Source organism: Ranitomeya variabilis, chromosome 1 (assembly GCF_051348905.1).
Source record: "Ranitomeya variabilis isolate aRanVar5 chromosome 1, aRanVar5.hap1, whole genome shotgun sequence".
In the NCBI taxonomy this organism is placed as follows: domain Eukaryota; kingdom Metazoa; phylum Chordata; class Amphibia; order Anura; family Dendrobatidae; genus Ranitomeya; species Ranitomeya variabilis.
Window position 1 is genome coordinate 673,224,805 of NC_135232.1, and position 288,358 is coordinate 673,513,162.

The 288,358-nt window shown below is 45.4% G+C and overlaps 5 protein-coding genes and 1 pseudogene across 14 annotated transcripts; 4 read left to right on the top strand and 2 right to left on the bottom strand.

Annotated features, from left to right (window-relative positions):
• Positions 1-17,660: 17,660 nt before the first annotated feature.
• SNAP23 (synaptosome associated protein 23) lies at positions 17,661-70,684 on the top strand. 3 transcript variants are annotated; one of them, XM_077264271.1, is made up of 8 exons: positions 17,661-17,810; positions 49,294-49,405; positions 50,760-50,801; positions 51,490-51,538; positions 52,122-52,239; positions 64,278-64,424; positions 66,462-66,606; positions 67,193-70,684. In XM_077264271.1, exons 2-8 carry the CDS (start codon positions 49,346-49,348, stop codon positions 67,253-67,255), a joined length of 624 nt encoding a protein of 207 aa, XP_077120386.1. In that variant the 5' UTR covers positions 17,661-17,810; positions 49,294-49,345; the 3' UTR covers positions 67,256-70,684. The 3 variants fall into 3 exon arrangements, with proteins under 3 accessions (XP_077120386.1, XP_077120395.1, XP_077120403.1); XM_077264280.1 differs by lacking the exon at positions 17,661-17,810 and adding an exon at positions 47,055-47,177 and having other exon boundaries at positions 67,193-67,370; XM_077264288.1 differs by lacking the exon at positions 17,661-17,810 and adding an exon at positions 47,093-47,132 and having other exon boundaries at positions 67,193-67,370.
• A 2,812-nt stretch (positions 70,685-73,496) lies between these two features.
• Positions 73,497-105,401, bottom strand: LRRC57 (leucine rich repeat containing 57). Of its 4 annotated transcripts, none has more exons than XM_077264317.1 (6): positions 105,249-105,401; positions 90,941-91,087; positions 90,699-90,834; positions 89,949-90,217; positions 81,121-81,306; positions 73,497-73,977 (listed from the first exon to the last, which is right to left on the bottom strand). In XM_077264317.1, the coding sequence occupies exons 2-6, from the start codon at positions 91,022-91,024 to the stop codon at positions 73,936-73,938; spliced, it is 717 nt and encodes a 238-aa protein (XP_077120432.1). In that variant the 5' UTR covers positions 91,025-91,087; positions 105,249-105,401; the 3' UTR covers positions 73,497-73,935. The 4 variants fall into 4 exon arrangements, with proteins under 4 accessions (XP_077120432.1, XP_077120441.1, XP_077120414.1 ...); XM_077264326.1 differs by lacking the exon at positions 105,249-105,401 and adding an exon at positions 98,321-98,444; XM_077264299.1 differs by lacking the exon at positions 105,249-105,401 and adding an exon at positions 96,511-96,643.
• HAUS2 (HAUS augmin like complex subunit 2) lies at positions 96,709-111,171 on the top strand. The gene is made up of 6 exons (XM_077264340.1): positions 96,709-96,846; positions 100,722-100,814; positions 101,254-101,323; positions 104,873-105,005; positions 109,728-109,836; positions 110,653-111,171. Exons 1-6 carry the CDS (start codon positions 96,760-96,762, stop codon positions 110,824-110,826), a joined length of 666 nt encoding a protein of 221 aa, XP_077120455.1. The 5' UTR covers positions 96,709-96,759; the 3' UTR covers positions 110,827-111,171.
• A 5,138-nt stretch (positions 111,172-116,309) lies between these two features.
• Positions 116,310-139,204, bottom strand: HEATR4 (HEAT repeat containing 4). Of its 3 annotated transcripts, XM_077264370.1 has the most exons (16): positions 139,094-139,204; positions 136,932-137,594; positions 136,674-136,861; positions 135,382-135,522; positions 133,699-133,920; positions 133,018-133,143; positions 132,581-132,727; positions 132,138-132,298; positions 131,167-131,271; positions 130,355-130,473; positions 129,140-129,320; positions 119,090-119,159; positions 118,710-118,896; positions 118,544-118,622; positions 117,303-117,474; positions 116,310-116,531 (listed from the first exon to the last, which is right to left on the bottom strand). In XM_077264370.1, exons 2-16 carry the CDS (start codon positions 137,576-137,578, stop codon positions 116,512-116,514), a joined length of 2,565 nt encoding a protein of 854 aa, XP_077120485.1. In that variant the 5' UTR covers positions 137,579-137,594; positions 139,094-139,204; the 3' UTR covers positions 116,310-116,511. The 3 variants fall into 3 exon arrangements, with proteins under 3 accessions (XP_077120485.1, XP_077120478.1, XP_077120468.1); XM_077264363.1 differs by having other exon boundaries at positions 116,310-117,474; positions 132,584-132,727; XM_077264353.1 differs by having other exon boundaries at positions 116,310-117,474.
• A 56,741-nt stretch (positions 139,205-195,945) lies between these two features.
• On the top strand, positions 195,946-234,673 carry LOC143775854 (acyl-coenzyme A thioesterase 1-like). Of its 2 annotated transcripts, none has more exons than XM_077264487.1 (3): positions 195,946-196,081; positions 197,975-198,177; positions 233,844-234,673. In XM_077264487.1, the coding sequence occupies exons 1-3, from the start codon at positions 195,961-195,963 to the stop codon at positions 234,453-234,455; spliced, it is 936 nt and encodes a 311-aa protein (XP_077120602.1). In that variant the 5' UTR covers positions 195,946-195,960; the 3' UTR covers positions 234,456-234,673. The 2 variants fall into 2 exon arrangements, with proteins under 2 accessions (XP_077120602.1, XP_077120593.1); XM_077264478.1 differs by lacking the exon at positions 195,946-196,081 and adding an exon at positions 196,771-197,339.
• Positions 234,674-237,952: 3,279 nt separating this feature from the next.
• On the top strand, positions 237,953-247,733 carry LOC143775806 (acyl-coenzyme A thioesterase 3-like; annotated as a pseudogene). Its single transcript, XR_013215712.1, has 2 exons — positions 237,953-240,444; positions 247,162-247,733. The product of XR_013215712.1 is annotated as an acyl-coenzyme A thioesterase 3-like (transcript).
• Positions 247,734-288,358: the final 40,625 nt, after the last annotated feature.

Sequence of the window (288,358 nt, forward strand, 5' to 3'; positions counted from 1 at the left end):
CGAGGGTCCCCGCCCACCACATCGGAGGCCGAGGGTCCCAGCCCACTACATCGGAGGCCGATGGTCCCCGCCCACCAAATCGGAGGTCGAGGGTCCCCGCCCACCAAATCGGAGGTCGAGGGTCCCCGCCCACCAAATCGGAGGCCGGTCCCCGCCCACCAAATCGGAGGCCGAGGGTCCCCACCCACCAAATCGGAGGACGAGGGGCCCCACCAACCAAATCGGAGGCCGAGGAGCCCCGCCCACCAAAAGTAAGTGCGGCCCCAAAAGTAAGTGCGCCCCTGGGTGCAAAAGTAAGTGCGCCCCCGGATGCAAAAGTAAGTGCGCCCCCGGATGCAAAAGTAAGTGCACCCCCGGGTGCAAAAGTAAGTGCGCCCCCGGGTGCAAAAGTAAGTGCGCCCCCGGGTGCAAAAGTAAGTGCGCCCCCGGGTGCAAAAGTAAGCGCGCCCCCGGCCCCGGGTGCAAAAGTAAGCGCGCCCCCCAGTCCCGTGTGTGAAAAGTGCTGCTGTAAAGCTGGTAGCGCTGTTCAAGCACCAAGTATTTCCTTCAGGAAATGCCCATCTAATATATAATTGCCTAGAATACTACTTCCTGCAATTTGTGCCAAGAAAGAACATACCAATATACATAGTTATTGATACATATTATTTATTATTTACATTATTGTTCTTAAGCAAAGAACCGTTGTTGTGGCATTTGCCACAACACGCAAAGTTGTTGTCTGATGTCTTTCATCACTCCCCTCATAAGCATGTTCATGGATCCTGTGTAACTGTACCTTAAATAACAAGAATTGTCAAGAGCTGGTGAGTGCAGCCATTTTTTGTTCTTTCTTACTATTATTTATTAATTGTATTATTCTTACATTTGAATAAATAAAGTATATATGGATTCTAGACTCCCGATTCTTTAGAATCGGGCTGCCATCTAGTATATGCATAATTGCAGAGAATGTAATAAAGTGACTCGTGAAGAGTTGGATATCTAGGTTTAAGATTGAGAAGTTTATTAAAACATTAACAAGATTATATACCAAAAGAGTTTTAAATAAGGGGCAACTTGAGGATGTGAATAAATTTAAGTTGGACAATGGAAATAATAGAGTGCAGGGTAAGAAATAAAGCTAGGTAAATTTAATTAGAGCAACAGAAGCCCGGTAGAAAGGTTGTATGTGAACAGATAAAATTGTCATTTATGATCAGTCATGTATAGTCTTTTGATGCAAGGGAAGAAACTAAGTCCTTGACACATGAGAACAGTCCCATTATAGTTCTGCAGTCATCCTGGTCCACATCATGAGTCCATCTAAGGGTGAGTAGAGAACAATAAAGATACTGGGATTTTGGTTCCAATAGTAAGGCATCCTGATCATCCTTGGGGAAAGCATGGTCCAGATGGCCTGGAAATAGGATCAAAGGGTAGATGATATAGAAAAATGACAAGGGGAAGATCCAATGATGTATTCCAAGATCAGAATGATGCACTTAGTTCCATTCGATAAAGGGTCCCATAGCTGTTGGTGTATGCCACAGAAGTAAGAAAGGAAACAGCCCCGTCAATCAAGACGGCGACCATCCACTGCCCAGCACTGAGGTAAGTTTCTCTAGTACAACAATTTACATCTATGTTAACCCCTTAGTGACAGAGCCAATTTGGTACTTAATGACCGAGCCAATTTTTACAATTCTGACCAGTGTCACTTTATGAGGTTATAACTCTGGAACGCTTTATCGGATCCCGCTGATTCTGAGATTGTTTTTTCGTGACATGTTGTACTTCAAGTTAGTGGTAACATTTCTTCGATATTACTTGCGATTATTTATGAAAAAAATGGAAATATGGCGAAAATTTTTAAAATTTTGCAATTTTCAAACTTTGTATTTTTATGCCCTTAAATCAGAGAGATATGTCACAAAAAATAGTTAATAAATAACATTTCTCACATGTCTACTTTACATCAGCACAATTTTGGAAACAATTTTTTTTTTTGTTAGGGAGTTATAAGGGTTAAAAGTTGACCAGCAATTTCTCATTTTTACAACACCATGTTTTTTTTAGGGACCACATCACCTTTGAAGTGATTTTGAGGGGTCTATATGATAGAAAATAACCAAGTGTGACACCATTCTAAAAACTGCACCCCTCAAGCTGCTCAAAACCACATTCAAGAAGTTTATTAACCCTTTACGTACTTCACAGGAACTAAAACAATGTGGAAGAAAAAAATGAACATTTTACTTTTTTTTGCAAACATTTTACTTCAGAACCATTTTTTTTAATTTTCACAAGTGTAAAAACAGAAATTTAACCACAAATTTTGTTGTGCAATTTTTCCTGAGTACGCCGATACCCCATATGTGGAGGTAAACCACTGTTTGGGCGCACCGCAGAGCTTGGAAGTGAAGGAGCACCGTTTGACTGTTTCAATGCAGAATTGGCTGGAATTGAGATCGGACGCCATGTCGCGTTTGGAGAGCCCCTAATGTGCCTAAACAGTGGAAACCCCCCACAAGTGACACCATTTTGGAAACTAGACCCCCCAAGGAACTTATCTAGATGTGTGGTGAGCACTTTGAACCCCCAAGTGCTTCACAGAAGTTTATAACGTAGAGCCGTGAAAATAAAAAATCGCATTTGTTTTCACAAAAATGATTTTTTCGCCCACAAATTCTTATTTTCACAAGGGTAACAGGAGAAATTAGACCACAAAAGTTGTGCAATTTCTCCTGAGTACGTCGATACCCCATATGTGGAGGTAAACCACTGTTTGGGCGCACCGCAGAGCTTGGAAGTGAAGGAGCACCGTTTGACTTTTTCAATGCAGAATTGGCTGGAATTGAGATCGGATGCCATGTCGCGTTTGGAGAGTCCCTGATGTGCCTAAACAGTGGAAACCCCCCACAAGTGATACCATTTTGGAAACTAGACCCCTTAAGGAACTTATCTAGATGTGTGGTGAGCACTTTGAACCCCCAAGTGCTTCACAGAAGTTTATAACGTAGAGCCGTGAAAATAAAAAAATCTCATTTTTTCTACAAAAATGATCTTTTTGCCCCCAAATTTTTATTTTCACAAGGGTAACAGGAGAAATTAGACCACAAAAGTTGTTGTACAATTTCTCCTGAGTACGTCGATACCCCATATATGGGGGTAAACCACTGTTTGGGCGCACCGCAGAGCTTGGAAGAGAAGGAGTGTCGTTTTACTTTTTCAATGTAGAATTGGCTGGAATTGAGATCGGACGCCATGTCACGTTTGGAGAGCCGCTGATGTGCCTAAACAGTAGAGACCCCCCACATATGACACCATTTTGGAAACTAGACCCCTTAAGGAACTTATCTAGATGTGTGGTGAGCACTTTAAACCCCCAGGTGCTTCACAGAAGTTTATAACGTAGAGCCGTGAAAATAAAAAAATCGCATTTTTTCTACAAAAATGATCTTTTTGCCTCCAAATTTTTATTTTACCAAGGGTAACAGGAGAAAATGGACCCCAGAAGCTGTTGTACAATTTGTCTTGAGTACGCCGACACCCCATATGTGGGGGTAAACCACTGTTTGGGCGCATGGCTGAGCTCGGAAGCAAAGGAGCGCCATTTGACTTTTCAATGCAAAATTGACTGGAATTGAGATCGGACGCCATGTCGCGTTTGGAGAGCCCCTGATGTGCCTAAACAGCAGAAACCCCCAAAAAAGTGACCCCATTTTGGAAACTAGACCCCCCATGGAACTTATCTAGATGTGTAGTGAGAACTTTGAATGCCCAAGTGCATCACAGAAGTTTATAATGCAGAGTCGTGAAAATAAAAAATATATATTTTTTAACAATAAAGATTTTTTAGCCCCCAAGTTTTTATTTTCACAAGGGTAACAAGAGAAATTGGACCCCAAAAGTTGTTGTCCAATTTGTCCTGAGTATGCTGGTACCCCATATGTGGGGGTAAACCACTGTTTGGGCGCACGGCAGAGCTCGGAAGGGAAGGAGCGCCATTTTGGAATGCAGACTTTGATAGAATTGTCTGCGGGCGTTATGTTGCGTTTGCAGACCACTAATGTACCTAAACAGTAGAAACCCCCAACAAGTGACCCCATTTTGGAAAATAGACCCCCCAAGGAACTTATCTAGATATGTGGTGAGAACTTTGAATGCCCAAGTGCTTCACAGAAGTTTATAATGCAGAGTAGTGAAAATAAAAAATATTTTTTTTCCCACAAAAAAGATTTTTTTAGCCCCCAAATTTTTATTTTCACAAGGGTAACAAGAGAAATTGGACCCCAAAAGTTGTTGTCCAATTTGTCCTGAGTATGCTGGTACCCCATATGTGGGGGTAAACCACTGTTTGGGCGCACGGCAGAGCTCGGAAGGGAAGGAGCGCCATTTTGGAATGCAGACTTTGATAGAATTGTCTGCGGGCGTTATGTTGCGTTTGCAGACCCCTAATGTACCTAAACAGTAGAAACCCCCACAAGTGACCAAATTTTGGAAACTAGACCCCCTAAGGAACTTATCTAGATATGTGGTGAGAACTTTGAAAGCTCAAGTGCTTCACAGAAATTTATAATGCAGAGTAGTGAAAATAAAAAAAAATATTTTTTTCCAACAAAAAAGATTTTTAGCCCCCAAGTTTTTATTTTCACAAGGGTAACAGGAGAAATTGGACCCCAAAAGTTGTTGTCCAATTTATCCCGAGTACGCTGATGCCCCATATGTGGGGGTAAACCACTGTTTGGGCGCACGGCAGAGCTCAGAAGGGAGGGAGTACCATTTGACTTTTTTAGCGCAAAATTGGCTGTCGTGTTTGGAGACCCCCCTGATGTACCTAAACAGTGGAAACCCCCAAATTATAACTCCAACCCTAACTCCAACACAGCCCTAACCCTAATCTCAACCCGATCCATAATCCTAATCACAACCCTAACGATAATCACAACCCTAACCCCAAAACAGCCCTAATCTCAACCCTAACCATAACCCTAATCAAAACCCTAAATCCAACACACCCCTAACCCTAATCCCAACCCTAACCCTAATCCCAACCCTAATCCCAAACGTAACACTAATCCCAACCCTAATCCAAACCCTAACCCTAATCCCAACTCTAACCCTAACTTTAGCCCCAACCCTAACCATAACTTTAGCCCCCGTCGTCACAAAAAAAGTTCAATGTAACCTTTTTTTTGTACGTCGCGTCCGCCATTTCCGCGGATGCGTGGCTGTAACTCTGCCCCCTCCTCCCCAGGACATAGACTGGGCAGCGGATGCGTTGAAAAACTGCATCCGCTGCCCACGTTGTGCACAATTTTCACAACGTGCGTCGGTACATCGGGCCGACGCATTGCGACCGCCCCGTACCGACGCAAGTGTGAAAGAAGCCTAAGGCTACTTTCACACTAGCGTCGTACTCGGCCCATCGCAGTGTGTCGGGCCGACGTACCGACGCTAGCGTTGTAAGCGCCACACAACGGGTGCAGCGGATGCTGTTTTTTCAACGCATCCGCTGCCCCATTGTGAGGTGCGGGGAGGCGGAGTTCCGGCCACGCATGCGCGGTCGGAAATGGCGGACACGTCGCACAAAAAAGTTACATGTAGTTTTTTTTGTGTCGACGGTCCGCCGAAGCACGACGCATCCGTCGCACGATGGATGCGACATGTGGCAATCCGTCGCAATGCGTCGCTAATGCAAGCCAATGGAGAAAAAACGCATCCTGCAAGCACTTTTGCAGGATGCGTTTTTTCTCCAACGACGCATTGCGACAGAAGCCAAAAAACGCTAGTGTGAAAGTAGCCTAACCCTAACCCTAAATTTAGCCCCAACCCTAACCCTAACCCTAACTCTAACCCTAACCCTAACTCTAACCCTAACTCTAACCCTAACCCTAACTCTAACCCTAACCCTAACCCTAACCCTAATTTTAGCCCCAACTTGTCTTCTCCTGCCGGCCGGCAGATGGCAGCAGATGGCGGGCACACTGCGCATGCGCCCGCCATGATGAAAAAGCCGGCTGGCAGGAGAAGACAGAAGAGGACCCAGGGACCCCGGGTGAGTATGATAGGGTCCCCGAATCCCCCTATTTCTCTGTCCTCTGATGTGCGATCACATCAGAGGACAGAGAAATACAGATCGCTTTTTTTTTTTTTTTTTTGCGGTCGCCGGTAAACTGTTAATTACCGGCGATCGCAAAGCAGGGGTCGGTGCAAACCGACCCCGATCATGTTCTTTGGGGTCTCGGCTACCCCCGGCAGCCGAGACCCCAAAGAACATCCGGGTGCCGGGCGGCGGGCGCACTGCGCGTGCGCCCGCCATTTTTTCCCGGAAAAAAGATGGCGGCGCCCATGGGGAGACACGAGGAGCACCGGGGGAGGTAGGTAAGTATTGGGGGGCTATTGGGGGCCATCGGGGACCACATTTCTCTGTCCTCCGATGTGCGATCACATCGGAGGACAGAGAAATTAAACGGCAAATCGCGTTTTTTTTGTTGCGACCGCCGGTAAACGGTTAATTACCGGCGATCGCAACTCGGGGGTCGGTAAAACCCCCCCGAATCATGTTCTCTGGGGTCTCGGCTACCCTCGGCAACCGAGACCCCAGAGAAAATCCGACTCTGGGGGGCGCTATTCACTTTTTCCACAGCGCCGTTAATTAACGGCGCTGTGGATTAAGTACCCTTAGCGGCCGCCGTTAAAAGGCGTATCGGCGGTCGTTAAGGGGTTAATATATACGCAGTAAAAACAAACTACCTCTCCACAAAATAAAAAGATGCCTCACACATGGTCAATCTCTTTAACTGTTTCTTGGAGGGCTCCCCCATGACGGAAGCATTGATTCATTCCTACTTGGTCCTTGTCCCAAAGGCGGGGAAGGATCCTCTGGAATGTTCGAACTACCAGCTAATAGCACTGTTTAACTTTGATTTTAAGGTATTTATTCGCTTGTTGGCTAGTGGGTTGAACTATTGGCTTCCTCAGCTTATCAACAAGGATCAGGTGAGTATTGTCCCAAACCGGCAGGGGGAGACAACACTAGAAGGGCAATAGACTTAAGGATGTAGCTAACAAAAATAAACTACAGTCTCTGATATTGAGTCTGAATGCGGAAAAGGCATTTGATTGCCTTAATTGGTCCTTCTTGTTGGAAACCTTAAAGGCCTTTGGCTTTTCGGGCCCCTTCCTAGCAGCATAAGAGTACTGTACAAAGCTCCCATTGCCTCAATCAAGCTCCGCTTCCATTCGTCTTCCCCATTTAAAATATCCAATGAGACCCATCAGGGTTACCCTCTATCACCCCTATTATATGCCTTATGCATTTAGCCGTTACTGTCTATAGTCAGGCAAAACCCGAACATTTCGGGTATAGAGGTTCGGGATAAGGTGTTTAAGATCTCCCTATTTGCTGACAATGTTCTTTTGACTCTGACTAATCTCCATGCTATGTTGCCTTATCTGATGGATGACCTGAAACAATATGGCAATTTGTCAGGGTATAATTTGAACACGTCAACAACTGAGGCCCTTCCATTGAACATACCAGATGTACTGGATCATCTGAAGTTGAATTTTAAATGCAGGTGGAAAGTTGAGAATATTCAATACTTGGGGGTCAAACTTTCCTTCTCTTATGACAAGCTATATACTCGTAGTTCCAATTTTCCGCCGCTCCTGTCTTAGTTGAAGAGATTGTTAGATAAATGGAAGCAGCTCCCAGTATCATTTTTTGGGTGGCATTTCCTCACTCAAGATGTCCCTCCTCTCCAAACTACTCTATGATTTTTATGATTTTGAGTCCTTACCGGTCAAGGTTCCTATGAGTGAGCTCAAGTCCCTCCAGGCAGCTATGATGAGGTTCCTTTGGAAAGCTGGTCTTCATCGGATCTCTAAGTGTGTTCTCGTCTCCCTTAAGTCATAGGGGGGACTATCGGTTCCAGACATAACTAAATATTTTTTGGCTGCTCATCTTCATAGAATCCCTTTGTTGGCCTCCTTTTGGGCATACGATAAATGGACAGAGATAGAGAAGTTTTGGTTGGCCTCAATCCATCCTAATTTTCTGCTACGGTCTAAGAGGACTGCGATAGTCCTGGAGCCCCTTTTGGGCCCGATTCAATTTACAAGGGAAATTTGGCACTCATGTATGAAGAAGTTCGGATTAGCCTCTCAAAATGCGCCTATGATTTCCTTCATATTCCAACCCCTGTTACCAAGCAGTATGGAACATGCAATGGCCCATGAATGGTCCTCTGCGGGTCTATTTAGGTTTGCGGATGTGGTGGACAGAGACACGCTTGGAACTCTCGCCCCAAAAATGGCATATCATTTGGGAAAAGGTGGCTAAATCATCTATCAGTACCCCCTATAAAGAGAATCAGTATAAGATATTAATGTTTTGGTACCACACTCCTGATCTTCTGAATAGACTGAATTCTGCGGTTCCAAATGTGTGTTCAGGACCTTGTTAGGACACTTCAGGCAGCAAGGGACTATAGCGAGCGCAAAGTGGAAGGCTCCCAACCTGACTTGCCAAGGGGGATTTCACTTGTTTCCGGGCTCCCTAGACTTCTTATGTACCTATTGCCGGTACCCTGGACTGAGGCCTGTTACAACTTCAGTAAACCAGGTAAAGACTGCAGCGCTGTGTCCTTTACTCATCTACCAGCATACACCATCATTGCCATATACTGGGAGCCCTGGGGACCCTGCTTCACCTGTGGGAAGCGTCACCATCTGGCCGCCATATTATCACCCCAGAGGACCCCTTTTAAGCTGCGTCGGTCCCCACTGACCGAACACCACAGGGGGTGTCGCGACAAACTTTATTCAACAACCCCTTAAAAGACTGATCCACTTTTTCAGCAAGTCGCAGGGCCACGGGCCAGGTCGCAGCCACCGTGACATCCCCTTTAAGAGCGTGAATCAAAAGACGTGAGCACTGCTACTGAGGTGCACGGGTAGGTTCCCACACCTTATATGCATAGATATAAAAAATCCGGCACTCAACTTCAATCAAATTTTGCGGTTTTTTATTCCGTAGTACCAAACAAACGTTTCGGCCTAGTGTGGCCTTCGTCAGTTACTACAATGTTACAAAAGGTGAAAAAAGTAAATACAACTGAGAACTAAATGCATAACAAGGCAGAAATCCGAAAAAAATAAAATGAATGAACAAACAAACAAAGGTATATACAATGGACAATCAGGTTATGGTCTATCCGTAAATGAAAAACTATTCATGGAGCCACGTAGCATTCCTAAACCCACAAAAGTGAATAAAGTAAAGAGGAAAAATGGCGCTGATCGTACCGTATACTAGGATGGCTGGAAATGCGCTCAGTGAGCGTGATAGATCCGTAGGGAATCACTAAATGGGGGAAAAAAAGGAAGAACCCGCCATATAGATAAAGAGAGATGTGCCGTAAGACGTGCACTATACGTTGTGTAAGTGTCCCCAGGTGGTAACCAGTACCTTGTAAATAGTCCGCTATACGAATAATGCTGCTGTGAGCTGTGGAGAAAGGGTAACTCCTGTCAGGGCTGTAACCAAACGCACATAGCGTTGTAGTCACGCTGTCTGGGGAGCAGAAGCAGCAGTGGGGAAGCCGGGGGAAATATTACATTATGGTAAATAATGAAATTTAACACTATATGCTAATTTTTGGAGAAGGACCTGTATATATTCCTCCTGTATTTGTACTTTCTCACTATCTCCCCAGATTCTGATATTACATCTCCTTATCTCTCTGTGATGCCGTTACACTGAGCGCTACTGACACCTACTGGCGAAACCAATAAAATGCTTCCATATGTTGTGCAGTACTAGGTGTTACCAGCAGAGGCCGCTCCAGCTCTAAACCTTCAGGACGGAACATGAATCAGCTGCAAAATTCACATTATAATGAGGTTACGCTGAAGGCCTCATGAGAAAATGACCTATTGTTTATAGCAGGTTTTTTTTCTTCAATGTATTTTTTTCCATATAACAATCTGTATTAAAAATAAAGTAGTAATATAATATATCAATAATTAATAACACAAATATATTAAAAAAATTACCAATAATAAGTATAAACTAAACAGACCACAAATCAACCCCCTAAAAACACAAGAAGATCCTAAGGGTGCGTGTCCACGTTCAGGATGGCCGGTGCTTTGGACGGAGCGGAAAACTCGCTCTGCCCTAAGCCCCGCCCCCTTCTGGAGACGCGATGATGCCGGATGTGTTCATTGCACACATCCGGCATCATCGCACCCCACACATAGGGCCCTGTGATTTACCTTGCAGCGGCGCAGCAAGGTAAACGGACATGCTGCGATCTAAAAAGACGCGCCGCATGTCCGGAATCGCAGGGCCGCCGGGTGCGTGTTAGCACGCATAGTGGAGACGGGATTTCATAAAATCCCCTCCACTATGCCGTAACATCTGGAAGCGGCGGATTGAATGCTGCGGCTCCACGCAGCGTTCAATCCACTGCAATTCCGGATGTAAAACGGCCCGTGGACACATACCCTAAGGCCGGCGTCACACTGGCGAGTTTTACGGATGTATGAGCGCAGAAAATACACCCGTAAAATACACATAACACACGGCCCAATGATTCTCTATTTCCCAGCTCCTATCAGCCGTATTTTACGGATCCGTATTATACGGTCTTGTACGGCCGTAGAAAATCACAGCATGCTGCGTTTGTCACCGTAATGCACAAAAAAGTCGCCAATGAAAGTCTATGGGGGCGAGAAAAATACGGATTACACACGGACCAGCAGTGTGACTTGCGAGAAATATGCAGCGCTGTTCTATAGAAAAGCCGGTAATTCAATTGCCAGCTTTTCATTTTCCTTCACAAACCCGACAGGATATGAGACATGGTTTACATACAGTAAACCATCTCATATCCCTTTTTTTTTTTGCATATTCCACACTACTAATGTTAGCAGTGTGTATGTGCAAAACGTGGCCCCTCTAGCTTGTAAAATAAAGGGTTAAATGGCGAAAAAAATTGGCGTGGGCTCTCGCGCAATTTTCTCCGCCAGAGTGGTAAAGCCAGTGACTGAGGGCAGATATTAATAGCCTAGAGAGGGTCCATGGTTATTGCCCCCCCCCCCCCCCCCCCGGCTAAAAACATCCGCCCCCAGCCACCCCAGAAAAGGCACATCTGGAAGATGCGCCTATTCTGGCACTTGGCCACTCTCTTCCCACTCCCGTGTAGAGGTGGGATATGGGGTAATGAAGGGTTAATGTCACCTTGCTATTGCAAGGTGACATTAAGCCAGATTAATAATAGAGAGGCGTCAATTATGACACCTATCCATTATTAATACAATAGTATGAAATGGTTAAGAAAACACACACACACACATTATTACAAAGTATTTTAATGAAATAAAGACACAGGTTGTTGTAATATTTTATTATACTGGTAATCCAGCTGAAGACCCTCGTTCTGTAACAAAGGAAAAATAAAAAAACAACAATATCTCATACCTTCCGTCGCTCAGGTCAGTCCCACGAAGTAAATCCATCTGAAGGGGTTAAATCATTTTACAGCCAGGAGCTGTGCTAAAGCAGTGCTCGTGGCTGTAAAACCCCGGGGACTGAATGGAAAGCGGGGTGACCCGGAGTTACCTTGAGTTGCGGTGAGGCACCCTCTGCTGGACGTCCTCATGAACTGCAGCTGGGTAAAAGTTCCCACGCTCAAGTTCATATGAGGACATCCAGAAGAGGGTGCCTCACCGCAACTCAAGGTAACTCCAGGTCACCCCGCTTTCCATTCAGTCCCCGGGGTTTTACAGCCATGTCAGCAAAAAGACATACAATTTTGAAATGCAATAACAATAAGTAAATTTGAACAGAGCTTCCCTTTATGGGAGGTGAGGACACTTGAACGTTACAAACATGGTTAAATACTTTAAATAACATACTATAAAAAAACTTTTCTGACCCAACCGGGTATTCTACTAAGTGCAAATTTTTGAACAATAATTTAACGTTGCCTTTAAGGACGTACACGCTGATTCCACTAAAGACCTTCTTATAAAACACTATAAGGCTAATCAACTTTTCTTCATTTTCCATCCTTACATCTGCAGGACCGCCTGTCTATCTGCCCCAGGCCTACTGCCTCTCGTTCTGTTGCAGGACCGCCCCTTTCCGCCCGGGCCTTCTGCCTCTATACACAGTATAGAACGTATCATCCATCTCTCAGTTCAGGATCACCGAGCCATCTCTGTATGACTCCTAGGAGGACTCACCGACTAACCCCGTACGGGTTCACTTCCTGTCCTCATTCTCTAACACATTATTAAACATTCCTTACAATTAACTAGCTAACTACATATAACTGCTACATGGCAGCATTATTACTTCTTCTGTTAAAGTATCATCATTCTCTAAGTGCTATCGATGAACGTCCCCTTTAAGAAGGGACCAAGTCTCTATGAGGTAGTGCAACTTCTCAAGCTGCAAGTCCGTATGCAGTAAGGACTCCAGTGCTGTTTCCAGGAACAGTTTCTTCGCAAAGAGTCCTTTCTTTTGTAAAAGCAGTAGAGAGCACCTTTAAGAAGGTGCAAACTATTTACAATGAGTTTGTAATCATGCAGTGTTCATGATCCAGCAGTTCTTTCAACAATGATAAAACGAGAAACAAAAACAAAAGCAGCAGAAGGGATCCCGGGTAAACAAAGGGATCCCTTTAAGAGTTAACCCTAGCCGGGTTGTAGCAGCAGAGAAAACACAAAAAGGACAAACAGTTAACTATTTACATCCCTGTCGAGCGTTAGGGCTTCATAGTATGTTGCAAGACATCAGCTGGTGGTGGACCTCTCCTGACCGTGCAGGCTTCGGCCCCTGGTCCCCGACTGATGTGGTATCAGTGTCAATGGTTGGTCTCTCGGGTGCAGTCAGGTCACCCGGTGTCTGGATTCGAAGGCTAACCCTAGCTGCCAGCTCAGTAGCTGCAACAAGGCGTACGGTGGCGATAGTAGCAAGATCTGTCAAGTCTGGTTCAATCATGGCCGAGGCAACAGGTGACACCCCTTCAGGCCCACATCGTTGGACGTTCCGAGCGCACCATCCTTGTGCACTCCGGTGACGGGTGTAGGTCACCTGATCCCCCCTTTGCAATAGTGGGTCACCGTATCGGTTGCGGAAAGGAGTCTTCACATCGTGACTAGTAACGAAGACGTCAGTCGGTAGTCCCGGTTCCTGTATGGAGCCCCAACCCCGCTTTGGGTGAAAGGCCAGCACAGTTCCCCGCTTTACCACGTCTTACCCGCCGCGCGCAGGCTTTGGGTGTCGTATCTTTGGCGCATCAGTTTGGTCTGTCTCTTTTCGGTTTTTCCAATGTAAGATCAGGCATTGTTTATATTGTTCCCAAGTGAGCACAGCAAGGGTGAGGCCTTCCTCCCGAGCTCCATCCAGCCCGATCCAGGGGGTGTCCCACTGGAGGATCACCCCGTCTGAGCTCACGTCTATGGGTTCTCCCATCTTGGTCGGTAGTGGTGGTACCAGCTTCCCCATCGTGTCGGGGGTGAGGATCACCCGCTCAACCGAGAAGAAGCGGTTATTGTTGGGGTGAGGAGCGGTCGCGGGAGGGGTCAGGAGAGCAGGATCGGCCGGGGGAGTAGGGGTGCCTTCCATACCTGCGCCTGATGTGATTCCACCGATGTCGATCCGTTCCGTTGACAAGGACACTGGAATCGGCTGCAGCCCGGACCGCGGCTCCTCCAAGGGGGCCTCCCGATATGGCTCCGCTCTCCATGGCTCCGTGGTCAGGATAGGTAGGCTCAGCTCCTCCGCCGGCGGCTCCGAGGAGTTCAGATCCTTCCGCTGCGGTGGACGCGGGTCCGCCTCTGGTGGGTGAGGGCAAGCTGGGATCACTTCGCCGTCGCTCGGGCACTTGCTGATCATCATCGCTGTCCGGCATTCGGCGGCAACGCATGCACCGGGCTCCGCCATTTCTCCAAGGTCGAGCTCCCTCTTCACCTCGTTCCTGCCGTTGCAAATCAGGCGGCGGTTCTCCTCTGCTGCTGGGCAGGTCGTCATCTCGAAGCAGGAGTCGGAGGGGGCGGTCGCTACTATTGGCGCCGTTTCGGTAATCTCCTCCCATGGCACGCCCTTCTTCTTCCTCTGCGCTCCCTGTGGCGCTGCAATGGCGGCGGGTTTTGGCGGGAACTTTTGGCGGCAAGTGGCAATACACAATCTTTGCAATAAGTCACAGTCCAAGCACAATAAATCACAGTTCCAAGGCACACATGACCTGATTCTTCAGGCTTAAGTAGATCCTGTTCGTGACGCCAAGTTGTAGCGCCCCCCCACTGCCGCAGGGCCGAGGGGTACCCGGTACCGGGCCTCTGAGTCTCTGTCCTGGGGTTGTCACGGTGGCTAGACCCGGTCCGTGACCCTGCTGAGGGGCGCCCAATGAAAGGTGTGGGTGGTGATGATGTTATGGTGCGGTGCAGGTCGCAGTAAATAACGAGGACACCAGGTTGCAGTCTCTTTACCTCTTTAATGAAGGCTTCAGGATCCTCAGTCCGGAATACGGTTAACCGGGCTGCGCAAGTCCGGCCGGTCCAATGGCACCTCCAGAGTTCCCTTTGCAGGTGGAAATCTGTGCCTACCTTCTAGCGCTTGTGTGTTGTGGTCCTCCCCTGCTGTGCTTACGGGATAGTCCCCACAACTGTTGTGTCTGTTTCTGAAGTTCCCTCACAACTCGATTATGATGTTCTTCTTCGTCCCCCAGATGATATGGCTAGGACGCACCCGTATGACGGGTAGGCTCGGAGCTCTTCCTGGACCCTAGTGTCGCCCCTCTCCTGTTGTTGCCCCCTATGTCTTCTTAGGTGATTTGAGTGAGACAGCCCGCCTATAACTGACTGTCCTGCCGTAGGTTTGAAGTTAGGCCTGGAGCTCTATACTTCCTCGGCGTTCCGGCCACCGGCTGTGCGCCTCAGTAGGATGTTGCCTCGTCTTACAGCACGACTCCTACTGGTGTTTCTCCTTGTTGCGTTGATCTCGTTTCTCACTCAGCACAATAAACCTCGCTTCTTGTCCTTTCTTAGGGTACCGCCGCGATCAGGTGCAGGCGTGGTCCCGTAACGTTCTCTCTGTTCGCTAGGCCTCTGTCAGGATCCCACCCCTGACAGGGACCCCTCTGAATCTTCCCCTGCAACACCCTCTGCCACAGGATGTTGCCTGGTTCCAACCCAGTCAGCTTTCTTTCTAACTTCCTATCCAACCCCCAGTTTTACCAGACTGTGAGGAGTGGCCTAATACATAGCGCCTTTAGCTCCCCCTGGAGGCCAGACTGTGAAGTGTATTGGTGTCTGTGATACCTGGTCAGGTGAACTCCTTCAGTGCCATCAGACGTACCATCACTCCCCTTAGCGGCAGAGCGACGTTACTGCAACGACCAGGACTCTGGGGCGCTGCATTTGTTTTGGTTTTTCCTCTTCATGTTTAGATGAATTTCACCTTTTTTTGCACATGAATATTTGTACAGCACACTTATACCATATATTTATTTTGCAGTGAGGTTTTGAGAAAGACCGTGCCTGGTCGAAACGTTACCTTGTTGTCCGCAATCACCCTTTTTCTTTAAAAATTATTTGGTGGTGCCTGTGCACATGAATAAAAGCAACTAAAATTCTCTACACAAAGGCAAAGACTTGAGTGCGGCTGTTTTTCTTGTGGAGGCTGGGTCACACCTTCGGCTGACGTCACGTCAATTTCCAGAGTCTAGAAATTGACGTGACGTCGGCGGAAATTAGCGGCGGCTGCAGCCTGGGGTTCACGTGACCCGGACTCAGCCGCCAGCATAGCGCCGCTCACAGGCGAAAACGGCAACGGAAGGTATTTACACAATTCATTAGGGGCCCCGGGGGGATTCATTGGGGGGTTAATTGAAAATAGTGGACAACCCCTTTAAGTTTCAAACCCCAGAAAAATGGGCCTGAGGTTTTGCCAGAAAACAACGTATTTGGTGTCGCTGCATCTGTAATCGATTGATCAAAATAAAATATTTATTAACCCCTTATGAGAAATGCTGTAAAATTAAAAAATATATAAACCATCAGAATTTCCACTTTGTGATGGCAGAACCACTGTAAGGCTATATGCACACTTTGCGGATTCCACTGCGGATCCGCAGCAGTTTCTCATGAGTTTACAGTACAATGTAAACCTATGGGAAACAAAAAACGCTGTGCACATGCTGCGGAAAAAACAGCGCGGAAATGCTGCGGATTACATTCCGCAGCATATCACTCCTTTTCTGTGGATTTTCACCTGCTCCAATAGGAAACTGCAGATGAAAATCCGCAGAAGAAACCGCAGTAAAAACCGCGATAAATCCGCAGTAAAAACCGCAACGGTTTTCACTGCGGATTTTGGAATTCTGCTGCAGAAAAATCCGCAGTGGAATCCACAAAGTGTGCACATAGCCTAAAAAATGCAGTTAAGGCTTTGTGCACACGTCCGGAATTGCCGTGGAAATTTCGGCGGCAATTCCGCAACTGTGCCGCAGGTAAAACGCATGCAGAATTGGCATGCATTTTCCCGCTTAACACTAGAGTTTTACAAGCGTAATTAGGTTGCAGAATGCTAGCGTTTTCCAAGCGATCTGTAGCATCGCTTGGAAAACTGATTGACAGGTTGGTCACACTTGTCAAACATAGTGTTTGACAAGTGTGACCAACTTTTTACTATTGATGCTGCCTATGCATCATCAATAGTACAAAGATCTGTTAAAAAATAATAAAAAAAATAAAAAATCGTGATATTCTCACCTTCCCACTCAGCCTTCCCACTCCTCGCGATGCTCCCAGCAGCTCCTGTTCCCAGTAATGCCTTGCGGCAATGACCCCGAATGACGTAGCATCACACGAGACCGCTACGTCATCACAGGTCATTGTCGCAAAGCATCACTGGGAATGGGAGCATCGCGAGGAGCGGGAAGGCTGACGGGGCCGCCGGAAGGTGAGAATATCACGATTTTTTATTTTAATTCTTTTTTTTTTTTTTTTTACAGGTATAGTGTTCCCAGGGTTTGGAGGAAAGTCTCCTCTCCTCCACCCTGGGTACCAACCGCACATGATCCGCTTACTTCCCGCATGGTGGGCATAGTCACATGCGGAAAGTAAGCGGATCAATGCATTCCTATGTGTGTGGAATCCCCGCGATTCCGCACAAAAAATGAACATGCTGCGTTTTTTTCCGGAATGCGATTCCGCAGCGGTAAAAAATGAAGCATGTGCACAAAAATTGCGGAATGCATTCTAATAATAGGATGCTTAATGTGAGCGTTTTTCGCGGTTCTATCGCATTTTTATAGCAAAAAAAGTGAAAAAATCCTGAACGTGTGCACATCAAAATAAAAGGTTATGGCTATGGAAATCCTCCAGAGCAGGAAGGGCTAGGCACTTGCAGGGTGGCACGAGTGATATCATGTTACGGAGTTGTTGCTCCAGCAGTTGCCTGCAGTCAGCGCTCCTGTGCGGGATACACGGAGGGAGATTCCAGCACTGAGCACCGCGACCTGAGGAGGAAACTCCCGACAGGAAGAGCCGGGCTGACACTTGTTACAATACATAGCTGCACACAACAGCGCCTGTCACTCACACTGCGGCCTGACGGGAGCCGCGCTGCTATTGGCCGCGGCGAGTGGGCGCTGAGCGCTCATTGGTTAGAAGTAGCAGTGTGGGCGTGGTGTATGACGGACTGGAGAAGAGTCTGGTAGAAGTTGCCTCCCGGTTTCCGGCGCCCATATCAATCTGTGGGGATATCAGGACGCGGAACTGGAACCGGTCTGGGCAGGATTCTGCAGGTATGTGCGCAGGTACTCACGCCAGTGTACATAGGGTCCCAGCTGTGTAGTACCACAAGGCGCAGCATGTTACATGGAGTGTAGTGCTGGTTGTGTGCGCTTCTGCCTGTTTGTGTGCTTCCACATGGGACCAGTAGGGGGCAGAGGTGTGGGCTCCATGGTACAGCTGCTGCCCCCAGTGGCGGTGGTATGTGTCAGGCACAGGTTGGGGGTCTCTAGTCCTATGTAACATCCCCTCCCCCAGTCTGATTCGCCACAATTTGGGGTCAGCTTGCATTTTTTGGGCCCTCACCATGATGTGCACTGTGCTCTCTGACCTGTTGTTCTGGGTGAAATGTTTCTTTCCTAAAATAAAATCCTGTTTCCTGTGGACCCTCCTTCTCTTCCCCCAAGCCAGAGCGGCCCCTCCAACAGTGCGTGTCAGAAGTGACAAGCGGGGAGATTCCAGTGGAAAGTGGTGTCTTTTTTCTTATACTGTAGGTGTTGTTTTCCACCTATATATGAATGTAACCATGAGCCACACAATACACTTGTCGCTGAGGGTAAAAAACCCTCCCTGGACACCTCAAGCAGGTCCAATGCAAAGGACAACTCCAAATAAATATAAAACAAAAAACAAGGAGTAAATGAGTCCAAATCATCATTTAAAAACCAAAGTTTACCTTTATTAAACCATTATCAAATTAACACAAAGTTAAAATGCAATCATCATTATCATGTCCAATATACAATAAAGCAAAGGAATTAGGAGGGAGACTTTCCCTGTTGAGAAAGCCATTCCGCGAAACGCGCGTCCGGGGCCGCCGGGTGAAGTGCAGACTGCTCCCCTCTGAATTTTATAATGGGTAAGCGTGCAATTTTCATTATTTATATTCTGCGATTGTGGGCTGTGGACTTAGTGCTCTATAGGAGCAGAGGATATTGTGTACTATACACTGCCTATTATAGTGCCCCAGCTGAGCTATGCATTTCTTTCACTATTTGCACCAGTACTCATGTTTGGGATGCATTTTGTAGTGTGCATCTGACCCGGCTACCTTCGAGTCTCCCTCCTAATTCCTTTGCTTTTTGTAATATTGGACATGATAATGATGATTGCATTTTAACTTTGTGTTAATTTGATAATGGTTTAATAAAGGTAAACTTTGGTTTTTAAATGATGATTTGGACTCATTTACTCCTTGTTTTTTGTTTTATAGTTGTTTTCCACCTGTAGCAGACAATTCTCTTAAAGGGGTTGTCCACGTTTTGGATACTTTTTTGTTTTCTTAAATTCATGTATTTAGGACTAACATGCGAGACTCATCTGAGTTTCTCGCATGTGTGATCCCAGCCTAAGGCTATGTGCACGCGTTAGGAAAAGAGGTGCAGAATTTTCTGCACAAAGTCCGCATCTCCGGAATTGATGCGGATTTTCAGCGGTTTTTGCCACTGCGGATTTTTATCATGGAGGGGTGCAGAAACGCTGCAGATCCGCACAAAAGAAGTGACATGCACTTCTTTGAAAACCGCAGCAATTCCGCACTGATTTTTCCGCACCATCTGCACAGCTATTTTTTATTTTTTTGCCATTGAATAACATTGTACTGTACATCACAGTGCGGATCTGCAGCGTTTCTGCGTAGAAAAATCCGCTGCGGATCTACACCAAATCCGCATCAAATCGTAGCTGATTTTATGACCACATCAAAGTAGAACATGTCTGGAAATAACAAGCCTATAAAAGCAAAAAACGGTGCAAAAGTTTTAATGAAACCCCTATCTATCTATCTATCTATCTATCTATCTATCTATCTATCTATCTATCTATCGTATCTATCTCAGAATGTATTCGCTAAAACTAGGACTGAAACTTAAAGCAAAGGGGAAGTTAATAAACGCTTATTGAGCCCCAGGGGATGTGGGGGAAGCAACTTCTTGACCAGAGGCTGCTCAGTGTAGTCTCCCCCGCTGGTTTCCAGTCATCAGCATCTGGGGGGCTGCTACTTTCACATGTAGTCCAAGTGGAATAAACACTGTAAATTTTAGTTACTCTGGGGGACCAGTGGTAGTTCATCTCCATTTTGCACAAAGCTTTTTAAAAGTGAGAGAGAAGTATAAGGGCTTGTTCACACTATCCTTTTTTTGCTGCGGATTTTTCAGCTGCGGATTTGGAAAAAACGCAGTGCAAAACCGTGGTGGTTTTCACTGCGGTTTTTGGTGCGGTTTCTACTGCGGATTCCACTGTGGGTTTCCAACTGCACTTTCCTATTGGTGCAGGTGGAAAACCGCTGCGGAATCCGCAGAAAGAATTGACATGCTTCTTTTTTTCCGCAGAAAATCCGCGCTGATTTTCAAGCGGAAAAACGCAAAGTGGGCACAGCTGTTTTTGTTTTCCATAGGGTAACATTGTACTGTACCCTGCATGGAAAACGGCTGCGGATCCGCAGCTGCAAATCCGCTGCGGATCCGCAGCAAAAACCGCAAAGTGTGAACATAGCCTAAAAAGGCAGCATGTCGCTCAGTGGTTAGCACTGTATGGTGGCTCAGTTGTTAGCACTGTATGGTGGCTCAGTGGTTAGCACTGTATGGTGGCTCAGTGATTAGCACTGCAGCCTTGCAGCACTGGCGTCCTGAGTTTAAATTCCACCAAGAACAACATCTGCAAGGACTTTGTATGTTCTCTCCGTGTTTACGTGGGTTTCCTCCGGGTACTCCGGTTTCCTCCTACACTCCAAAGACGTACTGATAGGGAATTTAGATTGTGAGCCCCATCGGGGACAGCGATGATAATGTCTGTAAAGTGCTGCGGAATAAGCAAAGCATAATAATAAAAAGTTCCAAACAGTTTTAACAGATTACATTTATGTATTTATTTTTTGTTCCCTTTATGTTCTCTGCAGGCGTACCTTATCTGATGCGATGTACTTTCAGTTATTTATCTTTCATCAGTTAAATAGATTTTCCAGTTTCTGAAAACCCGTCCCTCGATTGCAGTTTATTTTCTAAAAACAATCTTGCCTTGCTCACCCTTCCCAGGTCCGGCGTTGAGTCTCTGCTGCTGCTCCCAGTGTCTATAATTGTCTGCGATAGTACAGTCACGTCGAGGGCGCTGCCAATAATCTGCGAGGTCAGTGGCTAATGCAGGCAGAACCGGTGAACTGACTGACTGGATGCAGTCCTGCAGACAATAACAGACACTGGGTGCAGCAGAGACCCTGTACCTGGGGAAAGTGAAGTAATTTTTTTTTTTTTCTTAATTAAAAAACTTCAGGGACTGGAAAATCCCCCTTTAAATTTTTTTTTACTTCAGCGCTGCAATTACAATTCTGCTGGTTGTCATTGAAACCTACTAACAGAGGCTTGTTTTAGAGCAGTTTCCCATCTTTAAAAGTGATGGCATACTACTAAGACATGATTTTACATTATTATTGGTAGGGATCTTAAATCGCTGTTGTAATAAACACCCCCTTACAGTTAGGCAACCAAACACATTCTTTTGAAAAGGATCATAATGCAGAACTGAGTGGCTGCCATGGCAGGCAACGTAATCCACAGCTGGATGGGACCATTGCTGCATCCAGCGCTTCCATGCATTACACAGTCCACCAATCATGTGAAGAGTGCATTTCCTTACCACATGTGGGTGGTCGCAGCTTTCCCGGCAGTACCAGCTGATTGTTGGCAGGTCAGAGAAGCTGGCTCTCTGGTTGGCTGTAACTCCAGATCAGAATTGTCATTTAGTTTCTATTTTTTACACTTATTATATAATCCTTGGATCGTCTTTACTGTGGCTCAGCGGTTAGCACTGTATGGTGGCTCAGTGGTTAGCACTGCAGCCTTTCAGCGCTGGGTTCAAATCCCACCAGGATGTTCTCCCCATGTTTGCGTGAGTTTCCTCCTACACTCCTAAGACATACTGGTAGGAAAAGTAGATTGTGAGCACCAATGGGGACAGTGATATTTGTAAATCTGTGGAATTAATGGCGCCATATAAGTAAGTAAAATAACTGAAAATAGTTGTGCACCTCTTACGCTGAGTATTGCCAGGCCATCGTCACCATATAGACATGACTGTAATCATGTGACCAGGAATCCACCCTGCCTTCCACCAGAACGAATAATCAATGCTGATTTATCACTGACGTTTGTTAATTTTATTTATTTTTTGCTTGTAGCTGAAATCCCCTATAATTAGTTTTAGGCTATGTGCACACATTGCGGATTTGGCTGCGGATCTGTAGCAGTTTTCCATGTGTTGTACAGTATTATGTAAACCTATGGAAAACCAAATCCGCAGTGCACATGCTGCGGAAAATTCAGCGCAGAAACGCTGCGGTTTATTTTCGGCAGCAAGTCAATTCTTTGTGCGGATTCCGCAGCGTTTTACACCTATTCCTTTATAGGAATCCGCAGGTGTAAAAACGCAGGCGAAATCCACACAAAAACTGCACTAAATTCGCAGGTAATATTCAGGTCATTTTACCTGCGGATTCTGCAGAGTCCACGTGGAAAAATCTGCAATGGAATCCGCAACGTGTGCACATAGCCTAAGTCCTCTACATTTTTTCCCGTGAGTTTGAGTTTCTGTGGGATGGATAACTCCATTCTTTTCTTGACGGTGTGGGGAAATCCATGGTCTCTGCAAAAAAAAAAAAAAAGTTTCTGTGCTGAGTAAATTGTGCTGCCATTGTTGCAGGAGGCTCGGAAGATTTGGTAGATGTCGTCAATAAAGTGTAACATGAAGGGTTTATCCAGATTACTGCAGATGACACAGGATCAGCTGTTTGTGGGGTTTTGCTGGTTTTCTTTCCTTCTTCTTTAAAGGGGTTTTTCACTTTAAAACAACGCTTTTTATATTCTGAACGTAACAAACATCGCCCTCCCTTTTTTCCACATTGATGGCGCTCATCAATGGTGAGCCCAGCGGCTTGTAAAATCTATCTGAGCTTGATGATTGGCTGCAGCGGTGATATGAGCTGCTGATGAGATGTCCCCACTACAAAGCACTGAGACCAGCACAGTGGACCTAGGGAGGGTGAGTACTCACTCTGTTTGTGTACAGTATATAAAAAGTGTTTGTGGTCGACTTTTTTCGTAACGTGAAAATCCTCTATAACGGGATGTAATTGGTGTGTTAAGTGGGTGACCCCACTGGAGACCACCAGCAGTAATATGCTGCATAGATGACGCCACAGTCTCTGAAATCGGGGTGATCTCCCGTACCAGCTCTTTCACACTGTAGATGTCAAGGATAATAATGACCACAACTTCTAAAGAGTTTGATGGCAGCGCGCCGAACTTTCCGGGATAATCGATTAGCCGTAATATCAGTAAATGTGGCACGTTACCGCTCGAGGCCACTGATTAGTCGCAGCAGTGACGGCACTTTGTGGCTGGCAGCTTCACGGTATACACGGTTTATTCTTAGTATGTAACCATGGAGACACATCTTTCTGGATAGACAAAAAGTATGTTTGTAAGATATTATTTTTTTTTTTTTGCCTGTATTGGATTAATACAAATGTAGTTACCGAGACCTCCCTTTTTAAAGAAGACTTTCTGCTTTCTTGTTGTGTATGTATTTCCCTGATGTATCAGGTTTTGTTGTCTGGACTTGAGCCAGCAAATTGTTCTGTGGTGGTGTTTTTTTTTTTTTTTTTTTCCTTTTTCTAGAAATCTCTGCTTTTAAAAAGCTGAAAAGCAGGATAATTCCTGAGATTTTCTGTAATTACTGTACATGTAATTATATAGAGAATAGTCCGCAGTGGTAAAGGATGTGGACACTTTTGCACATATTGGCACAGGCTTATGACTTTTTGCTACTTTTGCCACTTTTGAACAGTTGACGAGGTTTATTGAGAGTCGAGGCCCTACAAATTCATTAAGAAATAGCCTAAAATTAGTGCAAATTACAGGTCAAATTCTCTTTTTAATGTGTTGTTAAAGATGCCCCATTTTTTTTTATTTTTAAGAGTCGTTCATCGCTTTAAAAAAAAATTAAAAAATAAAAAGAGTAAAAAGTGACACGTTTTATTCCAATGAAAATGTATTTAATGCCTTTGCATACGCTGATGTTATTGTATGTCACAGTCAGGATTCTCATGTCTAGACCCGACGGAGGTGGTGAGACCGCTCCATACTGGGCAGATGCTGGCTGTGCTGTACAAGATGAATCTGCCTGTTAGGCTAGGTTCACATTGCGTTAGGGTGATCCATTTAACGGATCCGTTACTAAGTGGCACTAACGCAATGTAACAGATCCGTTAACTCAGCCATTGCCATATTTTATTGTAACGCATCCTAACACATGTCAAAATCGGCATGCGTTATCGATGATGCGTTACTTTGTGACATACCCTCAAACGCGATCTACTGCGTTTTCGGGTACGTTAGGTCTAACGGACGCTGCATAGACCTCTATTACGAACGCATGCCGACGCCATGGTACCATGCATTAGCGCACTCGTAGAAAAAAAGATTTTGTGCATTAGCACTAACGCGATGTGAACCTAGCTTTACAGCAACGACCACTGACTGCAGCATTTAAATGATCTGGTTACTTTTAAACTCATGGATCGGCTCCCGTTGGTCCCTCCATGATTTGAACATGGAGTGATAGGTTAAAATAACAGTCCTGGGTTTACTGAATGCCCGTGTTGCTGCCATATTGGATTTCTCCCCACACAAAAAAGACATCAAGCTTTTATACAACTTCATCAGGTGGAAACATTTTAAAAGTTACGGGTCTGAGAAAATGGCGACACATACCAAATTTGTATTTTTTTTTTAAATTTTTTTTATTTTTTTTATTTTTTTTTTATTACAAAGTTCTGAATTTTTTTTTTTTTTGCCATAAAAAGAAAACTTTGTTTCATCCCAACTCAGAAATTTTGTTCCCCCATTTTGCAGTATATTACATGGTAAAATAGAAAGTTATGGGAGGAAAAAAAATCAAATTCGCAAAAAATGAAATCTAAAATGTGTATTTGACTATTCAATATATCGTTTGCAAATCTGAGTCATATGTATGAAGACTTCTGGTGGACCTGGGCTGCTGCGGACCGTGTGGTCTCGTGTCTGTACTGGTTTTTATAGGGCCCAGAATCTTTTAATAATCCAAGCCAATATGCCTCTCATGTATTCGCAGGGTGATTACTTACTGATCCCATGGTCTGATCCCTTCACGCTTCCGCTATCCTCCGAGTACTGATTCTTGCTTGATAGGAAATGTTTAACATGTTTGATCAGCAAATACTAGCATGCAAGGCTAAAAATATTGGTCTTTGCTGTATGAAGCAAAGCTCTCTTCAAATATATCACATAGGAGGGTGTATTCTCACTCTGCAGAGTATACAGCAGATTTCCGATAGTTGCTGGCACCTGTCTTGTGAACGGGGCGCCAGCGGGTGCAGCAGTCGGCTGCGCATGCGCCACTCTCTATTAGTTTGTATAGGACTCTTATTAATTGCATAAACCACAACATTTCTAAAGCCAAAAGACCTTTCAAATTCTTTTCTCACTTCACCTCTTTGACCACAAAAAAATAGACCTTCCTCCTTTTTGGCAAACTGATGCAGCTAATGACAGCCACATCCAAACATGGAACCTATGAAAGTCCTTTCCCAAATAAGCCGTAAAGGTCTGATGTGTGAAAACGTCCCACAAATACTCTGTTACGATGGCGGTCAACGCTGATGACAACTTTGGCCTATTGCCAAAAATCCCAAATCAAGCAAGAATGTGCATGACGCCATTATAAGAACATATTTATTTTTGGAAAATGCATAACACTGCTTATAGGATAAAAAGAAAACGCCCCCTAAAAAATAGCCAGAAAATAAAAGACCAATGGTGGGTGATGCAAACGTGCTTTAAAGTAAAGATAAGGTAAATACAAAGGTATAAAATGGTTTAAGGCTTTGCGCACATGTTGCTTTTTTTTTTTTTTTTTTCAATGCAGATTTTTTTAAAAACCTGAACTGTTTCCTGATGCTAGTAAAGTGGATGAGAATTCTGAAGTCTTATGCACACATTGCTTATTTTTTCCTTGTAGATTTGGTGCAGATTTAAATTTCCGACATGTCAATTCTTTCTTCGTTTTTGCTGCACATTTCACTTAGAGTAGGGAAAATCTACACAAAAAACGCAAGTAAAAAACGTGCAGTTTTGCTGCTGCCTTTTTCCTGCCAAGAGATGTAGAAATTTCTGCACCAAATATTTAATGTGTGTACATAACCTAACAGGCAGGAACAGCAATACTACATATGGGCTGTGTATTGGTGGGTGAACATCTCTATATTTTATTCTTTATAACTGCTTATCCTCAGTTTTTAGGCTGTTTTTGGCCTTCAGAATGTTTCTTTTTTTCTGGCAGATTCTCTGCAATTTTTTTTTTTGGCTGTGCACTTGCACTGATATGTATTATTGCTGTATCTGTCTGTTGTAGTGTTTTGTACTTTGTATTTATTTGTTTACTTGTCTTATTTAATCACTTAGGCTACTTTCACACTAGCGTTAACTGCAATACGTCGCAATGCGTCGTTTTGGCGAAAAAACGCATCCTGCAAAGTTGTCTGCAGGATGCGTTTTTTCCCCATTGACTAACATTAGCGACGCATTGACACACGTCGCAACCATCGTGCGACGGATGCGTCGTGCTTTGGCGGACCGTCGGCTCAAAAAAACGCTACATGTAACGTTTTTTGTGCGACGTGTACTCTTTTTCCGACCGCTCATGCGCGGCCGAAACTCTGCCCCCTCCTCCCCACACCTCACAATGGGGCAGTGGATACGCTGGAAATCAGCATCCGCTGCACCCATTGTGCAGCGCAAACAATGCTAGCATCGGTACGTCCGCCCGACGCTCTGCAACGGGCCGAGTACGACGCTAGTGTGAAAGTAGCCTTAGCTGCACGTTTTGGGTTTGGTTCATCCACCACTTGTCTTAGTGTTTTTATGGGGTGTATTTTTATGTTGTCTTCTCCTTTTGAAGCCAGAATCGGGGCTGGACTGCGATTTGGCTCATCTGCTGGGAAACAATGCGCTGCTCCTACTCATGAGAAATGTCAACTGAACCCAACTGACAGAAGTTGGGGGTTACGAATGGTTGGGCATTTTGGCTTTACAACATTCCTGACCCGATCTCCAAATAAGAAATAATCTGTAGCCAGAAATTGTATGCCCCTCTCCTCCATTATAGCAATGGGGTTGAACATGCATGTTCATGGCGGAGCAGTCCAGCTGCTGCTGCAGATATACAGCTGGTTATATAGAAGAATTCTTCTATAGGATAAAAAGATCAAAGGAGAGGACGGTCGTCCTTCATACTTAATGGTGCGGGTTCAGTAGCTAATCCTCTGCTGCATCGACCATGATCTGAGATAATCCAGATCCTGGACTTTTTAATTAAATCCTTTAGGCAAAGCTCCCACTTTAATTTTTTTGTCACCCTTTTGAGTGTGCAATAAATGCAGCGTATTACAGTTATACGGGATTTCTAAAAATCTCTTTTCCTACTGTGGTGTTTTGTTTTTTTTGTTTGTTTGTTTTTTCCTTCTGCGGAAACTGACTTGGGGTGCGATTTTTAGATTTGCAACATGCATTTCTCTTATAAAATGCCTTTTCTTTAGGGATTTTGCAAATAGACTTGTATGAGATTATGAAAATGTAGAGTTAACAAGATGCATAGAATCGACATATGACTTCCATCAATGAAGCTTTATCATGGCTAAGTAACAGGAAATGTTCGAAACAAAGTAGGTTTGTTCAGATCATGACACAAGCGCAGCTGGTAAAATCATGATAAAAATATACTGGGGGGAAAAACACTCAAATACCGCAAGTAACCTTCATTAGCTAATTGCAGAAAATCTGCAGCATCAAAAAATACAGTAAATGCCGATTGTGAGAACTTAGACTTAGAGAGTATGTTCACACTAATTTTCCGTTGCAGATGCTAAGCTTTGAAATGTGGATTTGCAACAGATTTATTTATTTTACTCATTTATATAGCGCTATTAATTCCACAGCGCTTTACAGATATCGTCTTCACCATCCCCATTGAGGCTCACAATCTACATTCCTTATTAGTATGTCTTTGGAGTAACAGGAGGAAACCCACAGACACGGGGAGAACATGCAAACTCCTTGCAGATGTTGTCCTTGTTGGGATTTGAACCCAGGACTTCAACGCTGCAAGACTGCCGTGCTAACCACTGAGCCACCATACAGTGTTAACAACTGAGCCATTATGCTGCCCATAGATTTCACCATATTCTTAGCATAAACTGATATGTTGGGTGGATTAGATTTGGTAAAATCACACCCATTTTGCTGCTGTAATATGCTGTGCATTTACTGGAAAGAAGTCAGTGAGAAATGTGCAGCATATTTGCTGCGTGTGAACACGCTATTAGTTGAGGTCTCGGTTGATGGCTACCGTGGAATCTGATTAGAGGGATTGGGCTGTTGCGCCACCATGACACCAGCACATAGAGCTCAAGGGTTGACATAACCGCTTTGGGCCTAACAATAGCTCTCTTGTGTGCCATCCTAGTACACCCCTTAGGCCCTACCTGAACCCTGGGTTATGCAGGCATAAGTAGAGGATTGATAGGTACAGTTCAGGGGGGGGGGGGGGGTTCAGGCCCCTGCTTCATGTTATGGCTTGTGCTGACGTGTGATCTGTAGGATATCTAGCCATCTTGGGTGCCCAGGAGAGTGGTCCCACCATTGTGACTTTACTTGCCATTCAATACATCAATTAATCATATTCTTTTATGTCTGAATATCCAGATTAAAGCTCATTATGAACCTGTCACACTCCTGCATGACACGGTGGTGACTTTGGGACCAAAATCCTGCTATGTTCCCATTAATGCCCTGAAGTTCCAAGCTGTATTATATGGCCTTTGGTTTTAATAATTTAGTGGGTCTAGCTCTCCATGGTAGTGTCATCCTCTTGTGCTCCGATGCCAAGATCTATGGAGAAGACTGCACAGGGACACTGCTAATTACAGCTCTGCGCAATGATCAACTCTCACATCTCCGGATTCAGGACCCCCGTACACATTAGACTAAAGTTGTCCAAACCCACCTCAGTCAGGGGCCTCCCGACTCCACTGACAGATGTCAGGAAAGAGAAGGATCCGGCATGTTGAATTTCCACAGACAAGTGACCCTCATAGAGACAAAGCACATGAGCGCTAGTCCACACCTGGAGTTCCTATTTACGGTAGGGGTCTGACATCCTTCAGAAAACAATCATATAACCTGTATGGGGGCTTATAGTATGCGATATATCTCTCTCCTCTAATTATTGGAAGTACTTGTCAGCAGTAATGGCAGGGGTCTTCCTACGGCGGGTGCAGGGGTCACAGCGGCACACTGGCCTTACTCAGCGGTCCAGGGTACCTTCACCGCTATTGCACCTACGTCATATTAGAGACCCTGGTGCATTAGGCTTCAGAAGCTTTAATTTCCACCTTTTGACTATGAGTAAAGGACTGTCTAGGACCTGGGTGTTGCTGGTCCTATGAGCTTATTCCTATAGCTAGGAGTATTTGGTAATGTGATGACATTTTTGCCCTCCAGTATCAAAAATAGAAAGTCAGGCCGCACCCTAAAATAACAACGTCTCTATGGACAATATGGTGCCCGTCCGTACCAGGGGATCCATCCCAGTATAGAAGTCCAAATATAAGAAAGAAACGGACAGCACCACAGCAATTGTGACAGAATAGCTTACGTGTTTATTCTGCCATCTGCAACGTTTCGGTCCTGAGACCTTTGATAAAGGTCTCAGGACCGAAACGTTGCAGATGGCAGAATAAACACGTAAGCTATTCTGTCACAATTGCTGTGGTGCTGTCCGTTTCTTTCTTATTTTTGCCCTCCAGTCTGGGATGACAGATCTGTCACAGAAGAGTGGTCCTAGTTACCGAAGCTCCGTTACGGCTGTCAGGCCGGCAGAATTTTTTTTTTTTTTTTTTTTTTTTAGCCAAAGTAGACTTGGCAAAAAGTAATACCAGTACCGGTATATATATATTTTTCCTAATCTTTGTGAAGCCACTTTTGGCTTTTGCAAAGATAAAAAATTGTATTAAAAACTGTATGTAATAATTGAGCAATATAATAGGCTTGATTCCCACATGCTGAGGAGATGCATCCATCTTTTCCTCTGGACCGCCTCCTGGCATTGGATCATGTTAAGAAAAAACCAAACTACGATAGACCGAAATCCTAGAAAATTATGAAAACCAAAAAGAAAACAAGGATCCCTAAAATATAACTTTTAATAGAAACAGTATAAAAACTTTATTTAACATGATCATCAAAATTAAAAAAGTGAGCAAAATTAAAAAATAATCGACAAAAAAGGAACACAGTCGTCCTGCTAATGTGTAACGATTGTGTTCCTTTTTTGCTGTGGCAGAGAGTTCTCCTTTATTTATTTTTTTGCCTATAATTGGCTGTGATTATGTCCTTACTACCCAGAGGACCTATTTTATGGTCTGCTCACATCTTGTAGTGACAAAATGGATGTCGATTATTATTCTGTCGATTATTAGATCACAGTGGACATATGGGTGTATATATCTGGTTATCATTGAGTAACTAATCTCTCATTTTGAGCACTCTTATATCATAAGACATCATATAGCAAGACAAGATGGGACTCATTTATTGGATAGAGGAGTGCATGTTTGAAATTTGATATCTGCATTTCTGTAGGCACTTCTGTGCTTTTGTAAAAATCGTATCTGGACAAACACACATTTGCCGCACTCTGTGTACCCGTATATTTTTATAGTTCAGGTCATTGCACTTGATGGTATTCCCTTGTGGGTACTAATATCAAACTGAACTTATACTTATTATTTTTGTTTTGTTCATTTTTCTTATTGATTTTTTTCCTTGTTTTTCTTTTTTCTTTTGGGTATCAGAGGTGTATATGGGACATTATCCTTTGTCTATCTGTTACTGTAGGGATTGTGAGGGACCCTAGGGGGGTAGTCTTCGTTGAGTGGGGGCACCTACCACAGTAAATTAGGGTGTCTACCTCCACTGCCAGGCAGGTGGCAGTATAGGTACAGTATTTTTAGGGTTCACCAGTTTTTCCTTTATTGTAGGTATTTTCTAGGGGACAAAAGGGTGAGCCGTCGAGGAGTGGGGGCGCCAACCGAGAAAAAGTAGGGTGCCAACCTCCACTGTCAGGCAGTACTCATTGTAGTGCGACCTAGGGTTGTTTAGGTACATTGAATACCTTCTCACTTTTTTAATTTTGATGATCATGTTAAATAAAGTTTTTATACTGGTTCTATTAAAAGTTATATTTTAGGGATCCTTGTTTTCTTTTTGGTTTTCATCATTGGATCATGTTGCATGTGTGTATAGAACCTTATGAAGGTCTATACTTGTATTCACTTTAGGATGATGAGAGCTCCATGAAAAATGTTTGTCATCCAAGTGGAGCGGCATGAGATGAAGATCACAAGTGGTATATAGTTGTCTAGTCATGAAATATGGCAGGCAGTATATGGGTAATGTGGGTTACAGTTCATTTCTCTGAGTTTAGATATGTCTTTAATTTTCCCTTCATCTCTAAACTCCTGGAACTCTTATTCCATTCCCGCCTAATCCGCTATTTCTCAGCAAACTCTTCTTTACAATCCGATTTCCATTGTTTACATTCTACTCAAACCGCCCTCACTAAAGTCTTTAATGATCAACTAACTGCTAAATGTAATGATCACTACTCCTTGCTGATTTTCCTGGATCTCTCTGCAGCTTTTGAAACTGTGGATCATGAGCTCCTCCTCACTATGCTCCGCTCCATTAGCCTCAAAGACACTGTTCTCTCCTGGTTCTCCTCCTACCTCTGACCGCTCCTCCTCCTCTCAAAGATGAGTCCTAGACCACCTCCTTTACTCCTAGTATACTGCCCTTATTGGACAAATAATCAGAATTGGTTTCCAGTACCATTTCTATGCTGATGAAACCCAATTATACATACCGACTCCTGACGTCACCCCAGCAGTACTACAAAATACCAGTGATTGTCTTACTGCTGTCTCCAACATCATGTCCTCCTTCTAACTGAAACTGAACTCATCATGTTTCCTCCTTCCAATAACCTACCTATGCCCAACATTGCCATTTCCATGTGTGGCTCTACCATTACTCCCCAGTAACATGCCTGCTGTCTTGGGCTCATACTTGATTTAGATCTTTCCTTCACTCCCTACATCTGATCACTTGCCCACTCTTGTCATTTACATCTCAAAAACTAGAATTCGACCTTTTCCCTTCCCCAATGACCGCACACCTGAGAGAGGGATCTTCCCAGCCAGGACAGGAAACCTACTGAAATAAAAGGCCATTACTTCTCCCTCGCTTCAGTTGGGTTTCCTGCCCTGATGGGAGCCCTAGTGCTGAAATCACGGCGGTTTTTGAAGACCACTCACCCACTCCTGTCCCGACACAGGAAGAACAGGCCAGGCGCCTCTATGCCAGTCTTCAGGTTGTGGAAGCGCCGTTCGCAGGTCCTGTGGGGCTTTCGCGGGCGTCGGTCCAGCACAGTCCGGGGTCCTGAGGCTCTTCTGCGGCTGCCACGCGGCTCTCTCCCCCCTCTGCCGGCTGCCTTCAGCTCTGGGCCTAACTTCTGGGTGTGCGGTGGGCGTCGCGCGCAAGGCACACTGGGAATGGGCGTGCCCGCGTGACGCCAGTGCTGCGTGCCCGATCCAAGATGGCGGCTCCCATGGACGGATGCTGGCCAGGATACAGGGCCTTTTGGTGGTTCCCGGTGCGGAGGGGGGGAGGAGCGAGATGATACCGGAAGAGGCGGTGAGCGTAGTGGATCACCCCTTAAAAGCTGGTTGATCGACAGAGTAAGCGCTCACATCTATAGAGCTCTCCATTATGGAGGATGGTATGGAGCAGCAGCAGTAAGAGCCCTTACCAGGTGCTATGCCTGGTCACCAGCATACTAAAAGGAGTAGCCGCTCAAGTGGAAGAAGCGGCAGTCGCCCTGACCGGAGGTCGCAGGACTCTTCAGCTTCTAGGAGAGACGTTGTCTGTGCTCCTGATCAGCCTCAAAATCCAGTACCCTTCATTGTCAGCGGGTGGTGAGTGATCTTCATGACTTTGCCTCTAGCCTCAGGGCCATGATTAGGGCAGGAGTTAAAGGCTCTTTAAAAGAAGTCCTTAAAAAGAGGAGTAGCAAAAGCCTATTACGGATTCTGATGCCTCTCAATCTGGCGAGGAATATCAGGAGGAACCTTTGTCTCCCTTTCCCTCCTCTTCCATGTCCTCTGGCTCCTCTTCAGATAGCGATGTTGGGGGCTGACCATGCTTTCTAACTGAAAACACAGAAACTGGTGAAATCAGTCAGGGCTACAATGGGCCTAAAGGATGAGAAAACGACTAGATCCGTAGAGGACGTTATGTTTGGAGGAGAAAAGGAAGCGTACATTCCCAGTCAATGCTAGGGTAAAAGCCCTTATAGAGGAGTGGAAGAAGCCTGAGAAATCTGAAATCCCCTCATCTTCTAAAAGACTATCGCTTTGAGGAAAAGCATTCAGAAGTGTGAGATAAAGTCCCTAAAATTGATGGTGCAGTGGCTAGGTCATCTAAAAAGTCATCCCTACCCTTAGAGGACTCAGGCATGTTAAGAGACCCATTAGACAAGAAGGCGGATGTGTTCTTAAAACACACCTGGGAGGCGGCCACAGGAGGTCTAAAACCGGCAATATCTGGGACATGTGTTGCCCGTTGCCTTATAGTCTGGCTGCAACAAACAGAGGATCAATTGAAATCTAAGGTGCCAAGAGAAGGGGGTCCTAGCCAATATGGCAATGGTGCAAGGAACCGCAGCTTTTATAGCAGATTCCTCAGCAGACTCTGCAAGACTAGTGGCTAGAGCAGCAGGCTTGTCTAATGCAGCTAGATGCGCCTTATGGTTAAAGGGGTGCCCGGGTGACTTGCCCTAAAAAAAATAGACTTTGTTCCATCCCGTGTGACGGCAGATTCCTCTTTGGTCAGAAGCTGGAAGACATTTTAGAGAAAGCAGGCGATTGAAAAAAGAGTTTCCCAGTGGATATTAGAAGGCCTTATTTTCGGAGAGGAAAATTTAATAGAGGTCGCCCCCCGGGAGAAAGAAGAAACTGGGACTTTAGAGACAGAAAAGGATCTGGGTACATGTTTAAGGGACCCTCCATATCAGCAAAAAAGCCCTCCCAATGACGCCAGGCCAGAGGTAGGGAGAACACTTTCTTTTTCTCCGCCTGGGTAGATATTTCCCCCAGTCGTTGGGTATTGAGTGTCATCAAAGATGGCCTAAAGATAGACCTTTATTCATCCACCTCGACAGACTTTTGTGGTTACACCCCACAGAAAATTCCCGGAGGAACAACTAGCCTTGGAAGTGGAGGTAATAGGGCTAGTACTAAAACGAGTTCTAGTAGAAGTTCCGGAGGGAAGAGGAAGGAAGAGTGTTTTATTCCCCTCTCTTTTTGATACGTAAACCGGACGGTTCGCTAAGGACTATTATCAACTTGAGGAAACTCAATCGGTCAGTGGTAAATTACTCCTTCAAAATGGAGTCGGTAAATACAGCGATAAAAATGTTGTTCCCGAATTGCTTCATGGCAGCTATAGACTTAAAAGACGCTTAGTCCCGATGGATTGGGACATAATATCAGAAATTTCTGAGAGTAGCAGTATATGTCCAAGGGCAACTCAGCCACTACCAGCATGCTGCCCTCCCGTTCGGTCTGTCGATAGAGCCAAGAATATTCACCAAATTAATGTCAGAAGTCATGTCTTTCCTCCGTTCTCGAGACATAGTCATCGTCCCATACCTAGACGACTGTACCTGTATCCCGTACCTGGATCACTGTCTAGCACAAATAGAGGAAGTAACTACGACCCTAGCAGTATTGGGTTTGAATGTAAATGTCATTAAGTCGAGATTAACACCAGAGAAAGTTCAGTCCTTCCTAGGGTTGGTTCTAGACTCCACACGCCAGCTCTGTCTCCTACCGGAGAACAAAATAATCAAAATACAGAGTCTTGTGGAATTGGCAATACAGCAGCCTGTAATGACACTAAGAAAAGCAATGTCCCTGTTAGGATCACTGACATCCTGTATACCCGTGGTAAAATGGGCACAATTTCACCTGAGACAATTACAGTGGGAGGTCCTGTCAACACAAAAATTGTTAAAAGGGCATTTAGAGGCAAAAATACACCTTTCTGTAGGCCTGAGGGATTCCCTAATCTGGTGGACTGTAAGGGATCATTTGGCGTCAGGGGTTCAGTGGCTAACTCCGATAGAGAATGTGATCACAACGGACACAAGCAGTACGGGGTGGGGTGCACATCTAGGGACCCTCCCGATACAAGGGTCCTGGTCCCAACCAGAAATGCATCAGACGTCCAATGTGAAAGTTATGGGCTGTAAGAGCTGTAAAACATTCCTCCCTATCCTTCAGGGTCGTCATACCAGGATTATGTCCAACTATTACGCAGTAGTAGCTTATATCAACCACCAGGGGGGAACAAGGTCCTTTTCCCTTATGGGGGCAACATCTGTCCTTCTCCAGTTAGCAGAAAGTCACCTACTGTCCCTCACAGCTCTGCACATAAAGGGTGTTGAAAACACGAAAGCAGACTACCTAAGTCGCAAAAGGCTAAGACAGGGAGAATGGTCGCTGAATCCCAGGGTATTCCAACAGATAGTGCAGGCCTGGGGAAAACCGGTAATAGACTTATTTGCCACTCTTCACAACAGGAAGGTGGAGAGGTTCTGCTCGTTGGATCCGAGAAGTAAGCCGTTTGCGGTAGATGCCCTTCAAATACCGTGGAAATTCAGCCTCGCTTACGTGTTTCCACCAATAGCATTGATTCCTGTAGTAGTAAGAAAGATCAGAATGGAGCAAGTGAGGGTGATTCTGATTGCTCCATTTTGGCCGAAAAGACCATGGTTCTCCCTCCTAAGACAGATGTCGGTAACCGATCCATGGATTCTACCAGAGGTTCCGGACCTGCTTACCCAGGGACCAGTATGCCACTCTCAAGTGAAGGACTTCCATCTGGCAGCCTGGAATTTGATAGGGCATTACTAAGCCGGCAGGGATTCTCACCAGGGCTAGTCTCCACTCTGTTGAAAAGTAGAAAACCAATCACATTAAGAATTTCTGGTAGGACATGGAAGAGGACAGGGTGGTTCTAAGACCAGATCCAGCATATCTACCTAAGGTAGTTCTTAAATTCCATAGGAGTCAGGAGATTGTATTACCCTGGTTTCTCTGATCGCCCATGACGGCACCACGGAGAGAGGGGATCCGCCCACCAAGGACAGGAAACCTACGGATAAAAAGGCGGTACCACTCTCCCGCATCAGTTGGTTTCCTGTCCTTGATGGGAGACCTATGGACTTACCAGATCGACGTGGGAATTCCGGGGCCATCTAGTCCGGTTCAGGCAGCTGGGGTCCCTCTGCCTCGGCTAAGGTGGTGACCCGAAGAGCCACCGCGAAGGGCTAGTGGGCCTCTAGGGTGTGCGGGGGAGGTGACAAGGAGTTCGCGGTCACCTCCCCAGGTAAGATGCAGCAGGCAACATCCAGGGGGGTCCCTCTGTGGTTGCGGGAGGTACGGCGCGGCCCTCCCCAAAAAACATGCGTCAGTCTGCACACTGCACCGCCATCAGGCGTGCAGAGCCGCGCGGTAGGGACTGCATAGGACCGGGGGCGCCGGTCAGCAGCGCCATATCTGCACTCCCGGCGCCATCTTGCAATTTCGGCGCATGCCCGGGATTAGGCTGGTCTCGCAAGGCGCCGGCGACACTTCTGCGCAGGCGCCGGCGTTCGGCGCTCCTCGCCATCACGCGAAGGCTTTAAATAAGGAAAGTTACTTCCTCCCAGCGGCTCTGCAATAATCGGCAGGAGCCTCAAAAGAAGCTACTTCTGACTACACCAGAGTGCTGTCAATGCAGTAACCGTGGACCAGCAGCAATATGAGCGACCCGGCATCTCCCTTGCCAGAATCACCTCCACCTATAGCATCGCCACAGCAGCAGCAGCAGCAAAAAAGGCGACAGCAGCGCCAGGACACCAGCAAAGAACGCCAGAGGTCCCAACACAGTAAGGGGTCCAGTACGGCGTCGGGGAAAAAGCCAGAGGCGGAGAATCCCCAACCGGTATTTATGGGTCCTGGAGGTGGTAAGTGGATCTTCGTGAAAGTCAGAGACAGTAAGGTTATTTGTCTCTTTTAGGGGAGGAAGAGCGTAGGCAAAACAAAGCATAAAATTTGTGCCATCTGTAAAGAAGATCTTCCACCTGCCTGGGAGAAGACGCTGTGTAACGCTTGCATACAGCAGACAGTATCTGAAAGTCTGCCAGGGTTTGCAACCGACTTAAAAAACCTGATTAAGGAGCAAGTGGAAGACCCCCTTAGATCCCTAAAGAAGGGGAAAAAACGGAGAAAGACCAGGGATAGGTCTCCGTCTCCGGTCTCAAAATCTGACAGCGACAGTGCGGGTTCAGTATCCTCCGACTCCTCCTCCTCATCTGCATCATCCAATTCTTCCTCGGGGGGGCACAACTGTTTCCCACTAGAGGACACCGATGGCCTCATAAAGGCAGTGAGAAGTACTATGGGGTTAGTAGACTCCCACCCCAAAAAATCGGTACAAGACATCATGTTCGGGGGCCTAGAACAAAAAAAGAGGAGAGTTTTTCCACTTAATGATGCAATCGCAGCTTTAATCAAAAAAGAATGGAAAAAGCCCATGAAAAAGTCTCTCTTAACTCCCAAAAGGAAATACCCTTTTGAGGATGAATCCTGCTCCTTTTGGGAAAAAGCCCCCAAATTAGATGTGGCAATAGCCAAAGCATCAAAAAAATTCGCACTCCCGTTTGAAGACATGGGGGTACTAAAAGACCCTATGGACAAGAAGGCGGACGCCTTCCTCAAAGGCTCTTGGGAGGCAGCAGGGGGGGGCTTAAAACCTGCAGTAGCAGCGGCGTGTACATCTCGCTCCCTAATGATTTGGCTAAACCAACTAGAGGGTCAATTAAAAGGGAAGACTTCCCGAAACTCAATACTGAATACTTTACCAGTAATGAGGGGAGCCGCGGCTTTCCTGGCTGACGCCTCGGCTGACTCAATCAGACTAGCCGCTAGGTCAGCAGCACTGGCTAATGCGGCCAGGCGCGCCCTCTGGCTTAAGAACTGGCCAGGCGACCTCCAAACTAAAACAAGACTGTGTACCATCCCCTGTGAAGGAGAATTCTTGTTTGGTTCCACTTTAGACGACATTTTAGAAAAAGCTGGGGACAAGAAAAAGTCCTTTCCTCCCTTGGGCCTCCCCTCTTACCGGAAGCCCTTTCGGAGCAAGAGGTTTTTCCGGAAAAACCCGGGGAGAGGCCAGGGGAAATGGGAGGATAAGAGGAACAAAAACAAGGGGTTTATTTTTAACAAAAACCCCAATGATAACAAGAAACCTCCGCAATGAAGGTTCGCCCCAGGTGGGAGGGAGGCTGTCTCGCTTTCTCCCAGCCTGGAAAAAGATTACCTCCAGTCAATGGATACTGAACATTATAGAATCAGGACTGAGGTTAACGTTCAAGAGATACCCTCGTCCCTCTTTTACGATGACATCTACAAGGTCTTCGGCAGAAGAGCAGCTGGCACTAGAAAGAGAAGTCATCGGGTTAGTAGAAAAGAGAGTTCTCCTGGAGGTTCCCCCTCAAGAAAGAGGACAAGGATACTATTCCCCTCTATTTCTGAGAAGAAAACCAGACGGGTCTTTCAGAACCATCATAAATCTGAAAAGTCTAAACAACTACTTAGAGGTTCAGGCATTCAAAATGGAAACGATAAAGTCGTCTATCAAAATGCTGTTTCCTTAATGCTTCATGGTGGTCCTAGACCTAAAGGACGCATATCATCACGTCCCAATACACAAGGATCACCAAAGATTCCTCAGGATGGCGGTTCACATCAGAGGAGTCCTAAGCCACTTCCAGTTCTCAGCTCTGCCTTTCGGTCTAGCCATAGCCCCGAGGATTTTCACAAAACTGATTGCGGAGGTAATGGCCCACCTCAGAGAAGAAAATATCTTAATCGTACCATATCTGGACGATTTTTTGGTAATAGGCTCCTCCCCGCAGCATTGCGAGCATCAACTGGCAATTGTGATTCATTCCCTAAAAGAACTAGGCTGGCTAATAAACATAGAAAAATCCAGACTAATACCTTCTCAAGTTCAGGAGTACCTAGGTCTCACCCTAGACTCCATAAAAATGGAATGTCGGCTCCCGGAGAACAAAATACAAAAACTAAAAAGTTTGGTATCGAGGGTTCAATCTCTCCCCTCCATAACACTCCGTCAGGGTATGTCCCTCCTAGGCTCCATGACCTCTTGCATCCCCGCAGTCCAGTGGGCCCAATTACATTCGAGAGACCTCCAATGGCAGATATTGTCAGAACAAACCCGTCTAGGAGAGCATTTAGACGGGCGGTTAATTTTATCTCCTCGTACCAGCCACTCTCTGACATGGTGGAAATCGCAGGAAAATCTTTCCCAGGGGGTCCCGTGGGTAATTCAGATCTCAAAAGTCCTAACTACGGACGCAAGCCCCTCAGGGTGGGGAGCTCATCTGGGCGATCTGGTAGCCCAGGGCACCTGGTCTCCGTCCCTAGCAGACAAATCCTCCAATATGAAGGAACTTCTTGCAGTCAAATTTGCCCTTCAGAAATTCTTGAAAGTCCTTCACTCTCATCATGTAAGAGTGATGTCGGACAACCGGGTGGTAGTATCTTACCTAAATCACCAGGGGGGCACCCGTTCCAAAAATCTAATGGAAGTGACCCACTCAATCCTGCAAATAGCCGAGAGCAACCTCCTATCCATAACAAGTCTACACATAAAAGGGGTAGACAACTACAAAGCGGACTTCCTCAGTCGGTCCAGCCTAAAACAGGGAGAATGGGAGCTGAATCAGGCAATATTTACCCAGATCACAGAGAAATGGGGGGTTCCCAAAATAGATCTCTTTGCGAGTCATCTAAACAAAAAAGTAGCCTCCTTTTGCTCCCTATCTCCCCTGGGGAACCCAGTAGTTGTGGACGCTTTCCTGATGTCTTGGGGTCATCATCTGCTCTATGCCTTTCCTCCTCTCATTCTGATTCCAGCGGTGCTGAGGAAGATTCGGGAGGACGGGGCGCTGGTTATCTTAATTGCCCGTTCTGGCCGAAGAGACCTTGGTTCTCGTGGATGAGGAAGATGTCAATGTCCGACCCCTGGGTATTACCAGACCTTCAGGATCTATTGTCGCAGGGCCCAGTCTGTCATCCAAGGATCAAGAACTTGCACTTGACAGCTTGGCTCTTGAAAGGAAGCTGCTAAAAGACAGGGGGTTCTCCCCAGGGCTAATCTCAACCTTATTACAAAGTAGGAAGCCGGTTACAACGAAACAATATGGCAAGATATGGAAAAAGTTTCTGTCTTCATCAGGTGAAAAAATAGGGAAAAAAATTCCCCTTAATTCCATATTAGAGTTCCTACAAAATGGGTTGGAGATGGGGCTGGCCACCAGTACCCTGAAAGTTCACGTGGCAACATTGGGGGCCCTATTCAATTTTGATTTAGCTTCAAATAGGTGGGTCGCTAGATTCATAAAGGCAGCAGGAAGGTCAAGGCCTCTTCCGATGAAAATCGTTCCTCAATGGGACTTAAACTTAGTCCTTAAAGCCCTGACCAGTCCACCATTCGAACCATTACACGAAGCTTCAATAAAAAACCTATCTCTCAAAACCGCTCTGTTAGTCGCCCTCACTTCGGCCCGTAGGGTCAGCGACTTGCAGGCTCTTTCGGCTAACCCTCCTTACACACAATTTCTAGAGGATAGGGTCATTTTAAAAACAGACCCAGCATATCTCCCGAAAGTGGCATCAAAGTTCCACAGGTCTCAAGAGATCTCTCTCCCTTCCTTCTGTCCCAACCCTGTAAACAAGAAGGAACAAACATTACATACACTAGATGTACGAAGATGTCTCTTACGCTACCTAGAAGTCACTAAGGAGAGTAGGGAGGATGCCTCTCTGTTTGTGTGTTTCCAGGGTCCCCGGAAGGGGAAAAAAGCATCGAAAGCCACCATAGCAAGATGGATTACGGATGCCATCAGTCTTTCATACTCGGCAAGTGGGATGTCCGTTCCCGGGGAGGTTAAGGCTCACTCGACAAGGGCAGTGGCATCTTCCTGGGCGGAGAAGGCCGGAGTTCCTATAGACCAGATATGTAGAGCTGCTACCTGGTCCTCACCTTCCACATTCTATAGGCACTATAGATTGGACCTAAACTCCTCTTCGGACCTTACCTTCGGTAAAAGGGTTCTGGAAGCGGTGGTCCCTCCCTGAATGTACTATCTATGCAATTCTCTCCGTGGTGCCGTCATGGGCGATCAGAGAAAAATATAGTTCTTACCGATAACGGTATTTCTCTGAGCCCATGACGGCACCCGTACATTCCCTCCCTTCACTTATGGGTGCTCACATTAAATAGTGCCATAATTTATTCATAGTTTATTCATAGTTTTAAAGTCACGCGGTATCTCGTTATGCTAAACCGTTAAAGCTAACAAATGTTTTAGTAGTCTCCCATCATTTTCTATGTAAAACAACTGATGCGGGAGAGTGGTACCGCCTTTTTATCCGTAGGTTTCCTGTCCTTGGTGGGCGGATCCCCTCTCTCCGTGGTGCCGTCATGGGCTCAGAGAAATACCGTTATCGGTAAGAACTATATTTTTTGTGACAATCCTAAGAATCCGGGAGAGGAAAAGTTTCATACACTTGATGTAAGCAGGTCTATGTTACAGTACATATCCTTGACCAGTCAGTGGAGGAAGGATCAGTCCCTATTTGTAGTTTTCCAGGGTAGCAGGAAGAGATATGGGGTGTCCAAAAGTACTATTGCCAGATGGATCAGGGAGGCCATTAGCTTATCCTATGCTGCGTGTGGCGCCCCGATCCCTGAAGGCATCAAGGCTCACTCCACCAGAGCTGTGGCTACTTCCTGGGCAGAGAAAGAGTTATCGATTGATCAGATATGTAAGGCCGCTACCTGGTCCTCACCGTCTACCTTCTTTAAACACTACTGACTGAATCTATCCTCCTCGACTGACCTTACCTTTGGTAGAAGGGTACTGCAAGCGATGGTCCCTCCCTAAGGTGTTCCTTTCTCCAAAAATCTCTCAGGTGTGCTGTCATGGGGCAAGGGAAAACACCAAGGTTACTTACCGGTAGACGTTTTTTCCGGAGTCCATGACAGCACCTGTATATTCCCCTCCTTTTTTCACCGTTTGGTGTGCACTTTTAGCTGGGTGTTTTTTTTTATTATGATGTGGTGGTAGTTTGCCATGTCAACTAACCAGGGGGGGCCTCTCATGCTCTGAAAACCAACTGAACCGAGGGAGAGGTACCGCCCTTTATTTCAGTAGGTTTCCTGTCCTGGCTGTGCGGATCCCTCTCTCAGGTGTGCTGTCATGGGCTCCGGAAAAAACGACTACCAGTAAGTAACATTGGTGTTTTCTTACTTTTAACTCTGCAAAAACTCTTACTGTTGCTCTTATTCATTCTCATATGGACTATTGTAGCGCTCTACTATTTGGTCTCCCTCTTACTAAACTCTCCCCTCTCCAATCTGTCTTTAATGCAGCACCAAGATCATATCACTCGCCAACCGTTACACCAATGCCTCCACCCTCTGACAGTCATTGCACTCGTTAACCATCCACTACAGCATTCAATATAAACTTATCATTCTCACCCAGAAAGTGCTCCACTATTCAGCACACCTCCATTTCCCACCTCCCTCGTCTCAGGTCATTATCAGAACGGAGGGCACGGGAAGGTTGGTAGACTAAGATTAACACCCTATTTATTACATTAATGGCTGGACCGTACAATATAAGCAATGGTTACCGTCCACCTTTCGTGTCTCCCCTATTTCCTCATACATTGTAAGCTTGCGGGCAGGGCCCTCATTCCTCTCGGTATCTGTTGTTTGTGATTGTTATTTTGTAATATCTTTTATTGCATGTACAAGTCCCCTCTAAAATGTAAAGTGCTGCGGAATATGTTGGCGCTATAGAAATAAAATTATTTTATCGGCACATCATGAAATTTGAGAACGAGAAACCTAAAAAAGTGTTTTTACATATTCTTGTACAGTAAAGATGCTGCTACATTTCTAGCTGGAGATATCACAATTGTTGTAGAATATATAGTTATTTTTTTTTCTACAGTGTGGGAGCGTCTGTGATGATACAATGCTCGCAGCGGTCAGGTTCTGCTGATTTTGTGCCCCAAACCCATACTGACCACCCCACCCCGGCTATATAAAGCTGCACCTCCAGCTGCAGCACGTGACCTCGTCCTCCTCCTGATCCTCCACTTCCTGAATTGTGTATGTAGACAGTTTACAGAAGGTAGAAGAGTCGTGGAACGTATGTGCGCATCCACCATGAGCAAACAGACCACACGGCAAACACTAATGCCAGCAATTTCTCCCTTGTTCAAGTTATTTTTATTTATCTTTAAAACTTTCCAAACAGCAGCAAATGCAATAAAAAATAATAATAATTAAAGAAAGCAATAAGTCACCAATTAACCCTTCCTCCCGGAGCCAGTGCTGCCACTCTTCTGGTCTCCATCCGTTGGATTTGCTTGTCTTCCAGTGGTGACGCAGTTTCATGTCATCTGTATGCTCGTCACTGCTGAAAGCATAAATTAGCCGCAGTGGTCAGATACTCTCCATACCTCATCACTAGAGCCGAGACCACTGGGAAGGGTGGGGACTTAAATGGTGAGTTACTGTAATTTATTATAGTATATTTTTCATTGATTATATTTTAAGTTGGTTTGTGTTCATTTTTACGGTGCGGCATTACTGAGCCATATGTTTTTATTCGCATGAAGAAAGAAAAAAACCTTTACATCCATCTGCCGTCCATGTGACGACATATTTACAGTATTTATTTTTTGGGAGGAAAAATTGTTAGGAACGTGTGTTTTTTGTTTTTTTTTTTTCCCCAGAAAATGTGTGTTGCATTCAGTGTATTTCTCATCACCTACATATAAAGTTACATATCGTATATTAATATGTATGTTGTGTGTTTTTTTTTTTTTATGGGTTTTTCATTTTTAGCCACTTTTGTATTCCTCACCCTTTTTGTTTTGGTGAAAACTTCATTGTTCTTGATGTACTTCTATTAAATTTTCTCTGTAAGAAATAAAAATATGCACTTTGATTAAAGGGAAGGGATAATCAGAAAATGATCTATTGTTTAAATCAGGTTTATATGTATATATTTTTTTTTACTTTTTGCCATTTTTTCCCCCTCATAATCACAATGAAAAATAAATAGAAATCTTACTATTTTCACACTGACCACTGGGGCTTTTTGTTAAGGTACCGTCACACTCAGCGACGCTGCAGCGATATAGAAAACGAGCCGATCGCTGCAGCGTCGCTGTTTAGGTCGCTGGGGAGCTGTCACACAGACAGCTCTCTCCAGCGACCCAACGATCAGGGGAACGACCTGCAGCACCAGGGTAACCATCGGGTTACTGCAGGGCCGCGCTTTATAACCCGATATTTACCCTGGTTACCATTGTAAAAGTAAAAAAAAAACAGTACATACTCACCTTCTGATGTCTGTCACGTCCCCCGGCGTCCACAGGGCTACGCGCTGCTGCTCAGAGCTTCCCTGCACTGAATGTGTCAGCGCCGGCAGTAAAGCAGAGCACAGCGGTGACGTCACCGCTGTGCTCTGCCGGAGCTGACACATTCAGTGCAGGAAGCTCTGAGCAGCAGCGCGTAACCCTGTGGACGCCGGGGGACGTGACACATCAGAAGGTGAGTATGTACTGTTTTTTGTTTTTTTTTTACTTTTACAATGGTAACCAGGGTAAATATCGGGTTACTAAGCGCGGCCCTGCACTTAGTAACCCGATGTTTACCCTGGTTACAAGTGAACACATCGCTGGATCGGCGTCACACACGCCGATCCAGCGATGACAGCGGGTGATCAAGCGACAAAATAAAGTTCTGGACTTCTAGCTCCGACCGGCGATATCACAGCGGGATCCAGATCGCTGCTGCGTGTCAAACACAACGAGATCGCTATCCAGGACGCTGCAACGTCACGGATCGTCGTCGTTCTCGCTGCAAAGTTGCTTAGTGTGAAGGTACCTTTAGACTAATGCATCCTGTTGATTCAGGAAACACATGTACATTAGCCACAGTAGCCTGGTCCTGACCTTATCTGTTGTCTTGAAGCATCTAATGAGTGTGTGCAAAGGTCATTGTGCAGGGAGGGGGAGCAGAGTCAGCTGTGATAGTAACTATTGTGATTAGTGGATCCTGTGTTATCAGTAGTGTATAGAGGTGTCACCTGTCATTGTAATCCTGCCTCGGCTGATGAGGAGCCTGATGAAAACTTTCTGAAAGGACATAAAGTATGAGTCTAGAATAGCCCCAGTGTGAAAACTGCAAGATTAAAAAAAAAAAAAAAAAAGTACATATAGCACAAAAACCTGATTTACACAATAGGTCATTTTCTGATTGTGGCTTCTCTGTAAATGTGTGCTAATATCTTGATAATTGGTGACATGTGGGTGGTGCCGCTTGTGTCCATGTTCTTGTTTATACCACTGCTCATACATCCTCTTCTGCTTCCGTTCCTAATCTGATCTTGATAGAAGTCGTTACATCTCAGAAGGAGCCTTGGGCTACTTTCAGACATCAGGTTTTTGCTGTCAGGTGAATTTATTTTTTAATGGATTTGTCACAAATTGAGAAACTGATGCGACGTATCCGGTTCTTAGCCGGATCCGACTAGCTGATCTGGTAATTGGATTTCTGAGAAAGAGAGATGCATGCTTAGTTTAAAGAAACTGAATCATCTGATGGATCCGGTGCCATAGGGTTCCATTATAGCAAACGACAGACGGCGACGGACTTGTCGTGGTACTTTTTTTTTTTTTCAATGGACTAAAAAAAAGTTCCTATGTCTGTTTTTCTCCGGCCGACATAAAACAAATTTTTGACAGATCCGGCGAAAAACGGATGAAACGTGAGGTCATCCGTCACTAATACAAGTCTATGAGAAAAAACGGATCCGGCAGCAACTTTTGCCGGATCTGTTTATTTCAAAACTAGGCGGATTGTGCCTGATAGCAAAAAACTGATGTGTGAAAGGGGTCTTAAGCTGGGAGAGGTCAGTTTTCTTCTTGGCAGCAACGACCGGTTCACTTAATATGATATTTCATTAGTAGACAGACGCCTCTAGGACGGGAATGTAAATCTTCACATCCTGGTGCACTACAAGAACCTGAAGCCATTTCTGCAGGATGGGATGTGGGGTCTTTCACTCTCTGGTTTTTCCCACTTCTATTGAATGAGCGTGAAAAAGGTTGTACATTACTTTTTGCTTTTTGTCAGTAGGGTAGATAAAGCTGCTTCCTAACCCTTTTTTTTTATTAAACTTTCCGTTTTGCTCATTTTCTAGAATTGCCTGTAACAGTGAATCGTAAATCACTCATTGATTGTACTCCTTCCAATGTGTGCACGATGGACACCAAATCTGCTTAAAGGGGCTGTCCAAAGTTAGAAAAGCATGGCTGCTTTCTTCTAAAAACAGCACCACATCGGTCAGGAGGTTGTCTGGTTTGGAAGTAAATGCTGCTGACTTCCAACACTATGCACAAGCTGTGTTTTTGGAAGAAGACATCCATGTTCTTACATTCGGGGACAAGACTGAGTCCTGCTCAAAGAATTGTCAGATTATTAGATTTATTTATTTTAATAACTTTCCTTCTCGCCTCCCCATCTTTGCCACTTAAAGCCCGGAAATCATTGTTTTGGCACATCTGCCATCCCAAGTATTAGGAGGGTTGAGTGGGACCCCCTTACACATAATATCTGATGAGAAAAGGGGGGATTTGTTGAATGTTACTGCCCAATCCACTTGTTCACTTGGGAGATGAGTTGCTGCTAGAGGCCCAAGTCTTCTGCCCCCTTCTTTTAGGGAAGAGTTGGCAGACCCTCATGGTGGGGCGGTACTATCTCCTCATAATGTCCTATGGCTAGGTGGTAAGTGGTTAGTGGCCAACCCCTGTAATGTATGATCTGTTCTGTCCTACATAATATTGATGATGTGCATGAGGCCTGTGACCTCACAGTGATCCTATAGAATGTGCACATTATTATCTCATCACTTGTGTCTGCACAACACCCCGATGCCATGAAGCATCTCACATCTAGGAGAAACCTGAGGCATGTGTTATATGGCCAAAAGTACTGGTACCCCTCCAGTTGCAGGTTCGGGCTGACAATCTCCGCTCTAGTTCATCCCTAAGGTGTTGGATGGGGTTGTACGTTCATGTTCTGTACGTTCATGTTCTTCTACACCAAACTCCCACACCACAACGATGTCTGTATGAACCTTGGGCAATGGCCACAGTCTCGGGGAACAGAAAAGGGCATTACCCAAACTGTTTCTACAGAATTGGAAGCTACAAGTGTCCAAAACGTCTTGTGCTAAAGCCTTAACATTTCCCATCACTGGAACTATAAGGGTCCTAGACCAATCCCTGAAAAACAGTCCAATAGCATTTTCTCTCCACCAAACATTACAGCAAGCAAAATGCAGCCAGACTGGTAACATTCTCTTGGCATCACCAAACCCAGACTAGTCCATCAGATGCCACATACAGAAGTGTGATCCGTCACTGCGCTGAACACGTTTCCTCTGCTCACGAGTCCAGTGGTGGCTTTACACCACTCCATCTAACGCTCGGCATTGTGCTTGCTAATGTAAGGTTGCATTCATCTGCTCAGCCATGATGTTCTAGATGGGGGCGTAGTGTTTATGCTGATGTTAATAACAAAGGAGATCTGGCCTTTACAGTTATGGAGTCAGCAGATCATTGCTGACTTTTCTGCCATTTGCTCCTCGGCACTCGGCCCTCCACTCTGTAACATTATTGGGTCTCCACTTTGTGGCTGAATTGCTACGGTTCCTTCCACTTCTCAATAATATCACTTACAGGTGATGAGGGAAGAAATGTCATGAAAGGACTTGTTACCCCGGTGGCTCCTATTAGGCTATGTGCACACGTTGCGGGTTTTACCGCGGATCCGCAGCGTTTCTGCAGCTGCGGGTCCCCAGCAGTTTCCATTGCGTTTACAGTTACATGTAAACCTATGGAAACTGCAATCCGCTGTGCACATGCTGTGGGAAAAACCGCGCAGAAACGCAGCAGTTTACATTCCGCAGCATGTCACTTCTTTTGTGCAGAATCGCGGCGATTCTGCACACATAGGAATGCATTGATCCGCTTACTTCCTGCATGGGGCTGTGCCCACCATGCGGGAAGTAAGTGGATCATGTGCAGATGGTACCCGGGGTGGAGGACAGGAGACTCTCCTCCAGGCCCTGGGAACCATATTTGTGTAAATAAAAAAAAATAAAAAAAAATAAAAATGATATACATACCTCTCAGCGCTGCACGTGGCCGTCCGGTCGCAGGGTTGCTGTGCGATGACGTCGCGGTCACATGACCATGACGTCACGAAGGTCCTTCTCGCACAGCATCTTTGGAACCGGACCGCCGCGTGCAGCGCCGAGGAGATCGGGACGTCAAAGGGTGAGTATATAACCATTTTTTAATTATTTTTAACATTACTATTGATGCTGCATATTGCTACATATGCAGCATCAATAGTAGGAGTAAACCCGCAGCGGAAACCGCAAGACAAACCGCGATAAATCTGCAGGGATAACCGCAGTGGTTTTGCCCTGCAGATTTATCAAATCCGCTGCGCGAGAACCCGCAGAGGACCCGACCTACGTGTGCACATAGCCTTACAGGACTGCGCTGGTATCTGTGTGCTTTACACCACCGACCGTACTGTCACATGTTGGTAAAGGCAGACTGCAGACGAGGGGCCGGATGTTATACACCAGAGGGCCAGGGGCTGGATATTATACATTGGAGTGCGAGGTACTGAATGACAAACCCAATTTCAATGATTAAAAGGTGCCAATACTTTTTCTCCATATATTGTACTTCTCCTCCAGCTCAATCTCCTCATACACTGCACAGTTGCAGTTGTATGGACGGAGCACTGATGCAATAATACCGTCAGCATTTTCTATCAATAACTAAGTGGCCGCTCACTGCACTTTCTGCTGTCACTGTGTTATGAACTATAGTGGGCCTCACAGTGACTTGCAGTTGGAGCCTCTGTTCCCCGTGCTGCGTCATAGCCTGTTACGCCATGCTCTGTACACATCTCCGTTCTGCTCTGACCATACACTGAAGTTCATTACTAATAGTGGTATAGTTCTTGTGTCAGCAGTCTATGTGGCCCAGATATGTAGGGATGGCCAAGACCCTGACTTCTGCTCACAGCTCATTTATTCTTTTTACAGCCTTTAAGAATCTTCCATTTGTAGCCGTCCTTCGTTTTCCACATAAGCCACCATGGATGATGATATGACATTGGAAGATATCCAGCTTCGATCAAATCAGGTCACTGATGAGGTAAGTCCAACGAATATATCTGATGAACTCGCACCTCGCCAACCCGCCTGACGTTACTATTATGTCAGACCACGTAATGTGGTCTCCCCACTTTTAACCAACGTGTTGTTCTGCACCCCCTGGGGACACGTATGGTCAGCTTGGTACAGTTTTACACAGACATCCCCTGTCCACATGGGCACAGGGAGGCACGGAGAGTGAGAGGATATGGCCCATGCAGTCACTGACATGGCATAAACTCGCTCACAACCCTGACAGGCTAAAAGGCCCCTTTCACTAGCACCAGTGAAAAGAGTGCTGCCAGCCCAGTCGGACTGCCATGAGTTCTTCATTGGATATAAACCCTGTTCGTTAATGGGATTATATCAGGCCAGAAACCAGCCCTGGTAGCATTGAAAGTTAAACTGAGAACAGACATGTGGATCAATATTTAAGAGCAGCCCAAGGTTAAATTATATTTTTAGAACTTTCTTTGGCAGGTTCATCATGACTCAGATTGCAAGCAAGCCATTTTCCTTCTCTGAGCTGCCTCAAGGTGGGAGATCTGTCACAGCCTTTGGAGGCTTGACCACCCTACAGAGTTAGGTGCCAGCTTTCTCCTTGAAGCTTTGAAAATATTGGACTTCCTGCAGAGTCCCGGCTAGACGAAGGAAAGAGGGTTTTATAATCCCAGGCCAAATAGCATGCAAATGACTGTCATGAAATTATATCTCCAATATTCTTCAAACTATAACTTTCCATGTTACCTGCTTTGGCACGTTGACATGGACATGCTGACTTTGCACATGTCCATACAGTTGTGAGAGGTTTGGTAGCCATTTGTTAGCTTTTTGAACCCGGCAGTCCTTGCATTGCCATCTAATGCTTAAATACTCTGTATTGCATTTGTGGAGAAATGGCTGCTGTGTACAGATGATTGTTAGAGGGTCCAGCATTGAACCCGGCCACCAGTTAATGACTTGTAGATTGTAAAATGTGGACAGTGCCTTTTATAGTTAATCTCATGTCCAAAGCTCATGAGTCAAAATGTACCACTTTCCCATCAGACTGTACGCTGAGAGTAGGTGCAATGCAGGGAGGTGCAGCTGCTTCCCATCTTGTGGATGCTGCGCTGCTGTTTTAAGTTCGGTGACAAAACACTTTTTACTTCCTTGTTATCCACAATTGGGCGTTACCAACTCTGGTCACCGGCATGACATTTCCAGGCGGAATTATAGAGGATCTGCACTATACAGGCTTCTAAGAGACGTTCTATCATTATTGCATGGGAAATAAAAGTATCCCGTAAAACCGAGTGGTCACGTTCTCCGTAAGTCTGCTGTCTGTCCTCTGATGACTTTTCTTCTTTTCCCAGTCTCTAGAAAGCACTCGTCGGATGCTGACGCTTGCAGAGCAGGTAAGCATCATTCTTTGTGGCCTAGTAATGCGGCTCCTGTTCAACCAGTGACTGTGACCCATCAGCATCGGCTCAGTCCATACATGCAACCTAAGAGTAGCTACTTACTGGCACCCTCAGTTTACACTTATCCCATGTTCATCCCCCACCTGGGACTGTTATAATCAGAAAACTCAGCTTAAATACTGAGACTGGAAGATGGCCGGTATTATAGGCAACAAGCCAGAAACGATAACTTTATCGGTTCTTGAAAATGGAGAAGATTTTTAAATAGTTTTTACCAACACTTTGTAACCACACAACTTGAGACCACCTCTTTAAGACAATTGGGGTAATACAAACTGGGGAATAGATGTTCGTATAGCAGATCTGTTTTGTTTTTTTTAATAATCGCAGCATTCATGGCCTGCTAGGTTAACACTATCTGCATAGTAAATTGTAGGCTTTCCGTAATGTTCTGTCCTGTGTGTGTGTGTATATATATATATATATATTTTTTTTTTTTTTCGTTTTGTTTTGTTTTTGCTACAAGAAGTTCGCCTTTTTTTGTTTTTTTACTTAGGGGAACATTTCAGGTGACAGATCCACTTTAAAACTTACAATATCCCTTAACGTGGTTCCCGCTGCCTAGTAGATAGCAAAGTAATTGCTGAGGATGTTAGTGCTCATAACGACATCTCTGTTCTAGAGTCAAGATGCCGGAGTGAAAACGCTGACTATGCTCGACGAGCAAGGCGGTGAGTTTGTACTCCATAAACTAAAGGGGATGTCCACTACTCGGATAACCCCTTCTAAACCTGTTTTCCCCCAGTAAAATGAATAACTGCTATACTCCCCTCCGGTGCTGACACCGTTCCAGTGGTATTGGTGCTGCTTCTCCCTGGGATTGCGTGACATTGGCTGCAGGGGTCCCGTGACAATCAGCGCTGGCTCCACTCCTCCCTGCCTACCCACTATGGACACATGAAACATGCGTAGGAAGTGAGAGAGCAGACACAAAACTCGGATGTCTGGGGTAGAGGTGAGCACTTCTACCCATTAGCAGCCACTGATTGGCAGCAGCTCTAACATGGCATGACAATGTCATCCGTGTGTTCGAAAACATCGCTGAAATTGTGCTGCCAGCACGGGAGGGGAGTATGAGACGGGTACTAATGGCAATGACTTCAATCTCTGTACAGCGCTGCAGAATATGCTGGTGCTATATGAGCAACACTAATAAATGAAATCCAGACACTTTTTGCAGAATTTTTTGTCCATAGTACAGATTAGGCGACTCCGCACTGTGATTCAGTAATTCTGTAATTTTATTTTTTTCAGAACAATTGAAACGTGTGGAAGAAGGATTGGACCAGATCAACAAAGATATGCGAGAAGCAGAGAAGAACCTAACAGAGCTGAACAAGTGTTGTGGCCTGTGTGTCTGTCCGGGAAGGAGGTTGGTGCTGGCCCTTTAGTGGAATGCTTAAAATATAAATGTGCAGGCTCTCTATATGACTGCTGAATGGTGACACTATACAGTGTGCACACTGTCCTGATTCCCCAGTATTGCCGGTGCAGGCGGGTGGTCAGCTGACTGTATGTATGCAATTTATATTCTTGTGATCACATGCCGACTAGTCGTGCTTAGCTACTCTTCACGGCATTGAATTGAGAGAAGTCTGACACGTCTAGTCTGCACATAACTGCAAATATGTAAATTGCATATGCAGCTCTGGCAAAAATTAAGAGACCACCACATCAAAACCCTGTCATGGGCAGCCCAATCTCCAGACCTAAACCCCATTGAAAACCTCTGGAATGTAATGAAGAGGATGATGGATAGTCACAAGCCATCAATCAAAGAAGAACTGTTTAAATTTTTGCTCCAGAAGCAGTGTGAAAGACTGGTGGAAAGCATGCCAAGAAGCATGAAAGCTGTGATTAATAATCATGGTTATTCCACAAAATATTGATTTCTGAACTCTTCCTGAGTTAAAACATTAGTATTGTTGTTTGTAAATGATTATGAACTTGTTTTCTCTATCCCCATGATGGCACCACGGAGAGAGGGGTCCGCCCCCAGGGACAGGAAACCTACAGGTGAAAAAGGGCGTACCTCTCTCCCACATCAGTTGGTTTCCTGTCCCTGACGGGGAACCTACAGCACGTACCTGAAGGATTCTTCGTGGGATTCCAGGGGCTGGTCCAGTCGATGTCTTGATAGGGGGCGCCCTGTCACGGCTGGATTGAGCGGTTTTCTCCCCCCTTTTTCCCTTCCCTGAAGCACCACCACAGGGGTCGGCGGGCCTCATGGGTGAGTGAGGGGGGAAGGCAGTGAAAGGATCAAGTCTGCCTTCCTCACAAAAAAAATAAAAAATAAAAAGGGGGTAGGAAGGAGCGGGTGACGGCGGTCACCAAAAGAGCTCTATACCACCGCATGGAGGTAGCGGCGGCTACCTTTCCATAAGCCCAGGCAAAATTCGGGGCCGCAGAGCCCGAACCAGATGAGGTGACCGGACGCCGTGGGCAGACACGCCGGCGCCATTACCGCCGAAGTGCAGGCGCCGACAAACAGAGCGCTAGTACGCGCGCGCCGGCGTCCCAGCGCATATCTTTCCCCATGTGAGGCCGGCGATCCAGGAAACCGGAAGTTGGGCGGGCGCATGCGCAGACCGTCACTTCCGGTGTCGCCGGTACAATATGATAAAAGAACGCTCAGCAAGCGAGAGAGAGTGGCAAATTCAAACTCCAGTGCACCAGACAGTGCGGAGGCCACTATGAGTGAGAACGAGCAGCAGGATGTGCAGGAAGTCGTCCAACTGAGCAAGCCCAGGTGCAGCGGCGTCTGCACTTACAGCATCAGCGCAAAGGGAACTCTTCCTCTTTACAGCGCAGCAGCAGCGGACGATCAGAGTCACAACGCAGCCGGGGGTCTGCAAAAACCACACGGCCAGCGACGATTCCAGCGGATACAGTTCCCAGGCCCGAGACGGTATCTCTGATCCACAGGGGGTGAGTGACCTACGTGAAAGTGCTGAGTTTTAATACGGGGTTACTCTTTTTTTCCTAGGGAAGAAAATGTGCAGGCAAAACAAAGCATAGAGAATGTGCTATATGTTCAGAGGAACTGCCTTCCTCCTGGGAGAAGAGACTGTGCAGCACTTGTATAAAAAAGACAATTCAGGAGGAAACTCCAGCATTTGCCTCAGAACTAAAGTCATTAATAAAAAGCCAGGTGGAGAGTGCCCTTAAAGGCATTAAATCCACAAAGAAAAAACATAAAACAAGTCATGGGTTCCCTGAGTCTAGTGCTGACGAGTCAGAAAGCGAGCTATCTGACTCAAATGATTCATCAGCCTCTAACACCTCTTCAGTATCCTCAGAAGGGGGACGCAGTTGCTTCCCTATCGAGGAGACAGACGCTTTAGTGAAAGCTGTCAGGTCGACAATGGGGCTGGTAGATGAGCGACCTAAAAGAACAGCGCAGGACATAATGTTCAGCGGTCTGGAACAAAAGAAAAGAAGAGCATTCCCAATAAACAAAAAAATTCACTCTCTAATTAAGAGAGAATGGAAAAAGCCAGACAAAAAAAGCTCTTCTGACCCCCAAGAGAAAGTATCCTTTCGATGATCCAGCCTGCTCATCCTGGAGTAAGGCACCAAAGTTAGATGTGGCCATAGCGAAGGCTTCTAAAAAGTTTGCCCTGCCATTTGAGGACATGGGTACCTTAAAAGACCCAATGGACAAAAAAGCCGAGACTTTTTTAAAAAACTCCTGGGAAGCGGCAGGGGGTGGGCTAAAACCAGCCATCGCGGCCACCTGCACGGCCCGCGCCCTAATGGTGTGGCTCGAGCATTTGGACTCCCAGTTAAAGGAGAAAGTCTCAAGAGAGACAATTCAAAAATCAGTGTCCGTAATGAAAGGTGCAGCAGCCTTTTTGGCTGACGCATCCGTAGACTCGGTCAGGCTAGCAGCCAGGTCAGCCGCCTTCTCAAACGCCGCAAGACGTGCCCTGTGGCTAAAATGCTGGCCAGGGGATCTTCAAACGAAAACGAGACTATGTTCAATACCTTGCGAGGGCGAATTCCTGTTCGGTTCAACTCTAGACGATATCCTCGATAAAGCCGGGGATAAGAAAAAATCTTTTCCTGGATTCCCCAACCAGTCTTACCGGCGTCCCTTTCGGAATAGGAAATTCATGCGGAGGAGACCTCCAAAAGGGAACAAAGAGGCATGGGAAGACAAAAGAAACAAAAACATAGGTTTCTTATTCAACAAAACCACTCCCGATAATAAGAAAACTCAATGAAGGTACCCCCGGGTTGGTGGGAGACTAGCCGGTTTTCTTCCAGCCTGGGAAAAAATTTCAAACAGTCCCTGGATATTAGGCATAATACGAGAAGGGCTCAAGCTAAAATTCCGCATTCCCCCCAGCAACTTCTTTATGGTAACACCGCAGAGACAGTTGCAAGAACAGTCAGCTCTCCAGGTAGAGATTTTAAGCCTAATCCAGAAGGGAGTCTTACAGGAAGTCCCACACCAGGAAAGAGGCATGGGCTTCTACTCTCCCCTATTCCTTCGAAGGAAACCAGACGGATCGTACAGGACGATCATAAACCTCAAAAAATTGAACAGTTTCCTCGAAATACCACACTTCAAAATGGAGACAATAAAATCTTGCGTGAAAATACTCTTTCCCTTGTGTTTCATGACTGTTCTAGACTTACGAGATGCATATTACCATGTGCCAATCCACAGGGATCATCAAAAGTATCTCAGACTAGCAGCGAATATTCAGGGGGAGGTGAAACACTATCAGTTTCGGGCCCTACCGTTCGGGTTAGCTATCGCACCCCGGGTATTCACGAAAATAATGTCGGAAGTGATGGCTCATATACGGGAACAGAATATCCTGATAGTTCCCTACCTGGACGACCTCCTTGTAGCAGGCACATCATTCCATCACTGCAAACAACAGTTGGATTTGGTCATGACTTCTCTGTCAAGTCTGGGTTGGCTATTGAACCTTTCCAAATCCAAAGTAGTCCCTTCTCAGGTACAGGAGTACTTAGGGATAGTCCTGGACTCAAGCACACAAATGTGCTATCTTCCTCAGGGGAAGATTCAAAAAAATGACACAGGCTGTGTCAGTTATCGACATCCCCGGTCACCACTCTCAGGAAAGCTATGTCGCTGCTGGGCTCTATGACAGCCTGCATCCCGGCTGTACAGTGGGCACAGTGTCATACCCGGGATCTACAATGGGAAACTTTAAATTCAAGCCTGTATCTGGGAGGAAATTTAGACGGGCAATTAAGTATATCATCAACTACGATACACTCCCTAGAATGGTGGGCGAACCCAGTAAATCTTACCAAGGGGGTTCCTTGGGCACTACCGACGGGAAAAATCCTAACGACGGATGCAAGCCCCTGGGGGTGGGGAGCACATGTAGACGGTCAAGTGGCACAAGGGAACTGGGACAAAAGTCAAGAACTAACCTCATCAAACATGAAGGAACTGTTAGCGGTAAAGCTCGCCCTGACACACTTTTTAAAACTCCTCCGCTCCCACCACGTAAAAATCTTCTCAGACAATCAAGTGGTGGTAGCATATCTAAACCACCAAGGGGGTACCAGGTCGCAAGCACTGATGGAAGAAACTCGATCCATCTTTCACATAGCGGAGCACAACCTGAAATCCTTAACAGCCCTCTACATAAAAGGCTCGGAAAACCAAACCGCAGACTTCCTCAGCAGGACGCGCTTAAAACAGGGGGAGTGGGAGCTAAAACAATCGGTGTTCAACCAGATAGTAATGCTTTGGGGAGAGCCAGAGATAGACCTATTCGCAGACAGTCAAAACCGGAAGGTAAAAATGTTCTGCTCAATCAATCCCCGGGGGGGGCCCGGTAGCTCTGGACGCCCTTACAATCCCCTGGAACTATCGCCTCGCCTACGCGTTCCCGCCAATATCCCTTATTCCCCTAGTCCTGAGGAAAATTCGGGAGGAGGAAGCAACTGTGATAGTAATAGCTCCGTTCTGGCCTCGCAGAATATGGTTTTCTTGGCTAAGAAAAATGTCCATAGACAGCCCATGGGTTCTACCAGACACTCAAAATCTGTTATCCCAGGGCCCAGTGTGTCACCCCAGCGTAAAAAGCCTACACATGACAGCTTGGCTTTTGAAAGGAAGCTATTGAGCGATAAAGGGTTCTCACCCAATCTGGTGTCCACATTATTACAGAGTAGGAAGCTTGTAACCACCAGAATATACGGGAAAGTGTGGAAAAAAATTTATGTCGGTATCGGGTGCGGACCCATCGGGGGAAATCCCAATAGGGAAAATTCTTGAGTTCATGCAAAAGGGGTTGGAAAAAGGGTTAGCTACGAGTACTCTGAAGGTTCAGGTAGCAGCCTTGGGAGCGTTGTATAATTACGATCTAGCCAGAAACAGATGGATCACGAGATTCATTAAAGCCTCGAGTAGATCAAGGCCTATCCCTCTTTACAATGCCCCTCCATGGGACTTAAACCTTGTTTTTAAATGCGCTAACCAAACCTCCCTTCGAACCCCTGGCAGACGCACCCCTAAAGATCCTATCTCGAAAAACCACACTCCTAGTGGCCCTAACCTCGGCCCGTCGTGTCAGCGACATACAAGCACTATCCGCGTGTCCTCCCTTTACTCAAATTCTCGACGATAGAGTCATTCTAAAAACTGACCCGGCTTACCTCCCTAAGATCGCGTCACAATTTCACAGGACACAAGAGATCTCTCTGCCCTCATTTTGTCCCAACCCCAAAAATGAGGGAGAAAAAACACTACATACCCTTGACGTAAAAAGGTGCCTAGTCCGATATTTGTCAGCCACTAGGGAGTGCAGGAAGGATAGGGCTCTGTTTGTCTGCTTCCAGGGTCCACGGAAGGGACAAAAAGCATCGAAAGCCACGTTAGCAAGGTGGATAAGAGATGCCATTGCCCTATCCTACTCATCCAGCGGGACGGCCATCCCGGAGAATATCAAAGCTCACTCAACCAGAGCAGTGGCATCATCCTGGGCGGAGAGAGCTGGCGCTTCGATACAACAGATATGTAGAGCGGCCACTTGGTCTTCACAGTCTACATTTTTCAAACACTACCGCTTAGACTTGACCTCCTCTGATCTCACCTTTGGGCGAAGGGTTCTAGAGGCAGTGGTCCCTCCCTAAGAGTTACAATCTATGCAAATCTCTCCGTGGTGCCATCATGGGGATAGAGAAAATTATAGTTACTTACCGATAACGGTATTTCTCTGATCCCATGATGGCACCCGTATATTCCCTCCCCTTTTCACACACAGGTGTGCACATTATAATGTATTAATATTTATGCTTTAGTCACGGTGCCTCTGTTAAGTTAAAAATTGTTAAGCTTAATTTGTGTAAATATTAAGTTGCAGCTGAAGTTCTGTATAAGGCTCTGTAAACCAACTGATGTGGGAGAGAGGTACGCCCTTTTTCACCTGTAAGTTTCCTGTCCCTGGGGGCGGACCCCTCTCTCCGTGGTGCCATCATGGGATCAGAGAAATACCGTTATCGGTAAGTAACTATAATTTTCTTTGCATTATTTGAGGTCGAAAAGCACTTTTTTTTTTTTTTTTTTTTTTTTTTTTGTAATTTTGACCATTTCTCCTTTTCAGAAAAAAAAATGTATTGCTTGGAAACTCTGAGACATGTTGTCAGTAGTTTATAGAATAAAAGAACAATTTACATTTTACTCAAAAATATACCTATAAAGAGAAAAATCAGACAATCTGAAAATTTTGCAGTGGTCTCTTAATTTTTTTTCAGAGCTGTATATGATCACTCGCTTGTACCGCACATACTGGTGAATCATGACAGCATGTAGAGCTCATATAGAGTCTGCAGACTTTTATCCCACGCCTGGACAACCCATTTTTAATGTTAATGGCAGGTCTTCCACACAGCACATATTACTATGTAAACATGTATAGGTGTATGTTTGTGGGTGTTTTTTGTTTTCAGGTTTTCTACAATTGACCAACCTGTAAAATAAGTGTGTAATATCAGATCATAGAGGTCCAAATCCTAGCACTTCTACCTATGAGTACCTATGAGCGTAGCCAGCAGAGTACCATTTACAGCCATTATCAAACCACAACGTATGATGCTGTGCCGCAGATCTGTCGGGGTGCCAGGAGTGTTTGATATCAGCAAAGATGGCCAGGTTTGTTGCAGAAATTCCTACTCTTAAAAATCTGTACAATGTGTCTGATAGAGTTGTTTTCAGGTAGACAGGAAATCTTTGCAACCCATCTGTCATCTGTGACTGTATACCTAGCACTAATGAGCGAGCATGCGCGTGTGCCAACAGAGTGATTTCAGCGTGGCCAAAAAATGTTCCACTCCCCGCAGTTGTTCGACAGACTCAACACATGAAGGGTTTACCTGTTTGTTAGACAGCTGCGAAACATTCAGCCACAGGGACTCAGACATACATGTGCTTCTCACAAAATTAGAATATCATCAAAAAGTTGATTTATTTCAGTTCTTCAGTACAAAAATTGAAACTCATATTATAGAGTCATTACAAGCAGAGTGATGTATTTCACATGTTTATTTCTGTTAATGATGATTATGGCTTACAGCCAGTAAAAACCCAAAAGTCATTATCTCAGTAAATTAGAATACTTTATAACTCCAGCTTGAAAAATGATTTTAAAATCCAAAATGTTGGCCTACTGAGATGTATATTCAGTAAATGCACTCAATACTTGGTCGTGGCTTCTTTTTCATCAATTTCGGCATTGATGCCTCATATGTGAGGGTAAACTACTGTTTGGGCGCACAGCAGGGCTCGGAAGGGAAGGAGCGCCATTTGACTTTTTGAATGGAAAATTGGCTTGAATTGTTAGCGGACACCATGTCGCATATGGAGAGCCACTGTGTGCCTAAACGTTGGAGCTCCCCCACAAGTGACCCCATTTTGGAACTTATCTAGATGTGTGGTGATAACTTTGAACCCCCCAGGTGTTTCACTAAAGTTTATAACGCCCGGACGTGAAAATAAAAAAAATAATATTTTTTCCACAAACATGATCTTTTAGTCCTTTTTATTTTCCCAAGGGTAACAGGAGAATTTGGACCCCAAAAGTTGTTGTCCAATTTGTCCTGAGTACACTCATACCCCATATGTGGGCGAAAACTACTGTATAAGCACATGTCGGGGCTTGGAGGGGAAGTAGTGACGTTTTGGAATGCAGACTTTGATGGAATTCCCCCAATTCTAACTCCAACCCTAACCCCAGCATGCCCATAATCCCAACCCTAACTTTAGCCCCAACCCTTACCCTAACTTTAGCCCAACTCACTTTAGCCCAACTCTACCCTAATGGGAAAACTGGGGCAGGGAGGTGATCACTGGGGTGGAGGGGGGCAAATCAGCGGGGCAGGGGACGATCGGGGGGGATAGCGTCACATGGACGCTAGCTCCAATCAGATCTGGAAGGGGGTGACCGAGGTCACCAGAGCGATCGTAGCCATGAGGGGGGGGGGGCGGCAAAGCTCAACTAGAGGTCCTCACGTACCTGCAGGTCGGGTGACATTTCGGTTAACCCGTTCACCCGACCAGCAGCCAGCCATGGCGCATACGCTGCATCACAGGTCGGGATGGGGTTAAAATACAAAATGTTGGCCTACTGAAATGTATGTTCAGTAAATGCACTCAATACTTGGTTGGGGCTCCTCTTTCATCAATTACTGCATCAATGTGACGTGGCATGGATGCGATCAGCCTGTGGCACTGCTGAAGTGTTGTGGAATCCCAGGATGCTTTGATCGCAGCCTTCAGCTCGTCTGCATTGTGGGGTCTGGTGTCTCTCATCTTCCTCTTGACAATACCCCATAGATTCTCTATGAGGGTTAATGTCAGGCGAGTTTGCTGGCCAATCAAGCACAGTGATACTGTTGTTTGTAAACCTGGTATTGGTACTTTTGGCAGTGTGGACAGATGCCAAGTCCTGCTGGAGAATGAAATTTCCATCTCCAAAAAGCTTGTCGGCAGAGGGAAGCATGAAGGTCTCTAAAATTTCCTGGTAGTCGGCTGCGCTGACTTTGGTCTTGATAAATCACAGTGGGCCTACACCAGCAGATGACATGGCTCCCCAAACCATCACTGACTGTGGAAACTTCACACTAGACCTCAAGCAGTTTGGATTGTGGCCTCTCCACTCTTCCCCCAGACTCTGGGACCTTAATTTCAAAATGAAATACAAAATTTACTTTCATCTGAAAACAACACCTTGGACCACTGACAACAGTCCAGTTCTTTTTCTCCTTGGATGTTGTCTATTGGTCATGAGTGGCTTGACACAAAGAATGCGACACTTGTAGCCCATGTCCTGGATACGTCTGTGTGTGGTGGCTCTTGAAGCAATGACTCCAGCAGCAGTCCACTCCTTGTGAATCTCCCCCAAATTTTTGAATGGCATCTTCATAACAATCCTTTCAAGGCTGTGGTTATCCTGCTTGCTTGTACACCTTTTTCTACCACACTTTTTCCTTCCACTCAACTTTCCATTAATTTGCTTGGATACAGCACTGTGTGAACAGCCAGCTTCTTTAGCAATGACCTTTTGTGGCTTACCCTCCTTGTGGAGTGTGTCAATGACTGCCTTCTGGACATCTGTCAAGTCAGCAGTCTTACCCATGATTGTGGAGCCTACTGATACAGACTAAGGGGCCTTTGTAAATGCTTAGGAAGCCTTTGCAGGTGTTATTTTGTTAATTATTTTAATTTACTGAGATAATGACTTTTGGGTTTTCATTGGCTGTAAGCCATAATCAACATAAATAGAAATAAACGCTTGAAATACATCACTCTGTTTGTAATGACTCTAGATAATGAGTTTCACGTTTTGTATTGAAGAACTGTTTGATGATATTATAATTTTGTGAGAAGCACATGTAGCATTAGAGCATGGGGCAGACACTTGGATAGCTCTGATTACACCTTATCCCAGCACATTGGCTCATCGCTAATACCAAGTCATCCGTTATCTGCAGAGATTGTTGCTACCTCTGAGAGTGTTTTAGAAGTCTTTGCTCATTATTATCTAGAGCAGTGTTTCCCAAACTCCAGTCCTCACGGACCCCAACAGGTCATGTTTTCAGGATTTCCTTAGTAATGCACAGGTGATGGAGTATCAGGAGTTCTCTCACTTGTGCAGCACTATAGAAATCCTGAAAACATGACCTGTTGGGGTCTGTGAGGACTGGAGTTTGGGAAATACTGATCTAGTGGAATTGCATAAATAGGTATTCTCTAATATAACAGTCTTGTCACAATCCCTTTATATTTAGGAGCAATCAGAACGGCCTGCATTTCAGGTTGTTCCGACCTTCTAAAGGACATATAGGAGATCATTGCAGAGCTAGCAATTCCCTAACGCAGGATGATTGCAATTTCCCTGCACCATAAATGAGCTTCACTGTAAATCCTCCGTCTATCATCACTGCTTTGCCTCGTCACTAACCTGTCGCTCCATTGCTTACGAGTCTTTGGTTCTCTCGTCTCTCCTTTGCCTGCTAACATGAAGAGTTCTTGGGAAGCTGAAGTGTCGGCTCAGGTTGGTGGTCCGACATCGCGGCCGGGTAGTTTCTGGTGTCCTGCATGTTACCCCCCTGTGAAGCTGCATGTTTACAGTGGCAGTATATGTGCTTGTATAGTTGTCCTGTGTGGCTTCAGCTTTAGATATCTTGGGGGACGTTTCTGGACCCCGGTGCCGGTAAAATCCGTGGCGGTGCTCACAATAAGGAGACCCCGGCTTTACCAGTGCACCGGTTTTCATACATGTCCACCTTATTGGTTCAGTATTCTTTGTGCCATGTTTGTTCCCGGTCAGTAACAATACCCGTCGGTGTCCTTTCTCTTGTTTTCTGTGGAGTGTTGATTTTTTTTTCTTTTATGATTCTGTTTTTGTATAAACAATAGATTGAAATGGCAGAGATTGGAAAATGAAGGCCGCAATTTGTTCTCCCACGTGTCATTTAATGTAGACTGCCCTGTAATGAACCTCGCCTTCTGGGAGGACATAATTAGATGTCCTGCTGACGGAAACTGCTCTTACTGGGTTTATGTCAAGTTCCAGAGGATGACACAGGGACAAGTTCACCGGGAATGTCACTGGTGACACGTAAACACCCAGTGATTGTTTTTGGGTGTGTACAGGACAGGAACCGGTCACACATTGCAGCGTCTATATACAGAACATTTCTGTGTTATATCAGACAGGTTTTTGTGTTTACAAAAAAGAAATAATAATTTCTGGCATTTATTTGTTTCTCCTATATCACAATCTGTCTTTAAAAATAAAAAAAATTGCAGTTTTTATACTGGTGCTTTTAGCTATTTTAGACTAATGTCCTATCTTCTGGGGAAATCCACACAGCAATAGACGGACCCCGAACCTATCTTTTGTATTGATGCATCTAATGAGCGTGTGCAAAGGTCATTGTGAAGGAAGGGGGGAGCAGGAGAGGCGTTACATAGTGGATCCTGTGTTATCAGCTGTATATAGAGGTGTTACTGTAATCCTGCCTCTGATATTCAGGAGCCTGCTGGAAAAATAGGTAGGAGTCTAAAAAGCTGCTGTGGACAGAGTGAAAATTGTGAATTACCAGTTTTGTTTTTAAATACAGGTCATGGTATGTAAAGAAAAATTGCAAAATCGGAATTTAACAAATAGGTCATTTTCTGATGCTCGCCTACCTTTGGAGTCTGTAAGCCCAAAATGACTGTTCAAATCAAGCACAGGTGCTTGGTTCAGCCTTGGCGTGGCCGAGGAGCTCGACTTCATTTTCAACTGTCTCCATCTTTCCATTCCTTGATTGACAGCTCTGGATTTACACTAGGAAAAGAAGAGTGGAAATGGATGGAAAACATGCGGGTGGGAAGGTGCAGTTAACTGCTTGCCTATGCCAAGGTGCACCGAGCTCTTGTGCTTGGTTTGAACAGTCATTTTGTGCTGATATGCTCCCTTCAAAGATATTGTACTTTATAAGAAAATCATAGCGGCTGCTTCCTGTCTTGAGTTTCGGCGTGTTATTGCAATCTGCTCCATTAAAGTGTATGTGACTGAGCTGTTATACCCCAGACAACTTATGGACAGGGGTGGCGCTGGTTTTTAATAGAAAGCAGGACAACCCATGTAAATGGACAGCATGTATACCCTTATATGTAATACATACAGACAACTATTGTCGCAGCCATTATTTCCTGGGCTCATTCTCAACCTGCCAGAAGGACATGATTATGGGTGGAGATACTCAGAACGGGCCCCTTCAGGGAGCTGTGAAATGTATGCTGCATCCCACCCATAGGAGCGCTCCAGAATTTTAAATACCATCCACCTTCTTCACAAAGGAGCCCGTGTACATGTTACAAGTCTGCGCATTGCGGATTGTAATAATCTTTCTTAATCTCATTACCAGGTCAAAAAATTTTGAAACAGGAGACGTGTATAAGAAGGCATGGGGGAGCAAGGAGCAAGGATCAGACGATGTTGTCTCCAAGCAGCCCAGACAGGTGAACGGGCAGCAGCCGAGTGGAGCTGGTCAGAGCGGTGGATACATCAAGAAGTAATTATTGCAATGCTCTGGTGTTACTATAATCAGTGGGCAAGGGGCATGCTTGGTGGCTTGTAGAACTTTCCTATTAAGGAGCTCACTCATGCAACAACCATCATTGTCTTTAAGTGTTAGTAAATCATATGGCCTTAACCCCTTTCCAACATCGGGCATAATAGTACGCCGATGTCGGACACCTTCCCTTTGAGGTGGACTCCAGCACTGAGCCCACGTTTTCCGGCACAGCTGATGTGTGCCTCTAACAGCTGCAGGTGGAATCGCGATCCACCCGCAGCTATTAACTAGTCAAACTCTGACAACGGCATTTAACACTGGCTTCCGGCAAGCGTGCCGTAAATCCCACCATTGTCGCTTGTCACATGACCGCGGGTCACCGATGGGATAGCATGACAACCAGAGGTCTCTAGCAGACCTCTGGTTGTCACTGCTGGATTCCTATGAGCGCCACCCAATGGTCGCCGCTCATAGCAAGTCAGCAATTCTGCTACATGCAGGCAATCTGATCATCGCCTATGTGTAGCAGAGCCAATCAGGTTATGGCAGCTTCTAGTCTCCCATTGATACTATTAATGCATGCCAAAAGTTTTAAATAAATAAATTTCAAATCAACCCTCTTTTGCCCTATTCAAAATAAAAAACACACATTTGGTATCGCCGCGTTCAGAATTGCCCAATCCATATAAAAAAAATAATTAACCCGACTGCTAAACCGCGTACCGAGAAAAAGTAAAAATGCCAGAATTACGGTTTTTTTGGTGGCCGCAACATTGCATTAAAATGCAATAACAGGCGATCAAAAGATCCTATCTGCACCAAAATGGTATCTTTAAAAACATCGGCTCGGTACACAAAAAATAGGCCCTCACCCAGCCCCAGATCACCAAAAATGAAGACGCTACGGGTATTGGAAAATGGCTTTTTCTTTTTTTTTTTTTTTTTTTTAAAACAAACTTTGGAATTTTTTTTCACCATTTTAAATTTAAAAAAAAAAAAAAAAAACCTAGACATGTTTGGTGTCTTATGAACTGGTAATGTCCTGGAGAATCATATTGGCAGGTCAGTTTAGCATTTAGTGAACATAGTAAACAAGCCGAACAAAAAACAGTTGTGGAATTTTTTTACCGTTTTCCAGGGCACGATATGTTAAAAACAATGGTGTTGATCAAAAGTACATCTCTTTTATAACTTGTTGGGGGGGGGGGGGGAAAGACTAGCCCTCCTTGGGTCCTGCACAGAGTCTCTTCTCCTGGGGTTTGTGCTAGTCTCCAGTGCTGACATGACATCGGTGAGCTCAGCAGCTCGTGCTGTCTGCTCAAGTAGAGCCACTCAGCTCACTGATTGTCTGCAGCACTGTAGACCATAACGGACATCGGTGGAGACTTGGCACTAGACCCAGAGAGGGTAAGGCACATTTTTTTTTTTTTTGTAAACCAACTGTGCCTGCGTACAGTTTTTGGGAATTGGACAGCCTCTCTGTAAAGGGTTGCATTATCTTATATGGGGTACAGTTGCAAAGTGTTTAAGACCAGCAATTTGCCTCTTATTAAAATTAATCTCTTGTTTCCAAGAATGGGGGGATTTTTAATACCATAGGTTATTGCTCATAGCCTGCAGAGGTGGCTGGTAGTCTAGGCAATCAGCAGTGGTAATGAACTCAGCGAATCCGATCACTGCTCTGACATTGGCCGGGTCACTGGCTTCTCTCCTTGCAGCATGGGGTAGTGCAGTCTGTGCCATCGGCTCGGCCATGATGTTGTTCCAAAATGTCATCATACAGCATGAGTCCGTTATAAATGTGGCCATTGTCAGACTGTTCAGTCTATCCTTCCATATAGCCTCGATATTTGCAGGCAGAAATTGTTTTTTTTCTTCTTTAATATATGCTTTTTGCTTCCTCTGTAAAGTTTATTCTAAAATCCATCTTTAATTTTGCTTTGCTATTAAAAGCCACCTCCCCTCCCCCATCCCCCATCCCCAATAACGACCCCTGTATGTGCAAGTAATTAATAATCTTGTGGCTTCTGGTAGGGTTACCAATGACGCCCGAGAGGATGAAATGGATGAAAATCTGCACCAGGTCGGCAACATCATAGGAAACTTAAAGAGCATGGCTTTAGACATGGGCAACGAAATTGACAGCCAGAACAAAATGATTGACCGGATTAATGAGAAGGTGAGTCCGGCCCGTGCTGAAATCCACAGGGATCAGTTCTACAAATACGATTTGTCTGATTAATGCACCAACCTTGTTGTGTAAATACATACATGTCCAGTATATGTAGCATTAGCCCTGCACCCTTTCTATTAATCAGGGCTGGGTATAGCCAACGTGGGGCCCAAAACACTAAGGGTATGTGTCAACAGGCCGGATTACATCCGGTTTAGCTGCGGATTGAACGCTGTGTACAACCCCAGCGTCCAGATGATACAGCATAGTGGAGGGGATTTGATGAAATCCCGTCTCCACTATGCGTGCAAACACGCATGCGGCGGCCCTGCGTTTTTAGAACGCAGCATGTCTGTTTACCTTGTGGCAACAAGGTAAATAACGGTCCTATGTATAGGGTGCGGAGATTCCGGATGTGTGCAATGAACACATCTGGAATCACCGCGCATATAGAAGGGGGCGGCTCTTTGGGCGAAGCTGGTTTTCCTCCAATTTGGACCGTGGACACGCACCCTTCCATGATGTGCCATGGCACATCAACATCTGGGTGCATTTACATGAGTTGATTGCAACTGTTTTTTTCTTTCTACAGGCGATAACTAACAAAGACCGCATTGATGAAGCTAACACGAGAGCCAAGAAACTTATCGAGTGAAGATGACAGCAGCGTCTTCTCTTCATTCCCCGTTTTGGTGTTTCGGTTCCTTTCACCATGATGGTGGCACAATATCGGATAAGATGTTTTAGGGATTGAATCTTTCTGAAGCCGCCCTGCTGCTTTGTGCTTTATGTATTATATATTCACGAAGATCCTACCTTTCTCTTCCAAGTCTTGGAGACATGGCTTCTTTCAGCCTACATTGTATGGTAGAAATCCACCGATCTTCACATGCCAGATCCGGTTGAAGTTCCTACCATACATTTATTGAATACGTAGAGTATTCGCTATTTTCCAAGGTGATACAAATTTGTGAGAATATATTTTCCTTAGTGTTTGGTAACAGTGAGGTGAGTGATGGGATATATAATGGTAGATAAAGCCCCCTGCATATGACATTAGTCTTCTGTACGCGGTTACTAATCGAGCAGTAGATCCCATGACGTTATCTGCTAATTAGTCCCACAAACCAGCCAAAGACCTTGCCCTATTACCCATCAGGTAGCTTTCTCTGCAGCGAACAGTCTGGGACAGGTCAGATCACTGCTGTTCTTAAAGGAAATGCACATACCTATCTGCCAAATTACACAGCCACGTACAGACAAGTTTTTAATATTTACTTCCACTCAGTGTTGGTTTTATGAAGAATAGGGTCTTGTAAAAAAAAAAAATAGCTTCACAACAGGTTCTGTAGGCTATAACGAATAAGGCCTATGAAGACTGGACCACTCTCACAGCATCCCAAACCCCCCTTCCCCAGCTGCTGGAACAGAGTCTTGCAAAAAGCATCCTCCCTACCAGCCTTTCTGGCTCCACCTGACCAGCTGGGCCTGGTAAAGGTGCGACATTGTGGCACAGAGGATGTGGTGCGATGGGCTCCAGTCCAGTAGCCATGGACCAGGGTCCTGCAATGTCAGTCACTCAGCTATACTTTTCACTAAAACCACCCATTTGGTAATGGTGTACAACCCACTTTAAAGGGACTGTCACCAGAGAATGACTGTGCAAACCAAACACAAGCTCTCCGTGCACCCTTGGTATAGCTAGACATTTAAGTGCACCTTCTCACCCCCTACTTGTTTTCCAATTTATTTTGCTCTTCTCTGGCTCTATAAACAAACCCAAAGTTGTTAAAGTGGAGATAAGGGGGAAAACAAGTAAAGGTACCTTCACACGAAGCGACGCTGCAGCGATAGCGACAACGATGCCGATCGCTGCAGCGTCGCTGTTTGATCGCTGGAGAGCTGTCACACAGACCGCTCTCCAGCGACCAACGATGCCGAGGTCCCCGGGTAACCAGGGTAAACATCGGGTTGCTAAGCGCAGGGCTGCGCTTAGTAACCCGATGTTTACCCTGGTTACCAGCGTAAAAGTAAAAAAAACAAACAGTACATGCTCACCTGCGCGTCCCCCAGCGTCTGCTTCCTGACACTGACTGAGCTCCGGCCATAACAGCACAGCGGTGACGTCACCGCTGTGCTTTCACTTTCACTTTAGGGCCGGTGCTCAGTAAGTGTCAGGAAGCAGACGCTGGGGGACGCGCAGGTGAGCATGTACTGTTTGGTTTTTTTACTTTTACGGTGGTAACCAGGGTAAACATCGGGTTACTAAGCGCGGCCCTGCGCTTGGTAACCCGATGTTTACCCTGGTTACCAGTGTAAAACATCGCTGGTATCGTTACTTTTGCTTTCAAACACAACGATACACAGCGATCGGACGACCAAATAAAGTTCTGGACTTTATTCAGCGACATCACAGCAGGATCCTGATCGCTGCTGCGTGTCAAACGAAACGATATCGCTAGCCAGGACGCTGCAACGTCACGGATCGCTAGCGATGTCGTTTCGTGTGAAGGTACCTTAAGGCTGAAGAAACAATTAACTGGTCATACCATGTTGCACTGAGCGCCTGTCCTTTGTCAGCAGAGAATGATTGTTCAAACTGTCTGTTTAAAGGAAGTGTATTGGCACAAAATGACTGTTCAAACCAAGCATTGGAGCACAGGTCACCTTTGATATGGCTGAGCAGTTGAGTGTACTTTTCTGCCTCCTGTAAAACCAGAGCTGTCAGATAGATGGAAAGGTGTACTGAGCTGTAATGCCATGGCAAGAGCTTAGCTTGAACAGTCATTCTATGTTGACAGTCCGTTTAAACTACACCGATAGTGCACTGAGTACCTGGGCTTGGTATGAAGTTATTTGTGCTGATAAGACCCACTTTGAAAAGGATCCAGTGTTTTTATTTTTTTTATTGAATACAACCTCTGCAGGATTCATCCAGTGACTCCGTATGAGAACAGCCATGCACACTTGGAAGCTTCTGAAATCTCATATCCATCAGTAAAAGTAATCTGTACGGTTTTTTTACTAATCTGTAGGGCTCACATCGTTCAGGTTTAATGAAGAATTCTCTGTAACAGAATGAGGTTACAGTGGCTGCACACCTACCTCAGATGCTGGGCACGGAGATGCCCTGTGGAAATACTTTTACAGGTTACTTGGGCAAGTTCCAACTGTGAATAGGTCCCGGTATTTGGAATTTGCCTTGGGGGGGGGTGTGTCTTACATAAGAGTAGTTCCCCCAGACCCATCGCCATGTTTCTCCATAGCCCGTGCCTGGTGTTGTAGCAGTGCACTTCTGTATACAGTGATGGCAGCCGTCAGATCTATTGCTCAGTGTCTCATTGTTTTCTATAAAACCAAATGTCATAAGAAGGAAGCACAATTCCCTCCTACACCAAATATCAGGATACGGTCTGCTGTGCCTTTGACTTTTTTATAGCTGGAAATGTATTTTCTATGTATACTGTCATGATTCCACCTCTCCATACAATGCCTATGATACAAGTTTTATAGACATACTAATGACTTTCTATCCTTTCCTCTCTGTAACGGCGCCTTGGTCTATAGGCCCTGTGGCCGTAAGGGGCTGTCCAGGGTGAAGAAAGAAAAAAAACAACAACTTACGCTGTATTTATACTGCCCAATTATCGGCAACCAAATGTTCCTAGGACATGTGCCCCTGAAAATAATACTGATTGTGTGCATGGGATGTGCCGTCTGCCTCTCCAAATGACAGCGTAGTGTAAATGCACCCTTGGCCGTCAGACCCGCTCTGCTTTCCATGGCGTTTGCCCAGGCTGCCATGTTGCTAGCTATGTATATGGATGATTGCGATACATCAACTACAACACACCCAGGACAACCATAGAGTCACCATAAGGACATGTACATACCGGCTGTGCCCATAGTTCACAGCTGCTAACCTTGCCTGAGCCTAGACAACCCCTTTAACTACGGCCTCTCCATATCTTTTATCGTAGATTGTGTGTGACGACGTCCTCCGTATCGTATTTGTCACTGATGAACATAACACAGACGTGCCTTGTCATTTTCTGTACCTCCAATAAACGTAGCTGTGAACAAAGTGACGTGACACCGTTCCTGAGCACAGCGCCCATTGTACCGCCATCGTATTCCTATACTGTGTGCATGCTTTTCCAATGCTTGTAATGAAATTGCAGACTTGTTTTCCCACCTTTTGAAAGGGTCCTGACCCTCTTCAATACGTGTAGTTATATGAAAACTGGAATATCAACGAGCTCCACTTCGGTTCTTGAACCATTTTCAGACCCAATTAAGTTGCCAGACTGAAAAAAGAGAAAGTTATGCCAGCTCACCATAAATGTCCAGTCTGCACGGACCCAAGATCCGATCAATTGTGCAGGAAGTAAACCAAAAAAAAAAAACTTTCCGGCTTCTGGTAAATATGACTGGTAATGAGCGAATATACTCGTTACTCGAGATTTCCCGAGCATGCTCGGGTGTCCTCCCGAGTATTTTTTAGTGCTCGGAGATTTAGTTTTCATCCCCTCAGCTGAATGATTAACATCTGTTAGCCAGCATAAGTACATGTGGGGGTTGCCTGGTTGCTAGGGAATCCCCACATGTACTTATGCTGGCTAACAGATGTAAATCATTCAGCTGAGGTGAGGAAAACGAAATCTCCGAGCACTAAAAAAAAAATACTCTGCGCATACCCGAGCGTGCTCGGGAAATCTCGAGTAATGAGTAGATTTGCTCATCACTAATAATGACCTTTACTCCATCACAGTTGAAATAGTGTCCAAGGCCCCCTGCCAGTAGGCAACGCATTTCAAAGCTTGTTTGTAAATGACGGCGTATCAGCCTTAACGACACCGGTGATCAATTAATCTAAACGCATTAAAAATTATTTGACAATTGTGACTGATACAAAAATATTTGAAAAAGGAGCGTGAGAATAAAAACAGAAGGAAGGAATAGAGTTAAACAAAAATTGCAAATCGTCTCAGAGGAAGAGGACTAGAACTCTAGTGCCACCTATTGGAAGAAGCAATCCAAAATGGCAGGCACAGTTTCAATAATAAGCAATTTAATTTCGACCATATAGGAAGAGAGTACCTAGAGGAAAGATCCAGAAGGCATCTCATCATGTCACCACCTCGTACAGACTCTCAAAGTCAAATTATTTTTCACATGTTTAGATTAATTGATCACAAGTGTAGTTAAGGCTGATACTCTGTCATTTACAAACGTACATACGTTCGAAACGCATTGCCTACTGCCTTAGACAGTATTTTAACTTTAGTAATGACCTTTATTCCATCAATCATTTTACAAGAAAAGGGAACTTTTCTTTTTTTTGTCTAATTAAGTTGCACCTTTTTTCTACGCTAATTTAGAACCAAAGAGCTTTTAACTCAGTCACTGTTAACGCTTTCCGCAGACTGCTACGTATGATGACATTTTTAATAACCCCCCCAATTGTAGAAGTACTAGCCAAAACTAAATGTATCAAAGGTGTTTACCTAAAGATCATGTTTTTTGTTTTTTATCTAAAAAAAAAAATGTAAAGTTAATTCTAGAAAAAAACCCATTGACTGGATTAAAATAAACGGAGCTGTACTTGCCCGCTGCTGCAGAGGTGATGTCGGGATTACTGCTGATGCAATTTCTTGTGCATTGTAGTTAGCACAAGACCACTAAGCTCAATGAGTAGCGGCAGCAGTCACGTGCTCCAGTCAAAGATCGGGGGCAGCAGTGAGTACAGACTTTTTTTTTCCGGGAATTGCGTTCTCAATGTTTTAAAAGGGGTATTCTATTTCTTGGTCACTTACGGCATGCCCAGGATATGTTTGATGTAAGGCTCGCATTCTAAAATAGGGGTCCTTGTACCGTGGATTAAGAAGTGACCACACACGTGTCTCTCCGTACACTTATGGGAGTTACAAATCCAGCAAGCCACAGTATCTTGTAAACGGCCATAGAACTGAACAGTGAGCCACACATGTGGCCACCAACCAGGCCAAGGGAGGCTTGTTTTCGATCCCTGGACTTTCCCAAGCTGTGGCCCGATATGTCTGATGGTGGCTTACAACTTGGAGTAGTCTAAAATCAGGCTTGATCCTTCTGACCGCATCTGTCTAGGGACAGTCAGCCACATTCGTACACAGTCTAATGTGTATAGGGGGCTTAAGTCACTTACACAAGACGACTATCAGCATCCACCAGAAGCATGCAAGAACTCTACAACTGGCCCCTTGACGACTAAGTTACAAGTCTGTAATAAGAGCCACACTGCAAAATGTGAACAAGACGCAGATGACAGCATAACCTCAGTCCTTGTACTTCCCCTATACTGGCCTTGCCAGCCATAAATTGCAAAAAGTGACCTAAAATAACAAGTGCATAATAATTTAAAATAAAAAAAAACCACTTCTATGCCGTCTTAGTAACTGTCAGACATATTTAGCTTTACGGACCGGGTCTGTAGTCACCTGTAGTTTCTCAGAAGAATATGCACATGAGCTGTGGCAGTGTAGTGAACTCCTCTGCACCAAGAATGTTCGGGGGTTATGTTGTAGGCTACACAATGTAATACTTTCTTTACCAAGAAGGGCACGTATCTACCTCCTATGGGGGCTCACAGTGCCTGTACCTGCAGCCGCCACTAGAGGGAGGTCACTGCATACAGATTTAATTAGCTCCCATTGAGTGCAAGACTACTACATGCAGTGAGCTCCAGCAGGGGGCGACGTGCAACCAGGAGAGCGCACTCCCTACACAGATCACATGAAATTGAGCAGTATGTACTTTTAAACCTTAAAGTATTTAAAAAAAAATGTCCTGCAACAAGTGATGTCTGCTGAAGGTCACCCCAGCCATCACCTTCCAGATGACAATCTGTCCATAGAATCTAATGTTGAACATAATATATTTAATATGACAAATGGAAAACAAAAACAATGTACATTTGGTAAAAGTGCAGTAACAAAATAACTTACATGACTGTCATAGAATGATTAGTTAACATTTTGGAAGAATGCATGAAGAAGAAAAAAAAAGGAGGAAAAAAATACTTGAAATAATAATTGTCTATGGTAGGAGAAATCCTGTCTAAGCATAGGGAGCTGCTTCCACATTATTCACTGCAGTAATAAAGTCTCGACTCACACCGTTTCCAGCCCACACGTGGTCCGTGGCTCCCACCTGCCCATGCTGATATTAGATGGGAGCACTCAAGCTGATAGAAGAAGCTGTGAGACCCCCGGACACGGGTCCTATAGTCAGATCACCCTGACGTCTGCTGAGGAAGTTGTTGCAGGTAGTGCTTCCGCTTCTACAAACTCTGCCCCGTCACACAAACTTCTTCCGTGTTGCTGTGAACCGTTCCATGTACTTGGGGGAGAAAACATTTTTTTTTTTAGAAAATCACAAGTTATCCCCATACAATTAGAGCCTGGATGCACGACAAACAGGTATTATTTGTCTCAAACTCTGGCATCCTATGCGGCCTCCTGCATCCCCCAGATGATTGACAGATGTCTCCCCCATTGTACACATATAGGAGAGACCTGTCAATCAACTAGCCGGCACCAGACTTGATCAAGTCTATTCCTACGCTCCCCAGACGTATCTTCAAACAATATTTTCTCTTAAATGCAGGAGCAATTGAGCAGCTGGACTTGGAGTTACGCTGCCCTCCGTTTTGAAAGTGAGAAAAAGCAGCCATACTTGTAACACCATGTCCTGACACAAATAAGATGCAGCTGGTCCCCCCAAAATAAAGGCAGGGGGCAGCACAGGTGCAAAATACTGAAAATGACTCACTAGCCCACCAAACATCCATGGGGCGGCTGCATAGTATTGCAATTGCACAGGGCGTCATTCGCACCATTTTGTGAGATGCACCTCTATCCGCATAAGAGCCTATTACGGACGCCCCTCCTATTATATCAGGCAGGGCTGTGGAGTCGGTAAGTCAAACCACCGACTCCACCAAAATAGGCTCCATGACTCCCAACTCCACAGCCCTGCCCACAGGCCAGACACCCCACATTACCCAGCCACCACTAGAGGGGTCCAGCCTGCACCCTGCAGAAAAAAACGTGCAACAAAAATGTATATAATACATGAAGCATTGGTCGAAATTTTGGCCAAAATACACAAGAAGTTTGCAACCCATGTCAGGGGTCCCTCGTATCTCGCCAGTACCTACACTAAAGACAAAAAGAGAACTGAAAAAGAGGAAGTCTCTATGTAGACGTGATGCCAGCAGGAGCACAAAGGCAGGTAAGGTGCAGTTACCTGACTGTTAGCGCTTAGAGATATATAGATGGCTAGATAGATAGATAGATAGATATATGTATATGTATAATATTCTGGATTCCCCCTTTCAAATTATATTCTGGATTCCCCCTTTCAAAGACAGTTCAGATCGAGGAGCTTCCCCGGTTACACCTTAAAGGGAACCTGTCACACCCAAAGGCGTTTATAACTAAAAGAGCCACCTTGTGCAGCACTAATGCTGCATTCTGACAAGGTGGCTCTTATAGTTGGGGTCCCTGCCAACGCTCATCTATTCGTTGTTAGAATTTGCCTTTCCTACCTGTAGTTTGTCAGGGGGATATGTCTTTCTCCCCCAGCCTCCCAGCCGTCCCTCAGCCCCCCCGGGCGCCACCTCCACTTCCTTCATTAACGTCCACGGCGCCTGCGCTGTAAGTTCCCATTTATGTGATGGGAGTCGAAGGGCAGCGCAAACTGCGCATGCCCGAAAAAAAACTTACAGCGCAAGCGTTGGGGACGTTAATGAAGGAAGTGGAGGCAGCGCCTGGCGCACGGAGGCCCTGAGTGATGGCTGGGAGGCATTTGTGTCAGGGGGGAAAGACCTGCCCCCCTGGCGATTTCACAGGTATGAGGGACAAATTTCAAAAGCGATTATTGCAGCAGTGCTAGGAACCCGAACTAAAAGAGCCACCTTGTCAGAATGCAGCACTAGTGCTGCACAAGATGGCTCTTTTAGTTAAAAAAAAAAAAACGCCTGGGGGGGGGGGGGGGGGTGACAGGTTCCCTTTAACATCTGTCATTGTTTATTGGGGACACTGCAAGCATATAGGGGGCAGAAAGGGGAACATCATAATTATATTCAAGCCAGAGTAGGAAGACATTATAATACTATTAAGGGACCAGCAATAATGAAGCAATCCAAAAAAAGTATCTTGGAAAAGACTGGGGGACATGATCATTATATTGGGGCCAAAACTACAGTAGAAGTACACATGGCCCGAAATGGTAGACAATAGAAGTATAAAGGTACCGTCACACTCAGCGACGCTGCGGCGATATAGACAAGAGCCGACCTAAACTAGATCGCTGGAGCGTCGCTGTTTAGGTCGCTGTAGAGATGTCAAACACAGCAGCTCCAGAACGATGCAGGAGCGATCCAGTGACGTAACGGCCACTCACTTATCGTTCTCGCTGGTTGTTAGCTCCATTACATCCATTGTTAGCGTCGTTGCTTTTGATGTCAAACATGACGATACACGCCGACCTGGCGACGAAATAAAGTTCTGGACTTCTAGCTCCGACCAGCGATGGCACAGCGGGATTCAGATCGCTGCTGCGTGTCAAACACAACGAGATCGCTATCCAGGACGTTGCAATGTCACGGATTGTTGTCGTTCTCTTTGCAAAGTTGCTGAGTGTGACGGTACCTTAACCCCTTCACCCCCAAGGGTGGTTTGCACGTTAATGACCGGGCCAATTTTTACAATTCTGACCACTGTCCCTTTATGAGGCTATAACTCTGGAACGCTTTGACGGATCTTGGCGATTCTGACATTGTTTTCTCGTGACATATTGTACTTCATGTTAAAGGTAAAATTTATTCGATATAACTTGCGTTTATTTGTGAAAAAAATGGAAATTTGGCGAAAATTTTGAAAATTTTGCAATTTTCCAACTTTGAATTTTTGTGCCCTTAAATCACAGACATATGTCACGCAAAATACTTAATAAGTAACATTTCCCACATGTCTACTTTACATCAGTACAATTTTGGAACCAAAATTTTTTTTTGTGACGGAGTTATAAGGGTTAAAAGTTGACCAGCAATTTCTCATTTTTACAACACCATTTTTTTTTAGGGACCACATCTCATTTGAAGTCATTTTGAGGGGTCTATATGATAGAAAATACTCAAGTGTGACACCATTCTAAAAACTGCACCCCTCAAGGTGCTCAAAACCACATTCAAGAAGTTTATTAACCCTTCAGGTGTTTCACAGGAATTTTTGGAATGTTTAAATAAAAATGAACATTTAACTTTTTTTCACACAAAATTTATTTCAGCTCCAATTTGTTTTATTTTACCAAGGGTAACAGGAGAAAATGGACCCCCAAAGTTGTTGTACAATTTGTCCTGAGTACGATGATACCCCATATGTGGGTGTAAACCATTGTTTAGGCGCATGGCAGAGCTTGGAAGGGAAGGAGCGCCATTTGACTTTTCAATGCAAAATTGACTGGAATTGAGATGGGACGCCATGTTGCGTTTGGAGAGCCCCTGATGTGCCTAAACATTGAAACTCCCTACAAGTGACACCATTTTGGAAAGTAGACCCCCTAAGGAACTTATCTAGATGTGTGGTGAGCACTTTGACCCACCAAGTGCTTCACAGAAGTTTATAATGCAGAGCCGTAAAAATAAAAAATCATATTTTTTCACAAAAATGATCTTTTCGCCCCCAATTTTTTATTTTCCCAAGGGTAAGAGAAGAAATTGGACCCCAAAAAATGTTGTGCAATTTGTCCTGAGTACGCTGATACCCCATATGTGGGTGTAAACCATTGTTTGGGCGCATGGCAGAGCTTGGAAGGGAAGGAGCGCCATTTGACTTTTCAATGCAAAATTGACTGGAATTGAGATGGGACGCCATGTTGCGTTTGGAGAGCCCCTGATGTGCCTAAACATTGAAACTCCCTACAAGTGACACCATTTTGGAAAGTAGACCCCCTAAGGAACTTATCTAGATGTGTTTTGAGAGCTTTGAACCCCCAAGTGTTTCACTACAGATTATAACGCAGAGCCGTGAAAATATTTTTTTTTTTTTTTCTCAAAAATGATTTTTTAGCCCCCAGCTTTGTATTTTTACAAGGGTAACAGGATAAATTAGACCCCAAAAGTTGTTGTCCAATTTGTCCTGAGTACGCTGATACCCCATATGTCGGGGGGAACCACTGTTTGGGCGCATGACAGAGCTCGGAAGGGAAGGAGCGCCATTTGGAATGCAGCCTTAAATGGATTGGTCTGCAGGCGTCACGTTGCATTTGCAGAGCCCCTGATGTACCCAAACAGTACAAACCCCCCACAAGTGACCCCATATTGGAAACTAGACCTCCCAAGGAACTTATCTAGATGTGTTGTGAGAACTTTGAACCCCCAAGTGTTTCACTACAGTTTATAATGCAGAGCCGTGAAAATAAAACATCTTTTTTTTCCCACAAAAATGATTTTTAGCCCCCCAAATTTTTATTTTCCTAAGGATAACAAGAGAACTTGGACCCCAGAAGTTGTTGTTCAATTTGTCCCGAGTACGCTGATAACACATATGTTGGGGTAAACCCCTTTTTGGGCGCACGGGAGAGCTCGGAAGGGAAGGAGCACTGTTTTACTTTTTCAACGCAGAATTGGCTGGAATTGAGATTGGACGCCATGTCGCGCTTGGAGAGCCCCTGATGTGCCTGGACAGTGGAAACCCCCCAATTCTACCTGAAACCCTAACCCAAACACACCCCTAACCCTAATCCCAACGGTAACCCTAACCACACCCCTAGCCCTGACACACCCATAATTCTAATCCCAACCCTAATCCAAACGTAAATGTAATCCAAACCCTAACCCTAACTTTAGCCCCAACCCTAACTTTAGCCCCAACCCTAACTTTACCTCCAACCCTAGCCCTAACCCTACCCCTAACCCTAACCCTAAACGTGACTGAAATACGTGGCACTGAAATACGTGGCACTGAAATACGTGGCACTGAAATACGTGGCACTGAAATACGTGGCACTGAAATACGTGGCACTGAAATACGTGGCACTGAAATACGTGATACGTGGCACTTAAATACGTGGCACTGAAACACGTGGCACTGAAATACGTGGCACTGAAATACGTGGCACTGAAATAAGTGGCACTGAAATATGTGATATGTGGCACTTAAATACGTGGCACTGAAATACGTGGCACTGAAATACGTGGCACTGAAATACGTGGCACTGAAATACGTGGCACTGAAATATGTGATACGTGGCACTGAAACACGTGGCACTGAAATACGTGATACGTGGCACTGAAATACGTGGCACTGAAATACGTGGCACTGAAATACGTGGCACTGAAATACGTGGCACTGAAATACGTGCAACTGAAATATGTGGCACTGAAATACGTGATACGTGGCACTGAAATACGTGGCACTGAAACACGTGGCACTGAAATACGTGATACGTGGCACTGAAATACATGGCACTGAAATACGTGGCACTGAAATACGTGGCACTGAAATACGTGGCACTATGACTGTCAGAAAATGTTCATTAAACGGTTAGGGGTGAGGTTAGGGGTAGAGTTAGGGTTAGGGTTTGGATCCCTTTATCACCTTGATGGTGGTGGGTGGCTTTTCAGTGTGTTTTCTGTTTTTTTCGATAAAAATGCATGCGTTTTTAACGCAAACAAACGCATGTGCTTAAAAACGCAAGAAAATACTGCAGGTTGTATTTCTGAAAATGAACGCATGCAGAAAAAAACCGCATGCGTTTGAAAACGCGACCAAACGCGTACAAAAAAACCGCATGCGTTTTCAATGTTAAATATAGGGAAAAAACGCATGCGTTTTTTTGTGCAAAAAACGCTGCAGACAAAAACGGAAGTGTGAAACCAGCGACGCTTTTTATAGCAAAAAAGTTTTTGCGTCTCCACATTTTGAGACCTATAATTTTTCCACATTTGCTCCACAGAGTCATGTGAGGTCTTGTTTTTTGCGGGACGAGTTGACGTTTTTATTGGTAACATTTTCGGACACGTGACCGTTTTTGATCGCTTTTTATTCCGATTTTTGTGAGGCAGAATGACCAAAAACCTGCTATTCATGAATTTCTTTTGGGAGAGGCGTTTATACCGTTCCGCGTTTGGTAAAATTGATAAAGCAGTTTTATTCTTCGGGTCAGTACGATTACAGCGATATCTCATTTATATCATTTTTTTATGTTTTGGCGCTTTTATACGATAAAAACTATTTTATAGAAAAAATAATTATTTTGGTATCGCTTTATTCTCAGGACTATAACTTTTTTATTTTTTTGCTGATGATGCTGTATGGCGGCTTGTTTTTTGCGGGACAAGATGACGTTTTCAGCGGTACCATGGATATTTATATCAGTCTTTTTGATCGCGTGTTATTCCACTTTTTGTTCGGCGGTATGGTAATAAAGCGTTGTTTTTTGCCTCGTTTTTTTTTTTTTTTTCTTACGGTGTTTACTGAAGGGGTTAACTAGTGTGGCAGTTTTATAGGTTGGGTCGTTACGGACGTGGCGATACTAAATATGTGTACTTTTATTGTTTTTTTTTTAATTTAGATAAAGAAATGTATTTATGGGAATAATATATATATTTTTTTTCATTATTTTGGAATATTTTTTTTTATTTTTTTTTACACATTTGGAAATTTTTTTTTTTACTTTTTTACTTTGCCCCAGGGGGGGACAATACAGATCGGTGATCTGCCAGTTTGCATAGCACTCTGACAGATCACCGATCTGAGAGAAGTGCAGGCTGCTTCACAGTGCCTGCTCTGAGCAGGCTTCTGTGAAGCCACCTCCCTCCCTGCAGGACCCGGATCCGCGGCCATCTTGGATCCGGGTCTGGAGCAGGCAGGGAGGGAGGTAAGACCCTCGCAGCAACGCGATCACATCGCGTTGCTGCGGGGGGCTCAGGGAAGCCCGCAGGGAGCCCTCTCCCTGCGCGATGCTTCCCTGCATCGCCGGCACATCGCGATCATGTTTGATCGCGGTGTGCCGGGGGTTAATGTGCCGGGGGCGGTCCGTGACCGCTCCTGGCACATAGTGCCGGATGTCAGCTGCGATATGCAGCCGACACCCGGCCGCGATCGGCCGCGCTCCCCCCGTGAGCGCGGCCGATCGGCTATGACGTACTATCCCGTCGGCGGTCATACGGGCCCACCCCACCTCGACGGGATAGTACGTCAAATGTCGGGAAGGGGTTAAGGGGGCCAGAATTCTGATGTACGTATCTGTGCAACATGTTGATGAGAGCAGGGGGCCCATAGTTACACTCCTGGAGATAATAGGGGGGGTTGAACAAACACACAGCTCTGGAAACTGACAGCAGTGATTAGGAGAACTGCTCTGGAAACTGCTGATGTTGGGGGTCAAGGGTAGGCAGAGCTAATAACAGATCAGAAGCTGAGAGGGAAGTGCGCAGATAACTGCTGTATGGAAATCTACATCAAGGTCACTGACCTTATCGTAACCATCCAAGTCCCGGAGATTTTTTATTTCAAATAGGTTCCCATCTACAGCCAATAGGGAGATCTGCGAGTCACTGAGAATGCTCTGGGGCAACATGCTAAGCTCCAGACAGTTCTCTTCAAGTCGAAGAACCTTAAGACGTGGGCACCGGGAGACCTGCACAGAGATCTGTGAGATCTGAGATGAAAAAAAACAAAACAAAAACCTCAATTTACTGCAGTGAATAAATATTGTGTAACTGCAAATACAAAGCTCTCCTGACAAAGCATTTGTGAAACGCGCGTCGGGTGAGCATGCACTTCTCTATATCTGTATTCATTATCTGTGACTTTTGTGTGAAATATATTCATTAATATTACTGAATAGACACTTATTTGTACTATTTATTTATAATTGTGTATATACAGTTGTGCTGAAAAGTTTACATACCCCGGCAGAATTTTTGATTTCTTGGCCTTTTTTCAGAGAGTATGAATGATAACACCAAACCTTTTTCTCCACTCATGGTTAGTGGTTGGGTGAAGCCATTTATTGTTAAACTACTGTGTTTTCTCTTTTTAAATCATAATGACAACCCAAAACATCCAAATGACCCTGATCAAAAGTTCACATACACTGGTGATAACATGCACAGAAGTTGACACAAATAGGTTTGAATGTCTACTAAAGGTAACATCCTCACCTGTGACCTGTTTGCTTGTAATCGGTGTGTGTGCATAGAAGCTGAGTGAGTTTCTGGGATCCAGACAGACTCTTGCATCTTTCATCCAGCCACTGACGTTTCTGGATTGTGAGTCATGGGGAAAGCAAAAGAATTGTCAACGGACCTACGGGAAAAGGTAGTTGAACTGTATAAAACAGGAAAGGGATACAAAAAGATATCCAAGGAACTGAATGCCAGTCAGCAGCGTTCAAACTGTGATTAACAAATGGAAATTCGGGCTCTGTAAAAACAAAACCATGGTCAGGCAGACCAACAAAAATGTCATCCACAACTGCCAGGAAAATTGTTTGGGATGCAAAGAAAAACCCACAAATATCATCAGCTGAAATACAGGACTCTCTGAAATCTAGAGGTGTGGCTGTTTCAAGATGCACAATAAGGAGGCACTTGAAAAATGGGCTGCATGGGTGAGTCAACACAAAAAAGGTCATTACTGCACAAATGCCACCAAGTATCTTGCCTACAATATGCAAAACAGCACAGAGACAAGCCTCAAAACTTCTAGAACAAGATAATTTGGATTGATGAGTCACAACCATAAACATTACATTTGGAAAGAGGTCAACAAGGCCTAATGAAAGGAACACCATTCCTACTGTAAAGCATGGAGGTGGATCGCTGATGTTTTGGGGAAGTGTGAGCTACAAAGGCACAGGAAACTTGGTCAAAGTTGAAGGAAAGATAAATGCAGCACATTGTCAGTAAATACTGGAGGTAAGTTTGCACTCATCAGCCCAGAAGCTGCGCATGGGACATACTTCGATGTTCCAACATGACAACGATCCAAAACACAAGGCAAAGTCGACTTGTCATTAGCTACAGCAGAACAAAGTGAAGGTTCTGGAGTGGCCATCTCAGTCTCCTGACCTCCATATCATTGAGCCACTCTGGGGATATCTCAAGCGCGCAGTTCATGCTAGACAGCCCAGGAATTTACAGGAACTGGAGGCTTTTTGCCAAGAAGAGTGAGCAGCTTCACCATCTGAGAAAATAAAGAACCTCATCCAAAACTACCACAAAAGAATTCAAGCTGTAATTGACGTTCGAGGGGCAATACACGGTATTAAGAAATGGGGTATGTGCACTTTAGATCAGAGTCATTTGGATTTTTTGGGTTGTCATTACGATTTAAATAGGGAAAGCATTAAGCTACTTACGGGTAGCTGCGTTTTTCGGAGGCCCATGACAGCACTACGAGAGAGGGGATCCGCCCTTCAGGAACAGGAAACCTACAGAGATACAAAAGGGCGGCACCTCTCCCTATGCATCAGTTGTATATTAGAGCCTGAGAGGACTACCGCGGTTAGTAGCACACAAATATTATATACAGTTTATATACAAAACTAATCCAATACAAATACCACACGTGAGATCTATATATATCTCATTATATACATTATAGGAAGTGCAACCCCCCGTGAATAGGGAGGGAACTAAGGGTGCTGTCATGGGCCTCCGAAAAACGCAGCTACCCGTAAGTAGCTTAATGCTTTATTCGGACTCCCATGACAGCACTACGAGAGAATTACAGAGATGTAAAACTACCTTAGGGAGGGACTATAGCCTGCAGCACCCTTAACCCGAAGGTGAGATCAGAGGAGCACCCCAAGTCCAACCGATAGTGCTTGAAAAAGGTGGAAGGGGACGACCACGTAGCTGCCTTACATATCTGGTCGATTGATACTCCAGATCTTTCCGCCCAGGATGTAGCCATGGCCCTGGTGGAATGCGCCCTCAGATTCTGCGGAGCCGGACCTCCACCTGCAGTATAAGCCAGAGAGATAGCCTCCCTAATCCACTTCGCTAGTGTGAACTTCGAAACTCTAAGCCCTTTCCTAGGACCTTGGAAGGATAAAAATAACGCATCCTCTCTCTTCCAAGCGTTAGTGACTGTGATGTATTCTAACAGGCATCTCCTAACATCTAATGTATGGAGTAGTTCTTCTTTGGCGCTAGAGGGGTTAGGGAGAAATGATGGTAACACTATCTCCTGTGATCTGTGAAAATGTGAGGCGACTTTTGGCAAATAGGCGGGGTCCGGTTTTAGGACTACTCTGTCCTGTAAAAACTCTGTATATGGGGAGAGTCTAGAGAGCGCTTGAATGTCCCCTACTCTACGAGCAGATGTTATCGCTACCAAGAACGCTGTCTTGAGGGACAATAATTTAATTGAAGCAGAATGTAAGGGCTCAAACGGTTCTCTAGTCAAGGCTGACAGGACTAGGTTGAGATCCCAAGGTACCGACCTGTTCTTGTGTATAGGTCTAGCTCTACTGGAAGCTTTTATAAACCTTGATACCCAATAGTTATTAGCAACGTTACAAGAAAACAGGGCCCCCAGGGCTGAGACTTGTACTTTTAGTGTACTCGTGGATAGGTTTAACTCTAACCCTTTCTGCAGGAATTCTAAAATTTGGTTAATTGGTAACCCTTCTTCAATTCTGAAATCTGAAGAGGCCAAGAACTTCCTCCAGGTTCTAGAGTAGATCTTTGTTGTTATATTTTTTCTACTCTTCATAAGGGTATCAATTAAGTTTGGGGAAAAACCTCTGTTTTTTAATAATGACCTCTCAAACACCATGCCGTCAAATGGAGCCCCTTCACCTGCGGATGGGTGATCGGACCTTGATGGAGTAAATTGGGAATGTCCGGAAGTACCCAGGGGTCTTCCACCGACATGGTCCTGAGCCACGCGAACCAAGCTCTCTTGGGCCAGAAAGGGGTGACCAGTATGACCCTTGCTCGGTCCTCCCTTATTTTCCTGACCACAAGAGGTAATAGGCCCAGCGGGGGAAACGCATAAGCCAAACGGAAGTCCCATTTGATCAAGAAGGCGTCCACTGCCAACTGATTCTCCCTGGGATTCAGAGAACAGAATTTTTTTGTTTTTCTGTTGTCCCTGGTGGCAAACAGGTCCACGTCTGGATGACCCCACATGTGGACAATCTGACCGAAGATGTCTCTGTTCAGGGACCATTCCCCTTGTTTTAACGTGTTGCGGCTTAGAAAGTCCGCTTTTATGTTTTCTTTCCCTTTTAAATGTAGAGCAGTTAAAGATAGTAAATTGCTCTCTGCTGTCTGGAGAAGGCGGTCTGCTACTTCCATCAGAGATTCGGAGTGTGTTCCACCCTGGTGGTTTACGTAGGCTACTGCCACCTGGTTGTCGGAGAGGATCTTGACATGGTGACCCTGTAGATACACGAGGAGTTTTTTAACTGCTAGCTCAATAGCCATTAACTCTCTCTGATTGGAGGAAGCTGATGTTTGAGGGTCCCATAGCCCTTGAACTACGATGTCACCCATGTGCGCCCCCCATCCCGTAGGGCTGGCGTCAGTTGTTATTACACGAGTCACATGTGTCACCCAGGGAACTCCTACCGACAGATTGCCTTCTACTAGCCACCATCTGAGAGATGTAAGTACTACTGGACTTAACGTCACCTGACCCTGCAAGGACCCCTGTAAGGCTCTATCATTGTCCAGAACCTCAAACTGTAAAGGTCTGGTATGGAATTGGGCCCAACGGACGGCAGGAATGCACGAAGTTAGGGATCCTAACAGTGACATAGCCTGTCTAAGGGTCATGGATGGTTTATTAATCGCCTTCAACACCTGTTGTTGAATGTGGAGTAATTTATCAGGCGGCAAACAGCATTGTTGGGTCTCTGAATTTAATAACAGTCCGAGGAATCTCTGAATTTTTAGGGGCTGTAAACGGGATTTGTCATAATTTATAATCCAGCCCAGATGTTCTAGTTTGGCTATGGCTGTCATTGCTTGCGAAAGGCAATGATCTGCTGAATTCCCCGCAATAAGGAAATCATCCAGATAAGGTATTATGAGGATATCGGATTCTCGCAAATATGCCATAACCTCAGCGACTACCTTGGTAAATACCCTAGGAGCTGCAGAAATGCCGAAGGGAAGGGCTCGATATTGAAAATGACGAACAATTCCCTCTATAGACACCGCCACCCTCAGGAACCTCTGGAAGTTCTCATGGATAGGAACATGATAGTATGCGTCCTTAAGATCTACAACTACCATAAAGCAGTGTTTGAACAACATCTTTATTGTAGTACTGATAGACTCCATTTTGAAGGTTTTATTAACCAGGAATTCATTAAGAGATTTAAGATTAATGATGGTCCTAAATGACTTATCTGGTTTTTGAATCAGAAATAGAGGAGAGTAGAACCCTCTTCCTCTTTCTGAATCTGGGATCTCAATCAGCACCTTTTTAAGACATAAATTGGTGACTTCAGCTTCCAAAGCCGTTTGTTCAATAGAGGAGGAACGTAAGGGGGTTAATTTGAACTTATCCCGAGGCCAATGGTCAAACTCCAGTCTCAGGCCGTCTGATACAATGCCTCGGACCCAGTCACTATTAGTGATGTCAGACCATGCGGAAGAGAAGGCTGCCAATCTCCCTCCCACAGGGATTGCTAGTCATTGGTCTGACTTTTTACGTTCTTTTGAGGAACGGCGGAACATATAGCCCGTACCTCTCTTGCGTCTATCCTCCCATCTGAAATTATCTCTCGAGGGTGAGGACGCGCGTTTCCTTCCGCGACCAAACCTCCTTCTGTTGAAGGGGCGACGGTAAGATGCTGATGCCAGATTAGGGAACTTCTTCTTATCATCACCTGCTTTTTCAAGCAAGTCATCCAGAGTTGGTCCGAAGAGATATTCCCCTTTACATGGGATAGCGCAGAGCTTGGATCTTGATTGGATGTCACCGGACCAACATTTTAACCATAAGGCTCTACGAGCCGCGTTGGAAAGACCTGCTGCTCTGGCCGCCATCTTGACAGAATCCAATGAAGCGTCCGACAGGAAGGCCGCAGCATCTTGAATTACTGGGAGCGCATTCAGGATTGTATTCCTGGACGCACCTTCCTTAAGTTGTGACTCCAGCTGATTCAGCCAGACCATTAAGGATCTTCCTGTACACGTTGCGGCCACCGCTGGTCTCAGAGATCCAGCCGCCATCTCCCAGGTACCTTTAAGAAAGGTGTCTGCCTTCCTATCAAGCGGATCTTTAAGGGACCCCATATCCTCAAAGGGTAATGCGGCTTTTTTGGACGCTTTTGCCACCGCAGCATCTAGCTTAGGGGCCTTGTCCCAGGTATCAACCGCTGCATCCTCAAAGGGATACCTGCGTTTTAAAGCTGGTGGTAACGAGCCTTTTTTCTCCGGTTTCTTCCACTCTCGGAGAATTAACTCTTGAACTTTATCTATCACCGGAAAAGATCTGCGTTTCTTATGGTCTAATCCGCTGAACATTAATTCCTGCCTGGAAGGTTGAGTTTTTGGCTCTTCCAGGCCCATCGTACCCCTGACCGATTTAACTAGTTTATCAACTCGGTCCAGCGGCAGACAAAAACGGCCAGAGTCCTCTTCCGATGACGAGGAAGAGGGAATAGAGCCATAGGAACCTTCCTCTCTTTCTTCCTCCGAAGACTCAGAGATTAAGGGAGTTCTAGGTTTTGAACTTCCCGCCTGGGATAGAGACCGCAGGGATTCCCTTACTTCCAGACGGATCATCTCTTTTAAGTTAGCCGTAGTTGCAGATTCTTCCGCTACCTAGGGGAGGACAATAAGGTGATACCATCTATCCGACCTGATGTCCCTTAACCCCTACCACACCTGTAGACCTCACCGTCTGCTGTATACAGGGGGCACATAACTTTTTGGGATAAGAATCTGGTAAGGGGATTCCACATAGGGCGCACTCCTTATGTTTCGTCTTTGCACTTTTCTTCCCCTAGAATGACAAAGTATAAGGGGGCCCGCGTCACTGAGTGAACATTCACATAGATCACTTACCAGCGTACGCCAAGAAAGGTACCGGAACACGAGGGGGTTCTTTCCCAGTCGACGCTCTCGATCCCTGCTTGGACGAGCTTTTGCGGCTGGACTGGTCACTCCTGACATGCTCCTTCTCCAAGGGCTTCTGTCGCACCTCCAGTAGCTGAGGCTGCTCACCATCACTCTCCATGATGGAAGTGTGACCAAAAGCAGGGCTCTAAGTCCGACACCTGCTTAAATCCCCCTGGGTTCCGGTCAGCAGGCTGCCTGGCGTCATCCCATTGGTTTCTGCTTACGAGACCGCAGCTGGGAGGTCAGCGGTAGTTAGTGGGGAATCCGGTGTCCAGGATCGATGGGCGCCGCCATCTTGGATAGACTGCGCATGCGCAGCCATCCAGTAACCCGGAAGCGCCTGCCGACTCCGCCCCCGGCGTCACAGCACTCCGGAAACGCTCCTGAGAGCGGTGCAGGACGCCGGAGATGTGCGACAGCGCTCCGGTCGGCGCCGCTCTCCCGTCACCGCTACCCCACTCCACCGCCGCACCGCATCGCTGCAAGAACCAAGGGGGGGGATATACTTACCAACGCCGGCATAGAATGGAGATCAGGCAATCCTCCGGACCCTGCTCCCTGCTGCCATACGCCACCGACGTGCAGTCCAGCCAGGACCACCGTGGCGCCTCCAGGGACATCCGCACCGGCCGAGGTAGGAGACCCCCCCGCTACCAGATTCGGCCGGCCGGCCTGGGATCCACTACGGAGATTTTCATCTGTAGGATCCTGTCCCTCCAGGAACAGGAAACCAACTGATGCATAGGGAGAGGTGCCGCCCTTTTGTATCTCTGTAGGTTTCCTGTTCCTGAAGGGCGGATCCCCTCTCTCGTAGTGCTGTCATGGGAGTCCGAATAAAACACAGTAGTTTGACAATAAATGGCTTCACCCAACCACTAACCATGAGTAGAGAAAAAGTATTGGTGTTATTCATATTCTCTGAAAAAAAGGTCAAGAAAGCAAAAATTCTGCCGGGGTATGTAAACCTTTGAGCACAACTGTACATACCTTGTGTATTTTTACTACTATTTTTGTATAAGATATTTGATGATCCATGATTTTTTTTAACTACTGGGATCCTCACGTTCACTCACCCACCAGTTTTATTCTTCTGTCTGTACTGTTAGAATTTTCTAGTACTTACCATATTAATTGTTTTGTCCTGGCACAACATATTTTTCTCGTCGGTTCTTTCTACAAAGCTCAGAAGGAAGCAAATCCGTCTGTTTTACATTAAATTGCAGCAGAGGCTGCAACTAATAATGCAAGGAATACCAGGGGCACTACTGCATGAAATATGCTACACTACAATGTACAGATATGCCCACCCACACGCTTCTGGGAATTTTATGGATGTCAATTTCTCACATTGCAAATTTAAAGAGTAACTAATTATATTTTTTATTTTTAAATAATTTTGTGAAACATTGAAAGCTGTGAAACTTGCAAATCACTTTATTAGGGGATTTTCATTTCACTCTTGTAAAAAAACAAGGCATGAAAGTAGGTTCCAAACTCTTGCATTGCCCCAATCCATTTCCCTGTCTTCAGCTGCACTGATATCAGAACACACTCATTTGTAGTACAGATGATGGCAGTGAAAGGGTCAGCATCAATACCTTCCTCTGAGTTGTGCAGTCTCCCGCAGCAGCTTACCTCGAGAGTTAGTGACACAGGTGCTGAGCTGAGCTTTCCACTGCCATCATCTGTACTCCAAATGAGTAAGTCCTGATATCAATACAGCTGAAGACAAAGAAATAAATAGGGGAAAAGCAGAAGTGGAAGCAAAATAGGGAATTTGTCTTAATTCCTACAAAAAAAATACAAGTGACTTCCAAACCCATGCTTTTGTCTAGTCTATTTACCTTCATATCAGAATGTACTCATTTGGAGTACAGATGATGGCAGTGAAAAGATCAGCACCTGTATCTCACTATCCAGATAAGCTGCTGCAAGAGACTGCACTGATAAGCACAACACACAGAGGAGGAAATGGGCAGACCGACCACTGCCATCATCTGTACTCCACATGACTACAAGGCAAATGAACTGAGGACAAGCAGGGCATTAGAAGAAACTTACATGATTTTATTTTTTTTTTTTTTTTACATTACGATTTTTTTTTTTTTACCTTGTTTCAGATTTTGCCCCCGTCTCCATAAAGACAAGACAAGCACTTATGCACTGGTTCCCCTACTTGACACTAATTCACCTTTTATTGGGGTCGTCTTACCTGGTTCTGGTTTAGGTTTATCTCGATGGCCTGCACCCCTGAGACTTCATCTGGAATGGCCTGAATTTTATTTTTTGACAGATCCACTACATCCAGGTGCCGCAGGCCGCAGAGCTGGGAGGGTATTGCACGTAGCTGGTTACCGGAAAGGTTTAGTGTCTTCAAGGCGGAGAGCTGCCCAAAGTCTGCGGGGAGGCGGGGAATATGGTTGGCTGCGAGGTGCAGGGTCTCCAGCTTTTTTAATTTGCACAACTCATCAGGAAGTCCGGCTAGGGAGAAAAAGTAACATAAGATAAGGTAGAGTCTGCCCCCTTGTGCTCATATTTCTGTGAAAGTATGAAAGAGGATCTGCGGCTTACCCACGGATTTCCTGCGGATTCCACCTGCGGTTTTACACCTTCGGATTCCTATTGAGGAGCAGGTGTAAACTGCTGCGCAATCCGCACAAAGAATTGACATGCTGTGGAAAAAACACCGCTGCGTTTCCGCGCGTTTTTTTTCCCGCAGCATGTGCACTGCAGATTTTGTTTCCCATACGTTTACATGGTACTGTACACCGCATGGAAAACTGCTGCAGATTCGCAGCGTCAAATCCGCTGCGAATACGCAGCAAAATCCGCACTGTGTGCGCACAGCCTAAAAGCAAGCAAGCCACTGGATGCAAACACATGTTAAGGGGGTGAATACTTTTGCAAAGCATTGTAAGATACTTTCCCAAATGTCCACAGTTCTCAGAGATAATATTCTTACTCAATCTGTTGTGGCTCAGGGACAAACTCTTCAAAACTCCAAATTTGCCTATTGATGGAGGCAGAACTTCCATCTTGTTGCTGGACAGATTGATGGTTCGTAGGTTAGCGGATAATCTCTGCAGCTCCTCCGGGAACTTTGGGTGCAAAAAAATACATAAAAAATAGTATATATGTAAAAAAAAAAAAAAAAAAAAACAAAGACAACATAAACTGTATATACCAGAGCATAGCAGCTCTCACCTCTGCCAACGCCTTATCCGTCAGCTGGAACACGCCAGTCTTCTGGGCTGTTTCCAGGTGGGCCTTCAACGCACTGTTGCCCATGGTCGTGATCGGAAGCTCCTTCACTGGGGGCTGATGAAAGATTCCTTGCTGTCCTGCCGCTTACTGCAATATATACAGTCATGACATCTCACAAATTATACGCATAAATGTATTCCACAAAGTCAGCAGAAAATAAAACATTCAGCAAAATTAATGTTTTGGGGGTTTTTTTGTTTTTTTTTTACAGAAAAATCACTGGGAGAATTGCTTTAACAAGTCGTCATACACCAACAGAATAAAAAATGAACAAGTAAGTGAATTCTTTTTTCTAGAACGTATTATGTATTTATTCTGTAGTGTACATTATTTATGTGCACTATTAGTCAATATATTATTTATATGTATGTACAGTAGTCTGGACTAAACTTAGCCATATACAGAAGCCGGGAATCCCGGGATCTGGAAACCTGGCTGTACACACCACCTGAGGTTTTGCCCTCCATGTGGACAGGGGGTGTCTGTGTCAAAAAACTGTACCAAGCTGACTTTAAATGTCCCCGGGGGTGCGGAACGTCACGTTGGTGATAGTGGGGAGACCACATTACGTGATCTCTCGGCAATAATAGTAACATCAGGCTGGTGGTGAGGTGCGGGTTTGTCACATTACATAGAATAGACTGCTGTGCATAAATCACAAAGGATACACAGAAATTGATGTATACACATTGCTGATTTATAAAAACACATACTGTAGGATACAGGGTGCTGTAAATAAGTCACAAAGGATACACCGAGACTGCTGTAAATAAATCATAAAGCATAAAAGGATACACCGAGACTGCTGTATAGATATCATAGGATACACTGAGACTGCTGATATACATCACACAGGATACACTGAGACTGCTGCTTATAAATCACAAAGGATACATAACACTGATGTACATATATCACATATGATACAGACTGCTGTATACACACATCACATAGGATACACAGACTGCTATATATAAATTACAAATGATACACCGAGACTGCTGTATATACACCATATAGGATACACAGGCTGCTGTACACACATTGCATAAGATACACTGAGACTGCTGTATATACATAACATGGAATATACAGACTGCTGTCTATAAATCACAAACAATACACCGAGACTGCTGAATATACATCGCATAGGATACACCGACCCTGATGTATAGACATCACAGGATACACTGAGACTGCTGTAGATGTATCACATGTATATACATCACATCTATACAGCATTCTGTGTATTCTATCACATAGGATACTCAGACTGCTGTATATAAATCAAAGGATACACAGACTGCTGTGCATACATCACATAGGATACAGAGTGCTGTCTATAAATCAAAAAGGATACACCGAGATTGCTATCCACACATTGCATAAGGTACACAGATTGCAGATTTTTTAAATGACATAGGATACAGAGAGACTGCTGTATATAAATCACAAACGATAGACCGAGAATGCAGTATACAGGGTGGTCCAAAAGTAGATGGACAGAAAGTAACATTTATTTTGATTTATTATTATTTATTTTGAAGTTTTATTCTGTTAAACCAGAGAGTTATGTGACACAAAATAGTTAATAAATAACATTTCCCACATGTCTACATCAGCACAATTTTGAAAACAAATTTTTTTTTGTTAGGAAGTTATAAGGGTTAAAAGTTGACCAGTGATTTCTGAATTTTACAACAAATTTTACAAAACTTTTTTTTTTTTTTAGGGACCACCTCACATTTGAAGTCAGTTTGAGGGGTCTGTATGGCTGAAAATACCCCAAACTGACACCATTCTAAAAACTGCACCCCTTAAGGTGCTCAAAACCATATTAAAGAAGTTTATTAACCCTTCAGGTGTTTCACCGAAGCAACATAGAAGGAAAAAAATGAACATTTTTTAGTCATAAAAATGATCTTTTAGCAACAATTTTTTTTATTTTTCCAAGGGTAAAAGGAGTAAATGGAGCCCAAAATTTATGTACGAGTACGCTGATACCCCATATGTGGGGGTAAACCACTGTTTGGGTGCACGACGGAGCTCGGAAGGGAAGTAGTGACGTTTTGGAATGCAGACTTAGATGGAATGGTCTGCGGGCGTCATGTTGCGTTTGCAAAGCCCCTGATGTACCTAAACAGTGGAAACCCCCCACAAATGACCCCATTTTGGAAACTAGACCACCCAAGAAACTTATCTAGATGTGTTGTGAGAACGTTGAACTGCAAAAACCATGTTTGATAAATCTCACCCTTCATAACCCTATTACACATACTGTCCACCTACTTTTGGACCACCCTGTATACATTATATAGAATACAAAGACTTTTGTATATAAATCAGAAAGGATACACTGAGACTGCGGTTTATAAACCACAAAGGTTACAAAGACTGCTGTATATAAATCACAAATAATACGAGTCTGCTACATATAAAGTGAGTACACCCCTCTCATTTTTGTAAATATATCTTTTCACTGAAGATGTGACACTTTGATACAACGTAAAAGTAGTCAGTGTGCAACTTCTGTAACTTTGTGGTGCCCTCTAAATAACTCACACAGCCATTAAAGGGAATCTGTCAGCAGATTTTGCCGCTATAAGATGCGGCCACTGCCTTTCAGGGCTTATTTACAGCATTTTATAATGCTATAGATAAGCCCCCGGTCCGACCTGCAAGTGAAGAAAATTAAGTTATATTATACTCACCCGGGAGGGCGGTCCTGTGCGGTCAGGTCCAATGGGTATCGCAGGTCCTGGTTCGGTGCCTCCCATCTTCTTGTGATGCCGTCCTTCTGCTTCTTCATCGCTCCCCGGCATCGTGCTCCTGCACAGGAGTACTTATCTGCCCTGTTGAGTGCAGAACAAAGTCCTGCAGTGCTCAGGCGCTGGGCCTCTCTGACCTTTCCCTGCGCACTGCAGGACTCTCCTCTACCCTCAACAGGGCAGAGGAGATTACAGTTCATTGAGTGAACTACAGTTCATTGAAGGAACCATGAATGCCAACATGTACTGTGACAAACTGAAGCAGAGCCATGATCCCTTCACCAGGAAAACTGGGCCGCAGGGCAGTATTCCAACATGTTAATGACACTAAGCACACCTCCAAGACCACCACTGCTTTGCTAACGAAGCTGAGGGTAAAAGTGCTGGACTGGCCAGCTGTCTCCATGCCTAAACCCTATTGAGCATCTGTGGGGCATCTTCAAATGAAAGGTTGGGGAGCTCAAAGTCTCCACCAGCTCAGTGATGTAGTCATGGAGGAGTGGAATAAGATTCCAGTGGCCACCTGTGAAGCTCTGGTGACCTCCATGGCAAATAGATATAAAGCAGTGCTGGAAAATAATGGTGGCCACACAAAATATTCACACTTTGGGTACAATTTGGCCATATTCACTTAGGGGTGCACTTACTTTTGTTGCCAGCAATTTAAACATTAATGGCTGTGTGTTGAGTAATTTAGAGAGAAATTTAGACTGTTATACAAGCTACACACTAACTATTTTACATTGTATCAAAGTGTCAGATCTCCAGTGTTGTCCCATGAAAAGATATACGGTAAACTATTTACAAAAACGTGAGGGGTGTACTCACTTTTGCGAGATACCGTACATCAGGGGTGTCAAACTGCATTCCTCGAGGGCCGCAAACAGGTCATGTTTTCAGGATTTCCTTGTATTGCACAGGTGATAATTTAACCACCTGCACAGGTAATGATTCCTGCACCTTGTGCAATGCTAAGGAAATCTTGAAAACACGCATGGTTTGAGGCCCTCGAGGAATGCAGTTTGACACCCCTGCTGTACATCACATATGAGACAGACTGCGGTGCATAAATCACAAAGGATACACAAACTGTATATACATTACACAGGATACACAGACCTTTGTACATACATCACATAGGAGACACTGAGACTGCTGTATATACATCGCATGGGATACACTGAGTTTAACCCGACCATGCGTTGTGGTCTGTAAATACACTTGTGTGAACTCGGTCTGTGTGTCATTGACACTACTGCTGGATCTGCCCTCGCTCATGTGCAGCTTGGACAGCAGATTACGCTCAGCCTGCCTAAGAAGCTTTTGCACATGAGTCTTCATTTCACATTGGACATCTGCACCTTAGTTTAGGACATAACGTTACAGGCAGAAGAGAATATTGCTCCCAACATTAGATGGACTTATATCTACTCTACTTTCAACCTTTTAAACTATGAAAACGTGATATAAGAAATTATAAATTGGTTCTCCAGCATTATATTAATGTACATAACTCCGGGGGGAGGGGGGGAGCATTCACACAAGAACGCAGCACACATCACAGCTTCAACTTCAACTCAAGACTATTGAAGCATGTAAAAAAAAAAAAAAAAGTTTTTAAAGATATAAAAATATATATAAAAGTTAAAATCACCTCCCTTTTGCCTCATTCAAAATAAAACAAAAAAAACACATATTTGGTACTGCCGAGTTGAGAATCACCCGATCAATATATATAAAAAGAATTAATCCAATCAGTAAATGGCATAATGAAAAAAAAAAAATCTCACGGCAAGAATTATGTTTTTTTGGTCGCAGCAAAACACTGTAATAAAATGCAATCAAAACATCGTATCTGCACCAAAATGGTATAATTAAAAAAACTAGCTCGGAGCGCAAAAAAATGAGTCCTCACCCAACCCGAGATCCCGAAAAATGGAGACGCTACAGGGAAACGGAATATTGCACCATTATTATTTTATTTTTTTTTCTTTGCTAACCTTGGAATTTTTTTTCACCACTTAGATAATAAAGAACCTAGACATGTTTGGTGTCTATGAACTCGTAATGACCTGGAAAATCATAATGGCAGGTTAGTTTTAGCATTTAGTGAACATGGTATAAAATATTTTTTTTTTTTAAATAAAAGACAAATTGTGGAATTGCACTTTTTTTGCAATTTCACCGCACTGGGAATTTGCTTCCCATTGTCCAGTACACGATATGGTAAAACCAATAGTGTCTTCCAAAAGTACAACTTCTCCTGCAAAAAATAAGCCCTCACACGGCCATATTGACAGAAACATAACGCTATGGTTATGGCCCTGGGAAGAAGGGGATCAAAAAAACAAAACCGAAAAAAAAAATGGAAAAATGGCCCGAAATGACGGGGTTAAACAACAAAAATTGCAAAAATGGACACAGAGCAAACATTGGGGAAAATGGACCCAAAACACTGATGAAGACCGTGCACGGAGCAATGAGACATATACTGACTGACAGCCAGCAGCAGAAAGGTCAGTCCGCTGACAGCAAGCAGAGGTGGTGGTGACCATGGTGAGGAGCGGATACTACGTGCATGCCGAGTGTGCACGGTCACTACAGGACAGCTGCCTCACATGGAACTACAACTCCCAGCAACTCACACCCCAGGACGGCAACAAGCTGCAGGAGTCAGGTCTCCTCACCAGAAAGTTACACATACAAGTGCAGCACTATACACTACCGGAAGAAAGCTCTCACCCTGCACCGCGGTTACCGTCTCCCGCTCCAGTCCACAATCCCGTACACGGCTCTTCCGGAAACCGCGGCTCCGCCTTAGCAATCAGCGCGGTGTGCCACACACAAGATGGCGTCCGGCGTATGTGCCAGCCGCAATATGGCAGCTCTACGGGTCACCGAGTGGGTCAGACCACAGCGCGGATTCTGATTGGTTGGCCTCATGTTTAGCGCTTTCTTTTGCTTTGGAGTTTGTCGTTAGTTCGTATTGCAATGGCGAGTAATCCCTGGGCTCCGGTGCAGCCGTCGGCAGCGGCGTTACTGATAGAGCGGTGTCTGCGGGCCGGAGTCCTGTCCCAGGTACGGAACAGCAGGAGTCCAGGACACATACGAGGCTGAAGGTGGTTTCTTATTCGGCAGTTTTTTCTGTTCTGTGTTTTTTTTATAGGTTTAACACCAAAAAATAATCATCACAATAATAACATGCACTGCATGAGGTGCCCTGATGTGAATACACTTAAAAAACAGCTACAAAAGTGATAAAACTGGCACACAAGTGGGCACCGAAGTGTGTTAATGAAAGGGTTAAATGCCTTTGGGCCACTGATCTCACACCACCTGTGATAATGAGCTGCCCACTTTGATGCCAGTTCTGATGCCCAGAGCCCATATGGGCCGGGCTGGAGATACCTGGTTTGATGATATGGGGCTCCCTGCTCTATATGTGTGCAGTGTTAAATCAGTGGCCCAAAGGCATTTAACCCTTTCATTAACGCCCTTCGGTGCCCACTTTTGTGCCAGTTGTATCGTTTTTGTAGCCGTTTTTAAATGTATTCCCATCAGGGCTCCTCGCTGCAGTGTATGTGATTATTGTGATGATTAGTTTTTGTTGTTAAACCTTTAAAAAACTGAAAAGAAAAAATTGACGAATAAGAAACTGACCAATAAGAAACCACCTTCAGCCTGGTAGGATGCACTATGTGTACAATGCGATTGTGGTCACGTGACCCAATAAGTGTCCTGCCGGGAATGGAAGGTCCATTGGACTCCAGCGAGATTCAAATTCCATAATGTTCCAGTGTTTTCTTACTAACGGCCATTTTGCTTGAATTTCCCGGCTCTGCTCAGTCTCCACTGCCTTGTATGGATCCAGATGGCCTGACATTGTCAGATGCTTTCACCTCTGAGAACTTTTTTTTTTTTTTTGCTTTTATTTAATTATCTCAACTCTTGTGTATTTATTTATTTACTTTGAAAAATCCACCATACAGTTCCAGAGATACAGGGCTTTTTATTTGGTACAATTGTTTTTAAGGGAGCGTGGCTACAAGATTATATGTGGGGGCTCTTTAGGCTGTTCTGCGTTATTACTCGGTGAGTCACACCCTCTACATAAAGACCACAAAAATGAACGCTACATATATAGCCCTTATATCTTTAGGGCTGTATGGCGGATTTAAAATAAATAAATGTCATACTTCGGGAGTGAGGATCGCATAAGGGCACACCCTACGTACTTTTGACCTTGTGAGGTTTAAATACATGTATTTTGGGCTAAAAAATCATTTCACAATTCAGTTTCAATTTAAAACTCTACCTAGAAAATGACAGATTTAAAAAAGTTAGAAATTCTCCAATTGGACTGTCGCCATGAGCTCACTGATGGGTTCTCAGTTAACTCATTTTGCTGCTAGCAAAAGGCAGTGCAACAAAACGTATACAGAAAACAGTGGAAAAATTTGAATGAGACCCAATTATGAAAATGATTTTTAGCCTTTCATTTGGGAAGAAAAAAATTGCCCCCAAAGGTGGAAAACCCCTTTACGTGACTCACTGATTGCTTGGTATCTGACGGCAGGCACCCACCAATCATGAGATCATGGCTGTGCAACTCGGGAAAACTGTTCTTCTATCCTCAGCCTGGCCAGCATGTCTGTATACAGTTTATGCAGCTGTGTAGGAAAAGTAGATCATTGTAAAAATGCAGAATATGTGTTAGTTTTTGATAAACTTACAACAGGGTCGTTTGGTGGACAGACATTACCGGTCTCCGCTGTCCGACATAAGCCCCATAATGTATAACTCGGGCTGTAACTGAAAACTATGTGCTAAGATTGGTTGATATTTTTCTCTATTCTCCCAGCAGGGTATGTATGTGGCCTTCAGCACCGTACAGCGTGCCGCTTTACCTGTCAGTCCCATAGACACTGAATGGAGCCCTAGTGCACATTCATAACCAATACGGTATTCAGTTGACTCTAGAACAGTTGCACAAGAGCCCCATCAAGTGATCAATCAATCAAGGGATCCCAGCTACCATGTTTTTTTCTTGTGGGCCAACCTCTTTAAATAATATATTATATATTCCTTGGACCAGGGCTTTGGAGTCGGTAAGCCAAACCTCCGACTTTTCAATTGTACATAAAGTACAGCACAGATTCATCTCATCTACAACTCCACCGCACTGGTCACTACTGAGCATGTATATAAAGTGCAGCACAGATTAATCTCATCTACAACTCCACAGCACTGGTCACTACTGAGCATGTACATAAAGTACAGCACAGATTCATCTCATCTACGACTCCACAGCACTGGTCACTACTGAGCATGTACATAAAGTGCAGCACAGATTCATCTCATCTATGACTCCACAGCACTGGTCACTACTGAGCGTGTACATAAAGTACAGCACAGATTCATCTCATCTATGACTCCACAGCACTGGTCACTACTGAGCGTGTACATAAAGTACAGCACAGATTCATCTCATCTACAACTCCACCGCACTGGTCACTACTGAGCATGTATATAAAGTGCAGCACAGATTAATCTCATCTACAACTCCACAGCACTGGTCACTACTGAGCATGTACATAAAGTACAGCACAGATTCATCTCATCTATGACTCCACAGCACTGGTCACTACTGAGCGTGTACATAAAGTACAGCACAGATTCATCTCATCTACGACTCCACAGCACTGGTCACTACTGAGCATGTACATAAAGTGCAGCACAGATTCATCTCATCTATGACTCCACAGCACTGGTCACTACTGAGCATGTATATAAAGTGCAGCACAGATTCATCTCATCTACAACTCCACAGCACTGGTCACTACTGAGCATGTACATAAAGTACAGCACAGATTCATCTCAATTCCAACCCCACAACACTGGTCACTACTGCACATGTACACAAAGTGCAGCACAGATTCATCTCATATGTGACTCCACAGCACTGGTCACTACTGAGCATGTGCATAAAGTGCAGCACAGATTCATCTCATCTATGACTCCACAGCACTGGTCACTACTGAGCATGTGCATAAAGTACAGCACAGATTCATCTCAACTCCGACCCCACAGCACTGGTCACTACTAAACATGTACATAAAGTACAGCACAGATTCATCTCCTCTACAACTTACTGAGCATGTACATGAAGTGCACCACAGATTAATCTCATCTACGACTCCACAGCACTGGTCACTACTGAGCATGTACATAAAGTGCAGCACAGATTCATCTCATCTACAGTACAGACCAAAAGTTTGGACACACCTTCTCATTTAAAGATTTTTCTGTATTTTCATGACTATGAAAATTGTACATTCACACTGAAGGCATCAAAACTATGAATTAACACATGTGGAATTATATACTTAACAAAAAAGTGTGAAACAACTGAAAATTTGTCTGTTATTTCACAGTTTTGATGCCTTCAGTGTGAATGTACAATTTTCATAGTCATGAAAATACAGAAAAATCTTTAAATGAGAAGGTGTGTCCAAACATTTGGTCTGTACTGTACATCTCCACAGCACTGGTCACTACTAAGCATGTACATAAAGTGCAGCACAGATTCATCTCAACTAAAAGCCAAGATCTTTGGATCAGAAACAGAACAGATATTTACAGGACATTTCATAACTTTCCCAAATTCTTATGAAAACATTTACAGCACATCCTGCATTGTACTACTGAACCCAATTTATTATTTATTTTAGGAGTTGGTCCATTTTATACCAAGTCCACCAAAATGGACATTGACTCCGACTCCACAACCCCGCTTCGGACCGTAAATTCTTGTTGTAGAGAATTGTACACAGTGTGCTTTTGAGTTCATCAGAACTAAAGGGGTTGTTGGGGGATTTTAATATTGATAGTCAATGTTTGGCCATCAATATCAAATTAGCAGAGTCAACAATCTTCTTCTTTATTTTACCTAGGATGCCTTGGACCAGACCCGGAAAGAGATCCAGTGTTTTAGTCGTGTAGAAGAGCTGGAGAAGATCTCTGCTCTCAAATCTGAAATTGACAAGGCAAGTCTCTGCCTCTTTCCATCTTTCAGGGTTACCCACAGGTATCAGCTAATTGCTGGAGACTCTGTAACCACGTTATGTTGGGTATACACAAGCCAACTGCGACAATTAAGCGACCACCAATTGGCTACATGCATGCTAATGAGTTATTTAATGGCCAACCCCACTTCCATGTGCATGGAACTATTACAAATATCCTCGTCCTGTGCCCACATACTGTGATTTTTCTCGGCAGCACATGTCCTATGTACATGCACATGTCCTATGATTCGTCCTATCATCCAACGAATGAGCATTTTATCTGTCCAGACTGCAAAATCGTCAGAAGCGATCATCCTGCGATCGCTCATTCCCCAATTATTGGCCTGTCTATGGGCAGCGAGTGATCTCTGACAAGTCGTGATTCCCCTGTTTCGCTATATTTATTTTTGCCTTACAGAAGAGCTTGGAGTTAGAAATGCTGAGTCTTGAGAAGGAGACGGCAGATATCACGCACTCGTTTTTCCTCAGTAAGTTTTTTTTTTTTTTCCCTGGTTATAGTGTTTAATTCTTATTTCTCATTTTAGTATTTAAAAAAAAAAAAAAAAGGCTTTACAAAGGAAGAGGGCAGGTACCGCACTGCACAATCTTTGCTGCATGATTAATAGGAAACCGCAATTTACAGTGACTGTTGTGATCCTGGACTCTCTGCTTAAGGGGATTTTCTGGTCAAAGGATATTGTTGAGCTGTCCATAGGCTAGGTTACCAGTCAGATCAGTGGGGATCTAAGGATAGGAGCTGATGTGCAGTTCTTGGCAGCAGCTGCGACACATCTGACCGCTGGTGCTAGTTAATAGCAGCCTGGTGCGGGACACCACCACCCCCCACACACACACTGGTCTGATATTGATTACCTATTTTACGGACAGGTCATGAGTGACCTATGGCCAGAAAACCCCTTTAATTTTCAATGCACTCACAAACTAACCCCTTCACGACCGATGACGTATATATACCTCATGTCCCTGTTATCCACGCAGGCTCCACCCCTGAACCCGCATGTTTTCCAGCACATAGCAGCTGATTTCATCAGCAGACATATGACCTGAACAGCCCCAGGTGGAATCGCGATCCATCTGCGGCTGTTAACATGTTAAATGCCGCTATTAATCTCAGACAGTGTAATTTAACATGGCCACGCCGGAAGCGCATTACTAACCATGCCCATTTGCTCACCTGTCACAAGATTGCGGAACGTCCATGGGGTGGTATGACAAACTTGGATCTGCAGTAGACCCCTGTGGTTGTCATAACTGAATTGCCATGAGTGCCGCGCCGTGGCCGGCGGTCACAGCAGATGATAAATTCTGCTGCACATAGCAGGGCTGAAGCACTATGTGTAGCACAGGCGATTGGAATGTCACAGCTTCAAGGAGACTATTGAAGCAAGTCAAAAGTAGAAAAAAAAGATTTAAAAAAATTTTAAAAAGTTCAATTCATCCCCTTTTTGAATGACTCTGATCGGTAAATGGCGTAACGAGCAAAAAAATCATAACGCCAGAATTAAATTATTTTGATCGCCGCAACATTGCAATAACAGGCAATCAAAACATTGTATCTGCACCAAAATGGTATCACAAAAAACATCAACTCAGTGTGCAAAAAATAAGCCCCTGCCCAGCCCCCGATAGTGAAAAATGGAGACGGTTTAGGTCTCTAAAAATTTCTATGGAATTATTTTTCACCACTTAAGTAAAAAATAACCTAGACATGTTTGGTGTCTGTGAACTTGCAATGACCTGTAGATTCATAATGGCAGGTCAGTTAGCATTTAGTGAACATGGTAAAAAAAAAAAAATTGTGGAATTGTACTTTTTATTTTTTTTGCAATTTCACCGCACTTTTTTTTCCCCCGATTTTCTAATACACAATATGGTAAAACCAATGACGTTGTTCAAAAGTACAACTTGTCCCGCAAAAATACAATCCCACAAATGTCCGTATTGCCCAAAAAATAAGAGTTATAGCTGAGAAGAAAGGGAGCAAAAAAACATAAATGGAAAATCCCAAGGTTGTGAAGGGGTTAAATTTGTTTATATAGCAGATTACTGATTATTAAATTAAGAAGCTTTTAAATAAATCAGTAGTGCAAGCAAATAAGATATATTGCAAAGTTTATTATAGCAGAGAATTCTACTTCTTTGTCCACTTATGATCCACTTCTTCCTTTCCCCGCTGAACTAATTATCCTCATTGAAAAGTGACTCATATCTATCTGGGTCAAATCTGTGTGGACTGCTAACAGGGTGATGGTCTACGGGAGGCAGAATAAGGAGAATTAAAGGGCCACTGTCACCCCCCCCAGCCGTTATAAACTAACAGAGCCACCTTGTGCAGCAGTAATGCTGCAGTCTAACAAGGTGGCTCTTTTAGTTTTTGATTAAGTTATTACCTAAATAAAGCATTTTAAAATTTGGCCACACATACCACATATTGTATCTGGAGGCGGACCCAAGCGTCCTGTATGAATCTTCCAACGGCCGTCACTCTTCTCTTCAGGGGCGATGGTTGCCGCCCCCTGAGCGCTGTTATCTTCTGAAATCCGGCGCCTGCGCTGTGCGTGCCTGCGCAGTGTTCATTGTCAGTGCGGCCGCCCTATTACTGCTGAATCCCCCGCCCCGCACTGTTATTCATTATGCACAGTGCGGGGCTGGGGTTCCTGGGAAGGCGGGGGAGCTGGGGAGCGTCAAAACAGCGCAGTGCGCATGCCCAGGAACCCCAGCCCCGCACTGTGCATAATGAATAACACAGTGCGGGGCGGGGATTCAGTAATAGGGCGGCCGCACTGACAATGAACACTGCGCAGGCCCCAGGCAGGCACGCACAGCGCAGGCGCCGGATTTCAGAAGATAACAGCGCTCAGGGGGCGGCAACCATCGCCCCTGAAGAGAAGAGTGACGGCCGTTGGAAGATTCATACAGGACGCTTGGGTCCGCCTCCAGATACAATATGTGGTATGTGTGGCCAAATTTTAAAACGCTTTATTTAGGTAATAACTTAATCAAAAACTAAAAGAGCCACCTTGTTAGACTGCAGCATTACTGCTGCACAAGGTGGCTCTTTTAGTTTATAACGGCTGGGGGGGGTGACAGTGGCCCTTTAAACACTGAGACACAAGACACACAGGCAGATCATGCTGCAGCTTCTAGCAAAATAATTTCATTTCAGTGCTGGATTCACAGTCACACAGCTCAGTACTGCTGTAAAATGTCTTCCATGCTGCTGCTTCTGTCTGTGCGCTACAGACAAGAAGAAGGAATCCATTCCCATGTAATGATTATAGGGGACTTCGTAGCAACTAATCTCCATCCACTAGCTCAGAGACAACTCATAATTGGAGATAAAGTGCTTAGAGGATAAAACTGTTTAAAAAATGCAGGATACAAGTCATACAACAGCTAGAAAGTGTTATTTCTCATGCTTATGTACACCCACAGTACAGATTAATCTGAAAAATTACATGAAATTACTTTAATAGAGCTCTTAAACTTGATAAGGCTGGTGGAGTCACTTTGAAAACCCTGTATTAGAATGTCTGTATAGTCCTGATATTAAGGTGAGCCTGTTATTAGCCCAACTAAAGAATGACAGAACTCATTAGTCCCAGTGTATTGAGTTTTCCCCTGTCCAGCCTCACTGACAGCTGCAGCTTGTACTGAGCAGTGTGAGATCTTGGTAGCAGGGATGAGGGACACTGAGGAGCTGTCAGTTGGACTAGATGGGTAAAGATTCAGCAGCAGGGAGGAGGGACACTGAGAAATTGTCACCCAGCCTAGGGGGACACAGATTGAGTTAAAACTTTTGAAACTGATAATACAGAAATTGTGACATGGATTTTCTTTTTTTACAGTAAGTACATCAATGTCATCAGGTCAGGCAAGATCATTTTAATAAAAATGTTTACAGTTTGTATTATGAGACCTGGTGAATGATGTCACGGAACTGGAAGTGTGTATATGATGTGTACATTGTCTGCACTTTCCAGCTGTAGATCACTTCATATCTTTGAAAATTTCAGATCAGAAATGTGATGCCCTGCAGACAATAAACAGCCACTTGGAGGCGGTAATGAGGGAGAAAAGCAGCCTGAGGCAGAGGCTGGCGAAACCATTGTGCCAAGAGCATTTACCCATAGAGGCCTCTTACCACCAGTAAGTACCGTACTTTGTACCAAAAGCCCCCAGACTCGGGAGAAATTTGACTGCACCTACCTCTACTGGTGGGATTGGACCCCCCCCCCCCCCCCCCCCCATCTGACTCTCCTCCAATAGATGATCTTGTGACCGATGTCTGAGATTCCTTTGAATAGAGGAAGCCCCTGTACCTCTTCCCCTCTGAGTATATGAATCCTAGACTTGGTGGCTGGTTCTCAGCAGATTCCCTATTGTAATTACCTATAAACGGCAGGAGGTTCCTACTTCAGTGGAGGTTGAAGTGTCAGCTCCTTCTCACTTCACCAGTTATAATTAATCCCATATGTTCAATGTGGGGGTGATATATCCCCTCTGCGTAGATGTCTCCATGGATTGTACAGTTTTTCTCTCTGACAATCAGTGTTTATGGTGGAGTCAATAGAGAGCGCTGACAGCTATCTAAGGTGTAAGGTGTATGGACAGCCTAAAATATTTACTCAGTACAACTGCCTGTCACCAGGGCTGTCCCCATGTGCTCCTACATGTGAGAAGTCTTATGACTTGCGTTAAGGTTGTAACATGGGTCACAGGATCTGCCTGCAGTTAGACTGTGCTACCAAAGTCAGCATTGTTTGTTTTGTTTTTTTTACTTAAGTGCTTGTATTTGTGGCTAAAAATCATTGGTTTAAATTAAAAATGTTGCCACATTTTCCGTCTGTAAACCCTGTGTTGCACAGTCTGTTACTGGCTGCGGAATGAGTTAACTAAGAATCTGTCAGTGAGCTTGCTGTGATGGTCTGACGGGAAGTCTGTAACTCATAGGCCTTCTTGTGAGCTGAAACCGCTTCCAAGCGGAGTATGGAAAGAAAGACTGTAAAAGCCAAACAGTGAAAATATTTAATTACACCTAGTAGTGAAATAGATATATATTTTTGCCCTAAGTACATGGATTTCATAAAAACAAAAAAATTGTCGTTTGAGTTGGACAACCCCTTTCAACATCTCCGTCTGTCTTCCTCCTGTGGTCCAGAATGGCAAAATAAAAACTGTCAGTAATGCAAGGTTTTCATCAAAGGTTTTGTCCCTCGGACAATTTTGAGTGTTCCTGATAGATTTTTTTCATGCTGATTTCAGAAATAACTTCAGACTTTTCCTATCACGTAAGGTTTTTGAGAAATCATACGAAACATTATAATATTCTGTTAGAATTCTAAAAACTCACATATGAACTTTTTCTGAAACAGTATATTCCGAATTTTCCATTGAAATAACATAAATCGCTGATCTACACACATGCAAGCACTTATTATGCGAATTCCGCGCAGGCGCATTGAATCATTCGGCTGACCGCGTGCGGTGTAACCTGTGGTCGGCGCTCATAGCAAGCCTGTAATTCTGCTGCATAGAGGCGATCTGAGCATCACCTCTATGTAGCAGAGGCGATCACGCTAAGGCAGCTTCTAGCCTCTTATGGAGGCTATTGAAGCATGCCAAAAGTTAAAAAAAAGTGTTTAAATATATATATATATATATATATATATATATATATATATATATATATATATATATATATATATATATATATATATATATATATATATATATATATAAAAAAAACAAAGATAAAAGTTCAAATCGCCCCCCTTTTGCCCCAATCAAAATAAAACAATAAAAATAAAATCAAGCACACATATTTGGTATCGCCGTGTTCAGAATCACCCGATCTATTAATTAAAAAAATTAACCAAATTGCTAAACGGCGTAGCAATAAAAAAAATCAAGCCGCCAGAATTACGTTTTTTTTGGTCGCCGCGACATTGTGTTAAAATGCAATAACGAGCGATCAAAAGTACGTATCTGCACCAAAATGGTAACATTAAAAACGTCAGCTCGGCCCGCAAGAAATAAGCCCTCAACCGACCCCAGATCATGAAAAATGGAGACGCTACCGGTATCGTGAAAATGGCGCAATTGTTTTTTTTTTTTAGCAAACTTTGGAATTTTTTTTCACCACTTAGATAAAAAAGAACCTAGACATGTTTGGTGTCTATGAACTCGTAGTGACCTGGAGAATCATAATGGCAGGTCAGGTTTAGCATTTAGTGAACCTAGCAAAAAGCCAAACAATAAACAAGTGTGGGATTGCACTTTTTTTGCAGTTTCACCGCACTTGGAATTTTTTTCTCTTTTCGAGTACAGGACATGGTAAAACCTATGATGTCGTTCAAAAGTACAACTTGCCCTGCAAAAAATAAGCCCTCACATGGCCATAATGACAGAAAAATAAAAAAGTTATGGCTCTGGAAAGAAGGGGACCGAAAAATCGAAAAAAGCTCCAATCATGAAGGGGTTAAAAACCTTACGTGATACAGACTTTTGGAGCACATATTCATGTTCAGCATATCAAAATCTACAGTGCCTACAAGTAGTATTCAACCCCCTGCAGATTTAGCAGGTTTACACATTTGGAATTAACTTGGCATTGTGACATTTGGACTGTAGATCAGCCTGGAAGTGTGAAATGCACTGCAGCAAAAAAGAATGTTATTTCTTTGTTGTTTTTTTTTTTTCAAATTGGGAAAAGTTTTTTCAGAGGGTCATTTATTATTCAACCCCTCAACCCACCAGAATTCTGTTTGGTTCCCCTAAAGTATTAAGAAGTAGTTCAGGCACAAAGAACAATGAGCTTCACATGTTTGGATTAATTATCTCTTTTTCCAGCCTTTTCAGACTATTTAAGACCCTCCCCAAACTTGTGAACAGCACTCAAACATGGTCAACATGGGAAAGACAAAGGAGCATTCCAAGGCCATCAGAGACAAGATCGTGGAGGGTCACAAGGCTGGCAAGGGGTACAAAACCCTTTCCAAGGAGTTGGGCCTACCTGTCTCCACTGTTGGGAGCATCATCCGGAAGTGGAAGGCTTATGGAACTACTGTTAGCCTTCCACGGCCTGGACAGCCTTTGAAAGTTTCCTCCCGTGCCGAGGCCAGGCTTGTCCGAAGAGTCAGGGCTAACCCAAGGACAACAAGGAAGGAGCTCCGGGAAGATCTCATGGCAGTGGGGACATTGGTTTCAGTCAATACCATAAGTAACGTACTCCACCGCAATGGTCTCCGTTCCAGACGAGCCCGTAAGGTACCTTTACTTTCAAAGCATCATGTCATGGCTCGTCTACAGTTTGCTCATGATCACTTGGAGGACTCAGACTGACTGGTTCAAGGTTCTCTGGTCTGATGAGACCAAGATCGAGATCTTTGGTGCCAACCACACACGTGACGTTTGGAGACTGGATGGCACTGCATACGACCCCAAGAATACCATCCCTACAGTCAAGCATGGTGGTGGCAGCATCATGCTGTGGGGCTGTTTCTCAGCCAAGGGGCCTGGCCATCTGGTCCGCATCCATGGGAAGATGGATAGCACGGCCTACCTGGAGATTTTGGCCAAGAACCTCCGCTCCTCCATCAAGGATCTTAAGATGGGTTGTCATTTCATCTTCCAACAAGACAACGACCCAAAGCACACAGCCAAGAAAACCAAGGCCTGGTTCAAGAGGCAAAAAATCAAGGTGTTGCAGTGGCCTAGTCAGTCTCCTGACCTTAACCCAATTGAAAACTTGTGGAAGGAGCTCAAGATTAAAGTCCACATGAGACACCCAAAGAACCTAGATAACTTGGAGAAGATCTGCATGGAGGAGTGGGCCAAGATAACTCCAGAGACCTGTGCCGGCCTGATCAGGTCTTACAAAAGACGATTATTAGCTGTAATTGCAAACAAAGGTTATTCCACAAAATATTAAACCTAGGGGTTGAATAATAATTGACCCACACTTTTATGTTTAAAATTTATAAAAATTTAACTGAGCAACAAAACTTTTTGGTTTGTAAGATTTATGCATCTGTTAATAAATCCTGCTCTTGTTTGAAGTTTGAAGGCTCTAACTTATTTGCATCTTATTAAACCTGCTAAATCTGCAGGGGGTTGAATACTACTTTTAGGCACTGTATAAGATACAATAAAATTTTCTCAGGGGACAAGAACTTCCCTGAAATTTGTTGCGCAGGGTATTGTATGAGTATGTATTGATTAAGCCATACACATTTAGCACATATAGGGCATCTGTCAGCAGGTTTTTATTTTTGTTTTTTTTTTGCTATTTAATGTGAGAAAAGAATAATGTAAAGGCACAAAGCCTGGTTCCATAGATGTGTCACTTATTAGGTTGTGTATTGTAATTTCAATACAATCAGTGTTATATCATCAGGAGATTATTACTGCAGGACTAGGTGTCATGTGTTAGGCAGTCCAGCTAATCTGTGTAACCCCGCCCCCACCACTGATTGGCAGCTTACTGACAGTGTACACTGGAAGCTGCCAATCAGGGATGTGGTTATACACAGCTCCGCATTCTAACCGCTGCTACATCTGCAGCAGAGAAAGCAGGGATTGTATTAAAACTGCACAAAGCAGCCCAGTAAGTGACACATCCCTGGAATCAGTGTCTCAGACCCTACATCATGCTGCTCTCAGATTACATAACAAAAACCCATTGACAGATTCTCTTTAAAGTGCTAACCTATGCATCTACATGTTATTGTAAAGTCGCACTTATAAAATGGGCAAAAGCGGCAGAATTTCTGCAGAACGTCCTAAAATCCTTCAAGACACTTATGAGACCACTTTATGGACATCTATGTACAGGTTCAGTTTTCATATCCCTTCTTTCCTTCCGCACAGATTTGTCTCTGAACTGTTACCACTCGCTGTTAAATTCATTGAAAAGCTGGAAGTCTACATCCAAACCATCCGCACCATTCCCCAGATACCAGAATGTGTCAAAAATATGGTGAGAACAGGTTCATGTTATCTGCGGATATATAATATTTATTACAGCGATTCCCTACCTTGGACGTTTGTCACTACCTTAATGACTGATGGGCGCCCCCCAACCGGCTAGAGCTGGGGTCCAAGTGCAGTGCCTGGTTATTTCCATCACCACCATCGACTTGATTGACCGCTGCTGCATTCAGGACACCGTTCTAATGATCAGTGGGATCGCCAACTATCAGACATTTCTCACCTTCTTTTTATAAATGTTGTGAAAAAATGTTTCTGCTTTTTTTTTAATGAAATTACATTCTGCTGAGAAAATCCGCATTGGAAACGTACCAGAAATACTGCAGAAATCCAAAGCATGTCATTGCCGCTGCATCATTAGTATTGTCTCCTCTGCCAGCAGGGTTTTTCTATGTAATCGGAGAGCAGCATGATGTAGGGGCAGAGACCCCGATTCCAGCGATGTGTCACTTACTGGGCTGTGTTTTGCTGTTTCAATACAATCAGTGTTTTATAAGCAGCAGATTATCCCTACATGACTAGGTGTCTCATGCCTCCTGATCCAACCCCGCCCCCATCACTAATTGGATACAGAAAGCTGCCAATCAGTGGTGTGGGCGGGGTTTTACACAGCTCAGCATTCGAGCTCTGCTAGATCAGAGAAAACAGGGATTGTATCACAACTGCTCTCACCCAATAAGCTAAGTAACACATCTCCGGAATCAGGCTCTCTTCCCCTGCATCATAATGCTGTCAGATTACGGAGGGAAATCCCGCTGATGGATTCCATTTAACACACTGTTCTTTTAATTTTTTTTTTTTTCAGGATAATGCCTTGATCAGAATGGAGGCTTTCGAGGCCGATCTGGAGGAGGTGACTAAACGGATATTGACGTGGCGGGAGAAACAAATGAAACTGCTGCAGGGGGGCACGGAAGAAAGTTCCAGAAGTATCAAAGAATCTACGTCTTACTTGACTATTGATAACTTACGCCGCTAGTCATCAAGCAGCTCGTCATTGATGTCAGACTGCTCTGGTAAAGAAAACCCTTAATATTGTACCATTTTTACTACTCTATCCTGCACCCTCACCCAGGGGAGGCAGAGATTTTAATTCAATAGTTGCATTTTGTTATACTAGTTTCCCCCTGTATTGGCTTCAGTGAGGTGGGCGGAAATCTGTATTCACATCTATGGTGTCATAGTAAAAACTGCTTTACAGAAATGTCTTCTGGCTCCTCTGAACGACACAGAGTTACGGCCCGATTCTAGGCATGAGGAATGTCACGGCCGAAAATTGATTTATCACTTTGTTAAAATAAATGACCGTTTTTCATATTTTGGATATATTTTTGAAATTTTGCTTATAAGTTGATGTCTTAGAACCAGAAAACTTAGTAACTTCTTATCATATTCTCAACTATAAATAAATTAATAAATTCTGTATTTTATCATCTGGAACTCCACATTATAGAACATATAATATAATAAGCGTACTGATATGCACCAGCGATACTGATGAATAATGACACTGCAGCAGGGTGAGAAAATACAAAGGAGGGGGAAAAAAAAAGTATGAAATGATGTATCCCTCCTGCGTAGTTGTCTAATATGGCCGAAAACTGGCATACATCACCGAATGACACCGTAAACTACTAACGGTAGCGTCTCTCTAAAGTCTGCAAGTTCGGTCTGACCGCATAAATCTTAGTAAAGCTGGATTTGCTAAGGAGTCTGTATACATCTGTCTGCAGTGAGCTCCCCCTAGTGTTGGCTGCAGGCAGAATGTTATCATTTGTCTTTGCTCTGATGGTATAAATAATTGTTCAGTTAATCTGATTAATCTCATTATTCCTGATTTATCAACTCCATTCTGCTTCGGCTTAACTATTTGACCTGCACTCTGACTACCCAAGTCATAGGCATCTTCAGTGTGCTTTATACGCACTCTCCTGACAGCCGTGATGTAAGTCTTCTAAGGGACCACTGTATGATTGGAGAAGATATGCTAATGTTATGGAAATTTGGTTTGGATAAATCTATCCCTGTGTGTGCAGCGGCCGTTCCCAAATTAGGCTGCTGTCACACTAGCAGTATTTGGTCAGTATTTTACATCAGTATTTGTAAGCCAAAACCAGGAGTGGAACAATTAGAGGAAAAGTATAATAGAAACACATGCACAACTTCTGTATTTATCACCCACTCCTGGTTTTGGCTTACAAATACTGATGTAAAATACTGACCAAATACTGCTAGTGTCACGGCAGCCTTAGACTGAGTATTTGAGAACTCAAGAATGACACTGTACACCGAGGTGACGAGAATAACATTCCATCAATACTGATGGTTTATTGTACATACGTGGTTTTATAATTGCCTATAGAAAGGGGTGGTTAGTTAATTACCATATGGTCAAGCTCCTCTGTTAAGGCCCCGTCTCACATAGCGATTTACCAACGATCACGACCAGCGATATGACCTGGCCGTGATCGTTGGTAAGTCGCTGTGTGGTCGCTGGGGAGCTGTCACACGGACCGCTCTCTCCAGCGATCAACGATCAGGGGAACGACTTCGGCATCGTTGAAACTGTCTTCAACGATGCCGAAGTCCCCCTGCAGCACCCGGTAACCAGGGTAAACATCGGGTTACTAAGCGCAGGGCCGCGCTTAGTAACCCGATGTTTACCCTGGTTACCAAAAAAAACAAACAGTACATACTCGCCTTTCGGTGTCCAGGTCCCTTGCCGTCTGCTTCCTGCTCTCTGACTGAGCCGCCGTACTGTGAGAGCAGAGCGCAGCGGTGACGTCACTGCTGTGCTCTCACTTCTCACTGTACGGCCGGGAGTCAGTGAGAGCAGGAAGCAGACGGCAAGGGACCTGACGGACATCAGAAGGCGAGTATGTACTGTTTGTTTTTTTTTTACATTTACGCTGGTAACCAGGGTAAACATCGGGTTACTAAGCGCGGCCCTGCGCTTAGTAACCCGATGTTTACCCTGGTTACCAGTGAAGACATCGCTGGATCGGTGTCACACACACCGATTCAGCGATGTCAGCGGGGCCTCAACGACCAAAAAAAGGTCCAGGCCATTCCGACATGACCAGCGATCTCGCAGCAGGGGCCTGATCGCTGGTACGTGTCACACATAGCGAGATCGCTATGGAGGTCGCTGTTGCGTCACAAAACTAGTGACTCAGCAGCGATCTCGCTAGCGATCTCGCTATGTGAGACGGGGGCTTTATTGGTTATCTAAATACATTCCATATATACTTAGATAACCAATAACAGAGGAGCTTGACCATATGGTAATTAACTAACCACCCCTTTCTATATGCAATTATAAAACCGTGTATGTACGATAAACCATCAGTATTTGATGGAATGTTATTCTGTCACTGTGGGTGTACAGTAGGTGCTTATTTAATTCTGAGGCTGTGGATTAGGATCTCCAAAACCTTTAGATATTAAATGAACCAAGAAACTGACGTTTAAAGGTCTGGTAACACTGTGATTCAGCCCTGCTTTGCTGACGATTCCTCTGAATCCTGTTTTTTGAGGATTTCTACAGCCATTGAGTATAATTATACAAACTGAGTTCAGAGTTAGAACTTGGTGTATTACCTACCTGTGCCCAGCTAAAAAGATGCCAGCCGCAAGGAGCACAAACTCCCTCCAAAGGTGTGCACTCACTGGCTGTTTAATTTGAATTTGATCGACAGTGTAGGGGCTGAACTCAATGTGAATATCCCCAAAATGAAAAAAATAAACTAATCCAATGTTTTCATTATGAAGCTTGTTCTACAGGTTTACTGATTTTATGGTTGGAGTTGGCTTCAGTTTACAATGGAGGATGTTGCTGTGCAACGTTCCTGCCGTAGCAATAGCAGAGACGTATTATGTGCGCTGTTTACGGTCCAATGAGACACATTAGCTCCGTATATACAGCTTCACTTACATTTATACTGTAGCACCCGCATCTCTGTCTGCAGTCCCTATCTCCCTGCAGGGACACCAGCGTACTCACCGCTGATGCTTCCGTCCTGCTCCTTCCTGGTCTGCTGCTGCCCAGGGTGCGTGCACTCCTAGCAAGTCTCCAGGCACTGTGGTTAGGGCTCGCGCATGCACACTTTCCCTTTCTTAAAGGTGCCGCACGTGTTCCTCTAAAGTGTCCCCAGCCAATGGCTGGAGGCCACTTACTATTTAAAGCGCCTCCTCCAACATAGTGGTGCCTGTGCAATGTTGTAAGTTTGTTCCTAACACCCTTGTCAGTTCTCAGATCACTGTACTTGCTTCTCATCCTGCTGCACTTGCCAATGCATTCCTTCAACGGCAGCCAAGTTTGCTGCACCCGCCAGTGCTTTCCTCAATGGCAGCCGAGTCTGCTGCACCTGCCCATGCTTCCTTCAACGGCAGCCAAGTCTGCTGCACTCGCCAGTGCTTTCTTCAACGGCAGCCGAGTCTGCTTTACCTGCCCATGCTTCCTTCAACGGTAGCAGAGTCAGCTGCACCCACCAGTGCTTTCCTCAACGGCAGCTGAGTCTGCTGCACCCGCCAGTGCTTCCTTCAATGGTAGCCGAGTTGGACATTCCCCTGGGCCATCCCAGCTACCTGCTCCTAGGGGTCAGCCGCCATCTACCCAAGGTCAGTCCTGGAGTAGCACCTGGATCGCCTCCCTTGTCTCTCCACGGACCTCTGTGTCGTTAGCTGCTGCGTGTCTGTGGTCAGGTCGGGTGAGACTTCTACTCACACCCCTCCAGGTCTTCCTTGGGCTTTGGCACAGTGGTCCCAACACCCAGCCCCTTACATACAGCTCTGGCAAAAATTAAGAGACCACTGCACAGTTTTATAAAAATCAGCTTCTCTCCATTCCAGTGTCAGTTGAATTCCAACCAGAGTACACCTCATTCTACTTAATGTGCTTCTGATTTGGTGCTCCCCTCAGCCAAATCGTATTTAACGAAGGAAAGTATAAAAAACACTGCTGTGATGTTCACAATCCTCTTGCAATAGGACAAGCTGGATAGCAAAACAAGTGCTAGTTATAACCCAAAAGTAATAGGAATGAAAAAATAACTTTTAACCATGCCAAAGGAGATGAAATGAAAAGTACAACAAGGTCAAGCAGCAGACATTGGTGACAACAAAGCTACATACTGGCAAAGGGCGAAAACGACTCTCCACTGACCGGGATGACCATCATTTTATTCAAATGTCACTCAGCAACCACAGGATGACATCAAGTGACCTACAAAAGGAATGGCAAATGGCAGCTGGGGTGAAGTGCATGGCAAGAACAGTTCGTAACAGGCTCCTAGAGGCAGGCCTCAAGTCATGTAAAGCTAGAAAAAAGCCTTTCATTAATGAGAAGCAAAGGAAACCCAGGCTGAAGTTTGCCAAAGACCATAAGGATTGGACCATAGAGCACTGGAGTAAGGTAATCTTCTCTGATGAGTCTAATTTTCATCTTTGCCCAACAACTGTTCGTCTAATGGTTAGATGGAGACCTGGACAGGCGTACAAGCCACATTGTCTTGCACCCACTGTGAAATTTGGTGGAGGATCAGTGATGATCTGTGGATGCTTCAGCAAGGCTGGAATTGGGCAGGTTAATCTTTGCGAAGGACGTATGAATCAAGCTGCATACAAGGTTATACTGGAAAAACAGTTGATTCCTTCTGCTCAGGCAATGTTCCCCAACTCTGAGGACTGTTTTTTCCAGCAGGACAATGCGCCATGCCACACAGCAAGGTCAATCAAGGTGTGGATGAAGGACCACCACATCAAATTCCTGTGATGGCCAGCCCAATCTCCAGACCTGAACCCCATTGAAAACCTCTGGAATGTAATCAAGAGGAAGATGTATAGTCATAAGCCATCAAACAAAGAAGAACTGCTTACATTTTTGTACCAGGAGCTGCAAAAGGTCACCCAAAAGCAGTGTGAAAGACTGGTGGAAAGCATGCCAAGACGCATGAAAGCTGTGATTAAAAATCATGGCTATTCCACAAAATATTGGTTTCTGAACTCTTCCTGAGTTAAAATATTAGTATTGTTGTTTCTAAATGATTATGAACTTGTTTTTTTTGCATTATTTCGGGTCTGCAAGCAATGGATTTTTTTATTTTGACCATTTCTCATTTTCAGAAAAAAAATATAAAATTTATTGCTTGGAAATTCGGAGACATGTTGTCAGTAGTTTATAGAATAAAAGAACAATTCACATTTTACTCAAAAATATACCTATAAAGAGAAAAATCGGCAAACTGAACATTTTGCAGTGGTCTCTTAATTTTTGCCTGAGCGGTATATTTTACATATTGTGCACAGAATTCTCCCATATGTAGGGCTCACAATCTAATCTCCATATATCGGACATCTAAAATAAAAAAATGCAACAAATAAACAGTCTTTATTAAAATCCTCTACCATGTGTATGTTTGTTTCCAATAGCATTAATGACAAATTGGGCCGCAATATCCAGATGTATACTATACGCGCAGCTTGGAATCGGTACTTTGGTACTTCGTACCTGATGTGGCTGATGGACAGCTTTGCCCTGGATAGGAAAAGAATGATAGTGGACTAAAGCGTAACGTGACAACTGAGTGTGAATCTGTGCTGGCTACTGTTCACACTCCTGACCTTGGTTTGAGTATGGAGTGGCTGCGGGTCTCGTCACCTATTCTTATCTTCCTTCCCTCTTCCCTATACAAATAAAAGTCACCACCTTTAGCGGGAATCTGTAAGCAGGTCTTTGCTATGTAATCTGACAGCAGCATGACACAGAGACCCTAATTCTTGCTGGGTATAGCTTAGTTTCCTGGGTGCAGTAGTTAAGATAGTCACAGTTTTCTCTGCTGCTGTGCTCTGAATGCTGAGCTGTGGATAACTCCGCCCCACCACTGATTGGCAGCTTTCTGTATATAACCCCGCCTCCACCACTGATTGGCAGATTTCTGTGTAGACTGTATATTGACAGAAATCTGCTAATCGGGGGTGGGGTTGGACCAGAAGGCACGAGACACCTAGTCCCATAGTGATAATCTCCTGCTGATAAAACACTGATTGTATTGAAACAGCTAAGCACAGTCTAATAAGTGGTGCATCACTGGAATCAACAGAAAATCCTGTATTATACAGCTGCCAACTTCCGTTCCAGTTAATAGGCACCGGCTCATTACAAGACTTTATTCTGCCCTTACCTGTGCTTTAACTGCAGCAGGCACAAGATTGGCCGCCAATCGGCCATCCGTGAATGACGTAGGATGCATCAAGTTGATGGACTGCTATAATAGAGCAGTTAAAGGTGGTGTCTTCAGTTTATATTGGGAAAACCCGATGACCGGTTCCTTTTCCGTGTGGTCAGGAGACTTGTGTCTGGTCCAGGAATCATGTTGGATTATAAGCTGAAGCGTGCCACTGGCCTTTGCACAGCCATGTGCTATTAGGGGATTTGTCCAATTGCTGTATATGTACCTGAAAATGTTTTGTCCACATTATCCCATAAAAGTCCCTGTTCTTGCTTCTCGTGCTTCCACACAGGAGTATTTGGCAGCACTTGTTCCAGCGCGGTTTGCTCCAATGCTAGATCTTCTTCCATCCTCAGCACTTTAGGAAACAACGCTTCCTTCTGACACAGCTTTGATAACTGCGGAACCATAAAATACAATGGACGTTGATTCAAAAGTAAGATTTGGGATCGGCAGGACGTGTCATCTAGAATATTAAAGGACAAGAGTGGTGCTCTTTCTAAAAGTAAAAGTGTTCTAGAAATTTTACGACAGTCCTGGCTAGCTCTGTCAGGTGGATGGAGCATGGCCAAGCCTGCCAGACAGATTCAGTACAATTTACTCCACTAACGTTCACACTGCCGTGGACTGGCTGCCACAGAGTGCCTAAATGACCTGGGTACAATGAATATGTTTCATTCAACTCCAGTGTTCAGCCCTGGGGCACCCGCACAATCATTAGAATGTGTGATCATTCCTCCTGATTTCTGTGTCTATTTTTTATTTTTGAAATATCTCAAACATAAAGAATCAAGTCTTAAAGGGACTCTGTCACCAGGTTTTTGCTATGTAATCTGAAATCAGCATGATGTAAGGATAGAGACCCTGATTCCAACGATGTGTCACTTAAGGGGCTGTTTGTTCAGTACAATCAATGTTTTATCAGGAGGAGATTATCACGACAGGACTACCTGTCTCTTGTCTCCTGGCCCAACCATGCCCACACCACTGATTGGCAGCTTTCTACCAATCAGGAGTGTGGGCAGGGTTATACACTGCTCAGCATTCCCGAGATCTGCAGCAAACAAAACTGTGATTCTATCATAACTGCTGCCCCAGTAAAATAAGTGACACATTGCTGGAATCATGGTGTCTGCCCCTTCATCATGCTGCTGTCAGATTACATAATAAAAACCTGCCGGTATATTCCCTTTATTTAGTTTTGGCACACTATGCACAATAGATTTGGATTATTCTAGCATGAGCTGACAGATTCCAGGATGTTACTTTGTACCGATGTTCTCGGGTTATATATTAGGGGTACTAAAATAGCAGAATAGGAAGAGGGATCCAATATGACTCTCAGCTCCTCACTCTCAGATTAGATGTCACATGGACAAGTGGAGGAGTGACACCAGACACTTGGCTCCTCCATTGTATATACACCCAGCTTATGATAAATGTGAATCCAGATTTAATATCCCTCACCTGACGCTTGACTTGTGACATCATCTCCTGATTGCCATTATGTTCCATATTCAATGCCGTCAATGTCTGTCTCACCTCCCTAAATGGCAGAAAAGGAGTTAAAAGGCCCAGATGTTATTGTTGGGTTTCTTTGCTTTTTTTTTTTAAAGAAATCCCTAAATCTCACCTACGGGCGAGCTCGTCGCAGTCCAGTAATACTCTGTCTTGAAGGGCATGGTGCACTTCACTGTCACACAAATGTAAGGTTGCGATGCAGCGATAGGCCTCAATCCGCACCCCAGGATCTTTAGCCCGTACGGCCCACAACATAAGTTCTGTCACACGTGGAGTAATGTGCCCAATTTTACCTAAAGCTAGAAAGCATATAATACATTCGTTGACATAAGCCGAACTCCAACATCATATATGTGCATGACACTGAACATCCAACCCTGTACTTCACTTTACACTTGATATACAGTGCACCATATGGACAGAAGTAAGTGCCCCCTCCCCCCACATTACAGCAGAACCGCTACATGGACTATATATTGGCGCCTCACTGACCTCTGATGGCATGCGCCTGGACTTTCCAGACTGGATCATTCTGAACGAGTTGATAGAGGCAATTCATGACCTAGGAAAAGGCAATATGATATATTATTAATAGGAAAGTGACACTAGTGATTGTTTGATAATCAATGCTTAGAAAAATATTCTATAATCTACTCCAAATCTAAATCTCTACCATTTTTAGTCTATAGTCTGACAAGTTACTGATCTGCAAAACTACATTTTCAAAACATCTCACTTTATTCAGTATGAGTGCCACGTGCATAAATGTCCGCACTTACAGACTCGTGTAGAACGCACGTGTTGAAATCCCCGCACTTACAGCATCCTGTAGAACACCACGTGTAGAAATCCCCACACTTACAGCATCCTGTAGAATGCTCTTGTAGAAATCTCCGCACTTACAGCATCCTGCAGAACACCACGTGTAGAAATCCCCACACTTGCAGCATACCGTAGAATGCCACGTTTAGATATCCCTGCACTTATAGCCTCCTGTAGAACCCCACATGTAGAAATCCCCGCACTTACAACATCCTGTAGAACGCCACGGGTAGAAATCCCCGCACTTACAACATCCTGTAGAACGCACGTGTAGAAATCCCTGCACTTACAGCCTCCTGTAGAACGCCACTTGTAGAAATCCCCGCACTTACAGCCTCCTGTAGAACACCATGTGTAGAAATCCCCACACTTACATCCTGTAGAACGCACGTGTACAAATAATAGAATTAGTCTTACCGGTAATTTGGTTTCTTAGGATTTTTAGGAACCTTCCACGACAGTCACCTTGAGGTTGTCTCCCCGCCCTAGTGGGGGACAGGAAACACAAAGAGGTTAAATAACCCTCCCTTTCCTGCTATCTCCAGTGTTTTTTCTGGCCATACTAGCGAGAATAACTAACTACCACCAAAGTGCAGGAATCATCCACTGAATATCAGATAGGGAGGGAAATTAGTGCTGTCGTGGAAGGTTCCTAGAAACTGAATTACCGGTAAGACTATTTCTATTTTCTAGTCACCTTCCACGACAGTCACCTTGGAGTTATACAAACGATAATTTCTTTAGAGAGGGACTACGGCTTGTAGAACGCGTCTGCCGAATATCAGATCCCTGTCGAAATTTAGTCTGTAGTGTCTGATGAAAGTATATATAGAAGACCAGGTGGCGGCTCTGCATATCTGCTCAGATGAAGCGTTCCCTCTTGCTGCCCATGATGTGAAGACCGGGTAGAATGGGCTTTCAGCGAGATCGGCGGAGGGAGATCTTTTGCCGAGTATGCAAGGCAGATGGCCTGCTCAATCCAGTTTTGATTGCCTTGACTTTGCCTGACCGGATCTTCTGCAGAGTCTTTGACAGCATCGGAATTGGTGGGAAGGCGTAAGCCAGGTTGAAGGTCCATGAATGAACGAAAGCATCTATCCCCAGAGCCCCACACATGGGGCTGAGGGAGAAATATGTTTTTGACTAATTGGTTCAGGGGTTTTAAGTTTATGATCACTCTGCATTTCCCGGAGGGTTTTCCTATGAGGAATAGACGAGAGTAATGACCTCTGCCTAAGTCCTGCTGAGGTACATGAGAGATCACTTTTTCTCGCAAGAGATCCTGAATTTGATGGAGAAGAGAGTCCTGGAGGTTTGGGGACTGTTCCGGGGTAATTCTCAGGCATTGGGGGCGGGGCCCTCGAATTCCAATTTCAGTCCGAATTGTATGGTGTGGAGGTTCCACTGGTTCGTGGATATGGACTGCCATCGGGCGAGAAACTGCGAGTCGACCCCCCCACCGGAGAGTCACTGTTTATCAGGGGTCTGTTGCTGTTGAGGCACGAGGATATTCCTGCCTCTACCCCCCTTCGGGTAGCTCCATTGACCCGTTTTACCTTTTCCCCTGAAGTCCTTCTGGGAGGATTGGTCACGAGGGGGACAAAAAAAACGTTTCCTAGCAATTTTTTGTTCGGGAAGCGATTTTTTTTTTTTTTCCCTATCAGATGCCTTTTCAAGGATATCATCCCAGACTGGCCCGAAGACATGGTGTCCCTGAAAGGGGATGGCACAGAGTTTGGTTTTAGAGGTGATGTCTCCTCCCCATGACTTCAGCCAAAGGGCTCTCTTGGCTGAGTTAGAGAGGACTAGGGACCGAGCAGCCACACGGACGGATCCCCCTGAGGCATCGGCTAAGAACCCTGTTGCCTTTTGAAGGGAGTCCAGGATTTCCTCTCTGGAACTACCCTGGGAGAGATGTTCCTCTAATTTGCGAAGCCAGAGGACTCGGGCCCTGGCGACACAGGTAGACGCAATATTTGCTTTAAGCAAATTTGTAGAGGATTCCCAAGACCTCTTTAGGTGGCTTTCTATTTTCCGATCCATTGGATCTTTTAATTGAGAGGAATCCTCAAATGGGAGAGATGTCTTTTTAGAGACCTGGACGTCCACCCTGGGGACCTCCCAAATAGAATTGTCACCTTCTAGGGGAAAGCGGTTCTTAAAATCTGAAGGTACGCTAAGGCCCTTCTCTGGGGAAGCCCACTCCTGAAAAATAAGGTTCTGGACATTTTCCATGAATAGGAAACCCTTTTTTGCTTTTGGGTTTCAGACCCCCAAACATTTCATCCTGAACGGAATGTTTTTCCTCCACTTCCTCAACCCCCATGGTGCTTCTTACTATAGAAACAAGCTCATCCATATCCTCAGAAGAAAAATATTTTTTCCCGTCAGGTTTAGGGTTGGATGTAGAGCCCTCATTTTCCAAATTATTGCCTGACTCTGAGGTATGAACCTCACCCGAGTCAGAATCAGATTCAACCGGTGCCATTTTTCCTCTTTTTAGGGGGGGAGGATACGACACCTGGGGCTGGGAAAAGGCTGCCATGGAGGTTTGTACCTCCTGTTTAGTCAGAGTTTTAACCCCTTTCTGACATTAGACGTACTATCCCGTCGAGGTGGGGTGGGCCCGTATGACCACCGACGGGATAGTACGTCATCACCGATCAGCCGCTCTCACGGGGGGAGCGCGGCCGATCGGGGCCGGGTGTTAGCCGACTATCGCAGCTGACATCCGGCACTATGTGCCAGGAGCGGTCACGGACCGCCCACGGCACATTAACCCCCGGCACACTGCGATCAAACATGATCGCAGTGTCCCGGCGGTATAGGGAAGTATCGTGCACGGAGGGGGCTCCCTGCGGGCTTCCCTGAAACCCCCGGAGCAACGCGATGTGATCGCGTTGCTCCGAGGGTCTCTTACCTCCTCCTCCCTGCAGCAGGCCCGGATCCAAGATGGCCGCGGCATCCGGGTCCTGCAGGGAGGTGGCTTCACTGCGCCTGCTCAGAGCAGGCTCCGGGAAGCCTCCAGGAGCTCTGCACTTCAGATCGCCGATCTGACACAGTGCACAGCAGAGTGCCAGATCAGCGATCTTACACTATAACATGATGCCGCCCCCCCCCCCCCCCCCCCCCCCGGGGCAATGTTATAGTGTAAAAAAAATATTCACATGTTTAAAAAGTATTTAAAAAAATCCCCCAAAAAGTTCCAAAAAAAATATATATATATTGTCCCTATAAATACATTTCTTTATCTAAATAAAAAAATAAAACAATAAAAGTACACATATTTAGTATTGTCGCGTCCGTAACGACCCGACCTATAAAACTGTCCCACTAGTTAACCCCTTCAGTAAACACCGTAAAAAAAAATGAGGCAAAAAACAACACTTTATTATCATACCGCCAAAACAAAAAGTGGAATAACACGCGATCAAAAAGACGGATATAAATAACCATGGTACCGCTGAAAACGTCATCTTGTCCCGCAAAAAACGAGCCGCCATACAGCGTCATCAAAGAAAAAAGTTATAGTCCTCAGAATAAAGCGATGCAAAAAGAATTTTTTCTATAAAATAGTTTTTATCATATAAAAGCGGCAAAACATAAAAAGATGATATAAATGAGGTATCGCTGTAATCGTACTGACCCAAAGAATAAAGCTGCTTTATCCATTTTACCAAACGCGGAACGGTATAAACGTCTCCCCCAAAAGAAATTCATGAATAGCTGATTTTTGGTCATCCTGCCTCACAAAAATCAGAATAAAGAGTGATCAAAAAATGTCACGTGCTTGAAAATGTCACCAATAAAAACGTAAACTCGTCCCGCAAAAAAACAAGACCTCACATGACTGTGGACCAAAATATGGAAAAATTATAGCTCTCAAAATGTGGTAACGTAAAAAATATTTTTTGCAATAAAAAGCGTCTTTCAGTGTGTGACGGCTGCAAATCATAAAAATCCGCTAAAAAACCCGCTATAAAAGTAAATCAAACCCCCCTTCATCACCCCCTTAGTTAGCGAAAAATTAAAAAATTAAAAAGTATTTATTTCCATTTTCCCATTAGGGTTAGGGTTAGGGCAAGGGTTAGGGTTGGGGCTAGGGTTAAGGCTACAGTTAGGGTTGGGGCTAAAGTTAGGGTTAGGGTTGGGGCTAAAGTAAGGGTTAGGGTTTGGATTACATTTACGGTTGGGAATAGGGTTGGGATTAGGGTTAGGGGTGTGTCAGGGTTAGGGGTGTGGTTAGGGTTACCGTTGGGATTAGGGTTAGGTATGTGTTTGGATTAGGGTTTCAGTTATAATTGGGGGGTTTCCACTGTTAAGGCACATCAGGGGCTCTCCAAACGCGACATGGCGTCCGATCTCAATTCCAGCCAATTCTGTGTTGAAAAAGTAAAACAGTGCTCCTTCCCTTCCGAGCTCTCCCGTGCGCCCAAACAGGGGTTTACCCCAACATATGGGGTATCAGCGTACTCAGGACATATTGGACAACAACTTTTGGGGTCCAATTTCTCCTGTTACCCTTGGGAAAATACAAAACTGGGGGCTAAAACATAATTTTTGTGGAAATTTTTTTTTTTATTTTCACGGCTCTGCGTTATAAACTGTAGTGAAACACTTGGGGTTCAAAGTTCTCATAACACATCTAGATAAGTTCCTTGGGGGGTCTAGTTTCCAATATGGAGTCACTTGTGGGGGGTTTCTACTGTTTAGGTACATTAGGGGCTCTGCAAACGCAATGTGACGCCTGCAGACCAATCCATCTAAGTCTGCATTCCAAATGACGCTCCTTCCCTTCCGAGCTCTGCCATGCGCTCAAACGGTGGTTGTCCTCCACATATGGGGTATCAGCGTACTTAGGACAAATTGGACAACAACTTTTGGGGTCTAATTTCACCTGTTACCCTTGAAAAAATGCAAAACTGGGGGCTAAAAAATAATTTTTGTAGAAAAAAAAAAGTTTTTTCTATTTTCACTTTTCTGCGTTATAAACTGTAGTGAAACACTTGGGGGTTCAAAGCTCTCACAACACATCTAGATGAGTTCCCTAGGGGGTCTACTTTCCAAAATGGTGTCACTTGTGGGGGGTTTCAATGTTTAGGCACATCAGGGGCTCTCCAAACTCAACATGGCGTCCCATCTCAATTCCTGTCAATTTTGCATTGAAAAGTCAAACGGCGCTCCTTCCCTTCCGAGCTCTCCCATGCGCCCAAACAGTTGTTTACCCCCATATATGGGGTATCAGCGTACTCAGGACAAATTGTACAACAACTTTTGGGGTCCAATTTCTTCTCTTACCCTTGGGAAAATAAAAAATTGGGGGTGAAAAGATCATTTTTGTGAAAAAATATGATTTTTAATTTTTACGGCTCAGCATTATGAACTTCTGTGAAGCACTTGGTGCGTCAAACTGCTCACCACACATCTAGATAAGTTCCTTAGGGGGTCTACTTTCCAAAATGGTGTCACTTGTGGGGGGTTTCAATGTTTAGGCCCATCAGTGGCTCTCCAAACGCAACATGGCGTGCCATCTCAATTCCTGTCAACTTTGCATTGAAAAGTCAAATGGCGCTCCTTCGCTTCCGAGCTCTGCCATGCGCCCAAACAGTGGTTTACCCCCACATATGGGGTATCAGCGTACTCAGGACAAATTGTACAACAACTTTTGTGGTCCATTTTCTCCTGTTACCCTTGGTAAAATAAAACAAATTGGAGCTGAAGTAAATTTTTTGTGAAAAAAAGGTAAATGTTCATTTTTATTTAAACATTCCAAAAATTCCTGTAAAACACCTGAATGGTTAATAAACTTTTTGAATGTGGTTTTGAGCACCTTGAGGGGTGCAGTTTTTAGAATGGTGTCACACTTGGTTATTTTCTATCATATAGACCCCTTAAAATGACTTCAAATGAGATGTGGTCCCTAAAAAAAAAAATGGTGTTGTAAAAATTAGAAATTGCTGGTCAATTTTTAACTCGTATAACTCCCTAACAGAAAAAAAAATTGTTTCCAAAATTGTGCTAATGTAAAGTAGACATGTGGGAAATGTTACTTATTAAGTATTTTGTGTGACATATCTCTGTGATTTAATTGCATAAAAATTCAAAGTTGGAAAATTGCAAAATTTTCGCCAAATTTCCGTTTTTTTCACAAATAAACGCAGGTAATATCAAAGAAATTTTACGACTATCATGAAGTACAATATGTCTCGAGAAAACAATGTCAGAATCACCGGGATCCGTTGAAGCGTTCCAGAGTTATAACCTCATAAAGGGACAGTGGTCAGAATTGTAAAAATTGGCCTGGTCATTATCGTGCAAACCACCCTTGGAGGTAAAGGGGTTAATGCTGTCCAGGAGGGATGGCTGTTCAGCACATAGTATGTCATCCGTACAGGGTTGACACAGGGTCTTCTTGTATGCAGAAGGTAGCCGGGAGCCACAAACACCACTCTTGCGGCTGGGTTTGTTCTTTGGGGCAGAGACCTTTTCTCCCTAAAAGAGAGAGAGGTATACTAAATTCCGAACAGTGAAGGGACCAGCCCAGCTACTCACGGTAGGAGGGTGAACGCTGGGATCTGCAGATGTAGCAGAGGGTTTGTTGCCGTCCAAGGTCAAACTGTCACAGTCACACAGAGACAGAGACACAGCGTCTTACCTGGAGGCTCCTGACCAGGATATGAAGGTATCGAGGTCCAGCATTAATCATGTGCTCCTCCTCCCCTTGGTCCGTAGGGAGGCCCATGACGACCCTATAGTGCAGGCGATTTAGCCCCACATGGAACGCAGGAGATGGCGTGCGGTCCAGTGTGGAGCCCAAGGCCGCGAACAGGAAGTGCGCCGCTGACTTCACATCCGGCGCGCGCGAACCTGGAACTCCACTACACCCCGGGAGGAGGACGCCGGGGAGCTCCGATAGGACCCCAGCAGCACATCACCGCCCCGCTTTTCCTCCGGTGGAGAGGCGGGAGAAAGGGGGTCCCGAGTCCATAGCAGATGGAGACGGGAGCAGCCGCATGGAGGAGGAGAGGTAGCACCGCCCGACCTCAGCTGCCTAGCTTGTAAGAACTTTTCCAGGTGCTCCGTTCGCCAGCCACAGCAGCACCTGAAGGAACCTCTTCATGCCCCACTGGGGGACAGGAAAAACACTGGAGATAGCAGGAAGGGGAGGGTTATTGAACCTCTTTGTGTTTCCAGTCCCCCACTTCTTCCTGTAGAACGCGCGTGTAGAAATCCCTGCACTTACAGCCTCCTGTAAAACGCCACGTGTAGAAATCCCCGCACTTACAGCCTTCTGTAGAACATCATGTGTAGAAATCTTCGCACTTACAGCCTTCTGTAGAACGCCAGGTGTATAAATCTCCGCAGGAACAGCCTCTTGTAGAACGCCATGTGTAGAAATCTCCGCACTTACAGCCTCTTGTGGAATGCCACATGTAGAAATCCTCGCACTTACAGCCTCCTGTAGAACGCACGTGTAGAAATCCCTGCACTTACAGCCTCCTGTAGAACGCCACTTGTAGAAATCCCCGCACTTACAGCCTCCTGTAGAACACCACGTATAGAAATCCCCACACTTCCTGTAGAACGCGCGTGTAGAAATCCCTGCACTTACAGCCTCCTGTAAAACATCACGTGTAGAAATCTACGCGCTTACAGCCTTCTGTAGAACGCCAGGTGTATAAATCTCCGCACAAACAGCCTCCTGTACAATGCCACGTGTAGAAATCGCTGCACTTACAGCCTCTTGTAGAACGCCACATGTAGAAATCCTCGCACTTACAGCCTCCTGTAGAACGCACGTGTAGAAATCCCTGCACTTACAGCCTCCTGTAAAACGCCACATGTAGAAATCTCCGCACTTACAACCTTCTGTAGAACGCCAGGTGTAGAAATCGCTGCATTTACAGCTTCTTGTAGAACGCCACGTGTAGAAGTCTCCACACTAACAGCCTCCTGTAGAACGCCATTTGTAGAAATCGCCGCACTTACAGCCTCTTGTAGAACGCTATATGTAGAATTTGCTGCACTTACAGGATCCTTTAAAAATCGCCGCACTTACAGCCTCTTGTAGAATGCCACGTGCAGAAATCCCCGCACTTACATCCTTCTGTAGAACGCCACGAGTAGAAATCACTGCACTTAGTCTCTTGTAGAACGCCACGTGTAGAAATCTCCGCACTAACAGCCTTCTGTAGAACGCCACGTGTAGAAATCGCTGTACTTAGTCTCCTGTAGAACGCCATGTGTAGAAATCGCAGCACTTACAGCCTTCTGTAGAACATCACGTGTAGAAATCTCCGCACTTACAGCCTTCTGTAGAACGCCAGGTGTATAAATCTCCGCACGAACAGCCTCCTGTACAATGCCACGTGTAGAAATCGCTGCACTTACAGCCTCTTGTAGAACGCCACATGTAGAAATCCTCGCACTTACAGCCTCCTGTAGAACGCACGTGTAGAAATCCCTGCACTTACAGCCTCCTGTAAAACGCCACATGTAGAAATCTCCGCACTTACAGCCTTCTGTAGAACGCCAGGTGTAGAAATCGCTGCATTTACAGCTTCTTGTAGAACGCCACGTGTAGAAGTCTCCACACTAACAGCCTCCTGTAGAACGCCATTTGTAGAAATCGCCGCACTTACAGCCTCTTGTAGAACGCTATATGTAGAATTTGCTGCACTTACAGGATCCTTTAAAAATCGCCGCACTTACAGCCTCTTGTAGAATGCCACGTGCAGAAATCCCCGCACTTACATCCTTCTGTAGAACGCCACGAGTAGAAATCACTGCACTTAGTCTCTTGTAGAACGCCACGTGTAGAAATCTCCGCACTAACAGCCTTCTGTAGAATGCCACGTGTAGAAATCGCTGTACTTACAGTCTCCTGTAGAACGCCATGTGTAGAAATCGCAGCACTTACAGCCTTCTGTAGAACATCACGTGTAGAAATCTCCGCACTTACAGCCTGTTGTAGAACGTTATACTGTATGTAGAAATCCCTGAACTTACAGCCTCCTGTAAAACGCCACGTGTAGAAATCTCCGCACTTACAGCCTTCTGTAGAACATCACGTTTAGAAATCTCCGCACTTACAGCCTTTTGTAGAACGCCAGGTGTATAAATCTCCTCACGAACAGCCTCCTGTATAACGCACGTGTAGAAATCCCTGCACTTACAGCCTCCTGTAAAACGCCACGTGTAGAAATCTCCGCACTTACAGCCTCCTGTAGAATGCCACGTGTAGAAATCGCTGCACTTACAGCCTCCTGTAGAAGGCCACGTGTAGAAATCGCCGCACTTACAGCCTCTTGTAGAATGTTATATATAGAAATCCCTGAACTTACAGCCTCCTGTAGAATGCCACGTATAGAAATCGCCGCACTTACAGTGTCTTGTAGAACGTTATATGTAGAAATCCCTGAACTTACAGCCTCCTATAGCACGCCACGTGCAGAAATCCCCGCACTTACAGCCTCCTATAGAAATTGCCACACTTACAGCCCCGTGTAAACACTACGTGTAGAAATCACCGCACTTATAGCCTCCTGTAGAATGCCATGTCTGTTTTGTTATGTGCGGTATTATCTATCTGGGAACTTACAGTATATAGTGTCATTGATCTATGCAGAATTATCTATCTGGTATCATAATGTCAGTTTTATGTGCAGTATTTTCTATTACTAATCTGGAACTATTTTCATCCTATACTACCATACTCACCATCTCATCTTTAATCTGGAGTAATCCCGCCGTCTGACAGGCCTGTCTGCGAACAGCTAAAAAGTCATTTTCAAAGCTCCGCAAGAATCCGGGGAGCAGCTGAGCCGTCATTATTTGTAGGACCCCGATGAGCGATAAAGCCTCCACGTTTGATTTCCAGCTATCGCTCTCCAAATGCTTTCTGGAAATAATCCTCATATTATTACAATTAGCTGTAATGATACAATTCCATGTTACAACGTCCACTTCCTGGGGCAAGAACAACTTCAGTGTTTCCCATATCCCCATCCTTGGCTGTTTCCGGCTACATTTACTAAGGTATGAGGGGCTCACAGAGCCATGAAGCTGAGACTTCGAAGTGTTGTTCTATGTCAAAACCAGACCATGTCTGGCCAGGTGACGTTTCTGCTCATTGTGTGCTCAAATAATACAATATCTCATTATAAGGCCAACGGATATGCCAGGAAGGGTCCGGGAGTATACATTACAGCGACATTTAGGTAGTTGCCAGTGGTCATAACCATGGATACCTAAGCTACTGCAATGCCCTGCACATTGGGTAAGCGACATAGCGAATCAGAAGAACTATACTATATTTCTAGTTGGAGGTATTTGCTAATATTTATTATTATTACACTTATGACATATTAAGATACGATCTTGGAGATGGGAATACCCCTTTCACTAATAATAATGAGTGTATTTTTGGCCTCTGTCTGGTTGGTATGTGTCGTTTATTGAACTGTATAGGAATATGCAGAAGACTGACACTGCCAAAAACATCTATATCCCCTTTAAAGAGTAACTAAACTTTCTTTCTTTTTTTTACTAATTTTGTCCAGAATGGAAAGTTATGAAACTTCATTATGGCATTTGTCTTCATTCCTCTAAAAATAAAATGTCTCCAAGTGCCTACAAAACCGATATTAATGCAGCTGGAGCCAGGCAAACAGACTGGGGAAAAACAGAGGTTTGGAAATGGCATATGCTAAATATTTTTTACAGAAATTAAGACAATTCCTCTACTAAACTGATTTGCACATTTGCATAACTTTCCATGCTGGATAAAAATTAATAAAAAATGGAAAAAAAAAAGTTGAGTTACTTTTTAACACCATGTCCCTATGGCGGGCAGATGGAAGGGCATCCATCAGGATTGTGGCCACTGTCTGCCATATACCTCATAAATATATATCCACAATGCCATGTTCCCACCTGATCTGGTGGTGGACTTCCTTGCCCTGATCTAGTTTGCCCAGAGCCTTGGCAGCGGCTCCCCGGACCCCAGGACTCCAGTCATTCCACATCAGATGACTTAATTTGTTTTTTACTCCCTGTAAAAACAGAAGGAAACCTTGTTACTCACTGACAATTACTGAGTCCGTAAATGTTTGTTCTGATAGTATTGTAAGTTCACTTCTGAAACTCCATAGAATGAAGAATGCGTACGATGCCCTAATGACCTTATAGAATAATTACCTGCTTCAGAAAAATAAACTACTACACTGAGACCCGGACTAATATTGTGTAATGTTACCGCTAACTCTACAGATGTCGAGTATTGGGAATGAGTATTCTCACGGACGGTGATTTCTCACTTGTTCGTTGGGTGAAACGAGTTTTAATTAAGCTTCTTTAACAATTGTCATTCTCGGCAGCACATTGTGCTGTGTAAACAAGCAATGTGCTGCCGAGAGCAATGTCAGCCTGTGCACAGTGAACGATCTGTGCACATGGGAAGCGCAGTCGGACGTTCTAAACAGGCTATTATACGACCGCCAATTGGCAAATATGTTGTTTATTGTAAATGGGGGCACATTGCATAATTAATAATAATAATTATTATTAATCATCTGAGACGTCCAGTTGAAGTGTAACCACAGCTCCCGTATCACATGCAACAAACTGCACACAATATGTCGCCATGCATCCCTGGCGTAAGAAGCAGTTTTCTACCATCACTTCCGGACACAGGAAGGCTGCCCGGCTAGATCAGGCACACCCCGTCATCAGTTCAGGAGGCTTACCTGGCCAATATTTCCATGCAGGACACACAGCGCTTTGCAGGACATAAGTCTTTCTCCCCAGTCACCACTGTTTAGCGCTTCTCCCAGCACGGCGTGGATCAGGTGCTAATGGAAGCAAAGAATTACAACATGGCAATACGATAAGTCCCAACATAAAGTTTATACATAGCATACATAATGCAGAGGTGACACACAAAATTGAGCAGGAAATGGGAAAAAACAAGAGTAATGGGCACAAGGTAAAGTGTCCCGCGGCGTCTCCGCACCTAGCTTGATTGGCAGATCTCTTTGTATATTCAAAAAGGGGGAGACTTGTCAGCCAGGCTAGAACTTAGGCTAGACAATCCAAAAAGGCGCCAACTGTATAGACTAAGTTTAGATTAGCGTGCATAACCGCACGCCAAATCATTATAGAATGACTATAACAGACAACGTGTAATTCTTTATTCTGTGGCGGTACTACACTGGAATTGAAAGTCTTCTCCCTGGCTGCCCTGCAGATTACAGGTAATAACCCTGTGAAAATCCAATTGATAGGGGATCCTGTTAGTAAAAAAAATGTAGTTCAAAGAAGGGAATTATTTAAATAAAGCTCTTAAAGGGGCTGTCCAGCCTTAGGCTACAAGTGACTGTATGCGACTGCAGACTTGAGAATCCTCACATCGCGTGCACTGCACACTGTCAGGATTCCCCTATACCAGGAGCACATGACTGTAATTATGCAATTTGCATACATGCAGACTAGACGCTCAATGCAAGTGTGAGATCGGACACGTCTAGTGGGAATGTGGCCAGAAGTATGCAAATCGCACACTTGCAGTTTCTTGACCACCCGCTGCTCCTAGCATCAGCGAATCCTGACAGTGCGCATTGCACGTGATCTGTGGGTTCACAAGTCTGCGGTCACATAAAGTACAGACTTGTGCCCTAAGGCCGGAAAACCCCTTTAATACTGTGCTGTTGTTACTTACTGTGTGGTTACTAAGCTCGCGCAGCATATAAAGCACCTGCTCTTCTTTTTCTTTGTTGGTTGCTGCAAACATCTGCCCCAGGACCCGTTTTATCACCAGATAACTGTAATTGCCATCCAAAGCGAGACACTGAGCCGCGGCCCAGCTATCTGCATCTGTCCCTGCACACAGAAATATTACAGAATGGGGCGTCTGCTGTACACAAAGCGGGGAACTAATGAATACATTAGGGCAATGTATGAACATGCAGACAACTGCTGATCAATACATTAAAGAGAACAGCACCATGGGTGCTGCAGAATGGTTGTTATTCCCATAGAGAGTGTAGCACTGCCCAGAAACCACCACCGGGGGCAGCGCAGAATTAATACAGTTACACTGCATTAATAAAGGGATTATACAGAGCTTATGTACTCCTTCAAGAGAGCCAAAATGTATAATACCACTTTCCAGAGACTTCAGCATGATCTTCCTTGCCTCCTCGCTTACTTCCCGGATAAGATACTGACACAGGGCGGCTGCCATCCTTACAAGATCATCCTCCTCTCGCAACGCACTGGAGACTAGACTTAGTATTTCTGCAGGAAATGCTAAAAAAAAGACAATTTACAGGTTAGTAAGTAAAATGTAAGCGTTATTCCCAACTTATATGATATTGCATATCACTCAGATCCTAAAGAAAAAATTGCAGCATCCGAAACTCACCATGCAAGTCAATAAGTCAGAAGAAAAAAAAAATCGGACTGCACTTGGATGACATCTGAGTGCAGTCCGATTTCCACAGACTGAAAGAATGGAGAAGCCTCCAAAAAACAATGACAATCCAATGTAGAACTAAAATCTGAGGAGGCGCAGATGATTGTGACTCTTCATCACTCACCAATCTGTTGGGGGGCAGCAACAGCCGAAGAAGCGATGGTTACGAGAGCCGAGATTTTATGGCTGCTGTGCACATTACTAAGATCACTTATCAGCTGCTCCAGGGTGACATCTTTCCAACTTGCACCTAAAATGAACAAAAATAGAAGTGGAGCCAAGTTTTACAATTCTTGATACAATTCCTCACCTAACGAGTACAGATTTCTGCAAATATTGAACTAAAAGTCTACTTAGATTATTATTTGTCTTTTTTTTGTATTGTATTATTCCTCACTTTGAGCACACCGTCCGAGGCAGCTTGCACTTCCGTGGATGAGCTCTTGTAGCATGTATTTAAAGGGGATGTCCAGAATTAGAATAAAATGTCTGATTTTTTTTTTTTCAGAAACAGCACCACATATGCCCGAAGGCTGTTTCTGGTATTGCAGCTCCACACTATTTGGACAGATGTTTTCTAAGTGAGATAATACCATTAAAGAAGCCATCAGCAATTCTACTTCTAAGAAGTAAGGATAGCTTTCCCTTTAAGCATGAAGACTTAGAATTCAAGGCTCAAAAATAAGTTATTGCAGGAATAACTGGAAGTTTTAGACAATCCATAAACTTTGCACACGAAAAGTAAAGTTAGTAGTTTAATTACAGTGTGCTAATATAAATTATTATATACTGTCTGTATACTCACTCAACAACCAGGCACCTTTCCACTCAGTCACAATATTGTGCAGAGCCCGCGTCTTAGTTAATGGCCCAGCCTCGGTTTCCTTACTCCCACTGTTACTGCGAATATGCACTTTTGCTGATGTCTCAGCTTTCTTAGGACTTCTCTCACTCTTATCCCCGACCACTGTTGGAAGGGCTGCCCAACGTACGGCTCCTTTCTTAGGTCTCAAAGACAGGTCAATATCTAATAAGAAAATATAGTTTATGTCCAACAGATACAAAAATTGCAATAATATAAATCAATATAAAAAATGCATCTATCACAATCTAATGACACGAACAGTTTTGTTTTGTAAACATCAAAACTAAGAAGCCCCAATGTCATGGAGAATATTAGTTTAGTTTTCGTTTGTTTACAGGAATATTCAATTGCAATATTTTAAGTGAATGAGTTCATGGATCAACAATTGAGGGCTGAGGGCAAGATGTTGGGTGGCAAGATAAGAGTGAGGGGCGAGGAGCCATAAAGGTAAGGGAGAACATGAGAAGAGTCTGCTGTAAAGATGGCTATTACATTTTAGTGTCACAAAAACTTAAAAACTGCAGAAGCGGTGAAACGCGCGTCGAGGTGAGGATACAGAACTCACATCCTCTCTATAATGGCCACAAGTAATGGATCTTAGGATCTTTTGTTAGAATTCGTACCTTGATCCACCGTGCTATTCTAGCGTGAGTAATAGGTCACTACACACACATATTTTCTTATATACTACTATTACTATGAGACCACAATCTCATTGATGAACATTTATATCAGTGTCATTATTATACATATGTACATGCTATTATTATGACTTATGGCTTTGTCATCTTTTATCACTACTTATGCTTACATTTATGTTCACATTGCTATTTGAGCATTTACTATATAGGATGTAATGGTCTGTTTTCTTATATCTTCTGTCATTGTATAAATGTTCCATGTATGACAGGGAGTGTACTACTCCTGTCCTTTTTATTGTATTCTGTATATTTTTTTATTATGACTATTTAATAAAATTTGCATATTTTTATTATATTTGATCATGCTGCTCCTTCTGTGACGCTATAGGTATAGGATATGTAGAAAATGTTTGATAGAAGTGAGTTCTTGATATGCAACTATCTTTAGAGAACCTTTTTGTAGGCACGGCTCTCTCCATTCACTTTTAGAGAAGCTGAGAAAATTCCAGCGCACGCTTACAATGTTCTCACCCCTATGTGTAAATGGAGCTAGCTATTTTCCATTTTCAAGATTGGTGCTGGTACTAGAGATGGGCATGCCATAAATGTCCAAGATAAGATACCCCATTATGACCCTGGTTGATCAAGTAAGTAAATGTAGTGAGTCCATGGAAAAGCCAACGTTCAGTTGACTGCCTTGGCCAAAATAAAAGTGGCTTGTTTGTGCCCAATCTATTTACAAGCCCCTGGAGCACAATGCTACAGTTAATCCTTGCTCCACCAAGAATACCCACAGGAGGCTCCCAGTTTCACGTCCTGAGAACACTCTTTGCTAATGACCTGCGGTCTACTAAACTCGCTGCGTGTCAAACACGATTGTGTTGGATCCCTCATGTCTAAAATCTGCCCAGGCACTGATGTCGGCCATAACTCATTTCTCTGGCAGACTCCTCTGAGAATTACTGGGTTTTAACACACTGACCTGACTGTCCATCAGAAGACATCCATTGTTTGTAAGATCTGGGCACCGATGGCCGCACGTGTTTCTCATATCTGGTGTTGCTATCCATGACAATGCAGTTTTTTTGCTTTGATTCTCTCTGGTGAATAATTTTACTCACCCCTATAATGCAGAAAAAAATGTTAATTTCTGAAAACTTTATCAGTTTCGTAAAGATCTTTAGTAGTGATGAGCGAATATACTCGAGATTTCCCGAGCACACTCGGGTGACCTCCAAGTATTTTTTAGTGCTCGGAGATTTTAGTTTTCATCGCCTCAGCTGAATGATATACAGCTATTAGCCAGGCTAAGTACATGTGGGGGTTGCCTGGTTGCTAGGGAATCCCCACATGTAATCAAGCAGGCTAGTAGCTGTAAATCATTCAGCTGCGGCGAAGAAATCGAAATCTCCAAGCACTAAAAAATACTCAGAGGACACACGAGCGTGCTCGGGAAATCTCGAGTAATGAGTATATTCGCTCATCACTAATCTTTAGCCAACTAACATGATGCAAGTTGGAAATCAGCACAACTTGGACCAGCAATGAACCCAAGTGCACCAATATTCATCGCCTTCATGGCAGCTTTTACCCAGGCATCACGACTCCAAGGATTTGCTTTGGACTACCCCATAATACCTTCTGATTAACCTATATCAAGGATGGGGAAACGCATGGAGGTCGCAGTGATTTGGCACGTTTATTCTGTGGTATCTCCTTGTGGCCCTTTTGGTGTGTATGTCTTGTGTGGTTCATGTATCACATCTACATTTAATTACGTATGACCTTTTTTTTATAGTCACTCTGTCCATATTTATGGATATTTTATGGATATTCAGGATTTTTGCTCTCCCAAATTCATCCAGATTAAGGGTGACTTTTGGTGAGTACAGGGCTCCTTAGGGTCTTCTAGGTTTAGATGACGGTGAGCGGTGGGCCAAGTGCTTTATTTAGGGTGCCAATCTCTGTGGGTGGCTCTGCAACGGTGCACGTTTGCCCGGCGCACTGAGGAACAGTAAGGGGATACATCAAAATAAATTACAGGATGTGGGAACACCTGTGAAATCTCACTCATGCATGCGACTGGTTCCGTCGAGAGTTCTGGCCAAATCTAAATTTTTGAGATTCTATACAGAAGTGCATGACGGAGTCTCAAAAGTGTGGTTAACTGTATTGTGAGCATAGCCTAAGAATTGCCTAAGCTGGATTTCCAATATCACGCAACCTCTTTTTCTCCTAAGGTGACACCAATACGGCTTAACTGGAACACAGTACCTGAGTAAAGCTCGCTCTCAAAATCATTTTCTGTGGCATAGACATATTTTCCAACCTTGGGATTCATCAGATCCTGAAGTCTCAAGGGTGGTGCCAATTCAAAATGCTTAATGGATAAAGTTTCTGCCGTCTTGTTTTGGCCGCCAACATCCTGCACTTGTTTTTGAGGTGGTAAATAACCTGGAATCCTGAAGGAGAAGATCATCGTTAGAGATTGTAAATGTGGAATAAAGAACATAACAATGTTTACCAGCTTACTTGTAAAAGACAGGAAGAAGCGTCCCTGGTTTATGATCTTCTATAAATTCCATACGATCCTCTACTTTATAGTTTTTCAGTTCTTCACAGGTCGTTACATTTTCTTCAGACATGTGATGACCATTGATAATCTCAGTAGAGGTACTCCATCCAGAGTATTTGGAGAGCCTTTCCTTGGCATCTCTTTGTTCATTGTGTTCAGGTTTCCTCCACTGACTATTTCCAAAGTTGATGCAGCTTTTTGCTTTTAGTTTTTTTGAGGGAACAAATGTTTCAACATAACTTACACGCTGATGTTCTGCCTGTAACTTGTGTTGATTTGGTTGTGGCCTTAAGATGGTTCTCATTCCTTTTTGCGAAATTACATTTGAGGCATCGTACACATCCCTCGTATCCCAATCTTGGTAAGAGAGGCTGGCCAAACCTCTGTCCTTTATCACCTCTTTAGAAAAAAGAAGGTCGCTAGCTACATTCTGAATGTAATTTTCATGACATTTTAAGGAATGTTGATTCGATGGGTGGAAATCAGTGACAGGAGATGACAGAGAGGGTGGAAATCCATTCATCGATATTGTGAGTTTTCCAATCTTTTGATATGGTTCTTCAGAGAATATGTTCTGTTCACAATAAAGTATAGGTCGCTCCATCACAAGGATTATATAGCTTTTATATAAAAAAAAATGATAAGAAAAAAAATAATGTTTGAGCTACAGGATCATGTAGTCTGCAATAGATTTGTTTCCATTAAATAAAGATGGAATACGACGGTGCATTTTTTTTTCTTATTTTTGTGATATTTGATTGTGTTTTTTTTCTCTTGCACAACCCTTTTAATTAAGATTGTCGGTACCTGTTATTGCAGCTCAATTTCATGAACTTGCATTGAATTCAAGCTGCAGCACCACATACAACTCATGGTCATGAGTGGCACAGTTTTAAAAAAAGAAAAGCATAACTTTCTAATTTCATAAAAAGGTAAATTTAACTTAAAAAATGTGTGAAGTGGTAAAAAAGAAGAAAAAACCAAACTATGAGTATGTAAACAGCTCTGCTCAAAGTTGGAGGAAAAGCTGATTGCTTCTGTCCCTTCAATTTAGCGATCAGAGGGGGACCCCAACGAATGGATAAATAATGGGGGAAGAAGTGATCAGCAGATCCTTGGAGATGTGTACATGAGCACAGATTGCTTCACATCCTTCATTTCATTGTTAAAAATTTGTGATATGCTACTATAACATTTTTTTTCTCCAAAGTTTAATTTCCCTTTAAATGTTTTCTTGTTATTAAAGGGATTGTCCACTACTAAAACAACCACTTCTCAATCCTCAATGTTTTGTCCCTAGTAAAATAATTACACTTATACTCACCGATGCTGGCGTCGTTCCAGCAATGTGGTCACTGTCACTCCCAGGGTTTGCGTGACATTGTCACGTCAAGCAATCCCTGTGGCTGCTTCACTCTCCCCTCCTTTGGCTAAATCATATACATCCCAAGGAAAAGAGAGCTCACTTCTTCCGGGTGAATGTGATGTGTCCGAAGGAGACTGTCGATTAGCCACAGGGATCGCGTGATGTAACAATGTCACATGAGCCCCAGGAGAGATGGAACGGGGTAAGTATAGGTGTTATTATTTTACGGGAAGCAAACTTACGGATTTAGAAGGGGTTGTCGGAGTAGTGGACAACTCCTTTAATTCTCTATCTTTCATAGCCATCCCAAGTGTAGAGAGTGAAAAAAAATAACCTCAACTATATTAACCCTCAGCGCAAGTGACCACTTCTACAATCACTAGGCTCAGCGGTTTCTTGCAGTTTTCATTAGCAAGACCACTGAGCCCAGAGATTGGCTGCAGTGCCTACGTGCACTGTAGTTGTGACCTCACTGCTGCAGCCTGTCAACAATGATCAGGGGCAGCAGTGAAGAAGCTGCCCAGGACCTGAGGATGATGAGTAAAGCTAAGTTTGTTACTTAATACTGAAAAACCCCTTGAAGGTAATAGCTAAAGCATCTTCGCAGTCTAAAATCCCCACCAGACAAGAAACAAACCTTATCTCAGCATCCAGCCTAGTGGGTATTGAATGACACATTGGAGTTAAAGTCTGGAAATTGCAGTATACGTTCTCCAAAGAAAATAATGTAAATCAAAGATTAAATATATTTACCTGAAAAGTAAAACAGAACTAATCTCCAAAGATGAGATTGCGATCACTCAGCTCCTGCAAAGTGGCAGCCAGGTCAGTGTTGTGCACAGCAGTGCTAAGCAACGTGTCCAAGAATGTCATTGTGCTGCTGATCCTGCACTTTACATGCTTTTTTATTTGTGCCATCATGAAATATTTACTAAAATGATAATATAATGCAAAATAGAATGTAGCAACTTTAAGCAGAAGTAGCTTTATGTGAATGTAAATATACCTGTATATGTCAAGGTTGAACCTCATTTCCCCTAAAATTCGAGGGGAAGACAATGCCCGTTTTTTGCTCATGTCGCATTGCTTATTTTTGTCCGTCACAAACAAAGAAAGCACCACAAACCGACCATACAGTCCAATGTAATATAATTTCATTTTATTGCTGTATAATTCAAGTAAGAAGAGGTACAAAATGGAAAATAAATACAAGTAGGAAATAAAGGTACAGACCACAATGCAAAGGTACAAATTGTACAAGAAAAAGGGAGCACACCCAGGAGTAAAACAAGATGAAAATGAAACTGGGTGAAACACAACAGTGTATGAGGTAATAAAGATCTAAATGAATCGTATATACACAAAAATCATTAAAAAAATATAAAACAAATTGTACCCAAACATTAAATACAAGTGCAGTATCACAAGTGTTACCCTGGTATGAGAAAAACCATGGGTATAAGTGTAAATCATACAAAGATCAAAAATCTGCAAAAACACACAACTGTGTGAAGCATACGTTGTGCTGAGGTGAAAAGGTCAAACAATATAATACAATAAGCAAATAGTGAGACACTCAAGAAATAATAACGTGGGGTAAGTATAATAGTGAAAGGAGGGACAGATGATCACAGTATAAGTGTAAGAATTGATATCAAAGTGGGAAGTCACTCACAGTGAGGCCGGAGTCACACTAGACCGTAATACGGACGAGTGCTATGCAATAAAAAATCGCATAGCACTCAGACTAATGTTAATCTATGGGGCAGCTCCTATCAACCGTTGTTTTCTCAGCCGTATTATACCTGCGAGTGAAATCGCAGCATGCTGCGATTGTCACCGTATTGCGCCCGAAATCCGCCAATGCAAGTCTATGGGTGCGAGAAAAACTTGCACACCACACAGACCATCAGAGTGACTTGCGAGAAATACGCACCGGTGTCCTATAGAAAAGCCGGAAATTCAGTGCGGTGTACAGTAAAATCACACTGACAGGTTAAAATAGAATAGATAAAATAAATGTCTACACATAGTATAGGTATATATATATATTTATTTATATTTCATACAGCGCTAGATAACAGAAAAGCCGGTAATTCAATTATCGGCTTTTGCTAAATCATTACCGAACCGATATGAGACATGGTTTATATACAGTAAACCATTGCATATCCGTTAGATTTTTATATGTCCCTCCCTAATAATGTTAGCAGTGTGCGCGTGTAAAATTTTGGAGCTCTAGGTGTTAAATTAAAGGGTTAATTGACGGAAAAAACTGGTGTGGGCTCCCGTGCAATGTTCTCTGCCAGAGAGGGAAAGCCAGTGACTGAGGGCATATATTAATAGCCTAGAGAGGGACCATGGTTATTGCCCCCCGGCTAAAAACATCTGCCCCCAGCCACCCCAGAAAAGGCACATCTGTAAGATGCGCCTATTCCGGCACTTATATGAGTTCTCGCTAGTCAACGAAGCTCCGTCCCCTGCATTTCATTCATTCCCCAGTCTTTTACAGACGGGAGCGGCCGCATTAGCACCACTCCGGGTTGTAAATGTATTTAACCCCTTGAGATGAATTACAGCACATGTGGAATTATATACTTAACAAAAAAGTGTGAAACAACTGAAATTATTTCTTATATTCTAGGTTCTTCAAATTAGCCACCTTTTGCGTTGATGACTGCTTTGCACACTCTTGGCATTCTCTTGATGAGCTTCAAGAGGTAGTCACCGGGAATGGTTTTCACTTCACGTGTGCCCTGTCAGGTTTGATAAGTGGGATTTCTTGCCTTATAAATGGGGTTGGGACCATCAGTTGTGTTGTGCAGAAGTCTGGTGGATACACAGCTGTTTGTCCTACTGAATAGACTGTTAGAATTTGTATTATGGCAAGAAAAAAGCAGCTCAGTAAAGAAAAACGAGTGCCCATCATTACTTTAAGAAATGAAGGTCAATCAGTCCGAAAAATTGGGAAAACTTTGAAAGTGTCCCCAAGTGCAGTGGCAAAAACCATAAAGCGCTACAAATAAACTGGCTCACATGAGGACCACCCCAGGAAAGGAAGACCAAGAGTCATCTCTGCTTCTGAGGATAAGTTTATCCGAGTCACCAGCCTCAGAAATCGCAGGTTAACAGCAGCTCATATTAGAGACCAGGTCAAAGCCACACAGAGTTCTAGCAGCAGACACATCTCTACAACAACTGTTAAGAGGAGACTTTGTGCAGCAAGCCTTCATGGTAAAATAGCTGCTAGGAAACCACTGCTAAGGACAGGCAACAAGCAGAAGAGACTTGTTTGGGCTAAAGAACTCAAGGAATGGATATTAGACTAGTGGAAATCTGTGCTTTGGTCTGATGAGTCCAAATTTGAGATCTTTGGTTCCAACCACCGTGTCTTTGTGTGACGCAGAAAAGGAGAATGGATGGACTCTACATGCCTGGTTCCCACCAGGAAGCATGGATGAGGAGGTGTGATGGTGTGGGGGTGCTTTGTTGGTGACACTGTTGGGGATTTATTCTAAATTGAAGGCATACTCAACCAGCATGGCTACCACAGCATCTTGCAGCGGCATGCTATTCCATCCGGTTTGCGTTTAGTTGGACCATCATTTATTTTTCAACAGGACAATGACCCCAAACACACCTCCAGGCTGTGTAGGGGCTATTTGACCAAGAAGGAGAGTGATGGGGTGCTACACCAGATGACCTGGCCTCCACAGTCACCAGACCTGAACCCAATCGAGATGGTTTGGGGTGAGCTGGACCTCAGAGTGAAGACAAAAGGGCCAACAAGTGCTAAGCATCTCTGGGAACTCCTTCAAGATTGTTGGAAGACCATTCCTGGTGACTACCTCTTGAAGCTCATCAAGAGAATGCCAAGAGTGTGCAAAGCTGTCATCAAAGCAAAAGGTGGCTACTTTGAAGAACCTAGAATATAAGACATAATTTCAGTTGTTTCACACTTTTTTGTTAAGTATATAATTCCACATGTGTTAATTCATAGTGTTGATGCCTTCAGTGTGAACGTACAATTTTCATAGTATGAAAATACAGAAAAATCTTTAAATGAGAAGGTGTGTCCAAACTTTTGATCTGTACTGTATGTCTCTATCAGTTTTGTACATCGAGAGACTGAAATTCTTGCCAATTCTTCCTTGGCAAACAGCTCGAGCTCATTGAGGTTTGATGGAGATTGATTGTGAACAGCAGTTTTCAGCTCTTTCCACAGATTCTCGATTGGATTGAGGTCTGGACTTTGACTTGGCCATTCTAACACCTGGATACGTTTATTTGTAAACCATTCCATTATAGATTTTGCTTTATGTTTGGGATCATTGTCTTGTTGAGACAAATCTCTGTCCCAGTCTCAGGTCTTTTGCAGACTCCAACAGGTTTTCTTCAAGAATGCTCCTGTATTTGGCTCCATCCATCTTCCCATCAATTTTAACCATCTTCCCTGTCCCTGCTGAAGAAAAGCAGGCCCAAACCATGATGCTGCCACCACCATGTTTGACAGTGGGAATGGTGTGTTCAGGGTGATGAGCTGTGTTGCCGTTACACCAAACATATCGTTTGGCATTAGTGTTGAGCGATACCTTCCGATATCGGAAAGTATCGGTATCGGAAAGTATCGGCCGATACCGTCAAAGTATCGGATCTAATCCGATACCGATCCCCGATGCCAATGCAAGTCAATGGGACGAAAATATCGGAATTAAAATAAACCCTTTCTTTCCTTGTAGGTTCATTCTACATGAAGGAAAGCAACTAAGAATAATGTAGGATGTATTGGGGGAGGTGGCGGAGACATTAAAGGCATAGAGGTTTAGCCCAATCAAATAGAATAGCATGAATTTAAATTTTTTTTAAAGACGTTCGGAGTTACAAAGATATTGACTATGTTAAGATTTTTTTTATTTTGTCAGATATTGATGTTTCACTAGTTCCACGCCCTTCACCCTCTTTTTTACTTCTCCCACACTTTCTTCTTCATCATCATCAGCATCTTTGACATCAACTTCTTCTTCACCTTATTCATCTTCTTCATCTTCTACCTATAATTTTTTTTTTTTACATTGTTCATATTCTTTTTATTTAACTATTGTTCTTCTTCCTATTCAACTTCTTCATCATATTCTTATTTGTGACAGGCATTCCCGTAGTTGTTATCTATAAAAGTTTGAAGATTACACCTTCCGTTCTGCCTGTCACAAAAGAGTTACATTTGTCCGCGTTCAGTTTGGCCTGCAGCATCAGGCTTTATCCAGGGGCACCACGAGGAGGAACGGACTCACCCCCATACACTGCTTAGTCTTCTTCTGCTTATAATTTAGATAATATCTTTTGCTCTGATATTTAGTCTTATGCTTAATGTTCTTCTGCTCTTTGTTCTGCAGCCTCTTGTTCTTCTGCTTCTCGGTCTCCCATGTCGTCGTCGTCTCCAGGGTCGTCGTCTCCAGGGTCGTCGTCTCCGGGGTCGTCGTCATCGGGGTGGTCTTCAGGGTCATCGTCTCCAGGGTCGTAGTCATCTCAGTGGTTGTCATCTCTGGTGGTCTTCCGGGTCGTCGTCTTTAGGGTCTTGAACTTGGAAATGTAGCAGAAGGTACAAGAAGGCTGAGAAAATGCCGAGAAACAGCTGATGGAACTGGATCTCGGATGGCTACCCGAAGGTCCAAGAGCCAATGGAACTACCGAGGACCAGCTGACGTTACTGGAACCCGGTTACTAAGCAGGAGGTACCCGTGCCTGAAAGCACTACCAAGGACCACCTGACGTTGGTGGAACTCGGATACCCAGAGGGAGGCACCTAAGCCAAAGGCTCTGCCCGGAACCAGCTGACGGTACTGGAACCAGGATGGGGAGCAGAAGGTACAAGAGCAAAAGACACTGCCGAGAACCAGCTGACGGTACTGGAACCCGGATGGGTAGCCGAAGGTCCAAGAGCCAATGGAACTACCGAGGACCAGCTGACGTTACTGGAACCCGGTTACTAAGCAGGAGGTACCCGTGCGTGAAAGCACTACCAAGGACCACCTGACGTTGGTGGAACTCGGATACCCAGAGGGAGGCACCTAAGCCAAAGGCTCTGCCTGGAACCAGCTGACGGTACTGGAACCAGGATGGGGAGCAGAAGGTACAAGAGCAAAAGACACTGCCGAGAACCAGCTGACGGTAGTGGAACCCGGATGGGTAGCCGAAGGTCCAAGAGCCAATGGAACTACCGAGGACCAGCTGACGTTACTGGAACCCAGTTACTAAGCAGGAGGTACCCGTGCCTGAAAGCACTACCAAGGACCACCTGACGTTGGTGGAACTCGGATACCCAGAGGGAGGCACCTAAGCCAAAGGCTCTGCCCGGAACCAGCTGACGGTGCTGGAACCAGGATGGGGACCTATTCAAGCTTGTCTTCCTAGAGCCCCAATTAGCGGTGTTGGAGCAAAGGGTCAGCAGGGGGAGCAGAGTGTAGGCCGAAGCCTGCACTGGAGGCATTTGTAGGTCTGTTGTGTCTGCGTGGCGTTTGCAGGACACGATGCCGGCTACACAGCAGGGGAACAGCTGGCGGTGCTGAACCCCACTGACACATTGGCGAGGTGTTTGGCTCTGTGCAGCTAGCAGTACCGGGCACCAACAGGCGGTGTTAGAGCCCAGGGTCAGCAGGAGGAGAGGGAGCAGAGTGCAGGCCGAAGCCTGCACTGGCGGCAGCTTTGTGTCTGCGTGGCTGTTGCAGGACACGTTGCGGGCTACACAGTAGGGGAACAGTTGGCGATGCTGAACCCCACAGACACATTGGCGGGTGTTTTTCTCTGTGCAGCCAGCACTTCGGGGCACCAACTGGCGGTGTTAGAGCCCAGGCTCTGCAGGGGGAGCAGAGTGTAGGCCGAAGCCTAATTGAACCAATTTTAAAGGTAACCTTTAACCCCCCCTCAGGTGTTACAAACTAGAAGAGCCACGCCTTATGCAGCAGTAGTGCTGCACAAGTCAAAGGTTGCTCTTTTAGTTTTGTTCCTTGCACAAGCTGAATGAAACACGTACAACATTTTGGCCCTTATACAGTCAATCTGTCTTGGAGGCGGGAGTTCCCTTCGTAATGAGACGCAGCACAGCTGGCAAAAAATACCACCTTGGTGCTTGGCGCGGCCTCCTGAGCATCGCATTTTGATGTACAGGAGTCTGCGTTGTTGCGTTATCCCTTGGCCATGCGCTGCCCGTCTTCTGACATCATTTCATGTCGGCTGGTGTGGTTCGCGATGCCCATGAATCCCAGCCCCGCAGTGTCTTTACAGTGTTTCACACTGCGGGGCTGGGATTCATGGCCTGGCGCAGTACATATGTTCGCCTCTCGCTCGGGTCCTTACACCTGCTACAGACTGTGCGGCGTCAGCTGATCCCTTATCGCATGCCACGGCCATGAAGCCGCACAGTCTGAAGAAGGCGGTAGGAGCTGAGTGACAGCCTGGCGAAGATATGCACTGCTCATGCCCGTCAATCACACCCTCGCAGTCAAAATAAATAAGACACCGAGGGGCGTTGGGTCGGGCAGGGCGGCCGCAGAGGCGCAGCCAGCCAAACAATGATGTCAGAAGAAGGGCTGTGCTACCAAGGGGGTTGCAGCGTGTCATTACAAAGGAAAGTCACACCTCAGGGACGTTTTAATGGTCTCAGGGGACACATTGTAGACGTGTTCCGTTCCACGTGTGCAAGGAGAATAAGTTTATGAGCCACCTTGCACACATGCAGCATTACTGCTGTACAAGGTGGCTGTAAAACATACAAACACCTGGGGGAGGGGCGACAGGTTCCCTTCAATTTCATTTCTTGTGTCTGCGTGGCTTTTGCAGGACACGATGCCGGCTACACAGCAGGGGAACAGCTGGCAGTGCTGAACCCCACTGACACATTGGCTGGTGTTTTTCTCTGTGCAGCTAGCAGTACCGGGCACCAACTGGCGGTGTTAGAGCCCAGGGTCAGCAGGAGGAGAGGGAGAAGAGTGTAGGCCGAAGCCTGCACTGGCGGCAGCTTTGTGTCTGCGTGGCTGTTGCAGGACACGTTGCCGGCTACACAGCAGGGGAACAGCTGGCGGTGCTGAACCCCACTGACACATTGGCGAGGTGTTTGGCTCTGTGCAGCTAGCAGTACCGGGCACCAACAGGCGGTGTTAGAGCCCAGGGTCAGCAGGAGGAGAGGGAGCAGAGTGCAGGCCGAAGCCTGCACTGGCGGCAGCTTTGTGTCTGCGTGGCTGTTGCAGGACATGTTGCGGGCTACACAGCAGGGGAACAGCTGGCGGTGCTGAACCCCACAGACACATTGGCGGGTGTTTTTCTCTGTGCAGCCAGCACTTCGGGGGACCAACTGGCGGTGTTAGAGCCCAGGCTCTGCAGGGGGAGCAGAGTGTAGGCCGAAGCCTAATTGAACCAATTTTAAAGGTAACCTTTATCCCCCCTCAGGTGTTACAAACTAGAAGAGCCACGCCTTATACAGCAGTAGTGCTGCACAAGTCAAAGGTTGCTCTTTTAATTTTGTTCCTTGCACAAGCTGAATGAAACACGTACAACATTTTGGCCCTTATACAGTCAATCTGTCTTGGAGGCGGGAGTTCCCTTCGTAATGAGACGCAGCACAGCTGGCAAAAATACCACCTTGGTGTTTGGCGCGGCCTCCTGAGCATCGCATTTTGATGTACAGGAGTCTGCGTTGTTGCGTTATCCCTTGGCCATGCGCTGCCCGTCTTCTGACATCATTTCATGTCGGCTGGTGCGGTTCGCGATGCCCATGAATCCCAGCCCCGCAGTGTCTTTACAGTGTTTCACACTGCGGGGCTGGGATTCATGGCCTGGCGCAGTACATATGTTCGCCTCTCGCTCGGGTCCTTACACCTGCTACAGACTGTGCGGTGTCAGCTGATCCCTTATCGTATGCCACGGCCATGAAGCCGCACAGTCTGAAGAAGGCGGAAGGAGCTGAGTGACAGCCTGGCGAAGATATGCACTGCTCATGCCCGTCAATCACACCCTCGCAGTCAAAATAAATAAGACACCGAGGGGCGTTGGGTCGGGCAGGGCGGCCGCAGAGGCGCAGCCAGCCAAACAATGATGTCAGAAGAAGGGCTGTGCTACCAAGGGGGTTGCAGCGTGTCATTACAAAGGAAAGTCACACCTCAGGGATGTTTTAATGGTCTCAGGGGACACATTGTAGACGTGTTCCGTTCCACGTGTGCAAGGAGAATAAGTTTATGAGCCACCTTGCACACATGCAGCATTACTGCTGTACAAGGTGGCTGTAAAACATACAAACACCTGGGGGAGGGGCGACAGGTTCCCTTCAATTTCAGTTCTTGTGTCTGCGTGGCTTTTGCAGGACACGATGCCGGCTACACAGCAGGGGAACAGCTGGCGGTGCTGAACCCCACTGACACATTGGCTGGTGTTTTTCTCTGTGCAGCTAGCAGTACCGGGCACCAACTGGCGGTGTTAGAGCCCAGGGTCAGCAGGAGGAGAGGGAGCAGAGTGCAGGCCGAAGCCTGCACTGGCGGCAGCTTTGTGTCTGCGTGGCTGTTGCAGGACACGTTGCGGGCTACACAGCAGGGGAACAGCTGGCGGTGCTGAACCCCACAGACACATTGGCGGGTGTTTTTCTCTGTGCAGCCAGCACTTCGGGGCACCAACTGGCGGTGTTAGAGCCCAGGCTCTGCAGGGGGAGCAGAGTGTAGGCCGAAGCCTAATTGAACCAATTTTAAAGGTAACCTTTAACCCCCCCTCAGGTGTTACAAACTAGAAGAGCCACGCCTTATGCAGCAGTAGTGCTGCACAAGTCAAAGGTTGCTCTTTTAATTTTGTTCCTTGCACAAGCTGAATGAAACACGTACAACATTTTGGCCCTTATACAGTCAATCTGTCTTGGAGGCGGGAGTTCCCTTCGTAATGAGACGCAGCACAGCTGGCAAAAATACCACCTTGGTGCTTGGCGCGGCCTCCTGAGCATCGCATTTTGATGTACAGGAGTCTGCGTTGTTGCGTTATCCCTTGGCCATGCGCTGCCCGTCTTCTGACATCATTTCATGTCGGCTGGTGCGGTTCGCGATGCCCATGAATCCCAGCCCCGCAGTGTCTTTACAGTGTTTCACACTGCGGGGCTGGGATTCATGGCCTGGCGCAGTACATATGTTCGCCTCTCGCTCGGGTCCTTACACCTGCTACAGACTGTGCGGTGTCAGCTGATCCCTTATCGTATGCCACGGCCATGAAGCCGCACAGTCTGAAGAAGGCGGAAGGAGCTGAGTGACAGCCTGGCGAAGATATGCACTGCTCATGCCCGTCAATCACACCCTCGCAGTCAAAATAAATAAGACACCGAGGGGCGTTGGGTCGGGCAGGGCGGCCGCAGAGGCGCAGCCAGCCAAACAATGATGTCAGAAGAAGGGCTGTGCTACCAAGGGGGTTGCAGCGTGTCATTACAAAGGAAAGTCACACCTCAGGGATGTTTTAATGGTCTCAGGGGACACATTGTAGACGTGTTCCGTTCCACGTGTGCAAGGAGAATAAGTTTATGAGCCACCTTGCACACATGCAGCATTACTGCTGTACAAGGTGGCTGTAAAACATACAAACACCTGGGGGAGGGGCGACAGGTTCCCTTCAATTTCAGTTCTTGTGTCTGCGTGGCTTTTGCAGGACACGATGCCGGCTACACAGCAGGGGAACAGCTGGCGGTGCTGAACCCCACTGACACATTGGCTGGTGTTTTTCTCTGTGCAGCTAGCAGTACCGGGCACCAACTGGCGGTGTTAGAGCCCAGGGTCAGCAGGAGGAGAGGGAGCAGAGTGCAGGCCGAAGCCTGCACTGGCGGCAGCTTTGTGTCTGCGTGGCTGTTGCAGGACACGTTGCGGGCTACACAGCAGGGGAACAGCTGTCGGTGCTGAACCCCACAGACACATTGGCGGGTGTTTTTCTCTGTGCAGCCAGCACTTCGGGGCACCAACTGGCGGTGTTAGAGCCCAGGCTCTGCAGGGGGAGCAGAGTGTAGGCCGAAGCCTAATTGAACCAATTTTAAAGGTAACCTTTAACCCCCCCTCAGGTTTTACAAACTAGAAGAGCCACGCCTTATGCAGCAGTAGTGCTGCACAAGTCAAAGGTTGCTCTTTTAATTTTGTTCCTTGCACAAGCTGAATGAAACACGTACAACATTTTGGCCCTTATACAGTCAATCTGTCTTGGAGGCGGGAGTTCCCTTCGTAATGAGACGCAGCACAGCTGGCAAAAATACCACCTTGGTGCTTGGCGAGGCCTCCTGAGCATCGCATTTTGATGTACAGGAGTCTGCGTTGTTGCGTTATCCCTTGGCCATGCGCTGCCCGTCTTCTGACATCATTTCATGTCGGCTGGTGCGGTTCGCGATGCCCATGAATCCCAGCCCCGCAGTGTCTTTACAGTGTTTCACACTGCGGGGCTGGGATTCATGGCCTGGCGCAGTACATATGTTCGCCTCTCGCTCGGGTCCTTACACCTGCTACAGACTGTGCGGTGTCAGCTGATCCCTTATCGTATGCCACGGCCATGAAGCCGCACAGTCTGAAGAAGGCGGAAGGAGCTGAGTGACAGCCTGGCGAAGATATGCACTGCTCATGCCCGTCAATCACACCCTCGCAGTCAAAATAAATAAGACACCGAGGGGCGTTGGGTCGGGCAGGGCGGCCGCAGAGGCGCAGCCAGCCAAACAATGATGTCAGAAGAAGGGCTGTGCTACCAAGGGGGTTGCAGCGTGTCATTACAAAGGAAAGTCACACCTCAGGGATGTTTTAATGGTCTCAGGGGACACATTGTAGACGTGTTCCGTTCCACGTGTGCAAGGAGAATAAGTTTATGAGCCACCTTGCACACATGCAGCATTACTGCTGTACAAGGTGGCTGTAAAACATACAAACACCTGGGGGAGGGGCGACAGGTTCCCTTCAATTTCAGTTCTTGTGTCTGCGTGGCTTTTGCAGGACACGATGCCGGCTACACAGCAGGGGAACAGCTGGCGGTGCTGAACCCCACTGACACATTGGCTGGTGTTTTTCTCTGTGCAGCTAGCAGTACCGGGCACCAACTGGCGGTGTTAGAGCCCAGGGTCAGCAGGAGGAGAGGGAGCAGAGTGCAGGCCGAAGCCTGCACTGGCGGCAGCTTTGTGTCTGCGTGGCTGTTGCAGGACACGTTGCGGGCTACACAGCAGGGGAACAGCTGGCGGTGCTGAACCCCACAGACACATTGGCGGGTGTTTTTCTCTGTGCAGCCAGCACTTCGGGGCACCAACTGGCGGTGTTAGAGCCCAGGCTCTGCAGGGGGAGCAGAGTGTAGGCCGAAGCCTAATTGAACCAATTTTAAAGGTAACCTTTAACCCCCCCTCAGGTGTTACAAACTAGAAGAGCCACGCCTTATGCAGCAGTAGTGCTGCACAAGTCAAAGGTTGCTCTTTTAATTTTGTTCCTTGCACAAGCTGAATGAAACACGTACAACATTTTGGCCCTTATACAGTCAATCTGTCTTGGAGGCGGGAGTTCCCTTCGTAATGAGACGCAGCACAGCTGGCAAAAATACCACCTTGGTGCTTGGCGCGGCCTCCTGAGCATCGCATTTTGATGTACAGGAGTCTGCGTTGTTGCGTTATCCCTTGGCCATGCGCTGCCCGTCTTCTGACATCATTTCATGTCGGCTGGTGCGGTTCGCGATGCCCATGAATCCCAGCCCCGCAGTGTCTTTACAGTGTTTCACACTGCGGGGCTGGGATTCATGGCCTGGCGCAGTACATATGTTCGCCTCTCGCTCGGGTCCTTACACCTGCTACAGACTGTGCGGTGTCAGCTGATCCCTTATCGTATGCCACGGCCATGAAGCCGCACAGTCTGAAGAAGGCGGAAGGAGCTGAGTGACAGCCTGGCGAAGATATGCACTGCTCATGCCCGTCAATCACACCCTCGCAGTCAAAATAAATAAGACACCGAGGGGCGTTGGGTCGGGCAGGGCGGCCGCAGAGGCGCAGCCAGCCAAACAATGATGTCAGAAGAAGGGCTGTGCTACCAAGGGGGTTGCAGCGTGTCATTACAAAGGAAAGTCACACCTCAGGGATGTTTTAATGGTCTCAGGGGACACATTGTAGACGTGTTCCGTTCCACGTGTGCAAGGAGAATAAGTTTATGAGCCACCTTGCACACATGCAGCATTACTGCTGTACAAGGTGGCTGTAAAACATACAAACACCTGGGGGAGGGGCGACAGGTTCCCTTCAATTTCAGTTCTTGTGTCTGCGTGGCTTTTGCAGGACACGATGCCGGCTACACAGCAGGGGAACAGCTGGCGGTGCTGAACCCCACTGACACATTGGCTGGTGTTTTTCTCTGTGCAGCTAGCAGTACCGGGCACCAACTGGCGGTGTTAGAGCCCAGGGTCAGCAGGAGGAGAGGGAGCAGAGTGCAGGCCGAAGCCTGCACTGGCGGCAGCTTTGTGTCTGCGTGGCTGTTGCAGGACACGTTGCGGGCTACACAGCAGGGGAACAGCTGTCGGTGCTGAACCCCACAGACACATTGGCGGGTGTTTTTCTCTGTGCAGCCAGCACTTCGGGGCACCAACTGGCGGTGTTAGAGCCCAGGCTCTGCAGGGGGAGCAGAGTGTAGGCCGAAGCCTAATTGAACCAATTTTAAAGGTAACCTTTAACCCCCCCTCAGGTTTTACAAACTAGAAGAGCCACGCCTTATGCAGCAGTAGTGCTGCACAAGTCAAAGGTTGCTCTTTTAATTTTGTTCCTTGCACAAGCTGAATGAAACACGTACAACATTTTGGCCCTTATACAGTCAATCTGTCTTGGAGGCGGGAGTTCCCTTCGTAATGAGACGCAGCACAGCTGGCAAAAATACCACCTTGGTGCTTGGCGCGGCCTCCTGAGCATCGCATTTTGATGTACAGGAGTCTGCGTTGTTGCGTTATCCCTTGGCCATGCGCTGCCCGTCTTCTGACATCATTTCATGTCGGCTGGTGCGGTTCGCGATGCCCATGAATCCCAGCCCCGCAGTGTCTTTACAGTGTTTCACACTGCGGGGCTGGGATTCATGGCCTGGCGCAGTACATATGTTCGCCTCTCGCTCGGGTCCTTACACCTGCTACAGACTGTGCGGTGTCAGCTGATCCCTTATCGTATGCCACGGCCATGAAGCCGCACAGTCTGAAGAAGGCGGAAGGAGCTGAGTGACAGCCTGGCGAAGATATGCACTGCTCATGCCCGTCAATCACACCCTCGCAGTCAAAATAAATAAGACACCGAGGGGCGTTGGGTCGGGCAGGGCGGCCGCAGAGGCGCAGCCAGCCAAACAATGATGTCAGAAGAAGGGCTGTGCTACCAAGGGGGTTGCAGCGTGTCATTACAAAGGAAAGTCACACCTCAGGGATGTTTTAATGGTCTCAGGGGACACATTGTAGACGTGTTCCGTTCCACGTGTGCAAGGAGAATAAGTTTATGAGCCACCTTGCACACATGCAGCATTACTGCTGTACAAGGTGGCTGTAAAACATACAAACACCTGGGGGAGGGGCGACAGGTTCCCTTCAATTTCAGTTCTTGTGTCTGCGTGGCTTTTGCAGGACACGATGCCGGCTACACAGCAGGGGAACAGCTGGCGGTGCTGAACCCCACTGACACATTGGCTGGTGTTTTTCTCTGTGCAGCTAGCAGTACCGGGCACCAACTGGCGGAGTTAGAGCCCAGGGTCAGCAGGAGGAGAGGGAGCAGAGTGCAGGCCGAAGCCTGCACTGGCGGCAGCTTTGTGTCTGCGTGGCTGTTGCAGGACACGTTGCGGGCTACACAGCAGGGGAACAGCTGGCGGTGCTGAACCCCACAGACACATTGGCGGGTGTTTTTCTCTGTGCAGCCAGCACTTCGGGGCACCAACTGGCGGTGTTAGAGCCCAGGCTCTGCAGGGGGAGCAGAGTGTAGGCCGAAGCCTAATTGAACCAATTTTAAAGGTAACCTTTAACCCCCCCTCAGGTGTTACAAACTAGAAGAGCCACGCCTTATGCAGCAGTAGTGCTGCACAAGTCAAAGGTTGCTCTTTTAATTTTGTTCCTTGCACAAGCTGAATGAAACACGTACAACATTTTGGCCCTTATACAGTCAATCTGTCTTGGAGGCGGGAGTTCCCTTCGTAATGAGACGCAGCACAGCTGGCAAAAATACCACCTTGGTGCTTGGCGCGGCCTCCTGAGCATCGCATTTTGATGTACAGGAGTCTGCGTTGTTGCGTTATCCCTTGGCCATGCGCTGCCCGTCTTCTGACATCATTTCATGTCGGCTGGTGCGGTTCGCGATGCCCATGAATCCCAGCCCCACAGTGTCTTTACAGTGTTTCACACTGCGGGGCTGGGATTCATGGCCTGGCGCAGTACATATGTTCGCCTCTCACTCGGGTCCTTACACCTGCTTCAGACTGTGTGGCGTCAGCTGATCCCTTATCGCATGCCACGGCCATGAAGCCGCACAGTCTGAAGAAGGCGGAAGGAGCTGAGTGACAGCCTGGCGAAGATATGCACTGCTCATGCCCGTCAATCACACCCTCGCAGTCAAAATAAATAAGACACCGAGGGGCGTTGGGTCGGGCAGGGCGGCCGCAGAGGCGCAGCCAGCCAAACAATGATGTCAGAAGAAGGGCTGTGCTACCAAGGGGGTTGCAGCGTGTCATTACAAAGGAAAGTCACACCTCAGGGACGTTTTAATGGTCTCAGGGGACACATTGTAGACGTGTTCCGTTCCACGTGTGCAAGGAGAATAAATTTATGAGCCACCTTGCACACATGCAGCATTACTGCTGTACAAGGTGGCTGTAAAACATACAAACACCTGGGGGAGGGGCGACAGGTTCCCTTCAATTTCAGTTCTTGTGTCTGCGTGGCTTTTGCAGGACACGATGCCGGTTACACAGCAGGGGAACAGCTGGCGGTGCTGAACCCCACTGACACATTGGCTGGTGTTTTTCTCTGTGCAGCTAGCAGTACCGGGCACCAACTGGCGGTGTTAGAGCCCAGGGTCAGCAGGAGGAGAGGGAGAAGAGTGTAGGCCGAAGCCTGCACTGGCGGCAGCTTTGTGTCTGCGTGGCTGTTGCAGGACACGTTGCCGGCTACACAGCAGGGGAACAGCTGGCGGTGCTGAACCCCACTGACACATTGGCGGGTGTTTTTCTCTGTGCAGCCAGCACTTCGGGGCACCAACTGGCGGTGTTAGAGCCCAGGCTCTGCAGGGGGAGCAGAATGTAGGCCGAAGCCTGCACTGGAGCAAGTTGAAAGGGAACCTTTAAACCCCCCCCCAGGCGTTTGTAGCTGAAAGAGCCATCTTGTACAGCACTAATGCAGAAAAAGGTAAACTTAGCTCTTTTAATTATGGTCCTTGCAAACGCTGAACTTGACACTTCTGAAATGTGTCCCCTCACACCGTTAAACCATCCGGTTGGAGGGACTTTCCTTTGTCATGTGACACAGCACAGCCGTCATTCTTACCCCCTTGGCGATGTGCGCCGCCTCCTCAGCGTTGTTTGAATCTGTCCCGGAGCCTGCGCTGTTAGGTTAGCCCTTGGCCATGCACACATTTTGCGCTGCCCGTCTTCTGACATCATTTGGTGTCAGGCTGGCTGCGCCTGTGCGGCCGCGCTGGCCAAGATCCCACCTCGCAGTGTCATCCAATGTAATCCCACTGCGGGCCTGGGATCCATGGGCATGCGCAGTGCATATCTTCGCCTCCTTCCAGCTTCTTCAGACTGTGCGGCGTCACGGCCGTGGCATGCTATTAGGGATCAGCTGACGGAGCACAGTCTGAAGAAGGCGGAGGGAGATGAGTGAGAGGCGGATGTTAAGATATACACTGCGCATGACAACAACTAGCGGTGTTGGAGCCCAGGGACAGAAGGAGGAGGAGGAGGTGGAGGAGAGAGGAGGGATTGCCACACACACAGCTGGGGAACAGCTGACGTTACTGAACCCCAATAACAGAGGAGCGACTGTTGACTGTGCGGACAGCACTTCCGGACAACAACTAGCGGTGTTGGAGCCCAGGGACAGAAGGAGGAGGAGGAAGTGGAGGAGAGAGGAGGGACTGCCACACACACAGCTGGGGAACAGCTGACGTTACTGAACCTCAATAACAAAGGAGCGACTGTTGACTGTGCGGACAGCACTTCCGGACAACAACTAGCGGTGTTGGAGCCCAGGGACAGAAGGAGGAGGAGGAGGTGGAGGAGAGAGGAGGGATTGCCACACACACAGCTGGGGAACAGCTGACGTTACTGAACCCCAATAACAGAGGAGCGACTGTTGACTGTGCGGACAGCACTTCCGGACAACAACTAGCAGTGTTGGAGCCCAGGGACAGAAGGAGGAGGAGGTGGAGGAGGGAGGAGGGATTGCCACACACACAGCTGGGGAACAGCTGACGTTACTGAACCCCAATAACAGAGGAGCGACTGTTGACTGTGTGGACAGCACTTCCGGACAACAACTAGCGGTGTTGGAGCCCAGGGACAGAAGGAGGAGGAGGAGGTGGAGGAGAGAGGAGGGATTGCCACACACACAGCTGGGGAACAGCTGACGTTACTGAACCCCAATAACAGAGGAGCGACTGTTGACTGTGCGGACAGCACTTCCAGACAACAACTAGCGGTGTTGGAGCTCAGGGACAGAAGGAGGAGGAGAGGAACACAGTGTAGGCCGAAGCCTGATTGGAGAAAGTCGAAAGGGAACCTTTTACCCCCCCTCCAAGGTGTTTGTAGCTGAAAGAGCCAGCTTGTGCAGCACAAAGGATGCAAAAGGAAAAGGTGGCTCTTTTCATTATGCTCCTTGCAAACACAGAACTAAACACTTATAAAATGTGTCCCCTGAAACCGTGAGACCGTCCCGGAGGTGGGACTTTCCTTCGTAATATGACGCAGCACAGCCGTCATTCCTACCCCCTTGGCGCCGTGCCCCGGCTCCTCAGCGTTGTTTAATTCCGTCCCGGAGCCTGCGCTGTTATGTTATCCCTTGGCCAGGCACACTTAGCGCTGCCCATCTTCTGACATCATTTGGTGTCAGGATGGCTGCGCCTGTGCGGCCGCGCTGGCCGAGAGCCCGCCTCGCAGTGTCGTCTAATGTAATCCCACCGCGGGCCTGGGATCCGTGGCCATGCGCAGTGCATATCCTCGCCTCTCACTCCCCTCCCTTCGGCTTCTTCAGACTGTGCGGCGTCACGGCCGTGGCATGCTATTAGGGATCAGCTGACGGAGCACAGTCTGAAGAAGGCGGAGGGAGATGAGTGAGAGGCGGAGATTCAGATATGCACTGCGCATGTCCATGGATCTCAGGCCCCCAGTGGGATTAAATCAGAAGACACTGCGAGGCGGGATCTCGGCCAGTGCGGCCGCACAGGCGCAGTCAGCCTGACACCAAATGATGTCAGAAGAGGGGCAGCGCTAAGTGTGCCTGGCCAAGGGATAACATTACAGCGCAGGCTTCGAGACAGAATGAAACAACGCTGAGGAGCCGGCGCACCGCGCCGGGGGGGTAAGAATGACGGCTGTGCTGCGTCACATTACGAAGGAAAGTCCCACCTCCGGGACGGTTTTACAGTATCAGTGGACACATTTTATAAGTGTTAAGTTCTGCGTGTGCAAGGAGCTAAACAAAAATAGCTACATTTTCCTTGGTGGCTCTTTCAGTAACAAACGCCTTGGGGGGGGGGGACAGGTTCCCTTACATTTCAGTTGTTGTGTCAGTGTGGCGGTCGCAGGACACATTGCCGGCTACACAGCTGGGGATCAGCTGACGTTACTGACAGCCAATAACACTGGGTCGTATGTTTTGACTGTGCAGACGGCACTTCTGAGCCTCAACTGGCGGTGTTGGAGCCCAGGAATTTCAGTTCAGGTGGTAGAAAGATGAACACAACAGGAGACCTGGATACTGTAGACAGTCACCTAATTATTTAATCAGGAAGAGGAGTGGCAAATTCCTGCGAGATCCAAGCCTTGTTCATTTTCAGGAAAGTAAGCCGGTCAACGTTATCGGAGGATAGTCGCATGCGACGGTCAGTTAGTACACCACCTGCAGCACTAAAGACGCGTTCCGATAATACACTAGCCGCAGGGCAAGCCAGCACCTCCAATGCATACTGGCTTAGCTCTGGCCATGTATCCAGCTTTGAGACCCAAAACTTGAAAGGGGAAGAGCCGTCTGGGAGTACAGCAAGAGGGCAAGACATGTAGTCTGTCACCATCTGACGGAACCGTTGCCTCCTGCTGACTGGAGCCATCTGTGATGGTGTAGACTTTTGTGGCTGGCACACAAAAGTTTGCCACAGTTGGGCCATACTGGCACTGCTTCTGCTCCCTCTTTGTGCAGAGCCTCCTCCACTGCCTGGACGCACTGAGCTGCTTTGTAATGCACTAGCAGCACTTCTCTCAGTTGGACTGGAGAAGATGATGGAATTCACCAGTGTGTCTTGGTACTCCCGCATTTTTCGCTCCCGGTTCAACGGTGTGATGAGGCTTTCTACGTTGTCCCGGTAGCGAGGATCGAGGAGGGTGAACACCCAATAATCAGACATGTTGAGAATGTGGGCGATGCGGCGGTCGTTTCTCAGGCACTGCAGCATGTAATCCACCATGTGCTGCAGACTGCCAACTGGCCAAGAAACGCTGTCCCCTGCTGGAGGCGTGATCTCTGCCCGCTCGTCATCACCCCACCCTCGCTGTACACACTGAGTACTGGACAATTGTGTAACTCCCTCCTCTGGACGGATGTCTTCCTCCTCCATTGACTCCTCCTCATCCTCCTCACAAAGTGTCCCCTGCCTACGCGTTTGTGAGGAACCACGTGGCGCTGACTGTCCAGAAGATGATGGAAATGGTGAATCCTCATCCTCCACCTCTTCCACAACATCATCCCTTAGCGCTTGCAGTGATTTTTCAAGCAGGCAGATAAGGGGGACAGTCATGCTGACTAGTGCATCATCTGCACTCGCCATCCGCGTGGAATAATCGAAGGGACGCAAAACCTGGCAGACGTCCTTCATAGTGGCCCACTCTGTGGTTGTGAAGTCTGAATGGCGCGGAGTGCGACTTCTTTGCGCCTGATGCAGCTGGTACTCCATTACAGCTTGCTGCTGCTCACACAACCGCTCCAACATATGTAACGTGGAATTCCACCTGGTAGGTAGGTCACATATGATGCGATGTTCCGGCAGGCGGTGTCGACGCTGCAGAGCCGCAATGCGCGATTTTGCCGTGCTGGAACGCCGCAAGTGAGCACACTCTAGGCGGACCTTGTGCAGCAGTGCATCAAGATCCGGATAGTCCCTCAAAAAACTCTGCACAACCAAATTGAGCACGTGCCAGACATGGGATGTGAGTGAGGTTGCCGAGGCCCAGAGCTGCCACCAGATTTCGGCCATTATCACACACTACCATGCCTGGCTGGAGATTCGCTGCCACAAACCACACATCGCTCTCCTGCTTGATGGCATTCCAGAGCTCCTGCGCTGTGTGGCTTCGATTCCCCAAAGAAATTAATTTCAAGACGGCCTGTTGACGTTTGGCCACGGCTGTGCTCATGTCGGTCATAATAGGTAAACGTTCATCACGGGTCCATGTGGAGGTGGACTGTGACGGCTCCTGCAGCGATGATTCTGAGGAACTGGTGTAAGAGGAGGAGTCAATGCGTACAGAATGGATTCCTGCAATCCTTGGAGTGGGCAGGACACGTCCTGCGCCACTCGCAAAATCTGTACCCGGCTCAACAACATTAACCCAATGGGCAGTGAGGGAAAGGTATCGCCCCTGTCCATGTTGACTGGTCCACGCATCGGTGGTGAGGTGGACCTTGCTACTGACGGCGTTCAGTAGCGCGTGTTTTATGTGTCCCTCAACATGCTTGTGCAGGGCAGGGACAGCTTGCCTGCTGAAGTAAAAGCGGCTGGGCACATTGTACTGTGGGACTGCCAATGACATCAAGTCACGGTGTCGGGGTCGTAACGACAATATACCCTCATTCACCAGTCATTCCAAATTAAACTATAAGCATGTGGTACCGGGTAAGAATGAGTCAGACAGGTAGCTGGTTCAATCTCAGTGCATGCTCATGTGACTATATGTGTCAGCCACAGTCATACCAACTGAGTTTATTTTACAATACACAGTACTAAAAAGGAATGCATTAGGCGGGGTTTATGCAGTATACATCTAGTGTCCAGTCTCTCTCTCTGATTCGTCAGAACGTCTCCCGGTGGTTACTTCTTTCTTCACATTCCTGAGTTATCTTTTCAGGAGAAATGAAACTTAACCCTTCAGATTCTAAACTGAAGTGAAGAATGAACACTGGCAGCCATCTTTAATACAGTTACATTTGCATTAGCAAGGGAAAACTTATTGTTTCACAGTATAAGAGTATAAAAGTACAAAAGTATATAAGAAAATATATTTTCACCTTGACAATCCCCCCTAAACACTAAGTTTTTCCCTTAAAGAAAGATCCTTTGAGACTGTCCATGTGATGGGAAAAGGGGAGGTGGATTTCTTCATCCAGACGCCTCAGAAACTCTCCCCTAGCGAGAGGCCTCCAGGCAGCTGAACCCTTCACTAACCTCACATGGAGTTCTCCCACTGTCCCTAAACTAAATCTCTTAGCATCATCTGAGAATGGGGGGTTTTGTCTACTCTCTTGAGAGGAATATACTTAGGGATCTCCCCTGGGTCAGTACCATTATACTCTGGTGGGTCTATTTCTTGATTGAGGAAGGTGCCAGTCGGAGTTGCTTTGGCAATAACCTTTTTATACAAGGGAATAACACAACAGAGAATTATCGATCCAATTACAAGGAGGGCAATCAGTACCAGACAAGCTTATTGAAGGAATCCCTTGATCCCACCTAACCAACTGGAGAAGAAAGATGTGTCTGCTCCAGCATACATGACACGTCGTCTTATTGTCCTAATTTGTTCAACTTCTTTAGAAACCTTCAGGTCTTTTGGATCTACATTTCGCCATTTAGGTCTGGCTGTCTATATTTCGTCTCGTAAGTCTTTGGTCATACCGTCAATGAATGTATTTACCAATACTCTAACATCAAGTGGGTTTATGGGACTGTACTCCATGTCTTCCCATTTCAGCTGTAACCGTCCAAAGTATAGCTCTACACTCTCTCCTTTGTCACATCTGTAGAAAATCTTAATTTGCGTCTTAGCACGTCACCTGTTTTTGTGCTCACTAACTACCTAGGCCTGCCTAGGTGCACTTATACGTCCATCATATGATCATTATTTGTCTGTAGAATGAGAAAGGTTGGTTCTCAGGGTCAGCCAAATATTTTGCGTAGCTAGTGCAGCGCCCCAGAGTCCTGGTCGTTGCAGTACTGTGGCTCCGCCACTAAGGGGAGCTATGGTGCGTCTGATGGCACTGAAGGAGTTCATCTGATCAGGTATCACAGACACCAATACATTTCACAGTCGGGCCTCCGGGGGGAGCTAAGGGTTCTATTCACTAGGCCACTCCCCACCATAGTGGGTAAACTGGGGGTCAGGCAGGAAGTTAGATCAGAAAGCTGACTGGGTTGGAACCAGGCAACACCTTGTGGCAGAAGGTGTTGTGGGGGAAGATACAGTAGGGGTGGGATCCTGACAGAGGCTTGGCAACTTGAGCGAACGTAACGGGACCGTGCCTGCTCAGCATAGCGGCGGTGCCCAAGGAAGGATCAGAAGCGAGATAGATTGTGCTGAGTGAGAAACGAGATCAAAGCAATAAGGAGAATACCAGTAGGAGTCATGCTGTAAGACCGAGGCAACATCCTACTGAGGCGCACAACCGGTGGCCGGAACGCCGAGAGAGTATCACAATATCTAGCTTCAAGCAATACTCTAAACAGCGGCAGGACAGTCAGTCTAAGGCGGGCTGTCTCACTTAAATCACCTATGCAGTCCTGGGGGGCAACTTGTGGAGAGGGGCGACTCTAGGGTCCCGGAAGAGCTCCGAGCCTACCCGTCAAACGGGTGCCGTCCCAACCAGGACATCAGGGAGGGACGGAGGATTAGCAGAACATCATCTAATCGAGTTGTGAGGGAACTTAAGAAACAGACACAACAGTTGCAGGGACTTTCTGTAAGCACAGCAGGGAAGGACCGCAACACATAGCGCTAGAAGGAAGGCACAGATTTCCACCTGCTAAGAGAACTCTGGAGGTGCCATTGGACCGGCCGGACTTGCGCAGCCTGGTGAACCGTGTTCTGGACTGAGGACCCAGAGATCTTCAGTAAAGAGGTAAAGAGACTGCAACCTGGTGTTCTCGTTATTTACTTCACCGCACCACCACCACCATCTACATCTATCAGATACTGTGCGCCCCTCGGCAGGGTCACGGACCAGGGCCTAGCCACCGTGACAACCCCGGAGCAGAGACTCAGAGGCCCGGTACCGGGTACCCCTCGGCCCTGCGGCAGTGGGGGCGTTACAACTTGGCGTCACGAACAGGATCTACTTAAGCCTGAAGAATCAGGTCATGTGTGCCTTGGAACTGTGATTTATTGTGCTTGGACTGTACTTTATTGCAAGGACTGTGTTGCGCCGTTTGCCGCCAAAATCCGCCGCCATTACAGCGCTGAGGAGAGCGCAGGAAGAGAAGAGGGGCGTGAAGTGGGCGTGAACGAGCTGAAGAGCGCGAAGGACAATGGCCGCCCAGTCTAAATATTTCTGCACTGTGAGGACGTGTCCGTCAGCAGCGGAGATCCGCCTCCTGATCCTCAATGGAGGGCGGAGATCGAGGAAGCGACACCGCCCACGAAGGAGAGAGCGGGAAAAAGACCAGGAAGTGACCCACGTGGAGGATGCCATGGCCAGCAGCTCCGAACCTGACAGTGGGGTTGAAGTGGAAGTTTCCCCCAACTACCCGGATGAGCACAGCAGCCCGTTCTCCGTGGACAGCACCGAACTCCTGCGAGTCGAGATGGAGAGCTTGCTCGACCAGCTCCTTCAGCTGAACATGAAGGCCCAGGCTCCGCACCAGGCAGCGCCGGAAGAAGGTCCTCAGGCACTGGACCCTGCACCGTTACTGGAGCAACCGCTGAGACCCTCGCTGACACCGCCGGAGGAACCCGCCGCGGAGGAGGAACCTGCATCGGCTGGTGAGTCCGCCGACCCCGTCCCGCTGGCCGAGGGCATGCTGGTGGTTCCAGTAGCAGCGCCACCTCTCCCGGGAACCCATAAACTCCAACGCCTGCTACCATGGGAGGAAGCCACGGGCATGGAACACCGTATGCGAGCCCCAATCGCCCCCACTCCCCTGCTGTGTGAGGTCCACGCGGAGCGCACAGTGTGCCGCTGGGTGAACCCCGGATCCAATCTTATGGGGTTCCCCGGGGTGGAGACCCAGGAGGGAGAGATGGTACAGGCCCTAAGCTGGGAGGAATACCAGGTCCAGCTAGAACAACAGTGGGCAGAAGAGGAGAAAACATACCAGGCCGGGCTAGAGGCTCACCATCAAAAAGACTTGGCGGTCAAGGACCGGGCCCGCAAAGACCCCACCGCTCAGCAGGCCCCGCGCAGGCAGGGCACCGTCATTGACTTTAAGCTCCGTGGAGGCTGGGGCTTTATAAAAGAACCGGGTCTATATGCCGAAGTTTTTGTTAACCGGCGGGATGTAGAGTCGCATCTTAGAGAGGGCCACCCAGGCCGGGATCTTTATCCAGGGGATGATGTCATTTACACCCGGCACCTTGGGGAGAAGGGGTGGTTTGCTCTAAACGTCCACAAGAGGCACCGCTCCGTGACCCCCTTGCCTAGGGTGTCCGAAACGTTGTCCCCCGTGGCCAAGGTGCCCCCTTGCGGCCGGCCCACGATTACCACTGAGACCACCGTGGTCACCCCAACAGGCACAATTGTGAAGACCACGACTTGCCGCGTTATGACCTCCACCGCTGTCGTGGCCACGCAGGCACCTCCTCAGGTGACCAGCGTGTCTACTGCCCAAGGACTGAAGACTGTGGGTACGCAGACCCCCAGATGGGACAACAGACCCCCTTATGCAGTACCGGGCGGTTCGCAATACCCAAAGGGGTTGCCTCCGCCGGTGCTGCCTCCTGAGTGGTTTAAATAAGCAAGAATGCTTTAATAATTGTAAATAGTTCTTCTAACTGTTTGTTTCTGGTTATGTTGCTGCTAAACCCGTCCAGGGTTAACTTTTAAAGGGATCCCTTTGTTGACCCGGGATCCCTATTGTTTCTACTTCTTTTTGGTTTATTTTCTAAGTTTTTGCAAAGTTTCCAGAACTGCCGCAATCATGAACAGTGCATGATACAAACTTTTTGTACATAGCTTGCACCTTATTAAAGGTGCTCCCTACTGGTTTTACTTCAAAAAGAACTCTTTGTGAAGATACCACACTGGAACCTTTGTTGAGTACGGACTGGTAGCTTGAGAAGATATGCTACCTCATAGAGACTTGGTCCCCTCTTAAAGGGGACGTTCATGTTTTGCACTTAGGAGAATAGTATTGCTTTAAGACTGAGAGATAGCAATAATGTTTTGATAGAGAGAACGTGATGATAATGTTTGTGTGAGAAAGTTATATGTATCCAATTAGTTAATTGTAAAGAAATGCTGATGATGTTCCCTGAAAGAAAGTGAAAGCTAGAAGAAGGATGCAGTGGGCCCGTAGGGGTAAACGTGGTGTCCAGCATGCATGTTAGTGAGAAAGATAATGAGGTTTAATGTTCTATAGAAAATGTTTGATAATGTTGATAGATAATGAGGATAGAAGGTAAACCCTGAGTCCTCATCGGAGTCATGTAGAGATGGCTCAGCGCTCTTAAACTGAAAGTAATGTTATGTTCTATACTGTGTATAGTAGTTGAAAAGACAGAAGGCTCGGGCTGAAAGGAGCGGTCCTGTAAGAAAGGAGAGGCAGTAGGTCTGGTGCCGTTAGGACAGGCGGTCCTGCAGATTTAAAGAAGGAGAATGTAAAAGTTAAATTGCCTTATAATGTGATTATAAGAAGGTCTTTAGCGGATTCAGAGTGTACATCCTTAAAGGCGATGTTAAATTATTGTTCAACCATTTTGCACTTAGTAGAATACCCGGTTGGGTAAAAGAAAGTTAGTTATAGCATGTTGCTATGATATTTAACCATGTTTGTAACGTTCAAGTGTCCTCACCTCCCATAAAGGGAAGCCTGTTTAAATATGCTTACTGTTATTGCACTCACAAAAATTGTATGTCTTTTTGCTAACCTGTATTGTTGTTTTCTTCTCAGTCCCGGAGTACTGTGTTTAACCAGGGGGGAGTGCAGCGCCCCAGAGTCCTGGTCGTTGCAGTACTGTGGCTCCGCCACTAAGGGGAGCTATGGTGCGTCTGATGGCACTGAAGGAGTTCATCTGATCAGGTATCACAGACACCAATACATTTCACAGTCGGGCCTCCGGGGGGAGCTAAGGGTTCTATTCACTAGGCCACTCCCCACCATAGTGGGTAAACTGGGGGTCAGGCAGGAAGTTAGATCAGAAAGCTGACTGGGTTGGAACCAGGCAACACCTTGTGGCAGAAGGTGTTGTGGGGGAAGATACAGTAGGGTCTCTGTCAGGGGTGGGATCCTGACAGAGGCTTGGCAACTTGAGCGAACGTAACGGGACCGTGCCTGCTCAGCATAGCGGCGGTGCCCAAGGAAGGATCAGAAGCGAGATAGATTGTGCTGAGTGAGAAACGAGATCAAAGCAATAAGGAGAATACCAGTAGGAGTCGTGCTGTAAGACCGAGGCAACATCCTACTGAGGCGCACAACCGGTGGCCGGAACGCCGAGAGAGTATCACAATATCTAGCTTCAAGCAATACTCTAAACAGCGGCAGGACAGTCAGTCTAAGGCGGGCTGTCTCACTTAAATCACCTATGCAGTCTTGGGGGGCAACTTGTGGAGAGGGGCGACTCTAGGGTCCCGGAAGAGCTCCGAGCCTACCCGTCAAACGGGTGCCGTCCCAACCAGGACATCAGGGAGGGACGGAGGATTAGCAGAACATCATCTAATCGAGTTGTGAGGGAACTTAAGAAACAGACACAACAGTTGCGGGGACTTTCTGTAAGGCTACGTTCACATTTGCGTTGTGCGCCGCAGCGTCGGCGCCGCAACGCACAACGCAAATAAAAACGCAGCAAAACGCATGCACAACGCTGCGTTTTGCGCCGCATGCGTCGTTTTTTTCATTGAATTTGGACGCAGCAAAAATGCAACTTGCTGCGTCCTCTGCGCCCGGACGCGGGCGCCGCAGCGACGCATGCGGCGCAAAACGCAAGTGCGCCGCATGTCCATGCGCCCCCATGTTAAATATAGGGGCGCATGACGCATGCGGCGCCGCTGCGGCGCCCGACGCTGCGGCGAGGACCGCAAATGTGAACGTAGCCTAAGCACAGCAGGGAAGGACCACAACACATAGCGCTAGAAGGAAGGCACAGATTTCCACCTGTGAAGAGAACTCTGGAGGTGCCATTGGACCGGCCGGACTTGCGCAGCCTGGTGAACCGTGTTCTGGACTGAGGACCCAGAGATCTTCAGTAAAGAGGTAAAGAGACTGCAACCTGGTGTTCTCGTTATTTACTTCACCGCACCACCACCACCATCTACATCTATCAGATACTGTGCGCCCCTCGGCAGGGTCACGGACCAGGGCCTAGCCACCGTGACAACCCCGGAGCAGAGACTCAGAGGCCCGGTACCGGGTACCCCTCGGCCCTGCGGCAGTGGGGGCGTTACACTAGCTAGTCAGAGGGCCTCCAGGGATAATACTCCTGTATCTGTTTTACCCTACCTGATGTGGTTGGTTCTCTGGTGGTGGGAGTGACATGACATGCTGGTCTACAGCTCCTTCCCAAAAGGATTACTGTCAGCCTACTCCTAAAAGTTAATGTCCCCACTATCCGCCAACCACAATCCTGTGTCAGCTTCTTATGTCACTACATGTGATCTTGTCTGGACAGGATTCAGTGTAATTCTCTTAGGTCGGGTTGCAGCACGGGTCATACAAGTGTTAGGGCCCAAATCCTCAACTATATCCTGAAAGGCATCACAGCTATAATTAACAAATCTTTGTTCTCTGTAATATATATAATTGATCCGTTCAACATTTTTATTAATCTGCACCTATGGGATTATAGAAACAATGCCGGCATAAATCTGGTTCTGGGCTTTAAACTGGTCAGGCACCCCCCTTGGCACTCCAATAGCATCAATATATATACTAGTGGATCTTCTTCATAACTCATGTGGAGCTGATCGAGACCTCCTCTTTCTGGTAGGTTCATCAGGTATCTTTGGATCCCAAGGTAAAATCTTGAACTGCATGGCTAGTTTAACAAGGGAGCATTGACCTGTCCAGGCTATAGGCAACCTAGGACGGAGCTTACCATCTCCACATAACCAATAAATGTCATACATACATTGTGTATGTTTGATTAGCAAATCAGTATCTAGAGGACTGTTCTCCTTGCAGAAACCTGTCTCGAAGATCCCTACTGGTGCAATTGTCAGCTAATACTGTTACTTCTCCTGGGACCTTTAGTTTAGGTTTCTCATGAATTAGTGGGACATAGTCTGGGCAATCAGTGGGCTTCAAACCTTTCAACAGATTCATGACACAGGCAGTGGTGTTGTCATCAGGAAAAAGCAATGCATGTGTGTATAGGTGTGTATTCGCAGCAGCACAAGCAATACATCCTACAGAGATATTCTGAACTCTTACATTGTATCTCACCCATTCTAACCATAGGTTTTTCCTTGGGGCTGTTTGTGTTTCTATGGAGAAAACTTCTTGCCAACTGAGACCTGGAATGGGTATCACTTCATTAACTACATTTCGCAAACGCTCACCTGGGCCTACTTTAGCTGTACTGGTAACAGGGGCCATGGTTGGTCTGAAACTAATATCCTGGAGCTGTATATGGCCTAAATTCCCATAATATCCACTACTAAATACATAATTAAAATGCCTTCCTAGTACAAACGTCTGCAGATCAGCAGATTGGGGGTTTTCAAGATTCAGGAGGAGGGGGTGACAGTTTCTTCCCCATTTACAGCCTCTAGGTGGTTGCGGAAGGGCTGTTAGATGCATTCTCCCACGAAGACTCCTACCCGTCCCATCCTTAGGGAACATGGCTTCGCTAGGTTTATATCCCCAATCATCTCCCGTATTCCAGGCAGCATCTGACCAATAATAACAGTTATTGTTGTCATTTCTGGTAACACACATATAAAACTGGATGATTCCCTCTACCACCCGTTCAGTCTCGAGGCACTTGACTACATCACAGAAATCAAATCGCCAGATATTCACCGGGGCTGTCAGGTTTACCCAGAGAATAGTGGAACCAGGATTCTTATTTACAATAGAGGCCGAAGAGGTAGGGGCGAGGATGGCCCCCAGTTCCAAGGTCAAAAACAACAGCAACATTTCCCTTCAGTCACTACTGTGACTAAACACTGGTTCGGTCTCTTTTACAGTGTGAGGCGTGGATCCAGGTGCTCTTTCCTTCAAGTTTTACTGCAGTGGGGGGTGACCAGGATCACCGTGTGGGGTCCTTCAAATCTCGGCTGGAGACAATCTCTGCGCACAAACTTTTTCACATACACCAGGTCTCTTGGCACAAAGGGATGGTGTCCAGGATCCTTGTCTGGGTCTGGAAGAGAACTGAAGACAGTTAAATGCACTTTGGCAAGGTGTCCATGTAAGGCCTGCACATAGCTAGTCAAGTCCTGGTACTTGAGCTGCAACTGTTATGGAAAGAAACATTCAAGATTGGGGCTCCTGCCAAACAGAATCTCATACGGTGACAGTCCTGTCTTCCTGTTTGGGGTATATCTTACTGAAAACAAAACTAGAGGAAGGCATTCTGTCCATGGTTTACCAGTCTCTGCCATTGCCTTCTGGATTTTAAGCTTAAGAATTCCATTTAGTCTCTCCACTTTTCCACTGCTCTGTGGATGGAGTATGCAATGCTTGACTTACCCCCAGTGCTGCCATTACCTCTGACATGATCTCTCCAGTAAAATGGGAACCCTGATCGCTTTTAATGACTTCAGGAACTCCATACCTGCATATGATCTCAGCCATCAGTTTCTTCGCCGTTGTCTTAGCCGTAGCTTTGGCATGTGGGTAGGCTCCTGGCCAACCTGAAAATAAATCAATGCAGACCAACACATACTCATACGTCCCTACCCTGGGTAACTGAATATAATCATTCTGCAGTCTCTGGTATTGGTTAAAGGGCCGGGGAGTGTGCTTGGATGGGGTTTTCACTGTCCTACCCTGATTATGTGTGGCACATATCATGCAGCTCTGTACCTGCCTTTCTGCGCAGGTGGAAAACCCCGGGGGCAATCCATTGTTTCTGTAGGGTGTCACACATGGCCGTCTTCGAGTGGTGCACATTCCCATGCAGAACCTGTGCCATCATTGGGTACAGTACCTGTGGTAGGTAGACCTTTTCACCCCTCCCCCATAGTCCAGTGACGGTATCAGAGCAAGCCCCTATCTTTTACCACCTATTTTTCTCCTCCTTACTTGCCTGTTCTTGTAACCGGGCTAAGATGTCTTTCAACACAAGTGGAGATGGTGGGGTGTCTAGGTGATGTACAGGTCCTTCTCAAAAAATTAGCATATAGTGTTAAATTTCATTATTTACCATAATGTAATGATTACAATTAAACTTTCATATATTATAGATTCATTATCCACCAACTGAAATTTGTCAGGTCTTTTATTGTTTTAATACTGATGATTTTGGCATACAACTCCTGATAACCCAAAAAAACTGTCTCAATAAATTAGCATATTTCACCCGTCCAATCAAATAAAAGTGTTTTTTAATAACAAACAAAAAAACCATCAAATAATAATGTTCAGTTATGCACTCAATACTTGGTCGGGAATCCTTTGGCAGAAATGACTGCTTCAATGCGGCGTGGCATGGAGGCAATCAGCCTGTGACACTGCTGAGATGTTATGGAGGCCCAGGATGCTTCAATAGCGGCCTTAAGCTCATCCAGAGTGTTGGGTCTTGCGTCTCTCAACTTTCTCTTCACAATATCCCACAGATTCTCTATGGGGTTCAGGTCAGGAGAGTTGGCTGGCCAATTGAGCACAGTAATACCATGGTCAGTAAACCATTTACCAGTGGTTTTGGCACTGTGAGCAGGTGCCAGGAAGCATGAAGTGCTCCAAAATCTCCTGATAGCTAGCTGCATTGACCCTGCCCTTGATGAAACACAGTGGACCAACACCAGCAGCTGACATGGCACCCCACACCACTGACTGTGGGTACTTGACACTGGACTTCAGGCATTTTGGCATTTCCTTCTCCCCAGTCTTCCTCCAGACTCTGGCACCTTGATTTCCGAATGACATGCAAAATTTGCTTTCATCAGAAAAAAGTACTTGGGACCACTTAGCAACAGTCCAGTGCTGCTTCTCTGTAGCCCAGGTCAGGCGCTTCTGCCGCTGTTTATGGTTCAAAAGTGGCTTTACCTGGGGAATGCGGCACCTGTAGCCCATTTCCTGCACACGCCTGGGCACGGTGGCTCTGGATGTTTCCACACCAGACTCAGTCCACTGCTTCCTCAGGTTCCCCAAGGTCTGGAATCGGTCCTTCTCCACAATCTTCCTCAGGGTCCGGTCACCTCTTCTCGTTGTACAGCGTTTTCTGCCACATTGTTTCCTTCCAACAGACTTACCATTGAGGTGCCTTGATACAGCACTCTGGGAACAGCCTATTTGTTGAGAAATTTCTTTCTGGGTCTTACCCTCTTGCTTGAGGGTGTCAATGATGGCCTTCTTGACATCTGTCAGGTCGCTAGTCTTACCCATGATGGGGGTTTTGAGTAATGAACCAGGCAGGGAGTTTTTAAAAGCCTCAGGTATCTTTTGCATGTGTTTAGAGTTAATTAGTTGATTCAGAAGATTAGGGTAATAGGTCGTTTAGAGAACCTTTTCTTGATATGCTAATTTATTGAGACAGGTTTTTTGGGTTATCGGAGTTGTAGGCCAAAATCATCAGTATTAAAACAATAAAAGACCTGACAAATTTCAGTTGGTGGATAATGAATCTATAATATATGAAAGTTTAATTGTAATCATTACATTATGGTAAATAATGAAATTTAACACTATATGCTAATTTTTTGAGAAGGACCTGTACTTGAGAGGCTACAGGAGTGCTTGCTGCTTTCTTGGCAGCCTGGTCTGCCAGTGCATTACCCTTTGTCCGTCCATCAGTGCCTTTAGTATGTACCTTTACCTTTATGATGCCTGCTTGGGTGGGAAACTGTAGTGCATTCATAAGTTGCTGGACTGCCTCAGCATGTTTAAAGGGGTGGCCATTTGCTGTCAGGAAAGCCCTGACTCTCCAGATAGGCCCATAACGTGTGCAATGCCAAAGGCAAACCTGGAATCATTGTAGATATTTACAGTCTTACCTTCTGCTAGTTTGCACGCTTCTATGAGTGCCTTGAGCTCTGCTTCTTGTGCAGACATATGAGCTGGCATTGACTCTGCCTTGATTACCTCATGTTCTGAGACCACAGCATATCTGGTACAGAAGCGTCCTTGGTCATCTTGGTGACGGGATCCATCTACAAAAAGCTCAAAATCAGCATTAGAATAGGCACACTAGAGACCAGCCGTTTCCTGGGACATCAATTCTAGACAATCATGTGGTTTGGAAACCTAATCTTGTTCCTCTGGATCCATTCTAGAAAGAAAAAGAGTGTCCTTGCTCATGTCACCTACTCCTCCCCCCTTTGGATCCAGGGGAACTAGGAGAAAAGTAGCGGGGTTTAGGACAATGCACCTTTTCAAAGTCACATTAGTAGGCATGAGAATAGCACACCAAAGTCGCAGCTGTCCAGCCATGGACATGTGGCTAGGTTGTACCTGATTAAGGATACTATATACATTGTGTGGGGTGTGGACCATCAGTGGGTAATTCAAAACAATCTCTGAAGATTTGTGTAGCAACAGCTGGACAGACAACACAGCCCAAACACATAAGGGATTTCCTCTTGCCACCGTATCCAGGCAGCCGCTGTAATAAGCAACAGGTCTCTGTTTGTCTCCATGAAGCTGAGTCAGCCCACCTATAGCATGTCCTGCATAGGTGAGCTCTGTCTGCAAGGCAGTCTGCAATACTGTACGGCAGTGCTCGGGTGTCTTGTAATCATATACGGGGCCTGCAATGTGTAACACTATATCACAGGGCAAATTCCCTCTTTGGGTGGACATAGCGTCTCCTGGATGCAAGGGGCCATAAGTGGCAAGGTAGGCCTGACACTCTTGGGCTATGGCTGGGCTTCCCTTGTTGGCTATCTGTTGAGCCAAACAACCTCTATGTGACAGGGTAAAATTAGCTGGGTTCACTATAGCTCCTACCTGGTGGGTAATTATGTCCCCATACCCCACTGAGAAAAGAACCTGGGATTCCTGAGGTTTGATGTAGCAACGTGAATGACAGGGGAACCAAACTTCAGATTCCTGGAAAGTCTGGCCTTGTAAGTGTGAAGGTTTCACGGGAAGAGGAGATGTAAGGGCCTTTCCGGGCTGAGGGGTCTGCCATTTACACCGATTAAAGCAAGCTCTTGGTCTGAAAATTGACATGACGAAGCTGGGAAGGGAGTGAGATTCCCATACAGGGTTAAAGACATATTGGAATGTGAGGCTGGACTTGCGTGTACGATAGGAGGGGGCAGAAACTGGAGTCTGTTACGTAGACAGTAAGAAGCGCTGCTGACTTAACCCCTTTCCTTTCCTGCTGGGCTAAATTCTTTTGAAAACTCTTTACTATTTTCAATGCATCATCCGGAGTGGAAATCTCAATATCGGATCTACTACAAAGAGGTATGAATGGGCTTTTTGTTACAGTGAAAATCCCAGATCTTCAAACACTACCATAAGACGCCCATAGAATTTCTCGGCAATCCAGTATATATTGCTGCCTTGACTGTAAGGGGCACAGGGTTTACAGTCGGGAGTGGAGGCTTAATTTCCTGAGAAAAGACCATATCATCTAACAGGGAGCCCCCCCTGTTTATCTTCAATTTGCTATATATCAACCACTCAACTTGATACAGGTAATTACCAATCTTTCAATTACTTACAAGTTTTCCTCTAAGACTAGGCACAGGTCTATTTCACTTTCAAATTTCCAGATTATAATATTTCTTTGTACTTCAAAACAATATTATCGCTTTAAGCAAAACCCAAATCTACCAGTGCATAATCTACACCAAGTAAACACAGAGAGACTCAAGAGCGCAGCTACGCGCGTGTCCCCTCCCTTTTAGAAACACGTAGATAAGAAAAATCACTGCATTCCTCAGCGCGGGAGGGAGAATACAAAAGCCCAGCTCTTTGCCCCCCTTTCTCTAGCCCACAACACCGAAGGGAGAAATTTCAAGCAGGTCGCGCAGGGGCTCACACGCCCCTCCCCTCTCCTACACAGCACTGATAAAAAGCTCCGTATCTTCTACAAAGTAACAAATTGCAGCAGTTTTCAGACTTAATTTCTACAAAACTTTCCTATGATCCTCCGTGGTCTGGGCGGAGCCCCAAGGACGGTCCGTACGCACACACACGGCAGGTTTCCACCCAGGTTGGATTCTGCACAACACAAACAGGACACACCTACGCTTCTGGAGATCTCTTTCCGCCGCCATTACAGGGCGGTGGCTGGGACTGCATTCTCATCATCAGTGGCACGGCGGCCATTTTACAATCTGTAAAATCACAGTTCAAAGGCATTTTATAACCAAACACGGGTTCTACATTGTCTGATCCTCCCTCTCCATCAACCTATTTTCATTCTTCATTCTTCAAGCTTTGCGCAACTCGCAGATGAGCTTGCGCTTGTTCTAACAATCCTTTATCTTTCAACATGCCCCTTTTATTTTCTATGAGATTGGGCCACATAGCCGGCTGCAATCTCCCTGACGAGGGCAATCCTACATGCTTATACAATCTCTCAACATTCTTGACTGCCTTCTTTCCCTCCCGTGACTCTACTATTGCCTTGACTTCCACAGCATCCTCATCTAACTTGTGGGGCACAGACTTTTTCTGCTTTAAGAGACGCAACATCTTTTCACAGAATACTATGGTTTTCTGCAGTAAACCACTGGCAGCAATCGTCAACACTGGTGTTCTATATATATATAGTACGGAGCCTCACGTTCGACGTACTAGGAAAAGAGCCTCACGCTCAATGTTTCCTGTCTGTCCCTAACCTGAACAACAGTGATTACAGACTGTCCTGCCACGATATTCTAAACCGTTGGGAGGCAGCCTCCTAATGAGACCCCTCCACAAAAATTCTGGTGGTCCCGTACGGAGCGTCTTAATTACCTATTTGTACTCAAAATTCTGGTGGTCCCCCACTTGGGACGTCTTAATTACCGGTTAGTACAATATCACAGAGGCTGCGTCTCCTATCCCTTTCTCTAAGCCGCCCCACACTCTACAACTAGCTCAATCTTTCACTCCACTTCACTACTAGACAATAGTCACGGGTAGGGTGGTTGAACGGAGTACAATGACCGGTGGAGGAGGTGTGGTGTACATGAGGACGCGCCGGATGCGACGTCTCTCAGTTGCTGGTTCAGAGCGTGGCACAGGATCGCGCTCGGTCTCACCACTCGACCGGTCACCTCCCGGACCCAAGGAGACCACAGACAAACCAATAACGGCTGAGACACTAGCAAGTGTGACATATACAGTGTACATGATCGCCACTTACCGTGTGCGGAGGGTGATCAGTCCTCGAGGTCAGCCACTACGGGTATCATCCACAGACATCCAGGCATGGGTCCAGGGGGTCTCGGATCGCTGTCCACGCCCCCCGTTGGGCTCCAAATTGTCGGGGTCATAACGACAATATACCCTCATTCACCAGTCATTCCAAATTAAACTATAAGCATGTGGTACCGGGTAAGAATGAGTCAGACAGGTAGCTGGTTCAATCTCAGTGCATGCTCATAATAATAATAATAATAATAATAATTTTATTTATATAGCGCCAACATATTCCGCAGCGCTCATGTGACTATATGTGTCAGCCACAGTCATACCAACTGAGTTTATTTTACAATACACAGTACTAAAAAGGAATGCATTAGGCGGGGTTTATGCAGTATACATCTAGTGTCCAGTCTCTCTCTCCGATTCGTCAGAACGTCTCCCGGTGGTTACTTCTTTCTTCACATTCCTGAGTTATCTTTTCAGGAGAAATGAAACTTAACCCTTCAGATTCTAAACTGAAGTGAAGAATGAACACTGGCAGCCATCTTTAATACAGTTACATTTGCATTAGCAAGGGAAAACTTATTGTTTCACAGTATAAGAGTATAAAAGTACAAAAGTATATAAGAAAATATATTTTCACCTTGACAACGGAAGCTGTCAGTCTCCACCAGCCTGAATGACAGCATTTCCAGTGACAGAAGTTTGGCAATGCCTGCAGTCAGAGCCTGTGCTCGTGGGTGGTTTGACGATAAAGGCCGCCTTTTCTCCCATGCCTGTACTACCGATGGCTGTAGACTGGGCTGGGAGTGTGTGGATGACTGGGAACGTGGTGCTGCGGGTGGAATTACAGTGGGTCTCTGGACAACAGGGCCAGAGGTTCTTCCATGGCGATCCTGGGAGGAAGCCGAACCAGCTGCGTGTGAGCTGGAGGAAGAGGCAACACGAGCTGAAGAGGTGGTAGCTGCCGCTGTTGGTTGACCTAGCTCTTCAGTGTGTTTTTCGAACTCCGCCGCGTGCCTGGTGCGCACATGTTTCCACATGTTGGAGGTATTGAGGTTGCTGACATTTCGACCTCTTTTAACTTTGTGATGACACACCTTGCATTTGACATAGCAAATGTCATCTGCAACTGTGTCAAAAAAGGACCAGGCACTGCAAGTCTTGGGAGCGCCCTTTTTGGCTTTTGGAAGAGACACGCTCCAAACGGGTGCCAAAGCGGAGGCTGCAGGATCCGCAGTCTTCCCCCTCCCTCTGCCTCTTTGGCCCGTTCGGGGAATCTCTTCCTCAGAGCTGCTCCCACCACCTTCCTGTCCCTCACGCCAAGATGGGTCAAGGACCTCATCATCTACACTACCCTCTGCCACCAACTGCTCCTCCTGGGTAGTCTCAGCAGCAGAGCACGCACCAGAAAGTGGCACCTGAGTGTCATCAGCGGATGCGTCCTGCGATGTGGTGACCGGAGGCACTGGCCCACCCGCCTCTTCAGAGGAAGAGAGAAAAAGCGGTTGGGCATCACTGCACCCTGCCTCTTCTTCCATTTCTCCAATGCTGCTTGGCTGGCCCCCTGTTTCCAAGCCAAGAGATTCAGAGAACAGAAGTAGAGACGGCTCTGTCCTGGGCTCTCTGTCTGCCTGGGCAATTTGGCAGGTGGTGAAGAGACAGATGGGTGCTCTCCAGTGCTCTGTGTCTGAGAGAATGTGGCACTAATTGAAGTCGATGCATTAGCTGCCATCCATCCAACAACGGCTTCAATTTGGTCTTCACGCAGCAGCGGTGTACGGCGCTCTCCGACAAAGCTGCGCTTGAACGACTGTTCCCTGCTGAAAGTGGGTGCTGATGAGTCACCGGTGCCCGCAGCAGGCACAGAATCCCCACGTCCTCTCCCTGCTCCGCGCCCACGCCCACGTGCCTTACTCCCTGCCTTCTTCATCTTGGTTGACTGATAAAGATAAGCAGAAAAGTACTAACGGCTTTGTGTGCTTATTCCTGAACAGCTCCTAACAGGTATAAGAAACACTAATTTTCTAAAGTGTGGACTAGACTTTAATATGAGCTAATGTGGCCTACACAAATGTAAAGTGGTGTGTTTGGTGAACTTTATTATTTAATTTTGGGGGGCTGAACTGACAACAGAGAGAGCTGCAGTCACACGGAGACCGTGCAGACAGCCGTAAACGGCGCTGCAAGGCCCAAAAAACCTCCTCTACTTTATCCTATGTAGTGTTTTTCCACAAGTTAGCTGGATACGGGTGGAAAGTCACTAATAGGAATTATTAGAAAAAATGAGCAGCAGACTACACTACTTGAAAAAAAAAAATAGAACAGTATGAGGCAATGAACCACCCTCCCTGAACTGAATACAACCAGCTATGGCCTATGGCTGCACACAGACTAGAGAGTGGGCTGCTCTCACACACACACACACACACACACACAGACCTTGCAGATCGCTGTGAAAACAGCGCTGCAAGGCAAAAGCAAGGTGATTAGTAGGTGAACACAGCGGTTGCTAAATTAGCCTTGGAAAAGAACAATGAAGCAAATCGCTATCTCTAAACTGGCCCTCAGTCAGCAAACAGCGACCTGTCACTAACTGAATTCACAGCAGAGTGAGCGCAAAATGGCGCCAGCGACTTTTAAACTGCAGCATGACATAATTTCAGCAGCCAATCACAGCCTTGCCAGTAGTTTCATGCCCTCCATGCTGAACAGGATGTGCCCACACTTGGAATCATTCTCATTGGCTGAATTCGTGCAAATTTGTGCAGTTTGAATCCTGGGAACTTCCGATTCCGGTATCCGATACGCGGCAAGTATCGGATCTCGGTATCGGAATTCCGATACCGCTAAGTATCGGCCGATACCCGATACTTGCGGTATCGGCATGCTCAACACTATTTGGCATTGTTGCCAAAAAGTTCGATTTTGGTTTCATCTGACCAGAGCACCTTCTTCCACATGTTTGGTGTGTCTCCCAGGTGGCTTGTTGCAAACTTTAAATTACACTTTTTATGAATATCTTTGAGAAATAGCTTTCTTCTTGACACTCTTCCATAAAGGCCAGATTTGTGCAGTGTACGACTGATTGTTGTCCTATGGACAGACTGTCCCACCTCAGCTGTAGATCTCTGCAGTTCATCCAGAGTGATCATGGGCCTCTTGGCTGCATCTCTGATCAGTCTTCTCCTTGTTTGAGATGAGAGTTTAGAGGGATGGCCGCATCTTGGAAGATTTGCAGTGGTATGATACTCCTTCCATTTCAATATGATCGCTTGCACAGTTGTTATGATCCTGGTGGCAAGGATCGCAAACTGACCTGCTAAGTAACAGAAATCCTTAGGACAAGCTCTGGGGATGTGGGAGCTATACTGACCGCAACCCTGATTCTATCAATACACACTATAGGCATCTGTGGAGCGTTACCTAAAATCCTAGACGCCTCGTCACAGCCTGAGAAACTAGCTACCCCTAGAGAGAAAGCACCCCAAAGTTTTAGACAGCCCCCCACAAATAATAACGGTGAGTTAAGGGGAAAACACAAACGTAGAAATGAAAACAGGTTTTTTAGCAAATGAGGCCCGCTAACACTAAATAGACAGAAGACAGCAAGGGATCTGTGCGGTCAGTATAAAATGCTATCAAAAATAATCCATGCAGAGATTACAAGAACCCCCACACTGACTCACGATGTGAGGGGCGCAACTCTGCACCCCAGAACTTCCAGCAAGCGAGAATATTACATATAAGCAAGCTGGACAGAACTCATCATATACAGAGAAACATTTTCAAGGAAATAATGAGCAAACATGAACTAGCAAGACTTAGCTTCTCAGGAGGAGACAGGTCACAAGGAAAGTCCAGAAAGATCAGAACCAGTACTGAATACAACGACAGCAGGCAAAAAGTGAAGGTCCAGGTGGAGTTAAATAGAGGCCAGACTAGCAGAAAACGAGGCAGCTGGATTCCAGCTACAAACCCGCAGTAAGCACTAAAGGCCACCAGAGGGAGCCCAAGAACAGAACTCACACAATACCACTCATGACCACAGGAGGGAGCCCGAGAACGGAATTCACAACAGTACCCCCCCCCTTGAGGAGGGGTCACCGAACCCTCATCAGAGCCCCCAGGCCGATCCGGACGAGCCAGATGAAAGGCACGAACCAAATCAGCCGCATGGACATCAGAGGCGACAACCCAGGAATTATCCTCCTGACCATAGCCCTTCCACTTAACCAAGTACTGAAGCTTCCGTCTCGAAATACGAGAATCCAAGATCTTCTCCACCACATACTCCAATTCTCCCTCAACCAACACCGGAGCAGGAGGATCAACAGAAGGAACCACAGGCACTACATACCTCCGCAATAATGACCTATGGAACACATTATGAATGGCAAACGATGCTGGGAGGTCCAAACAAAATGACACAGGGTTAAGGATTTCTAAAATCTTATAAGGACCGACGAAACGAGGCTTGAACTTAGGAGAGGAAACCTTCATAGGAACGAAACGAGAAGACAGCCATACCAAATCCCCCACACGAAGTCGGGGACCCACACAGCGATGGCGGTTAGCAAAGCGCTGAGCCTTCTCTTGTGACAACGTCAAATTGTCCACTACGTGGTTCCAAATCTGTTGCAACCTATCCACCACAGAATCCACCCCAGGACAGTCCGAAGGCTCAACCTGACCTGAGGAAAAACGAGGATGAAAACCAGAATTGCAAAAAAAAGGTGAAACCAAAGTAGCAGAACTAGCCCGATTATTGAGGGCGAACTCAGCCAATGGCAAAAAGGACACCCAATCATCCTGATCAGCCGAAACAAAACATCTCAGATAAGTTTCCAAGGTCTGATTAGTTCGTTCAGTTTGGCCATTCGTCTGAGGATGGAAGGCAGACGAAAACGACAAATCAATGCCCATCTTAGCACAAAAGGACCGCCAAAATTTGGACACAAACTGGGATCCTCTGTGTTCTCCAGAATCCCATGCAAACGAACCACATTCTGAAAAAACAGCGGCACCAAATCGGAGGAAGAAGGCAGCTTAGGCAAGGGCACCAAATGGACCATTTTAGAAAAACGATCACAAACCACCCAGATGACAGACATCCTCTGAGAGACTGGAAGATCCGAAACAAAATCCATGGAAATATGCGTCCAAGGCCTCTTTGGGACAGGCAAAGGCAAAAGCAAACCACTGGCACGAGAACAGCAAGGCTTGACCCGAGCACAAATCCCACAGGACTGCACAAAGGAACGCACATCCCGCGACAAGGACGGCCACCAAAAGGACCTAGCCACCAAATCCCTGGTACCAAAAATTCCAGGGTGACCCGCCAACACCGAAGAATGAACCTCGGAAATAACTCTACTGGTCCATCTATCCGGGACAAACAGTCTCTCCGGTGGACAACGGTCAGGTTTATTGGTCTGAAATTCCTGCAGCACCCGCCGCAAATCAGGGGAGATGGCAGACAGAATCACCCCCTCTCTGAGGATACCAGCCAGTTCAGAAACTCCCGGAGAGTCAGGCACAAAACTCCTAGAAAGGGCATCAGCCTTCACGTTCTTTGAACCCGGAAGGTATGAAACCACAAAATTGAAACGGGAGAAAAACAGCGACCATCGAGCCTGTCTAGGATTTAACCGTTTGGCAGACTCGAGATAAGTCAAATTCTTGTGATCCGTCAAGACCACCACACGGTGTTTGGCTCCCTCAAGCCAATGTCGCCACTCCTCAAATGCCCACTTCATTGCCAACAACTCCCGATTACCAACATCATAATTCCGCTCGGCAGGCGAAAACTTTCTTGAAAAGAAAGCACATGGCCTCATCATAGAGCCATCAGAGTTTTTCTGCGACAAGACAGCCCCTGCTCCTATCTCAGAGGCATCAACCTCGACCTGGAAAGGGAGAGAGACATCCGGCTGACGCAAGACAGGAGCCGAAGAAAACCGACGTTTCAGCTCCTGAAAGGCCTCCACAGCCGCAGGAGACCAATTGGTCACATCAGAACCCTTCTTGGTCAAATCCGTCAAAGGCTTAACCACACTAGAGAAATTAGTGATGAAGCGACGGTAAAAATTAGCAAAGCCCAAGAACTTCTGAAGACTCTTCACTGATGTAGGTTGAGTCCAGTCATAAATAGCCTGGACCTTAACTGGATCCATCTCAATAGTGGAAGGAGAAAAAATAAAGCCCAAAAAGGAAACCTTCTGGACTCCGAAGAGACATTTAGAGCCCTTCACAAATAAGGCATTGGCACGCAGGACCTGAAATACCATCCTGACCTGCTTCACATGGGATTCCCAATCGTCAGAAAATACCAAAATATCATCCAGGTACACAATCATAAATCTATCCAGATACTCTCGGAAGATGTCGTGCATGAAGGACTGAAACACGGAAGGTGCATTAGAGAGCCCAAAAGGCATCACCAAGTACTCAATATGGCCTTCGGGCGTATTAAATGCCGTTTTCCATTCATCGCCCTGTTTTATACGCACAAGATTATACGCTCCTCGAAGATCTATCTTGGTGAACCAACTAGCCCCCTTAATCCGAGCAAACAGATCAGACAGCAATGGCAAAGGATACTGAAATTTGACCGTGATGTTATTTAGAAGGCGATAATCTATACAAGGTCTCAGAGAACCATCCTTCTTGGCCACAAAAAAGAATACCGCACCCAAAGGGGACGAGGACGGGCGAATATGCTCCTTCTCCAGAAACTCCTTTATATAACTCCACATAGCGGTATGTTCTGGTACAGATAAATTGAAAAGTCGTCCCTTAGGGAACTTACTACCAGGAATCAAATTTATAGCACAATCACAATCCCTATGAGGAGGTAGGGCACTGGATTTGGGCTCATCAAATACATCCTGGTAGTCCGACAGAAATTCAGGGACTTCAGAAGGAGTAGAAGCAGCAATTGACACCAAAGGAGCATCGCCATGAATCCCCTGGCAACCCCAACTTGACACAGACATAGCTTTCCAATCCAGGACTGGATTATCAGCCTGCAGCCATGGCAGACCCAACACGACAACGTCATGCAAATTATGTAACACAAGAAAACGAATCACCTCCTGATGTGCAGGAGTCATGCACATAGTCACTTGAGTCCAGTACTGAGGCTTATTCTTGGCCAATGGCGTAGCATCAATTCCCTTTAGTGGAATAGGAAATTGCAAAGGCTCCAAGATAAAACCACAGCGCCTGGCAAATGACAAATCCATCAAGTTCAGGGCAGCACCTGAATCCACAAAAGCCATAACTGAGTAGGATGACAGGGAGCAAATCAAAGTAACAGACAAAATGAATTTGGGCTGTACAGTACCAATGGTGACAGATTTAGTGAACCTATTTGTGCGCTTAGAACAATCAGAGATAACATGAGTAGAATCACCACAGTAAAAGCACAACCCATTCTGACGTCTGTGATTCTGCCGTTCAATTCTGGTCAGAATCCTGTCACATTGCATAGACTCAGGCTTCTGCTCAGAAAATACCGCCAGATGGTGCACAGGTTTGCGCTCCCGCAAACGCCGATCAATCTGAATGGCCAACGACATAGACTCATTCAGACCCGCAGGCGTGGGGAACCCCACCATAACATCCTTAACGGCTTCAGAAAGACCTTTTCTGAAAATTGCTGCCAGGGCACACTCATTCCACTGAGTGAGCACAGACCATTTCCTAAACTTCTGACAGTAAACCTCTGCTTCATCCAGACCCTGAGAGAGAGCCAGCAAAACCTTTTCTGCCTGGTCTATTAGATTAGGTTCCTCATAAAGCAATCCAAGCGCCAGAAAAAACGCATCCACATTTAGTAATGCAGGATCTCCTGGCGGCAGAGAGAATGCCCAATCCTGAGGGTCACCACGCAACAAAGAAATAATAATTTTAACTTGCTGAACAGGGTCACCAGAGGAACGAGGTCTCAGAGAAAGGAATAATTTACAATTATTTTTGAAATTCAAAAACCTAGATCTATCTCCAGAGAATAACTCAGGAATTGGTATTTTAGGCTCTGACATAGGACTGTGAACTACATAATCCTGGATACCTTGTACCCTTGCAGTGAGATGATCCAGACTAGAGGACAGACTCTGAATGTCCATGTCTGCGGCTGAATTCTGAACCACCCAGAGATTAAGGGGAGGAGAGAGGCTAGCCACACTGCAGAGGAAAAAAAAATGAACTCAGGATCTCTCTTATCCCTCTTTTGCGATGCATTAACTCTTTTTTGGCCTGATGTACTGTTATGATCCTGGTGGCAAGGATCGCAAACTGACCTGCTAAGTAACAGAAATCCTTAGGACAAGCTCTGGGGATGTGGGAGCTATACTGACCGCAACCCTGATTCTATCAATACACACTATAGGCAGCCATGGAGCGTTACCTAAAATCCTAGACGCCTCGTCACAGCCTGAGAAACTAGCTACCCCTAGAGAGAAAGCCAGCCTCACTTGCCTCAGAGAAATCACCCCAATGTTTTAGACAGCCCCCCACAAATAATAACGGTGAGTTAAGGGGAAAACACAAACGTAGAAATGAAAACAGGTTTTTTAGCAAATGAGGCCCGCTAACACTAAATAGACAGAAGACAGCAAGGGATCTGTGCGTTCAGTATAAAATGCTATCAAAAATAATCCACGCAGAGATTACAAGAACCCCCACACCGACTCACGATGTGAGGGGCGCAACTCTGCACCCCAGAACTTCCAGCAAGCGAGAATATTACATATAAGCAAGCTGGACAGAACTCATCATATACAGAGAAACATTTTCAAGGAAATAATGAGCAAACATGAACTAGCAAGACTTAGCTTCTCAGGAGGAGACAGGTCACAAGGAAAGTCCAGAGAGATCAGAACCAGTACTGAATACAACGACAGAAGGCAAAAAGTGAAGGTCCAGGTGGAGTTAAATAGAGGCCAGACTAGCAGAAAATGAGGCAGCTGGATTCCAGCTACAAACCCGCAGTAAGCACTAAAGGCCACCAGAGGGAGCCCAAGAACAGAACTCACACAATACCACTCATGACCACAGGAGGGAGCCCGAGAACGGAATTCACAACACACAGTGCTCCTTGGGATGTTTAAAGTTTTGGAAATAATTTTGTATCCAAATCCGGCTTTAAACTTCTCCACAACAGTATCACGGACCTGTCTGTTGTGTTCCTTGGTCTTCATGATGCTCTCTGTGCTTCAAACAGAACCCTGAGACTATCACAGAGCAGGTGCATTTATACTGAGACTTGATTACACACAGGTGGATTATATTTATCATCATTACACATTTAGGACAACATTGGATCATTCAAAGATCCACAATGAACTTCTGGAGTGAGTTTGCTGCACTGAAAGTAAAGGGGCCGAATAATATTGCACATCCCACTTTTCAGTTTTTGAATTTCCACAAAAATTTAAAATAACCAATAAATTTCCTTCAACTTCACAATTGTGTTCCACTTGTTGTTGATTCTTCACCAAAAATTTACATTTGATATCTTTATGTTTGAAGCATGATATGTGGGAAAAGGTTGAAAGTTCCAGGGGGCTGAATACTTTTGCAAGGCACTGTACCTACAGCTCCAGGGAATAGCTATGGGTGCGGCCTTTGCACCCTCGTATAATTTATCCCTGGGACTGTGGGAGAGAGAATTTTTTTTAACCAATCCGGTTGGAAAGATAGAAAATGTGTTAATGTGGTCAAGGTATATTGATGATTTGTTCATTATTTGGCATGGCAAGGAACATGATCTGACACAATTTGTTAAAGAACTGAATAACAACAATCGCAATATCAAGTTGTCCTACAGGTACAGTAAGTACTCAGTGGAATTTCTAGATTTGTTTATCTACAAGGGTGAAAGAGGCTTTATTGAAACAAAGACCTTTAAGAAAGACAAAGCTGTAAATTCTTTGCTACTTGCAACTTCAGCTCACTCTAGATCTACAAAGGAGAATATACCTGTAGGACAATTTTTGAAGGGAACCTGTCACCCTCAAAATGGAAGTTGAGCTAAGCCCACCTGCATCAGGGGCTTATCTATAGCATTCTGGAATGCTGTAGATAAGCCCACGATGTATCTGATTCCTGAAAGATGAGATAAAGAGGTTAGATTATACTCACCCAGGGGCGGTCCCGCTGCGGTCCGGTCCGATGGGTGTCGCGGTCCGGGGCCTCCTATCTTCATAGGATGACGTCCTCTTTTTGTCTTCCTGCTGCGGTTCCATCGCAGGCGTATATATCTGCCCTGTTGAGGGCAGAGCAAAGTACTGCAGTGCACAGGCGCCGGGCCTCTCTGACCTTTCCCGATGCCTGCGCACTGCAGTACTTTGCTCTGACCTCAACAGGGCAAAGTACGCCTGCGCCGGAGCCGCAGCGTGAAAACAAGAAGAGGACATCATCCTATGAAGATGGGAGGCCCCGGACCGGACCGCGACACCCATCAGATCGGACCGCCCGCCCAGGTGAGTACACTCTAACCTCTTTTTCTCATCTTTCTGGTTACATTGGGGGCTTATCTATAGCATTCCAGAATGCTGTAGATAAGCCCCTGATGGCGGTGAGCTTAGTTCAACTTCCATTTTGGTGGTGACAGGTTCCCTTTAAGAGTCAGGAGAAATTGTTCTGACTTTGAGTTTTTTTCCAAACAGACAAAAGAATTGTCATTTAGGTTCCAAGAGAGGGGTTATAATAGAACGATTGAGAAACGATTCCAAAGAGCAAGAACAACAAGAAGAGAAGATCTGTTGGTACCTAAAGAATGACCACTGGAGGGAAATAAAAGAGGCCTTGAACAAATATTGGCCCATTTTAACTAACGATTCGGTGTTGAGTATATTCTAAAAAATCCCTCAATTATATACAGAAGAGCTGAAAATTTAAAGGATATACTGGTGAGGAGTCAATATAAGGGCACCAATGTGAACAATGGTTATGGATCCAAAGGCCCTAAATGGGATTTTTTTTCCCATGTGGCCAATGTATAGCATGTCCCAACATGGAGAGATCATTTTCATTCAATTCTAGCAGTGGGGATAAAAACTTCAAAATAAGTCAGCATATAACATGCGAGACCGAAGGCGTAATTTATTATGCAATTTGTCCATGTAAATTGATCTATATTGGGTTAACGTCCAGGAAATTAAAGGTACGTGTGAGTGAACACGTTCTAGATATTGGAAAGGCCTCTGAGATTTCAGATTTGTCTCAACGTAAACCCATCCTCAAACATTTTAAATTGGCACATACCTGTCATGCAAGAGTTTTGAAGGTTGGAGGGATAGACAGGATCCATCTGAATAACCGGGGAGGAGATTTGAAGAAAAGATTGGCTGAACTTGAGTCACGCTGGACCTGGCGGGTAGACGCTTTGCGCCCAAAAGGTTTAAACCAAGTTTTGAGCTTTGCACCGTTTTTATGATTTGATTATTGGTTTTATATGTTATTTGTTTTTTTATTATTTTTATTTTAATGTTTCTAGGTCCATTTATCTCCCTATCTCCTTGCATCCTCCACTTTTATTCTGATGTTCGTTTGAAGAAGATAACCCCACTTTCTGATAAAAGATTTTATAGCAAAGAAAAGGTTCAGAAATTATTTCTCGTACATATTTTGATATATGAGATTTGTTGCTTGAAGAAGCATTGGTATCAGATCTGTGATATGTAACCATATTTAGTGGGTTTGTGCAAGTATTAATTTTGGTTTTACGGGTAATAATTCGATTTTAAGGACTCGTTCACATGTACTTATTCCAGCACCTGAGATTTCTTGTGTTGTGGAGTCGGCACATGTGACCGTGTTCCTCAGTAATATATTTTTGGATATTCACATATTTGTGGTTTTTTTGTGACATATACACAAATTAGGAAGCTTGTTTTTTCTGGTTATTTTTTTTGCAAAGAGAATGATTATTTATCACTTTAAATATGTCATCACATTTTTTGATTGGACAGTTTGGATTATCACTTGATATAATTATATTTTTATAAATGATTTTTCTGAACATATGTGATGATGAGCAATCAATTTTATGCATACTAGTTTGTAATAACACTGTCACACTTGTATTTATATATGGTGCATCACTGTTCATAACACATTTTTAATACTTCTGTAGTAATTCACTTGATTTTTTTTTAGATAGGATTATATATTCATCAGATTAGATTCTCACTTACCACATAATTATGTTACTTTTTAATAATATGTATCTTTAAAAAATATTTTTAGATAAAACATAGAAGAGATAATTAATTTAAGATCTGCCATGTCACTGGTTTAGATGTGTGTTTATAAAGCTATTTTCTATAGAAATGTTGGGCTTGAGATAATATTGAGGAGGATGTAGTATATAGATCAACCACCAGGGTGCGATATAGAGCGCTTCCTTGCATGCATTGGCTTCTCCTTCACGCTAATGACGCGTTACTATGACAACGTTACCCACCTGAGTGGTGGCTTGTGGGAGGTGTGATGACAGACGCTGAGGCTATGTGCACACTTTGCGGGGTCCTCTGCGGGTTCTCCCGCAGCGGATTTGATAAATCTGCAGCGCAAAACCGCTGTGGTTATCCCTGCAGATTTATCGCGGTTTGTTTTGCGGTTTCCGCTGCGGGATTACTCCTATACTATTGATGCTGCATATGCAGCAATATGCAGCATCAATAGTAATGTTAAAAATAATAAAAAGAATGGTTTATACTCACCCTCTGATGTCCCGATCTCCTCGGCGCTGCACGCGGTGGTCCGGTTCCAAAGATGCTGTGCGAGAAGGACCTTCATGACGTCACGGTCATGTCACCGCAGGTCCTGTTCGCACAGCAACCCTGAGACCGGACGGCCGCGTGCAGCTCTGAGAGGTGAGTATAACATCATTTTTTATTTTAATTCTTTTTTTTTTTACACAAATATGGTTCCCAGGGCCTGGAGGAGAGTCTCCTCTCCTCCACCCCGGGTACCATCTGCACATGATCCGCTTACTCTTCCCGCACCGTGGGCACAGCCCCATGCGGGAAGTAAGCGGATCAATGCATTCCTATGGGTGCAGAATCACAGCGATTCTGCACAAAGAAGTGACATGCTGCGGGTTGTAAACTGCTGTGTTTCTGCGCGTTTTTTCCCGCAGCATATGCACAGCGGTTTGCGGTTTCCATAGGGTTTACATGTAAATGTAAACGCTATGGAAACTGCTGCGGACCCGCAGCATCAAAATCGCCGCGGATCCTCGGTAAAACCCGCAAAGTGTGAACGTGGCCTGATACTAATGATGGAGACGGCGATTCTCATGGGGGCAGCGCCACACAGGTACCGCACCAGGGGACAATTACAGCGATATGTGACCTGTAAATGTAGTCATGGCACACCCCTTCAGAAGAAGCAACAACACGAAACGCGCCTTAGGGGGTTCTCACACGTGGTCCTCCAGTTTGAATTTGTGGTATGTCGCTCTAAAGGGTTATATGTATATTTGTTATGGGGTTTTCCTTGCACCAATGTATTATTGCAATGCACTAAGCACTTTAGAAAATTATTTGTTTATGTATTCATGCTGGTACTATGATACAGATTTATAAAGAGAGATATACATAACTAGTGATTGGTGCTTGGTATACTCTGCAAAATACATATAAGGAACTATGAGGAAGACTGCAGTGGGATATACCATATATACTCAAGTATAAGCCGAGACCCCTAATTTTGCCACAAAAAAACTGGGAAAACTGAATGACTCGAGTATAAGCCTAGGGTGGGAAATGCAGCAGCTACCGGTAAATTTCAAAAATAAAAATAGATACCAATAAAAGTAAAATTAATTAAGATATCAGTAGGTTAAAAGTTTTTTAATATCTATATTGAATCAGGAGCCCCATATAAATGCTCCATACAGTTCATGATGCGCCCCATAAGATGCTCCATACAAAATACACCCCATATAATGCTCCATATTAAAATATGCCCCATATAATGCTGCACAAAGGTTAATAATGGCCCCATAAGATGCTCCATAGAAACATTTGCCCCATACAATACTGTATAAAGGTTGATGGCCCCATAAGATACTCCATAGATTATGCCCCATACAATGCTATATAAAGGTTGACGGCCCCATAAAATGCTCCATAGATTATGCCCCATACAGTCCTGCACAATGGTTGATGGCCCCATAAACTGCTCCATAGATTATGCCCCATATAATGCAGCATAAAGGTTGACGGCCCCATAAAATGCTCCATAGATTATGCCCCATAGAATGCTGTATAAAGGTTGATTATGGCCCCATAAGATGCTCCATAGATTATACCCCATATAATGCGGCTTAACCCCTTCAAGACCTTGCCCTTTTCCGTTTTTTCGTTCTTGTTTTTCACTCCCCTCCTTCCCAGAGCCATAACTTTTTATTTTTTCCATCAATATGGCCTTATTTTTTGCGGGACGAGCTGTACTTTTGAGCGACATCATTGGTGTTAGCATGTCGTGTACTAGAAAACGGGAAAAAATTTCCAAGTGCGGTGAAATTGCAAAAAAAGTGCAATCCCACATTTGTTTTTTGTTTGGCTTTTTTGCTAGGTTCGCTATATGCTAAAACTGACCTGCCATTTTGATTTTCCAGGTCATTACGAGTTCATAGACACCAAACATGTCTACGTTACGTTTTATCTAAGTGGTAAAAAAAAATTCCTAACTTTGCTACAAAAAAAAAAAATTGCGCAATTTTCCAATACCCGTAGCGTCTCCATTTTTCGTGATCTGGGGTTGGGTGAGGGCTTATTTTTTGCGTGCTGAGCTGCCATTTTGGTGCAGATAAGTTATTTCGATCGCCCATTATTGCATTTTAATGCAATGTCGTGGCGACCAAAAAAACGTAATTCTGGGTTTCGAATGTTTTTCTCGCTACGCTGTTTAGTGATCAGGTTAATGATTTTTTTTATTCATAGATCGGGCGATTGTGAACGCGGCGATACCAAATATGTGTAGGTTTGATTTTTTTTTTTTATTTTGAATGGGGCGAAAGGGGGGTAATTTAAACTTTTATATTTTATTTATTTTTTTCCTATTTTTTTAAACTTTTTTTTTTTTTTACTTTTGCCATGCTTCAATAGCCTCCATGGGAGACTAGAAGCTGGCATAGTCTGATCGGCTCTGTTACATAGCAGTGATCATCAGATCGCTCCTATGTAGCTGAATTACAGGATTGCTATGAGCACTGACCACAAGGGTGGGGGTCACAGCAAGCTGGCATCAGCAACCATAGAGATCTCAAGGAGACGCCTCGCTGAACCCCGATCATGTGACGGGGGTCGGCGATGCGCTCATTTCCGGCCCGATGGCCAGAAACGCCTGTTAAATGCCGCTGTCAGCGTTTGACAGCGGCATTTAACTGGTTGATAGCGGTGGGTGAATCGTGATTCCACCCGTCGCTATTGCGGGCACATGTCAGCTGTTCAAAACAGCTGAAATGTCCCGGCTTTGATGCGGGCTCACCGCCGCAGCCCGCATCAAAGCGGGGGTCCCAACCTCTGCAGTAATAGTACGGCGGAGGTCGGTAAGGGGATAAAGGTTGATGGCCCCATAAAATGCTCCATAGATTATGCCCCATACAATCTGCACAATGGTTGATGGCCCCATAAGATGCTCCATAGATTATGCCCCATATGCTGTTGCTGCGATTAAAAAAAAAAAATCACATACACACCTCTAGTCGCTCAGGCCCCCGGCACTTGCGATATTCACCTGTCCCCGTTCCACCGCTGCGTGCCGCTCCGTCTTCCGGCTCTCTTACTGTTCAGGCAGAGGGCGCACACTAAACACTAAACACGTCATCGCGCCCTCGGACCTAAATGTCACAGCTGGAGGACGCGGAAGACGGAGCGGCACGCAGCGGTGGAACAGGGACAGGTGAATATTGCGCAATGCTCACCTCCCCCATTATACTCACCTGCTCCCGGCGCGGTCCCTGCTTCTCACTGACAGATGGTCTCCAGTTGCCCGGAGGCAGGGCCGTATTTAGAGTTTCTGCTGCCCTAGGCACTTTTAGTGCTGCCTCCCCCTTTGGTGAGTATGACACTATCGGCAGTGACTTTGGCAAGAATCGCTGATGTGAAAGTCGCCTTTTGCAGCAGATCTGTCAGTTTTTCTGCATGTGCCGCGTAATGGATCACTTACGGCAACACTGCGTTCGGCCTCATTCATTCCCTATGGGATTTGCGGCACTTGTTGTGATCTGGCAAATGCGGTACCATACCTCCCAACTTTTGAATAAGGGAAGGAGGTATAAAGGTTGCGGTGCACGTAGTGCGCCACGGCAAATTTTAGGCCACACCTCTGACCACACCCATTTCCCAACTAGTCACACCCATATCCACGTCCCAACCACAGCCATTTAGCACTGCTGATCACACTGTTTTATATACAATAATTATAAAGAAAAAAAAATATGGCCACACAGTGCTCCATACTGTATAATGGCCACACATGATGCTCAATACTGTATAACGGCCACCACACATGATTCTCCATACTGTATAATGGCCACACACAGGTCTCCATACTGTATAATGGCCACACAGTGCTCCATACTGTATAATGGCCACACATGATGCTCAATACTGTATAACGGCCACCACACATGATGCTCCATACTGTATAACGGCCACACACAGTTCTCCATACTGTATAATGATCCCACATGATGCTCAATACTGTATAATGGCCACACATGATGCTCCATACTGTATAATGGCCATTGGCCACACATGATGCTCCATACTGTATAACGGCCACACATGATGCTCCATACTGTATAACGGCCACACATGATGCTCAATACTGTATAATGGCCACACACAGTTCTCCATACTGTATAATGATCCCACATGATGCTCAATACTGTATAATGCCCCCCCCTCCTGTATGCATGGCTCATCTCCCTCCCATCCCATATGCATGGCTCATATCCCCCCTCCTGTATGCATGGCTCATATCCCCCCTCCTGTATGCATGGCTCATATTCCCCCCTCCTGTATGCACGGCTCATATTCCCCCCCTGTATGCATGGCTCATATTCCCCCCCGTATGCATGGCTCATATCCCCCCCGTATGCATGGGTCATACTCCCCCCCCGTATGCTTGACTCATATTCCCCCTATGCATGGCTCACGTTTCCCCCCCCCCCCCGTTTGCATGGCTCATATCCCCCCGTATGCATGGCTCATATCCCCCCACTGTATGCATGGCTCATATTCCCCCACTGTGTGCATGGCTCATTTTCCCCCACTGTATGCATGGCTCATATTCCCCCTCCTGTATGCTTGGCTCACATTTCCCCCCCCCCGTATGCATGGCTCATATTCCCCCCTGCATGCTTGGCTCATATTCCCCCCCCCCCCGTATGCATGGCTCATGTTTCCCCCCCCCCCCTGTATGCATGGCTCATATCCCCCCACTGTATGCATGGCTCATATTCCCTCCACTGTATGCATGGCTCATATTCCCCCCGGTATGCATGGCTCATATTCCCCCCCTGTATGCATGGCTCATATTCCCCCCCCTGTATACATGGCTCATATCACCCCACTGTATGCATGGCTCATATCCCCCCACTGTATGCATGGCTCATATCCCCCCCCTGTATGCATGGCTTACCTCTCCACCCCCCCCCCCCCGCTCCTGCTCCCATCTTGCTTGGCGCGCTGGCTTATGTCCTCCTTCATCCCCCCGTCCTTCATACTCACCTGTTCCTCACCGCGCGGCCACGCAGACATCCCTCTGGCTCTGTCCCGACTACCGGCACCCTCTTCCTGCGTGAGCGGTCACGTCATACCGCTCATTAAGGTCATGAATATGCGAATATTCATGACCGTAATGAGCGGTACCACGCGACCGCTCATTCAGGACGCCAGACGCCAAGACCAGGCATCGCTGGAGCGGGGTAAGTATCGTCCTCAAGGAGGGCGGGTGGGAGGCGGAAGGGCGTCCGGGGGGGGGGGGGGGGGGGGTGACCCAGGACTTAAAAAAAAAAAAAAACAACAAACCTTGCGCTCAAGTGCCGCCCCCTGCATTGTCCCTGCCCTAGGCATGTGCCCTCAAGTGCCTAGTGGCAAATACGGCCCTGAGCGGATGTAATGGGTGCAGTAAGTGGTGTAACTTGAAACTCATGTGCCCCGATGCTAAAGCTCCAACTGGGCCCCCAAATATTTTAAATCTTTAATAGCAATATTCTTTTTTCTATAGGCCAAAGGGACTTTTAGGGCCCCCTAGGCTCCAGGGCCTTGTTGCGATTGCAACCCCTGCACCTGTTGTAGTTACACCCCTGGCTGCAGTGTATTCTACACGCTGAAATCAGTGGGAAAATTTTGGTGTATAAGGGTATGTTTCCACATTCAGGAAACGCTGCGTGTTTGACGCTGCGTAGAGCCGCAGCGTCAAACACGCAGCGTCCAGATGTTACAGCATAGTGGAGGGGATTTCATGAAATCCCGTCTCCACTATGCATTAAAAGACGCATGCGGCATACCCGTGGAACGCAGCATGTCCTTACAATGCAGAAACAACGCAAGGACAACGCAGTTAACCTGCCAGTGACCTCAGGTGCAGATAAAATAAATCCTGACCAAATCCTGATGCAATCCTGAACGTGGAAACATACTTTAAAAGTAACCGAAAAATAAACATCGGTGATCAGACTTCATATCTAGTTGTTTACGCACTGTCACTGTGAAAAAAAAAAAATGTCCGGATTCATATATATTTATATACAATAAGTGTAATAAAGTCCACTGGGAAATAGCCGGCTCACTGTGAGAAAGCTAAATCCAAGTGGTTTATAGGACCAGGTCTCTCTGTCCACTGGGATTTAGGGTATGTGCACACGTTGCAGATTTGGGTGCAGAATTTTCTGCACAAAATCTGCATCTCCTGGCAGAAAACGCAGCAGCGTGTTTGATGCGTCTTTTTATGCGTTTTTTATGCGTTTTTTGATTCGTCTTTGAAAGCTAAATAAAGATGCATTATTGAACAAAACAAAAGATTTGTGAGGTAATTTATTGTCCAACCTCCTCTTTTACATTTGTCCAACCCACACTCCATTCACATAGATAGATAGATATAATCAAAAAAAGAGGCAGCACTCCATATTCCAAAGTGAAAAAATGTGCAGGATTTAATCACATCTCAAGGCGACGTTTCAGCTCGCAATGAGCTTTTCTCAAGAGAAAAGCTCATTGCGAGCTGAAACGTCGCCTTGAGATGTGATTAAATCCTGCACATTTTTTCACTTTGGAATATGGAGTGCTGCCTCTTTTTTTGATTATATTTGAACTTGGATGATCGGTGGACTGATTATCTGGGGGCTTTGCACCCAAAGATAAGTATATCTGTGCTGTTCCCCTTTTTTTTCACTAGATAGATAGATAGATAGATAGATAGATAGATAGATAGATATGGAATAGATAGATAGATAGATAGATAGATAGATAGATAGATAGATAGAGACAGATAGAATGAGATCGATAGATCTAGAGATAGATATATACATAGACCGATAGACATTATCTGTCTATAGAGCTATCATCTATCTCATTCCTTCTATCTATTCTGTCATCTATTTATCTATCTCATTCCTTCTATCTGTCTATCTATCTCATTCCTTCCATCTATCTATAGACAGAAGGAATGAGATATAGATAGATAGACTGATAGAAGGAATGGGATAGATAGATGATAGAAGGAATGAGATAGATATATCTATTCATATGTCTATCTATAGATATATCCATGGATATATGGATAGATATATCTATGTATCTATCCATATAGCTATCTATCCATATATCTATCTACATCTATCCATAGATATATCTATAGATAGATATATGAATAGATATATCTATCTATCTCATTCCTTCTATCTATCCCATATCTATCAGATTCCTTCTATGTATAGATAGAAGAAATGAGATAGGTAGATCTACATATAGATAGATCTATACATAGATCTATCTATTCCTATATCTATCTATAGATATAGGTATGGATAGATATAGCTATGGATAGCTATATCTATGGATAGATGTAGATAGATATATGGATTAGATAGATATATGGATAGATATATCTATAGATATATCTATCTATAAATATATCTATAGATAGATAGATTATCCATAGATATGTAATAGCAAGGCTGATGTTTATCAATGAACATTTAATTAAAAAAAAAACTGGGAAAAAAATGGCGTGGGCCAGAGGGGGAAAGCCGACGGCCAATATTTGTAGCCTGGGAAGGGGCTAATACCCATGGATCTTCCCAGGCTATATGAATATCAGCCCGCAGCTGTCTGCGTACCTTTTACTGGCTATTAAAATGGGGGATCCCCCCAAAAAATTACATGGGGTCCCCCTATATTTTACAGCCAGAAAGGCTATGCAAACAGCTGCGGGCTGATATTAATAGCCTAGAGAGGGGCCATGGATATTTGCCCCCCACCAGCAGCTCCAGAAATGGTGCATCTGTAAGATGTGCCAATTCCAGCACTTAGTGTTAGGGGTTGAGTTCCCACCTCTGCACAGGGAGAATCTCAGGCCATCTCCACTGCAGTCTCCCATTCTTCTCCTGCCGCAGTGGAGCCTGCTCAGCAGAGACATCGGTGCCAGCGCCTCGCTCAATCTGACTCTGTAAGAAGGATTACTGCTGCTTTTCCAGCTTCTGCCATTGAAGCCAGTGCTGGGCAGCGGCGAGCAGACGCTTTTGGGACTAAGTCCTGCTTTTCTCCTTCTGAGCATGCCCAGGGTAAGATCTCTCAGTGGAGATCGAGGGTCACATGATCAGATACTGCAGCTAAGGACATTGGTCCTTCAGGAAGGTCCTGTAGGTGCTCACGCTCTGTGGCAGCCTCTCATTGGTCCTTCTAGGAAGGTCCTGTACGTGCTGCAACTATTTAAGACTCGCATGGCCGCACGGCCATGCGCTAGTATTGTTCTAAGTTATGTGCTTTGTGCCAGTGTGGTCACGTGAGAGTGTGTTCAGGGACCCGGCTGAAATAAGCCCCTAGAATGCTGGCACCTCCGGCGAGGAGATTTTGTGTGTATGTATTCAGGGACCTGGCTGAAATAATCCCCTAGAATGCTGGCACCTCTGGCGAGGAGTTTGTGTGCATGCATGACCACTGACTGCTCTTAGTTGGGTAGTTAGCCTGTGCCACTGTGAAGTCTAAAAGGGTGCAGTGCTTTGAGTTTCGGCTACTCTGTGAAGTAACAGGGTTAGCTCATACCGCCATATAGTTCCACCGTTTGCTAGCAGCAGGTTCTCCTGCACGGTGGACCCCGGGCTGCGAACGCATCAATTATAATAAAACCTATATACTTACTCGGTGCGTTCCGCTAGCCCTAACACTTAGCCCCTCTCTTCCCAGTCCCCTGTAGCGGAGGGATATGGGGTAATAAGGGGTTAATGTCACCTTGTAAGGTGACATTAAGCCCGGCATACTACCTTTCCAACGCAGTCCAATTAATGAGTGTCCCACGACGATCTCCCCTATAGAACAGTGACATCGGGTGATGTCACTGCTCTATAAGGCCTCCAGTGACACACTGACAGGAGACAATGGCTCCTGCAGTGCATCACTGAAGAGGTTACCTGAGTTCAGGGTCTCACTTTATGGTAAAGCTGCATGGGAATTTTCCCACACAGCAGTGCCACAAGTGAGAGTAGGAACTATTTCTCACAGCGGCGGAGGAATACAGTGCGGAAGGATACCTTCTGTCATTGTATTCCCGGGACCCCTGAGAGCCTTCGCATCAGCTGATGTGGCTGCTCTCCACGGGAGATAGTCGTGGGACACTCATTTTAATTGGATATCTGCGGATCAGGGAGTATATTGTTTATTTTATTTTTTTACAAGTAACCTACAGGGATCAAGGTGATGGTGAGTATGTACTCTATGTTGTATGTACTGTGTGTCTATATGTATGCACTGTATATGTGTTGTTTTTTTTATTTTACATTCAACACATTAGCCGGATGATGGGACTACTACTGACCCATCATTGGCTAATGTGTCAATCACTCTCACTGTAGCAGACATAGCCCGATGGGACTTGTAGTCCCATTGGACGATGCCTGCACACACACACAACCCCCCCCCCCCGCACACACCCGGACAGCCCTGCAGACGCCCCCGGCAGACCCTCAGACAACCCGTAAACCCCGCCCGCACACACATACACGCACACAGTCACCGCCCACACACTTCCCTCCTCCCGAACTGCAGCGTTTCTCAGACCCACATCCGCAGCAAAACTGCACATCTTTTTTACATCTGCGGCTTTGCTGCGGATGTGCCCGACTCAATGCAAGTCTATGGGTGCAGAAATGCTGCAGATCCGCACAAAAGAAGTGACATGCTGCGGAAAATAAAACGCTGCATTTCGGTGCGGATTTTTCCGCAGCATGTGCACAAGTCTGCAGTTCCCATAGCCTTACATTGGTTGTGCACTACACTGCGGATATGATGCAATTCCGCGCGGCAAAAGACGCTGTGGATCTGCAATCAAATCCGCAACGTGTGCACACAGCCTTTACCGGCCATGCTGTCAGTTTGTGCAGTAACCGCCTCCTAATTCTATCACATGACCGCGGAGCACAGGCTCAGGAGGCCGCCATGGCCATGCTGCTCTCCCGGCTCCACAGGACCTTGCACCTTGTCCCCCGGTGCAGCCGCGCCATGTCCGCCGTGTCGCTGCTCGTGTCCCCGGGCCGCTGCCTCTATGACCGGCCTCTGCAGCTCCGGGTCCGCGGGCTGAGCCCCGGGCAGGACGTGACTCTCCGCACCGCTCTGAGCGATGACGGCGGGGAGCTGTTCACCTCCGCGGCTCACTACCGAGCGGACAGCGGCGGGGAGCTGGATGTGAGCCGGAGCCCGGCGCTGGACGGCGGCAGCTACACCGGAGTGGAGCCGGAGGGGCCGCTGTGGTCGCTGCAGCCCCGGACTCCTTTCCGGAGGCTGGTGAAGAAGGACGTGCGGAGCCCGCTGCGGCTGCGCTTCTCCCTGCACCCGGGACACGGCGCCCCCGGGGCTCTGCTGCTGGCGGAGGCCGCTCAGGAGAGGAGCTTCCTGGGGGAAGGGGTGAGGCGGGAGCCGCTGCGGGAGGGCCGTGTGCGGGGGAGCCTCTTCCTGCCGACCGGTGAGTGAGCAGCCCTGGTGTGGCCTCCGGGCTATGCCCTTGGGGGACGCGGTCACACCGGGACCCTTTCACTTTCCTGGAGTTTCTCATCGCAGTTTTTGCCCCATAGTTCTGTCACCAGCTGTTATTTATTATTTTATTACCATTTTGTCTGTACAAGTTTCTAATTTATTTATTTTTTTTACTCAAAGAATTTGGAAGATAAAAAATAAAAGAAAATGAAAATTTTATTTTATTTTTCTTTTCAGCATTTACTGTAGGAATAAAAATAATTTATTAGTTTGAAAACAAATGTTTATTATTATTATTAGTCTTCATAGGGATCTTGCCCCTGAGATCACTGTATAAACCGATGTCACACTGCGGCGTGCTGTAGAATCCTCGTCCTCCTGTGGTGTGTAGCCGTAGTGACCCAACATGGCCGTAGCCCCCACATCCCCATTACATGACATCCATAGAGAGCAGTCCTGGGTTCTGTAGAGGAAACGTTTCCTATTGTAGGTACTCTGGCCCCGTCTGTCAGGTCCTCTTTTGGACAGGGTCTGTAAACCTGTACCGCTCCTTTAATCTCGCTTATTAGCTTTGTGACATGGACCAGCGTCAGACCTGAGTAGTGTCCTCTGTTCTGTTCACAGGTCCGGGGCCATTTCCAGGAGTTATCGACGTTCCAGGTGCTGGTGGAGGCCTCCTGGAATATAAGGCGAGCTTGTTGGCGAGTAGAGGTTTTGCCACGCTGGCGTTGGCTTACTATAACTATGAAGATCTACCTAAAGATATGAAGGAGCTTCAGCTGGAATACTTCGAAGAAGCAGTAAACTTTATGCTGCAGCATCCGCAGGTGGGCCGTGTTACCGCAGCCGGGTCTTGTACCTGCCACTGAGATCAGGGGTTACCTTATTTATTGGATTATAAGACGCACACAGGTTTTAGAGAAGGGAAAAATTGTTGAACCTGAAATCGGGATCAGGCATGTGAAACTGAATGTATGAAAGCACTATCCTACTGGTTTAATGGGTACTTAGGGTCCTCGGCTGTGCTCCGGCCTCTCTGCTGCCCCTGGTGTCAGTATCTTGTAACTGCTTTATATTTCGCATCGGCGCAGTCCTAACTGCAGGTGGCACTTGCGCATATTCACCTTGCAGCATTCTTCAGTAAAATGGTGTCTATGTATGCACACATTAATCTCTCAGGTCTTCAGTAAAGTGGAGCGTGCACAGGTTGAAATCTCAGCTTGTCATTGCACCGAGATCTAAATCTGCACATGCTCCGAGAAAGGCAGCATTTTCCTGAAGACCTCCAGGAGATCAACGTATGCAGCAGGGACTCTGCTCCTGCCTCCCTTGCTTTACACCCTCGGTATACTCCCACCCAGGGCCTGTAGCATCGCCCCACTCGTGCCGGCTCCCTGCAGAAGCGACTCCGGGGGGGTTATGTATGTCTTATAGTCCGAAAATGATGGTAAATGTTTTAACCCCTTCGTGACATGCGCCATACTAGTACTGCTCTGCAGGAGCTGCGTTCGCACCAAGAGCAGTACTATTACGGCTCCGTGATGGCACGGCCTCACGCTGAACGCCACGGCAATCGCGTGCGGGTGACAGCTGACACCCTTAGCAATGCCCACAATCGGTGCTAGGACCGATTGTGGGCATTTAACCCACCCTTCGCACTTCCATCAGAACAACACGATGCGATCGCATTGTCCTGATGGTCTCCATGGAGACCCCCGGCACCAAAATGGCCGCAGGGTCCTGTAGGGGAGGGTGGCTTGTGTGAGCAGGCGCCGGCATGCCACATTCCCTGCCTGTCAGATCCTGATGTGATACTCTGCAGTGCAGAGTGTCAGATCAGCAATCTGATGTAATATAGTAATGTCCCATACTGAGACAGTGTTAAAAGTAAGAACACAATATATATACATACATACATATATACCGTATATATAATGTATCTTATTTTCTTTCTCGCTTCATGGGGGGACACAGGTAACCATGGGTGTATGCTGCTGTCACTAGGAGGCTGACACTATGCAAATAAAGAAGAAGTAGCTCCTCCCCAGCAGTATTCACCCTCCGACAGGCACCAGGCAACTCAGTTTTTGCTTAGTGTCTGTAGGAGGCGGACCTGGATCTAACACCGGATCCGCATTTGGTTTTTCCTTTCAGGGCTTGTGTGTGTTTATTAATTCTTTTCCTTTCTGTTTCAGATGCTTCTTTTGGGGCTACAGGGTGCAGTTCGCTCACCCTGATTCCCCGCAGTAAGCGACCGAGAGAGCAGTATGTTATCTCCCACATCGCACCCTCTCGGATCCGCTGGGCAGGACTGCGATTAATGTCACCCTGGGGTGTTCATGTCTCGCTATTGGTGGCCAGTCCTTGCCCTGATCCCCCCCTCATCCCTCTCCTCAGAGAGGGCTGAGAGGAAGACGGCGGTCACATCCAGTGTCCTCATCCCCCTGTTTTGGGGTTGACACCGTCTTCTGCGCTGGCTGAAACAGCGTGGGAAGGAGGACTTCATTCCAGGACCCTTTCCTCGGTACGAGGGCTCCTGACGTGTTCCTCGTCCTCAGGTAAGGGGATCTTCAATCAACAACGCGGCGGTACCCCCTCCCCCCCCTCTCCCCCTCAAGGGACCCCTATCTGCCACTTAGCAGGGAGCACAGGACGGCGGTACCTCTCCTGCGCCGCACCATCAGCGCCGATCCCCCCTGTTTTCTTCGGCCGCTAGCTCGGCAGGCACCACCACAGGGGGTCGCTCTTTTCAAATTTTGTGCCGTTTTCTTTGGGCGCGCGCCATTTCTTCGGCGGCTTTTCTGTTCGCCGGCTTGTCACGCCCCCAGCGTCTTGCCCGGCCCTGTGTCCCCGCAGGCACGCCTCCCCGGGATACAGCGCCGACGGGGGGGCGTTTTTTCTCGGGAAGATTTTCACTCCCTCTTCGGCGCCTGGCCACGCCCACTTCCGGTGCGGTTTTCCCGCGATTACCTCAGTGGAGCCGACTTCCTCTTCCTGCCTGGCCTCCATTGCGCGTGGTGCACCAGGATCCCCGGGGAACACAGTCTACCTCACTGCCGCTGTCGCTGGGTTCTGGTAGGCTTGCGCTGCTTTTCCCCTGGCCTGCACTCCTCCCTGCAGTATTGTCCCTGCAATTACTGCAAGTGGTTCTATCTCCACCTATGTCCACCCCACAGGGGCCCCCGGCTATACCACTACGGTCATCTACTACGCCTGCGCCCGCTGTAAGAGAAAGTGGGCTTCAGGTCAGCCATCTCCTTTGTGCCCGTCCTGCGTTCTTCCCATCATGTCCGTCCCTCAGGAAGCTCCTATGTCTTGGGATGAGTGCATCCCCCCTCCCCCAGAGTGGGCCGTTGCAATGTCTGTCAGTGTCTGACTTGACTAAAGTCTCTCAGTCCTTAGTCCAGGCACTTGAATGTATCCCGCTTCTATCTAATGCCACCAGTGCCACGAACGCCTCTCACGGCGATTCGCTCGCACCTGTCCAAGACCTTCACAGAGGCAGACTTGGAAAAAGATACAGAGACAGGGCCTTGTCGAGCTCCTCTTCCAGTTCACTGGGACACACCGGGATACCCCATTCTGCCCGTTCCCCCTCCTCGCAGGCGGACGTCGGGTCTCACGTAACTTCTCAGTCGGAATCTGACTCGGATGCAGATCAGACTTCCGGCACACAGGATATGGTTGATAGTCTTATTTCGGCTATTATTCAGACGCTCGAGCTCAAGGAGGAAGACACATCCTCTCAGGACGTCTCCGTTTCATTTAAACGGATTAAACTTCCCTCTAGAGTTTTTCCCAATCACCAGGAGTTTGACAACACTACATCTAGACACTTGGAGAATCCTGGTAAACGTTTCCCTGGAAGGAAACGGCTGGACGTCCTATACCCCTTTCACCCGGACCTTGTTAGCAAATGGTCCGAGTCGCCTAAGGTCGACCCGCCTGTGTCTAGATTATCCTCACAGACTGTTTTGTCTATTCCGGACGCGGCATCTCTTAAGGATCCCACGGACAGACAAATCGAGGCATTATCCAAATCGGCGTTTGAGGCTTCTGGAACCTCTCTACCCTAGTTTTGCCTCTTCTTGGGTAGCGAAGGCGGTGTCAGCCTGGGCCAAGACCCTGCACAGAGGCATTTTAGCCTCAGCTCCTGCTGAGGAACTGTCTGATTTAGCAGATCAGATCTCTCTTGCGGCAAAATGCCTCCCTGGATGCGGCTGCTTGCTCGGCAAGGGCTAACAGTAACATTGTGGCCATTCGCCGGGTTCTTTGGCTTAAAGCGTGGAACGCAGATCCTGCTTCTAAAAAATCCCTCACTGGTCTGCCCTTGCAGGGCTCCAGACTCTTCGGCACACAGCTGGATCAAATGATCTCAGATGCTACCGGCGGTAAGAGTACCTCCTTACCTCAGTCCAGGCCTAGGCGCCTCTTCAACAAGAAGGGCCCCCAGTCCTTTCGTCCCTTTCGGTCCTTTACCTCCTCGGGGAACCCCGCCCGTCAGGACCGGTCTTCCTCCCAGGGAGAACGGAGGAAACCTTCCTTCAGGCCTCCCCCGCACTGGAGAACCAAGAGCCGCCCCTCAAATCCTTCTTGACCTTGAGGCCACAGATTTTCCCATAAATGACGGGTCGCCCCCACCTGGAAATCCTTCCAAGGTGGGAGGCCAGCTTCTTCTGTTCTCGGAGGTTTGGCTATCGGTAGTCGATGACGCCTGGGTCAGGGAGATCGTCACCTCAGGCTACAAGATAGAATTTTCTTCGCCCCCAGGAAAACGTTTCTCTCTCGTCCTCCCAAACAGTCCTCCCATCTCCCAGGGCTTCTCCAGGCCGTCGATTCACTCCTCGCCTCAGGAGTCGTAGTTCCGGTTCCTTATCACGAGCGGTTTTCAGGTTTTTACTCGAACCTGTTCGTGGTCCCAAAGAAGGACGGCTCTCTCCGTCCAACTTTGGATCTCAAGTGGTTAAACTGCCATCTCAGGATTCGACACTTCAGGATGGAATCACTACGCTCGGTCGTCGCGTCCATGGAACCAGGGGAGTTTCTGTGTTCCGTGGACATTCGGGATGCGTACCTCCACGTTCCGATTTGCGTACAGCATCAGAGGTTTCTCCGGTTCGCGATCCAAGAACATCATTACCAGTTCACGGCTCTCCCCTTTGGGCTGGCGTCTGTTCCCAGGGTCTTTACGAAGGTCATGGCCATTCTACGTTCAAAGGGGATTCTGGTAATCTCATACCTCGACGACCTCTTGATCAAGGGTTTGTCCCGTCGGGATTGCAGCCAGAGCCTCTAGCTTACTCTGGACACTCTCATTCGCCTCGGTTGGATAATCAACTACCAGAAGTCATCCTTGATTCCAGCCCAACGTTTGGAATTCCTGGGCATGGAATTCGACACCTCTCAGGCTCAGGTCTTCCTTCCCAAGGAGAAATTCCTTTCTCTTCGTCGGGGTGTCAGAGCGCTAAAGTGCCCGAACCCTCCGTCCCTCCGCCTCGCCATGAGGGTTCTGGGGAAAATAATCGCTTCTCTGGAAGCGGTCCCCTATGCTCAGTTCCACTCTCGTCCCCTCCAGCTGGCCCTTCTTACTGCCTGGGACAGGAATCTGCTTTCCCTGGACCGTCCGTTTCGCCTCTCTTCCAAGGTGAAACAGTCCCTCTCTTGGTGGACGCTGTCCACCTCCATTCTGCGCGGGAGGTCATTTCTCCCTCCCCGCTGGCAGGTTATCACTACTGACGCCAGTCTCCAGGGTTGGGGTATGGTCTTTCTTCACCTCACGGCCCAGGGCCACAATTGCTCGTTGGATCCTTTCGGCGGATCTGGAGGCATACCGTGTCCAAGACAAGCGGCCTCCGTCGGGGGTGAGGGCTCACTCTACCCGGGCTGTGGGAGCTTCCTGGGCAGTTCGTCACCAAGCTTCGGCCTCGCAGGTTTGTAAGGCCGCAACGTGGTCATCCATTCACACCTTTGTAAAATTCTACAAGGTGCATACTCAGGCTTCTGCGGATGCGAGCCTGGGTAGGAAGATACTGCAGGCAGCGGTTTCTCACCGGCCGACCTAACTCCTCTTTTTCTGCGGAATATCCCTCCCTAGGGACTGCTTTTGGACGTCCCATGGTTACCTGTGTCCCCCAATGAAGCGAGAAAGATAGGGGGATTTTTGGTTCTTACCGTAAAATCTCTTTCTTGGAGCCTTCATTGGGGGACACAGCACCCTCCCTTTAAGTTGTACCGTGTTGGCCAACGTTCCGTTGTTGTGGGTTGGTACATAGGTTGAGTTTGATATCACTTGTTCCTACTACTGCTTTTGCACCAACTGAGTTGCCTGGTGCCTGTCGGAGGGTGTATACTGCCGGGGAGGAGCTACTTCTTTATTTGCATAGTGTCAGCCTCCTAGCGACAGCAGCATACACCCATGGTTACCTGTGTCCCCCAATGAAGGCTCCTCAAGAAAGAGATTTTATGGTAAGAACCAAAAATCCCTCTTTCGGGTGTATAAGACGAGTGGGCGTATAACACGACCCCCAACTTTTCCATATAAAATATGGAGTTTGGGATATACTTGCCGTATAAGACGGGGGTCATCTTATATGCCGGGTGTCGTCTTATATGGCGTGTGCAGTCTGGATGATTCCCAGGGTCTGGAGGAGAGGAGACTCTCCTTCAGGCCCTGGGATCCATATTCATGTAAAAAAAAAAAAAAAAATGAATAAAAATAAAAAAATATGGATATACTTACCTTCCGACGGCCCCCGGCTCTCAGCGGTGGCTTCCGTTCCCAAGGATGCATTGCGCGAAGGAGCCGGAAGCCGCCGCTTGCACCGCTGAGAGCCGGGGGCCGTTGGAAGGTATGTATATCCCATATTTTTTATTTTTATTCTTTTTTTTTTTTTACATGAATATGGATCCCAGGGCCTGAAGGAGAGTCTCCTCTCCTCCAGACCCTGGGAACCATCCAGGACCGCTCCCTGCACACGCCGTACCCGGCGTATAAGACAACCCCCGACTTTTGAGAAGATTTTCAGGGGTTAAAAAGTCGTCTTATATGCCGGAAAATGCGGTATATATAATTTTAAATCCCCAAATAAAGAAAAAAAAAACATTTGACCAATAAATACATTTATTTATGTAAATAAAAAAAAACAATAAATGTACACATTTGGTATCGCCGCATCCGTAACAACCCACTCTATAAAACTGTCCCGCTAGTTAATCCGTAAAAAAAAAAAAAACGAGGCAAAAAACAATGCTTTATCATCATACCGCCAAACAAAAAGTGCAATAAAATGCGATCAAAAAGACGGGTGTAAATAAAAATGGTACCACTGAAAACGTCATCTTGTCCCGCAAAAAACAAGCCGCCATACATTCCATCAGCAGAAAAATTAAAAAGTTATAGCTCTCAGAATAAAGCAATGCAAAAATAATTATTTTCTATAAAATACCGTATATACTCGAGTATAAGCCGACCCGAGTATAAGCCAACCCCCCTAATTTTGCAACAAAAAACTGGGAACACTTATTGACGGTCACATGGTACCGCTCATTACAGTAATGAATATGCAGCTCCACCCCTATGGGCGAGGAGTCCATATTCATAACTTTATTGAGCGGTACCACGTGACCGCTGAAGAGGGGAAGAACTTGAAGCTGCCGCGCCGAACACTGTGAGACTTGCAGGGACCGCGTCAGGAGCCCCGGGGGTAGGTGAGTAATTTGACAGGCGTCGCTCCCCCTCACCCGCCGACCCCCCCCCGCCTTCCATGACTCGAGTATAAGCCGAGAGGGGCACTATCAGCCCATTTTTTGGGGCTGAAAATCTCGGCTTATACTCTAGTATATACGGTAGTTTTTTTTGTGCAAATGCACCAAAACATAAAAAATTACATAAATGAGGTATCGCTGTAATCGTACTGACCCGAAGAATAAAACTGCTTTATCAATTTTACCACGTGCGGAACGGTATAAAAAAAAACTTTAAAAAACAAGTACTGAATTGATGGCGTTTGATCATTCTGTCTCCCAAAAATCGGAATAGAAAGCAATAAAAAAAAAAAGTCATGTGCCTGAAAATGGTACTATTAGAAATGTCAGCTCGTCCTGCAAAAAATGAGACCTCACATGACTGTCGGCCAAAATATAAAGAAATTGTAGTTTCAAAATATGGTGATGCAAAAAACTATTTTTTTGCAATAAAAAGCGTCTCTTAGTGTGTGACAGCAGGCTTTCCCTCTCTGGTTGGGAAAATTGCGCTGGAGCCCATGCCATTTTTTTCCCCCAAAGAGAATCATTTGTTGATTAAATATGTGACACACACACACACACGTACACACACACACACGTACACACATATATACATGTACACACATATATACTGTACATGTACACACATATACATGTACACACATATATACCCATACACATAAGTACCAACACATGCTAAGCATCTCTGGGAACTCCTTCATGATTGTTGGAAGGCCATTCCTGGTGACTACCTCATGAAGCTCATCAAGAGAATGCCAAGAGTGTGCAAAGCAGTCTTCAAAGCAAAAGGTGGCTACTTTGAAGAACCTAGAATATAAGACATATTTTCAGTCATTTCATACTTTTTTGTTAAGTATATAATTCCACATGCGTTACTTCATAGTTCTGATGCCTTCAGTGTGAATTTACAATTTTCATAGTCATGAAAATACAGAAAAATCTTTAAATGAGAAGGTGTGTCCAAACATTTGGTCTGTACTGTGTGTGTATATATATATATATATATATATATATATATGTTAGGTCCATATATATTTGGACAGAGACAACATTTTTCTAATTTTGGTTACAGACATTACCACAATGACTTTTAAACAAAACAATTCAGATGCAGTTGAAGTTCAGACTTTCAGCTTTCATTTGAGGGTATCCACATTAAAATTGGATGAAGCGTTTAGGAGCTTCCGCTCCTTAACATGTGCCACCCTGTTTTTAAAGGGACCAAAAGTAATTGGACAATTGACTCCAAGGCTATTTCATGGACAGGTGTGGGCAATCCCTTCATTATGTCATTCTGAATTAAGCAGATAAAAAGCCTGGAGTTGATTTGAGGTGAGGTGCTTGCTTTTGGAAGGTTTTGCTGTGAAGTAAACATGTGGTCAAAGGAGCTCTCCATGCAGGTGAAACAAGCCATCCTTAAGCTGCGAAAACACAAAAAAAAACATCTGAAAAATTGCTACAATATTAGGAGTGGCAAAATCTACAGTTTGGTACATCCTGAGAAAGAAAGAAAGCACTGGTGAACTCATCAATGCAAAAAGACCTGGGTGCCCACGGAAGACAACAGTGGTGGATGATCGCAGAATAATCTCCATGGTGAAGAGAAACCCCTTCACAACAGCCAACCAAGTGACCAACACTCTCCAGGAGGTCGGCGTATCAATATCCAAATCTACCATAAAGAGAAGACTGCATGAAAGTAAATACAGAGGGTTCACTGCACGGTGCAAGCCACTCATAAGCATCAAGAATAAAATGGGTAGACTGGACTATGCTAAAAAACATCTAAAAAAGCCAGCACAGTTCTGGAAGAACATTCTTTGGACAGATGAAACCAAGATCAACCTCTACCAGAATGATGGAAAGAGAAAAGTATGGCGAAGGCGTGGTACAGCTCATGATCCAAAGCATACCACATCATCTGTAAAACACGGCGGAGGCAGTGTGATGGCTTGGGCATGCATGGCTGCCAGTGGCACTGGGTCACTAGTGTTTATTGATGATGTGACACAGGACAGAAGCAGCCGAATGAATTCTGAGGTATTCAGAGCCATATTGTGTGCTCAGATCCAGCCAAATGCAGCCAAACTGATTGGTCGTCGTTTCATACTACAGATGGACAATGACCCAAAACATAAAGCCAAAGCAACCCAGGAGTTTATTAAAGCAAAGAAGTGGAATATTCCTGAATGGCCAAGTCAGTCACCTGATCTGAACCCAATTGAGCATGCATTTCACTTGTTATAGACTAAACTTCAGACAGAAAGGCCCACAAACAAACAGCAACTGAAAACCACTGCAGTGAAGGCCTGGCAGAGCATCAAAAAGGAGGAAACACAGCGTCTGGTGATATGTCCATGAGTTCAAGACTTCAGGCAGTCATTGCCAACAAAGGATTTTCAACCAAGTACTAGAAATGAACATTTTATTTACAATTATTTAATCTGTCCAATTACTTTTGGTCCCTTTAAAAACAGGGTGGCACATATTAAGGAGCTGAAACTCCTAAACCCTTCATCCAATTTTAATGTGGATACCCTCAAATGAAAGCTGAAAGTCTGAACTTCAACTGCATCTGAATCGTTTTGTCTAAAATTTATTGTGGTAATGTCTAGAACCAAAATTAGAATAATGTTGTCTCTGTCCAAATATATATGGACCTAACTGTATACTTTTACATACAGCAGTTCTGTCATTTACACATCGTTTTAAAACAAAATTTTCTTAAAAATGTATATATATTTACTAGTATTTTGCTTTAAAGCGATGTATAAATGACAGAGAGCTGCTGTATGTTAAAACTCATGTTAAGATCTCATTTAATGCAGATGTTCCGTTTAAAAATAGCACGGAAATCGCATGACACTCGCATAGCACTCGTCTGTTTTTTTGGTCCGGAAAATTTACCCTTTTTTTTCCTCACATATGGGTAAGAGCCATATGGCAAAGTAGTACTGTACAGCCACATATGAGGCATTTCTACATTCAGTAGAAATTGTGGGACAAATTTTGGTGCCATTTTTACCCATTTCCTAGTGTGAAAATGTAAAATTTGGGCTAACGCGCAATCTTGGTGGTAAAAATGTAAATTATTTTTTCTTCACTGCCCAATGGTATAAACGTTCGTGACACACCTGTGGTGTCAATATAATCACTGCACCCATAGGTCAATATAACATGGCACCCTCAAACAAGTGCACTGTGCCTCAAAAGTAGTTTTCGACCACATATGGGGTATCGGTGGACTCAGGAGAAATTGCACAACAAACTTTGTGGTCCATTTTCTCCTTTTACCCTTGTGAAAACACAAAATTTGTAGCTAAAAAATATTTTTATGGGAAAAATTAGATTTTTTTTTTTAATTTTCACGGCTTAACGTTATAAACTTCTGTGAAGCACCTGGGGGTTCAAGGTGCTCAATACACATCTAGATAAGGTCCCAAAGGGGTCTACTTTCCAAAATGGTGTCATTTGTGGGAGCTTTCCACTGTTTACGCACATCAGGGGCTCTTCAAACGTGACATGGTGTCCTTTAAATATTCCATAAAATTTTGCATTCAAAACATTCAAATGGCGCTCCTTCCCTTCCGAGCCCTGCTGTGTGCCCAAACAGTAGATTTCCCCTACATATCAGGTATCGGCATGCTCAGGAGAAATTGCTCAACAAATTGTATGGTCCAAAAATTCCTGTGAATCCCAGCCCTTCACTGCATAATGCATAACACACTGTGGGGCTGGGATTCACAAGCTGGGTGGCCGCACAGGGCGCAGTCTGCGAGACTGCATCGGAGGTCAGACGGGCAGCGCTCACTGCGCCTGCCCCAGGCAGAACAAAACAGCGCAGGCGCCGGATTTGATTTGAAAACCTTGAGTGACGGCAGTGTGGCGTGTGCAGCAGGGGGGTTAAGACCTGCCTCCAGGACTAAAGACAGGTATTTTTGCGAAATTATAAAACGCTTTATTTCTGCTTTGATTGCACCAATAACTAAAAGAGCCACCTTGTCAGAATGCAGCATTACTGCTGCACAAGGTGGCTCTTTTAGTTTATAATGGCTGGAGGGGGTGACAGAGTCCCTTTAAGGCTGTGTGCACACGTTGCAGATTTTTTGCTTTTTTTCCGATAATAACGCTATAAAACCGCCAAAAATCTGCATACATTATGTATCCCATCATTTTTAATGAATTCCGCAATTTTTGTACACATGATGCGTTTTTTTCCGCGAAAAAAACGCATCGCGGTAAAAAACGCAGCATGTTCATTAATTTTGCGGATTTTTCGCAGATTTCCCACTATATAATGCATTGGGAAATGTCCGGAAAAATCCGCAAAAAAACCGCACCAAAAACGCGCGAAAAACGCATGCAGATTTCTTGCGGATTTCTTGCAGAAAATCTCAGGATTTTCTCAGGAATTTTCTGCAAGAAATCCTGAACGTACATAGCCTAAGGGTATAAAAAAACTAAAAGTTTGAAGTTTTTGCCAAATTTCCGTTTTTTCACAAAACAATCCTATTTATTGAGTTGATTCCATGAGACCTAATGACAGGCTGATCACTGAGGTCCAGTCTCCAGGGCTCCTTAACCAGTTATAGCCAGGGAAAACAATACAGTTAAGGAAAAGTTGTTCTGGGCTGAAGAAGTTAAAATGTATCACAACAGAATACCGCATTTTTCGGATTATAAGATGCACTTTTTTCCCCTAAATTTGTGGTGGAAATGGGGGTGCATCTTATAATGCGGATATCTTACCAGTACCGTTTCTGCAGGCTGGGATGAGGGGGTGTCCGGTAGTGCTACATGTGACCGGCGCTGTGGGATGCCGACAGTGCTGCGGCTGTCTGCGGTGGGCCTTGGCTACATTTTCTGAAAGCCCAGAGCCCCCCGCAGTTCCATGGCTTCCAGTGCAGTTTTTGAACCTCGAATTTTTATGCCCTTAAATCAGAGAGAGATGTCGCAAAAATTAGTTCAGAAATAACATTTCCCACATGTGTACTATACATCAGCACTTGGAACCAAAATATTTTTTGGTCAGGAAGTTATAAGGGTTAAAAGTTGACCTGCGATTTTTCATTTTTTTCAATAAAATATAGGAAACCTTTTTTTAGAGACCATCTCACACTTGAAGTCACTTTGAGGGGTTTATATAACAGAAAATATCCAAAAGTGACACCATTCCAAAAACTGCACCCCTCAAGGTACTCAAAACCACATTCAAGAAGTTTATTAACCCTTCGGGTGCTTCACAGGAGCTGAAGCAATGTGGAAGGAAAAAATGAACATTTAACTTTTTAGTCACTAAAATTATCATTCGGCAACAATTTGTTTATTTTCACAAGGGTAAAAGGAGAAAATGATCCACTAAAGTTGGTGAGCAATTTCTCCTGAATACGTCGATACCCTATATGTGGGGGAAAACCACTGTTTGGGCGCACAGCAGGGCTTGGAAGGGAAGGAGCACCTTTTGACTTTTTGAACGCAAAATTGGCTGGAATTGAGAGTGGACACCATGTTGCGTTTGAAGAGCCCCTGATGTGCCTAAACATTGGAAAACCCCCACAAATGACCCCATTTTGAAAACTAGACCCTTTAACAAACTTATGTAGCTGTGTGGTGAGCACTTTGAGCCCCCAGGTGCTTCACAGAAGTTTATAACGTAGAGCCGTGAAAAATAAAATCACATTTTTTCCACAAAATTGATCTTTTAGCAATGATTTTTTATTTTCATAAGTGTAAAAGGAGAAAATGGTCCAATAAAATTGTTGCCCTTTTTCTCCTGAATATGCCGATACCCCATATGTGTGGCAAAACCACTGTTTGTAAGCACGGCAGGGCTCAGAATGGAAGGAGTGCTGTTTTGGATTGCAGACTTTGATGGAATGGTCTGCGGGCGTCATGTTGCATTTGCAGAGCCCCTGATGTGCTTAAACAGTGGAATTCTCCCAAAAGTGACCCCATTTTGGAAACTAGACCTCCCAAGGAATTTATTTAGATATGTGGTGAGCACCGTAAACCTCTAAGTGCCTCACAGAAAATTATAACGTTGAGTCATGAAAATAAAAAAATCACATTTTTTCCACAAAAATGATCTTTTAGCCCCAATTTTTTTTATTTTAACAAATGTAACAGGAGAAAATAAACGACTAAAGTTGTTGCACATTTTTCCTGAATACGTCGGTACCCCATATGTGGGGGAAAACCACTGTTTCTGCGCATGGCAGGGCTCAGAATGGAAGGAGTGACGTTTTGGATTGCAGACTTTCATGGAATGGTCTGCGGACATCATGTTGCGTTTGCAGAGCCCCTGATATGCCTTAACAGTGGAAATCCTCCACAATTGGCCCCATTTTGGAAACTGCACCTCTGAAGGAATTTATCTAGAGGCATAGTTTTATAGTAATAACTATAATGCTTTTGGTTTTAGTGTATGAATTTATAATGTGGTGTTATGTGTACGATGTGCTCGGTACATCAGGTTATAGATGTGTTGTGTCAAAAGGATATAAACTAATTTTATTAATTTGTAGACGTGTGGTACGCTTTGAAACAATCCTTAATGCAAAGGCCAGGTTTCTCAGGGCAGGTTTCACAATGGTAAGTTGTGTCCTTTCGGATTCCCCTCTTGGAGCATACTCTGCACCGTTTTTGTGATCGGCCTGTCCTCGCTGCTTGGGGAACCTGTCCTGGGAAATGTTGACCTGAGACAATACGGGCACTATCAGATTCAGAAGTACTGGGGCCCTCACCTCCCCAAGTGCCAAACATTAGGGCCTTGATGACTTCGTCCCGAAACTGAAGGAAGGTCCCCGTATTGCCTGCAGATCGGGACAGCACAAAAGCATTGTACAGTGCCATCTGTACAATGTGCACGGCCAATTTTTTGTACCATACTTTGGCTTTTCACATGGCACTGTATGGTTGGAGGGCCTGATCTGAAAGATCCACACCCCCCATGTACCGATTATAATCCAAGATACAATTTGGCTTTCGGACTTGTGTTGTGGTCCCACGAACAGTGACAAGGGTGCTGTTGTCACGGAGTATGGTGGTCAGGATAATGACATCCCTTTTGTCATTATACTTGACCACCAGCATGTTGTCGCTTCATTGGGCTCTGCTTTCCCCTTTTCTCCTTCGCCTCATTGGGAGACACAGGACTGTGGGTGTATGCTACTGCCGCCAGGAGGCTGACACTAAGTAAACATAAAAAAAGTTTAGCTCCTCCTCCGCAGTATACACCTTGACATCAGCCGCAGGCGAACCCAGGTCATGCTTAGTGTCTGAAGGAGGCACACATCTGGTTCCCAGACCTTTTGGACTCTTTCTTGTTGGAAGGGAGACAGGGGCGACGGACCCTATTGAAAGGGTCCGATCTCTCCAAACCATCAACGGGCGAGCACGTGGAGTGTCGTCTCCACGTATCCTCTCCCGCAACGTGGGACTTGCCGGACTAAGCCCTGACCACCCTAAGGTAATGGAACCCTAGGCTGTACAGGTGCCTACGCATTGTCCGTGCGGCCCCCACTTCATCACCAATGCTAGACAGCGGTGATAAAGGGGGGCGGACGGTCCCTCTCCTCATCCTATGGAAAGGAAGATGGAGTTAGGGTGCCTGCACCGTCTGTTTGGTTACACACAGCCCCCCTCATGTGGGCGCCGGCATTCAAGAAGGGCTGCCTGTGGGGGGGCTATGAGGGCTCCTGAGGCGCGCATCGTACCGGGGGTCTGGAGGGCAGGACTGCTCTGCGGGCTCATCTTTTGCATCGCTGCAGTCTGGCTGCGCTGGCGCCACGGTCTCCGTGTGTCTGGCGGCGCCGTGGCCTGTGTGTTTCAGGCGGCACTGCACTGCGGACCGCCAGCGTCACTTCTGGGGCGGCCGATAATTTAGTCTCCGGCTTCTAGCAGGAAGTAGGCCGCTGACGGTAGTCCCGCTCCTTCCGGCCGCGTCATTTTCCGGCGGCTCCGCCCCTTCCTTGCCGAAGCGCTGGGAAAGCAACTTCTAGGCCTCAGACGCTGCCGTTTCCGGTTCCGCCCTCAAGTGGGGGCGCTCTTTTTCAAAAAGGCAGCTCGGATTTTTCGTTCTGGGACACGTTCCACAGAACGAACGGGGGCACAGGACTGGGGTAAGTGCTACTCCCCCCAGCCTGACAGTATTAAGCGCTGCATTGCTACGGCCTATCTAGATCTTCCTGATTATAGCATTGCAGGGCACCATGTCTAGAAAGGCCAAAACTCACGGTACTATATACCGCATGTGTAGTCTGTCGGTCCGTTTTTCCGCATGCCCAGAGTAATCGTCTCTGTGAGGCCTGCGACTCCAAACGCGCTCAGGAGCCCTCCCCTGCGACTTAGGTGGATGCCGTAGTTTCTCCTCTGGAATGGGTCACATCCTTGTCACAGTCTATGGCATCCCTAACTAAGGCAATCGAGTCCTTGCAGACACTGGCTGGGGCCAGGGACAGCGGTTCACCTGCTGTTGAGAGGTCTTCCGACTCTCAGGAGCCTTCGGCCTGCAGGAGCCGCACTCGCACTAGGCAGACGCGGGGAAAGCGAACCCACACAGCGTCTCCCGGTCCATAAGGGGCATCTGCTTCCTGGAGTTCCCCCTCTCGTTCATTTTCTCCAGCGGAGAGCAGTGAGCTCGGTTCAGACTACGATTCCGAAGGATCACTCAATCTAGAGGCCCCTGATTTCCAGGAGTCAGTAGACAGTCTAATTGAAGCTGTCAACCAGATCCTGAGTATAGAGGACGAATCTACCTTGACCTCTGGTCATAAGGTATAATTTAAGAGAGCCAAGCAGTCTCACAGGGTGTTCGCTTCTCACCCCGAGTTTGAGGACTGGGTCCAACGTCACAGGGAGCACCCATACAGTCGTTTTGCGGGACAAAAGGCTCTGAATGCTAGATACCCTTTTGCTCCTGAACTGCGTAAGAAATGGGCTGAATCCCCTTCAGTAGATCCCCCGGTTTCTCGTTTGGCCTCTAATACACTGTTATCGCTTCCCAATGGCTCATCTATTAAGGATCCTACTGATCGGCTTATTGATAGTTTGGCTCGTTCAGTGTTTGAGGCTTCAGGTTCAGCTCTTTCGCGCTCTTTTGCTGTGACATGGGTAGCTAAGGCCATGATGTCCTGGTTAGTGTCTTTGACTAAAGCTCTTCAGGAGAGGGATCTTCCAGTGGAGTTGACTGAGATGTCAAATCAAATAGCTCTGGCTGGGAGCTACCTGATCAATGCATCTTTAGACGTAGCAAACTGTGCGGCTTCAGCGGCAGCAAACGCTATTGCCATCAGAAGGGCTCTTTGGTTGAGAACATGGTGAGCAGATTCTACCTCTAAGAGATCTCTTACAACCCTTCCTTACCAGGGGGGGGCGATTATTTGGAGAAAAATTAGATCAGCTCATTTCTGATACAACAGGCGGGAAAAGCAATTTTCTTCCACTGCAGAGGATTAAACAGCCTTTTCGTTGCCAGTTCCAGGCTCTCTTTAAGCCCTTTCGCAATACCAGGTGGACCCCAACGTCAAATCCCATTGCTCCAGGGCGACCCAATCAGGACAGAGATCATCAGATCTCATACAGGGCTAACTTGTTGGGAAGAATGCGATCTCAGGGGAGGGGAAGGGGATCTAGGTCCCATAGGTGTTCGGCCAAATGACTGGAGTCGGTCTCCGCCGACAAAGTAGGCGTCCGCCGACTCTTTTTTCACCAGTCCTGGCTCACTGTGGTTCACGACAGATGGGTAAGAGAACTGGTGTCTTCAGGATACAAGATAGAGCTTTTCAATCCCCCCCGTGCCGGTTCTTTCTTTCCCGCCTTCCCAGCACAAAATCCCAGGTACAGGCTTTGTTCAATTCTATAGAGTCTCTTCGGCTCCGCGGGGTCATTATTCCAGTTCCAAAGGAAGAAAGATTTCAGGGGTTCTATTCCAACCTATTCTTAGTTCCCAAGAAGGACGGATCGGTAAGGCCCATTCTGGACCTGAAACGGTTAAACAGGTTTGTCAACATTCGTCGCTTTCGAATGGAATCTCTTCGATCGGTCATTGCGTCAATAGAAAAGGGAGAGTTCTTAGCTTCAGTAGATATTCAAGATGCATATCTGCACATTCCCATATTTCCTGCGCATCAAAGATTCCTACGTTTCGCCGTAGGCAATCTGCATTTCCAGTTCACAGCCTTACCATTCGGGCTAGCCACCGCCCCCAGTGTGTTCACAAAGGTCATGGCGGCTGTTGTGTCCATCCTGCATTCTCGGGGCATACTCATTTTACCTTATTTAGACGATGTCCTCATCAATGGGCCGTCTTTTCGGGCCTGTGAGGAAAACGTCAGCATTACTCTAGACACTCTTTCTCGTCTAGGGTGGCTGGTGAACCGAGAAAAATCGTCTCTTGTACCATCCCGTAGAATTTCTTTTCTAGGGATGTGCTTCGACACCTTAAAAGGCTTGACAATCCTACCTCGGGACAAGGTCCTGAGGTTTCGGCAAGAGGTGAGGACCCTTCGCCGGCCTGTCTATCACACAGTTCGGTTTTGCATGAGGGTCTTAGGGAGGATGGGGGTGGCAATGGAAGCAGTGCCATTTGCGCAACTCCATCTTCGCCCTCTCCAGCATGCTCTGTTATCAGCATGGGACAGGAATCCATTCTCTCTCAACCTCAAGTACCATCTATCTTTCCAGGTCAGACAGAATCTCTTATGGTGGTCAACGAGCCCATCTCTTCAACAAGGGAAACCTTTTCCCCCAGTTCATTGGCTGGTTGTCACGACGGACGCCAGCCTTCTAGGTTGGGGAGCAGTATTTTACCGCCACACAGCCCAGGGACGCTGGTCTTCGCATGAGCCAACCCTCCCGATCAATCTATACAACAAGAAGCTGGAGTAAGAAAATCCCAAAACACATGTTAACTAAAAATATATGTTTTATTACAATCAGTAAACAACAATAGCTTGAAACATCAAATATTATGATAGCACATATAAGTCAGGAAAAATGTTTAGGAAACCTGTAGGTATGCTGGATGGTGATAGAGAGCCCAAATGTCTCAAACTAGGAATATAGAGAAGTACCACTACTGGGAATATGCAAGGAAAAACCCATAATCAGAGCAGGGTTGTAACGCACCTAATAGTGCAAAAATGTGCCTCCATATTAGATCCCAGTAACATTGTAAAGTGTCAGAGCTTACCCATGTAAGAGGCAGATGATTCTCCCTGTTCCCCCACCGACCCCCTGACGCACGTTTCGCGGTCAGCTTTTTCAAAGAGGGTTAACTTTTGGCAGCTCTTTGCCTGTTTAAATAGTGCATATACCGGAAGTGTAAGTGACATCTTGGCGCACGCGCATCCAGGACCTGGCACCGACTCCCCTTCTGGCCGTCAAAGCCGGGCCTGCATAGGGCGGAATACCGCCGGGTGACGTCACATGATATGCGTGCGCAGCTATTACTGATAGTCGTTGGGGAGCCGGAAACCTTTTTGGTCCAAGGTGCGCGTGCGCACAGTCACCGGACATCCTATTGAAGACCATAGAGGCTGCCATAATGTCAGGGATCAAGGAAAAGTCCCCACACGGTACCATAAGTGTGACCAGTGCAAGAATATGACGGTACAAAATAAGCACCGTTGATATACATTCATAAGTACACTAATACTAGATAATATAAGTATAAAATTAAACGATAGTAAAGTGCAATTGTGCCAAGTGCAATAAAGTGACTTCAGTGCATACAAAGAGAAAGAAAACTTGCACAAATATATATGCAGCATAATGAATCCAAAGATATATATTAGTAAGGTGACAATACATAGAAAAACCCTAAAACGGGAATATAATGTTGTGATACGAGAAGGGGGTCCTTTCCATCCCTCGATGTCTAAATGTGACACGTATAAATCAAGGCAGCCAAAAACGCAGTCCCAAGAAAATGAAACACGGCAGTGCAGATAATACTACCATACTAAAAAAGAAAAGAAGAACAGACAATAGTTAAAAACAAAATAAAATAAAAAAATAGAGGAGAACTCTAAACAAGTGAAAGGGGAGAGGGGTGAAGACCGAAGCACAAATTGAAAATTATAATATTACAAGCAGTGCAATATCGCATCCGCCTCTCAATAAATAACGGTATAGAGGATGAAGAAGTGGTAGAAAAAGAGCCTCTACTCCCAACTTTTCCCCATACTCGGGGGAACAGGCATCATAGAAAGGGGGCGAAACTCAATTTTTCATTTAATCCTTTGGGGGCAACCGTATCAAGGGTGACAATCCACCTGCACTCAAACTGTGCGAAAAGTTGATTTAGATTGCCACCCCTGATACCCCCATGGATTTATCAATCCCCCTCACCCTCAAACAGCTGGGATCAGACCCATGACAAATTCGAAAGTGTCAAGGCAACGTTTTTAATGAAGACACATCAGATGTCTCCCTTGCGGCGATGATGTCACGGACAAGCTCCCATGTCCGCACTTTTAATTCTCTGGAGGTCAAACCGATATAAATGAGGGAGCAAGGACAGGTGGCATAATATACCACATGTGTGGTGTTACATGAGATATATTCCCGAATTTTATATTCCTTGCTCCCATCAGATGACACAAAACTCTCGCTTCTCAGGATATTGGGACACGCAACACATGCGCCGCAAGGGAAGCAACCACGTCTGGAAACAGATCTGGCAAAAAAAGTTTTTGTTTAGCCACATAGTGGCTCTTAACAATATTGTGTTTAAGATTCCTACCCCTCCGTTGCAACATATGTGGGAAAGGGGGTAGGTGAGTTGCCAAAACACTGTCTGTCTACAAAATTGGCCAGTGTTTGTTCAAAATGTCACTGATCCGATCCCAGCGACAGTTAGAGGTAGAGATTAACCTAATTTCCGAATTACCTGTCCGATTAATCTTTGTAGATTGTGTCAAAAGATCCTCTCTTCAAGTATGCTTAGCTCTACCGTAGCCAGCCTTAATGCACCGATGACTGTACCCCGGGCCCTAAACCTATCAGTAAGGATCACGGACTGCTCCTCAAAGCGAGCCTCAGTGGAGCAGACACGCCTGTTCCTCAAGAATTGACCAACTGGGATGGCTTTAATAACAGAATAATTGTGTGCCGAGGAGGCATGGAGTAAGGAATTAACCGAAGTCTCCTTCCGGTAAAGGTCCGTCTCGATGTCAAGAAAATTGATACTGGTTTTGTCCCAAGAATATGTGAATTCCAAATTAAAAGAATTATTGTTAAGGTCCTGCATAAATTTTGCTAGGCTGGTCTCGTCACCACTCCAGATCATGAGTACATCATCAATGTAACAAAACCAGCCCACAACCTGGTCCGTGGCATGTGCTCCGTCCCCCTGGAAGATGGATCTTTCCCAGAACCCCAAAAAGAGGTTGGCGCAGGACGGAGCACACACCACGCCCATAGCAGTACCTTGTGTCTGCAAAAAAAATTTATTTGAAAACAAAAAAATTGTGAGTCAAAATAAATTCTAATAGATCCAAAATAAAATCTGAAAAATGTCCATCCCAGTTGGCCGATTCGAGGAAGAAGCGTGCCGCCCTCAAACCATCACTATGTCGTACTAAAAGCATGCCCGCCTCGAACAGGCCGTCAACCTTGGTAAGTATATCAGTAGTGTCCCTGACATAGGAGGCAGTGTCTCCACAATTGGCTTGAGATAGTGGTCAATGAATTTACATACATTTTCACACAGCCCCCCCCCCCCCCATGCCAGAGACAATTGGTCGGCCAGGGGGATTGGTAGCATCCTTATGCACTTTAGGCACAAGGATCAATCTGTTGGAGATTTGGGCAATTCGGATGGCATTGCAGCATTTTCATCATCTCCTGGCAGGCCGCCCTGTCCGCATTCAATCGGACAATGCTACAGCGGTGGCATACATAAATCATCAAGGGGGTACCCGCAGCAGGGCAGCCATGCTCGAGGTAAAACAGGTCCTCTGCTGGGCCGAGAGGAATCGCTCGGTGATTTCAGCAGTCCACATCCCGGGCGAGGAAAACTGGGCTGCAGATTTTCTCAGTCGACAGGGTCTTGCGTCCAGGAAATGGTCTCTACATCCCGAAGTGTTTCTACAGATATGTCAACTCTGGGGAACCCCGGACGTAGACCTGATGGCTTCCGGGAGGAATGCCAAAGTTCCCAGGTTTGTCGCCCGGTATCGAGATCCACAGGCGATTGCTGTGGACGCGTTAGTTTTGCCTTGGGGTCAGTTTCACCTCCCATATCTGTTTTCCCCTCTAGCACTGCTCCCGAAGGTAATCAGAAAGGTCAAGGCAGAAGGAATTCCAGCTATCCTGGTCGCCCCTAATTGGCCTCGTCGATCATGGTACGCAGACCTGGTGTAGCTGCTCGCCGGAGCTCCGTGGCGGCTTCCGGACCACCCGGATCTACTCTCGCAGGGTCCGATCTACCACCAGAACTTAGGGGCCCTGTGTTTAACGGCCTGGCCATGGAATCTTGGATCCTAACACAGGCCGGGTTTTCCCAAGAGGTAGCCACTACCATGATTAGCGCCCGGAAATCCGTCTCTGCACATAGTTATCATCACACCTGGAAGGTTTTCCTGTCATGGTGCAGAGGGCGTGGGCTCCCCCCACTACACTCCATCCCAAACATTCTTGCGTTTCTCCAAACCGGCCTGGATTCAGGGCTTGCACCAAGTACACTTAGAAGACAGATATCAGCCTTGTCTGTACTTTTTCAACGCAGGATCGCTATTAATCTACAGGTAAAAACTTTCCTACAGGGAGTAGCTCATAATGTTCCGCCTTACAGAGCCCTCCTGGATGCTTGGGACCTTAATCTGATATTAAGTGCCTTGCAGGAAGTTCTTTTCGAACCCCTTCAGGATGTCTCTTTAACTTACCTTTCCTGGAAAGTTGTACTCTTGGTGGCCGTTACTTCAATTAGACTGGTATTGGAGCAGGCTGCTCTATCCTGTCGGGCTCCTTTTCTACGGTTCCATCAGGATAAGTTGGTGCTCAGACCTACACCCTCCTTTTTTACCAAAGGTGGTTTCTTCGTTCCACATTAACGAGGACATTGTCTTGCCTTCTTTCTGTCCGGCACCAACGCACCGTGTGGAAAAAGCTCTCCATACGTTAGACCTAGTGAGAGCGCTGAGAAGATACGTGTCTAGGACAGCACCTTTTCGGTAGACGGATGCGCTGTTTGTCCTCCCTGATGGTCGCAGGAAGGGACTTGCAGCCTCGAGATCAACCTTGGCCAGGTGGATATGATCGGCTATTCAGGAGGCCTACCGCATCAAGGGAGCAGCCGTTCCGGCCGGAGTCAAAGCACATTCCACTCGGGCAGTGGGGGCCTCCTGGGCGCTTCGGCACCAGGCTTCAGCAGAACAGATTTGCAAGGCCGCAACCTGGTCTAGTCTGCATACCTTTTCTAAACACTACAATATCCACACTCAGACTTCTGCAGATGCAAGTCTGGGTAGTAGGATTCTTCAGGCAGCGGTAGCGCACTTTTAGCCGGCAGATGCCTGGTTATTTTACTGGTGAGTTAATTCCCTACCCAGGGACTGCTTTAGGACATCCTACAGTCCTGTGTCCCCCAATGAGGCGAAGGAGAAATAGGGATTTTTGTGTTACTCACCGTAAAATCCTTTTCTCCGAGACGCTCATTGGGGGACACGGCTCTCTCCCTGTTAGCCAGATGGCTCTCTTTTTGTTTCATTTTTTTCTGACTTGTTCAGTCAGTGGGGTTATTTCTAGACATGATGTTTCTGTATTAATGCGGATATGTTTTTCTTTTTTCTCCTACTGCTTTTGCACCAAACTGGGTTCGCCTGTGGCCGATGTCAAGGTGTATACTACAGAGGAGGAGCTAAACTTTTTTTGTTTACTTAGTGTCAGCCTCCTGGCGGCAGTAGCATACACCCACAGTCCTGTGTCCTCCAATGAGCGTCTCGGAGAAAAGGATTTTACGGTGAGTAACACAAAAATCCCTATTTCTCAGCATTTGCCCAATTAGCGGCTTAGGGAGGCCTCGCTGATTTTTTTTCTCACTGTGCCACATGCAGCTGTACCTCTGGCGAAGAGGGCCTTGAAGAGTGGGACGCTGGTGTAAAAGTTATCAATGTAGAGGTGATAAACTTTATCCAGCAGTGGGTGCAGCAATTCCCACACAATTGGGGGGGTGCATTCAGGGGGGTTAATTTGGGTGTCCTTCCCCTCGTAGACCCTAAATCTGTGGGTGTACTCTGAGGTACTCTCGCACAGTTTGTACAGCTTTATTCCGTACTTGGACCTCTTACTGGGCAGGTATTGTCAGAATTTTAGCTTCCCTTTGAAGTGAACGAGAGATTCATCAATAGCGATGTCCCTCTGGGGTGTGTATGCCTCAGCAAATTTTCTGCTGAAGTGTTCAACCACTGGCCGAATTTTATATAGATGATGAAAGTTTGGATCATCTCGGGGAGGACACTGCGCATTATCATTATAATGCAAAAATTTATGGATCCCTTCAAATCGTGTCCTTGTCATGGTCATGCGGAATAGTGGTGTACTGTAGAGAATATCAGTACTCCAGTACTGACGAATCTCTGTTTTATTTATTATGCCCATATGCAGCACAATTCCCCAAAATGTCATCATCTCTGCTGCATTTACGGGGGTCCATCTGGCGTATGATGACGTGGGATTTTGGGTGAAAAATTGCTGGGCATACAGGTTCGTCTGGGCCACCATAAGATTTATTATTTCCTCACTGAAAAAGAATTTTAAGAAGTCAATTTCAGTGAGGCCAGTGGTGTCAAACTGGATGCCTGATCTGCTGCTGAAATCTGAAATGACGGGCTGAACATTTTCGAGGGGTGCAATCCATACGGGATCGATTGCTGCAGGAGTTGCCTGGGTCCTAGGGCGCCTTGTTGGGGGTCCTTCCTCACCAGATGAGGAGGAGGAGGAATAGAGGAATGTAGGATCTTCCTCACTGGCTGAATCCATGTCGGATGCAAGGATGGCCTAAGCCTCCTCTGGTAAATAACACCTTATTGACGAATGGGCAATTTTTCTTTTTTTCCCAAACCCCGGGGCTGTGTATGTAAGTGGTGCTTTTAAACATGTGTAATGTGTGGGGCTTGTGTATAGGGTACTCTTTATTATAACAAAACAGAGGAAAAAGAAGTAGAGAGGTAAAATGTAGAAGAAAAATCAGATTTAAAAAAAAAAAAAGTTTGTATAAAAAAAAAAGATGTTCACTACACTAATGCCCTCCCTATAAATTTATCCGACGCAAATTCTTTTTTACAAAAGAAAAATGGACATCACCAACAATGTGACGTACGCTCCCCTAATGCACTCGCTAAAAAGTTAATCGACGCAACTAATTCTTTGTTTTTACAAAAGTAAAACGGACGTCACCAACAATGTGACGTACGCTCCCCTAATGCACTCGCTAAACAGTTAATCGATGCAACTAATTCTTTGTTTTTACAAAAGAAAAACGTACATCACCAACAATGTAACGTACGCTCCCCTAATGCACTTTTTATGCAAGAAAAAAAAAAGCTACCTCCCTACCTATGAAACTACTCTGTACTTTTTTTTTTTTTTCTAAAACAAGATCGGTCGTCACTAACGCTGTGACGCCGGCTGTACTAACACGCTACCACTAAAACTACGCTGTATAATTTTTTTTTCTCTAAAAGATCGGTCTTCACTAATGATGTGACACCGGCTACGCTACCTTGCTATGTCTAAAACTATGCTGTACTAACTACTATTATTTTTCTCTAAAAAAAACTTGGACGTCGCTTAGACTGCGAAGTCCGCTACACTAACTAACTAAAAAAGAAAAATTCCTGTGGCGCAATCTCTGATCAGCAGCGATACTGATCAAAGCGCTGCGGACACAGGAAGAGCACGAATGCTCTGCGAGGGACGCGGCGCACAGGAAAAACCGCAAAAAAGAGCTCAAAAAAATCAATTGGGGGGGGGGTACTGGAACATGGAGGTGGGATGGGAAAGGGGACGTCAAACACTGACGCTGGCTACGGTACTTTGCTGAGCCTGAAACTACACTGTACTAGCTACGATTATTATTTTTTCTAAAAACAAAAAAACTAGCTAAAAGTCGTGTGGCGCAGTCTCTGATCATCAGCGATACTGATAAAAGCGCTGCGGACACAGGAAGAGCACGAATGCTCTGCGCGGGACCCCGCACACAGGAAACAAAGCGCAAAAAAGTGCGCAAAAAATCAATTGGAGGGGGGGTACTGGAACAGGGATGGGGATGGCAAAGGGGTGGGGGAGGTGCTGCTGCTGTGATTACAGGATTCACACAGCAGGCAAATGGCAGCAGAGAGCAGGCAGATCGCTGGAGATTTCAGTGAAGAAGCAGCACTTGGAGGAAGGAGATCGTTGGGTTGATCACACTGGCCACCAATGGATTCTCTATCTCAAGGCACACAGAGGGGCTTAGACCACCACTCTGCACGCCAAATCTGAGGTAATGATGGCGTGCAGGGCGATGATCGCTATTTTAAAAGCTATTTTAAAAGCTATTTTAGAAGCTATTGTTCAGCCAATCAGCGCCATAGGGGTTAATCAGGTGAGGTGACGTGGTGATCACCCCACCTACTGTGATGGCTGTGACTGATGCTACGTCACACAGCACCAATCTCAGCCTGTCACATGCTTTTTTTTTTTTACAACTTTATTGTCAGCTTTGCTGTGATTGGCTGGTGAGAGTTCACCAGCCAATCACAGCGATCGCTGACGCGGGGGGGCGGATCAGCCCCTCGTGGTGACGTGCCAGGATGGTCTGCTGTCAGAAACAGCAGCCATCCTCACCCGGTCACCGCGCGATGCAGCAAAGCTCCCACAAAGTTCCCTCAAAGCAGTACTAGTACGGCGCATGTCAGGAAGGGGTTAAACTACAGCAGCGCTTTTTAATGACACTGAGATTTAAGAGTATAGCCCCCTCCAACATTGGAGTTTCCCCAGGATCTTGGCGTCCGGGGGTAGCTGAGACCCCAGAGAACATGATTCGGATCGGTTTTTACCGACCCACTGTTGTGATCGCCATTATTAACGGTATAACGGCGACCGCAAAAATAAGTCAGATTTTCCATTTAATTTCTCTCTGATGTGATTTCACATCAGAGGAGAGAGAAGTAGGGTCCCCTGATCACCCCCCTCGGTACCTCTGGTGTCCCTGCATGCCCCCCCGTGAAGTCTCCCGGGCAGCCGGCATCTTCTTTCAGGAGAAAATGGCGGGCGCATGTGCAGTGTGCCCACCGAGATCAGCCGGCAACAATAGGAAATTTTTCTTATTGTATCATTTTGATCACTGTCATAGACCCTATCACAGTGATCAAAATAAAAAAATAGTAACTAAAACCCCTTATCACCCCCTTAATTAGCTAAAAATAATAAAATTAAAAAAAGTATTAATTTCCATTAGAGTTCGAGTTGGGCTAAAGTGAGTTAGGCTAAAATGGGGTGTGGTGGGGTTAGTGTTGAAGTTAGAATTGGGGGGTTTCCACTGTTTTGGTACATCAGGGGGTCTCCAAACGCGACATGGCGCCACCATTGATTCCAGCCAATTTTGCGTTCAAAAAGTCAAACGGTGCTCCCTTCTTAGCCCTGCTATGCTCCCAAACAGTGGCTTTCCCCCACATATTGGGAATCGGCGTACTCAGGAGACATTGCACAACAAATTTTGTGGTCCATTTTCTCCTGATACCTTTGTGAAAATAAAAAAAATTGGTTGCAAAGTAAATAATTTGTGAAAAAAGTAAAATGTCCATTTTTTCTTTCCACATTGCTTTAGTTCTCGTGAAGCACCTGAAGGGTTAGTAAACTTCTTGAATGTGGTTTTGCGCACCTTGAGAGGTGCAGTTTTTATAATGGTGTCACTTTGGGGTATTTTCTGTTATATTGAACCCCCCCAAAAAAAATTTAGTTCAAATGTGAGGTGGTCCCTAAAACAAAAATGGTTTTGTAAATTTTGTTTGAAAAATGAGAAATCGCTGGTCAACTTTTAACCCTTATAACATCCTATCAAAAAAAAAAAAAATAGTTTGCAAAATGCTGCTGATGTAAAGTAGACATGGGAAATGTTATTTAAGTATTTTGTGTGACACCACTCTCTGATTTAAGGGCATAAAAATTCAGTTTGAAAACTGCAAAATTTTCGCAATATTTGTTTTTTCTCTTCGCCACGACAGCACCCACTTGAGGGGATCCGCCCCTAGGAACAGGAAACCCTATGGAGAGATAAAAGGGGCGGTCCCCCTCGCTCCCTCAGTTGGTTTCCTGTTCCTACGGGAGACCCCTGGAGAGAAGAGGATGCCCAGCCTGGATGCCGCTTGCGCAGTTTACCTTTATGGGACGGCAAGGGCTCCAGAAGCTGGAAGCAGCGTCGGGGGTTCTATGGCAGCTTCCCCCCTCTGCTGGCAGGTACCGTGAGGCCGGGTCCGGGGAGTCGCCTGGCTCACGGAGATTCACCCAGCGGACCTGCGGGGACCAAAAAACGCTGGGGTAAGTTGATCCTGCGGCACCATCCCAGATGGTGCGCAGGCAGCGTGGGTCCGGTGTACCGTCCCCCGGAAGTAGTATCGCAAAACTTCCGGGGTGACTAAGGAGAGACGGCGCCTGCGCTGATGCTGGATGAGAGCGCAGGCGCATACAGCATGGCCGCGACCCGGATGTAGCGGTTACTTCCGGGTGCGGCAGGAAGCAAGATGGCGGCCCCCATTAGAAAAGGACGCCGGCAATGATCCTCCGGCGTCCATCATGGCATCTCCACAGGACCCAGCGATGGCTTCATCTGAAGTCACCGCTATCACACCTGTCAGCCGCACAAGCAGCAGCCACAGATCTTCTGCTAAAAGCAAAAAGTCGGGCCGGTCGGTTCCATCTGTGCCTTCGTCTCCTCCTCATCAGCCGGTATTGTAACAACAACCTCACTGGGTGAGTGTGTGTCTGTACCCTTTTAGGCTGATTACACTCCCCCTCTTTGTCTATATTCCTTAGGCAAAAAGAACGGGGAAAACAAAACACATACAATGTGCGTTATGCTCTCAGCCGCTCCCCGATAATTATTTAAAGAAGTTGTGCCAACCTTGCATTGAATCCACCTTACGTGAGGAATCTTCAGTAAGATCGGAAGATATAAGGAGTATGATTAGGGAAGAATTGCGGGCCTTCCGGAGCTCAGAAAAAATTCCTGAGAGTAGAAAAAGATATGATTCCCCTAGGTCTGAGCAGTCATCTGATATTGGAAAAGACTCGGATGATTCCCAAAAAATCATTTCCTCAGATGATGAGAGAGATACGTGCTTTCCCACAGACAGTATCGATAATCTAGTAAGATCAGTTTGCAACACCATGGGTATTGAGGACACAAAAACCCCTAAAACCCCACAGGACGTAATGTTTGCAGGCCTGTCAGAGAGGAAAAAACCTTCCTTTCCTGTAATTCCAGCAATAAAAAATGTAGTTAAAAAGGAGTGGGAAAGCCAGGGTCAAAGAGGATTACCGTCTTCATCAAAGAGACGCTATCCCTTTAACGATGAAGATTTCTCCATATGGTTGAAAGCCCCGAAGGTGGATGCAGCTGTGGCCTCCACCTCTAGGAAATCTTTACTACCCGTGGAAGATTCCGGCTCCTTACAAGACCCGCTGGACCGGAAGGCCGATACCCTCCTAAAAAGAGCTTGGGAATCCTGTACTGGAGCCTTCAGGCCGGCTATATCAGCCACATGCACTGCCCGGTCCATGTTGGTCTGGTTAAATGATCTAGAAGAAGGATTAAAAAGCGGCCTTTCCCGGGATAGACTAATCTCTTCCTTGCCGTTAATTAGGGGAGCTACAGCCTTTTTAGCGGATTCCTCGGCTGATTCCATACGGCTGGCGGCCAAATCGGCAGGTTTAACTAACGCCGCTCGTCGAGCCTTATGGCTAAAGGGGTGGAAAGGAGATCCCCAAACAAAGTCCAAACTGTGTGGTCTTCCATGCCAGGGTGAGTACCTATTCGGTACTAAGTTAGACGAAATTCTAACTAAAGCGGGTGAGAGGAAGAAGGGGTTCCCCAATAACACTTATCTTCCGTCCTACAGGAGAGCTTTCCGAAAGCCCATGTTTAACAGGAGAAAAGACTATAAAAACCAAGACCGCTGGGCTAATAAAGACTTTAAACAGAAAGGAGCATTTTTCGGAAAGCGTCCATTCAAACCTGAGGAAAAACCCCGTTAGGACAGATCTACCCGTTGGTGGTAGGTTGTCTTTCTTTTCATCACAATGGCTGACAATAACTTCTAACCCGTGGGCAACTAGCCTTATATCTACGGGTCTAAAATTAAAATTTGCCCGAGTCCCTCCGGACTCATTCTTATTGACTTCCTTAAGGTCTCAATCACAACAGGTGGCCTTAGAACAAGAAATAATAAATCTCCTGTCCAAAGGGGTACTAGTGGAAGTCCCTTTTCATCAAAAAGGAAGAGGTTTTTATTCCCCTTTATTTTTGATTCCGAAACCAGACGGATCGTTTAGAACAATAATTAACCTAAAAAGACTAAATGTCTTCTTAGAAAACCAAACCTTTAAAATGGAATCTATACGATCAACTATTAAGCTTCTGTTTCCCCATTGCTTCATGGCAGTGCTTGACCTTAAAGATGCGTATTATCATCTACCAATCTTCATTGAACATCAAAAATATCTTCGGGTGGCAGTTATGATGGGAGGTCAAGTAAGGCATTATCAATATACAGCAATGCCCTTCGGACTATCAATAGCCCCGAGAGTCTTCACAAAGTTAATGTCGGAAGTAATGTCATACTTGAGATTAAAAGACACACTTGTAATACCATATTTAGATGACCTTTTGATAGTGGGTAACTCCTTTTCCCAATGCCATCAACGAGTACTTGATACAATTTCGTCCCTGCAGGAATTGGGGTGGTTAGTAAACTGGGAAAAATCCAGATTATCCCCCACAACTCGACAAACATTCCTGGGGCTTATTCTAGACTCTACAAGTCAGAGGTGCTTTCTTCCCGACTCTAAACAAATAGTGATTATCAACAAAGTACAATCGGTGATTAATAACCCCCTAATTTCCCTAAGAGAAGGGATGTCCCTTCTTGGTTCTTTTACATCGTGTATCCCGGCTGTCCCATGGGCTCAATACCATAGTAGAAAATTACAGCATAATATTCTGCAAGAGGAAGAGAGGTTACAAGGCCAATTAGATAGTCGATTGTCTCTTCCAAAAGACGTGTTAAATTCTCTTACCTGGTGGTTAGATCACAGTCATTTTTCCAGTGGGGTTCCCTGGGTGGTTAAACCTTCAACAACAATCTTTACCGATGCCAGTCCTAGTGGTTGGGGAGCACACTTAGGAGATCAGATAGCTCAAGGCCTGTGGTCCTTTGAAGAATCGAACGATTCTTCTAATAGAAAAGAGCTGAAGGCTATCTATTATGCCATATGTAAATTTCTTCCACAGCTACACGGAAAGCATACAAGAATCCTTTCAGACAACATGACAGCAGTGGCATACTTAAATCACCAAGGGGGTACAAGATCAGAAGCTCTCATGTCTATAGCCGACGACATTCTATCCATAGCAGAAAAGCACCTCCTATCGTTGTCTGCACTGCACGTGAGAGGAGTCGACAATCCAAAAGCGGACTTTCTCAGCCGCCACACTCTTCGCCAAGGAGAGTGGGTTCTCAGCCGACGAATCTTTTTAATGATAGTCAAAAAATGGGGCACTCCCGAGATAGACCTTTTTTCCACAAGACGCAACAGACAAGTCAGAAGGTTCGCTTCACTGTTCCGATCCGACAATCCAGATATCTTCGATGCTCTGCAGGTCCCATGGACATTCCAGAAAGCGTATGCTTTTCCCCCACTAATACTTCTTCCAACAGTGATCAGGAAGATAAGGGAAGACAGAGCTCATGTGATCTTAATAGCTCCATTTTGGCCCAAGAGGCCATGGTTTTCCTGGCTGAGAGCCATGTCGATCTCAGACCCGTGGATCCTTCCGGAGGATCAGGATCTTCTCTCTCAAGGCCCCTTCAACCACCCTCAAGTGAAGGGTCTGCGGTTGACAGCCTGGCATTTGAGAGGCAGCTGCTAAAAATGAGAGGATTTTCTAACAAAGTAATTGACACTCTGCTACTAAGTAGGAAAAAATCCACCACATCCATTTATGTGAGAGTGTGGAAAAAATTTTTAAACCTCTACCCAACAGCACTATCAAACAAAATTCATATCCCTATGGTCCTAGAATTTCTTCAAAAAGGGCGTGATTTAGGTCTGGCAGTCAGTACCCTAAAAGTACATATTTCTGCGCTTGGTGCTTTATATGGTCACGATATTGCAGGTGACAGGTGGGTAGCTAGGTTTATCGCAGCTTGCCAAAGGTCAGAGACAGTCCAAATTCCCCATGTACCACCTTGGGATGTTAATCTGGTCCTCGAAGCTCTAACAGACCACCCCTTTGAGCCACTACACTCAGCTCACATAAAACATGTTTCCATCAAAACAGCTCTTCTTGTTGCTTTGGTATCAGCTAGAAGAGTAAGCGACATACAGGCATTATCAATAGATCCACCATTTATGTCTATATTTCCAGATAGAATTGTCCTAAAAACAGACCCTTCTTACTTGCCCAAAGTATGTACTAAATTCCATAGGTCACAAGAGATTTTTCTTCCCTCCTTCTATGATAACCCTACGAATCAGGAAGAACAAAAATACCACACATTAGATGTGAGGAGAGCCATATTAGCCTATCTAGATAGAACTAGCGCCTGGAGGAAGAGCAGGGCTCTCTTTATTTCCTTCCAGGGCCATAGAAAAGGAGATGGAGTCACGAAGGGTACCTTATCTCGGTGGATTCGGGATGCAATATGTTTGGCCTACTCATCCAAAGGGGAGAAGCCGCCTGAGACTGTAAAAGCACATTCCACTCGGGCGATAGCATCATCCTGGGCCGAGCGTGCGGAAATTCCAATAGAACTGATATGTAAGGCCGCAACCTGGGCTTCTCCTACCACATTCTATAATCACTATAGATTGGATTTGTCTTCTTCATCTGACCTGTCCTTTGGTAGATCAGTTCTTAACACTGTAATCCCTCCCAAATGACTATCTCTGAAAGTCTCTCAAGTGGGTGCTGTCGTGGCGAAGAGAAAACACCGGATTACGTACCGGTAATGCTCTTTTATAGAGCCACGACAGCACCCCTTTACTTCCCACCCTATTAAGTTATTTTTATAAAAGCACAATTAAGGGTGTTTTTTGGTTCTTATAGTTAGCCATACTAAGTTAACTAATGATAAATGATGAAATCATATTGCCTACTAATCTGGTGGGCGGTTCCTCGCAATCTCTGTAACCCAACTGTGGGAGCGAGGGGGACCGCCCCTTTTATCTCTCCATAGGGTTTCCTGTTCCTAGGGGCGGATCCCCTCAAGTGGGTGCTGTCGTGGCTCTATAAAAGAGCATTACCGGTACGTAATCCGGTGTTTTTCACAAACGCAAGTAATATCGCAGAAATATTACCACTAACATGAAGCACAATATGTCACAAAAAAGTCTCAGAATCAGTTGGATCCATTGAAGCGTTCCAGAGTTATCTAATATATAAAGCTGAATGTGTGTGTATGTGTGTGTGTATGTCCGGGATTGGCATCTGCACCGTCGCAGCTACAGCCACAAATGTTTGCACAGTCACACGTCTGGACCCCGAGAGCATCATAGGCTATGTTGTGAGGCGAAATTTTAACCCCGCGCGTTCCAATTCACCAAACAATTTTGCCCCTATCTACATAATGGGGAAAAAGTGAAAGGAAAAGTGTTGAAGGCAAATTGACAGCTGCCAGATGTGAACAAGGGGGACTTAAAGAATGAGAGTGATGGCGCCAAAGAGTATATACCGCACAGTTGCTAAGATGGGGCCCCGACATGGGATACTCACCACACACGGGGATATGAACACACACAAAATGCGCCACACACTACCACGTGCTTGAACACATATACCACCCTCAGCACACATTTCACCACACATACACCAACCTCGCCACATAAAAGTCGAAACACAAAAGTCACCGCTCAAAACTCGCCACGCACAAAATTCGCCACATGCAAAACTCGTCACATGCAAAACTCGGCTCACGCAAAACTAGCCACATGTGCAAAACTCACCTCATGGAAAACTCGCCACATGCAAAACTTGCACACAGGGAAAAATTGCCACATACGCAAAAGTTGCCTCACAGAAAACTTGCACATACTCAAAAAGCACCACACATAAAACTCGCCACGCGCAAAACTCGCCATGCGCAAAACTTGCTGCACACAACTTGCTACACTAACCTGTCACATGCAACTCGACACAAAAAGTTGCTACACACATGTCGCCACACAAAACTCATCTCACAAAAGTCGCTACATGCATGTCGCCACACGCAACTCAACACACACAACTTGACACATGAAACTCGCCCTAAAACCCACACAAGTCTGGTATTATCTTTCAAAAATAAAAATCTGATTAATAAGCAGACAAACTACAAAAGCAACAAATGTACCATATAGGAAATAAGGCAGCTGTCAGTCACATGATCTGTCTATTATGTGTATGTGTGAGCTAATATATACTGCCAAGGGGAGGGCTTCCTGTTGGCTGGGGATTTATCAGGCTGCAATTTAGCTTACAAATACTGAGGTAAAAATACTGACCAAATAACGTGTGAACGAGGTCTAATACAGGAGGAGATGACATACAGGTACATACTATATACAGGGGAGATGACACACAGGTATATACTATATACAGGAGCAGATGACACACAGGTATATACTATATACAGGAGGAGATGACATACAGGTATATACTATATATAGGAGGAGATGACATACAGGTATATACTATATAAAAGAGGAGATGACACATAGGTATATAGAGGAGGAGATGACATACAGCAGGTATATACTATATACAGGGGAGATGACATACAGGTATATACTATATACAGGAGATGACATACAGGTACATACTATATACAGGGGAGATGACACACAGGTATATACTATATACAGGAGCAGATGACACACAGGTATATACTATATAGGAGGAGATGACATACAGGTATATACTATATAAAAGAGGAGATGACACATAGGTATATAGAGGAGGAGATGACATACAGCAGGTATATACTATATACAGGGGAGATGACATACAGGTATATACTATATACAGGAGATGACATACAGGTATATACTATATATAGGAGTAGATGGCATACAGGTATATACTATATACAGAAGAGATGACATACAAGTATATACTATATACAGGAGGAGATGACATACAGCAGGTATATACTATTTACATGGGAGATGACATACAGGTATATATTATACAGGGGAGATGACATACAGGTATATACTATATACAGGAGATGACATACAGGTGTATACTATATATAAGGGAGATGACAAACATGTATATACTGAGGGGAAAATGAGAGGTGTGAGGTGAAAATGAAAAGGTGTGAGTGCAAAATGAAAAGGTGTGAGTGCAAAATGAGAGTGAGGGAAAATAGTGGAGTGATCGGAAAATGACAGATGTGAGGTCGAAATGACAAGTGTTAGGGGGGAATGAGAGGAGTGAGGGGGAAAATGAGAGATGTGAGGGGGAAAATGAGAGGCGTGATGGGAAAATAAGAGAAGTGAGGTGCTATAACTAACCACAGATATTTACTATGCCCAGGCAACGCCGGGCTCTTCAGCTAGTAACCTCATAAAGTGACACTGTTCAGAATTGTTAAAATTGGCTTGATCATTAAGCACTAGTGACGAGCGAGTATACTCGTTGCTGGGGTGGTCTCCGACTATTTGTGACTGCTCGGAGATTTAGTTTTCCTTGCCGCAGCTGCATGATTTGCGACTACTAGACAGCTTGATTACATGTGGGGATTCCCTAGCAACCAGGCAACCCCCACATGTACTCAGGCTGGCTGGCAGCTGTAAATCATGCAGCTGCGTCAACAAAAACTAAATCTCCGAGCACTAACAAATACTCGGAGACCACCTGAGCGTGCTCGGGAAAACCTGAGCAACGCTAGCACAAAATTGGCTCTGTCACAAAGGGGTTAAACCTCATGTCCAGGTTCTTTAATGTATAAATATATGAGGGGACAGTACAAAGACCTTTCTGCTGATCTTTTTAATCATAGACTGGTGACAGGGACAAGGGGGCATCCTCTACGTCTGGAGGAAAAAAGGTTTAAGCATAATAACAGACGCGGATTCTTTACTGTAAGAGCAGTGAGACTATGGAACTCTCTGCCGTATGATGTTGTAATGAATGACTCATTGCTTCAATTTAAGAGGGGACTGGATACCTTTCTGGAAAAGTATAATATTACAGGGTATATATACTAGATTCCTTGATAAGGCATTGATCCAGGGAACTAGTCTGATTACCGTATGTGGGGTCGGGAAGGAATTTTTTTCCCCATGATGGAGCTTACTCTTACCACATGGGTTTTTTTTGCCTTCCCCTGGATCAACATGTTAGGGCATGCTAGGCTATGGGTTGAACTAGATGGACTTAAAGTCTTCCTTCAACCTTAATAACTATGTAACTATGTAACTTTCATGGTATGTAATATACGAAGTGCTCATATCCACTGACTGCTTTCTTTCTTTCTTCCAGGTGAAGGGTCCAGGGATAGGTCTCCTTGGACATTCCAAAGGTGGAGACTTGGTCCTTTCTATGTCCTCTTTCCTTAAAGGTATAACGGCCACTGTGGTCGTAAATGGCTCAGTGGCTAATATTGGGGCAGTTCTTCATTATAAGGACAATACTTTGCTTCCTATTGGCGTTGACATTAAAAGGTTAAAATACCCACAGCCAGGAGTAGGCGATATCCATGACCTATTACATAACCCACTAGAAGAAACTAATCGGAAGAGCCTTATTCCTGTTGGAAAAGCTGATTGCAAGTTTCTGTTTATTGTGGGAGAAGATGACCGAAATTGGAACAGCGTTTTCCATGCCCAAGCGGCTTGCCAGCTACTGTTGGAGGAAGGGAAAGAGAAGCCAGAAATTGTGTATTATCCCAAAGCTGGCCATTACATTGAGCCACCGTATATCCCCTTATGTGAAGCGTCTATGCATAGGCTTGTTGGGCTTCCTGTCGTTTGGGGAGGAGAACCGAAGGAGCACGCAATGGCCCAAGTGGACTCATGGCAGAGAATTCAGACCTTCTTCCATGAGCATCTCAACCAAATGACTGAAGCAGGACAAACTATGAGCTTGTTGTGATATGGACCTATTAACTTCCATGGTGCTCTGTGCCTTTTAGTATTAAATTATCATAATGAGTTATTTAAATATGAGAATGTGGTGAACAAAGTAATTACACTGATGACCTCACTACAGCTAAAATCTATGACTAATGATATTGTTTTATTTATTTTCACCTAAAAGGTTACAATGTGTATCAGATTTTATAATATATTAAAAAGCTGGAGATTTGGTAATGGTTTTTGTTTATCACTGAAGCCCCCTATATGCTCCCTTCACCTGGGCTTTACACTTTTCTATTCATTTGTGTTTTCCTTATTAGGACCTTGTTGTTAAAGGGTTTTTCTAGAGCAGCTGCTAAGGTACTATAAACGTTGCAGTAAGTGGAGCTAGAAATATCCAACATGTATGTGCTATGAAACCTGTAATAAAGCCTTGGGATTCTGCTACAGATTTGCAGTTTATACTGCTTAAGGTTCGTATTGAGATTATCTCCAATCAGTGGGGTCATCTGTGCATCACTATCGTACAAGGAGCTACTTCATTTACTGAGGCTTATAGAGGCACCTACCTGCCTGTTTTACCCAACACCGGCTCAGAGCGGTCACCGATCACTCCTACCGGCAATTTAGCTGCTCCACATCATAAGAGCAGCTCATCTTGGCTGTTCTGTCGCCGAGGCGTGACTGCCCATGTCATGCTGATTGACAGCCGGCGTACAGCAGTTTAATAGCTGGTTCTCTGTCGCCTATCATCATGACGTTGACAGTCACATTCTATCAATAGAGCAAAGCGGATGAAAAGCCTCTGCTGATGTGATGTCTGTGGAAGCCTCAGAATCGCTGGTAGGAGCTGTCTGTGACCTCAGCCAGCAGAGATCAGGGCCTGGCACAACAGGCAGATAGTTAGCAACCACCTGCCTATTAGTTCTACCTATAGTGAAAAAAATTAATAGTCCTGAAGGTGTGGTCCTATAAACAAAATGTATCCCATCTCGATAATGTATGATTACTGACGGTCTGGTTGGTAAGGATAAGGGAATGCAGGACAAAATGGCCAGAGTTGCCTCTTCCAACCCAAAGTTCATGGAGCTGTGGTCTCATATGCTCCCTATCGCTTATTCTTATATTGGTCATATATGTTTTTATGGACAACACTTTAGAGGAAAAAAAATATTACAGGGGTTGTCACTTTGTGTGACTGCAAATTTATGAATCCCCCCAGCACACGTACTTACGCTGCGTGGATTTCCAACCCAGGACCGAATGAGTTATACATACCCCAGGCCAATGGGTGCAGCCTTCCTCCATTCACTTGTATTGAGCTGGGGTGAGGCCCTGACTAGTGATGTGGCCGCCAGTGGGCCTGTCCGACTAGAGGGTGCAGCCTCGCTTCATACAAGTGTATGGAGAGCGAGTCTGCGCCCACTGGCTCGGGGGGTATGCATAACTCATGCATAGCCTCCGGTCCCAGGTTGGAAACCGGTAAATCCACGCAGCACAAGTGCGTGCGCTGGGGGATTCATAAGTCTACAGTCCAACAGAGTGACTGCAGACTCATTGATTTGGACCAGACAACCCCTTTTAATGAAAATGTAGTCAAGCATATCGGTCTCTTTCTACTATAACTTATCCGAAATCATTGAACCCCATTATTAAAAACATTAGAAAACATTTTGCAATCAATTAAATAACAATTAGTGATGAGCGAATATACTCATTGCTACGGTTTTTCCAAGCACGCTCGGGTGGTCTCCGAGTATTTGTTAGTGTTCGGAGATTTAGTTTTTGTTTGTGCAACTGCATGATTTGCAGCTGCTTGCCAGCCTGAGTACATGTGGGGGTTGCCTGGTTGCTAGGGAATCCCCACATGTAATCAAGCTGTCTAACAGTCGTAAATCATGCAGCTGCGGCAAGGAAAACTAAATCTCCGAGCAGTCACAAATACTTGGAGACCATCCGAGCGTGCTCTGGAAAACCTGAGCAACGAGTATACTTGCTCATCACTAATAACAATGTAAATGGCTAAATACAACTAAATAATATATTCCAAATATGTTCCAAAGTTTAGGGTCACCCAGACAATTTTGTGTTCTCCATGAAAACTGATACATTTTTTTAATCAAATGAGTTGCCAAATGAATTGAAAATCTAGTCCAGTCGTTGACAAGGTTCGAAAAGAAGATTTTTATTTGAAATAATAATTTTCTCCTTTGCTTTCGTCAAAGAATGCTCCCTTTGCAGCAATTACAGCATTGCAGACCTTTGGCATTCTAGCCGTTCATTTGCTCAGGTAATCTGGAGAAATTTCACCCCATACTTCAAGAAGCCCCTCCCACAAGTTGGTTTGGCTTGATGGGCACTTTTTGAGTACCCTACGGTCAAGCTGCTCCCACAACAGCTCAATGGGGTTGAGATCTGGTGACTGCGCTGTCCACTCCATTACAGATAGAATACCAGCTGCCTGCTTCTTGCCTATATAGTTCTCACATAATTTGGAGGTGTGCTTTGGGTCAACCCAAGAAGAGGTGCAAAACCGGCAAAGTAAGATTAAAATAGATAAATCTCCAGGTCCGGATGGCATACACCCACGAGTACTAAGAGAACTAGGTAATGTAATAGACAAACCATTATTTGTTATATTTAGGGACTCTAGCGACCGGGTCTGTTCCACAGGATTGGCGCATAGCAAATGTGGTACCAATATTCAAAAAGGGCTCTAAAAGTGAACCTGGAAATTATAGGCCAGTAAGTCTAACCTCTATAGTTGGTTAAATATTTGAAGGGTTTCTGAGTGATGTTATTCTGGATTATCTCAATGAGAATAACTGTTTAACTCCATATCCGCATGGGTTTATGAGGAATCGCTCCTGTCAAGCCAATCTAATCAGCTTTTATGATTAGGTAAGCTATAGACTGGACCAAGGTGAGTCATTGGACCTGGTGTACCTTGATTTTTCCAAAGTGTTTGATACCGTGCCACACAAGAGGTTGGTACACAAAATGAGAATGCTGGGTCTGGGGGAAAATTTGTGTAAATGGGTAAGTAACTGGCTTAGTGATAGAAAGCAGAGGGTGGTTATAAATGGTAAATTCTCTAACTGGGTCGCTGTGACCAGTCGGGTACCGCAGAGGTCGGTGTTGGGACCTATTCTCTTCAACATATTTATTAACGATCTGATAGAAGGTTTACACAGTAAAATATCAATATTTGCAGATGATACAAAACTATGTAAAGCAGTCAAAAGAAGAGAAGATAGTATTCTGCTACAGATAGATCTGGATAAGTTGGAAACTTGGGCTGAAAGGTGGCAGATGTGGTTTAACAATGATAAATGTAAGGTTATACACATGGGAAGAAGGAATCAATATCACCATTACACACTGAACGGGAGACCACTGGGTAAATCTGACATGGAGAAGGACTTGGGGATCCTAGTTAATGATAAACTTACCTGGAGCAGCCAGTGCCAGGCAGCGGCTGCCAAGACAAGCAGGATCATGGGGTGCATTAAAAGAGGTCTGGATACACATGATGAGAGCATTATACTGCTTCTGTACAAATCCCTGGTTAGACCGCACATGGAGTACTGTGTACAGTTTTGGGCACCAGTGTTCAGGAAGGATATAACGGAACTAGAGCAAGTACAAAGGAGGGCAACAAAATTTATAAAGGGAATGGGGGAACTACAATACCCAGAGAGATTAGCAAAATTAGGATTATTTAGTCTAGAAAAAAGACGACTGAGGGGCGATCTAATAACCATGTATAAGTATATAAGGGGACAATACAAATATCTCTCCGAGGATCTGTTTATACCAAGGAAGGTGACGGTCACGAGGGGACATTTTCTGCGTCTGGAGGAGAGAAAGTTTTTCCACCAACATAGAAGAGGATTCTTTACTGTTAAGGCAGTGAGAATCTGGAATTCCTTGCCTGAGGAGGTGGTAATGGCGAACTCAGTCGAGGGGTTCAAAAGAGGCCTGGATGTCTTCCTGGAGCGTAACAATATTGTATCTTACGGTGATTAGGATCTTTAGAAGGTCGTAGATCTGGGCACTTATTGTGATGGAATATAGGCTGAACTGGATGGACAAATGTCTTTTTTCGGCCTTACTATGTTATATTGTCCTGTTGTAGGATGAAACTGGCTCCAATCAAGCGCTGTCCACAGGGTATGGCATGGCGTTGCAAAATGGAGTGATAGCCTTCCTTATTCAAAATAATTTTTACCTTGTATAAATCTCCCAGTTTACCAGCACCAAAGCTACTCCAGACCATCACATTACCTCCACCATGCTTGACACATGGCGTCAGGCACTCTTCCAGCATCTTTTCAGTTCTGCATCTCACAAATGTTCTGTATGATCCAAACACCTCAAACTTGGATTTGTCTGTCCATAACACTTTTTTCCAATCTTCCTCTGTCCAATGTCTGTGTTCTTTTGCCCATATTAATCTTTTCCTTTTATTAGCCAATCTCAGATGTGGCTTTTTCATTGCCACTCTGCCCTGAAGGCCAGCATCCCGGAGTCGCCTCTTCACTGTAGACTTTGACACTGGTGTTTTGCGTGTACTATTTAATGAAGCTGCCTGTTGAGGACCTGTGAGGCATTGATTTCTCAAACTACAGACTCTAATGTACTTGTCTTGTGCAGCGGGGCCTCCCACTTCTCTTTCTACTCTGGTTAGAGCCTGTTTGTGCTCTCCTCTGAAGCGAGTAGTACACACCGTTGTAGGAAATCTTCAGTTTCTTGGCAACTTCTCGCATGGAATAGCCTTCATTTCTAAGAACAAAAATAGACTGTCAAGTTTCACATGAAGGTTCTTTTTTTCTGCCATTTTGAGAGTTTAATGGAACCAACAAATGTAATGCTCCAGATTCTCAACTAGCTCAAAAGGAAGGTCAGGTTTATAGCTTCTCTAATCAGCCAAACTGTTTTCAGCTGTGCTATCATACTTCCACAAGGGTTTTCAAGGGTATTCTAACCATCCATTAGCCTTCTTACACAGTTAGTAAACACACAGTACCATAAGAACACTGGAGTGAAGGTTGTTGGAAATGGGCCTCTATGCACCTATGAAGATGTTGCATTACAAACCAGATGTTTGCAGCTAGAATAATCATTTACCACATTAACAATGTATAGTGTGTATTTCTGAATCATTAATGTTAGCTTCATTGGAAAAAACTGTGCTTTTCTTTCAAAAATAAGGACATTTCTAAGTGACCCTAAACTTTGAAACGGTAGTGTATAAGTTTCTCAAAATTCAGCACAAAATGTTCCTTTTACTGACTACTGCAGCCTCAGAATTATTCATTTTTGATACTTAAACACATGACGTGCGCGAATATTGTGTATAGACGGACACCAGCTTCTGGCAGCGTTCCTCAGGAATCTTAGCCCATTCCTCATGGGCAGTGGCCACTTTTAAATCCATCAAAGATTTTCTGTGCTGTTTAAATCAGGTACCTGTGACGCCACTCCAGAATCTTCCAGGCCTCCTGGTGGATTTTCAGGTAATGTATGGATCATTGTCCTTTTGGAAGATCCAATGACGTCCAAGCTCCAGCTTCTTATCAGCAAATACTAGGGAAATAAATGTCCCACCTGTGCGGAGGCTGAAGCTTCAGCATCATTGATCCTTCCAAAAACAACTGCTGCACAATTGGTTGAATCCATTTTGCCACCATTCTCTCTGGTGTCACATTGTGACCTGCCGCAACTGTGACTTGGAGCTGCAGATTTTTCCAATTGTGACAATAAAATAATAACAATGAAAGTGTTGGTAACTATGGATACAGACAACATGCTCCATTTTCTTCTCAGATGTGTGAATAGCACAGTGAGGAAGTAAGAGAGAAACCACGGCTGTCACTTCCTCCAGATGTCTGAAGGAGAGGACAGTGAAACCAGCACTGACTGGCTGCAGGGATCACGTGACATAATAATATCATGCGATCCCTGAAAGAGCCAGTGCCGACACCGCTGGAATGGCCCCAGAGGTGAGTTAAGTGTTGTTATACTGAGGAGATTGTGAAGGGATTTTTTAGTTGTGGACAACCTCTTTAAGATGGATGTATCTGATCTGTGTTCCACTGTGTTGGTCTATGCATCGATCACGTGATGTATTTTGCGTGAGGCTGGCTGATATCAGGTCAGTCTGATCAGTAATCTACTGTGCTGGGCTGTTTAATGGTCATGTGATATATTTTACCTGCGCCAATTGTTCAATTCGGGTTGATCTGATCTGCAGTCTACCTCCTCATCCTGGTGGATGTCACGTGGTCTAACTCAGCAGAATGATGGGTGGCTCTGTTATCCTGTGTTTTAGTCTGTGCGGAAGTCACTTGATAAATGTTATGTGCGAGGATTGATGGATCTGATCTGTAATCTACTAGTTTAGGCTGGTGGATGTCACGTGATGTATTTCAGCGCAAATCATGGTTGATTTGGTCTGTAATCAGGGCCAGACTGGTGGCCATCTGGCAATTCTGGCAAATGCCAGAAGGGGTCTGTCTGGTCGTGGGCTGCCTTGTTGACATTGTTAACAGTATTGGTGTTCTCCAGACACCCATACTGTTAAGAGTTGTGTCGGAACGCAAAGTCGCTGACTCCGTCACTTACCCCAGCAGGCCACAGGTATCATTAGAAATATTGGTCTGGTAGTAAATCTTGCTTTCCTCCTTTCAGGGCAATATTAGTAGTAATATATCCCATCTGGTTTTTGGGGACGGGGACAGCATGGGCCTGTGTGATTTCAAATGCCAGGACTGAATATCAGCCCCAGTCCGTACCTGTCTGTAATCCTCTGCTTCGGTCTGTGTAGGGGTCATGTGATCGCAGCATGTAGTCAGCTGACCCCGAATGATGCTCCGAGCTGTCAGTCGCAGAGCGGTGGCCGGGCTGTGCTCACCATACACCGGCCAGTGTGTGTCCGTGTCCCCGCAGTCAGGGCTTGCGGATGAGAAGCTGCACGTCCGTGTGCGGGGCCTGAGCCCTGGGGCTCCGGTGACACTGAGGGCGGTGGTGGTGGACGATCAGGGCTGCCTCTGACTCCTGTGCCCAATATGAGGCTGATGGCTCTGTGGGGGGAGACTACACTGGGGTTCTGTCTATGGGGCTGCTCAGGGGTCTGTCCCCCTCTGTGATGGAGAAATCTTACCATAGGCTGCAGCAGAGGAGCGTGCACAAGTCTCCGCTGCTGCTGGAGGTGCTGGTGCACAGAGACCACAGTCACCCCAAGGCTTTACCCGAAGCCGTGCTGGCCAAATCCAAGTGTGACCGACTGTACCTGGCCCCCGGAGTGCGGAAGATCCGACTGAGAGAGGGGGCAGTGCGGGGCAGCTTGTTTCTACCCTCAGGTAATAGGAGCACAAAGTATGGCGGGTCTAGAATCATCAGCACTGAATATGGACACAATTGTCACCACCTGGGCCGTATTGGTGCCAGCTCCGGTACATAGCATGCAGGAAGTGATCAGGATGTCCGTTTGTCTTTAAAAGGTTTGTCACCTTATAGGGAACTTTCCCCTGCTGTCTGTTAACTTTAAGCAAAACTGTCCTTTACTCATCTGCCCCTGTCTATGTTGTTTGGCCGCAGTAGTGACATCAGGTCACCAGCACCTCAGACAATCACTGAAGTCAGCAGTGTATGCTTGTATTTGAGGTTAAAGGGCATCTGTCACCTCCTGGGATGTATATGACCTATTAATATGGGCATACAGGTAATAGAAATGTTACACTGGTCCTACCTGTATGCCTTATATTAATGGTCTTGTTGCTGAGAAATGTTATATTCTGTCTTATGTTAATGATTTCTTCCAGGCTGCGGGGCGTGTGGTACCTGGAAGATATCCCTGCCCTCTGTCCTCATTACAATACTAACTGACTAACATCAGTTATGGCCCTGGAATCCTGCGCCCTGCTCTCCCTCCACAATACATACCTCATCCTCCCTTTCGTGGGCACAGCATTCAGGGATCTTCTGCACAGGCGTCAGTGGCTTCTGCTCCAGTGACCTCCAGTGTGCGTGCTAATAAGTTGCTCTCCCCACTTCTTCCCTGCTTAGTCATTGTGATAAAAAAGGAAGTATTGTTCCAGCTTCTGTTTAAAGTCCAAAATATATTCAAATGTTAAAAGATCATGGCAGGATTCGGTTCACACAGACGTATGCGACAACACGTTTCAAACACTCAATGCATCCTTTCTCAAATCTACATACATAAAATCCCATGGGAGCTTTACATAAAACATGGCCAATAGGGGGAATCAATTACAATCACATGACCATGCATAATTAAGATTACATACATGTTAAAATGAAAATACAAAAGGAAAAGAAAAACAATGGCAAAGATAGTGCAACAATGATGCACATCCAGTATTAAACATTTATAATGAAACATGATTTCCCTGCGGGCATTTAAACCCGTGGAATGACAAGTTCCTAGGCAGAAAATCCCAAACTCCTCTCTCCCCGAGGAAGTGATAGCGAAACGCGCGTCGGGGCTCCTGTGCATCGGTTTTGGGCATCAGTATGGGTAAGAGATCATGATGTTTCACCTAGTTATACCTTATTATATATTTTGGTGATAATCCACAGACAGTCTTGCACTAATGATATCTCTGGTAATTTTATGGCTATGTATACATATATGCTTCATGTACATATATCCAGGCTGAAAGCACTATGCACTTTATTAATGAACTTATGCACCTGGATGTGTTCATTATAGCCATGTGATATGCCTTTCCTTTGCTTATGGTTAAATTGCTGCCCGCCTGTTCTTTACCATATGAATCTTGGTATTCAGTATGGATTGTTTACGTTGTATTGGTTGTTATTTGGTATTGTGAATTTAATAAAGACTTTTTCTTTTAAATTTCTAGTCTTTATCGGATTAATTATTGAATGTGCTCTTTTGGTACATCCATGCTTTATTATTAGATAGTTAAAACTCTCTATTACTCTTATGAATTTTCTATGATTTTTTGAGAGGATCCTGGATATGTAATATGTATTTTGCTATGTCTTATTGGTTCCGGTATGTTTTCATCTCCGGTCATCAGTATTCTAATGTCCCCGCCTCTTGGCAATGTTGTCAATCTTTCGATACCAAATACTTTTAGTGAAGCTGTGCACCTCTGGTGGTAAGTAACAAAATGTTTAGATGCAAAAGACATTGTGCAATTAGAGCTGGAAGAAGAAACTATTTCAGTTATATGCTCCGAAAGTCTAACTTTCAAATTCCATGTGGTACACTTGACATAACTTAACCTCCGGAGGTATTTTTGTTTTTTTTTTGTTTTCATTTTTCGCTCCCCTTCTTCTCAGAGCCATAACTTTTTTATTTTTCAATCACTATGGCCATGTGAGGGCTTGTTTTTTGCGGTACGATTTGTACTTTTGAACGACACCATTGGTTTTACCATGTCGTGTACTAGAAAACAGGAAAAAAAATACCAATTGTGGTGAAATTACAGAAAAAAATGCAATCCCATAGTTTCTTGTTTTGCTTTTTTACTATGTTCACCAAATGCCAAATCTGACCTGCCATTACGAGTTCATAGACACCAAACATATCTAGGTTCTTTTTTTATCTAAGTGGTGAAACAAAAATTCCAAACTTTGTTTAAAAATAAAAAAAGGCACCATTTCCCGATACCTGTAACGTCTCCATTTTTCATGATCCCGGTTTGGGTGAGGGCTTATTTTTTGCGCACCGGGCTGATGTTTTTAATGATACCATGTTGGTGCAGATACGATTGCATTTTAATACAATATCACGGCGTGCAAAAAAACATAATTCTGGCGTTTTGACTTTTTTCTCGCTACACCGTTTAGCGATCAGGTTAATCTTTTTTTTTATTGATAGATCAGGTGATTCTGAACTCGGCAATACCAAATATGTGTATGTTTGATTTTTTTTACTGTTTTACTTTGAATGGGGCGAAAGGGGGAGGGTTTAACTTTTATATATATCATTTTTTAAATATTTTTTAATTTTTTTTTTTACTTTTGCCATGCTTCAATAGTCTCCATGGGAGACTAGAAGGTTCCATAACACTATCGGCTCTGCTACATAGAGGCAATGATCAGATCGTCTGTATGTAGCAGAATTACTCAATTGCTATGAGCGCCGACCATTCGGCAGTGACAAACACAGAGGCATTTAACGGGTAAATAGCCGCGGGTGGATCGCGATTCCACCTGCGGCTGTTTCTGGCACATATCAGCTGTTCAAAACAGCTGACATGTGCCGGGAAAGATGTAGGCTCACCGCCGGAGCCCACATCAAAGGGAGGGTGTCTGACATTGGCGTACTATTAGGCCCGATGTCCGAAAGGAGATAAATTACATTCAACACATCTAATCATGTGCACTGTGTTTCTTCAGTTGCAATTAATATATTGCTTTACTTTATATTGTTTATTGTTGTTGCTGTCAGAATATCTGTGTGTTACTGCGGAGTGTGCACAAGTCCTGCATCGTGAACTGTTGATGGTTTAAACAAATATGATTCTTGACAGGATTGAAAAAACTGGGGGAAATAATATTGCCTAAGCTATATGACATCCAGTCACTAGAATGGATGATAGCATATCATCCTCATATAAAATAGCGATATGCCTCTGAATTATGGATTTAATTTTACTTAACTGTGGACTGAATTGAATAGAGAGGACTGGTTTAATTTCAATAGAAATATTGGTAGTTGGTTTATGAACAATAAGATCCTGACGATTTTTGCTTTCCACAACTTTAGAAGCTCTATCAAGGGTCCATTGGGATAACCTCTCCTTTTAGTTAATTGCAACTTAATTTTTTTCTCCTGATCCAAAACATTGGTGTGATTACAATTTGTAGTGATGCGTGTAAGTTCACCCACCGGTATCAAATTGATTGTATGCTGAGGGTGACTGCTGGTGGCATGTACGCTGGTGTTGCACGATGAAGGTTTGGAAAATGTTGATGTAATTATGGTTTTACCTGCATTGCCTTTCAATTGCAAATCTAAAAATGATATAGAAAATGCATTAGTAACATGTAAAACGGAGGTTATATTGATTGGAATTTAAATACCATACAAATTCTGGTATGGCAGATACATCGCCACTCCAGATGAAGAGTGTGTCATCGATGTATCTGCCATACCAGAAGACGCATGACAAAAATGGATTGTCCATAAAATGCAAAAACAACTCCTCCCAATAAGACATCACCAAATTGGAGAGGGATGGTGAATGTTTACCACCCATCGATGCCCCTGATTTTTCTTTTCCATAGTCAGCGCCATGTACACATGGCAACCAGGCAACCCCCACATGTACTTATGCTGGCTAACAGATGTAAATCATTCAGCTGCGGCAATAAAAACTAAATTTCCGAGCACTAAAAAATACTCGGAGGACACCCAAGCGTGCTCGGGAAATCTCAAGTAACGAGTATATTCGCTCATCACAAGTAAACAACTTTGTTTCAAACATGTAATGCTCATTCATACACACCCGTGGCAAGTAACATATGTGTGCAATATGAAAATCACACCTGAAACCATATAAAAAGGAGAGATGTTGACTCAATCTTTGTATTATGTGTCTGTGCGTGCCACACTAAGCATGGAGACCAGAACGAGAAGAGAACTGTCTGAGGACTTGAGAACCAAAATTGTTAAACAATATCAACAATCTCAAGGTTACTAGTCCATCTCCAGAGATCTTTATGTTTCTCTATCCACGGAGCGCAATATAATCAAGACGTTAACAACCCATGGCACTGTAGCTAATCTGAGATGATGTGGACAGCAGAGAAAAATTGATGAAGGGTTACTATGTAGTATAGTCCAGATGGTGGATAAGCAGCCACAATCAAGTTCTAAAGAAATTCAAGCTGTCCTGCATGCTCGGGGTGCATCAGTGTCAACGCAAACTATCCATCTATATGTGAATGAAATGGAACGCTATGGCCGGAGACATAGGAGGACCCTACTGCTGACACGGGCATAAAAAGCTAGACTGTAGTTTACCAAAATGTACGTGAGTCAAAATCCTTCTGCGAAAGCGTCTTGTGGACTGATGAGACCAAGATAGAGCTTTTTGGTAAAACACATCATTCTACAATTTTCCTTTCATTCTTTTTTTTTTGTGTTCCAATACACACAAAGGAAATCAACATGTGTATAACCAAACATGCATGACTGCAATAACTTTCTGGGAGAAATACTTAATTTTCAGGAACAATTTCAAGGATGCCAATACTTTCAGCCATGACTGTATTGTGTTTTTGGGTTGTTTACATCTCAAAAGCAAACTGACAAGTAGTAAAACCATCAGTGAATTCCATGCATCGATGCATCCTAACAGTTCTGCTATTTCAATTTTCAGGAATGCTGTTTGGCAACTATAGTGCTGGTCACTCAGCTTTCCCAGGAAATGATATGACTTCGGCTAGTTGCATATCTTGTTTCTAGCTATTGTCAGGCATATACACTCAAGAGATATATGCCCATTGGTGGCGACCGGATAGATGGTGGGGCATCTGTCCATCATGAACGCAGGGTGACATGTACTGTAGGGTGAGAGCACAGATGTGGTGTGCACCTACCTAATAGACTTTAGGTAGTAAAACAGCACCATGTCTGCCTGTATTTCATATATCTGTAACGTTGTAGTGATAATACTTTTTACTGACATTGTTTTGTTTGTTTTTTTTCCTGCAAGATTCGAGGGTCTGGAGTTGGTGTAATGGCATCTGGTAAAGGATCAGATCTGGCTCTATCGATGATCACCTTTCTACCCCAGGTGATTGCAGCAGTCAGTATATCTGGGTGCTGTGACAACACCGCTGCCCCACTGAGCTACAAAGACTTCACCATCCCAGCCTTGGCATACGACATGAGCCACGTCCAGATCTCTGAAACAGCAGTGTTTGATATATCTGAAGCACTTGATGATCCACTGGATCCAGCAAACAGCCAGTGTCTGATCCCAGTAGAGAAAGCGCAAGGTTCATTCATGTTTGTTGTAGATGATGATCTGAATTGGAAGAGTTCTGTCTATGTGATGCCTGCCATGTCTCGCTTGCAGCAAAGTGGGAAAAGTAACTATAATCTGCTCACTTACCCAGGGCCGGGCATCAGATTGACCCACCATCCAGTCCCTTCTGCCCAGTTGCTGTCAATAGAGTCTCGGGTGTGCCTATTTTAGGTGGAGGTGAACTAAAAGCTCACTGCCAAGCGCAGGAAGACTCCTGGCAGAAAATACAGGACTTTTTTTGGACGCACTTAAAATAAGATAAAAACTGAAAACAAAATGTCAGGCGCTAGTCTTACGTGACAGCACGGAGCTGTCATTTCAAGATTTGGAGTTTACTCCTATGCTCCGATCAAAAGAAGAATAATTTTTTTGGGGGGGTTGTTAAGGTGATCCATTTTCAATAAAATTTTACCACTTGTCTCCTCATGCTCATTTTTGGAAAATCAGGGGTGACAGTAGAAAGGAAAATGAATAAAATGGAGTGATCAGGACAGGATCCAATCCCTACACCTACACCTGGCTCGATCCGGGGGCAGACCCAGGAGGTTACAGGAATAAAACCCTCCTCCCACCTCTGAACCATGCTGCAGGAGGTATTCTAGATGGAGGACGTCAACCAACCTGGAGAACCTACAGAGGCAGCCCCTCCGACCTCGGTAGTCCTGCATCAGGTGGAGTGAGTCAGGGTTGAATCCCTGGAGAAAAGAACTGTATTTTTTTTTTATCTGTATGTTTTATGGGTCAGACTTACTGTAGGAAATTGCAATCTCAAACCAAGCACAGGGAATGTGCTATATGTAGGAATAGATTAGGGGCCACCTACACGAAAAGGTTGTGTAAAGAGTGAATCGAGAAAACCCTGACAGAAGAATCCCCTTCCCTCATGGATAGTAAAAGAGAAATGATTAGGGTAGAAATCAATAAATCTCTGAAAGAGATTAAGGCCGGCACTTCAACTAGAGAAGCTAGTGTAAACTCCAGTTCAGTAGAGGAGATTGAAGATGGAGAATTGGGGGGTTATTATTCAGACACCTCATCATCATCCTCAACTGACAGTGACAGGAATCCTTGCCACAAATAACAAGAGGACAGCGCCACAATGGATGGTGAAAATAGAAGCTTACATCTTTATTCTGCCTTCTGTAGCGACGTTTCGGTCAACAGACCTTTATCAAGCTTCATCAGCAGAAGGAAATCTGGACAAAAGAATTATTGTTTCAGAAAGGCACAGCAAACTTTACGGTGGTGGCATCACAAGACAAACTTGTCAGGCGGAGTTCCTTGGGAAATCAAAAACCCAGAATAATCACCACAGATGCAAGACCTTTCGGCTGGGAAGCACTCACAGAGGGCAGAATTCATCAAGTAGGATGGTCTCAAGAGTTGCTGGACTCATCTTCCAACAGGAAAGAACTAGTGGCTATCAGGTTAGCACTTTTAAAAATCTTACCAGAGATAAAAGGGCAACATGTCAAAGTCTTGTCAGACAATCATATATAAAGCAAGGGGGCACAAGGTCAAGGGGTCTTGAATCGCCCACCAGGGCTGTGGGGTACTCGGTACCGGGTCCGGTATTCACCGGGGGATGTCACGGTGGCGGCGACCCTTCCGTGGCCCTGGGCGCCCATGTAAAAGGGGAATTGAATAAAGTTTATGTTCGTGACGCCACCTGTGGTCAGTGGGGACCGACGCTGCTTTAAGGGGTCCTCTGGGGTGATGTTATGGCAGCTAGATGGTATAACTTCCCACAGGTGAAGTATATCCCCAGGGCTCCCGGTGTGTAGATGAAAGATGGTGAATGGCGCAGTAAAGAACGAGGACACAGGTATGCAGTCTCTTTACCTGGTTTACTGAAGACTTCAGGCAGCCACAGTCCAGGGTACCAGATCACAGGATAGGCAGAGTCCGGCCGGCTTGGAGGCAAGTTGGGAGTCCCCTATCCAAGTGGAGTTAAAAGCCTTCCTCTATGGCGGTGGTGTTGTAGTCCCTTACTGCCTATGGCTTCTGATAAGGTCCTTCACAGTTCACAGTTCTTCTCTCTGTCCCCCGTATAGGATAGGACACAAAACCGTATTAAAGGTGACCTGAGCCTTTTTACAGGATCTCTATCATGACACGGGCTCAATGCGCCACTTTGCCTCCTGGGTATTGAGGCGGACAGGTAACTTGCAGTTCAGCTGTCCTGCCGGTCTCTGCTGTAAGTCGTAGAGTCCCTTACAACCTCGGTGTTCCGGCTACCGGTTATCTGCGCCTCAGAGGGAGGCAGCCCATTCGCAGCTGGTCTCCCCTGATATCACTCTCCTGTGCTTCGCTCTCCTACACGCTCGCTGCAATCTGTTCTGCTTTCGGTATTATCTCTGTCCAGGAGCTGCAGCACTTTCTCGTGGCTGCACGGCACCTCATACGTTCTTCCTGCCTCAGACACCTCCAGTCTGCTCTCCGGCACTATCTGACTAACTTTCCCTCCAAACCACAATATATATAGGGGAGTCACCTAGAAATAGGATCAAAAGCTACCCCTTGTGGCCTGGAGTGTGAACATGTTGCATGTTTGTGTTTACCTGGTGAAAGTTATCCTTCCTTGCCTCCAAGCGTAACATCACTCTCCCTGTGAGGAAAGCAATGTCACTGTGACAATCAGGACCCTGGGGCGCCACAGTCTCATGATGGAAGCAGGCAATATAATGGCTTTAGTGGAAGAAAACTTAAGATCACTATCGGCAAGTTATCTAAAAGGGGAGGTGAACTCCCTGGCTGATTATGTTAGTCGTCATATGGCAGATCAGGAACAGTGGTCCCTAAATCCGGGGATATTTTTTAAAAAGTCAGATGCTGGGGGGAACCTCAGTCTTGTTCACAAGTAAATCAAACTAAAAATCTCGAAAGCTCTTCTCCTTGGATCCAAAAGACCCTCCCTATGGAGTAGACGCCATTCTCCACAAATGGTCAAAAGAGCTAGTTTATGCCTTTCCCCCAATTTCCTTGATTTCAATAGTTCTCAGGAAAATTTGGTTGAAGCGATATTAATAGCCCCCTTCTGACGCAGAGGAACCTGGTTCACCTGACTACATCGTCTGGCAGCAGGAGCACCATGGGTACTATCGGAAATCCCAAATCTCCTATCCCAGGGGGCCATATTAAATTTCAAAGTCAGGGACCTCCATTTGACGGCATTACGCTTGAGCGGAAGCTTCTAGCGACTAGAAGATACTCAGAGGGGGTTAATCTCCACCCTAATAAAGTCTAGGAAAAAAATTACGTCAGACATCTACTCTAGATTATGGGGAATATTCCTAACCTTTTCAGGGGTAGATCCGTTAAAAAACAGCCAGGTCCCCTGGATTCCTGTTCTAGAATTTTTACAGGAAGGGTAGGAGACAGAGTTGAAAAAGAGTTCCCTGCAGCTTTGGGGGGAATTCTTCAACCAAAAAATTGACAATAACCCTCTGATAATAAAATTTTTCAAGGCAGTCAGTCGCTCTGGGATATTCCCACAGCCCCGAGTTGCCCCTTGAGCTAAACCTAGCTTTAAAAGCTTTAGTCAAATCTCCATTTGAGCCCCTAACAGATTGCTCGATTAAGATTTTGACCCCGAAAACGGTCCTTCTGTTGGCCTTTACATCAGCTAGAAGAGTGGGCGAGTTGCAGGCACTATTGGTCAGCCAACCCTTTACTCGGGTCTTACCAGATAGTATTATACTTAGCCCTGATCCAGCCTTTCTCCCAAAGGTGGTAACAACCTTTCACAAATCCCAGGAGATAGTTTTGCCATCCTTCTGTGATAACCCTAAAAATGAGAGGGGAAGAGAGTTTCACACTCTGGATATTAGGAGATGCCTGTTACAATACTTAGAGTTAACCAGGGAATTCAGGAAATCTACCTCCCTGTTTGTTCTCTTCAGGGTCTCAGGAGAGGCCAGGCGGCATCCAAAGGATCCATAGCCAGATGGGTCAGGACAGGGATTGCCTTGGCCTATGCTCCGGAAGGTATCTCCCCCACTCCCCCCCGATAATATAAAAGCACACTCCATAAGGCCTGTCTCTACATCCTTGGCAGAGAGGGTTAACGCTTGTTTGGAACAAATCTGTAGAGTAGCCACATGGTCTTTATCCTCCACTTTTTTCAAGCACCGCAGGATGGATTTAGTTGCTTGGGGATCTTACTTTTGGGAGGAAATTCTTACAAGTGCTGGTCCCTCCCTAGGAGATTCCTCTAAAATCTCTCTCTGATTTTGCTGTTGTGAGGAATGGGAAAAATGAAGATTACTTTCCGCTAATCTGATTTTCCAGAACCCACGACAGCAACCTTCCTTATTTCCCTTTTCTCACTTCTCCTTGGTGGATGGTCATGGTTGACTAACAGGGTGTTGCAGAAAAAAAACAACTTTATTTTAGAAATTTAGTCATGTGCAGGGTATGACATAATACCACTGGAATATCATGTGTATATATGTATATATATATATCTATATATGTATATATATATATCTATATATATATCTATATATATATATATATATATATATATATATATATATACACTGCTCAAAAAAATAAAGGGAACACTTAAACAACAACTTAAACTTAAACTTCGGCAGACCCGTCCGTGCAAAAATATGAACAAGTTCACAGGTAAACCAGTGTTACTGGTAAAAAGGCCGTACTGCGTGGCATGCCCCAGTCTTGCGGCGGATACCGCGTCCTGGCACACACTGCATATTGATTGGCCACGCAGTACGGCCTTTTTAACAGTAACACTGGTTTACCTGTAACTGATCTCAGCATACTCCTTTATGGGCTATTGCAGCGCCCCAGAGTCCTGGTCGTTGCAGTAAGGTGGCTCCGCCGCTAAGGGGGGCTATGGTACGTCTGATGGCACTGAAGGAGTTCATCTGACCAGGTATCACATACACCAATACATTTCACAGTCGGGCCTCCAGGGGGAGCTAAGGGTGCTATTTATTAGGCCACTCCCCACCACTGTGGGTAAACTGGGGGTCAGGCAGGAAGTTAGGGGAGAAAGCTGACTGGGTTGGACCAGACAACACCTGGTGGCAGAGGGTGTTGTGGGGGAAGATTCGGTAGGGTCCCTGTCAGGTTTGGGACCCTGACAGAGGCCTGGCTACAAGAAAGAACGTCACGGGACCGTGCCTGCTCAGCATAGCGGCGGTGCCCTAAGAAAGGATTAGAAGCGAGATATATTGTGCTGAGTGAGAAACGAGATCAAAGCAAGAGGAGAAATACCAGTAGGAGTCGTGCTGTAAGACCGAGGCAACATCCTACTGAGGCGCACAACCGGCGGCCGGAACGCCGAGGAAGTATTTATATATCTAGCTCCAAGCAATACTTCAAACCAACGGCAGGACAGTCAGTCTCAGGCGGGCTGTCTCACATACATCACCTATGAAAACATGGGGGGCGCACTAGGAGAGGGGCGACTCTAGGGTCCCGGAAGAGCTCCGAGCCTACTCGTCATACGGGTGCCGTCCTAACCAGAACATCAGGGAGGGACGGAGGAGAAGAACATCATCCGAACGAGTTGTGAGGGAACATCAGAAACAGACACAACAGTTGTGGGGTACTATCTCGTAAGCACAGCAGGGGAGGACCACAACACATAGCGCTAGCAGGAAGGCACAGATTTCCACCTGCAAAGAGAACTCTGGAGGTGCCATTGGACCGGCCGGACTTGCGCAGCCTGGTGAACCGTATTCCGGACTGAGGACCCAGAGATCTTCAGTAAAGAGGTAAAGAGACTGCAACCTGGTGTCCTCGTTATTTACTGCACCGCACCACCACCACCACTACCATCACCTACATCTATCATTCACTGTGCGCCCCTCGGCAGGGTCATGGACCGGGGCCTAGCCACCGTGACAACCCCAGAGCAGAGACTCAGAGGCCCGGTACCGGGTACCCCTCGGCCCTGCGGCGGTGGGGGCGCTGCACTATAAAATCCATACCCATCTTTCATTGGCAATAGCACACTGATGAAGGTCTTCCAAAGACCGAAACGTTTGTTGTTGTGACTACTGTATGTATTTCACTATACATTAACCCCTTAGTGACAGAGCCAATTTGGTACTTAATGACCCAGCCAATTTTTACAATTCTGACCACTGTCACTTTATGAGGTTATATCTCTGGAACGCTTTAACAGATCCTGCTGATTCTGAGATTGTTTTTTCGTGACATATTGTACTTCATGTTAGTGGTAACATTTATTTGATATTACTTGCGATTATTTATGAAAAAAATGGAAATATGGCAAAAAAATTTAAAATTTTGCAATTTTCAAACTTTGTATTTTTATTCCTTATTTCTCCTGAGTACGTTAATATTCCATATGTGGGGGTAAACCACTGTTATGCACACCGCAGAGCTTGGAAGAGAAGGAGTGCCGTTTTACTTTTTCAATGTAGAATTGGCTGGAATTGAGATTGGACACCATGTCGCATTTGGAGATCCCCTGATGTGCCTAAACAGTAGAAACCCCCCACAAGTGACCCCATTTTGGAAACTAAACCCCTTAAGGAACTTATCTAGATGTGTGGTGAGCACTTTAAACCCCCAAGTGCTTCACAGAAATTTATAACGTAGAGCCGTGAAAATAAAAAAATCCTTTTTTTTTTTTCTCAAAAATTATTTTTTAGCCTGCAATTTTTTATTTTCTCAAGGGTAACAGGAGACATTGGACCCCAAAATCTGTTGACCAGTTTGTCCTGAGTATGCTGATACCCCATATGTGGGGGGGGCACTGTTTGGGCACCTATCGGGGTTCGGAAGGGAAGGAGCGCGGCTTGGAATGCAAACTTTGATATGATGGTCTGCAGGCGTCATGTTGCATTTGCAGAGCTCCTGATGTACCTAAACAGTAGAAACCCCCCCACAAGTGACCCCATTTTGGAAACTAGACCCCCAAAGAGCTTATCTAGATGTGTGGTGAACACTATGAACCCCCAACTGCTTCACAGAAGTTTATAATGTAGAGCCATGAAAATAAAAAAAAATCATATTTTTTCCATAAAAATTATCTTTTCACCCCCAAATTTTTACTTTCACAAGGGTAACCGGAGAAATTGGACCCCAAAATTTATTGTGCAATTTATGCTGAGTAGGCTGATACCCCATATGTGGGGGTAAACCACTGTTTGGGCGCATGGCAGAGCTCGGAAGGGAAGGAGCGCCGTTTTGGAATGCAGACTTTGATAGAATGGTCTGCGGGCGTTATGTTGCTTTTGCAGAGCCCCTGATGTACCTAAACAGTAGAAACCCCCCACAAGTGACCCCATTTTGGAAACTAGACCTCCCAAGGAACTTATCTAGATGTGTGGTGAGAACTTTGAATGCCCAAGTGCTTCACAGAAGTTTATAATGCAGAGTCGTGAAAATAAAAAATATTATTTTTTCCACAAAAAAGATATTTTAGCCCCCAAGTTTTTATTTTCACAAGGGTAACAGGAGAAATTGGACTCCAAAAGTTGTTGTCCAATTTATCCCGAGTACGCTGATGCCCCATATGTGGGGGTAAACCACTGTTTGGGCGCACGGCTGAGCTCAGAAGGGAGGGAGCACCATTTGACTTTTTGAGCGCAAAATTGGCTTTGGCGTTTAGAGACCCCCTGATGTACCTAAACAGTGGAAACACCCCAATTCTAACTCCAACCCTAACGCCAACACACCCCTAACCCTAATCCCAACCCGATCCATAATCCTAATCACAACTCTAATGATAATCACAACCCTAACCCCACAACAACCATAACCCTAATCAGAACCCTAAATCCAACACACCCCTAATCCTAATCTCAACCCTAACCTCAAACCTAACCCTATTCCCAATACACCCCTAACCCTAATCCCAACCCTAACCTTAACCCTAATCCCAAACCTAACCCTAATCCCAAACGTAACCCTAATGCCAACCCTAATCCAAACCCTAACCCTAATCCAAACTCTAACCCTAACTTTAGCCGCAACCCTAGTCCTAAATTTAGCCCCAACGCTAGTCCTAACTTTAGCCCCAACCCTAACCCTAACCCTAAATTTAGCCCCAACCCTAACCCTAAATTTAGCCCCAACCCTAACCCTAACCCTACATTTAGTCCCAACTTTAACCCTAACTTTAGCCCCAATCCTAAGCCTAACTTTAGCCCCAACCCTAACCCTAATTTTAGCCTTAACTCCTCTATCCGCTGGCCGGCAGATCATGGCGCCCGCCATTTTCTTACCAGGGGAAGAAGCCGGCGGCCAGGAGGGGACACAGGAGGACCCAGGGACACCGGTGAGTATAACAGGGTCCCCGACTCCCCCTATTCATCTGTCCTCAGATGTGCGATCACATCAGAGGACAGAGAATTACACATCGCTTTTTTTTTTTTTGCGGTCGCCGGTAATCAGTTAATTACCGGCGATCGCAAAACAGGGGTTGGTAAAAACCGACCCCAATCATGTTCTTTGGGGTCTCGGCTACCCCCGGCAGCCGAGACCCCAAAGATCTTCCGGGTGCCGGCCGGAACAAGATGGCGGCGCCCATCGGGAGCCACGAGGAGCACCGGGGGAGACAGGTGAGTATCGGGGGGGCGATCGGGGACCCCATTTCTCTGTCCTCTGATGTGCGATCACATCGGAGGACAGATAAAATAAATGGGAAATCATGTTCTGTTTTGTTTTTGCGACCGCCAGTAAACGGTTAATTACCTGCGATCGCAACCCGGGGGTCGGTAAAAACCCCCCGAATCATGTTCTCTGGGGTCTCGGCTACCCCCGGTAACCGAGACCCCAGAGAAAATCTGACTCTGGGGGGCGCTATTCACTTTTTCCACAGCACCGTTAGTTAACGGCGCTGTGGTTTAAGTACCCTTAACTGCCGCTGTTAAAAGGCGTTTCGGCGGTCTTTAACCCCTTTCTGACCTCGGACGGGATAGTACGTCCGAGGTCAGATCCCCTGATTTGATGCAGGGCTCCGCGGTGAACAGCTGACACGTGCCCGCAATAGCGGCTGGTGAAATCGCGATTCACCCGCCGCTATTAACTAGTTAAATGCCGCTGTCAAACGCAGACAGCGGCATTTAACCGGCACTTCCGGCCAGGCGGCCGGAAATGAGCGCATCGCCGACCCCCGTCACATGATCGGAGGTCGGCGATGCTTCTGAATAGTAACCATAGAGGTCCTTGAGACCTCTATGGTTACTGATCCCTGACAGCTGTGAGCGCCACCCTGTGGTCGGCGCTCACAGCACACCTGCATTTCTGCAGCATAGCAGCGAACATCAGATCGCTGCTATGTAGCAGAGCCGATCGTGTTGTGCCAGCTTCTAGCCTCCCATGGAGGCTATTGAAGCATGGCAAAAGTAAAAAAAAAGTTAAAAAAAAATGTGAAAAGAATAAAAAAAATATAAAAGTTTAAATCACCCCCCTTTCCCCATTCAAAATAAATCAATAAAAAAATAATCAAACCTACACATATTTGGTATCGCCGTGTTCAGAATCGCCCGATCTATCAATAAAAAAAAGCATTAATCTGATCGCTAAACAGCGTAGCGAGAAAAAAAATTGAAACGCCAGAATTACGTTTTTTTGGTCACTGCAACATTGCATTAAAATGCAATAACGGGCGATCAAAAGAACGTATATGCACCAAAATGGTATCATTAAAAACGCCAGCTCGGCACACAAAAAATAAGCCCTCAACCGACCCCAGATCATGAAAAATTGAGACGCTACGAGTATCGGAAAATGGCACAATTTTTTTTTTTTTTTTAGCAAAGTTTGGAATTTTTTTTCACCACTTAGATCAAAAATAACCTAGACATGTTTGGTGTCTATGAACTCGTACTGACCTGGAGAATCATAATGGTAGGTCAGTTTTAGCATTTAGTGAACCTAGCAAAAAAGCCAAACAAAAAACAAGTGTGGGACTGCACTTTTTTTTGCAATTTCACCCCACTTGGAAATTTTTTCCCATTTTCTAGTACACAACATGGTAAAACCAATGATGTAGTTCAAAAGTACAACTCGTCTCGCAAAAAATAAGCCCTCACATGGCCAAATTGACGGAAAAATAAAGTTATGGCTCTGGGAAGGAGGGGAGTGAAAAACGAACACCGAAAAACAGAAAATCCCAAGGTCATTAAGGGGTTAAAATCACATTCACCGCATCTATCTGAGTGTGCCAAAGTTTACCTACTAATTTAGTATAAGGTTTGGGAACCTACTATAGGCACCTCCCTTACAGGCTGTGCTGAAGCATTTTCTTTACTAGAGTTTTTATGTTTGGCTGCTGTCACACTAAAAGACGCTTTATATTGCAAAAAATTGTTTTTGCATCACCATATTTTGAGAGCTATAATTTTTCCATATTTCGGCTGACAGAGTCATGTGACAGGACGAGCTGATGTTTTTATTGGTACCATTTTTGGGCACATGTCAATTTTTGATCGTTTTCTATTCCGATTTTTGGGAGACAGAATGATCAAACACCAGCAATTCAGGAATTGTTTTTTAGTTTTTTTTTTTAATTGCCGTTCCGCGTGTGTTGTAAAATTGATAAGGCAGCTTTATGTTTCGGATCAGTACTATTATAGCTATACCATATTTATATTTTTGCTAATGTTTTGCTGCTTTTTCACAACAAATTTTTTCACAACAAATTATTGAAAAAAATAATTGTTTTTGCTCGCTTTATTCTGAGAGCTATAACGTTTTTATTTTTCTGCAGTTGAAGCTGTATGGCAGCTTGTTTTTTGCTGGACAAGATGATGTTTTCATCGGTACCATTTTTATTTCGATTTAATTTTTTTATCTTGCCTTATTCTACTTTTTGTTCCATGGCATGACGAAAAAGCAAAGGTTTTTGCTCGATTTTTTTTTTTTTTTTTTAATACAGTGTGCACTGAAGGAGTTAACTAGTGTAAGGGTATGTATCCACGTTCAGGATTGCATCAGGATTTGGTCAGGATTTTTCATCAGTATTTGTAAGCCAAAACCAGGAATGGGTGATAAATGCAGAAGTGGTGCATATGTTTCTGTTATACTTTTCCTCTAATTGTTCCACTCCTGGTTTTGGCTGACAAATACTGATGAAAAATCCTGACCAAATCCTGATGCAATCCTGAACGTGAACACATACCCTAAGGGTATGTCTCCACGTTCAGGATGGCCGGCGGTATCGCCGCAGCGGCGAAGCCGCTCGGCGCTAAGCTCCGCCCCCTTTCTGGGACGCGATCATGCCGGATGTGTTAACTCTTCACATCCGGGATGATCGCTCTGTCCCATAGGGCCCTGTGATATGCCTTGCGGGGACGCTGCTTCCCCGCAAGGTGTACGGACATGCTGCGATCTGAAAAGATGCGCAGCATGTCCGTAGTCGCAGGGCCGCCGCGTGCGGGTTTCCACGCATAGTGGAGACGGGATTTCATAAAATCCCCTCCACTATGCTGGAACATCTGGACGCTGCTTGTTTGACGCTGCAGCTCTGTGCAGCGTCAAACAAGCAGCGTTTCCTGACCGTGGAAACATACCCTAACAGTTCTATAGTCCCAGATACGACGATACCAAATATGTGTACTTTTTTTTTCTTTTTACATAAACATATGTATATATTGGTTTAATATTTTTTATTATTTTTTTAATTTATTTTGTAATTATTTTTTTTTTAAGTTTTAAAACATTTTTTTTTTACTTTTTTTGTTACTTTTTTACTTAGTCCCTGTATTGGACTTAAATTTTTATTTCTCTGATCACTGGTCACTTATGCCACACACAAGTTTTGCATTGTATGAGAGCTGACAGTGTTAGGGTATGTGTCCACGCTCAGGATGGCCGGCGGTATCGCCGCAGCGGCGAAGCCGCTCGGCGCTAAGCCCCGCCCCCTTTCTGGGACGCGATGGTGCCGGATGTGTACAGTACACATCCGGGATCATCGCACCCCTCGCCATAGGGCCCTGTGATATGCCTTGCGGGGACGCTGCGTCCCCGCAAGGTGTACGGACATGCTGCGATCTGAAAAGACGTGCAGCATGTCCGGAGTCGCAGGGCCGCCGCGTGCGGGTTTCCACGCATAGTGGACACGGGATTTCAACAAATCCCCTCCACTATGCTGGAACATCTGGACGCTGCGTGTTTGACGCTGCAGCGTCAATCACGCAGCGTTTACTTACCGTGGACACTCACCCTTAGGGTATGTGTCCACGTTCAGGATTGCATCAGGATTTGGTCAGGATTTTTCATCAGTATTTGTAAGCCAAAACCAGGAGTGGAACAATTAGAGGAAAAGTATAACAGAAACATATGCACAACTTCTGCATTTATCACCCACTCCTGGTTTTGGCTTACAAATACTGATGAAAAATCCTGACCAAATCCTGATGCAATCCTGAACGTGGACACATACCCTTACACAGGCAGATCGCTTGTAAGGGCTCATTTCCACTTGCGAGAAAAATGGACGAGTGCAGTCCGATAAAAAATCGCATTGCACTCGGACTAATGTTATTCAACGGGTGACATCTCATCTTCGATTTTTTTCTCAGCTGAAATCGGACTGAGAAAAAATTCACAACATGCTGCGTATTGCTGCGATTCACCGACGAGACTCGCCAGTGTAAGTCAATGGGTGCGAGAAAATAAATCGCACAGCACTCGGACCATGTGTCCTTTGAAAAGCCAGTAATTCAGTGCGGTGTACAGTAAAATCACACTGACATGTTAGAATAGAATAGATAAAAGAAATGTCTACACATAGTATAGGTATATATATATATATATCAGTGAGACACATATATATATATATTTATATTTCAAACAGAGCTAGATAGCAGAAAAGCCGGTAATTCAATTGCCGGCTTTTGCCATCTCCTTATCAAACCTGACAGGATATGAGACATGGTTTACAAACAGTAAACCATTTCATATCCCTTATTTTTTTTCATATTCCTCATTACTAATATAAGAAGTGTCTGTGTGTAAAATTTTGTGGCTCTAGCTGGTAAAATAAAGGGTTAAATCACGGAAAAAATTGGTGTGGGCTCCCGTGCAATTTTCTCCGCCAGAGTGGGAAAGCCAGTGACTGAGGGAAGATATTAATAGCCTAGAGAGGGACCATGGATATTGGTGACCCCCCCCAGGCTGAAAACATCTGCCCCCAGCCACCCCAGAAAAGGCACATCTGTAAGATGCGCCTAATCTGGCACTTGGCCACTCTCTTCCCACTCCCCTGTAGTGGTGGGATATGGGGTAGTAAAGGGTTAATGTCACCTTGCTATTGTAAGGTGACATTAAGCCTGGTTAATAATGGAGAGGCGTCAATAAGACACCTATCCATTACACTGGTCTACAAAAAAAAAAATTTCTGCCATGGACTTTAAGAACAGTTATAGACTAATTTGAGGGTGCTGAATTCAAATCTGATCTTATAATTTCTCTATCACATCACGTTTTTGCGCTACAGGTATATAGCCCATTTTCAAGAATTCCATGATAAATATAAGCAGTGTATGAAAAGTGCCGGTTTATACGGTTCACTAAGGTAAATTTAGTTTTCATTTAGTTTCCCAATAAATGTGAGAATATCTTTGTTTTCTTTGAACATGCATAATTCCCATTTGTTATGATAACACCCTTGTTTTCTGTGCTACTGGACAGTAGAGCTACAGCAGAGCATTGGGTGAAAACTGAATGGCCTCAGCGACAGAGTTTGGCATCTGGCGATAAGAATGTCATCCATGATCCTCTAGTGGATAGGAAGAACATTCTTTCCTCCCTTACACATAAAACTTGGATTGATGAAGCAGTTCGTCAAAGCTCTCAATCACAGTGGAGAATGCTTTAACTATATATGTTCAACTTTTCCTGGTCTTAGTGAAGAGAAGAAAAAGGCTGGAATATTTGATGGACCTCAAATAAGAACACTTATGAGAGATCCAAATTTTATCACATCAATGAATGAGACAGAAGAAAGAGCTTGGAATGCATTTTGTAATGTGGTGCAGATTTTTCTAGGGAATAAGAATGCAGACAACTATGAAGAGATTGTGGAAGAGCTACTAATGAGTCTGCGAAATCTTGGATGTAGAATGAGTATCAAGATTCACTATTTATACAGCCATTTGGACTTTTTTCCAGAGAACCTTGGGGATGCGAACGAGGAACAAGGGGAGTGTTTTCATCAGGACATTAAAACAATGGAAGAACGGTATCAAGGCCAGTGGGACTCACATATGACGGCTGACTATTGCTGGAGCTTGATGAGAGACAACCCAGAAGCTGTTCATCACAGATCAGCCAAGAAAACAAAGTTCAAATAACTGCCATTTGTCATTCATCTGTGTGCCATATATATGTGTTTTTATATTTTGTAGTTTAATTCTGTAAGTATATTTGATTTGCTGTACATAGACTTTGTAATCTTGGTTATTCCTTCATTAAAAATATACAATGTAGTATGGAAAATCATGTGTTTTTATCATAAAACATTAGATAGGAGTAATTTTCATCACAAATTGAAAATCTCGAAATCCTGATGTGATAGCCAAAAACGGAGTTCATATTCGAAAACCGCAGCCAAAATTGACTTAAAATATGTTTTAAAACCTTTTGCCAGAAAAATTGTGTTGACCAGTGTTATTAATCCTATAGTAATAAAGGGTTAATAATAAACACACACATTAGGAATAAAGTATTTTAATGAAATAAAAACACATGGTGTTGTAATAGTTTATTATACGCTCAATCCAATTGATGACCCTTGTCACCTGAAAAAAAAGTTAAAATAAAAAAGCAACAATATCACATACCTCTCCGATGCTCAGTCATGTCCCACGCTGTAAATCCACCTGAAGGGGTTAAATAATTTTACAGCCAGAAGCCTACTAATGCAGCCACCCCGCCTGTAAAAACTGGGGAATGAATGGAATGCAGGGGAACGTAGCTACCTAGACTTGCGGTGCTGCGCCCCCTGCTGGCATAAACTCTTATGAACTGTAGCGTGAGAAAATATTCTGAAAAATTCCCACGCTATAGTTCATATGAGGTTATGCCAGCAGGGGGCGCAGCACCGCAAGTCTAGGTAGCTACATTCCCCTCCATTCCATTCATTCCCCAATTTTTACAGGCAGGAGCAACAGCTGCATTAGCAGGCTCCTGCTTGTAAAATTATTTAACCTCTTCAGATGGATTTACATCGTGGGACATGACTGTAACGCTGGAGAGGTATGGGATATTGTTTTTTTTATTTTAACTTTGTTTCAGGTGACAAGGGTCTTCAATTGGATTGAGCGTATAATAAACTATTTCAACACCATGTGTATTTATTTCATTAAAATACTTTTTTCATAATGTGTGTGTTTTTTTTAACCCTTTATTAGTGTTGGATTAATAATGGATAGGTGTCTTATTGACACCTCCATTATTAACCAGGCGTAATGTCACCTTACAATAGCAAGGTGACATTAACCCTTTATTACCCCATATCCCACCGCTACAGGGGAAGTGCCAGATTAGGCGCATCTTACAGATGTGCCTTTTCTGGGGTGGCTGGGAGCAGATGTTTTTAGCCGGGGGGGGGGGGGGCAATATCCATGGTCCCTCTCTAGGCTATTAATATCTGCCCTCAGTCACTGGCTTTCCCAATCTGGCGGAGAAAATTGTGCGGGAGCCCACGCCAATTTTTTCCATGATTTAACCCTTTATTTTAACAGCTAGAGCCACAAAATTTTACACGCAGACACTTCTTACATTAGTAGTGAGGAATATGCAAAAAAAAAAAAGGGATATGAAATGGTTTACTGCATGTAAACCATGTCTCATTTCCTATCGGCATTGTGAAGGAGATAGCAAAAGTCGGCAATCGAATTACCAGCTTTTCTGCTATCTATCTCTGTATTAAATATAAATATATGTATATACAGTATATGTGTTTCACTGCCATATATATATATATATATATATATATAAATATATATATGTGTGTGTTTTGAAGAATATTTCGTTGTAAAACGATGTGTAAATGTCAGTGAACTGCTGTATGTAAAAGCTCATGTTAAAATCGCATTGCACACAGATTGCATACGGATGTCATACGGATGTTGCGATAAAAAATCGCATGACACTAGCATGACAATCGCATGATTTACCTCCGTTTTTTCGGTCCGTAAATTGGATCGTTTTTTTTCTCTCAAGTGGAAATGAGCCCTAAGACTTTTACATGGTGTGATAGAACATATAGAAATGAGCCGGGAAAAGACATCCCCTTGAAGGCCTCATGAACACAACTGGCACGTGTCATTCTTTATGGTGTTATCTTAACATGTGCACAAGAGGCAGGTATGGTTTTTCTTATAACAGGAGTTGGCAAATATTTGTAGATGTGAACGCGGAGAACTTGTCACATATATATGTGAACTACTCGTGAAAAGAACGAAAGGCTGAAGCTCTTTACAGCTACCACATGGTGGCGGCGGCGGCGAGTCTGCTTCATGTTGATTTATGGAGCGATATTAATAATATCCCGACACAATGTGAGGTCAGATGTATCCTCGGATATTGTTACACATGATGACTTCTTATAATGACTGATTTGGATCTCGGCAGGAGAAGGAAGGGAAAATGTTTTACAAAGTGAAGGAGCGCAGTAGCAGAGCTTTACTATTCTATTTGTGGCATTTTTCTGCTATAAATTTGATTTCCTGTTCGTGAAATGCTGAAAAAAAGTCCAAAATTTAATTTAGTCTGATGGATGAGGGTACAACTTCTCTGACCAACACTGATGGAGAGAGAGAGAAACGGCAGCCACATCCAGGAGAGAGAGTGAGTGACGGCAGCCGTGTCGAGGAGAGAGAGTGACGGCAGCAGCGTCGAGGAGAGAGAAAGTGACGTCGCCGCATTGAGGAGAGAGAGTGACAGCCGTCGAGGAGAGAGAGCGAGAGACAGCAGCCGCATCCAGGAGAGAGTGAGTTATTGAGATGGGGCGCAGCTCACAGTTTCCCCACAGGTCTGTCCAATGGCGGACACAGAAAGAAGAGGCCCATGTGCAAGAAGAATTTATGGGCCTGTTCTGTCCTCACTAAATGAGGCAGGCTCATGTAGCTATCCAGTCAGCTAAACCGCTATACCGGGTCCAATAAGGAGACTGTGGTTGAGTCTGTGCTTTATTAAACGTATTGGTATATTGATGCGGTGAAACTGTGAACAATGATATACATGGAATCAGTACATGGTATAGAACGATACATACTACACATGATAAACATTATGCATTACATTTAGAAGGCTAGTAACTGAACTAGGAGTGCAACTGGTTAAGCTAGGCTAATATAGAGCAGAAATATCTAGAGAAAAAACATAAAGACATACCGGCAATGCAATCGCAAGGGGAATGAAGTGTAAGCGTCTTTCCTGGAAGGCAAACTAGAGGAAGTGAATGAAAACTGGAGGGAAATGTGGGCTGAGCTACCATAATGCATTGCAAAGGAGGATCAGACATAAAAAATACATAGCAGAAAAATAGAACAGTCAACATATCTCTGACCGCTAGAGGGAGCCAAAGCACTACAGATGAATAAAGGCATGAATATATCAATACTGTATACTGAGAAACTGCGATTATGCAAACAAATAATTGGAGGCAACAAATTAGATGGCGGAGACAGAACACTCCCCGTCTGACATCAACGGATGTCACTACTCCTTTCTTCCAAAGGCAACAATAGGACCAGTTCAGATACCGGTCTGGAAAATGTCTTAGGTTCATTCCCTTTGGTCATCCTTAGTTCAACTTTGCGGACATTGCCATCCTTGCTGGGGAACGTTGCGGTAACTAGACCAAGTGGCCACTGGTTCCGGTGAATTTGACAGTCCTTCACAAGAACAAGGTCACCTACGTTCAGATTAGGTTTAGTAGATTGCCACTTCGTACGTGGCTGCAGAGTAGACAAATATTGTTTGCGCCACCTGTCCCAGAAAGTATTTGCAAGACTTTGTACCTGTCTCCATTGGCGCTTGTAGAGGTCCTTAGCGTCGAATCCTCCTGGAGGGGCACTGGACAGTCCCGTTTTCTGGGTAAGTAGAGTAGCTGGAGTCAATAACAAGGGCTCCTCAGGGTCGTTAGGAACTGGAACCAGGGGTCTTGCGTTAATTATAGCTGCAGCTTCTGCCATGAAGGTGATGAGGCTTTCATGGGTGAGCCTCGCTGCCCCTTCTTGAAGAAGAGTGGAGTCAAGAATTCTCCGTACTAGACCAATCATTCGCTCCCAAGATCCTCCCATATGTGAAGAATGAGGTGGGTTGAATGACCATGTGCAACTTTGGTCACTGAGGAACCTCTCAAGAGTCTTATAGTCTAGATTTGAAGGTATTCCCAATTCCTTTGCTGCACCGACGAAGTTGGTACCTCTGTCTGAGCGTATGTGCTTGATAGGACCACGGATGGCAATAAAGCGTCTTAAGGCATTGATGAAGCTTGACGTGTCGAGGGACTCAATGACCTCTATGTGGACGGCTCTGATTGACATGCAAGTGAACATGACTGCCCAACGTTTACTATTGGCTTGGCCGCCTCTAGTACGACGTGTAACAACTGACCAAGGCCCGAACACATCGAGACCAACGCTGGTAAAGGGAGGGTCTGGGCTGAGTCTATCTGCTGGTAGAAATCACAAAATAGAGCTAGTGGCCTAGGTGTATGACACTTCCATTAATTTAGCATATTTCAGATTTCAGTATACCAATGGAAGAGGACATGTGGCTTGTAACACTAGACGTGGAATCGTTATATACCTCGATCCAACACGAAGATGGAATACAGGCAGTACAAACGTTCCTCTCAATGTCTAATTATGACACAGAATTGATTCTCCTTCTCATGTCCCTATTGAGATTTGCACTTGAACATAATTATTTTGTTTTCAAAAATACTGTATATCTACAAAAGCAGGGTACTGCAATGGGGGCGGCTTTTGCCCCCTCATACGCAAATCTTTTTTTGGGGGCATGGGAAAGGAGAATCTTCTTTACCAACCCTATGGCAGACATTGAAAAGGTTCTATTTTGGGCCAGATTTATAGATGATATTCTTATGATCTGGCAGGGCACTGAACAAGAACTTACTTCTTTTGTTGGCACCCTAAACAATAACAACATCAACGTAAGATTAACATGTAAGTACAGCCAGCAAAATATCGAATTTCTTGACATTCTTATATTTAAGGGACCATCAAATGTATTGGAAACGGATGTGTTCCGCAAAGAGACCGCTGTAAATTCTCTCTTACATGCCTCTTCATCTCATCCTCACCAAGTAGTAAAGGCCATACCAACGGGTCAATTCCTGCGGATTAAGAGGATCTGCTCCAATGATCATCTATTCAATAGGCAAGCTGATGAACTAGCAATGAGATTCAAAAACCGGGGGTACTCAAACAGAAGTATTAAGAGAGCCCGGAAGAGAGCAAGGGTGGAAAACCGCATGGAGCTTCTTCAGCCAAAAATTAAAGTGAAGAAACAGGATAATGTAACCAGGTTCATATCCACATACAATGAGAAATGGATGGATATGAAAAAAGCCCTTAATAAATACTGGGCAATCTTGAAGACGGATCAAGTGTTGACGAAATATATAGGTAACACCTCATCCATCACATATAGAAGATCGCAAAATCTAAAAGATATGCTGGTACACAGCTACTACCCTGGTGATGAACCTAACAAAGCGTTTGGCTCAAGAGGACCCAAATGGGGTTTTTTCCCCTGCAGGGACTGTATAGCCTGCCCGAATATGCAAAAGGCTTCAATGTTTAAATCCAGTGATGGCACCAGAAATTTTACCATAACACAACATATAACGTGTAACACGGTGGGTGTCATATACTACGCCACATGTCCATGTGAAAAGATTTACGTCGGCCTTACCTCCAGACCACTAAAAATCCGTGTAAGAGAACACTATAGAGACATTACAAATGCTGAAGAGGAAGATGATATATCAATGCTCAAGCCAATACCAAGGCACTTCAAGCAAGCTCACAACTGTAATGCCGGTTTGTTGAGGGTGTCGGGGATTGACAAAGTGTTTATTGACCAGCGGGGTGGAAATTGGAGGAAAACTTTAGCGCAGTTGGAAACCAGATGGATTAAAAAGATTGATTGTATCCACCCGAAAGGGTTAAATGAGAAATTGAGTTATGCCCCCTTTCTGTAGGTTTTTAAGTTGTCTTTATGTATGTTGTTGTTCTGATTTACTATATTGAATTTTATATACGGGTTTTAATTGTGTTTGTCTTAGTTTTATTTAGGTACTACTTACTATGTGTCGGTGGCTGGGCTGGCTGTGGGGAGTGCGGTGATTGAAGGGCTGCGTGCTGCTCCCTGGCAGGATACTCACTTTCTGGGTCTCCTCGATGGCAGAGGGGGGACTTCCTTGGAACCTAGAGAGAAAAAACTATAAAGAGAAAGGAAAGAAGAAAAAGAGAGAAAAAGAGGAAAGAAGAAGAAATAATAAACAAAACCTAAGAACAATGGAACAAAGATAATTAGATGGAGATGTTTGAGTGATGGACCTTACTGGACTCCTATTAAACTGTGAGCCATGCCCATTATGGGATGTGAACAGTGAACAACTTATCTAAACCATAATGTGTATATGATATGTTATATATATTGGCACTTCATTGAGTCAATACAAATTGGACGACTTCGAATGCAGTGTTCTGTTGTTTATATCGTGTATCTATATAATAGAAGACATATACACCAATTTGTTCATCCATAGGTTCATATTTACAATGGGGTGTTTTTGTTTCAATCTAATGGGTATGGTTGGTCCTATTAATTTGTGGGTTATAGCTCTATATGCTTTGAGAGTTTCAGGCTTTATAAATTTGGAAGGACTGCATATGGGTTTAGGCCCTATAAGGACCTCCATGTATACAAAGAGTGGGTCACTGATTCACTATAATGGTTATAGGATATTTCATGTCTCTCTTCACTATAAGGGCACTGGGATATATATATATCCTTTACTAATACTCACACAATATTCAGTATATCAACTGAATATAGGCACTAATTAGTCATTCACTAAGTCTTGGGTCATAGACCAGAGAGGTTTCTTTACTTAAAATGGTTTCACCATAATATTGGGATATACACTGTATTAGGTAAGTCAGGCTAATATGACCTATGCATGACATGTATTATGTGTGCTGCATATGTACTTATTTGTGGCTATGTTTTGTGGCTTATCTTAATTGAGAACACTTGGTCCCATTCACTGATGGGCCATGGCCCTATACAGACCTCTACATACTAGAGGATGTTTAGTTTCACCCTGTTTGTATTGGGAACATTGTCTCCATTTATTTATGGGTCATGGTCCTATATGGAGCTTTATACACTATTGATTGGTTTAAATAGTCACTTTACACTTATTGGGTTCACCATCTTTATTTCATTCACTTTATTGTTATTTTAACAGTCACGCTTGGATTTATTCCAATTAATGATATTATTAGTTTCATGATATATCACACAGTTCACTGTATTTAAGTCTTCATTATATGTACATTCTTTATATTTACATTCAAAATGAGGTTCATGGCACTTACTCCCACAATATTTGTTTTCCTCTGGTGTTCTTACCGGCGGTGGCTTCTCTGCCGCTGATCGGGTCACCGCGCTGCCGTGGCAACGCATCCGTGACGTCGCTGACTCCGCCCCCGGTCCTGACGCGTCGGACTAGGGGGTGTGGCGGTGACGTGGGATGTCGACCCGCGCGTGCGCGGTGGCCTGAGATGGCGGCCGAGCGCTACTGCCGCTCTGGAGCTGCATAAGAGGCACAGCCATTTCCCTACACACCTCCCGTGTCCCCTATTTCTATTTACCTGTTTCAATGATGATTATTAGTTGGCGTTGCGAGGGTTGCCGCGCTACCATGGTTACGCGTCCATGACGCTACTGATCCCGCCCCCTGCTCTGATGCCACAGGCAGGGAAATGCGGAAGTGACGCTGAACGCCGACCCTCGCTTGCGCGGTGACCGGTTCCAGTTATGAGAACACCGCCGACACATTAACGGCCCAATCAGCCAACCACTATAAAAAGCTTTGTATCTGACATATCAACATACATTCCCCCGGACGAAGCTAACGCGAAACGCGCGTTGGGGCTCAGGACCGCACAATCAGGTTATGTAGCACAGTCACTTTATATTTATTTATGTCTTAATATGTTCAACTTTTGTATATGCACTCATAGCATATGGGACCTAAGAATTGCTGACTAGGTGGATGTTTTATCAACTGCAGATGCACCTTTAACAACTTGATAATTATATGGTGACGAATAGCTTGATATATTGCACTATGCACTTTATTTATCTATACTCAACCTTTTTGCCTCCAAAGTAGTGGTGCAGTGCTGTTAAAATGCTGGGATAGCTTTATAACATTGATATTGTACATCCTAAACAGTTATAGAGAAGCTAATTAGTGAAATAGGTACCCCCGTCCATATATAGACAAAATTGTGAACACTTTATCAGCTGCATTACCGGGTGTGTGCGGTTTTTTTGCATGTGGTCTCCATGTTTTATGTACTTTTAAATTTTCAGAATTGTTTCTGGTTTGGTTTTTTATATTTAATAAAGTTTGAGAGATGAATATCAGATGACATTTGCTTCCGTCCCTTTCCTCTTTCTGAAATATCTGCTGGTAGGTCAGCCATCTTTTGAGTTTGAGTCGAACCACGAAGCTTACGGCAGGTAATACATTTGTAGATGACACTACTGATGAGTCTCTTTGCACCAACGATCCACACACCGGCAGACCTGATGGCTCCTTCAGTAAATAGTCTTCCTTGGTGCTTGACCAGATTGTGGTAATGTTGTACGATTAGGTAGGCAACATGACATTTTCCGGGAAGTATAAGAGGGAATTTCTCCACAAACCCCATCTCAGCTTCTTTGAGTCGGCCTCCTACTCTCAGTAGGCCACTGTTGTCGATGAATGGGTCGAGTTTTCTCAATACGCTGCTCACTGGTATTGGAGCTTTGTTGATAAGACATTGGATTTCTGCAAAGTAGGATTCTCTTTGAACAGTGAGAATGATGTGATTTCTAGAGAACTCTAAGTCGGAGGTAACATAGGTATTTTTACAAAGATGCCAACCTTTACATTTTTCTGTGCCACAAGTTCTGGTGGTCTTGAATGAGCGAGCTATATGAGTCAGGCAGGTAATAGCTCGAGTAAGTGACTTCCAACTTGAGAATCTGTCGAACCTGCAAGATCCAAGCTGGATAACAGAGGTCATTGTATGAAGTGTAGACACCTGAGGGCGGATTTCAGCATCTGAGTCCTCTCCTACTAGTTCAAAGGTGTCTGGAAAACATTCCTCAATGTACAATAGTTTTGGTCCTGACAGCCACGTTGTGCTTCCTAGTCGACTTGCGTCAACTGCTCTAGTTGCATGATCTGCAGGATTCTGGTCTGTGGGTATGTAATGCCACTGCTTTGGATGAACTGATCTCCTGATTCGTAGCACTCTGTTATTGACATAAACATAGAATCGCCTGGTTTCGTTGTGGATATATCCCAGGACTACTTTGCTGTCTGAGTAGAACTTGGCCTGTGTCAGGTCGATATCCATTTCGGATGTGATGAACTCTGCTAACTCAATGGCTAGGACTGCGGCACAAAGCTCTAACCTGGGTATAGTGTGCTCTGGTTGTGGTGCGAGTTTGGCCTTTCCCATAATGAAACCAATGTGGCACTGACCTTTGGAATCTACAGTTCTCAGGTAGGCAACAGCGGCAATTGCTTTGACAGAAGCATCTGCAAATACGTACAGTCTTTGGCTTTGTATTTCAGTAGATGGCACAGGGGCGTATGGTCTTGGCACATTCAGGTTGGAGAGTGCCGCTAACGAGTTCTTCCACTCTTCCCACTGGATCCTCTTATCAGGTGGCAGAGGTGCATCCCAGTCAGATGTTTCCCTAGTTAAGTCTCTTAGTAGGGCCTTGCCTTGCATAGTAACAGGAGCTGCGAAACCCAAGGGATCGTACAGACTGTTGATGGTAGACAGGACGCCTCTACGTGTGAAAGGCCTTTCTTCCTGGTCGACCTGAAAGGTGAAAGTGTCTGACTGTAGATTCCAGAGAAGCCCAAGGCTGCGTTGCATTGGTGCGGGGTCTGACCCCAGGTCCAGGTCTCTGAGACCATTACATAGGTCCTGAGAAGGGAACGCTTCCATGAGTTCTTGGCTGTTTGAGGCTATTTTATGAAGCCTAAGGTTCGAGCAGGCAAGCATGTCCTGGGCTCTCCTGAGAAGACTGATGGCAGTCTCATTTGAAGGCATGGCTTTTAGACAGTCGTCGATATAAAAGTCCTTTTCTATGAATCTTCTGACATCTTCTCCGTATTCTGCTTCTCCTTCCTGAGCTGACCTTTTGAGTCCGTAAATGGCGACGGCAGGGGAAGGACTGTTGCCGAAGATGTGCACTCTCATGCGGTACTCTGTGACTTCTTTAGTAGGATCATTGTCTCTGTACCAGAAGAATCTTAGGAAGTTCCTGTCTCTCTCTCTCACAAGGAAACAATGGAACATTTGCTGGATGTCAGCGATGAAGGCAATGGAATCCTTACGGAAGCGCATAAGTACTCCCAGCAGTTTGTTATTGAGGTCTGGTCCTGTTAGTAGAACGTCATTTAGGGAGACATCATTAAATTTGGCACTGGAATCGAACACGACTCTAATCTGGCCTGGTTTCTTAGGGTGGTATACTCCGAACATGGGTAGGAACCAGCATTCTTCAGAGTCTTTGAGAGTGGGAGCTAGTTCTGCGTGACAGTTTTCAAAAATCTTTGACATGAAGGAGAAAAAGTGATCTTTCATCTCTGGTTTCTTTTGCAGATTACGTTTGAGAGAGGAGAAACGTTGTAATGCCTGATTTTTGTTGTTCGGTAGACGTGGTCTGTGGGTTTTGAAGGGAAGAGGTGCGACCCAGCTGTTGGTCTCATCTTTAACGAGTCCCTTGTCCATTACCTCTAAGAACAACTTGTCCTCTACCGACATTGCCACTTGGTTGTCCTGTTTAGTTCTCTGGAAGACTGTGCACCCTAACTGATCCTCATAGCTTCCCGACACTATACTGCTGTCGTGAGTAAAGTCTATTAAATGATTGGGCAGTTGGATGCTGTGTGGCAGTTCCCTGACATGGAACTCATTGTTACAAGGTTGAAACAGAGATGGTCGTCCTTTCTCCAATGTATTTGTCAGCATGCTTGTTACAGAGGATGGGGCGTGCATGCGTCCCAAGCATACGTTGCCAATTATGACCCATCCTAGGTCTAGCCTTTGGGCATAGGGAGCATTGTGGAGTCCATTGATATGACGTCTCACTTTATGAACCTGCAGGATATCTCTCCCCAACAGCAGAATTATCTGGGCCTGATGGTCGAGTTCTGGTATAAGGTGTGCTATTTGCTTTAAGTGAGCGTGATGGATTGCTACATCTGGCGTAGGGATTTCAGATCTGTTGTCTGGGATCTGGTTACATTCGATGATCGTAGGTAGTGGTAGGCAGAATTGTCCGTCTAATGACTCGATTTGGTAGTCTGTAGCTTTCCTGCCCGCTGTTGTCACAGTACCTGCACATGTCTTTAATGAGTAGGGAGTGCTTGGCCCTTTGATGTTGAATAGGTCAAAGAAAGTTGATCTAGCCAAGGATCGATTACTTTGATCATCCAAGATAGCATACAGTCTCACAGCTTGGTCTCTATGGCCCTTCGGGTATACTCTGACGAGGCATATTTTTGAACAGGACCTACTGTCTATTGTCCCTTTGCAGACCTCGGTACATTGTGAAGTGATCTCTGGCATAGCTGTATCAGTGTTCCTTTCCTCCCCGCCATGCTCACTGTCAGCTGGCGTGTTTTGTGCACTCCATGGAGCTGGGCCAGGGTGTAGAGCAGTGTTATGGTCTGTGGTGCCACATTCTGTGCATTTTACACTGACCTTGCAATCCTTGGCGAGATGAGTTGTGGATGAGCAGCACTTGTAGCAGATACCGTTCTCTTTCAGGAAGCTTCTGCGGTCTGGCATAGATTTTCCTCTGAAGGCTCTGCATTTCAGGAGAGGATGAGGCTTCTGATGAAGTGGGCACTGCTTGTCAGGGTCCTGCACCTTTGTCTCTGATTGGGAGCAGCCAGCAGACCTGTAATTAGAACCTGGAGAAGAAACATAAGTCTTGTGTACTGCCACAGATGTTCTGCGTGGATTTGCAGGTGGTGACGGTGTGGCATATGGCATTGCAAAGTCAAAGCTAGGATCGTTTCTAATTCTCGCTTGTTGGTGTATAAAGTCTACAAAAACGGAGAAGGGAGGAAATGGAACACTGTGTTTGTATTTGTACGTGGAACCATGTGTGAGCCACCTCTCCTGTAGATTGTAGGGCAACTTCTGGACTATAGGGTTAACACCTCTGGCTGTGTCGAGAAATGCAAGTCCCTGTAGGTCGTCCTCGTATTTGGCAACTTGGACTTCCTTTAGTAGGTCGCTTAGCTCTCTAAGTTTCTGGAGACCTTTGTTAGAAATTTTAGGAAAGTCATCGATTCTTTTGAACAAGGCTCTTTCTATTACTTCTGCTGAGCCGTAAAACTCATCCAGCCTCTTCCAGATCTCTTTGAGGCCGGTCTCAGGGCGGTTTATATTAATGTCTCTGATCCTTACTGCGTGTTTGACTGACTCTCCTCCCAGGTATTTGACTAACAGGTCTATCTCTTCCCTGTGTTGTAGCCCCAAGTCTCTAATGACATTTTGGAAGGAAGCTTTCCAAGCTCTGTAACCTTCAGCTTGGTCAGTGAATTTCATGAGTCCCTTGGCAACCAGTTCACGTCGTGTGAAGAACTTGGCAAATTCTGTTGTGAACCGGTTGTCGGTGGAGTACACTGGTGATGGATCGTCCTGATAGTGATGTGAGGTGCGTTCATACCTGTTAGTGTCCTCAGGGTGGCGCCAGCCGGTGTCGTATTGCTTCGGTCTGACGTACGGTATGTCAGCAGGGTGATCCACGTTGGTTACCTGGTGAGGGGCAAGGTAGTCATTAGCAGAGTCGTTTTGTCTCACGTTTTCGAGTTTGTTTCTGTCCTGGAGCTGAGCCTCGTGGTGACTCTCGCTCACTTCGCTGGAGACGTCGTATTCTCGTTCTGGTGCTGGTTCAGGGTTATAGTTTGGATCAGGAAGTTCATTAACATACTGAGATGTGCGTTGTGGTGTGTCTTGTAGTGGAAACTCCAGACTTGACGTACTGCTTTGGCTATGCAGCTTGGGGCTTTGCGCGGCTTCTAGCGATTCCGCTTCAGCGAGGGCTGCGGCAGCTTCCCTTTTTGCTGCTAGGCTTTCTAAGGCGGCATCCACACGTGCCTTTTCTAACTGCATCCTTCTCTCTTGATCGGCTCTCTCATGATCTATACGTGCTCTCTCTAAGCGTGACCTTCTCTCTTCATCATCTAGGCGTGCTTTTTCTAATTTAAATTGCATCTCTTGGTCAGCAAAGCTCGCTCGTATTTTGGCGGCTTCAGCATTTGCGCGGGCAATGGCAACCGCGCTGGTGATGGATGTTGTCTTTGAGGAAACGGAAGTAACAGATCTTGTTCTATGCGATTTGTGAGACATGGTGTCTTGGGAAAGTGCTTGGCTGTGCAGAGATTGCTGTAGCTGTATTTAGTCTCTGAGTAGCCGGTGACTTGAATCCCACTAGTTGGATGGCTGCCGTTTCACTGTTCTGTCCTCACTAAATGAGGCAGGCTCATGTAGCTATCCAGTCAGCTAAACCGCTATACCGGGTCCAATAAGGAGACTGTGGTTGAGTCTGTGCTTTATTAAACGTATTGGTATATTGATGCGGTGAAACTGTGAACAATGATATACATGGAATCAGTACATGGTATAGAACGATACATACTACACATGATAAACATTATGCATTACATTTAGAAGGCTAGTAACTGAACTAGGAGTGCAACTGGTTAAGCTAGGCTAATATAGAGCAGAAATATCTAGAGAAAAAACATAAAGACATACCGGCAATGCAATCGCAAGGGGAATGAAGTGTAAGCGTCTTTCCTGGAAGGCAAACTAGAGGAAGTGAATGAAAATTGGAGGGAAATGTGGGCTGAGCTACCATAATGCATTGCAAAGGAGGATCAGACATAAAAAATACATAGCAGAAAAATAGAACAGTCAACATATCTCTGACCGCTAGAGGGAGCCAAAGCACTACAGATGAATAAAGGCATGAATATATCAATACTGTATACTGAGAAACTGCGATTATGCAAACAAATAATTGGAGGCAACAAATTAGATGGTGGAGACAGAACAGGGCCCTTTACAGTCCAATAGCTCTTCATTATGCACAATTCCCCCTGCCTTGTAGGTATTGGTGACCCTCAAACTTCTTGAGCCCCTGCATGGCTGCACAGGTTACACCAATGATATGTCCGCCCTTGTCTGCCAGAGCCCTTCCTCCCGACTTCCCAGCCCTCCACCTCCAAAACCAACTTCTCCACCATTACAGAAGATTAACTCTCCACTCTACTCTCAAGATCGCATCTCACCACCTGTGCACTTGATCCGCTCCCATCTCACTTCATCCCAAACCTCACCAAACTCTTCATCCCAACCCTAACCCATCTCTTCAACCTATCACTAACAACTGGTGTTTTCCCCTCAAGCTTTAACCCCTTCACCCCCAAGGGTGGTTTGCACGTTAATGACCGGGCCAATTTTTACAATTCTGACCACTGTCCCTTTATGAGGCTATAACTCTGGAACGCTTTGACGGATCTTGGCGATTCTGACATTGTTTTCTCGTGACATATTGTACTTCATGTTAGTGGTAAAATTTATTCGATATAACTTGCGTTTATTTGTGAAAAAAATGGAAATTTGGCGAAAATTTTGAAAATTTTGCAATTTTCCAACTTTGAATTTTTATGCCCTTAAATCACAGACATATGTCACGCAAAATACTTAATAAGTAACATTTCCCACATGTCTACTTTACATCAGTACAATTTTGGAACCAAAATTTTTTTTTGTGACGGAGTTATAAGGGTTAAAAGTTGACCAGCAATTTCTCATTTTTACAACACCATTTTTTTTTAGGGACCACATCTCATTTGAAGTCATTTTGAGGGGTCTATATGATAGAAAATACCCAAGTGTGACACCATTCTAAAAACTGCACCCCTCAAGGTGCTCAAAACCACATTCAAGAAGTTTATTAACCCTTCAGGTGTTTCACAGGAATTTTTGGAATGTTTAAATAAAAATGAACATTTAACTTTTTTTCACACAAAATTTATTTCAGCTCCAATTTGTTTTATTTTACCAAGGGTAACAGGAGAAAATGGACCCCCAAAGTTGTTGTACAATTTGTCCTGAGTACGCTGATACCCCATATGTGGGGGTAAACCACTGTTTGGGCGTATGGCAGAGCTCGGAAGGAAAGGAGCGCCATTTGACTTTTCAATGCAAAATTGACTGGAATTGAGATGGGACGCCATGTTGCGTTTGGAGAGCCCCTGATGTGCCTAAACACTGAAACCCCCTACAAGTGACACCATTTTGGAAAGTAGACCCCCTAAGGAACTTATCTTGATGTGTGGTGAGCACTTTGACCCACCAAGTGCTTCACAGAAGTTTATAATGCAGAGCCGTAAAAATAAAAAATCATATTGTTTCACAAAAATGATCTTTTCGCCCCCAATTTTTTATTTTCCCAAGGGTAAGAGAAGAAATTGGACCCCAAAAAATGTTGTGCAATTTGTCCTGAGTACGATGATACCCCATATGTGGGTGTAAACCATTGTTTGGGCGCATGGCAGAGCTTGGAAGGGAAGGAGCGCCATTTGACTTTTCAATGCAAAATTGACTGGAATTGAGATGGGACGCCATGTTGCGTTTGGAGAGCCCCTGATGTGCCTAAACATTGAAACTCCCTACAAGTGACACCATTTTGGAAAGTAGACCCCCTAAGGAACTTATCTAGATGTGTGGTGAGCACTTTGACCCACCAAGTGCTTCACAGAAGTTTATAATGCAGAGCCGTAAAAATAAAAAATCATATTTTTTCACAAAAATGATCTTTTCGCCCCCAATTTTTTATTTTCCCAAGGGTAAGAGAAGAAATTGGACCCCAAAAAATGTTGGCCAATTTGTCCTGAGTACGATGATACCCCATATGTGGGTGTAAACCATTGTTTGGGCGCATGGCAGAGCTTGGAAGGGAAGGAGCGCCATTTGACTTTTCAATGCAAAATTGACTGGAATTGAGATGGGACGCCATGTTGCGTTTGGAGAGCCCCTGATGTGCCTAAACATTGAAACTCCCTACAAGTGACACCATTTTGGAAAGTAGACCCCCTAAGGAACTTATCTAGATGTGTGGTGAGCACTTTGACCCACCAAGTGCTTCACAGAAGTTTATAATGCAGAGCCGTAAAAATAAAAAATCATATTTTTTCACAAAAATGATCTTTTCGCCCCCAATTTTTTATTTTCCCAAGGGTAAGAGAAGAAATTGGACCCCAAAAAATGTTGTGCAATTTGTCCTGAGTACGATGATACCCCATATGTGGGTGTAAACCATTGTTTGGGCGCATGGCAGAGCTTGGAAGGGAAGGAGCGCCATTTGACTTTTCAATGCAAAATTGACTGGAATTGAGATGGGACGCCATGTTGCGTTTGGAGAGCCCCTGATGTGCCTAAACATTGAAACTCCCTACAAGTGACACCATTTTGGAAAGTAGACCCCCTAAGGAACTTATCTAGATGTGTGGTGAGCACTTTGACCCACCAAGTGCTTCACAGAAGTTTATAATGCAGAGCCGTAAAAATAAAAAATCATATTTTTTCACAAAAATGATCTTTTCGCCCCCAATTTTTTATTTTCCCAAGGGTAAGAGAAGAAATTGGACCCCAAAAAATGTTGGCCAATTTGTCCTGAGTACGCTGATACCCCATATGTGGGTGTAAACCATTGTTTGGGCGCATGGCAGAGCTTGGAAGGGAAGGAGCGCCATTTGACTTTTCAATGCAAAATTGACTGGAATTGAGATGGGACGCCATGTTGCGTTTGGAGAGCCCCTGATGTGCCTAAACATTGAAACTCCCTACAAGTGACACCATTTTGGAAAGTAGACCCCCTAAGGATCTTATCTAGATGTGTTTTGAGAGCTTTGAACCCCCAAGTGTTTCACTACAGATTATAACGCAGAGCCGTGAAAATAATTTTTATTTTTTTTCTCAAAAATGATTTTTTTAGCACCCAGCTTTGTATTTTTACAAGGGTAACAGAATAAATTGGACCCCAAAATTTGTTTTCCAATTTGTCCTGAGTACGCTGATACCCCATATGTGGGGGGGAACCACTGTTTGGGCGCATGACAGAGCTCGGAAGGGAAGGAGCGCCATTTGGAATGCAGACTTAAATGGATTGGTCAGCAGCCGTCACGTTGCATTTGCAGAGCCCCTGATGTACCCAAACAGTACAAACCCCCCACAAGTGACCCCATATTGGAAACTAGACCTCCCAAGGAACTTATCTAGATGTGTTTTGAGAACTTTGAACCCCCAAGTGTTTCACTAAAGTTTATAGCGCAAAGCCGTGAAAATAAAAATTCTTTTTTTTTTTCACAAAAATGATTTTTTAGCCCCCAGTTTTGTATTTTTACAAGGGTAACAGGATAAATTAGACCCGAAAAGTTGTTGTCCAATTTGTCCTGAGTACGCTGATACCCCATATGTGGGGGGGAACCACTGTTTGGGTGCATGACAGAGCTCGGAAGGGAAGGAGCGCCATTTGGAATGCAGCCTTAAATGGATTGGTCTGCAGGCGTCACGTTGCATTTGCAGAGCCCCTGATGTACCCAAACAGTACAAACCCCCCACAAGTGACCCCATATTGGAAACTAGACCTCCCAAGGAACTTATCTAGATGTGTTGTGAGAACTTTGAACCCCCAAGTGTTTCACTACAGTTTATAACGCAGAGCCGTGAAAATAAAACATCTTTTTTTTCCCACAAAAATGATTTTTAGCCCCCCAAATTTTTATTTTCCTAAGGATAACAAGAGAACTTGGACCCCAGAAGTTGTTGTTCAATTTGTCCCGAGTACGCTGATAACACATATGTTGGGGTAAACCCCTTTTTGGGCGCACGGGAGAGCTCGGAAGGGAAGGAGCACTGTTTTACTTTTTCAACGCAGAATTGGCTGGAATTGAGATTGGACGCCATGTCGCGCTTGGAGAGCCCCTGATGTGCCTGGACAGTGGAAACTCCCCAATTCTACCTGAAACCCTAACCCAAACACACCCCTAACCCTAATCCCAACGGTAACCCTAACCACACCCCTAGCCCTGACACACCCATAATTCTAATCCCAACCCTAATCCAAACGTAAATGTAATCCAAACCCTAACCCTAACTTTACCTCCAACCCTAGCCCTAACCCTAACCCTACCCCTCACCCTAACCCTAAACGTGACTGAAATACGTGTCACTAAAATACGTGTCACTAAAATACGTGGCACTGAAATACGTGGCACTGAAATACGTGGCACTGAAATACGTGGCACTGAAATACGTGGCACTGAAATACGTGGCACTGAAATACGTGATACGTGGCACTTAAATACGTGGCACTGAAACACGTGGCACTGAAATACGTGATACGTGGCACTGAAATACGTGGCACTGAAATACGTGGCACTGAAATACGTGGCACTGAAATACGTGGCACTGAAATACGTGGCACTGAAACACGTGGCACTGAAACACGTGGCACTGAAACACGTGGCACTGAAACACGTGGCACTGAAATACGTGGCCCTAAAATACGTGGCACTGAAATACGTGGCACTGAAATATGTGGCACTGAAATACGTGGCACTGAAATACGTGGCACTGAAACACGTGGCACTGAAATACGTGATACGTGGCACTGAAATATGTGGCACTGAAATACGTGGCACTGAAATATGTGATACGTGGCACTGAAATACGTGGCACTGAAATACGTGGCACTGAAATACGTGGCACTGAAATACGTGGCACTGAAATATGTGATACGTGGCACTTAAATACGTGGCACTGAAACACGTGGCACTGAAACACGTGGCACTGAAATACGTGGCACTGAAATACGTGGCACTGAAATACGTGGCACTGAAATACGTGGTACTAAAATATGTGGCACTGAAATACGTGATACGTGGCACTGAAATACGTGGCACTGAAACACGTGGCACTGAAATACGTGGCACAGAAATACGTGGCACTGAAATACGTGGCACTGAAATACGTGGCACTGAAATACGTGGCACTGAAATACGTGGCACTATGACTGTCAGAAAATGTTCATTAAACGGTTAGGGGTGAGGTTAGGGGTAGAGTTAGGGTTAGGGTTTGGATCCCTTTATCACCTTGATGGTGGTGGGTGGCTTTTCAGTGTGTTTTCTGTTTTTTTTCGATAAAAATGCATGCGTTTTTAACGCAAACAAACGCATGTGCTTAAAAACGCAAGAAAATACTGCAGGTTGTATTTCTGAAAATGAACGCATGCAGAAAAAAACCGCATGCGTTTGAAAACGCGACCAAACGCGTACAAAAAAACCGCATGCGTTTTCAATGTCAAATATAGGGAAAAAACGCATGCGGTTTTTTGTGCAAAAAACGCTGCAGACAAAAACGCAAGTGTGAAACCAGCGACGCTTTTTATAGCAAAAAAGTTTTTGCGTCTCCACATTTTGAGACCTATAATTTTTCCACATTTTGCTCCACAGAGTCATGTGAGGTCTTGTTTTTTGCGGGACGAGTTGACGTTTTTATTGGTAACATTTTCGGACACGTGACCATTTTTGATCGCTTTTTATTCCGATTTTTGTGAGGCAGAATGACCAAAAACCTGCTATTCATGAATTTCTTTTGGGAGAGGCGTTTATACCGTTCCGCGTTTGGTAAAATTGATAAAGCAGTTTTATTCGTCGGGTCAGTACGATTACAGCGATATCTCATTTATATCATTTTTTTATGTTTTGGCGCTTTTATACGATAAAAACTAAAATATAGAAAAAATAATTATTTTGGTATCGCTTTATTCTCAGGACTATAACTTTTTTATTTTTTTGCTGATGATGCTGTATGGCGGCTTTTTTTTTGCGGGACAAGATGACGTTTTCAGCGGTACCATGGATATTTATATCAGTCTTTTTGATCGTGTGTTATTCCACTTTTTGTTCGGCGGTATGGTAATAAAGCGTTGTTTTTTGCCTCGTTTTTTTTTTTTTTTTCTTACGGTGTTTACTGAAGGGGTTAACTAGTGGGGCAGTTTTATAGGTTGGGTCGTTACGGACGCGGCGATACTAAATATGTGTACTTTTATTGTTTTGTTTTTTTTATTTAGATAAAGAAATGTATTTATGGGAATAATATATTTTTTTTATTATTATTTATTTAGGAATTTTTTTTTTATTTTTTTTTACACATGTGGAAAAATTTTTTTTTTACTTTTTTACTTTGTCCCAGGGGGGGACATCACAGATCATTGATCTGGCAGTGTGCACAGCACTCTGCCAGATCGACGATCTGCTGTGCAGGGCTGCAGGCTTTCCAAGTGTCTGCTCTGAGCAGACACTCGGTAAGCCACCTCCCTCCCTGCAGGACCCGGATGCCGCGGCCATCTTGGATCCGGGACCTGCGGCGAGGAGGGAGGTAGGAGACCCTCAGAGCAACGCGATCACATCGCGTTGCTCCGGGGGTCTCAGGGAAGCCCGCAGGGAGCCCCCTCCCTGCGCGATGCTTCCCTATACCGCCGGTACACTGCGATCATGTTTGATCGCGGTGTGCCAGGGGTTAATGTGCCGGGGGCGGTCCGTGACCGCTCCTGGCACATAGTGCCGGATGTCAGCTGCGATATGCAGCTGACACCCGGCCGCGATCGGCCGCGCTCCCCCCGTGAGCGCCGCTGATCGATGATGACGTACTATCCCGTCGGCGGTCATACGGGCCCACCCCACCTCGACGGGATAGTACGTCAAATGTCGGGAAGGGGTTAAACATGCCTCAATCACACCTATCCTCAAAAAGCCTTCTTTTGACCCATCCTCTGTATCTAGCTATCGCCCTATATCACTTCTCCCTTATGCCTCCAAACTACTGGAACAACACGTCTACCTTGAACTGTCCTCCCATCTCTCTTCTTGCTCCCTCTTTGACCGCTTACAATCTGGCTTCCGGTCACACCACTCCACTGAAACTGCCCTAACTAAGGTCACCAATGACCTCTTAACCGCCAAGAGCAAGGGACACTACTCTGTCCTCCTCCTCCTCGACCTGTCGGCTGCCTTTGACACAGTGGACCATTCCCTATTATTACAGACCCTCTCATCCCTTGGCATCACAGACTTGGCCCTATCCTCGATCTCATCATACCTAACAGACCGGACATTCAGCGTCTCCCACTCACACACCACCTCCTCACCTCGCCCCCTATCTGTCGGAGTCCCACAAGGTTCAGTCCTTGGGCCCCTGCTCTTCTCCATTTACACCTTTGGCCTGGGACAGCTCATAGAATCTCATGGCTTCCAGTATCATCTCTATGCTGATGACACACAGATCTACATCTCTCGACCAGATATCACCTCCCTACTAACCAGAATCCCTCAATGTCTGTCCACTATTTCATCCTTCTTCTCCGCTAGATTTCTGAAACTTAACATGGACAAAACAGAATTCATCATCTTTCCCCCATCTCACACGACCCCCCCAACGAACCTATCCATTACAGTGCATGGTTGCCCACTCTCCCCAGTCTCACAAGCTCGCTGCCTCGGCGTAATCCTTGACGCTGATCTCTCCTTCAAACCACATATCCAAGCCCTTTCCACTTTCTGCCGACTTCAACTCAAAAATATTTCACGAATCCGTACATTCCTCAACCAAGAATCTGCAAAAACCCTAGTCCATGCCCTCATCATCTCTCGCCTTGACTACTGCAACCTCCTGCTCTGTGGCCTCCCCTCTAACTCTCTCGCACCCCTCCAATCTATTCTAAACTCTGCTGCCCGACTAATCTACCTGTCCCCCCGCTATTCCCCGGCCTCTCCCCTCTGTTAATCCCTTCACTGGCTCCCCATTGCCCAGAGACTCCAGTACAAAACCCTAACCATGACATACAAAGCCATCCACAACCTGTCTCCTCCATACATCTGTGACCTCATCTCCCGGTACTTACCTACACGCAACCTCCGATCCTCACAAGATCTCCTTCTCTACTCCCCTCTTATCTCCTCTTCCCACAATCGTATACAAGATTTCTCTCGCGTATCACCCCTACTCTGGAACCCTCTACCACAACACATCAGACTCTCGCCTACCATCGAAACCTTCAAAAAGAGCCTGAAGACCTACTTCTTCCGACAAGCCTACAACCTGCAGTAACCACCGATTAACCAAACCGCTGCATGACCAGCTCTATCCTCACCTACTGTATTCTCACCCATCCCTTGTAGATTGTGAGCCTTCGCGGGCAGGGTCCTCTCTCCTCCTGTACCAGTTATGACTTGTATTGTTTAAGAATATTGTACTTGTTTTTATTATGCATACCCCTCCTCACATGTAAAGCGCCATGGAATAAATGGCGCTATAACAATAAATAATAATAATAATAATAATATAAGTCGCCAACTTGTCATTTTTCCTTTTGCACCACACAACACTACAGAAATCCACCTTTTGTATCGTCTCCGGCTATTACAGTTGGGGGTTTTATGTTAAAGAGGACCTGTCATCCCCAAAATCGAAGGTGAGCTAAGCCCACCGGCATCAGGGGCTTATCTACAGCATTTTGGAATGCTGTAGATAAGCCCCCGATGTATCCTGAAAGAGGAGAAAAAGAGGTTAGATTATACTCACCCAGGGGCGGTCCCAATACGGTCTGGTCTGATGGGCGTCGCGGTCCGGTCCGGGGCATCCCCTCTTCTTACGGTGACGTCCTTTTCTTGTCTTCATGCTGCGGCTCCGGCGCAGGCGTACTTTGTCTGCCCTGTTGACATCAACTGTGTGCCAGGCAGTGCAGCCACTGAGACAGGAGCAGGGAGCAGCGCGGGCACGAGGAGAGGTGAGGATTGTGTGTTTTTTTTCTTTTTTTACTATAACAGTGAGTACTGGACTGTGGGGCCATTCTCAGGGGCTGTGCTATATACTATGTGGGCTGTGTTATATACTATGTGGGCTGTTATATACTATGCGGGCTGTGCTAAATACTATAATGGGCTGTGCTATATACTATGCGGGCTGTGTTATCTACTATGCGGGCTGTGTTATATACTTTGCGGGCTGTGCTATATACTATGTAGGCTGTGCTATATACTGTGCGGGCTGTGCTATATATTATGCGGGCTGTGTTACAGTATGTACTATGTGGGCTGTGTTATATGCTATATGGTCAGTGCTATATACTATGTGGGCTGTGCTATATATTATGCAGGCTGTGCTATATACTATGCGGGCTGTGTTATATACTATGGGGGTATATTATATTCTATGGGGAGGCTGTGTTATATACTATGTGGCTGTGCTATATACTGTGCGGGCTGTGTTGTGAACTCTATTTTTGGGCTCCCTCTAGTGGTCACAAGCGGTACTGTGTAGTGTTGTCTTTCTGCAGGTTGGCAGCATCAGCTGGTTCGTTATCCTTGGTTGGTTTCCTATTTTGCTCACCTGGATACTCAGTTCCTTGCCTGCTCTCAATGTATTCAGTGCTCTTCAGATTCCTTGTGACTACCTTGCTCCCAGTCTCTCCAAGACAAGCTAAGTTTTTGTCTGTTTATTTTTTGATTATCAGCATTCATCATGTTTCTTGTCCAGCTTGCTAAAATGTGATTTCCTCGCTTGCTGGTTGCTCTAGGGGACTGAGTTTCTCCCCCCACACCGTTAGTTGGTGCGGGGGTTCTTGAAATCTCAGTGTGGATATTTTGTAAGGGTTTTTTACTGACCGCACAGACCCCTTTTCTATTTTCTGCTATCTAGTATTAGTGGGCCTCATTTGCTGAATCTGCTTTCACCCCTGTGTATGTGCCTTCCTCTTACCTCACCGTTATTATTTGTTGGGGGCTTTTATATCTTTGGGGATTATTTATCTGGAGGCAAGTGAGGTCTTTCTTTCTCTCTAGGGGTAGTTAGTTCCTCAGGCTGGCTCGAGACGTCTAGGATTTTAGTCACATTCACCGGCTACCTCTAGTGTGTTGGATAGGTTCAGATTTGCGGTCAGTCCAGTTTACCACCTCCCTAAAGCTTGTCCTATGTTTTGTTACTTAGCTGGAGTATTTTGTGATCCTCAACCACTAAGGATCATAACAGTAGAGCAGGCCAAAAAGTGTTTAATGCATCGCAGAAGTGGGATAAAAAGAAGACCTGAGTACATTTTTTTTTTCCTTCCGCTTTTTCCTTTGCTGCAGTCTGTTTAGCTTCTTTCATCCCCTTGAACTCTGGGTGGTTTTGAGCTCAGCTGCAGACATGAATGTTCAGACTCTGACTTCTAGTGTGGATCATCTTACTGCACGGGTGCAAAGTATTCAGGATTTTGTTATTCATAGCCCTATGTCAGAACCAAAGATACCCATTCCTGAGTTGTTTTCTGGAGATAGATCTAGGTTTCTAAATTTTAAGAATAATTGTAAGTTATTTCTATCTCTGAGACCTCGTTCCTCTGGTGATTCCGCTCAGCAAGTTAAAATTGTTATCTCCTTGTTGCGTGGCGACCCTCAAGATTGGGCTTTCTCTCTGGCGCCAGGAGATCCTGCATTGCTTAATGTAGATGCATTTTTTCTGGCTCTTGGACTGCTTTATGAGGAGCCTAATCTTGAGAATCAGGCAGAAAAAGCGTTGCAGGCTATCTCTCAAGGTCAGGATGAAGCAGAGGTGTATTGTCAAAAATTTCGGAAATGGTCGATGCTTACTCAATGGAATGAGTGTGCCCTGGCTGCAAATTTCAGAGAAGGTCTTTCTGAGGCCGTTAAGAATATTATGGTGGGGTTTCCCACCCCTACAAGTCTGAGTGATTCTATGGCTTTAGCCATTCAGGTTGATCGGCGTTTGCGGGAGCGCAAATCTGCTCATCCTTTGGCGGTGTTTTCTGAACAGAGACCTGAGTCTATGCAATGTGACCGAACTCTGACCAGAATTGAGCGACAAAGTCATAGACGTCAAAATGGGTTGTGCTTTTACTGTGGTGATTCTACTCATGTTATCTCAGCATGCTCTAAACGCTTAAAAAAGATCGCTAAACCTGTCACCATTGGTACTATGCAGCCTAAATTTATTTTGTCTGTTACTTTGATTTGTTCTTTGTCGTCCTACCCGGTTATGGCTTTTGTGGATTCGGGTGCTGCCCTGAATCTGATGGATTTGTCGTTTGCCAGGCGCTGTGGTTTTGCCCTGGAGCCTTTGGAATTTCCTATTCCTCTGAGGGGAATTGATGCTACGCCATTGGCTGAGAATAAGCCTCAGTATTGGACGCAAATGACCATGTGCATGACTCCCGTACATCAGGAGGTGATTCGCTTTCTTGTTCTGCATAATTTGCATGATGTTGTCGTTTTGGGTCTGCCATGGCTGCAGGCTCATAATCCAGGTTTAGATTGGAAAGCTATGTCTGTGTCAAGTTGGGGTTGTCAGGGAATTCATGGCGATGCTCCGTTGGTGTCTATTGCTTCTTCCACTCCTTCTGAGGTCCCTGAGTTTTTGTCTGACTACCAGGATGTATTTGATGAGCCCAGGTCCAGTGCCCTGCCCCCTCATAGGGATTGTGACTGTGCTATAAATTTAATTCCTGGTAGTAAATTCCCTAAGGGACGACTTTTTAATCTGTCTATACCAGAGCATGCCGCGATGCGGAGTTATATAAAGGAGTCTTTGGAGAAGGGACATATTCGCCCATCCTCTTCCCCTCTTGGTGCAGGATTTTTTTTTGTGGCCAAGAAGGACGGTTCTTTGAGACCTTGTATAGATTATCGTCTTCTGAATAAAATCACAGTCAAATTTCAGTATCCTTTACCACTATTGTCTGATTTGTTTGCTCGGATTAAGGGTGCCAGTTGGTTCACCAAGATAGATCTCCGTGATGCGTATAACCTTGTGCGCATTAAGCAGGGAGATGAATGGAAAACAGCATTTAATACGCCTGAAGGCCATTTTGAGTACTAGGTGATGCCTTTTGGACTTTCTAATGCTCCTTCTGTGTTTCAGTCCTTCATGCATGACATCTTCCGAGAATATCTGGATAAATTTATGATTGTTTATCTGGATGACATTTTGGTCTTTTCTGATGATTGGGAGTCCCATGTGAAGCAGGTCAGGATGGTGTTTCAGGTCCTTCGTGCTAATGCTTTATTTGTGAAGGGCTCAAAATGCCTCTTCGGAGTACAGAAGGTCTCCTTTTTGGGTTTTATTTTTTCTCCTTCTACTGTGGAGATGGACCCAGTCAAGGTCCAGGCTATTCATGACTGGACTCAGCCCACGTCTGTTAAGAGTCTTCAGAAGTTCTTGGGTTTTGCTAATTTTTACCGTCGTTTCATCGCTAATTTTTCTAGCGTGGTTAAACCTTTGACGGATTTGACCAAGAAGGGTTCTGATGTGACTAATTGGTCTCCTGCGGCCGTGGAGGCCTTTCGGGAGCTGAAGCACCGGTTTTCTTCAGCTCCAGTCTTATGTCAGCCAGATGTCTCTCTCCCCTTCCAGGTCGAGGTTGATGCTTCTGAGATTGGAGCAGGGGCTGTTTTGTCGCAGAGAAGCTCTGATGGCTCTGTGATGAAGCCATGTGCTTTCATTTC

Coding starts and splice junctions, on each gene's coding strand:
- SNAP23 (XM_077264271.1), top strand. CDS start 49,346: ATGGATGATGATATGACATTGGAAGATATCCAGCTTCGATCAAATCAG. Junction 51,539..52,121: donor TATGCTCGACGAGCAAGGCG/GTGAGTTTGTAC, acceptor TATTTTTTTCAG/AACAATTGAAACGTGTGGAA. Junction 64,425..66,461: donor AGCGGTGGATACATCAAGAA/GTAATTATTGCA, acceptor GGCTTCTGGTAG/GGTTACCAATGACGCCCGAG.
- LRRC57 (XM_077264317.1), bottom strand. CDS start 91,024: ATGGGCAACAGTGCGTTGAAGGCCCACCTGGAAACAGCCCAGAAGACT. Junction 90,218..90,698: donor CCTGAGCCACAACAGATTGA/GTAAGAATATTA, acceptor TTTTCTCCCTAG/CCGGACTTCCTGATGAGTTG. Junction 81,307..89,948: donor TAAACCTAAACCAGAACCAG/GTAAGACGACCC, acceptor TTTTCATCTCAG/ATCTCACAGATCTCTGTGCA.
- HAUS2 (XM_077264340.1), top strand. CDS start 96,760: ATGGCGAGTAATCCCTGGGCTCCGGTGCAGCCGTCGGCAGCGGCGTTA. Junction 96,847..100,721: donor GGGCCGGAGTCCTGTCCCAG/GTACGGAACAGC, acceptor TATTTTACCTAG/GATGCCTTGGACCAGACCCG. Junction 101,324..104,872: donor CACGCACTCGTTTTTCCTCA/GTAAGTTTTTTT, acceptor TGAAAATTTCAG/ATCAGAAATGTGATGCCCTG.
- HEATR4 (XM_077264353.1), bottom strand. CDS start 137,578: ATGGAGCGACCTATACTTTATTGTGAACAGAACATATTCTCTGAAGAA. Junction 130,474..131,166: donor TGCATGGAAATATTGGCCAG/GTAAGCCTCCTG, acceptor CTGTTTTTACAG/GGAGTAAAAAACAAATTAAG. Junction 117,475..118,543: donor TGTCACAAGTCAAGCGTCAG/GTGAGGGATATT, acceptor ATGGTTCCGCAG/TTATCAAAGCTGTGTCAGAA.
- LOC143775854 (XM_077264478.1), top strand. CDS start 196,817: ATGGCCATGCTGCTCTCCCGGCTCCACAGGACCTTGCACCTTGTCCCC. Junction 197,340..197,974: donor GAGCCTCTTCCTGCCGACCG/GTGAGTGAGCAG, acceptor TTCTGTTCACAG/GTCCGGGGCCATTTCCAGGA. Junction 198,178..233,843: donor TTATGCTGCAGCATCCGCAG/GTGGGCCGTGTT, acceptor TCTTTCTTCCAG/GTGAAGGGTCCAGGGATAGG.